Here is a 269,385-nt window from a genome sequence, read left to right on the forward strand (position 1 = left end):
CTGAGAAATCTTGAAATTTACTCCTACTTTCAAACTTAAGAATAAAAGCAAGTTATCATATTTCTTAAAGCTAAGAATCACTTTTAATCTCCCAGTTATTTAAGACAGCTCGAGAGGCCTCTCAGGTGGATAGGAGTTGCCAGTAGGGGCTTGTGATGGCACTGAGGAGACAGAGACGTGTGGAAATCTTTCAGGAGAGGAAGAATTTTTTTGAAATGCTTGACAACGAGCAGGCATCATCTTTTTAAGTGCTAGTTAATGCTGGGCTTGCTTGAAGTTACTTGATTTTTTTTTTTTTTTGCTGTTCGACTAATTCAGCAAGAAGTAGCGCTTCTTCCTCCCACCAATTCAGTTTTCTTCTGTATTGTATCATGAAATCTAGCCTATGTATAGGCAGATCAGTAAACAGCACATTGAAGACAATGGTGATGGTCATTTGTAAGACATGGTGGAAAACCTGTTTATCTTTCATTTCCAATGGGTATTATTATTATTGTGTGTTGAATGTAAACTCCTCTTAGGAATTTCACCATTTAATATGAATTTATCTGAGAATATTCTTAAATAAGGAAATCTATATGTCGTGATCCAAAATCCTGTTTGTGGCAGCAAATTGTAAATCACCTCTAAGACTGACACTTAAGATGTAGTCCTACACATCACTTATGACTGGAAGTATGGCTGAGAAGCTTGATAACTAACTTTTATGTGCAGCTTTGAGCCAAGATTTTTTTTACTCTTAAGTCAATTCTTAGCAAAGTTCTTGTAAGTCATTCTCAGAGGCTTGATAAATACGGGCCAAGCTCTCATTTAATGAAATATATGATATAAAAATCATCTGTCTGAAAAATGGGCAAGAGTAAGGATTTTAGTTTGTCAAGGGCCAAATTGTGATAGCTAGACAACTGGTCAGAGCATCTCCAAAACTTCAGCTCCTTTGGGGTGTTCCCGTTGTCTGCAGTGGTCAGTATCTATTAAAAGTGGTACAAGGAAAGAACAGTGGTGAACCGACGACAGGGTTGTGGGCGGCCAAGGCTCATTGATACATGTAGGGAACGAGGGCTTGCCCGTGTGGTCCGATCAAACAGACATTTACATTTACATTTATGCATTTGGCAGACGCTTTTATCCAAAGTGACTTACATTGCATTTGAAGGTGCACATTTTACATTTTTGTCAGTTCTTGCTTTCCCTGGGAATCAAACCCATGACCTTGGCATTGCTAGCGTCATGCTCGACTGTTTGAGCTACAGGAAAGCTAAGACGAGCTACTATAGCTCAAATAACTTAAGAAGTGAATGCTGGTTCTGATAGAAAGCTCTCAGAATACACAGTCCATCGCAGTTGGTTGCGTATGGGGCCACATAGCCACAGACAAGTCAGGGTGCCCATGCTGACCCCTGTGCACCACCGAAAGAGCCAACAGTGGGCATGTGAGCATCAGAACTGGACCACGGACCAATGGAAGAAGGTGGCCTGGTCTGATGAATTACGTTTTCTTTTACATCACGTGGATGGCCGGATGCATGTTTGTCGCTTACCTGGGGAACACATGGCACCAGGATGCACTATGGGTAGAAGCCAAGCCGGCAGAGGCATTGTGATGCTTTGGGTAAGGTTCTGCTGGGAAACCTTGGATAATACATCCTGACACAAAGCAAAAACGGTTCAGGAATGGTTTGAGAAGCACAGCAACAAGTTTGAGGCGTTGACTTGGCCTCCATATTCCCCAGATCTTAATCTGGGTCAGGGCTGTTTTGACAGCAAAAGGGGGATCAACACAATAGCAATGTTAGTTCATAATGTTATACCTGATCTGTGTATATCAGAGAGAGAAAACTTGCATCATAATCAAGATGCTAAAATGGAAATGACACAAAGTGTCTCTATACCTAAAATACAAATTGCATTAGATGCAAATTCCTCAGTTAGCCTAAAAACACTGAAAGAGAGAGTGGAAGCTGTTGTATCGCTGCCTTTAGCAAATTCTCCAGTGTTCAAGATGCAATGGCCCCGTGAAAATGGGTGTGTGATCCTGATAACAGTCTCCCATCTATCTGAATATCTGCTGCCTGGATAATGGAGTTACACTAGAGTGAACTGAATAGAACAAATCCAGAGTAGAAACCAGCTCAGGCTCAACTCTCAGAAGGGCTTCAGACATCTTCCTTTCACACCCTCTCATTTCCTCCCTCTCTCTCAGTACCGTGTGGAGATTGGATTTTTACAGATCACAACGGCAAGGCAGCACACTCATTCAAGTGTGCTCCCCACGAGAAATGTATCATGATCTCTCATAATATTCTGTATACGGCTTCACCGAAGCGCTGCTCCTTAAATGCATTTGTGGTATTAATATTAATATTTATGGACTGTGAGTGAGGGCTGTCTATGCAGAATGGAAGAGCAAACTTTCATTAATTCCTATGGAGGGGAAAGTCCAAATTAATTCCAATTCTCATTTTAATGCCTTTATGCTAATGCGGGCACAGAGAGCGAACGAAGAGGAGCCCAATGGAGAAGAGGGTTCAAGTTTAAAGCTCAGAGAGATCACCAGCATTCCCAATGATGGGGACCAGACCGCGCTGCTCACACATACTCATCACACACACATGCGAGGATGGTAAATGATACACACGATTTAAATCCCAAAAATGATAGCTTACTCCAGTAAACCTAGCATCAGTGCTAAGTAAATTACACCACAGACACACTGCGAAGTAAATTGAAACATAAACAAAACACAGCAGTCCATTCGACTCCATTATCCAATCCCTCCAGCCCCACGCTAATAAAGAGATCTAGTGACTTTTTTGGCCACTCACTTCAAGCTGGATGAATGAGATTCTAGTCCATCCATTTCAGTTTGTCGAGCTTGCTTAACTGAATCGAGCTCAGCCAAACACAAATAGATTGCTCCTGTGGTCTCCCCACGTCCCCATCCCCTTCTCTTACACCTGTGATCATTACATATTTACTGCACAGACAAGCTCTCCCGGCTGCTGATAGTGGCCTATCCGTTAATGTCTATGTTCTGGCACCTGCTGGGTTATTGTCATTAATTGAGCTCATTTGAGAAGCAGGTCCAGGCAATAGAAACGCAGGTGTGTGGGACAACTGTTATTATCCAAGTCCGCGGACTGGTCGAAAGAAGACGGATCCCTTCATCACTGGAGGTGCTGTTCCTGACGGCTGTCCATTTTTTCTACTTTTAACCCACATTAGCAGCTAATTGAGCTTTCTGATTTATTATATCGTCTATTTTACATTGTTTGTTCAAAAAATGATGATAGCAGTAAGTCAGGTGTAAATAGATGTAATCTATAGATGTAACATTGGTTCAACAAAGCTTGACATCTCTTTGTTAAGGTTCAGCACTAAAGCTGGATTTTGTATTTTCAGGATGCCGATCTGACATTGAGAAGCAATAAAACAAGACCCCATTCGACAAATCATTAATACTCCCACACTGCCGTTTTCACCTGTGATCATTACATATTTACTGTTATTTTAACATGATCATAATATGGATGCATTTAGCTCATGGACATTTAATGTTTTTGAAAGAAGTCTCTGATGCTCGCTCATTTATTTGATAAAAATACAGTAAAAAATAAAGTATATATTTTAAAACATATATATTTTCTGTTTTATATTCCTGTGATGTCAAAGCTGAATTTCCAGCAATTACTCCAGTCTTCATGTGTCACATGATCCTTCAGACATCATAATAATATGCTGATTTGCCACTAAGTAATTTTTTATATATATTATTATCATTTGAAAATGGTTGGTGCTGCCTTTTTCTTCAAATATCTTTTGATACATAGACATTGCAAAAGAACAGCATTTATTGAAAAAAAAAATTGTAAGGTCTTTACTGTCATGTTTGATCAATTTAGCATATCCTTGCTCAATAATAGTATAATATATTCAACAACAAAAAAAAAACTTTCCCTAGAACGTCCTGATTTTGCAGTGTTAGACGCATTCCTGGATCGACATATTTTGTTGATCCTGGAACAACATTCCAGTCCTAAAATGTAGTCCGAATCATTTCCCTTACCCATAGGTCATCCCTGATGTACCTAACCCCGGTTGTAATCCTAAACTTAACATAAACTGTAAACTTGTCCCTTAAATCTCATTAGACAATTGTAATGTTGTTGTAGGATCAACAAAGATGTTGACCAAGGAAGATGTTGCACTTGGTGAAATCATGTTCTGCGAACTGCCTAACATTGGTAGCATGCTGGCTAAAGCTAATGTTTAATACATAAATGTTTGCAAAAAGAAGCCAAATTCCAGTTGTAAACAAACTGACTGAACAAAGTCATTGCGAGCTCAACACCGCAATATATAGACCTATACAATTAAAAATGGCAGCAACTCTTCACTGAGGTGACACTACCATGATTAAACTGACAAACTGCATGACAATCCCCACCAATGAAATGTAGTTTGACTGTATTAACACTTATCCATCCATACATTGTGTAGACATACGAACACACACACTATCTCTTTCTGACACCCACGCGCTCTCTCGGTCTCACTCTCGCCTTCCTCACTGAGCACATAGTAAGATTTATTCTAGTCCTGAAGAGCTGTGGCCGGAGCTGCTGGATATTTATGGTTTAATAAGACTTACATAAGTCTTGCAGGTGTGCTTTCCGTCCCGCCACCAAACCTATTCACTTGATTTATGCAGGGCCTTTGGATTGCGTACTGATTTAGAACCTCTCTCCCTCAACATCTCCCTCTTTCTCTCGATGGTCGTGAGCCTGCTTAAGGCTCACCATGGTTGCTCGTTCTCTGTCTGGGTTTTGGGGACAGGGCCTGCCAAAATGGACTCCAGTGCTCAGACAGCAAGACTCAATCAGCTTCATTACTGAGAGTGTCTGAGACACAAATCAGATTGATATACAGATAGAGTGACGGCGAGGGAATGTTGATTGTCAAATCAGAACCTAAACTTGAACATGTGCAGGTGCAGTGCACATTAACAGGTCAAAAAACATGATATCAAAATGATAATTCCACATGCAGGTACATGTAGGATCATGCAATGCAAACATGCCAGTAAAATTTAAGGGATTCTCAAGACCTTCTGTGAAAACTTTATAGCACAGAAAGAAAGAAAAAAGTAGGGACAACTAGCTGGACCACCATTCTTTAAATAACAAAATGGAGTTTTAGACATGTGAATGTTTAAGTCAGTAAGAGAGATCAGCGGAGACAGCATCAATAATACAGGATGTCATTTAAGCTCTGGGTTAAGGCTCCTGAGTGTAGTCTGCCTGTCTGGATGATGTATTGTTGAGCTCTCTGGAATGACAGGTGTGTATGAAGCTAGACCATATGATTTAACAATGCCACGAGAAGATCAAGTTCATCGCAACGAGTGCAAGTCGGCGAGCGAGAGAGCGAATGATGCCGTTTCACAGAATAGCCTCAGATGTACCGACACACACCTCGCTGCCACACTTGACACACACTCTCGCCACACCTCGTCGACCTGTCCGCGTTCTCTTCCTCCGCCTCCGGGGAGCTCCCCCATTCTCATGCAACAATGCAAAACTCCCTCATTACCATCTCCTAAATATTCATGAATATTCGGCTGGATAAGCGTGTCACCTGAATAGTGGCCTTTTACTGTCCAATAAGCACACCTATCCATCTCCCTCTCTGATAGGCCAAATAAAGGGAAACGTCCAGAGCGTGTCTCCGTGGAACGAAGAAAAATAAAGAAAGGGAATTTTGAAATGCTAAATAAAAGGGGAGGGGTGCGAGCGAGGAGGATGAATCAGTCATATTGAGTGACATTCCTCAGATCTGAGCATCTTATCCAGGGTGAAATATTCTTATCTGACTGTCATAGGACGTGACACAAACAGGAGGGGAAAGCAGAGCGGGCAGGTGATTGCAGAGCGCCGAACAGACCTTGCACTACAGAGGAAGAGAAAAAGAGCAAAATAAGGAGAAACCCTTATATTTTATTTCATTTATATGTAATTTTTTTTTTTTTTTTTTTTTTTTTGCTCTTGCTTTTCATATACATCAGATTACACGGATATAGGACATTATGTTTGTGAATATATATATATATATATATATATATATATATATATATATATATATATATATATATATATATATATATACACTGTGAAAAATTATTTTAAAATGTTACCTGGTTGCCTTAAAATTTTGAGTTCATTGAAATTTTGAGTTAATACAATGAACATTTTTTGAGATTCGACAACCTTTATTAAAATATTATTAAAAGATTTTCTAAGCATATTGGCTAATTGTGTGTGTTTTATTTCTGATGACGCAGTGAAACTTGCCAAATAATGCTATTTTCATGATTTATCAAATTTTTTTTATGTGGTTAAGATACAATAATTTTTTGAGTTTCTATTTATTAAACAAATTTCCTTCATTGTATCAACTCAAATTTTTAATTTCAATAAACTCAAATTTTTAATGCAACCCGGTTACTTACTTTTTTGAGTTAAACCAACAAAAACAAACAAATTTGTTTTTACAGTGTATAAATATATTAATTACGATGAGGAAAATGAATGAATGAATGAATGAATGAATGAATGAATGAATGAATGAATGAATGAATGAATGAATGAATGAATGAATGAATGAATGAATGTTAAAAATCTAGTGAATATTCTAATGGAACAAAATAAAAGTTTATGGGATAGTAAATATAGTACATATACATACATAAAGCTATTTTTAAACACTGATGTTTTTATGTGCTGTGATCTATGCAGGAACGAGCATATGGATGAACAAAGGCATATGAAAAAGATTTCTCTTTTGATCATTAGACATGGTGCCTGACATAAGACTTTTTACAGTGTTTTTTTAATCATTATTGGCAATATGGAAATTAAATCAGAAGCATAAGGGGGGGAAAAATAACTTTTGTGCATAATGAAGGTTTTGTTCCTCAAAGAGTTTCTGTGGTATTATACAGTAATCAGTAATTCACTTAAGCAGAACTGACCAGATAACGAGAAAAGGAATTTGGGCATATCAAAAACATCACAGTGCCCTATCACTTTAGACTCTTGTCAGAGGCTTTGATGTGCCCTGCTCTCAAAATGGTAGTGTGCTTAAAAAAATTGCAGCTCAATTTAAGTCTCATCCAAGGAGCTTACAACTGTAATTAAATCATTAAATTCTTGTCTACGCTTCACAGAGCGTAGAGAAATTAACTTCCCACCAACCTCATTTTCTATTTGAACATGAAATAATGATTTTCTGCCAGTCTAATTACAAAGCCAACATCTGATCAAGCCAGCATCCAGAGGGGATTATCACATGCTGCAGTATTAGAGCTCATTACCAGCTTGAGTGCAAAATTATTACATCTTGTAATTGGATGGTGAGATTTATATACAGATCGGGCCGGTTTCTGTAAGATTGTAATTACAAGGTTCGTTGGTTAGCTACTTATCAGAACTTTGCAGGAAAACAAAACAAATGGCTGGGCGAAATGAGCATGTCATTAACCTGTAACCTCAGAGACAGGGGCGAGAAGGGGGAGGGAGCGCGTCTGCGCGAGCGCGTGTGCGCGAGAGGCTCGTGTCTGCATTAGGGGAAATGGGCTCATCCATTTCGGCACCCACCGGAGCAGCCCGCGCAAAACAGTCTGTTTCATTTATTTGACCTGCGTAATCTGTGCCTGTTAAAAAGAAAGAAGGTGGAAAAGCGAGAGAGAAGGAACGAAGGGAGGGGGCTACGAGAGGAGAAAAAGAGAGGAGTAAATGAGCTGTCTCTGCCAGTAGGATGGGCTCAATGCTTCTATTACTTAAAGCTAACAGGCTGTGAAGCCATTCATTCACAGGGCTGAGAGGAGCTATTTGGGCCTGCTGCTGGGGGGGAGAGAGAGAGAGAGAGAGAGAGAGAGAGAGAGAGAGAGAGAGAGAGAGAGAGAGAGAGAGAGAGAGAGAGAGAGAGAGAGAGAGAGAGAGAGAGAGAGAGAGAGAGAGAGAGAGAGAGAGAGAGAGAGAGATGGCTACCATAACCTGGCTACAATTCGAACGGCGTACACGCATTTACACACACTCACACACACTCACACACACACCAGGTAGAAAAGGAGAAGCTTGTGTTTGATAATGCCTGATATAAACAGGCAACTAATCAATGAAAGAAAGGGCAGGGTTTACGCTGCGGGTGAAAGAAAAAAACAAGAAAGGGAAAGGGGGAAAAAGGTGAAAATAAAAATTGTTCAATTACCAATTACCTCACCAACACGTTCTTTCTTTATTTTTCTCACTCTCTCGCCTGCTCTCTCTCTCTCTCTTTTTCTAGAACAAGTGATTTTGCAGCACAAATCAATGTTGGCAGGTCAGGCAGCCAGCTACTAATCTTGGCATTACAACGCTCCAATCAGCGCGAGCCAGGTAATGGAGTTGTTATTGAACTTCATAGTTAGGATTAGATTCTCAGCGAAGATCAATGCTGCTCTGAGATGAGACTGATAAAGGCCTGATAGCAATCTGAATCCCTATAGCCATGCACTGAGCCTCTCTCTCTCCCTCTTTCTCTGTGTGTGTGCGCTTTCAAATTCCTCCTGTCCTCTCTTTCGCCTTTTCTCCTACTCCTTTTTCTTTCGTTTGATTGGGCTACGAAGGCACTCACCTGCGTCCAGCTCACATTATGTTTATATATTGTTGCTTGACCAGACATCGTCAGTTAAGTACAGCAGTAATTTGTCAGTGAGGAGGATGTTTATTTAAATGTCTACACTGTTTAAGGAATATAATGATTTTTGAATTATAGACTGACATAAATGAAGATAAAATGCACAATAATAGGAGAAAATTGAGCATTGAGAGATATTATGATGTATCCCAAAGAGCCAGGCTGTGATGAGAAAAGGGAATTGAGTATCAAGCGAGGTACGGAGTAATGACTACATTTTTTATCACAACTAATGGCCTTTTAATTCTCTCTCTTTTCCTCCTGCTTTGTAATGGGATTATTAATATCACTCTCTTTTCGAGTGTTTTGAGGAAATAAGGGGAGCTAATGCACTGTGGGGGTCAAAAGGAGCCGTGTGGGCCACGTTCAACAGGAAGACAAAGACAATTTATTGGGCAGTATAATTTCATATTTCAGCATTTATCGATGCTCATACAAAATGCAGTTTGAGGACTTATTTTCCTCAGAAGGAGGGGGTCCTGTCACAAACCCCTGAGAGCGTTGGGAGCTGGACCTGTAGGAGCGGCTCGCAAAGTTGATTTTGTTAAAGCTTGTGAAAGTATTTCATTTATTTCAGGGCTCCTTGTGGCCATTTAGCAAGTAGTGCTGTGGAGGCCCCTTGACAGTGCCAAATCAATAGTGAATCAATGGCCGAGGCAAATCAATCAGCCAGGTTTTCTTCTCAAAATATTTAATTAAACATGGTGGAAAATAACTCCAGGATTTATTGTTTGATGCTAAGAGCATTAGTGATTTGCCTTTTCCTGAGCTACGCCTGAGGCCCAAGTCACCAGAGCACTGCAGGAGCTCAGTGGGACCAGGGGAATAGCAAAGACACTTTTCCGATATATAATAATGCTTGTATTTATACATGCGTATACGGCTTCTTGACTCTCTCTCTCTCTCTCTCTCTCTCTCTCTCTCTCACGCACGCTAATCCACTGCACCAGCAGATTGTTTGAGAGAGTGAGGAGAGACGGAGAGAGCAGCCCAGCAGAGCACTATGCTTTTAGATAGTCTCCGTTTAACATATTAATCCTTCACATCCATTCTACGAAGAGATGCGCTGATGGCTGCCCACCGCTAGAGTGCATCTCCATCGAGATGTGTGGGCGACCAGTGGGGGTCATGATGTTTGAAGCGCAGCCCAACATGCGTACTTCCACTCTAAAAACTGCTGGGATAAAAACAACCCAAGTTGGGTTGAAAATGGACAAACCCATGCAGCACTAGTCTTTGCCACTTAGTATAAATAGTCTGAGTAGCGTGTTCACACTGACAATGTTCCCTGAAGATCCCCAGGGGGGTGCTATCTATGTCCAATCCTGCTCTTGGAGGGCCGCTGTCCTGCCTGCAGTTTAGTTGTACCTTTTAAAAGGGTGCCACCCCAATGACAGGACATTTTTGTTTCTTTTTTCTTCTTCTTCCAGACAGCGTATAGTGCATCATTTGGGACACAACTTGGATATCCAATCACCACGCTCAACATCAATCTGTGTAGCACTATAAAACCTCTCACGCTCACCCTCTTTCAAATTTTTCAGTTTGGTGCTCCGTGTAATCATTAATCGCTTTTCATAATCTGCAGGATACAGAAGGAAGTGATTTGATTGCACACATGCTAAGCTTCTGACAGGGCCAGCCACAACAGACACTGCCAGACATTGATATGTGAGGATAATATAGAGGCGTGTTGGGATCTGGGACGTTTCTGAGGAGGAGAGAGGCGTTAACGGTGATGATGAGGGTGGCATTGTTCTGAAAATCTGGCAGCTCTTCCCAAGCCTGTGTGTATGAAAAGGGAATTAGGGGAGTGTGTGTCTGTGTGTGTATGTAATCATCGCTGGGTCACAGTGGAGTGACCTACCAGCTGAGTCCATTGCTGCTCCACTGCTCACAAGGTAACAAATGGCCCCAAATACACAAACACATGCGTACACACAGAGAGAGAAATAAAGTGGGTTAACATTTGCTCGATTTCACAAGTCAACTCTGAAAGCTAAATCTACAAACAATTACACTCGGCTGCACAAAAGAAACGGAGTGATCTTGTTATCCCAAGGTCTGAGGACTCGGTCAAATGTGTTTCTGTCTATACATATGGACGAATTGATTTAATCCAGGCATGTATTAGACATACAAATAAAGGAAGAGAGAGACAGATAGGCCTACAACTGATCTACTTTTATTGTACCACACACACGTAGTCTGGAGTGTATACATGAGGACACTTCTTATGTGGTCTATGTCATATCACTAACTGCATGCTGAGTATAAGTGCTGGTAGTATAAACTGTACTGACCTCAGTGTGTTGGCATGCTGTGCCACTCAATATTGCTGATTACACACACACACACACACAGAAGCCCATAATGCTATTCAGTCTAGACGTGATAACAAACTCGCACTACTGTTTGCCATATGCCTGTTATAATAATAATGATGGGGGGAAACTAGCTTGCCTTTTTTTTTCATAGGAGGCAAGAGGTTAGTTTTGGTATAAGCTATGCAAACTTTAAAACCCTACTTGGCTTTATATTTGAGGATGCATCGATATGTAGCCTAGACTCTGTGAGCTATTCTTCCCGCAGGGTTATCAGTGCCTCTGGGTGGATAGGGGCTCTGTGTTAGTACAGCTGCTTCTGCAGCCTACATACAAACCTGCTACAGCAGCTGGAGGAAAAAAGAGAGAGAGAAAGAGCTGGCAATCATGAATGGACGGCATAAAAATCACACATTTAGATTATCACTGGAATAACTCAACAGCTTCTTTGTATTAGTTGTAAAAACCACTCTGTATATATGTGATCATGAATTCTCATCATGATCGATGACTCTCTCTTTCTATCACTCTTTTTCTGTTCAGCACGACTTATGGAAGATGTGTTTATTATGTGTGTATGCTACATCCAGCTGCTCAACATGATACTTGGGCCCTCTGTAATCTTTCTATAGACATTAGACACAACTTGCTCCAGGCAAACACCTTCTAAGAAAAAGATTCCTTCTCAGTGGCTGCCTTCAACTTGCGATCGATACCATATTTTTCTTATGTACTTCATGTAAACACATTCTTTGCCAAAAAAATATTGAGTTCAAAAATTTTTGATTTTTTATTTGTTTTGCTGCACCACTTAACTAAGTATACAAAATCAATGTTAGTTAGTAGTCCAGTGAGGGTTTAAGTATAATCCAAGTGCTTTATTACTGACCCCCAATGTAATGTCTCAAGGCAAGTCACTAGAACTACAGATCAGTATTTACTTTATGTGGTGTATGCTACCACATGAAACATTAAGCATAACTGACCAGACTGTTTACAGTTATTAACATACAGCTGGAATGGCATACTGTCTTCACTGGCACAGTAATTTTCATTTGCTCGGATGACAGTTTTATAGCTAAGACAACTGAATTTCCATCTGTCACTGTCAACATAACACAAAAAGAATCTGAGAGTTCCTAGATGGTGATTGTGCCCTTGAACACACACACACACACACACACACACACTTTATTTAAGTCTTGCTCATGTGTGTCTTTCTGTCACTTCTCCGTAAACTGACAGCAGAAAAGCAAGCCCCAACTTGTATTTTAATTCAGGCCTGAAGTTACTTATTTCAGTATTGATCAGCTGTAATGCTGAATCAATGCTCATCTTGTTACCTGGGCTATACCCGTGTAACACACTGATATCCCCGGCCACAGGAACTCATTCCCTTTGCAAAGTGACTTTACCATAAAATCAATGGCTGCTTTGTTACTGATACAGGAGACAACCACCAGAGAAAGGCCGACAGCAGTGCAGAAAACATGCATGTGGCTAATATTCAAATCAACATTGTGAAGATGTCCAGAGACACTGTTGTTTTCCAGAAAGATGTTTTTTTTTTGTACTATTATTTAATGTATGCATAATAATAATAATAATAATAATAATAATAATAATAATAATAATAATAATAATAATAATGAAATTATTATACATATATTATACAATATGATATTGTGGGGTAAAAAAACTACTGAGTGACCTACAAAAGTAGGGAGAAAAAAAAAACATTCTCTACAAATTTACTCTAAAAAGCAACTGAGAAAAGAAAAAAAACAGTCGTGTAGGTGTGTGCACTCTTTGCTGAGAGGGCAGATGTTGGCAAATAGCGATAAATGAAAGTGACCCTGCCTTGCTAATGGAACAACTCAAAGCCCGCGCTAGTCCGCCATCAAAATATTTACCAAAGCAGCGCGTGAAGACTGGGCAGCGCGTGCTCTGACCTTCTCAATCAATTACTGCGCGTGGCCGCCGCTGGCTGCGCAATTTACCAAATCCAAATTCCCACTTTATGACCGCGCTGCTCGGACTATACGCCTGCCCCGCATCACAGCCGATGAAACAATCGAGAATAAGTCCCTCCAGATTTCCGCCACCTCAGCACACAGACTCCAGCAGTCACTTAATAGACTGGAGTTTGTCGTCGAAGCGTTGATGCTGAGGAAAATGGTTTTTCTTCCCTTTTCGTCTGTGCTTGAATTGCCATAGGCTGCACACAGTATAATATACGATTAACATTTATAGGCTAGGTAGGATAGATAGAGTTTTTTTTCTTCTTCTTTCTATTTAGGCCTCTTGTTATTTTGAAAACAAGAGGTCTAAATCCGCCTGTGTTAGTGTAGAGGAGGTATAAAGGTTAAGAAAATCCCTACAGTGTACAGACGCCAGAACGTGTAATCTAAACCACCTGTAGATGCTCAGTATAGGGCAAGGTCGGCTTTTGGTCCCCTGGTTAATGAAGGGTTAAAACAGACGTCGCCGTTTGAATTTGGTGTTTGATACAATTTGTTAAAGCATTTTAATAAGTTGCAGTCCATTGACTATACTCTTAATTTGCTCCAAATTGCTGTGTGTGCCAAGGGGACAGTTCAAAACTCGTCACTTTCTCCTCCAGTGCAAGTTATCTCTTTAATAGACACGACTGATTGGAGAAACCTAATTAAAATAACATTAGTCAAATTATGCTAACAGTTAAAATTAAACTTTAAACATATTCAGGAAGTACATTTCATTTTTTGAAAACATTTAATGGATTAAATTGCCTCTTCATACATGATATAAATTTGTTTATTTTGATTTTTTTTTTTTAGACATGGCCTAACACACAAGTAAATTAAAACTTCTCCCTATAGTCCCTACATATTATTTTGTGCTACGGCATTTGAAGATATTGTGCAAACTAAAACTTAGGGAGAAAACACTTTTCTTATTGCATAAATTCCCTATAAAACAATTGTCTGGAACCACTCCGTATAAAACATATTATATATCGATTGATATTTTTAGACCCACCAATCTAGATTCTGCGATTTCGTACAATGAAGATAAAGCAACTATATCATTCTTATTGCCGTTTTTAACCAAAACTTGCAAAATTCCAATTCTTTACTGAACCTGCAATCTGATTTCCCCTCTCGACTCCACTGAAAACTAACCAAATAAAATGCTGTTTGCCAGAGCTGTTCAAGAAAATGTAATTAAGGCCAGTCACTCTCTCACACATATTTCTCATTCCTCCCCCGTCGAATACACCATCCACATCAAAGGTCATTAAGTGTGTTTTCTTTTTAAATCCTTTGTCACCTCAATTAACAGATCGGATCAGAAAAGCCCCTTTTAAAAGACCATGTGCGATGGGGTATGTGTTACTTGTTTTCTGTCGCCTTGGCATTATAGAGCTGATTCAGAGGTGTAATTTGAAGAGCCCCTGTTTGAAGTCTTTGATCAGCGCTGTCGCAGGCATCTTGTGTATTGCATAAGGAAACGCTTTTGAGCGCAACGTCTCTGCTTGTTTATTTGGATGCGTGTTGGAGAATGCGAAATGGTGTCATCTGCATAATTGCTAGTAAAGGAGTCACAGAAACCATCCCTCAAGTCACACATCCAAGATTGCCCTATTTATACACGTGATATTAGTGCGGTGCTTTGAAACGTTGGCCTGCATTTAATGGAGTCATGCTAGGCTATATGTAAACTATCAAAAATAAAATAACAAATTTCATTAAATCCGGACATAATAATGCGACTGTTTTGTGTTTTTATTATTATTAGTCGTATAAAAATATAAACTAAAATAACAATTAATAATAATAAAGCTCAAGCCTTTATATAAATTGTTACAGCTTAATTTACAAGGGCTTCCAAAGGGGTGGGAAAAGAAGGCAGGAAGAAAACACCATCCTAATGCTTTTATGGCTGCGCCAGTTTCCTGGGTCAGTGTGAAAGTGTTAAGTTAGTGCATGTGTATTTGATTGGGCCAATAAATCAGAGGCAAACCTTGAGGCCCTGACAGGTCCCGGGATGAGACACGTGTCCATCCGAAATCAGAGCGCTGCAGGGCGGACTCCAGCACGCACACTTATCCTTTCCCCACCGTGCTTATACTAATTCACTAAATACAGCAGTTTTAAAAAAATATACGTTTACATAAAAATAATTACAAATATTTGTGGATAAATTCGACTTGAAATCGGACTAAAAAGAAAACAAGACTGCTTGAAACCTAGAGGGTTAGAGCTGTGTCTTGCATTGCCCCAGATGGTGCAGTGCTGTGGGGTCAGCCGGGTGGGCTCAGAGCTCTTGTTAGCTCTGCAGGTCCGTGCGCGTTATTGACGGTTATGTAGTTATTACCATGCGCTCTTGAATGGCTTCAGACTGCTGTTCTAATTAATAACCCCCGTAATCCTGCATTGTTAGACGTCAAAACAGCAGGCACGTGGTAAAGAGATCATGGAAATCCGGGAGTCCTTAAATAAGCAAAGAGCCAGTACAAATGACATTCCAGATATTAGGATGTCATAACAATAACTATCTCTTTAAAAGCAGATGGAAGGTTTAGGAGGAACATTGCGTTCTTGGAAACCACATATAGTAAATCCAAGCCGAAGTTGACTCACCCTAATCTTTCATTACTGAATTGAGATTTAGTCATCCTATATTAAAATAAACGAAACTCGTTACAGCACTAATCGGTGCCGTTGTTTGGAAGACGATTAGAAGACATATGATGACACTAGACTAGAACCATAATACGATTATGGATGTTTCCTGCATATTTTCATATATTGATTCAGGGAATTTCAATCGTGATTATCGTCCTTTGTTTAAATCCGTATTATTTACAGAAGGGTGCGGATTATATCAGATATTTTCAGTGGATAGCTGTATATCTGTAGAGTAATCCTGTAGGTTAATCGGCCAAAATATGTTTTTTAAGAACAGAAGATTTTACACATGAATGCAATTGAAACATTTGCGATTATATTTTAATACGTCAAAAATGATTGAAGACTGACAGATATAGCCTACCTCATGTGGGCTAGTAGTAAAAATATTAGCAGTAGCAATTTTACATAGTTTAAATAAAAACGCACTGCAGCCAAATGTAATTCGCAGAAATACACAACATAGTCTCATTACTAAATTGCAACCCGTTATTGTTCAATCGTTTCGCATCTCGTCAACTTACTCTGAAGGTGAACGGTAAAACGCCTGTTTTGATGTTTCACACTCAGAGGAGGGCTCGAGTGGCTTGTTCCGTGTTAGATGAACTAAAAACATTCCTCACATAACATTTCCTTTAGTAGTCTATTTTGTAATAGCATGCACAAAGAAATATGTCTGTTTTGTCCGATTTAAACTTTCAAGTTCTTCGTTTCACGTGGAAGAGACGCGAGTAAAATAAAGACACAAAAGATCTGCAGGAAGTTAAGGACTCAACGAGAATAAAATATTTACCATTTTGTGGATAATCAAAATTTTTGAGAAGTAACACAAGAAATTGGAAGGGCTGAAGCGGCGAACAAATAACAAATGAAATGATTGGCGAGCCATAAAATGAGATTTGAAACTCATTCAAATAAGAGATGGCGACGTCAGAGGACTTATCCAGACGGAGAGCAGGAGCTGAGAGAGAGAGAGAGAGAGAGAGAGAGAGAGAGAGAGAGAGAGAGAGAGAGAGAGAGAGAGAGAGAGAGAGAGAGAGAGAGAGAGGCTCTGTAAGTGGGGGTGAGACTTGAGAAATAGGAGGAGCTTCTGAACGACTAAAAATGTCAATCACAAAAAGGAGTTCCAATAATCTAAAGCAATCTGTAAGGACCTGACCTTAGTCCATTCAGATCAATAGGGAAGTAAGGGAGGAAAGCGCAAACGGATCGTTTACACTGGCTCTTTCGGAGGAAATATAGACTTCCCTGACACTTTGTCCTCACTGTAAAGTGGATATCGTGGTGCGCACCAAGAGGGCGATTCGCCGCTTTTTGTGACTTCAGTAGACTTTCTCCACAACAATGTCTTTCCCACAGCTGGGATATCAGTACATCCGACCCATATACCCGCAGGACAGGCAGGGGATAGGCAGTGCCCGAGCCGGGACAGACCTGAGCCCGTCCGGAGCGCTCTCTAATGTTCTCTCCACTATGTACGGATCGCCTTTCGCTGCCGCACAAAGCTATGGAGCTTTTCTTCCTTATTCAAATGATCTTTCCATTTTCAACCAGCTGGTGAGTAGCCTAATCATTTTATGTTCTTGCGCTGTTTGTTCTTTTTCTCTCAAACTCAAATGTAAAACTTAAATAATGTTACGAATTTACTTCAGTTTATGTTTTAATACCAAACCATTACTAAATAGTATGTTTTGCACGACGGTGGTGAACTTTGTTGTTTATCCCCCAGTTGGTAAGCACAAAAATAACTGAAAATGTAATTAATGAATTTATAGCTGTATCAAAAATAAGTGTAGAGTGCGTGCGCTGCTGATTTTTATAAACCACAATAAATTAAATAACTAAGATCGACAATTGTACCACGTCTTCAGGATGAAAACAAAATGTGTACAAATATTTGTAACCTAAAGCTTACACACATACAGAATAAATATAAATATAGGGCTTCAGAATCTTGTCAATTTATTTGAAATAATTTATATAAAGTATATAAAGTGCAAAGTCGATTTAATACAGTCAATAAGGGGTAGTATATAAAAACAAAAACAAACAAAAAAACACTCAACCATTGCTTTTGTAGCTAATTGCTAATAGACTGAAAATCATTTACGCAGTTGATATATCCAGCAACAATACATCAGGGAACTGCAACTGAGTACAAGATAATGTAGTATGTGCCAGGCCAAGAATAATTATAGTCACTCGCATTAATGTTGGATCCGTGTTCTGTGTTTTTAAGGGGGCACAGTACGAACTGAAGGACAGTCCGGGCGTCCAGCATCCTGGATTTGCTCACCATCATCCTGCTTTTTACCCATATGGTCAGTACCAGTTCGGAGACCCTTCCAGACCCAAAAATGCCACCAGGGAGAGCACCAGCACCCTCAAGGCCTGGTTAAGCGAGCACCGGAAAAACCCGTACCCCACCAAAGGCGAGAAGATCATGCTGGCTATCATCACTAAAATGACCCTGACTCAAGTGTCCACCTGGTTCGCCAACGCCAGAAGGAGGCTAAAGAAGGAGAACAAGATGACCTGGACCCCACGGAGTCGCACTGACGAAGAAGGAAATGTTTACAGCAGCGATCATGAGGGAGAGGACGGCGACAAACGCGAGGACGAGGAGGAAATCGATTTGGAGAATATTGACACGGAGAATATTGAGAATAAGGACGATTTAGACGAGCAGGACGAATTGCATTCTGATTTGAAACTGGACGGCAGGAGCGACTCCGAAATTTCTGACGGCTATGAGGATTTACAAGGACCGGAGCAAAGGTTGTTCAAAGCAATGGTGAAAGACGGTAAAGAGATTCACGGCGACCGCGCAGAGCATTTTCACCATCACAATCATCATCATCATCACCACCACAACAGCTTAGAACAGGCCAACGGCGAGCCGGTCAAACTCAACCAGGCCATCATCAACTCTCCGCCCTCAGAAAACAACCCCCCTCCAGCTCCCAAACCTAAGATCTGGTCTTTGGCAGAGACTGCCACAACTCCAGACAATCCGCGAAAATCTCCTCTGACTTCCGCTGCGTCCGCCACTCAGACCATCATAACTCCCCACAGACTCCTTTCGTGTCCCGTAGGGAAAATCCAGAGCTGGGCAAATCGGGGTTTCACCGCACACCAGCTCGCCTTGCTGAACTCAAACCACTACTTAGGACTCAGTAATCAGGCTTCGGCGAATGGCCTTGCGTTGTACAGCAGACAAGCAGAGGACAGGAGTCAAAACTCCGAGTCCACAGTAACAGGTACATGTCAACCACACTGAGAAGTGCACATGTGCAATTCCTAATGCTTTTTTATTGACACCATTAAGACTGTACTGGCAGACTGGAAACGCACCATTCTTATTGTTCCCTAAATCCATTTTCATTTGATCACTACTGTGAAAAATTCAAGGAATTAATTACACTTGAAATGCAAATGTCTAGTGGAGAGTACTTATCTGATATATATATATATATATATATATATATATATATATATATATATATATATATATATATATATATATATATATATATATATATATATATATATAGGCTATTGTTTTCATCTTTTTCTTCTTTTTTTGCTCCAATAATTAAAGTATTTCTATTTGAATATGTGGAAAAATATTATCGGTTTAAAAGGTGTGTTAGTATAAGCGAGTTTTGATATTTCTAGGCCACAAACTTTTCTCAACAACTGGCTGTAAGATCTTTTTAAAAAAGACTCTGCTTTATAAAATGGGCATTTACATATATATTTTTTCCCTTTTCTTCTTGTTACTGGTCTTATTATTTCAGAAAGATCTAGTGCCTTGGAAGCAGAGAAAAAGTTGTTAAAAACAGCCTTCCATCCTGTTCAAAGACGGTAAGAGCGGAGATCTTACATTATCTGTCTATGACTTTAATTTTGCGAGTTTCTTTCTTTCTTTTTTCCCCCTTTTAATTGTTATTGTTCATTTTTACATTTGAATATCACAATGTTAATGCATGAATGTCTAGTCACGCGCTCGGGTACTGGTATAGGCTACCGTGGTTTAAACATGATTTATATATTGTGCTTGTGCAATAATAAACCCAGATGTCAAACCAATAAATCTCCAGTGCGTCGATGCGATATTTCAGAATGTTGATTTCAAAAACGCTGTGTTCTCTACTTGCTTGCAGATTTAGTTTTGTGTTGGCCCCGTGTTTTTTTCATGCTTCCCTTCTATATCCCCATAGGCCCCAGAACCAACTCGAAGCTGCCATGGTATTATCCGCCCTCTCGTCCTCGTAGGCTTTTCTCTCTCATTTTGTTTACTTCTCATTTTAACCTGTGTAAGGAATGTAAAATAAAAATAACTCACTTCTGTATACTTACATTGTAAGCATGTCCTGTGTACAATGGCTGATGTTAATGCTGTCAGGCCAAGTAGTCTGTGAGTCCCATTTTCTTTTGTAAGCTCTGTGAGGATTTGATGTTGAAATGTTTTGTATATAACGTAAAGAAAATGTATATACTTGTGATCCGAAATTGTACAAGAAAGTCTATATTTTGGCTAATAAATGAACCGCTGCAACTTTACCGTCACTTTTTCCTTTTTCTTTGAAAACAATGGAGTTTTAATATTGTAAATGATATTAGAAATGTCATCTTGTAAGCTTGTCTGTGCGGAAACGGGTACTGTGTGTGTTTTGAAAGGCATGGGAAACGTTAACTCGAGGTTATGAGGTTTGAAATGGAGGATTTGAAGTATTTTCCTATTTCAGGGACTTAACTGTAATTAGCTCCTTCTTGAATCGCGCATTTGGATATTAATGGATGGGGATTATCCCCACCGAGGCGGAACAGCCAATATGAAATGAATAATTATTTCATTTTTATTGGGTTGAAATAGCATACAACTCAATTTCACTGTAATGAGAATTGAATATTTTCTTCTTTGAAGAGGAAAGTCGCACAAAAAAGTTAAACGCTTTCCTCTGTACAGATGGTTAATGTAATCTCGACTATTTATAATTTTCGAGATTCTGCTTTTTAAAAATGTAATGAATTCCAATCAGACATTGATGTTGTGCTGCTTGCCATATGCCTTCGATAGTGTGCGAAATTATTTATTTATGTGCGTTTTCCCTCTTGAAGATGATTTGCATGGCAGCAGCTTTGTTTCAGGCTTTCCAAAGTTTGGAGAAATTTAGAGTTGGAGCTCCCTCTACAGTCCACTCTGAACGGCCTTGACATGGACCGAGCTATTTTGATCACAATCTTTCATTTAGGCTGTCATTTATTCGAGAAAGTTGACCGTGGGCATTGTGGGACCCTCCGTTCTTTTTGTGAAATTTGCTGGGAGCTTATGAGCAGGTCGAGAGTTAAGCAATGTAAGGCTAGCAATTTCCCGATGAGAAAAATGCCTGGTGGAATATTATGACACAGTTCAGACAAAATTACATCACCGATATTGAAGACCATATTTCGCACAGCTAAATAAATAATAAATAACAGCGAAATAATTATAAGCGTATAGGTTTAAATGTCAAATGTAATTTCCGGGATCAGACAGACAAAAAATCAGAAAAAGAACAGTAGCCTAGATTTTGAAGAATCCAAATTAAAATAGACTACAAACCCCCTTTGAAATGAAAAATACCTGCATTCAAATAGCCTAATTTTATTTACAGTTCGCGTTAATCAATCAGATAATGTTTAAGGATAATTAAAACAAATACAATTATTGTAAAGTTTACCGTCACATTTCGAATGCTTTATTGACACGATCACAAATGATCCCGAAATGGTCATCTGGTATCTCGGTCTATATGCATCATATTGTCATTAATTATGGCTATATGTCTCTCTTATAGAGCTATAATAACAATATAGAGGCGAGAAAACAGATATGTCCGGCTCTAAAAAATAATTGCTTGTATCCGCTGTCCATGTTATTTATTTCGTTTTTATATTCAATTATCTCTCCATGATTCCGTTCCTATAAAGTGTAGAGCTGGCTATGAATATTCATAAAACGATGTGTGACGTTTGTGGCACTCATTGATGTAATCATCGTTCTGGCACTCACTCGGAAGAGCGCCACCAGCTAGAGCGCAGAAAGTGACACCGCGCGCGAGTGACCAACATTCTCCAATCAGTGCTGACCCTCTCACGCGCACCGTGCAGGTCAAGAGGGAGAGCGCGAGGCCAGTGGCAAACAAGCTTGCAGAAACTTGCGTGCATTTTGAACTGTATCAGATCGATGACGCACATACTGATTGCTAAAAATTACACACAATATAAAAGAGCTTAATACTAAGCACTAAATTAAACAATTTAAATATTATGCTACCTTTAAAAAAATACAGTTTAGAATTTTTTACATAGGACTTTTACATACTCAGCCCTATATTGTGTAAAAATATAGCCTGTAAAATATGCCGAGAAAACCCACATGTAAAATAGCGGCATTTAATTTTGTGCACTAATTTGTAAAAATACGGTGATTGGGAGGCTGCGGTAGATTTAAGAGTAAAAACAAACAAACAAACAATAATAAAATAAATTAAATTAAATAATTAGACTAATAATAATAATAATAATAATAATAATAATATATATATATATATATATATATATATATATATATATATATATATATATATATATATATATATATATATATATATATATATATATATATATATATATATACAGTAAACTCTCAAGCTTTTCTAATCACTCTCAACAAGCCTGTTTTGTTTTTGCCATCTATTTTTTCATAATTGAAATTTAACGTTTTAATGTTTTTAGACAAAACATATTTTTGAATTCACTAGGATGGTGGTCATGTGTGATAAGTTCAGCCCTCTAGCTCTTTTCTAATTGGTTAAACCGACGGTTTTACAATTTGACTCGTTACAACACTCCCTGCACGCTCTCCCCTATTAAAAATACTTTTATGTTGTCTACACATACACCTTTATTCATTAACAAATTATAATAGAATCAGCGTTAGATAAACGATAGAGACTTAATCACCCATATTCTTCAGCAGAAATCACGTGCCTTTTACAGTGACGAGCCTGTTCAGGGCCGTCATGAATATTGATGCTTGTTTAGTGTGTATTCTGCGCATATTAGGCGCTGAGGGACCTGGGCCACTCTTGATCATTAAAATCCATTTGAAATGCTCCTGAAAAGATGACACTGGGCTTCACGGCGTCTCTGATCATCGCATGAAATTAAGGATTAAAATGCCTCGCAAGAAACAAAGCAATCACCGATACCGATGTCGCCGTACGCGTCCAAACGCTTTCTTTCTCAACTCAGCAAATGGAGAGCATTAATGAACATTTTGCTCTGAGCTACGCTGAGGACATTCCGACTGGGGCTGTTAGTGTCACTCATTTATTCAGAGTTAAGTGGATGTCCTTGTGGCTAATGAGCAATAATCAACAGTGACTCCTCTTTTTATTCCAACGCTTCCAGCAATGTTTAAAACGGGAGCCCATTTTTCCCACGTATACACAATAATATGTTAATTAGCAGAAATTGCTAGCTGGCTAGAAACACAATTTAGGCATATATAGGGAACTAAATTATCCTATTATCAATATTATAATTTGTTAACATTTTAATTTAACCTAATAAATAAAAAACATCGATTTATAAGAATTGAAATAAACAATTATTTAATTGGAATAAACAATAGTTTTAAACTGTCTGTGAACAATTGCCATCTAAGTTTAGATTTCAACTTCCTCTAAACATGGGGATGCTGCAAAACACAAAAACAAAAACAGATATATGCACAATGTGAATGTGCACACACACACTGCATATATATATATATATATATATATATATATATATATATATATATATATATATATATATATATATATATATATATATATATATATATATATATATATATATATATATATAATTAGGGAGATTGAGTTGGTTAGGTGGATAATATCATCAATGTGCATAAATACATACATAACCTGTCCTTTTGAGCACAGAAGAACCGCAGCATCTGTGGGAAATTCAGCACCATTGACACTCTCCAAATAAATGGCAATTCAGTCTATTAGCCACCACTAACCCATTATATCTCCAAGTACCATTCTCCCTCTACATCAATGACAGAGCTACATAGCTGTACCACTCACTGTGAGGAATGCTTTGTTAAATACCAATTTGGATGGGGGAAAGAAATGAAACACAGTGGAATCAAAGGCAAATCTAATCTATCTTTCTGACTCGCCATTGATGCCGAGAGGGAGGACAGACAGGGCTAACCCTTTTAGAGAAAACCAGCCAATGGAGTCATCAGCAGCCTTCTGCATGAATGGACAGGACCGGAGGAGGACATGAAGACCAGAGTGGGCTGCAGAAGGGGCCAGAGTCAGGCTGTGAAAGAGAGGACCAGCCCTGTGCCGTGCCCCTGTCCACCCCTCTCTGTCAGTGTGCTCTGTGGCGACGATGTCCCACCACACCCCATCCCTGCACTGAGCAGGACAAATGTCAGCGCTATTGTAACCCTGCAGAAGCTTTGAAGAGCCCTGTTCTCTTTGTGGAGGTCACTAATCCTTTTATGAGGCACTGCTGATTGTTAGCTTGGCAAACACATACATATAGACAGCTCAGAGCTCTCTCTCTCTCTCTCTCTCTCTCTCTCTCACACACACACACACACACACACACACACACACACACACACACACACACACACACACACACACACACACACACACACACACACACACACACACACACACACGTTTGTTTTTGTGAAATGTGGGGACATTCCATAGGCATAATGGTTTTTATAATGTACAAAAACATATTTTCTATCCCCTTACACTGCCACTGCCCCTGCCCCTTAATCTACCCATCATAGGAAACATTATTTCCTATGCATTTTTACTTTCTAAAAAAACTCATCCTGTATGATTTATAAGCATTTTGAAAAGTGGGGACATGGCCAATGTCCTCATATTTCACCCTCTCCTTGTAATACCTATGTCATACCAATGTCCATATACAGATTTGTGTCCTTATACTTCACAAAGACACACACACACACACACACACACACACACACACACACACACACACACACACACACACACACACACACACACACAGAGAGAGCAGAGCAGAGCAGAGCAGAGCAGAGCAGAGCAGAGTGTGTAGAAACGTTTTTTTTTTCCTTCTTCCCTAAGATATGGCTGACATGTTTAGATGACCTGTAAGGCTATTGAAGGAAACAGTGAAAGCACAGAGGACACATGTTCCACACTGTCACTGTGCATGAGGTTACAGGCCATCTGAACACTTCTGCTGCCTCAGAGAAGAGATAACCATATTTACACCCCCAAATCTTGTTTTACACACACAAATACAAAAAACACCAGCCTCCAGTGTCTGGTCTGCTAAAGCCAGGATTAGTTTTATAATAAAAAAATAAAATAAAAATCCACAGAAAATCCATCAAAACATCTTCAGAACCACCGGGTTTTTTGTACCTCACAGAGATGCAAATTTACGAAGGCGTTCACCATCTAAGCTGAACAGTGATGGCATGTCAAATGCAGGAAATGTGATCGGGACACTATGAAAACAGCACCCAAATGCACAGCGATGAAGGTGCAGTGGGGTATTTGCCAGTTTATTCTTTCTCTGGCAAGTCTGGGGACAAAAGAACGAGAGAGTGACACTCTGTAGGACAGGAGGCGGGGATGTGGAGAGCGCTAATTTCATGCCCTTTGTTGACAGAGGTTAGAGAGAGGAATTCTTTCACTCCATCTGAAAGACAACAAGTGGGGCAGAGGGTTATGGGTGTAAAAGGAAGAGGACGGAGAAAGAAAGGGAGAGAGAAAGACAGAAAGGTGGTGAGAGCCTTTGCCGTTCAGCCATCTGAAAGATTATGCTTTTCTCAGCCTCCTCAGCCATTATGGCCGAGTTACAGGGCAATTATGGAAATGTTTCTTTGAAGCAGAGTAGTGCACTTTTTTTTCCTCCTCCCCCCAAAGAAGTCTCAAGAGAAGTCTCCATCCCTCTCTCCTCGCATCTGCCCGGACATGGCTCTGTCTCCCCCTGCATTTGCTCCCTTTTCTCCATAGCATGAAAAAAGGGCTGCCTTGGTGAGTGTGATCTGAATGGAGCGACTGAACTGTAAAGGTTAAACTACAAAGGGATCACACCAGTGCCAGGCTTGAAAAAATCAACTTTTTTATGATCACTGAAAGAGTCCTTTTAAAAGATGATTTACTAGATACATGACTGAGATCAATTTTTTTTTTTTTTTTTTGTATTATTAACGGAATATTCTTATAGTAGTGTACAGGTGAAGGCTTGTGGAATAATGTGGAGTACCACAAAATAAATAAATAATCGACTAGACTCGAAATGTGAAGCTTAGCATTTTATAGCACGTGTATTATTTAAACTGTACCACTGTTTTTTAGTGTTTATTTTTTAGGATTTATGGTTGATTAAAATTGGATATAACTACACAGAAAATGTTAGTAAGCAAATCTTAAATCTAAAATCATGTCAACACACACATGCTGTAAATGCTCTAATGTAACCTAGTTTTTTTTGTTTTGTTTTTTTGCAGTAATCAAGATTATACCGCAAATGCTGTCGATTGAGCTTAAGTAGTACTGAACCCAGAATATTCCTTTAACAACCCTGCATTTTGATACAAATCTCCAACACAAGACTAAGAATAGATCTATTTTTCCATTGAAAGAAAAGGGAGCGGAATCAGCTGCTTTCCCCATGTACATCATTCAGCGGTGTAGTACAGAATTTCTCCTCTCAGTGTGAACTCATAAGACAGCTTCTGCGCCCCTGTGAAAACGATGACATCATGACTGAGACGGGGGTGTTTTACCAGCACCTCCATCTGACCTGTTCAACAGATTCTGGACTACTTCCCTTATCAATACTGTGAGGTCCCAGAGTCAGATTCGACTCTGCAAATCAAACGCCTTGAGTCACATTGTGTGAATTCCACTCAAGCCGTGTCTTGACAACAGATATATGGCTAATGTTTTCCCTATATAATTATAGATCATATATTTACCAGCTCAGGTATTGATCGTTAGAGTGGCTAAGGGCTTCTTTGGACTGGCTGCGGTGGAAGGAAAGACTTCATAAATTCTTATTTTCTCGGAGCTCTGTCAAACAAGTTGTGCTGTGCGTTTCGCATGAATACATTAGCAGAGCTCGGCTGATTGATTGGGAGAGCAGGGAAAGAAAGAGTGCACCAATGAACTAGCTCTCTCAACAAGATTAATAGGGTTTATTAAATACTCTCGTGTCCCTTTTCATAATGCCGATGCAACGGGAGGCCAAAAAGTTCAGCTGCGACTCGTATACTCGCACTTAATTTAAGTTAATTTACATTAAAACTTAAGCTCATGTTCAGTCCGACAAAAGCATTATTTTTAACATTGTACAAATCCAGACCAACAGATGTAGGTGATGTGACTGTGGCATTAAAGGTGGCATGAAAAGTCTGTCATCCTTTACTCACCCTCAAGTTGTTTCAAACCTGTATGAATTTCTTTCTTCAGCTGAACACAAGGGAAGATATTTTGAAGAACGTCAGTAACCAAACTGTTAACTGGAACCACTGGCTTCCATAGTATTTTTTTTCCTACTATGGAAGTCAATGACTCCATTTAACAGTTTGGTTACTGACGTTCTTCAAAATATCTTCCCTTGTGTTCAGCTGAAGAAAGAAATTCATACAGGTTTGAAACAACTTGAGGGTGAGTAAAGGATGACAGAATTTTCATTTGAAAGTCAACTATCCCTACAATCGGCCTTGCTCCAAAAGACAAAAAGGTGTGGTTTAGTCCTTCAAGCATTCAATTGCACACTACGTCATGTTAAACTTAGATAGATGAAGACTCCACCAAATACTGTTGGTTGTTTATAACGTCACCTATAAACATGCAATGTGAAACTATCAGTGGAAGGAGTTCAGGAGGACAAACAAATATATGATACAAGTGTGCGAGTATGGAAGAATAAAAAAGAGTGTTTATGTGTGTGTTTTAAAGGCTGTCGAATGAACAGCAAAAAGCACTCCATTCTTCCTCACTTCTCTTTGTGCTAACATATAAACTTCTTGTCACCATGACATCTCTCTCCCTAATAATGCTATTGCCATGCAAATGAGAGCGAATGTGTTTGTGTGAGCGTGTCTTCCAAATACGGGCAAGAGGGGTCCTCTATTGGACCAGAGACAAAAGGTTTTTTTTTTTTCTCTTTTGCTGGGCACAATAAGCTCTGGAATTTGTGTGTGTGTGTGTGTGTGTGTGTGTGTGTGTGTGTGTGTGTGTGTGTGTGTGTGTGTGTGTGTGTTGTCAGTGCTTGTGCATTCTACGCAAACTAATTCTTTTCTGGAATTCTTTTCGTCCCCCTCTTCCTGGATAGACAGGAAGTAGGAAGTAGGGGGCTCCAGGGAGGCAGAAAAAGAAGCCCATGCTCGATCAATCCAGTCAGGCCCAAACGCACACCCTTCCACCCCTTGCCAAGTGTGTGCACACACTTTTTAAAGTGTAGGCAAGCAGAGCCGCCTCCTCTGTTGTAATGCTAAATCAGCGTCACTCACTGGAACTGTAAGCGCTTTCACACAGACGCACACACACACGATTTCTTCCCTTCTCTGTGCTTCCTATCGCACAAAAGCTTGTGTATTTTTGAAAGACTGCAGAGATGGCCTCTCAGCGGGATGCGGGACTAAACAACAGCAGGGAGAGCGTGACATCCAGAAGCGTAACAACCGAAGGACAAGTCTCTCAAGGAAAAGTTGATTTATCTGTGTGTTTTGAGGCAGACAGGCAGTTTTATTCGCCTCTGATGTAAGTGTCTATAATCTGCTTTGCCACTAAATAATTCTTGCTATTATTTTGCTCCTCCAGAAGATGAGAAGGAAGACTGACAGTGTCCTTCCTGTGTGAGAGAGCTGCGCAAGCATGTCGAATGCCATTTTACCGGCAGCGGAGAGCCGAATAATTAGCACTAATAGTGTATATAGCATGGAAAAATCCCCAGAGCTTTATTTGGATCTATTTCTGTGTCTCCCTCTCCGAATCCACGCCGTTTGCTAATGAAATATACATTGGGTGAACTTTGACCTTTGCTGTGGGGCTGAAGGTCATCTGGCTCTTTTACATACACAGATGAGCTCGTCTTCCGGAAACGATAAGAATAACAGCGGGGACGTGCGCGGGGCAGAGAGTTAAAACAACAGCTGAGATGACAATTAATTGGCTGAAAGGCATGTAACTGTCATCCATTTCTCCTGGTCTGGTCTTCTCTTCTCTTTCTTTCTCATCTCTACACTACATACACACACAAACACACACACATACCGCTGACACCTATCAAATGTATCTCAGGGTTCATCGACGGGCCATCCCAGAAGTTTGTAATTGCTCAGAGTGGCATTCTGATATGAGTTACACAAAGCCAAACAAAGATTGTGAACGGAGAAATAAATATTTAAGAAATCAATTACAAACATATGCAACCCAACCACAGTTCTGGCAAATCCGAGCTCGCCGCATTCCTGACTCTGCTAACAACTGCTAACTACGCTCTGGAGCCTGCGGGATCCTGCGAGTACTACGGATAGGACAGAGACATCAGAGGTATTTCTCTCGGTTTCTCTTATTTTTAAAGAACACTTGCATGCGTTTGCTTTATATGTCCTGAGCGTGTCCACAATCAAATCTTAAACTATTAAAGGTTTGGGGCATTAGTGAGAATATTTGATAGTGAAAACAAAATTAGGGCCTAGAGTTCGGGGAATTGATCTTCATTCAGACATTCAAAACTATTACTGTAATTAGTGTACATCTTAAGCTATAAAAAATAAACAAGGAGAAACAAATGTATTCTATTAGCAAATGTATAGGAACTTGTATTTTCTCTTTCCAATTTTCAATAAAAAAAATAAATTAAATAAAAATGACAGAAACATCATCTGAAATTATTTCACTTCACGTGACAAAATAAAATAAAATAAAATATATAAAATAAAATAAAATAAAATAAAATAAAATAAAATAAAATAAAATAAAATAAAATAAAATAAAATAAAATAAAATAAAATAATTTAAATTAAGAATGTTCTTAAATAAAAAAAAAGCACATTCATATTTTTTGGGAAAGTGTTTTTTTCTCTCCAAAATGTCAAAAGAAAAGCATAAAAAAAAGGTTTTGTTTTTGTAACAATATAAAAGTCTTTACTTTAATCAATTTAATGAATCCTGGTTGAATGAAAGTATTACTTTTTAAACTAACTTTTGAAACGATAGTGGATAAGCTTTTAAATTAAAAACGACATTATTTTTAAAACTTTTATAACTACATTACTGTGAGCTGTCAATAGAATAACATGATTGTGATTTAGAACCATGATTTCCAACAAGTTACAGAGCAAAATTAATCAACAATACAGTTCTTTAAATGTAAAATACTTTTATATATATTTTAAAAATATGTTTAATAGTTTAATATATAGTTTAATATATATATATATATATATATATAGAGAGAGAGAGAGAGAGAGAGAGAGAGAGAGAGAGAGAGAGAGAGAGAGAGAGAGAGAGAGAGAGAGAGAGAGAGAGAGAGAGAGAGAGAGAGAGAGAGATGGCTACAATATGAACGCTGTACAGAAGGCGTAGAGATGATTTAATAGTCTATGTATTTATTTATTTATTTTTACTCTCAAATTTACCACAGGCTCCCAAGTACCCCATTTTGAAAACCTCTACCATAGATGATATGTGACTGGCACAGAGACAAATACGTACACACTGCAGACAGCAGGCTGTCATGGGGACTTTGGAGATGACTTCTTGAGAAAGCATCTATTTCTGTAACGCTGAATACATGTTCTTTTTTTCCTGTGACTTCACAAATCGGTTATGTAGCTGTGCTGATTGTGTGTCCATCTCTGCCCGCTCGTGAGTGTTAGTAAGCAGACACCAGACTAGTCTTCAGGTTTCTCTGCTGTCTGACTGCAGCATGCTGTGCTCAGGTTCCCTGTCTGCGTAACAGAGGTTTGTGGGACAGATGACCTCACTAGATTTCACGCTGGCTGATCTACAGGTAACATGAGTATTCCTGCATCTCCCGGGCCAGTGAGTGAGAAACTGTGGCCATTTACACAGGTACACATTAAATTAGTACTCGCATCAAGACTCTGCGTATAATGGGCTTTGGGTATTAATGATAGAATCAATCTTTTACAAATATGCTACATATTTCACTCACAAACGGTCAATAATTCACGCCATTAGACTATTATTTCACTCCCGGGTGAATTAATTAGTCATGTAGAGCTTGAATGTACAAATGCCTACAGTGTTAGACACACTTTTCTGATCCGTGTGACATTAGCAGGAGAAGCCTGATGAAGAAAAAAAAAGACAATTTAAACCAGTCTAAAGGGAATTGCTGGTCTCCTGACCTGGTCAGTCTGATGGTGTTAGAGAGTTTTAGCCACTATTCAGCTAGTCAGGATGCGAGACCAGCTGTCCACCCAACGGAGCGCCAGCTGGAAATCCATTTTTAACTAGAAGAGACCAGTTTAAAACAGCTGCTTTAATTTTTTATTTTTATTTTCTTAATTTTTTTATTTTATGATCGGATAAGTATCACCTTCCTGAAAAGTAGATCTAATGACATGTTATCATCCCTCCTTATATTAAATAACATATTTATTGTTTAAAATAATAGCTTGCTATAAAACATATTAAACTTGTTAGTATGTGCTATTAAACTATTAACCTTATTATATCCAAAGCCAACGAGCCCAAAATAACACAAGCACTTGTGCTGCCCTGGTTAAATGGCTCATGCAAAGAGGCTCATTGTAAGTGGCCTGATATAGATGGTGTGGATAGACTGTGCTGTCTAGTTTGGTTTGACTGCTTGTGGACAGCTTAGAATAGTCTGAGAAAAAGGGGAGAGACGGGGTGTGGTTAAGCAGCTCTTAATGAAAGCTTCTCATTACATGTGTGTGTGTGTTTCTCTGATGACTGAGCACCTGTCTATTACTGATAGATCTCCTCCTGTCTGGGTGCGTGTTATTTCCTCGCCTTAAGCCCACGTTTCTTGTAACGATTTTTTTCCCCCCTCATCTCAACTGGTTGGATCATATTCTTTTACAAAGCTTGTCGTGTGTGCCTGTGTGTTTGTTTGAGCAAATTACCAGCTGTGTGCCAGCTGTGTGCCTACTAAGTGTTGATTGGATTGGAGAAGGAACCTATATTACGTGCGCGCACACACACACACACACACACACACACACACACACACACACACACACACACACACACACACACACACACACACGTTTCACACCTACCACCAAATACTTCTCTGCCAAGCAGACATTAACAAATTTTAAACGCACAAGATCAAACACGGCTGAAAATTATGAATCAGCCTTTGGTGGACTATAAAACATGCCCATGCATACACAGACTGAACATTCGCTTTAAAAGGAACAGATGCAGCAAGATTTCTATATGTCTACATTTATATTTAAAAAGCATTATCTTTTAAAGTATTATTAGTAGCTACAGAATAATAATGCTTCACACTTAACCATCAGCATACCTGCATCATGTATCACTTTTAATCGGATAGCAAGTACACTTTAGCTCAGTACAAGTTAACAGCATCTGTGGCAAAATATTGATCTACCACTAACAAATAAAATAAAAAATAAAAAAGTTACAGTGATTAAATTTTGTAGAATGGAAGTTGAGTTGGGCAGAAATACGATACTGATAAAATTTTCACATCTGTAGTATTTAAGCTGTAAAGTTGCTAAATCATAGTTTTTCCAGCTTTTTTAATTTCTGATTTGCACCGTCATGGCAGCAAAGTTGGAAAAATGGATTTGCCATTTTTCGTATTAAAATAATTTTGTACACATATTGTTTACATCTTGTGGTTACACTTTTGAAACAGTGATTAGATTTCATCCATTCACTTTCAATGTAAGTGATTCAATACAATCCAGATTTTTGCTTTTTATAATAAGAATTATTCCAAAGTGCTGTCGATTTAACTGAACTCTCAAACTAATATTGCCAGTATCTCTGTAAAATGGAAAGTTGATTGAATGAATGTATAGCCAGATTATTAAGCTTTTTTTTTTTCAACAGAAATGTGTCTTAATAATATTTCACATAACTGCTTTAATTGTAAGCTTTTTTTTCTTGGTGAGCATAAAACAATTATTTCAAAAACATAAAATAATATGTTTACATAATAATAATAATAATAATAATAATAATAATAATAATAATAATAATAATAATAATAATAATAATAATAAAACAAAACAGATATATATATATATTTTTATTATTTTTTAAGTGAGGCAAATAAGTATTTGAACACCCTGCTATTTTACAAGTTCTCCCACTTGGAAATCATGGAAGGGTCTGAAATTGTCATCGTAGGTGCATGTCCACTGTGAGAGACATAATCTTAAAAAATAAATAAATTCAGAAATCAAAATATATTATTTTTTAAACTATTTATTTGTATGCTACAGTTGCAAATAAGTATTTGAACACCTGTCTATCAGATAGAATTATTACCCTCAAAGACCTGTTAGTCTGCCTTTAAATGTCCACCTCCACTCCATTTATTATCCTAAATTAGATGCACCTGTTTGAGGTCGTTAGCTGCATAAAGACACCTGACATGGCCTAACATGGCCAAGACCAAAGAGCTGTCCAAAGACACTAGAGCCAAAATTGTACACCTCCATACCATAAGCCTGGAAAGGGCTATGGGGAAATTGACAAGCAGCTTGGTGAAAAAAGGTCCACTGTTGGAGCAATCATTAGAAAATGAAAGAAGCTAAACATGACTGTCAATCTCCCTCGGACTGGGGCTCCATGCAAGATCTCACCTCATGGGGACTCAATGATCCTAAGAAAGGTGAGACATAAGCCCAGAACTACACAGGAGGCACTGGTCAATGACCTGAAAAGAGCTGGGGCCACCGTTTCCGAGGTTACTGTTGGTAATACACTAAGAGGTCATGGTTTGAAATCATGCATGGCACGGAAGGTTCCCCTGCTTAAACCAGCACATGTCCAGGCCCGTCTTAAGTTTGCCAATGACCATTTGGATGATCCAGGAGTCATGGGAGAAAGTCAAATGGTCAGATGAAACCAAAAGAGAACTTTTTGGTCATAATTCCACTAAATGTGTTTGGAGGAAGAAGAATGATGAGTACCATCCCAAGAACACCATCCCTACTGTGAAGCATGGGGGTGGTAGCATCTGCACTGTATTAAGGAGAGGATGACCGGGGCCATGTATTGCGAGATTTTGGGGAACAACCTTCTTCCCTCAGTTAGAGCATTGAAAATGGGTCGAGGCTGGGTCTTCCAACATAATGATCCGAAGCACACAGCCAGGATAACCAAGGAGTGGCTCTGTAAGAAGCATATCAAGGTTCTGACGTGGCCTAGCCAGTCTCCAGACCTAAACCCAATAGAGAATCTTTGGAGGGAGCTCAAACTCTGTGTTTCTCAGCAACAGGCCCAAAACCTTGACCTCTGTAATTGCAAACAAAGGCTACTGTAACAAATATTAACATTGATTTTCTCAGGTGTTCAAATACGTATTTGCAGATGTATCATAGAAAAAAATCGTTAAAGAATCATACATTGCGATTTCTGGATTTTTTATTTTTTTATGACAATTTCAGACCCTTCCATGATTTCTAAGTGGGAGAACTTGCAAAATAGCAGGGCGTTCAAAAACGTATTTTCCTCACTGTATATATATATATATATATATATAAATCATTTTGCAACATGTTGTCTTTATATTTTGATGCTTAATACTTGCACTTGCAAGAAATCATTAGATTTTGGGGTCCTCACAAGGTTTGAACACATGATCTATGTTCTGAGCAATACATGAACACAGACATCACAGATTAAACCGTTCAAATCACTGCACTTTTGTATACACAAATAAACTAATTTCACATTTTTATTAGTGAGCAACGTAGAGAAACCACATCATAACTAGTCTTGGTAGACTCACTTTGTTTGGGTCAGAAAAGAGAAACCAGATGATGGGGGCTTCAGTCTGTTTTCATAGACTGTATTCTAGAGGGGTGAAACCAAGTTTACATTGTGAGTGTGTTTTTAAACTAGAGGCCTGCATGTGGGGCTACAAATTAAAGGGTGAGCTGGAGACCAGTATAATCTCCTGATACCTTAGTTTTCAGCACATTTAAATGGCAAAATAAACAACGCCGTCGTCATATCAAACACAACCCCTAACCAGAGTGTGTTCTGCGGGATTGGTTAAACAAATGAAAAGCATGCACTGTAAACAGATTCTCTTTTGCTTTTCTTTTTTCTCTCTCCTCCCCACTCTTCAAATTTGTGAGCTGCAGCAAATGAGGGCCATAATGAGAGGCAGATTTAATGAGATGAGAGTTTTAATTAAATGAGCGAGTGATGATGAGACTCGTTCACTCCTTCATTTTCTAAACTTCACTCAAAGGGGGGAAAAACACACGCAGGTCATTCAGAGGACAGCCTTTAAAAGGGTGAGAGAAAATATGTTGCATTTGCTAATGGTTATTGACGGGTCCTAAAGAAGGCATTGCTACTGATGTACATTTATGGTATACAGTGAATAAAAGCCTGAAAATAGATTCACTTCCATATAAACAGAGTTATTATTCTCACAGAAGTTAGCTCCTGACATCAGCTCTGTCCAGGAATCTAAGAACAGACACATGCATCTGGAATAGACAGATTCAATTTGTAAGATGCTATCCTATCAATATGGGCCAACATTTCTAAAGACTAAAGAATGCTTTCAGCACCTTGCTGAATCAATGCCACATAGAATTAAGGCAGTTCTGAAAGGGGGTCAAACACAGTATTAGTATGGTGTTCCTAATAATCATTTAGGTGAGTGTTTGTGTATATATATATATATATATATATATATATATATATATATATATATATATATATATATATATATATATATATATATATGTATATATATATATATATATATATATATATATATATATACATATATATATATATATATACATATATATATATATATATATATATATATATATATATATACATATATATATATATATATATATATATATATACATATATATATATATATATATATATATATATATATATATATATGTATATATATATATATATATATATATATATATATATGTATATATATATATATATATACATATATATATACACACACAATATTAATAATAATAATAGAATTATTGATTTTTTTTTTTAAAAGAAAAAAATTAGACCCCAAATTACTGACCAGTAGAGTGTATATTTTTGTTATAAAAGATTTCTATTTTTAAAACATTTGATTTCCTTTTATTTTTTTATTTTTTTATTTTAACTTTCTATTCATTAAAGTATTATAAAAAGTATCACAGGTTATAGATAGATATAGATATAGAAATAGATATAGATATATAGATATAGATATTGTGGTTGTATATATGTTTTCTCAGTATACAGATAAGTTGGGAAAAACACCATCTGTACATAAGAGAAAGATGCAGCCATGTGAATAGGCAAAATTAACAAAAAAAAAAAAAAAAAAAAAAACAAGACAGAAAGTGATAGAAAGATAACTAATTGGTACAAAAGGCTAAATTAAAATAACTCAATGCAATATAAAATGAAAATGAGCTAATTATATAAAATATATAATAATCTAGAAAGCATTAAATATAAAAACAGTAGCGTATAATACTTAGCAATTGGTACAACCAGGAAGAGCAATGGATGAGAAAAGCAGTGCTTTAATGAGAAACAAAGTGTGTTTCTTTATGTGTTTGTTTTACATGCCTATTACTCTGATTTATTCAGCAGAACTCATGGCTGTCCCTAAAGGCACTGTACATGTGGCAACTTGAATGCATTTAGTGTGTCTCTCCCAGTATTCCTTGAATTTTGGATGGAGCTTCTGCCTGCCTTACACAATGCCCTCTATTTGTGACTGGGAACTTACACCCAAAACTAATTCCACAAAAACACAGAGCTGAACAAGAGAGGGAGGACAGCAGGTTCAATGACTGCGTAAATGGCACAACAAGTTGTCATCATTCCATTCACAAGAAGAACAGCAGGGTCTAAAGTGTATGTATGCATGCTTGTTTGCTTGTTTATTTTCTGCCAATTCCAAGTGAATTGGGAAATTTTTTTCACTTTCACAAAAAAGACGATGTATGATAGTAAATCAAGCATAGGTTGTGTGTGTGTGTGTGTGTGTGTGTGTGTGTGTGTGTGTGTGTGTGTGTGTGTGTGTGTGTGTGTGTGTACAATGATTGACCTGCTGCAACAAATGTGTATTCTGACACCTTTCTATCAGAACCAGCATTCATTTTTTTTTAGCAATTTGAGTAACAGTAGCTCATCTGTTTGATTGGACCACACAGGCCAGATTTCGCTTCCCACGTGCATCAATGAGCCTTAGCCGCCCATGTCGGCGGTTCACTACTTTTCCTTCCTTGGAACACTTTTGATAGATACTGAACACTGTAGACCAAGAAGAGCTGTAGTTTTGGAGATGCTCTCACCCAGACATCTAGCCATCACAATTTGGCCTTTGTCAAACTAGCTTAAATCCTTACACTTTGTCCTGCTTCTAACACATCCACTTTGAAGAAAAAAATATTAACTTGCTGCCTAATACATCCCACCCACTGACAGGCGCCATGATTAAGAGCTAATAAGTGTTATTTACATTTTCATAATGTCAATGTTATGCCTGATCAGTGTATATACTATATTGCCAAAAATGTTGGGACACCTGCCTTTACATGCACATGAACTTTAATGACATCCCATTCTTAATCCGTAGGGTTTAATATGGAGTTGCCCTACCCTTTGCAGCTATAACAGCTTCAACTCTTCTGGGAAGGCTTTATACAAGGTTTAGGTGTGTTTTTATGGGAATTTGTGACCATTTTTCTAGAGGCGCATTTGCGAGGTCAGGCACTAATGTTGGACGAGAATGCCTGGCTTCCAGTCTCCATTCAAATTCATCCCAAATGTCTTCTATAGGGTTCAGGTGCAGGCCAGTAAAGATTCTTTACACTAAACTCACTCATTCATGTCTTTATGGACCCTGCTTTGTGCACTGGTGCACAGTCACGTTGGAACATGAAGGGATCATCCCCAAACTGTTCCCACAAAGTTGGTAGTGTGAAATTGTCCAAAATGTATTGGTATGCTGAAGCATTAAGAGTTCTTTAGACTGGAACTAAAGGACCAAGCCCACCCCTGAAAAACAACCCCACATCATATCATAATCCTCCCTCCACCAAACTTTACACTTGGCACAATGCAGTCAGGCAAGTACTGTTCTCCTGGCAACCACCAAACCCAGACTCGTCCATCAGATTGCCAGTCAGAGAAGCGTGATTAGTCAATCCAGAGATGAAGTTTGGAAGTCTGTAGCTAATGGCTCTGCAGAAAGTTTCTGACTTCTGCACACTGTAAGTCTCAGCATGCGCTGACCACACTCTGTTATATATCTGATATACATACATATACATATAGTGTTCATATATCCTCACCTAAAGGATTATTAGGAACACCTCTTCAATTTCTCATTAATGCAATTATCTAATAAACCAATCCAATGTCAGTTGCTTCAATGCATTTAGGGGTGTGGTCCTGGTCAAAACAATCTCCTGAACTCAAAACTGAATGTCAGAATGGGAAAGAAAAGTTATTTAAGAAATGTGGCAAGGGGGGCGTGGTTCAGCGAGGTCTGCAACGGGAGAGAGGGCCGCGGGACGAGCGGTAAGTGAGTGGGTTGGACGCAGATTAATAACACCTGTCTCTTGTTCCAGTAATGAGCGCGGAGAGGACATAAAACGCCAGCGGAACCAGAGGACAGGGAGAGAGAAAGACGGACGGTTGATGCCCGAACAGAGACTGAGAAACCGGAAGCCGGAAGTGCCGACCTGGAAGTGATCGCTATTGTTTTGAGTTTGCAAGAATCTCCACACTACTGAGTGTGCCTTGAATATTGAGAGAATAAATAAAGAAGCATCAACCGTCCAGCCGACCCCCGTGTCCTCTTCCTTCCTCACATTATGAACTTTATTACAAGAAATTTTGAGCGTGGCATGGTTGTTGGTGCCAGATGGGCCGGTCTGAGTATTTCACAATCTAGGCATTTACTGGGATTTTCACACACAACCATTTCTAGGGTTAACAAAGAATGGTATGAAAAGTGAAAAACATCCAGTATGCGGCAGTCCTGCGGGCGAAAATGCCTTGTTGATGCTAGAGGTCAGAGGAGAATGGGCCGACTGATTCAAGCTGATAGAAGAGCAACTTTGACTGAAATAACCACTCATTACAACCGAGGTATGCAGCAAAGCATTTGCGAAGCCGCAACACGCACAACCTTGAGGCGGATGGGCTACAACAGCAGAAGACCCCACTGTGTACCACTCATGTTCACTGCAAATAGGAAAAAGAGGCTACAATTTGCACAAGCTCACCAAAATTGGACAGTTGAAGACTGGAAAAATGTTGCCTGGTCTGATGAGTCTCGATTTCTGTTGAGACATTCAGATGGTAGAGTCAGAATTTGGTGTAAACAGAATGAGAACATGGATCCATCATGCCTTGTTACCACTGTGAAGGCTGCTGGTGGTGGTGTAATGGTTTCTTTGCACACTTTAGGCCCCTTAGTGCCAATTGGGCATCGTTTAAATACCATTTCCAGCCATGTCCATCCCTTTATGAGCACCATGTACCCATCCTCTGATGGCTACTTCCAGCAGGATAATGCACCATGTCACAAAGCTCAAATCATTTCAAACTGGTTTCTTAAACATGACAATGAGTTCACTGTACTAAAATGGCCCCCACAGTCACCAGATCTCAACCCAATAGAGCATCTTTGGGATGTGGTGGAGCGAGAGCTTCGTGCCCTGGATGTGCATCCCACAAATGTCCATCAACTGCAAGATGCTCTCCTATCAATATGGGCCAACATTTCTAAAGAATGCTTTCAGCACCTTGTTAAATCAATGCCACGTACAATTTAGGCAGTTCTGAAGGCGAAAGGGGGTCAAACAGTATTAGTATGGTGTTCCTAATAATTCTTTAGGTGAGTGTATGTATGTGTATATATATATATATATAAAATAACACAGAGCGTGGTCAGCGCATGTTGGAGCTAAACTCTGCAGGGCAGTGGCCCTCCAGGTAAAAGTGTGAGGAGCCCTGGCCTATACTATATCCCATTTTCTAATAAGTTTACTAACTCTTTAATACAATTTAGCTGTTGTTATCACACTTGTTACCACACACAATTTGCACACCCAACTGAGTTTAGAGTGTGTTTGTGTAAAAACATTCTGCATCAAACTAAATCAGAAACTGTTCTATTCTAATACATAATTTAATTATCAGAAAAGTCTACTGAAATATCTTGAGATATCTCTGGAAATCTTTCAGGAAGCTCAGCTCTGTCCTACATATACCTCTGGCACAAAGACCGCTTAAAATGGCTTGTGGTCTATGTGAGACATTACATCCCTGTTAAAGCTGCTCACATGGACTTTACTGAGAATGTGGACCCGGGAGTGGAGCAGTGAGAGTAGGTAGAACTGCTTGCTGGTCAGACGTAGTTGGAGCAAAGCGAATGAAATCCAGCTGAGAGAGGCTGAATCTGGTGCCAACATATTAAAGATATGTCAGGGTTACTTACAAGCAGCTCTGAGCTCTGGATCGCCAATGAGTGGCTACTGTAAATGGGAATCACAGGGACTTCATGCACACATGTACACGCATCTCACACGCTCTAATGACATACACTCCTTGCCACTCCTGTGTTTGCGCAAACTCAATCAAATGATTTTTGAACAGCAATAAAGAGACTTTATTTTTCTTGGCCCAGCTTCAGACTTGCTCTACTTTCCACCTCCTTACCACAACTCAACACACACACACACACACACACACACACACACACACACACACACACACACACACACACACACACACACACACACACACACACACACACACACACACACACACACACACACACACACACACACACAAGAGCAGCCAGATTGGCTTTCTCCACTGAAGTTTTGCCACGGCGGCTGGAGCCAATCAGGCGCTGTACTGCCCTAATATCCCAGATATCCCTGCTCTCTTTCAAACACACAAACTCAATTTATGGACACATTTATTTGCATGTCAGTGGCCAAAAAGAGAGAGGCATAATCAACAGCATTTATCTGACCCAGGTGCAGCAGGTCCACGGCTTGGCTAACAACATTGGCTATTACAACCCGAGCCTTAGCAGATAGCAGGAAAACATATGCAAACTCATGACCAGAAGTATCTGGATTATTACATGCTGGTCCTCAAGGAAAACGTGTAAACATGAGAAAAGAAAAAGAGGAGAGATATTAGACATGCTTTGTAGATTTAACAGTCCAGTTCCTAACAGATTTAGAATCAACTCCGTTGTGAGAAAACATGGCCAAACGGATTGGTGTCTGTTTCGGACTAAAGCATAAGAGATACTGATGTAAATCATGCAACTCTATGTGAGAAACATGCTTTGAACCAAAGCAGAGACAGCAAGTGTACAATATGAATTTACATGCAGAATATGACCAGACTCAGATGGAATCTGTGGACTTTCCACCCCCACATTTTCTGTGCTGATTTTGGGGAAAAAACAATATGTCTAAATTATCTCTTCCATTTTGATTAATGTGCTGAATTAAACTCACAGTTTCCGTGTATTCTGCCATGTTGGTGCACACTTTACTAGAATACTAGGTGTGTCAATTACAAGATAATTTAGCCATAATCATGAAATTCCCATTTCACACAAACTCAAATACTCAACAAGTTGATACTTGATGGTACATCAACAAATAGAACAGAGATACACTTCAAACACATCAAAACACTTCACGCATATTAGATCACATAAGTCAAGTAACCAAAAAATTTAATCTACTTCCCCTCATAGTGTTAATTTCAAACCTGTACGATTTTCTTTCTTCTATGGAATAAGAACCATATATGGTTATAACCATATAATGATATTTTGAAAAATGCCCTTTTTTTGTCCATACAGTGAAAATCAATGTGGTTCAGTGCTGTTTGTAACCGAATTTTCAATCTGGGTGTAAACTATCTCTTTAATGACTTATGCAGTGCTGCTTCTCAAGTAAATGTATGTTTTGTAAAACTCATTAATAAGTAATTCGGACAAATCATACATGCGCACACATTGAGTTGGCTACAAGCAGGATATTTATTTTTTTTGGGACAGACTAAAAACATTAAAGGATGACAGGCCTCAGTCTTGTAGCATGCATTTGGCTTTACATGCCAAAAAGAAAACCTCAACACACTATTTCAAACACCGCACTATTACGCCTGGGCTATAACGAGCTGCTCGAGCCTGAATGTTGGACACTGATATGCGAAAGAAGAAAAAAAATGTTGACATGTCTACCACTTTAAGAGAGCAGCATAACTCACAGAGTGGTGCCTGTTAGTCCAGCTAGAATAACACTGTGGCTGGAGAGTTTTACTGTCCCACTACTGCTTGTGAAACATATATTCCAATGACAGCTAGACAGCGTATGACTGAGTGAGGGGAAGGAGAGGGGGGGGAGGTGAGTGTGGCAGGACAAGGTGAAAGTAATGTGTGTGAAGCTGCTGTTCATGCACACCAATGTCACACCTCACAGATTGGTATGGGTGTGGAGTGTGAGAGACGCGTGCATATGATACACACTTATTTAACTCAAAGTGACCATGCAAACAGTAATGGTAGTGTATGCAGGACGGAGCAGCCAGCAACACAATCTCTCTTTCTCTCAGCTGTGTTCCACAAACGTTGCTTTAAGACTTTACAGTGGCCAATAACAGTTAATGTGAGCAGGAAGAAAAAAACAGACCATCATTCAGTGCCGCTCCCCCTAGAGGCCGGAAAAGGAGGCGTGTGAGCTAGACAAACGAAGCGTGTCGTTCATTAGCGAAAAGATCACATTTTACCCGTGGAGCGACACTTTTAGTGGCGTGGGGGGCTCTGTGAAACCTCAGCCAGAAAAGCCCCTCTGTTTAACTTCCAGAGTCATTAGGCAGGCTATCACCTGACACACACTCAGGTAAGCACCACTCTCGGGGGCCAGATGTACATTTTCATCATGGCCTCACAGCACGACTGGAAAAATATGAGAAGAAACTGAAAACCGCATTTCCAAAAATTGCCTGCTTGTCCCCTATGTTAGTTTTGGACACGAGTCTTCTCTGAAACACAGGCCTTGGCATCCCCGCCTGTGCCAAACTCTTAAAAGCCAGTAACTGATATCAGGTCTCTGTGGCCCATCATGAATTTATGAAGTTATTAAAATAAAGCAAATCCCTTAGGAATCGGTTTTACACATTTACTAGTTGTAGTACCTCAAGGTGGAAGACAATACTGCTGAATTATGGGTTATATTGGAAACAAGTGAATAACTTCCACGAAGCGAGGAGGAGCAAACGAATTTCACATAGACTACTGCTTAAAAGTTTGGGGATTTGATTTTTGGGTTGGGGTAAGATTTTTGTTTTGAGGTTTTGAAATAAGTCTCTTCTGCTCACAATTTATTTGATAAAAATACTGTATCAAAGTAATATTACAAAATATAACTATAATTTAAAACATCTTTTCTATTTGAAAATATTTTAAATCCTTCTAAACTGCAGATTTGGTGTTCAAGAAACATTTCTTCTTATTATTATTATCAAGGTTAAAAATAGCTGTGCTGCTTAAAGGTATAATTTACCCAAAAATGTAAATTCTGTCATTATTTACTCACAAAACTTTCTTTCATCTTCAGAACACAAATGAAGATATGTTTAATAAAACTGAGCCAATTCTGAACTCTCCATTGACAGCTACGCGACTACCACTTTGACGCTTAAAAAGTACATAAAGAGTTAAATAGTTCATAAAGTTCACCCAAAATCCATAACAATCAAGTGGTTCAGTCCAAAATTTCTGAAGACAACAGATTGAATTTATATGTACTTTTATTCACATATAAACATTGATCAGTGAACATAAGCAGAAGCTCAACCAAACCTGATAGATGCGTAAGAACAAACCTCGCTGTGGAAGCTGTGTAACACACAAGAATGAACCTCATTGGTTCTTGCACATCAAGCCAACATGCTTAAACTTCAGTTTACCATGTGATGTGTGCATTTATGAATGTTTGTATGTGAATATAAGCTTAAATGAAATATATGTTCATCATAAAGTGATCGAGTGTCTGCAGAAAAAAATGGAAAAAATTGCTCAATTCATATGGATACGTTTTATGATCACTTTATGAACTTTTTGAAGCATCAAAGTGTTAATTGTGTAACATGTCGATGGGCATTTTAAATGCCATTCGCCTACAATTAAAAAACAGTGAATAGACCAAACTATATCAGGGGTTTTTAAACTTTCTAAGACAAAAGAACCTCAAAAATACAGATCCCATTGGAGGGATATATCCTCAAATATAAAAGCAGCTTTATAAGGAAATGAAATATTGAAAATATTATAAATTAGGAATAATAATAATAATAATAATTATAATTATTATCATCATCATCATCATAATTATCATCATCGAACCCTGTGAATGGGTTAATCATGCTGCATACATAAATTGAACTCTTTTGCAAGAGTTGGTAAGAAAAAAAAAATGCAACAATGATTTATTCAAAACTACAGCGTCATCTACAGCGGATGCACATGTTGTTGTTCAGATGAAATGCTGGTGCTTGTGTAGCAATGTGGCAGCTGGGCCTTATACATGCAACATAATTTATAAGCCTGAGACGAGTTTCATACGGGTTTTGTAACAAAAATCACGACAACCGAGGGTGTGCATTCATACCATCTGCAAAATCAGTGGCGTGCACGGCTAATCTCTCTGGTTGGGAAGTTTGGTTAGGCAGCGACGGAACATTGATGGCGACAGCTGCTCCTTTAAAAATGAGAAACGGGGGAAAACTTCAATCTGATCTATGTGCGGTAACACAGCAACTGTTAACCGTTGACAAGTGCTTTGTACTTCGGGTCTGTGTTTCTCTGGTAGGATCACAAGTCTGGATGTATTAATGGAGGAGAAGAGCTTCTATTAGGGCTGCAGACCGCACTGGCCTCAGTCATTTCAAAACCACTTTAAATGTGTATTAAATGATGAAATGAGACAACATCTTTTAAGCTCACAGTAGGGCTTTTCTTTCCTCAGTGGAGCGTAGGTTCTAATAACAGAGCGGAGCTTTGAATCCACACCCACACACACACACACACACACACACACACACACACGAATACAAACATTAAACTTTCTGCAACTCTCCATGGATAATAAGCACTGACTGGTACATCAGAGACATATGGATCTCTTTCTTTCCTTCTGTCTCCCTCGTTTTCCTTGCCCGTTTCCTCTTTCGCTCTTCATCCAGTCCAGCTCAGAGAACATGAGTCCTGTCACTCGCGTCCGTTTGAAGGGAGCAGGGTCCCTCCTGACGCTCTGAAGTTTGATGCGGACAGCTGCTGATAATTATTCCGGCTTTCCAGTGTCGGTCGGCTCTGACGGAAATATTCTCATTGTTGTCTCGCTGCCATCCGAGCAATTCCAGACTGGAGTTTAGCAGGTCACAGAGACGAAACTAGCAACCACAAGAGCTATCCTTCACAAAGTAAAATCGCAGAGCATTAATCACAGATAGGAACAGACGTGGCTCAATCCAGAAGTATGGCTCTCCCCGGACAACAGGCCAGCTATGGCAGTCAAATCGGGGACAACACATGTTTCTGCTTATTAAACATCAGCCAGAGCAGCGAGACAGTTCCAGATGACATGGCTCACCACCGCATATCACTTTACACGGTTCACCAGAGACATGTGTTTGCAAAATGAAATAACTAAACCCAATCAGAGTTTTATGTGTTTGCTGGAATTCAATTAGACTATGATTAATAGGGGCTTTTGGGCCAAACGGTGCAGAGGCTGAGGGGAGACGTCTACGGGCTGGTCGGGTTTCGACGGGATTGCTGTCGAGATTATGGACAAATACACTGGATAACACGCAGAGAGAGTGAAAGTAACACGGCAAATAACTTCACAACTTCTCCTATGCGAGCTTGCTCAATCTCCCAGCCCTGAACTCTCGAATAGCTGCCGCCCGCAGAGTTAGAAGACTCTGTCCAAGCACAGAAAGGCCTGGGTGGGACAATAAAACAGAAACATGACTGACAGCGCTGGATAAAATTCATCAATGGCCTAAGCGTGCTTGCAAGCCTGGGCCACGGCCACAGGTGAGAAGTTCAGGGAGATCAGGAGCGGGAGTTGGTGATACAGTGCTGACAGAGGACAGGAAAAGTTTATAGCTTTCTGAATTAACAAGGGAACGAATAACCTTTTCCATGCTATTAAGAGGTCACTTTGGGACAACGAAGCTTCCAAATATTTCACCATAGAGAGGGTGAAATTTATTACCAATCGACACTGCTAAGACACCTGGACCCTTTTAGATCCACAGGGTTTTAGCTTACCTGCCTAATGTACTCATTATCATGATGTAGACCTGGGATTCTTTGACCTAAAGCCTTTTGAGTTAATATTTCACTATCGTAACAACACTTTTTCTGATGTCACATCTAACACCCTTCCTAACATTTATGTGTCTACCAAAGCGACGTGAGCGGCCGTTCCCAGTTCATTCTCTATGGGAGCTGTACAACACACATGAGGATCGTGAGTTTGACAGGGGTGTGGAGCAAATGACGAGAGAGCACAAAAGTCAAGAAATTATAAACTTTATGCAAGTAAGAAGTGAAAAACACTGGGCAGCAGCCAATCACTGTGAGGTGCATGAAGTAACATCTGTAAACAGCATTTCATAATCTCTCGATTAGGTTTCTGATTTGCTGCTTAAAGTTTATATTACTATATTTAATCCAGATATTAAACTACCTCTAATAATTGTATCACTTCAAACTCATCTCTGATCACCAAAAATTACATTCATTTCCCCCCTGCATGTGAAAAAAAAAATCGACATGCCTTAAAATAGCTTGAATGTAACTCTACACCCTTGCTTTATTTATTATACAGTGGCCTATGAATCTGCATATTACTCCCCGTCCTGCCCAATCACTCAAACCAGCTAAGAGATTCACTCGTTCAAGAAAACGCTGCATTCTGGCAAGTGGAAATACTGGTTTAATTCAGCCATATATGTTTGAATCAGAAACTGGTTCAGAAGAACAAGTGAAAGAATTGATTATAGGGTCATCTACAAATCGATGTATCAGAATGGTAATGCATTGTATGTATGGTTTTCATCTGAAACATAATGGTAATTAATATGATTAGGGTTTTGCTTCACTAGGTTATCAAACAGCCAATTTTTCATATCCACATGAAAATGTAACAGGACAACCTGACTTCACTGCTTTGCAGCATAGTTAATGATATGCTAAATACGCCTACCGTTAACTTGATTGGTTACAAGTATTTGTGACGTGGAGAACAACTACGATTTCAAACCGCATTTTTGAGACTGTGAACATTCTGTCAATTACTCACCCTCATGTTGTTTCAAACCTGTAAGGCCATTCATTTTCGGAGCACAAATGAAGATATTTATGAAGAAATCCGAGAGCTCTCTGACCCCTCCATAGACAGCTATTTAATTAACACTTTCAAGGCATAGAAAGGTAGTAAAAACATTGTTAAAATAGTCTGTGTTACTCCAGTTAGAGCCCTGCACGGGCCTCAAATCTAGGCTCTAGCCCGGCCCTGGCCCGAGACGCTGAGGCCCTAGCCCGGCCCGTGTCCGACAGCTTATCAAAATTCTCGGCCCGAGTCCGACTGGAGCCCGTTTTTTTTTTTTTTTTTTCAGCCATTAAAATAGTTCTGTTTTGTTTTTAATGTCAAAGTAGTTATATTTCGTTTCGTTTCTTTATTGAGTTAATTTAGAAAATTGTTTAGAGCATTTTTTTGTTTGTTAAATTATAGTTTTAATTTTTTTTAAGTGACGACCAAGCGACCAGCGGCCGACAGTGAGTTAACCGCATATTAAATCTATTTAGTCTCTCAAATCAACTCTTGACTTGTCTTGCCTATAATAAAATCCATAAATATAAAACACTTCAAGCATCACAATGTTAGTTAATTTCGCCAACTATTACCACCAGTAGCCTAAAAGGCATTTTTGACGAGCTGAGGCAGGCTGATTCTGCTCGCGGCTCTCGCAAACGGAGCTAAACAATCTAAAAACAAATAATAAAAAAAAGAACATGCAGGTTGTCTTATAGCCTACCTTACACCTACGCAAAATGAATATAAATCCGATCTTCAATTCCCGTGGTATATGCTCATTTAACGGAGTTTACAGCAACCGAAGCAAAAGATTCAAGATGCATTTTATTCAGCAGCTTATTTCAAATTCAAAGACCACATAAGAAAGCGCGCACTGGTAAGATCATAAGTCTCATTCCTTTTTATTGAAGATGATTGTGTTTTTGAGCATCTAAGACTTATTTTAAGTTTCATTTACGGCCATTTGCGTTGACTTGCAGTAGTCATTTGCGGCGATGCGTGCAGCGCCATCATATCTATCTGACTACAACATATAGCCCATAACACGCTCTCACACGTTTATTTTTTAACCGTTTGCCAGGAGTAAAATGTATACATGTGGTTTAAACAACCAGATAGGCTACATTTACATTTGTCCAGTTTCGTCTGAAATGCTTTCATCCTTCTGAATTGGTTTGTTTAGTGATCGGACTACATTGATAGCCCTGTTCATTAATAGCAGCAGACGCCCCGCGGATGACACGCAACAGAAACGCCACGCTCACACCACGCTTGCAGTGTGTCTCCGGCCTTAACTCTAGCAGCTGCGCTGAAGAAACGCGCGCTGCTGCTGCTGGCGCAGACTCTGAACATGCTCTGAACACTGTGCGAGCCATCTTGACAGTCGCGTTAGCTATTATGGTCTCGTGTTCACCAGCGCAGAACATCTCATTGTTCCTTTTAATTAATTAAATAAATATAAAAAGAAGGAGAAGCCTAAAAAAGGCCCGAAGCCCGGCCCGCGTTTTAGGTATGACGTGAAAATTGGCCCGAAGCCCGGCCCGAGGGGCGTAAAAAAGTCGGGGCCCGTCGGGCTCGGGCATAAATGCAGGGCTCTAACTCCAGTAGTTCAACCTTAAATTTACGAAGCGGCGAGAATAACAAAATTAACGACTTTATTCAACAATTTCTTCACATCTGTGTCGGTCTCCTACACTCTGTTGATATAGTGAATTCAGGCCAGCGCTTCCAAGTTACAATGTGAATGTCAATGTCAGCTTTATTTATATAGCACCATTCAAACTACACACGTTGACCAATGTGCTTTACAACATCTAGGTATAAAAGAAATAAAAGCCATACTAAAGGGGGGGTGAAATGCCGTTTCATGCATACTGAGCTTTTTACACTGTTAAAGACTTGGATTCCCAACCTAAACATAGACAAAGTTTCAAAAACTAATGTTGGACGTTTGATGGAGTATTTCTGTGTTAAAAATACCCCTTCCGGTTTCTCACAAGTTTCAGAGAGTTTTTTTCGAGTATGGGTCGGCTTGACGTTAATAGAACGGAAGGTCCTTGTATGGGCCGTACAGGCTCTTCTCCCTGTAGGGTGCGCGCGCGCGTGACTAGAGCGAGAGAGGAAATGCACGCCCATAAACACTCTCTCAGCTGCAGATCCAGTCGTCCATGAACACTTATGTCGGTTATAGTCCGCGCCGCTCTCCACTTCATTCCTCCACTTTGAAATTAAGCGACTTCAACGCTTCAGCACAGCATTCCGGGAAGGCAGCGCTGCATTTGAACCGATTTGAACGCAGAAATGACGGGAAACTTCACAACATCGCTTCAGTCACATCGCAAAGTGGATCTCTACACTCCAAGAAGTCTGTTTTTGAAAACTGCTTCAAATGTCTCTACTGTTGCTTATCGTCGCGTGAGTAAACATCAGTAAACGACACGATCGCGTGCTTCGTCATTCAAATGAGCTAACGGTTAGTCCATTGTTGTTCTATGTATAACGTTACACTAGTCTGACGTGCAAAACCATTTTGCTTGCTACTGCTAAGGTTTAGTCGCATACAATAGTCCATAAACCGAATCATGTCCTCATAAACTGCGAGTAAAGACACACAAATATTGACGTCCTGCTGTTGCTGTTTCTATTTCAGCCTCCGAATTAGATTCTGGATCATATCTATTAGCTGAGATTGATAGCAAGGGTTTCTCCACGCTTGAGGACGTCACCGTTTTGCGCATTCGTCATTCTTTAGCTCCGCCCACGCGATACGCCTCCAGGCGCTCGTTTTTTTCCGGAAAGACTCGGTACAGCCCATATTTCTTTTATAAATATAATAAAACTAAAGACTTTTCGGAGATATGAAGGATGCAATACTACTCTATAGGTACTCAAGATTGACATGAGATTGACTGAAACTGAGTGCCCCCCCCCCTTTAATAATGACAGTAATCATATTAATAATCATAATAAAAAAATATTCTCTATATATGTATTTATATCTATTTCAACAATAGGGATACGCCATGGAAAAAAAGTGTGTCTTAAGTTGTATTCTAAAAACGTGTATGGAATCAGCATCCCTGGCATTCATTGGTAAGCTATTCCAAAGGTGCTACTGCCGCAAATGCACAATCTCCTTTCCGGCTTAATTTGGTCCTTGGAATTTTAAGAAAATTTTGAGTTGTTGATCTCAATCTTCTTCCTGTTTGATGTTTAATGAACAAGTCTGATAAATACGAGAGTTACGACAGAGCTTCAGAACGCCGGGTTACCATTGGCCAATGCTGGTCACGCGAGCACAATGATGCATGCGTGATGCTGACACAGGAGCTGACCAACGTAAACAGCGTAGGAGACTGACACAGACGAGAAGAAATTGGTTTGTTTTTGCGCAAAAAAAGTATTCTCATCGCTTCATTAAATTCAGGTTGAACCACTGGAGTCACATGGACTATTTTAACTACCTTTCTGGGCCTTGAAAGTGTTCATTAAATTGCTGTCTATGGAGGGTCTTTTTTTTATTAAAAATTTCGAAGATGAACGAATGTCTTATGGGTTTGGAACGACATGAGTGCGAGTAATTAATGGCAGAATTCTCGTTTTGGGGTGAACTAACATTTCAAGTCCACAGGATACAGCAGTAAGTATGTTGTCATTGAGCTGTGTATCTTCAGTATGTCTGAAGGACAAACAGGCAGCATACAGAGCCCTAGTAAGACAGTATTCCACAAACTTGTTGTATAAACATGGTTTTGACCCCGGTCCAACATTGCATTATCTCTTAAAAGAAGCTTGAGCACTGGTGAATCAATTAAACCCCGTCCTCAGCACAAGGGATTAAAAAAAACTAGTCCGAGAGCTGCTCTGATAAGACGATTTGAGATTCGCTCTCATCTGATAAAATGATTATCCAAAACAATATTTGATTTAAACTTCAAACAACCTGTTAAGCTATTTGGTTTATTTTAACGTTTAAATGCCAACATGTTTCGATTGCAGTGGAAGACAGAAAAATAACACATTTCTTATGCTAAGTAAAGACACATAGAATTGACATTATAAGACAGACACAAAATCCACCGTTGTTGTCAAACACACTAAAACTACTTTTTAAACCCGCAGTGTTAAACTGAAATTGAGCTGTAAGCACAATTCAGAAGAGAAATATTCCCCATAAACCTCTAAAAAAGTAACATGATTAAAAAAATAAAATAAACTTCTAATTGAAAAAGTGCTTGAGTTATGACATGCTGGAATAACTTTAAACCACTCTCACTCTTTTAAGCAAGCACATATTTTCCTATCTGTGACAGTGAGTCATTTTTAATGTGTTGCCAAGATACTTATTCGTAAGTTTAATCACCCATGAAGTGATCCTGAGTGCATTAATCACAGGCTGACTGAAAAGTTATATAGAGGAGCACGCTTTAAGAGAGACACAAATCTCTCAAGCCTGTTTAAAATGATGCCCCTTTAAGACAGCCACAAATCAATCAAAATATGCCACTTTGTGCGCCTTGCGAAAGAGAAACGGTGTCTGTCTAACTGTATGTCGACCAATTTGTCTGTCACTCCATCTTCCACCTCTTCCCTTCCCTCTCTCTCTAATCACTTCTTACCGTCTTTTATTCTCAATGTATGTCTCCTGAATCTCTCTCAGGACTGCTGTCTTTCAGCACAGCATATCACAAAAGCTAGCAAACGACAATTAAAACTGATACGCTTCCCTTTGGTACTGATGATGAGAGAGAGCTATAGAATGAAAGAATAAAAAAAAACAGTTCTCACTCCCTCTCAAGTCTCAGGACAAGTAGCGATATGATGTTCATTGATCTTTATTACAATAGTAGCGAGCTGTAAAATGTTTCATGGGTTTGTACCGATCTAACTCTTCCTCATTCATAATTACCACTACACATGTAGAACCAAGGGCAACTTCAGAGGAGGTTCAAGAAGAGAGAACGGGAGGGAGAGAGGGGGAAATCTCTAAGGGTTCTTTCTGTCTCTTTCGGCCCTGAGGCTATGAGCACTGCTGTATGCTGCATACCTGGAGCAACTTAGTTTTACAAAGATCAAATTAAGCAGCTAACTCGCAATATGAAATGACAGTTCCTCTCTTCCGTCTCTCTTTTTTCTCGCTCTTCCCTTGGCGGTAAAAAAAACAGCACCTTTTTGATTAATTTCATGCCAGACCTGCGTCTAAAGTAGGCATGAAAAAGTTTAACGCTATTTATTTGTTACTTTTGAGTAGTCTTTATAATGTTAATTTCGAATAACCATGAGAGTTATTTGCACATGCAGTCAATGCTTCGGTTTGAAGGTTTTGAAGGCATAGTGTACAGAAAGAGAGAGAAAGAGAGAGAGCTGTTCCCAAACCTAACAAACTACCAGCTACCTACACAGAGATGGACCATTTGGAACGCTCTACATAGACAACTCTACGGGCTACACAAATAGCGCTCCACATGGGAGACTCAACTCATATTTGTTCTTCCAGTGTTCCTGCAGCTTAGCTATAAAAAGTGAAATGTAAAACGCGGGGAAATGTGAAGACTGTGGGTTCAATTCCCAAGGAACACACAGATAAACATTTAGATAAAATGTATAGCCTGAATGCATTGCATGTTGTATACTGTATGATACAAGTGTCTGCCAAAAGCATGCATTTAAGACTTTGATGTTAGCATGTTGCTAAGCAAACCGTTAATGTGTTAGGGGCACTGTTTTGGAACTGACGCCTTATTAATCATAAAGATAATGTGTATTTATAGAAAATAAATAAAAATAAAAATAGATTAATCTGTTCACCAGCAGTTCACCAGGATAATTAAAAGGATAGTTAATCCAAAAATAAAATAAAAAAAATATAATAATTTAGGCCATATGTCCCGTTTTAGCCATCAGAAAACACTCCTCGCTATGGGTGCTTGAGAGCATTTTGGCAGCGCAGCATTTTTTTTTTTTTTAGCTTAGATACTTTAAACAGAATATCTGCGGATGTGTTACTAGCATCACATTTTCCAAATAGTTTGTTTCTGTATTGTTTTTATCAACAACAACAAAAAAAGTATTTGCTCTGGTTCTTGTTTTGAAATTATTTTGTTCTGTTACTATGCTTGTTGTTGTCATCTGTTGACGTTGTACAAGCAGAATGTGGCGAATGGTCGGTAAAAACTCTGCGCTTCAGTCTGAAATAGACGTTCAGTTCCTGCCGCCGTTTTAAAAACTTGGTGTTCCCTTTGAAAACAATTGAAAGACTATGCTAGAAAAAACTGGAAAAAACACTTTGTGGACACACGGCCTAACTCCACCTCATGCTGTTCCAAACCTCTATGACCTTCTTTTTTATCTGTGGAACATTTATTACCATACACAGTGAAAGTCAAATGGGTCCAATGCTGATTTAGGTTTGGAATGAGAGTAAATTACGATAAAATCTTTATTTTTGGCTGAACTATCTCATTAAGTAATCCTTCTATCCTTCTTCGTGTGGGAGAGCGCACATATGCCTTAAAATTATTCCTCCATGGGCAGCTCACTAAGTTCTGGAATAGAGATGGAGAGATCGAGAACTACTCAGCTTAGCAACAGGAGATAGAGTTGTGCGAGTAATATATCCGATTCATGTGAAATCTTATTGAATTTTACTCCCATTTCAAGATGCAATTTACGGAATTGCTGGGGGTGAAATTCAAAATAAAGAAATTAAATTTATACACCTTTAGTGCTCAGTCTGTCTACAAGATAAATGGGTTTAAATGGCAGTTCCACATACACAAACACACACAGGCTTTTTGTTCATTGTTCAATATTACAATAGCGCAGGTTCATAAAACAGTACTCTAACACACCTGCTGTTGTTCTGACTTCTCTCTTCCTGTCATTTTCTGGGAGATGGCTATGAAAAGCATCTCTCTCTCATTCCCAAACGTCCTCCACTAGCCTTCTGAAACATTAAAAAGAGTCACCTGCCTACACTGGGACAGCATAAGGTCAATCTACATGTGTTAGCAGTCTAATTTAGGGAGACAGACAGAGGAGAAAAATTAAATGAGATTTTCCAGCACTGTATAATCAAAGGGTATCAGTAAGATGACGCTCTCTAACCAGGTCAAGGTAAATCTGGCTCTCCTTGGCACACAGTGCATTATTAATGTCCACGATGGAAGCCTAAAATGTGTGTGTGTGTGTGTGTGTGTGTCCTATAGAAAGCCATCAGAGCCCATAGACCCTCTGGCATTGTTTAAACACTGAATAATGCATCCATTAAATGATAGAGTTAAGGGGCTAAAAGATGGAGAGCAAAGAGAAAAGAATAGAGGCTGATCACAGAGAAAATCCCCTTCGGCAGCGGAAACAGGCCTCTTCAATACGGGACTACGATCAGTGTTTCTATGACACTGGAGTGTATGAGGCCTGATTTGGGAGCAACCACTGAAAACTACTAATGCGTATGTGATTACACTCTATAATAATCTCGTAAAAAGAGTCCACAATCATAAAGTATCTTGCTTACAGACAGATATAGCTGCAGGGGCCTTAACCTGCAGTTAACCCACAAGCTGTAACACCCGAGTCTATCCATCTGATAGATTCACACTTGTTTATCTTTATCCTATATAGTTGTAGGTAGATAACATCATAAGACAGTCTAAGCCAGACACATAAAATAAGTCAGTTTGCATTGAGATTGGACAGTAAAATATCACAAAATGAAGAGTACCATTGTGTTTTTCTTGGAGAAAGACATTGTTTTCAAGTAGAATTTCATTCTTCTAACGTTCCATTATTCATTCCTAAATGTGAATATGAAATAAAGACTTTTTAAATGTGAAGCAAATGCATGATAAGGCAAACTGGACAGTTTAAAAACTGAGATCCGTAAGGAATTAAAAGGTGAATCAAATGAAACTTTAAATTTCTCTCTATTTGGCAGAAGCTCAGGGGTCACATTCCCTCTGAGTCACTGTGAAAGAAAACACACTACTGTTGCTGGCAGTATAATACTTCTGAACAGAAGGAGAAGCCAAAAAAAAAAAAGAATACTGCTACAGCCTTTCTCTGTTCTGGTTTCTGTACATGACAATTCACATATTCCTATGTGCATGCATAGCAATTTAAAATACAGATGTCCATGGGATAGAAATCAAATGATTTAATTTTAGTCAGTTCCGAGCAGAAACAGAATTTGTATGTTTTGGCTCAGGTCTATACTTTCCAAATGGTAACCATATACACATAAAAGCATGGTTAAATGTCAAGAATAAAGAATTATTGTTGAAAATTATCAAACCTTTATTAAATGATCCCCAGAATTAAAACAAAGAAATGTTCTATTATCAAATCGATCAAACGGGTTAGCAAAAAGGTCTAAAATTGTTTCGTAACTCAGTTTGATACATTTGGGCAGTTCACTCACTCACTGATTTGTTTATTATCAGGTATCAGCAATGACGCAGCATTTTAATGGCTCTGTACTAGACTGCTAGCCTGACAAGCCAGACCCACATCAAGATGTTTGGTCTGGAACCTCACCATAGACAGGGCTCAATCCGAGGGGCGGGATAAACGGTTGTCTTTCAAACTCCCTCTGCACGCGATAGGATAGCTCTACAACCAACCAGAGCAACGAAGGTGAAACGGAGCTCGCTGATAGATTAAACTTTCTCTGTATCCGGTCGGCAAAACTCAGAACACATCTTCCCTTCTTAAGAATGACTTCAGTGCCGTTTGTTCTTTTCTCAGAGAAAAGCTTAACTCCAAGTCTTCCAGAGTCGCGGTCAAAGCTGATTCGAAAGGTTGCTGTTCTCCAGTTTCTGTGTTTACTAGAAGCACGCAAGCGCTACTCGGCTGTCATTATGTTAAGCCCCACCCACAGAATTGAGAGTTGCTAGACGACACTCGCGGCAGATTAGATTTGCTGCCGCTAGGGTGCGTCTAGATATCTAAGCTACAAGAGTGGGTAAACCCAGCCTGATCTGCCGGCAATTTGATTTCACCCTGAAGCATTAATTTATCCTGCTTCTGTTACACATTTGCGGGAACCAATCACAGACTGGCGGGCTATTGGCTGGGTTAACACAATGACGGATAGAGAAGTGATGGGTCGTTGACCCCATCTCTTGTGGTCTGATCGGTTGAAGGACTATCCAATTGCGTACAGAGTCATTAGAATTATGCTCGTTGATCACACCTCTTGTGCAGTAGAAAATACAGAGAAGACTCCCCAGACCAATGTTCAATCTTAAAAGATTGAGCTTCATCTGGTGCTAGCCAGACAAGCTCTGTAAACAGCTAAATACAATTTTATCCATATATCCATAACAGCATCGGAGTATAAAAAAAATGGGACCTTATTGATGGGAGGCCTGTGCCTCAGTACAGATGAAAGGATATAGAAGTACCTCTAGTCCATGCTAAATCAATGTAACCACACTTTCGCGCACACACACACACGTACATGCACGCACACACACACACACACACACACACACACACACACACACACACACACACACACACACACACACACACACACACACACACACACACACACACACACACACACACACAAAACACAAATACACACTAGACATTAGATACAAGACTTAAAAGAGACAGTATCTCATCTCCGACTTTATCCTTTTGCATCCCTCTAAAACAAAAGAAAGTGAGCAATAGCATAGACACAGCAGAGAAGGATGGATTACAGGCCTTTTCAAGGTTAGAAAGGATGTTAGTACTCACGCGCACACACCCTCACATACACGTTCTTTCATGAGCTAACCAGCAGCCTCTGAACCTCTTCCTTTCATCTGTGCAAAGAGTAATGTTTGGGAAAAGCTCTCAGTCAAGCTGCAGAAAAGCTAAGAAGTGTTGGCCATAGAGATGACAACTTCCAGGAAGATCTCCTTTATTTCTTAAAACACAAACCTCAATGTCTGTGTTGTGTTGTGTGTGTGTGTGTGTGTGTGTGTGTGTGTGTGTGTGTGTGTGTGTGTGTATTAAACCGGCAGATGTAAATGCAAGATGGAACTGCAGGAGGGAGCTGTTTTGATCTGTGATCTATGCGTGTGTGTGTGTGTGTGTGTGTGTGTGTGTGTGTGTGTGTGTGTGTGTGTGTGTGTGTGTGTGAGAGAGAGAGAGAGAGAATGAGAGGGAGATAGAGAGTGAGTGAAAGGTTGTCAGGTGTTTGTGTGCAGAGGTATTGAAGGCTATGAAATATTTACCAAAGCAATAATGACTCCCCGGACAGAGCAAGAGGAAGAGGAACGAGGGAGAGAAGAAAGGAGAACTGCCACCCTTAACAGGAAAAGAGGGAAGAACAAAGACGACGCAAGTTCGGCCAAGTTGTCTTTCTCTTGGAGTCTCTGTCTCTCAACAACAACAATAAAAAGGAACACAAATAAAAAAATAAAACATAAAACAACAATAATGATGTGGGGGTAAACACACCGGGAGTCTCCAAATATGTGTGTGCGCTCTAAAGCAATATTTAGAGATATCATCTGATGCACAACAGAGAGAAAGACAACGGAAGAGCAGACTGAACTTAGGCTCTCTCTTCTTTTTGCACAGACTGTAATACAATAATCCTGTTGTTTCATGCTGACTAACTTCAAGGCCTGGACCCCGGTGTGTGTTCTTTTAAGTGCAGGCGTAGTATTTAGCTTTGAGGTCACGCCTGCAATGCATGCTGGGGGACAGACTGAGCCGGAAGCAGGCGAGAGGAAGGAAGAATTACCACTGAGCTGCTCTGAACACATACATACGCTGCACCCCGGGATCCACAGAGGGGCTCTCCGCCTTGTTATACGGGTAAACCACTTTCTGCGATTTACTCAAAAGTTCAGCTAACTCGGATTTACTAGTGTAATTCCCTGTTGTACAATGATGGAGCATGTGTGTGAGTTTTATTTCTATAACTATAGGGTGAAAAGGTTGGACAGTGGTGGAAGGTGGCGAAACACAGATAACACTTATCATGGCAAAATATAGTATTTATTAGATCAATTAAGATAAATTTAGTCTGTTTGTGCCTGCAATGCTTCTACTAAAAGCAACCACTAAAAGGTGAACTTAAGTGTAACACTTTTTTATTTACAATTTACAAGAAAAATATTAAAAGTGTTCTCTTCCCTATTGTAAGCTATATCAGAGTGTAATGGTTTCTTGAACGAGAATTATTTTTTTTAGGATGGGACTTGTTTTTGTCCATTGGGAATTGACTGGATCCTTGTCATTTGCTATTTGCTATTATTTTAGGACAGGGACAGGCTGTCCCGTTCTTGCACTGAAAAACAGGACAATAGAGAAGAGATGTTGTTGCAAGAGAAGGGCTGTTATTTTAATTAAAGGTTATGAGGGCACACAAACTTATAATAATAGTAAATAATAAAATAAAATAATGATGAGAATGGATACAAAAAATTACATATTTTTATTGGTTGCTTATCCCATTTAAGATCACTCACAGAGAAGCTGAGCTGCATTCAAGATAAAAAATATAGATTGAGAGCCCAATGTCCAATCAAATTCAACACAAATGCTTATGCTACCATAGTCTCAGTGACTCTCATATCATCCTGATGGAGCCCAAAATTACATGTTTAGAGCCTCTTATCTAATAAACATTGATCTTGAGTTCTATTTAAATCAATATTATAGGTACTTTCTAAAGAGTGAAGAGATTAAAATGGATCACAAACAGCATGCCACCATTGTGGTATTTAATTTTTATTTGCTGAGACAAAGAAAGCAAGAAAGAAAGCAAGAAAGCAAGAAAGCAAGAAAGAAAGAAAGAAAGAAAGAAAGAAAGAAAGAAAGAAAGAAAGAAAGAAAGGGATGTATGTATGTATGTATGTAAGTAAGGATGGATGGATGGATGTGTGTGTGTGTGTGTGTGTGTGTGTGTGTGTGTGTGTGTGTGTGTGTGTGTGTGTGTGTGTGTGTGTGTGTGTGTGTGTGTGTGTGTGTGTGTGTGCGTGTGTGCGTGTGTGTGTGTGTGTGTGGATGGATGGATGGATGGATGGATGGATGGATGGATGGTTCAAAGGCAGTTAACTGGAAATTTTGCTGGAACAACGCTCATTGATTTACTGCCGTTAGACTCTGTGACTCTGAGAACAAAAAACACCAAACTAATTCATCACCTCTATTTACAGTAATATTAGCACTTTCATTCTCTTGTATTGAAATGTAAACTGGGTTGAAACATTGAGCCACCGCTGAGAATAAATGCAGCGGTCAGACCAAAGCAACCAGGCTGCCGTGTATGATCTATAATTGATCGAGATGATAAACGTGTGCGTCTGTGTGCTTTCGGCTACTGCTGTCTGACAAATGACCAAACACAACCTTTAGAGCTGACCTACACAAACCAAGGAGAGGCGCGAGGTTGGCTGATGTCAAAAGAAAAACAATGAGTGGAACAAAATCGATGAAACTAGAGCAGCCATCGCTCCACCAACGAGGGATGTTAAACAACGGCCGAGCTGCTGGGCAATTACCATGATTGGAGTGAGAGCGAATGTGTATTTGTGTGTTAGTCCCTCAGGTATTCCTCAAGCCACTTTTGATTAGCACATATGCTTAAACCGATGCAGAATGACTGTGTGCGTGTGTGTGTGTCTTCATTAGCATGTGTGCTTTTACAGGCAGGGGCTGATCAGTCAATGCTGTGCACTTTATTTATGGGTAAAAGGAGACAGATGGAGCAGGGCGAGGTATTGATGAACCATTGCCTTTAAACAGGAATCAATAGGCAGGGAGGGGCCGAATGACACACACATTAACTCTGTAATATGAGGGATATGAAATCACTGATCTCTCTTGCTAGGGGCTTAGCCTGACCTGTCTCTCTCATGTCCCACCTTCCCTCGTCATTTCATGCATTAAATAATAAACTAAATGAATACAACTTAAACTGAAAATGAAAAATGAAAATATTAAAATTAAAGCTAAAGCTAATTCAAAAAGTTAATCAATATTATCATGATATATAAATAACACTGTTATTTAAAATGCTTTTGAATTTGTAAAAAAATATATTGTTGATTTAACTTAAAAAAGTAAGCAACCTGGTTACCTGAAAATTTTAAGTTTATTGAAATTAAAAAATGTAGTTGATACAATGAAGGGAATTGGTTTAATATATAAAAACTCAAAATATTATTTAATCTGAACAACATAAACAATTTGATAAATCATGAAAATAGCACAATTTGGCATGTTTCACTGGATCATCACAAATAAAACACACACAATTACCCAGTAGGCTGTCGATTCTCAAAAATGTTCATTGTATTAACTCAATTTTTAATTTCAATGAACTCAACATTTTAAGGCAACCAGGTAACTTATTTTTAATATTAATATTTACAGTGTACTTAGTAGAGAGACATGCAATTTTTTGTCTGAAATAAAAGTAATTTAATATTAATTACTTTTTTTTATTCCAGTTATGCATGTTTAACCTGTTGTAGTTCACCTACACATTTTGTCATCAATTGTTACCCCTCATGTCATAAACTGCATGAAAGTGAAAGTGGTCAAATTGAAAGCGACGTAAAGGCTAAGAATGGTAACCCCTACTCAGGATTTGTCCCCTGCATTTACCCACACACACATTGTAGTAAACAGAAGTAGTGAGCACTAAACACACTTTCAGGGCTTAGACACTTTGCTCAAGGGCACCGATATTGAGATTCGAACCAGCAACCTTCGGGTTACCAGTCTGACAATTAGGCCACTACTGGCCCTTAAATGTATGACATGATCAACACCAGCTCAATAGATTTATGGTCATGTAGGGAAGGGGTGTCATAACAAACATTACAGATTAATACAATGATAATACAAATACCAGTTTATCCTTTTATAGCTCTATAAAACTTGTGTGAGTGACGATTACAGTCCAGCCTTCACAGAGAGTGTCTCAGTGACAGGTCGTCTTCTTTCTCCAAGCACTTCCCTATATAAAATAAAAATCACCCTCCCCTTTCCCTCTCTCTCATTCTCCGTCCTCTCTTCCTCTCAGAGCAAACAACCTTCTCTCCTCTTGTTATTAACTAAATATGAGCACTTTGACCGGGGGACAAAAATTCAATATTTTCCCCACCAAATATTTAAACCAAGCAAATAAACAGACAAATAAATAGGTCTCCCAGGCGACCGGGCGAGCGAGGAGGGCGGGATGTAATTTGACGGGCGAGTTATTTGGGAGACTGAAGCCCACAGCTATTCAGGGGCTCATTTCAGCACCTGTCAATCATAGAGCAGAGAGGAGAGTGTGTAGGTGTGTGTATGACTGCGAAGTGGACGAACGCACATACAGCCTTCAAGGTCGGAGCCGATAAGGTGAATATCGTACCTGATGAATATATCACCCTCTCCTTCATCTCTTCACGCAGACCTATCGAAACATCTTAATTCCCATCTAATGGCAAGCTTTATTCGTCCAGTGTCCAGAAAATGCATTAAACAAGAAAGAAAGAAAGAAAGAACGAAAGCAAGATTTGTGAACATTTGAAATAGGAGATCATGAAGCATATGTGCAGACACACACAAGCCAGCGATATGAAGGCCTTTCATCCATATTAGATGAGTTGCAGATGACTCTATTATATCAGGCTAGATTGAGCTGAGAGAGAGAGAGAGACAGAGAGAGACAGAGAGAGAGAGAGAGAGAGAGAGAGAGAGAGAGAGAGAGAGAGAGAGAGAGAGAGAGAGAGAGAGAGAGAGAGAGAGAGAGAGAGAGAGAGAGAGAGAGAGAGAACAAACACTTAAACACCGGTGGCACACACATCGTACAGACGGTCTGCTTGAACTTTAACCCCCTCAAATACAATGAGTGTGTTTGAAATGGTTGCAGTGCTCAGACTGCAGTGGCTTTGGTGCGTTTGAGGTTTTTAGGGCCAGTGGTGGCCAGTGCTGTGGGACAGGACAGGAAGTGGGTCATACGACATGACAGTGACTTCTAAAGTGGGCCCTGAGCCATTGCAGAGTGGAAGGACTTCAGAGGACCACCGATACTCACACACACACAATCTCTCTCTGGAGCGTTGCAAATACATCTCTGAAGTCAGGTCACAGCAGAGTTTAGCAGAATGAAACTGTCAACAGGACAGACACACACACACTGGAATCCTTTAAGCCAGATCACAGCAGCGTCCCTTCACTCAAGTGCCAAAAATGTGCTCCAAGAGTTTCACATCACTATCAGCGCATCAGTCAAAAAGCCAGACCCGTTCCATCACACACACACACACACACACACACACACACACACACACACACACACACACACACACACACACACACACACACACACACACACACACACACACACACAAACACACACACAAACACACACACACACACACACACAAACACACACACACACACACACACACACACACACACACACACACACACACACACACACACACACACACACACACACACACACACAGCTGAGAGCCCTGGATCCCTGCATCCTGTAATGACCAAACTAAGAGCCTCTGTTCTCAAACCACGTGAACGACCTAAACTCTTCTGTAGTACAAATCTCTAAACAGCACTAAATTTGGGACTAAGTGTTTGGGATATTACACTTTCAGAAAATTGACATAGGTTTATCATTCACAGCTATTCTTGCTTTAAGCATAAATATGATTACATTTGGTTAGATTTTATGCTTTTAACAAGAAAACAACTAACTGCCAAGGTGGTAAGAAAAATACATCACAATATATTCTCTGAAAACAATTATATATTTGGTCATTTAGATTTTCTCATGAATATATTGTGTAATAAGGCTTAGATGCACTTCTGTTTAAAAGGTTGTTCAAAATAAGTTTTAAGTTTTTAATTGTTATAATTTCACATTATTACTGGATGTACTGTATGTTTGATCAAATTAAAAGCGGCCTTTGTGAGCAAAATATTATTTATTTATTTATATATATTTTTTTATTTATTTTTAATGACTGACTCCAAAGTCTGCATGCAAGCTTTGATGTAACATAATTATAATTGTCTCATATCGTTTTATGGTATTTCCTTTAAATCTGTTTATCAAAAAACTGAAACGACTAAAATACTGATAGTTAAAATGTATAAAATGTTCTAAAAACGCCCTACCTGCCAGCCAGTGTTTGTGTATTGTATGACAGAATTATGGATTATTATAAATAAATGTGATTTAACGTTGTTCAATTTACCATGCCATCTTTTGTCAGACAGCTTTGCTGCCATTTTATAAGAGTACTAACAACGCTCTTTACCCATATTGAAATCACTGAAATGCACAATCATGCAAGAGCTATCAGGGGGCCACATGGTTGTTAGTCCCCACTGCTTGGGGAGCCATGACAGGCGTGAGTGGCCGTTTAACACACACAGCACTGAGGAGTGTTGTCATGGCAGCATCATGCAGTAACCATGAGGCTCATGGGTCTGACAGGTCCACTCATTGCTGGTTAACGGGGAGAACTGCATTATGTGTTCATCATGTGGACACACACGGTGCTCTTGGGACTCGCTGTCTCACTGAATAACTCACTCTTCAGTCTGTGTAGAGATGTGGACTCATGAGAACATGTGCGCGAGCACACACACACACACACATAACCTCAAGTTTGCGGTGCTATTGTCTACACTTCTCAGATATTTGCTTCTTTGATCAAAAATAAATATAAAACTATGGTCTCAGATCACAAAATTTTAATTCAGCCATTCCTTCCTTAGCTTTAACATGTCTGGAAATCTATGACACAATATTCCTGCTCTTTTCCATTCAGTGAAAGCATGAAATGACCATAGGCTGTCAAGCTATACCAACACGACAGAAGGAACACCATAAAAGTGGCTCATATAATTCATGTGCTTCATAGGTTATGTCTTCTGAAGCTACACAACAGAGAAAGTAGAAAAGAAAAAAAAAGTATGTTAATGCTAACCACAGATTTGAATCATGTATTGAAACTGATATTCTAAAAGCACATAGAAAAAATCCCAAGGAAACGTGACTTCAAAATGCAAATTCTCTTACGGGTTTTATGATTACAAACACAACAGCTATATTGTGAAGATGAGAAGAAAAAAAAAGTAACAAAAAAACCTGTTCTGTGCATTAATCCATTATCAGTCTTAACTGGTGTACTATATTGTAAATATGCATTTGCCCTTCAAATTATGTATGTTGATGCATGTCACCTCTGAGATGCGATCCATCTTTAACTAGATGTCAATCAACAGCATCCCTGTAGGAAACACACACACACACACACACACACACACACACACACACACCTGGTTTTACTCGTAGTGGGGACTCTCCATAGGCCTAATGGTTTTGCCCCTGCTCCTAAACCTACCCATAACAGGAAACATTCTGCATTTTTACATTTTCAAAAAACATCATCCTGTATGATTTATAAGCCTTTTGAAAATGTAAGTGATCTCAGGATTTACTATCCTTTTGGGGACATTTGGTCTCCAGAATGTAATATAAACAAGGGCGCACACACACACACGCACGCACGCACGCACGCACGCACGCACACACACACACACACACACACGCACGCACGCACGCACGTACACACACACACACACACACTTAATTCCACATGCACCTGGTCATCTTCCTCTCACCTACAGTGATGTAAGATATAGAAACCACAGATGACCTTCTTTAGAACAATGCATACCTGTGCACACATGCCTGAAAACAGACCGCAGTGAAGTTTAGAGTGGCCATTCACCAATCACCTGCTCACCCCAGGCTCTGCCATCTATCACACCTTCACTAAAGACTAGAGGAAACGCCTCCAACCCCCAAAGGCAACACACATACATACAAACATTGTGTTTTCATGCTTTATAGGGATTGTCCATACACTGTAAAAAAAAAAAAAAATGGATTTAATTTCTGTGAATTAAATTGCATTAATTCACAGAATTTCAATTCAGCCAACTGAACAATTTAGATGTGATCAGTCAATAATTTTTTTTCAATTGGAGACATTTTTTTTCTTTCTTTTTTTACAGTGTAGGCACAATTTTTATACTGTACAAACTGTATATTCCATCCCTCAACATGAACTTTTTTGCATTTTTACATTTTTAAAACATTACTTAGTATAATTTATAAGCTGTTTTCTTCACAGGGACAAAAAATGTCCCCACAAGGACAAGGATTTCATATACTTCCATCTTTTTGGAGACATTTTGTTATCATAATGTGGAGTATACCACACACACCCGTAGAGAGCTGAGACAAGAGTTCAAATGAGTCTACTGGTCTACATAATAGCTCTAAGAGAAAAGATTACAAGACAAGTTTGATCCAAATATCTAAAACTCCCTCCGAGATTCAAAATTGATTTTAAACCTAAAAATATGAAACATTTATGATGCAAAATACATTAAAAAGTTTTTTTTTTTTGACATTGGCCATGTGAGCTCATTTGTACAAAAGACCAGATTTTCTGGCTTGGACTTTTTGCTAAACCATTCAAAAAACTTTACAGTTTTAAATTCAAATTTTCCTGATATTGCCCTTTATAAAAAAACAACAACAAAATGATATTAATAAATCTGAACAAAGTAAAGGCATTTTCACTGCTCTGTATAAGCACTGTTTTAGGTAAAATGTCTATTTCAGTATTTCATAGATTCCATTAATTAACCATTAATAAATTATTATATAATAATGGCTGAAATATCCAAATTATTTATAATGATAAAAGTAGAAAACTATGAGTAACTATTTGAACGCACAATTAAATGATCACCTGTTAAGCAGTATATCAATTTAATAACACTTCTTCAATACATTTTAATCAAAATTGTAATAAATTGCTACCAATATACAAATAAAATTTTAATTAAAAAAGAACGAATAACCATGCACTGATTGATAAACCAGCATTGTATTTTATTTCTATCATAACTAGTGCTTTGCGCACACAATGCTTCCAAAAAAGCAGCGGGGCTTGCGGCACTCCGGAAAATAATACAGAAAAAAAAAGAGAAAAAGAAACACAATAAAAGAAAGATTATATACACACATTTATATTTATATACCAACCTCACAGCATTTACTCAGCAAGAACACAATATTTGGCAACCAATGACGACTCAAAAACTTCAAAAGTATAAAACACATTTAAGCGTCTTCATCGAATACTATAATATGGATTCTCTACATTAACACTGATGACATAGAAAAGCATAAAAATAAAAGAAAGCTGCTGAACTTCAACAGTCATCCCTTTTTCATTCATCCTTCATTCGTTTAGAGGACATCAAAGTGCTTTTCCTCCTCTTTCACTCGTTAAAAGATGTTCGAGTGCATTCCTCCCAAAACTGGCAGCATTTCAGACAGAGGCAGGCGTTATTGAAAGGTTAAGAGCCAATGAGCTGCGAGAATTATGCGACGCAAGGGGTGTAAGTTCTCTTGGAGAGCTCAGTAAAAGCCACCTATCGACACTACTTGGCTTGGGGGAGAAACATCTTATGTATACATGCGTTCACACACACACACACACGATCAAATTCAGTCACACAAAAATAAAACCGTCTACACGTTTACATACACATGTGCGTGCCTCGTACCTACATGCACCTATAGACAAACATCGTTAACAGATTCACTCTAACAACATTAACTTTACCTTCTCCCTACAAACATTCAGACGGACGCGCACGCAAACATTCAAACACACTTAGGGCAAATTCAAACATTCTTAATCCCTAGACAATACGCCAGGTGAAAGGCAACAGCACGCATATGACACCCGTTAATGGTGTCATTACACCCCCACAATCCTTTTTTTACCGACTTTCTTCCTCAAAAGATGGCACGCAGACAAACACACACACATAGAGGAGAAGTGAACTGTGTACACTGTATACATCTATAATGCCTGTCCAAAAAAAGCTTCAGAGGATATATGGAGAACTGAAGTAAAACATACATACATTTATGGATATATATTTATATATATGTATATTTATGGATAGGTATTGTATGCTACTACTGATATGCGTCTATGAATGCTCATTGTAACACTAAGGACTCTGTTAAAGTGATAGAAAACGATACTGATGGCAATAGGAAACAAAATGTCCCGTCCAGATGTCACCCCGTATCCACCCCGGTCTCCATCCTTAAATCCGTCTGTCCATCCGAGTGGACCTCAATGTGGTGTGTGTGAAGGTGAATGCTGGTCTTCAGGCAAAGGTGGGCCAGAAAGGAGAAAGTGAACAGGTGTGTGTTGTACTGTTTTTTTGTCACCTGCGATCTCCATCATGGCCTCTATCTCTTAACATCCACCCATACAATTCTTACATCCTAGGAAGGAAGAAAAAGCGAAAGTAAGTCACATTTTGAGCAATTATTCTTTATTGAATCAATCTATGGAGCACTTTTTATGCATGACATTCACAGATTGAACATCATCAGATAGCTAAGAATCTTTAAGGCCACTTTCGATTATTTTAATAACAATCTCTACATAAAAGAAAACATAAGACCTCAACAAAAACATCTACTTTACCTCCAGAGAAGTGACTCAACGCGGTTGATGATGTCAGAAAGGTCAAAGGGGAGGGGCATGTCAGGATCGTCATTACTCCAATAGGGTCGGTCGACAGGTGCTTCCTCAGGGGGCAAGGTCTGTGCCAGGCTGGATTGGCATCTATTGGGAGAACAAATTTATTAAAAACTTGATAATTTCATAGTTATAATATTTAAAAAACTAACTAAATAAATAAATGTAATATTTATAATTTCACAATGAAGGTCATTAAGATGAAATGCAATACATGTATTAATCAAAGACATGTATTAAAAATTGATTTTGTGTTGTTTGTAATGATTACTATTTTGATGATTTATAGGTTCTTTGTATTGTATTATTCTTGTACTTCCGCATTTTATTTTGTATCATATGTTTGTTGCGCTTTGGGTTTTAGAAAAGCACATTATAAATAAAATGTATTATTATTAGTATCAAATGTGACAAGAAAGATATTTATAAGGCTAAAAATAATTCAGATTCAGATAAATGCTGTTCTTTTGAACTTTGTAATCATCAAAAATGTACCACAGGTTCAAACACAAATATTAAGCAGCACAACTTAGCATTGATATACAAAAAAAATATACATATATACAAGAAAGACACAAACTCTGAATCAACACGCACCAATGCAAAATTGTCGATTTATTGTAATCACTGTTCACTTATAGCAATTACTTAATGGTGGCTTCGACATCACAGAAATAAAGTGCATTTTAAAAATGCATTACATTTACATTTTTATAATAGAAATAATTTTATAAACATTAAAAAGTATTACTGACCCCAAACTTTTAAACTGTAATATATATATACACACTGAAAATTACCCCCAGTCTAATGTGTGTGCTTTCCAGGGAGTGTGTGAATAGTTAACGTCGCCCTAAACACACAAAGAAGTGTGTGTTTGACTAGGGGCAGTCCACACACTCATTTCCTGATTTCTTTACGACACACAATAACCTGCCCTAACGACATGTTTATAAAAAAGCAAAGGACTGTGTAGCTTGTATGTGTGTGTGTGTGTGTGTGTGTGTGTGTGTGTGGAATGGCATCATCCCCTTGCTCTTCCTTTGAACAAAGCCTTAGGAATGCACTTCTGCAACTCTACAAGTGTAAGCAGTGTAAATCACCTTCTAAACACACCTGGCCAGTGCTGATTAATATCTCAATCATTTACACCTGGGCAGGTGAAGGCTGTGGCTTTAATTCCAGAGTAACTTTGATGTTACAACACTTTATTTAGTCCCCTAATTAACATTGTGGTTTTCACAAGAATATGACAATAAAGCTTTTCATAAATATGACTAAACTGTGTGTGTGTGTGTGTGTGTGTGTGTGTGTGTGTGTGTGTGTGTGTGTGTGTGTGTGTGTGTGTGTGTGTGTGTGTGTGTGTGTGTGTGTGTGTGTGTGTGTGTGTGTGTGTGTGTGTGTGTGTGTGTGTGTGTGCGTGTGTTTGTGAAATATCAGGACACAAATGTATATAATGATATGGGTATGACATAGGTATTACAAAGAGAGGGTGAAATATGAGGACATTCCCCATGTCCCCACTTAATCATACAGGATGAGTTTTTTTGAGAAAGTAAAAATGCAGAATGTTTCCTGTGATGAGCAGCTTTAGGGGCATGGGGCAGTGTAAGGGGATAGAAAATACGGTTTGTACAGTATAAAAACCATTTCGCCTATGGAATGTCTCCACATTTCACAAAAACAAAAATGTGTGTGTGTGTGTGTGTGTGTGTGTGTGTACTTGTTTAACCTATATTGTAAAGACCAAATGTCCCCTTAAGGATAGTGTGTAGAGAGAGGGGGGACATTTTTGGTAACATTTTATATATGATTTAGCGCATCAGAAATATTCCTGGCCACCCAGGAATTTTTTTTAAATCAGCTAGAGACTTAAATATCATAGAGACTGACTTGGGGTAGGTAGATTCTTTGGACTGGAGCCAGTAAGCAACCACCTAGACACCAAAAATTGCATTTCAGTTTAGCTCCATTATAGTGGCGTGGACTGACACACTTCACCTTTAATAAAGGAATAATCACTATCCTCACAAATTCACAAAGTTCTGCACAAAACGCTTATCTCAAGCAGTCATAGCCTATAATAAACACTAATGGTCTTCCACTCAAAGACTGCAGCGGTGCCCAAAGGAGGCCAATGTTATGGATGAGTCTGTGCTGTCCAGCGGTCAGAGGACAGCCCCTCTCTGACACTATTTGTGGTTATATATTTTGTAAGGGCCACTTAATGGTGGAGTGGCTCTCCTGTTAAGTGCTGTCTCTCCAACTTCACCAGCCACATGAGAGGCTGCATTACACGCCGAGGGTGGAATTAGCATATAGCGCTTCGATATATCATCCTCATACTGCATCAGGGCTTGACAATAACATCCGTTAACATGCGCTAAGTACTCTAATGTAGCACATCAGTTCATAAATAATATGAGAGCTCGTTCTATACACGCATGCGCGTGTTTAAATTCTCTCATCATTTACTGGATTATTAGAAGAGACAGAGAAGAGGTAACTGAAGTAAATAGACTGTGGTGTAAGAGACCGCATGCACACAAATGAATGCTAGCCATAAAGATCCACACAAACATACCCTTAAAGGAATGGTTTGCAAATAACTCAACATTTTAGAATCATTTACTCACTCTTTGCATTGTTCCTAACTTATAAACAACTAACAATAAATGTGGTATAACATTAACATTTAAGGTGAAGTTAACTACTATGTACATACATCAAAAAATAAGTACAATGTATTGTGCCCATGTTGTATTGCAAAACACTTTTGCTAATATTGATTCAAGTAAAGTTAGGGACAGGTGTGGTTATATGGGTAAGTTTAAGAGTAAAGTTAGGGACAGGTGTGGTGGTATGGGTAAGTTTAAGAGTAAAGTTAGGGACAGGTGTGGTGGTATGGGTAAGTTTAAGAGTAAAGTTAGGGACAGGTGTGGAGGTATGGGTAAGTTTAAGAGTAAAGTTAGGGACAGGTGTGGTGGTATGGGTAAGTTTAAGAGTAAAGTTAGGGACAGGTGTGGTGGTATGGGTAAGTTTAAGAGTAAAGTTAGGGACAGGTGTGGTGATATGGGTAAGTTTAAGAGTAAAGTTAGGGACAGGTGTGGTGGTATGGGTAAGTTTAAGAGTAAAGTTAGGAACAGGTGTGATGGTATGGGTAAGTTTAAGGGTAAAGTTAGGACAGGTGTGCTGGTATGGGTAAGTTTAGGGGTAAAGTTAGTGACAGGTGTGGTGGTATGGGTAAGTTTAGGGGTAAAGTTAGGGACAGGTGTGCTGGTATGGGTAAGTTTAAGGGTAAAGTTAGAGAAAGGTGTGGTGGTATGGGTAAGTTTAGGAGTAAAGTTAGAGACAGGTGTGGTGGTATGGGTAAGTTTAAGGGTAAAGTTAGGGACAGGTGTGGTGGTATGGGTAAGTTTAGGGGTAAAGTTAGGGACAGGTGTGGTGGTATGGGTAAGTTTAAGAGTAAAGTTAGAGACAGGTGTGGTGGTATGGGTAAGTTTAAGGGCAAAGTTAGAGAAAGGTATGGTGGTATGGGTAAGTTTAAGAGTAAAGTTAGGGACAGGTGTGGTGGTATGGGTAAGATTAAGAGTAAAGTTAGAGACAGGTGTGGTGGTATGGGTAAGTTTAAGAGTAAAGTTAGGGACAGGTGTGGTGGTATGGGTAAGTTTAAGAGTAAAGTTAGGGACAGGTGTGGTGGTATGGGTAAGTTTAAGAGTAAAGTTAGGGACAGGTGTGGTGGTATGGGTAAGTTTAAGAGTAAAGTTAGGGACAGGTGTGGTGGTATGGGTAAGTTTAAGAGTAAAGTTAGAGACAGGTGTGGTGGTATGGGTAAGTTTAGGGGTAAAGTTAGGGACAGGTGTGGTGGTATGGGTAAGTTTAGGGGTAAAGTTAGGGACAGGTGTGGTGGTATGGGTAAGTTTAAGAGTAAAGTTAGAGACAGGTGTGGTGGTATGGGTAAGTTTAAGAGTAAAGTTAGGGACAGGTGTGGTGGTATGGGTAAGTTTAAGAGTAAAGTTAGGGACAGGTGTGGTGGTATGGGTAAGTTTAAGAGTAAAGTTAGAGACAGGTGTGGTGGTATGGGTAAGTTTAAGAGTAAAGTTAGAGACAGGTGTGGTGGTATGGGTAAGTTTAAGAGTAAAGTTAGAGACAGGTGTGGTGGTATGGGTAAGTTTAAGAGTAAAGTTAGGGACAGGTGTGGTGGTATGGGTAAGTTTAAGGGTAAAGTTAGGGACAGGTGTGGTGGTATGGGTAAGTTTAAGGGTAAAGTTAAGGACAGGTGTGGTGGTATGGGTAAGTTTAAGAGTAAAGTTAGGGACAGGTGTGGTGGTATGGGTACGTATAAGGGTAGGGTTAGGTGTAAGGGATGTGTCAACAGTGTAATTATAAATGTAACAACAGAAATGAATTACATATGTAACTATAAAAACATGTGTGTGTACACAATAAGTGCATTGTATCAAATTATTAATTTAAATGTTAGTCATAGCAGTTAAGGCCACCTGATATAAAGTTGGTCAATGTTACAAAAAAATTATATATATATATTTAAAAAAATGCTATTCTATTAAACTTGTTATTTATCAAAAGCAGAAAATGTGGAAGACGGGAAGAAGAGAAGTTTGAAGTTATAAGAGTTTCGTAAAACAAATGGTGAATAAATCATGATGGAATTTTTCCATTGAGATGTAGTGTGTGGTGAGAGTGATCAAATTCAGTCAGATGGCAACCTCCCAAAACATAGACATTTTTAATGTCATAACGTTGAGTCACCTCCTAATCATGACTGTACCCAGCTTAACCATTTAGGTTGAAGAAACTCCATGTGACTCCATGTCGCATTTCCTTCTGCAGTCTGCGGATAAATTGTGTGTGTGTGTGTGTGTGTGTGTGTGTGTGTGTGTGTGTGTGTGTGTGTGTGTGTGTGTGTGCGTGTGTGTGTGTGTGTGTGTGTGTGTGTGTGTGTGTGTGTACTATTGGAAGTATATTTTGGAAGTGTATGCCAACCATCCATACAGATTAACCTCTGCGAGATGCAGTCTACCTCTCCCATCTGACCCGCGCTCAGGAGAGATCGACGTTACAATCACTCATTTCAATTTGCTCTGAAACCCTATAACCCTACAGCCAGGCCTGCTGGAATAGCGAGCTAATGTGGAGGGAAGGAGATCTATCACCTCTGTTCTTCTGGGGGGTGGCTCACATACTCCCACCCGACACATTCGGCGCACTTGAACTTCGACTCGGCCTGCGAACAATGCAACGCATACACGCACACCTGGCCTCCCAGCTGAAACTAACCACTTTAGCTAAAGTGAGTGTTAATTATGGACAGGCAAGCAGTCAATAAAAGGTTAATGCAGGAGGCAGTGGATAAATTCCTTTAAGCATTGCATCACTAGGCCATATCTGGGCAGCACGCAAGGCTCTCTCTGTGTCTGATCAATACATTTTACTGTAATGTTCTCTGCATCGATTTCCCTCGCTCTCTGTATCCTCCTCCAACTGAGATAAACTAGAGGAGAGAGGGAGTGAAAAGCAAAAAGGAACTGATAAATGAAATGATTAAAACCTCTTTTCAGTTGGACTTTCCCTCTCTTTGACATATCGCTCTGGTTTATAGCATGGCGCTGGACTTCACCTCCAAGGTCGTACATTACCTGCCCCCCTCTCTTAAAGGGAGTAAAATGCCCTTATTAGACAACATCAGAGCTCCTGCCCGCCACCATTACGCTGATAGATGTAGGGCTAAAATGCTGGGTACACGGACAGGAGACAATGCTAATTGCATTAGCCCAACAGGAGATCATTTACAACCATACAGCTACAAATGGGCTGTTTGATTAGGACATTACGGTGAGGTTAGCCTGCACACTATCCTGTATCTGCATGTGATAAGGTTGTTGTTGTTTTTTACTAAGTGGTGTGTCTATGTGAAATCTGCGGTTTGTATGTGCCTGCTGTAAATTTTACAGATATTTGATGTTGCTACTCAAATGGGGTGGAGATTTTTTCCCTTTTCGAAACCTCTTTGTTCTCATTTCACGCGCACAGGTGTGAAGGGTGTATATGTGTCGACACACAGGTGTGTAGTTTTATGATTTTTGGCAGTGATTGGCCCCGTTCAGAAAATACCATCAAACGAGTCATGCAAAAACGAGTCGATCATAAATCACAGTTTGGCTCTAAGGCTCATGCAAGCAATCACATCTCCAATATAAGAGTACGAACAAGCACACTGATTACATCTTCAACAGAATCTCAAGATAGGCCAATTTAAAACTATAAAAAAGGGTCTGTCTGGTTAGTTTTTTGTTTTTTCTGAACTGAACTGGAGCTGATATAAACTGACTGTATTTATCAATGAGTTTTTAGGAACATGATTCAGTTTCATTGATTTTCTATATCAGAAAGCAAGTGTCAATCTTCATATCATTTGTGCATCTGTGCAGAACTATAAACTACTAAAAAATTCTAAACTATAAATTCTTTTAACTAGAATTAAAAAAAATGTTAACTAAAATAAAACTCCTCCAATATAAATGGCTGATGAGAGTCTACATAACTCCGGTCAAACTGAATCGTTAGTCACCTAATATCCCAGATAGCTGTAGTAAATGTTTAGATGGAAAGGGTACTCTTTTTCACTGTGTATGGGATTGTCCAAAATTACATCAGTATTGGAAGTCAGTCATGCAGACTCTGTCAAAGATTGCTGGAGTAAACATACCTGCTGAGGCAAAAATATGTGTATTGGGTATATATCCAGAGAACTGTGTTTTTAGCTCCAGACAAATAAAACTGATCGACTTTGGACTCCTGCAGGCCAGACGGTTAATATCTCTGTACTGGAAGAAAATGGATGTACCCTCAAATCATATGTGGGTGAAGGAGATGGCATCATGTATTGTATTGGAACGACTCACTTATATTGTTAGAGGAAAGGGAGAACATTTTGAAGAAATATGGTCACCATTAACTGAGTTTCTGAGACATTATGAAGGAAATTAAGAAAATAAGCTGACTGCCGAGTTTTTTTTTTTTTTTTGGGGGGGGGGGGGGGGGATTGGGTTGTGAAATATGAAGTTTATGTCAATGTATCATTTGTTTGTTTTGTTAAAAAATCAATAAATATAATGTTAAAAAAAAACTAAAATAAAAGTTATCGTAAACTATTTTTTCGTGACTATAAAATAAACAAAAGTGTGTGCGTGTATGTGTGGGGGCATGTTTTTGTGACATATGAGGACACAAATGTGTAAAATGACATGGGTATGACACAGGTATTACAAGGAGAGGGTGACTTATGAGGACATTGGATTTGTCCCCACTTTTCAAAATGCTTATAAATCATACAGGATGAGTTTTTTTGTTTTTTTTGGTTTTTAAATTAAAGTTAAAATGCCGAATGTTCCCGTGATGGGTATGTTTAGGGGCAGTGTAGGAAGATAGAAAATACGGTTTGTACAGTATAAAAACCATTAGGCCTATAGAATGTCAACACATTTTACACACACAGTTATATTATATATATAAAACATAAATAAATAAATAAATAAATAAATAAATAAATAAATAAATAAATAAATAAATAAATAAATAAATAAATAAATATTGTGCATGTGGGTGGATGACTGTCTGGGCAAACTACTGGCATGTGATCATTTTAAAAACCCCATGCAAATAAAACTAGCATCTGATCTACCATTTCTCTTAATAAATGGCAACACAAAAATAGACCAAATTTGGGTTCCCCACATTTTTCTTTACTTTATCATGAGTATAAGTGGTTTGGGAGACAATGAGCGGAGCTCTATTTGGGTGGAAGGCAATGAGTCCACCAGTGGCAGGAGGTCTTTTGTATCTGTACTCCAACAGCTCACAGTAGACCACATGAAACGAGCTCTCCCAAGTTCTGGTATAGGACCCACAGACACCGCAAGAGAGAACAGTGAGAGACCCCGCCAGCACACCTTTACTCAGACGGGCTTTGATGTGGTGAGAGTGGGTGTCTGGGTCCTAACCCAACCAGATTACATGAAAAACACACACATGCACACACACACACAGAGCGGTTGCCTCTAAACGGCTCTCATAATTGAGGTAATAAAAAGGGGCTGAAGACTTAAGCTGATTGCAGAGGAGGCCACTGCTGTCTCTGAACTCTCAAAACCAGGTGGACGTCTATTAGCCTGTTAACACCGTAACAAATTATCCCACACGCCCCTCCGATCCCCCCCCCCCCCTCCACCTCTCCTCAGGCCTCATGAAAGAACGCAGCCAGATGTCAACACTAGCACCGGTTTACAGCACACGACACGCCACTACAAACGAAGACAGGTTGTAATACGGAGAAGTGTGTAAAGTCAGTCAGTCAGTCAGGTCAGGTCTGAAGTCGTTTGTCTGTTAGTTGTGTGAAATGACATTTGAACAATGCTGCATGGGTCTCAGTGTCCCTTCGGACATTGTCCCACATGGACCGCCATCTCTTTGGATATCATCAAAGCAAAAACAAATAGTGTTGCTGTAACTTGTGCCCTGACAAGTCCAACCTACTGAGGTGACAGCCTGACACATACAACATTGTGATATTCTGGGCCAAAACTAATTATTAGGTTTAAAACGACACTAGGGGTTTTCACTCTGATGGTGTTTATTTACATGTCGGAATGAAATATGGAGAGGTGAGGAGACGGAAAGGGCTATATATGTGCATGTGTGTGTGTGTGAGAGAGAGAAAAGTGCCTGAGGGAGAGGAGGTTATGAGGTTCTGAATGTTTGCAGTTTTTCACAGGGGAGTGTTTGAGGGCCAATAAATCTTTGAGTGATCAGGAAGTGGATAACAGCAAGGCTGGGAACACTAACACTGCGTTTAACATGTTAAATGTCTGCCACATCACCGCCATGGAAACTGACAAATGCACCAGTAAAACGATCAGTCTGTGAGTCTCATGAACACAAAAGAACATACACCTGTATGCTACATACACATGCTTAGTATGAACCAGGAAGTAACCAGTAGGAACCAGCTTAGTAGGTGACTTTTATTTTGATGGCGCTAAGAACGGCAGAGCTTGCGCAAACAGCGCTTCCAATCTCCATCTTCATTAGTTCACGATCTATTTAAAAGTCTGATCTAATATGTTATTAGATAGAACTGGTATAACAGAAAAATAGTATATGAAAAAGGTATTAGTGTTTGGTTGATGTCCAGTGTCGCTATAGCTGAGCAGAAATACACAATCATGTTTCGCTTGGTCCCCTTAAAGTTGTGCTGGATTTTCTTCTTAGCATGAAGGTTGAGAAATTAATCTATCACTGTTTTCCTTATTCGTAGAGTTAGTTTGTTGAGTGAATATATAGGCTATAATCTTTTGTGTATACACAGCTTTTTTTAAACGGTGGTTGTTATAACACACTAAAAACTGACCTTTTACATTCATATAGTGTTTTGCGTGCATTCAGCCAATCGGCGTACACTTTAGTCACTGGAAGTTCCTATTGTGCTGGGTTAGACCCTACTCTAAAGTAGGGGCTAATTTAGTTCCCCCTAAAAGGCGTTCCCAGAACTAAAATCGTTCCCAGGTCCTGCAGTAAAAAGCGAGTATACGTACAGCATTAGTCGTAGCAACTATGAACCCATAAAATGGGCCTATTCTGACAGATATACTGCAACTTCAGTGACCCACACCTGACCGCAGTCACATGATCAGAGTCCACAAGACTTCTATAATAAGTCCTACGTTTTGTCTGGTAATTCTGGTAATTTCAGAAATAATGAGAACAGCTCAAAGCATACTTTTTGAATTGTTACATTTTAGAAAATATATTATACAAAATATACAATGACTACATATTGACAAAAAATATTAGCAAGTGTTAGCAACACTATAAAGACTTACATTTTTTATCATTGCGACTAAAAACGAACAATACTTGTATAGAATTAACTGATATTAAAGTTATTATTATTATAAACTAATATATTTTTGTAAATTGGTCTGGTAAACTGGTCAAGGTAATTTGAGGTCAGCAAGTTTTTTATGTATTTTTACATACACTGAAACTTTTTGGTAACATTTATAAATATCTCTTCTGTCACTTTTTATAAATTCTATGTGATATTGATAATATATATATATATATATATATATATATATATATATATATATATATATATATATATATATATATATATATATATATATATATATATATATATATATATATATATACACACATCACATAAAATAAAAATGTAATAAAAATAAATGAGTAGCAGCAAATTAGCATGGAATGCTTCATCAGAATGCATCCTTAAAATGAGTTTAGCGTAGGCAAGTGTAAATACACCAAATAAAACGGGTGAATACAATAACAACGTATGATGTAAAAAGATTGGATTTAATGTTTAGATAATAACAGTGGATGTAGAAGTGAAAAAAACAACATTTTGGAAGGTGACAGTAGCCATGTATCATCATTCTATTCAAACAACACAAATGAATTCATGTCATCTCATTAGAAACAATTAGAGCCGTGCTCGAACACAAATGCCACTGTTTGCCAACTTTTCATTTGACACGTACAAGTAATATTTCACTTCCGGAAACTCTGAGGACAGGACAGGCTGGTCTCAGTTTCAAAGAAATAGTTAGAGAGAGCCGCAGGTGCCAACTGTCATGTTCTCACGGATGACAGTAGTGGAACAGCACATTCTACCTGTAAAACTGACAGCATTACAAAGTGACAGCTAATTAAAAAGGAATTTGTTCAAATATGAGCAGCATTCATGCACTGAATAATCTACAGATAATCAGAGTGAAACTGAAAAAAAAAATCAGAAGATCAAATTAAAGAGAACATCCAGCAGGTGTTTGGAGTCCTGAACAACATGCTCCTCCTGCAGTGTGAATAGCATTTTTGCAGCCTATTAAGTAAATAGTGTAATTAAAACAGTGTGGCATTTAAAAGCCTGTGAACTGCCAACAATTTGTTAAAGGGAGCGGTCAGGTTGCCAGCCCCCTGGGGCACCACAACAAGCAGGTATAGCAGAATCACAGGCATGGGTAATGGGTGGAGAATTTGTGTTTACACATTGTATGCATGCATGTGTGTGTTCGCCTAAAAGGATGTGTGCTGGCTAAAAGGAGGGGGTGATGTGTGCGTGTGTGTTAACGGTAATGAAGCAATGTAGTTAAAGTGATAGGTAAACACATGCTTGACAGAATCAAACAGGTTATCTTTGTTGTAAATTGAATGGATATTTCCCATCTATTGATATTAAGTAATTTGCTGTGTAATGTACCCAGCCCTTTGTCTACACCGACCGAGCTTTACTAGCGTCAACAGGCGAACGAAAAGGCACAATGAGGGTTTACAGAAGCCTTTGTGTTTTTGCAGTGGCCTCATACCTTAAGGACTAACAGAGACATTGAGACTAAAGAGCACATGAACACTTGGACTGGAGAAAGAGGACAATGGGAATGTTCTAGTTCAAACAAAAGTTTCAATGGAGCACAATAGCAGGATAAACATGAGATTTGTCTCAGTTTGCAAAATTAACTCTTTGTAATTCAATACAATAGTAGCAAATCGACACAAATACAAAGAAAATACAGACAAAACTCATGTTCATACTTATTTAAAGAGGCCATAACACACTAATAAAATGATAATCATAACGGTTTTCAAATGACCATTTCACCCTCTCTTTGACCCTGAGACTTAAATGCACTTTATGCTGCTTTGTGTGTGTGTGTGTGTGTGTGTGTGTGTGTGTGTGTGTGTACAGGTTTATATTACATTGTGGGTGTCCCCACAATGTTATATAAACCCGAGGTCACCTACATTGTGGGGACCAGCCAGCCACAATGTAAATGGATTCATAAACATACTAAATTATGTTTTTTTGAAAATATAAAAATACAGAATGCATCCTGTGATGAGTAGGTTTAGGGGCAGAGTCAGTATAGGGGGATAAAATGTACAGATTGTACAGTATAAAAACAATTAGATATATGGAAAGTCCCCACAATTCACGAAAAACACAACGTGTGTGTGTGTGTGTGTGTGTGTGTGTGATAAGTTAAATAATAAAGTTATAATTATTAAATTAAAACACAACTCCATCAAACTTATTTAAAGTGTTAAAAACATCAAGAGCTCACACTTACAAAATTGAAAGCATGTTCATATCCAGTGATTCAAGTTGAATACATTAATTTGCCATTTTTTATAATAATGCAAGTGAAAACTGTATGCCAGTGAAATTGAGTTGATTGGTATATGAAGATAAGTGGGACACAAATCGGTTCCATTTTAATAAGCAATTTCACCAAAATCTGAAGCATGGTCAAGTGCCTTCTGCGTCACAATGAAGACGCTAAAGGTGCCCCTTGGCATCATTTTTCGATGCACTGTTCAGTTCATTTCAATAAGAAACCTTTGGCGTCATACACAGACGCACTGGGTATGAGAATATTATCGTCATGGTGAAATAGATTTTTTGATTTTTTATTGGTTTATAATTTTGCCATTATGACATGTTGGAGTGTGATTCTCAATTTAATAAGCAAACATAATTTAATTTACATTTATTTTATTTACACTATTTAGACACATTTTAACATGTAACCCAACCCCACCCCATCCCTAAACCTACCCATTTGTGTGAACATGATATAAAACAAAGGATATAGCATATGACTGCATCCACAAGTTATTCAAAAAAGTTAAATAATCCAAGTTTCCCGAGGCCAAACGATTGATTTGTATGACGAAAATAACCAAAAGCGATCAGCATCTCCATCCGCCAAAGATCTAGCCTGAATGCCAGCCGAACTTAGCCCTGCCCACAAATTTTTTAGGTCGGGCAGTTCGGTCTGGCCTTGCTCCATAGAGGAGTAATTATCCCCAAACAGAAACTGTTCGGACCAATGAAATCATCAGGGCGGGCTTTACGGACGATGACGGACAGATGATAAACCGTAAGGTAATCATGCACGTCATCAAAGGGGCTTGGATTATATTTACTCAAATCCTAAACGGAGAGCTTGTTTATATGCATTCACCATCACAATTTCTCTCAGAAATGATGATCATGTTGGGTAAGTACTCTGTGTATCAATAAATTATTTTACAACACTGGCAAAGATCGTGTATTCCAGCCTGATTTCAGCGCGCGTGCAGACAGTGTTGCCAAGTTTTTACAACGAAACGCAGCAACTACTAGGGGGGTTCTCCGGTGAAAAAATGGTGTTTGAGGGTGTGTAAAATGTGTGTTATTTTGGCAAGGTTGCCTGCTAAAATTTGCACTCATGGGTCTATATATCACATAATAGTCGCTTCTATCCGCGGACATAGAAAAGAACCCGCGGAAAAAACGCGGACTTGGCAACACAGTGCAGTTGAACTCTGTTGACATTTGACAATGCGTCCCTTCGTTGCTCTAAATGGTTGTAGGTCTATTCAATTGAGGTCTTTCCTGGTTCGGTTGAAACACGCCTCATAATCACAGCCCAATGGAGCAGTTTCAGACTCATATTCTGACTAGAATTGAGTATGACCACGTCAGGCTACCGAAGATCATGAACACATCAAATTTCAAATATTGCCACCCGTTACGTCAGATTTCATAGTGAATTTGCATTGGCTCTCGTATGTCTTGTGACTAATTGCGTCATTACGTCAGCATTGATTGTAAAATGTAATTGGCTCTCGTGTGTCTTGTGACCAATTGCGTCATTACGTCAGCATTGATTGTAAAATGTCATTGGCTCTCGTGTGTCTTGTGACCGATTGCGTCATGCTCAGGAGTCTTTTGAATCATTTGAATGAGATATGAATGAGTTTGTTCACGGGGCAGCGGGATCATCATTTCAGTGATTAAGACATCAATATCAACTCTGTTCTTCACATGAAGACATCTCCGAAGACTTGGAATGCAACATGAGTTAATACTTTTATACTGTTTTGGTCAGTTTTTGCAATAAATACGTGTTTTATATTGTTAAGGTGTGGGTAGGTTTAGGGTAGGAGTTGGGTTAGTTGCTCCAAAATATAAAAGTAGCCTTTAAATATTAATACAATCATGTCTGCTTTTACAAACGCAAAGAATTAAATGCATCTGTATTGGTCTATGGTCTGTGTATGACGCCAAATGTTTCTAACTGAAATGAATGAAGCACCCAGCGCGTCGAAAAATGACGCCAAGGGGCACCTTTAGCGTCTTCATTGAAAATTTCAAAGTCTTCATTGTGACGCAGAAGGCACTTGACCATGCTTCGGATTTTGACGCCTTGGGAGTGAGAATGGGTTGCATATACGCAAGAAGCTGAAAGGGCATGAGACCCAAGAGAAATGGTCCATAGTGCATGTTTACATGGAATTGTATACTGTCAGTGCAGTGATGTATGAAGCACAGCTCATAAGTTACTTTCAAACCAAGAGATGGTCTATGAAATTCCAGATTGCTTGGATTCCTATTGAAATGACCAGATTTTGAATGCAACAATTTGCAGAACTGCAGTAAATGTGAGTGCACCTTAACTCAATTCAATTCAATCATCCGACTTCTATAGTTAAAGACCCCCTGTGGAGAAAATCAAGTTGTTTATAATGTCTATATGGCTAATGATGCTACTCTGCATCAATGCTGAGTTTTTCTTCTTAAAACTGCAGTGAAAAAAAATAAATTGCTGGTGTTTTTGTTTTTTACGTCGCAAACTACCTTGTAACCAGTCACGTCAATGTGCAGGCAGGCTTTAGCATATCATCATTAACTGCAAAGCAGGGAAGTCTCTAGAGAAGCCAGGTTATCCCAGTATATTTTTGTGTTGATAAGAATTTAGCAATTTAACGGGCGAATTATGTATATGATGTATATTATGATGTTATGATGAACTACATGCCTTTCTCCTGATGTTCCAAGTTCTTCAAAGTGTTTCTAAGCATATTGACTTTTAGAAGGGAGGCCGAGATGGCGAACGGGAACATGGATTGTGTAACATTAGCAAACCCAATATTATGTGTTTGAACGTAGTCAAGCAAAAGGCTAATCATATTAATTACAGTTAAGTGTCAGACATTGTAAAGAGCGATAGCATTGTGCAGCGTTTGGTTCAATTAAGTTGTGGTCGAATAAATGTCTGAGCTGGTGTGAGTGAGGCAGAGTTCATTTGCATATTCATGGTTCGGCTATTTTAAGGCATGAATAGTTTTTTTTTTTTTTCATAGAAAAAAAAAACTTTTCATATTTCATTTTGGTAATCAAAGGTGAGTTTTAAGGGATACAATACAAGGTGACTTCAAAAACTACATCAAAATACATGCCATCATGTTATTAACATGCCTGTTCAGCACAATGGTAAACACATTATAATTATAGTAATTTAAGTAATTGGACAATCATAGATTCATTTAAATGGAATTTAACTTTCCTATTATCATATGCGGGTGGGAGGGGGAGGTGGTGTCAGGGTAATAATTTAAAATATACATATTTTTTCTATTTCAAAGACACTGCATGGGTTCCCCCAATTTAGTCTTTTGTTCCAATTGTGGTTTCTTAATTCTTTTTTGACTCAGGACAAAGTTGAAGTTATGAAAATTGTTTTCATAGTACACTAAACTCTTTAATCTCAAAAGATCAAGCAAAATTTGATTCCTCATGATGTGACCTTTACATTTTTGCAAGTATAATTCAGCATCGCTGTGTTTAGCAGCAGTAATTGTTTCCTCTGCTTCATGCGATCCCCATTAAAGCTGCATAAACCACACTGTAATCTCTCTGAACCTCGGTGGATGGCTGTGTTCACCCACAGAGCTCAGCTACGGGGGACCGTGAGATGACCGGCTTAAGGGGTTAACTGCTGATCTGGAAACAGCAGGGTGGATCGCTAAAGGGGCTCAGTTGTCAGACTCACAGACCCTCGGCTGGCCCGAGGCCAGTGTCTGAGAGCAAACAAGCATGAGCCAGACAGCCCAGTCAATCTGAGAGATTACATTCTTCACAACTGTTTAGCCTCTGCTCCCCTGGAACGAAACGACCAACACAAAGTACAGAAAGTTATCATTGGTGTCGCTCTGTCTAAAGGCTGTGTGTGAATGAGAAAACGGAGTGAAGGGGCAAAAACTGTGCAGAGAGGAGGACGAGGAGGACGAAGAGGAATAGAGAGATATAAAAGAGAGGGGGTCAGTCTCTCAAGGGACTCCAACATACGGAGTACAACATCAACATGTCACCATCCATTCCCCCTCCTTCCTGTAAATCTGAGGACCCAGACTCTTCAGGCCTAATGACTCCTGACTCACTCCGTCCACCTCCAGCCAGTCACCGCACATGGCTAGAACAGACAGAAAATCATTCAGCAGCTTGCCTTAATGAATATTTGATGGGGAGAGAGTATTTTTGCCCATGGTGAATAAGAACACAGTATGTGTGTGTGTGTGTGTATTGTGTGCGTCTGCATGGTTCTTGCCTTTTATATAGCTATTTCAAGGAACATTCTGAGAGAGTTTTTGCTTCCCATAGCTGACCATTAGCGTCTTCCAAAGTAACAGTTCCTCCACTGTTAGCATCAATCAGTGCTTCTATAAAGGTCAACGGACAAATTTACCATTTACCACATCAGTTAACTTACCTCAACCAACGAAAATCTTTATTTAACCTAGTGCCAAATCGTTTCCCCTTCCAAGAATCTATAACTGACATGTTCGGAGCATCTGTTGGTTGTGGCATCTCGCACAGAGAGTGAGTTATATCTGCAGCGTTAGCCATTTTACGTCATGAGTGATGTTCGTGTGCTTAGCGTCTTACCTTTAATTGAGCTCTTTAGCCAAGCTCTGGCTGCCTGCCATTATACACACTACAAAACACGGTTCTGCTGAAAAACAAACACATGGAATACAATATGCTGTCTGTCAAAAACAAGTTTCCGATTCATTCAATCCTCAACCGGTTTGCTATTTTAGAGCCAGGCATGTGAAGATTTCGTGTCCTCTCCCACGGTATTATTTGTTGCTCTGACACTTATTCAAAGCATCATTATTGAGCAAACCCAAAATACCAGGTGAGCCTTTGATGAGGATGGTTCACTTAATAAAAAAGGAACAGGTTACAACACCACACTCCCTCCCCCTTTTAGTTGTTTAATAAAAGTGCGAGCTGCGAGCCAAATTTCTCTACGCCGAAGTGTTTTGGAGATGCAGAAAAGAGCAGAGGATCATAGTGACAGAATTACTGCCGCCACCTGTGACCTCACTGACGATGTCACATTTACATACCGTACAGCTCCAGAGTTCATAGTGGATTCAGTCCAGCAATTTTTAGAGATTGCTTCATACATGTTAAAACAGACGTCTGAATTACAGTCTATTAGCAGATTAAACTCTACAAACCCACACCCAACCCAACATAATGATCTTAAATTAAACAGGCAATAGAATCATCTGAGAATCATAACGCAAATCATTTTCAACAAACATCAAGTTTACGACAAGAGCTAAACCCTTGTCTACACAGGTTTACAAAAGAATGAAATTACTCGAGCTAACATCGCGGCTCACCTGCTTTTGTTTGGTTCTAATCTAGCAGATCCTACATTAGCACTTGCGTCCTGTTCAGCAGGATGCTGAATTCGCTGAAAAGGCAGGGAGTGATTTATAACAATTAGTTTCTCATGTCGTCAGATATGAATTGCTGTTAAAGGATGTGTGGTATATGTACAAAGGTAAAAGTACATTCTTCCATAAGCGTAAGAGATACATTTCATCAGCTATCAGGATTAACGCAGAGTAAATAGTGTGCCCTCCTGGTGGATAACACAGCCCTGGCTCCACCTGACTATGTATGGACCATTTAGGCCATGTACCGACTGTAAAGTTTCAGGGGTGATAAGCACATTTAAATGCAGGAGTGAGTACCCTAAATTATCTGAAATTACCATGATTGACATTGTGGTAACATTCTGGCTTATTGCGTGTTTATTATACACTATTCTGACTAAAGAAATATGGTAGTGACAAAATACAGTATTCTGCAATTTTAAGTGAAACAGTCGAAAAAAATGTTTTTTAAAGGCAACTTTTTGTAAATTCATTTGTCACCACCAACATTTTTCATGGGTTCAGCAGGATTAATTTTTATATATATGCACATATACACACAGGTTTATGTATATACTATAAGTCTTGAGTAGTGGAGCCTTGAGCACATGTATCATGTAATTGCTATTTTGTTCTAGTTTCGTTTTTGTGTTATATGTAATAAAGTAACCTAACCTAATATATAAAAATGCGCTGATCTCTTAATCAAGGCACCTGTTAGTGGGTAGGGTACATTAGACAGTAATTTAACATTTTGTCCTCAAAGTTGCTGTGTTTAGAAGGAGAAAAAATGGGCAAAAATGGACAAGCGTAAGGATTTGAGCGAGTTTGACAAGGGCCAAATTGTGATGGCTAGACGGTTCAGAGCATCTTCAAAATGGGAAGGAACAGTAGTGAACTGGCGACCAGATTCATTGACGCACGAGGGGAGCGAAGGCTGACCCGTGTGATCTGATCAAACAGACGAGCTACTGTAACTCAAATTGCTCAATAAGTTAATTCTGGTTCTTATAGAAAGGTGTCAGAATACACAGTGCATCACAGTTTGTTGCGTATGGGGCTGCATATCTCCAGACGAGTCAGGGTGCACATGCTGACCCCTGTCTACCACCAAAAGCTCCAACATTGGGCACATGAGCATTGGAACTAGATTACAGAAAAATGAAAGAAGGTGGCCTGGTCTGAAGAATCACGGTTTCTTTTACAATCCCGAGGATGGCAGGGTGTGCGTTTACCTGGGGAACACATGGCACCAGGATACACTATGAAGACTAAAGAAGGCAAACCCAGTAGTGTGATGCTTTAAGTAATGTTCTCCTGGGAAACCTCTGGGTCCTTCAATCCATGTTGATGTTAATTTGACCTGTACCACCTACCTAAGCATTGTTGCAGACCATGTACACCCTTTCATGGAAACAGTATTCCCTGGTGGATTTTGCCTGTTTCAGCAGGATAATGCGCCCCGCCACAAAGCAAAAAAATAAAAAATAAAAATAAAAAATTGGTTCAGGAATGGTTTAAGGAGCAACAACAACGAGTTTGAGGTGTTGACTTCCCCTAATCCCCTAATCTCAACCCAATTAAGCATCTGTAGGATGTGCTGAACAAACAAGTCCGATGGGTCAGGGATGTTTTGGGAGCAAAAGGGTGGACCAACACAATATATGGACCATATAGGTCATGTTTTTTTCATTATGTTCTTTGAGAGAACTGGAGGGCAACTATGGGGAAGAAGACATGATGTGGGTGGTTCCCTGTGGCACCGTGCCCTATGGTCCTCTCCTGCGGGCACTGCCTGTCCACCCCAAACATCACTCACGCCTCAAATACAGCACACGCAGCTCACTGCACCCCATGAGACCTGGGAGTACATTGTCTGATCGCTGTTCACAACACTGAACAGATACAAATGGTTTATCCATGTAGCTCCGTGGACCCTGGTACCTCTCTCAGTCTCTCTGGCATTCACCTGACAGGGCTGAGCGACAGGCGTGCAAATCTGCAGAGGCTGGATTTAATGCTCTAAAAAGCACATGGGCCACCACTACCATCCTACCTTTAATCAAAGAGAACGAGAGAGAAAGAGAGGCCAGGGTTATGCTCAAATCTCAGACTAGGGGAGCGACATGAACAACAGATGCTCTGACAAACCAAAACAGGAACAAGGAGTCAACACAAGGGAATCACATACACTCTCTCCAATTGGACAACTGATAGTCACTCTCGGGCGGTAAAAGAAAGGGAAGTTCATCTCAGTTCTCAGATGCTCTTTGAAAATAAAATGCCGCCGGTGAGAGGCCCAAACTGGCAAATTATTGCAAGTGTAAAACAATTCAGAGAATGTAAACTGAGAAACTAGTTAGCAGGAATGTCCAACTTAGCAATTCAAGCATGTCAGTGTGTCGGTGATGTACAGGTACGTAATTAGTCATGTGTCGATATTACAGATTTTAAGATTTACTGTATTTGACAATATTAGATACAGTGTGTCCAATACTACACATTTTATAGTGTATGCTCTTTTCAAAATGTTGCATTTAGATTACCTCTGCCATCACTAAATGCTCAGAAGATGACATGATATGAAGACTGTACTCATAAAAGTGTTTTAATTATGTATGGTGTTTCACTAAAACGTTGAGTCCTCGCATTTATTAGATTTTCCGGCTAAACTGACTGCTAAGTTATTGCAAGTGTAATACAATTTATAGGCTGTAAACTGAGAAAGTATTCAGTGGGAACATCCCACAATAGCTACAACAGTCAGTCAGTGTATTTCAAATGTCTCTGGGTAATTAATGCACCATATTTTGATTGTTATGGAATTTAAAACTGCTTTTATGAGTGTAATTTTCAGCCTACACACACTCGAGAACAGACTCAACAAGCTGTCACTTTCCAATTTTACCATGAACGTCCAACCCACATATTTCTAACTAACTACCTACAGAAGATGGTGAAACCTTTTGAGTAACAACCTGGATTTGGAATATGATACTGTAGAGAAGAAAGTGTGTTGTACACAAACATGGAGGAGGAGTACATAGAAGAAAGGAAGAAGCACACATATGGAATAAAGGGCTGAAATGAAACATACGGAAGTGAAATAAGAAGGGAAGAGAAGACAGGCACTGAAGAGGCGTTTCCGCTCAAGTCCTCCGGCATTGGTATGTTAATGCTGCCAGCTTCCTCTGCTTATCCTACACAGGATCTTGCTAAGGCATATCGCCTTCAGCAGAGCCTGGCATAAACCTGGCACCAACACCACCTCTCTCTCACTCACACTCACACTCACACTCACACTCACACTCACACTCACACTCACACTCACACTCACACTCACACTCACACTCACACTCTGTCTGGTTCACTATCTTTGTGGGGACTCTCCATAGGCATAATGGTTTTTATACCGTACAAACCGTATTTTCTCTCCCACTACACTGCCCCTGCCCCTAAACCTACCCATCACAGGAAACATTCTGCATTTTTATTTTATCAAATAAAGTCTTTTGAAAATTGGGGACCACTGGCTGGTTCCCACAAGGTAATCTCAGGTTTTACTATCCTTACGGGGATATTTGTCCCCACAATGTAATATAAACAAGGGCACATACACACACACACACACAGTCAGTCTGCCCCTTTAGCTCTATAGTTATTTATTAGGTGGCATGTGTGCCATCCTGACACACAGTGCAAACCACGTCTAGTCATTAGCTTGTGTGTTGTATGATGGCACACCTTTGTCATGAAATATATCCATTGAGGCCCAAATTATAATTATTTTCAGTGGTAATGGACAGCATGTCCACACATGCTGTCGACTGAGCTTAAAGGGATCGTTTACCCCACCAACCCTATTATTACATACTCACTCTCATGTTGATGGACACCTGTATGACTTTTTTTCTTCTGTGGAACACAAAAGAAGATATTTTGAGACGTGCAGTGCTTTTAGTCAATATCACCAAAATGGCATTCCTCAAAATATCATCTTTTGTGTTCAGCAGAAGAAAATCAGTCATACAGGAATGACACAAGGATGAGTCAATTATGATGCAATTGTAATCTTTGGGGTGAACTATCCCTTTAAATGGCATTGCACATATAATGCTCATTTTGAGAAACAAATGTTTCTTTCTTCTCTCTGCATTGCTTTTAAATGTGGAATCTCTGACGTTGGCACTATAGGTTCAGTTTGGTGTGTTAAACACATGCTGGCACTAATAAACTATCTCCATATCAGTGAGAAATAGTGTCAAGTCACAATGCCAAACCTATCAAACATAAACAATCTCATATTGTGCTCCACTATGCGTCATAATTTTGTACTGAGAGAGAAGTAAATAGAATTTGCAAAATACCAAATGGTGAGAGAGAAAGAGACAAAGAGAGAGTGACATTTCTCCACGCTTCATTTCAAGAAAACGTGTCCACCAGGAGAGGATTGTATTGTCTAAGCTGTAGCTAAAGCTGGAGGCCTTATTCATTGTTTTTAATTGCTCTGTTGATCAGTGGCTTTCACCAAAACTCTGTAATAATCGTCCCACAATAGATCTGTTACAGTTTCTGACAAGCTGAATAAAATACTGAGCAGCACCTTGGGATATTCAACACAGGCTTATGAAAAAGAGAAGACATGAAAATTGATGCTAGTTATTTGGCCATATCATTAAGCATGATCACATAAAAAATAGTCTAGAAGTAAACTAGAAGTTAATATCGAGAAACACAAGTTTGATGTCAGTATACTTTTTTGTTGTTGTTGAAAATCTCTTGTGTTCAAAGGCTGCATTGATCAGAAATACAACAAAACAGTAATATTGTGAAATATCATTACAATTTAAATTAATTGTTTGACATTACTGCTCACTTTAAGCGTTTACGTGTTAGTTACTTCTAAGTCATTTACCCTCTGCAAAACAAAGCAAAGCGTAACAGCCCTTCTCAGCGACATTTGACAAGAAAACGAGACTGACACTTTTCTGGGCAAGTCTATAGTATATAATGAACTCAACATCAAAACACCTTCCTTTTTAACAGATTAAACATTTCTACAATGTGCATTACAAAAACTAAGACATTTCTGTACATTTTGTAAAGGCTTATGAAATTTTAAACAGCCAATCAGATGGCATTTATTCTCTTTAATCTCCTGGAGGGAGCCAATGGGGAAAGAGCCTTGGGTGAGCCGGGCCCAGCGGGGATCCAGCCTGCGGCTGCTAACACTGCCTGTGCTAAACTAAACACTAAAACTCTCAAATTTATGCTTATCTCCAACTAAAACTTTCAGCTTCAACTTTCTGTTTTGTTTTCACACGGCACATGAAGAGGGATCCAGAACGCCTTGTTTTATTAAGCAATGAGGCTGTTAAATATAATGAGAGTTTATCATCCAAATTCAACAATTCTCAAACCGCTACAGAAGTCAAAACTACAAGCCATCCTCCATCTGAAACCTATAACACAAAGAACATGTAGCACACAATTCTTAACAGCCATGAAGACCACAGAACCTTCACTCCAGCATTAAACATCTCTTCTCTCATCCGCATCCAGAGTCATGCTTCACACCACTGAACAGGACACTTTTAAAAGACTGAGGCCTGGTTTCACAGACATGGCTTAGATTAAGCCAGGATTAGGTCTTAGTTCAATTAGGACATTAAGGTAACTTTTATAAACATGCCACTAAAACAAATGTGCATCTGTGTGGATCTTGAGACAAAACAATAGCAGTGCAAGTTTCATTCAGTTAAAAAAAATTAAAAAAATAACAATAATACATTTAAATACAAATTTAATTCACAGAAAATCAATTTGGCCAACTGAAAAATTTAGAAGTGATCAGTCACTAGAAAATTTTCAATTGGGGCCTGATTTTTTTTTTTTTTTTATGTGTACAGTGTACAAAATGGATTTTGGTTGTACAAAAACAGTGCTAAAGTTCAACTAAAATTGTATTAAATATTCTTGTTTGTGCTAAAGTGGAACTATTCCAGGTATACTTAAGTACATTTTAAATATACTCTTGTATTTAAGTTTTGAAATGCAGAATTCACTCAGCATATAAACTTTAAAAGTATTTTGGTGACATTGCAATTGCAGTTCAATTAAAAATGTATTGTTTAGAAATCAGGTTTCAAAGTGAAAGTTTAGAAAATGAAAAATCATGAATCTGTGGAAATGGTTACATCACGCATATTAAAGGTCCCGTTCTTCGCGATTCCATCTTTCAAACTTTAGTTAGTGTGAAATGTTGCTGTTAGAGCATAAATAATACCTGTAAAATTATAAAGCTCAAAGTTCAATGCCAAGCGAGATATTTTATTTAACAGAAGTTCCCTTTCAAAGCCTACAGCGAATGGCCGGTTTGGACTACAGCAGGAAGTGCAGGGAAGTAATGACGTCACTAGAACCGTTTGTTGACTAACCCTCCGCCCACAAGAACACGCAAAATAGGGGGCGTGGTCTCGTTGCTCTCCCACGTGGAGAAGAGCGCGCATTCAGTGCTTGCATCTCCCCGTTATGGTAAGAGGCGGGACCTTTACGGGCAAAGTGCGTTAAGCTGCTGTCCAATCACAACACAGGAAGAGCTGGCCCAATCAGAACTCGTTACGTGTTTCTGAAGGAGGGACTTCATAGAACAAGGAAATCATCAGGCCGTTTTTAGGACAGAGAAAACAGCGCTATACAGATAAGTAAATTGTGTGAAAAATACTGTGTTTTTTTACACGCGAAACATGAACTCATGTTATATTGCACACTGTAAACATAATCAAAGCTTCGAAAACACACGAAGAACGGGACCTTTAATCTATATGTGAAAAAGTGCTTATTTTCAAAGCGGCATCTCCAACTACTGGCCTGATATGCATAATACAGTGTTTTTAATCATTTTCACAGATCTGAGAGAACAGTGATCTTTTTGACAACGTTGTCTTCTCTACGTGGAAAAAGTAAAACCTAAAATAAAGTGAAGTAAAACCTTTTTTTACTAAAAAAAAAAAGTAAATAAAACCTTTTCCGTTCTTAGTGCATTGATGTCATGTAAACATATCCTTAATATTTGTTGTTCATTTTTGTTTTGGACCCCACTGTCTTTCATTGCATACAACGTTTTCTTTTGGGCTCCACAGAAGAAATAAAGTCTTGCAGGGTCACCAGAGTGAATAAATTACTCATTTTGGGGTGAAATATTCCTGTAATTAATGAACAATATTAAACATAAATGTTACAATCTGATGCGTTGTAGCAGAGTTCACCTATTGCTTATTTTGCAAGTAAGAGTCGCATTTCTGAATCAACATTTTTTGTTGGTCCTAGAACAACATTCCTGGCAAACATAGTAATAACTGTAACCAATAACTACCACTCAAATCTGGTTTATATGAATACTGTTTCAAGACCAACAAGGATGTTGACTGAGGAAACTAGTTAGATAAAATAGCATGTGAAAATAGTATAAGAATGTAGGACTGAAGACTGGGACATAGTAGCTTATTTATACAAGTGACAGAACCAGACAAACCCTTAAAGGCAGTCATATGCTCAAATACACGCACATGCACGCACATGCACGCACGCACACACACACACACACACACACACACACACACACACACACACACACACACACACACACACACACACACACAGTTGTCTTGCTCAAACTAAACGGAGATCAATAGCGGCTCATAGGTAGTCAATAAGAATGATCTTGCCCTGGTCTTCATTAGTAAAACACTTTGAATGGTAAAGACATCCCTAATCAATCTGCTATCAGCACTCAGAGATACAGGTTAATCACAGATAAACTCTCACTCATTTACTCTCTCCTTTATTCCTCTTCAGTTTATCTATCATCATTTTACATTTCCACACCCCCTGTAGTTTGTCTTTATTTCTGGCTTGTTCAATATGAATTCCTCTCCTCTCCTCTCCTCTCCTCTCCTCTCCTCTCCTCTCCTCTCCTCTCCTCTCCTCTCCTCTCCTCTCCTCTCCTCTCCTCTCCTCTCCTCTCCTCTCCTCTCCTCTCCTCTCCTCTCCTCTCCTCTCCTCTCCTCGAACGTTCGTATGTGATGCTGACAGTTTGACAAGGCCCTTAGTCGCACAGTGGAGTGTGTAACAACAATCATTAGTGAACACCTAAAGCTTGGGAGCCCATTAAACCAGAGGAATAGGACAGACCCACACACGCACACCTACCCAGAAATTCACCTGCAAGCATAATTCATGCACTTTACATACACCACTCACATATCTAAACATCCAAATACACACACACACACATATACACACACACACACACACACACACACAGGGAAGTCAATATCTCTGATTTCCCCTGTCAGCGCTGTGGCAGGCTGCCTTAAAGAGACATCAATCTGTGATGTCAGCACTTATCTAATGAAGCCTTTCAGATCGATGGGCACACTGCCCGCTAAACGCACTCCCACACACCCAAACACACCAGATGGATGCATTCTCTAATGAATGAACAGACGTAACCATTCCATCTCAATGCTCAATGATATCATCTTAATGACAGGGGGGGGGGGGGGGGGGGGGACCCGAAAGAGCTGGTGTTTTATGTGTTAATTATTATAACTGTACTGATCAGCTAATGAGTGTGGGTATACGTGGGTGTGCGTGAAAAAGTGTGTTTGTAAATAAAGCTGTGTGCTGCAGTGGCATACGCTATCTTTCTGCATCATTAGGCTCGGTGGGCTACGCGCTTGTGCAAACACACACACAAGTATACACACACAAGAGGGCCATTTATGTGTCCATAGGCATCTGTGCATGATGATAGGCAGCCTAACATTAAATTAATGGAGAGTGGACTGTGCAGGCTTCACCTCACACACACACACACACACACACACAGACGACACACTCTTTGTGCTGGCGTGCAGTGATGTAACTGGCTGATTTACTAGCAGAGCCGCATGCTGGTAGAAATGCTTACAGACATAACTAACTTAGAAGAGCACACCTGCACACATTTACCTTTGATTACCTATACCTATAAATGATCTAAATGGGGACATAAACTTATAATTTTAGCTGATTAAAAATAAAAAAATAGATTACAATATAAAATATACTTATAAAACAAAACAAAACAAAAATTATTAAATATCCATGGGAGGAGCATTTCACCTATTTACACCAAGGTCATATTTTCAAGATGAGATTTTCAAGATTGTGGAAAGATTAGAAACACATACTTTCATAAGCAGTTGTCACAATAGGTTTTTTATTATTAAGGAAAAGACACAATTCTCCACATCAATCATTGTGCACACAGCTTTTCTCGAACCTCTCAGACTTTACACAGGACTATAATGGATGAGGCACTCATACACACACTTCTGTCAAAAGCTCATAAAAGTTAGAAGTCCTTGTGCAAAATAACATTTTAGAAGATGATGCTATTGGAAAAGAAGTGGCAGATCATTGAATAGCTATTATCAAGGTGGCAACAGTTGATATTGTTTATTCTTTTATCATAAGCCTATCAATTATCACGTCTATCACGCTTACAGCAATCCATTACGCGTGTCAGTCAAAAACAAAAACAAAAAAAATATTATATCATTAAACTATTGTATCATTGTAATATATATTGTATTATCATAGTAATATATACAGTATATAGTCTATTGTGGAATAAATAAAACATCTCTGAAAACATCTCTCACACATCTCTGTTCTTCTACACTCACGTGACCTGTTCAATTTACCATGACACAAATCCTTTGAGTTCAGATTGGTCACACCAGGCCAATTACAGTCATCAGGAAGACAGCTGCTTATCGACAGTCATCGTGTCCGAGCGGCGATTTCGCTCACTAGTCTGCATGTCTTTACATAGAGCATTGATTAGCCTGCTGTAGCGGTTTCTGTTAATATTGCTTACCCAAACAAAATCTATTTGAGACCTCTGTGTGTGTGTGTGTGTGTGTGTGTGTGTGTGTGTGTGTGTGTGTGTGTGTGTGTGTGTGTGTGTGTGTGTGTGTGTGTGTGTGTGTGTGTGTGTATATATGGTTTTGGCTACATATGAGGGCCAAATCTTTGCAGTTCGCACTAGGGTCCTCTTTAAAAGAACCCAAGCTGTGGGATAAAGTTATGATAAAATAAAGCTTATATATATAAATATATTTGTAAAACTATATTCTTGCACTAGCCATATCACACGCCCACCTTTGTAACTAACATTTATTTTTAATAGTTTTCCTTGATTCATGTTTATTTTATTACAGAAGGCAATGATCACATTAGCATACAAAAAATAAACAATACAATAAAATAATAAAATAAAAAGAAAGATGCAAAAATTAAATAAACTTCTTTAAATGTTCAGGTAAAGTATAGATATGCCTAAAAGCAGCATTCAAGTAAGAAATGGAATAATCACATGCAAAAAATAAAACTGCATATTCTTCACTGATTCTTTTATTAGGCTACTAATGCAGATGTTTACATTCACTTAAGACAAAACCACATGTTTAAATGAAACTTGTGTTTCTGACAAAGGGAATAAGGGGTCTAATAATGGGGTCTTGCGGACCCAAGGCGCACGACCCCTCGGCATTGACGTCATTTTTGCCGCGCGTACCCTCGCGCTCATGCGGACGCGTTGAGTATAAACAAGGCTTTAGGAGCTCATTACACCATTTTAAACTGGCAAGGCGCGCAGCTCGGAAGCGGTTGAAATGGCAATAAACAAGTGTATGTTGTGAACAAATAATTTGAAGAGATTTGTCTGAAGAATCAGCGGCGATGAACTGCCGATTTGTACAGAGGCACCTGATGACCAAACTACATTGGAATTCGCGAACAGAAAAAAATCAAGTAAGCCCAGAGCGGTTTGTGTTCAGACTGCGTGTTTTTAGCGAACCGTACCATAAGATGAGATCGAACCGTACCCAGACCACTCCCCGAGATGGTCTCGGTTCGGTTCGTTTTAAAAGGGTCTGAGATCGTTAGGAGTGTTCACATATGGGCCAAAAATCACACGAAATGAGCTCAGACCCCTAAAAAGGACCAAGTGTGAAAATACTTATAAATTGGCCAAAACATGTTTTTATTTATAGGTCCCGTTCTTCGCGTGTTTTCGAAGCTTTGATTATGTTTACACTGTGCAATATAACATGAGTTCATGTTTCGCGTGTAAAAAAACACAGTATTTTTCACACAATTTACTTATCTGTATAGCGCTGTTTTCTCTGTCCTAAAAACGGCCTGATGATTTCCTTGTTCTATGAAGTCCCTCCTTTAGAAACACGTAACGAGTTCTGATTGGGCCAGCGCTTCCCGCCTTTGTAACTAAAGGTCCCGCCTCTTACCATAACGGGGAGATGCAAGCGCTGAATGCGCGCTCTTCTCCACGTGGAAGAGCAACAAGACCACGCCCCCTATTTTGCGTGTTCTTGTGGGCGGAGGGTTAGTCAACAAACGGTTCTAGTGACGTCATTACTTCCCTGCACTTCCTGCTGTAGTCCAAACCGGCCGTTCGCTGTAGGCTTTGAAAGGGAACTTCTGTTAAATAAAATATCTCGCTTGGCATTGAACTTTGAGCTTTATAATTTTGCAGGTATTATTTATGCTCTAACAGCAACATTTCACACTAACTAAAGTTTGAAAGATGGAATCGCGAAGAACGGGACCTTTAAATGCAGTGTTTTGCATGTTTCTGTGATGGGTAGGTTTGGGGTAGGAGTGGGGTTAGGCGATTGAAAACAACATTAACATGAGATAAATTCAGTGGAAGTCTATGCAATGTCCTCACTAATATAGTGAAACAAATGTGTGTGTGTGTATGTGTGTGTGTGTGTGTTCATGTTTTTTTCTATCCTGTTGGAGACTTTGGGAAAGGTTTTGTGTGATGGGTATCTTTAGTGTAAGGGGATAGAAAATGCAGATTGCACAGTATAAAAATCATTACGTCTATGGAGAGTCGCCACAAATATAGCGAACCAGACAAGTGTTTGCATGAAGAAAAGAGACAACCTAAAAAAGGTCCAACACACTCAGAGTCTCCTTTTCTAATTAAAATCTCTCTAAAATACAATAAACAGATAGCATTTAAAGGTTTGTTGCCTATAAAATCACCTAAAAGACAAATAACGAAATTGTTATGGTTAAATCAGGGTTTGAGGATATGTGTATAGCTCATTTTGGATTTGATAAGAAAAACAAGGCACGTCAGGGGAAGGTCTATTGTTGTCCAGACCAAATCCCCTATTTTGTTGAGATATTGGCAAAGACCTAAAGTACCACTTGATATCTCAGACAGAGAGAGTGAAAGAGGAAGACAGACCCCCCCTGATGAGAGAGAGCGTGTCATCTGATGAAATTTCTCTCAGCAGGATATCAGAGGTCAGAGGAGTACGTACATAGAGATTTGCTCTAATACCACACATAACGCAACACACACACACACACACACACACACACACACACACACACACACACACACACACACACACAGATAACAGAAATCTGATCGGTTTTATGTGTGGAGAGGAAGGTCTAAAGGCAATCTATACAGTATTTTGACAACATGTGTTGTGAAAAACGACCATCTGACCTCTTTCTGAACTACAGGTTTCTATACACACTGAAACAAGAACTGACAACAGGAACAAGTGCTGCTTTTAGAGGATCAAAATAGAGTGCGACTAAAACAATAACTCAAGACTAGACCCACACAGAATCTGCACCTGCACAACTCAGAAACAAGATGCATTCTGGGCTAAATTTCAAGTGTCAAATCATAAGGGTGAACACTTACGCAATGTTATATTTATTTTCTTTTTTTTTCCCTTTTTCTAATAACTCAAGTTATGACTAATCTGTTTTTGGCTTTACCATTATGGGGTGCAGTGTAAGGATGTAGAAAAATATAAGGTATAAGGCAATATAAGGAAAATGAAGAATTCCGCAAGGCACTATACACATATAGTCACCTGTTTAAGACAATGTTGGGCATTTTAGGTCTTTGTAAAGGGGTTCGGTATCGGTTCAGTAATAGACCATAACCAGTTATGTTACTGACGTCATGTATAATGTTATTTGTAATGTATGTGCTTTGTGTGTAAATCAAAGCTATGATTTATCAAAACGATTTTAATTACACTTGGGCACATAAATGTTTCTCCACAAAAAGGATATAATTCCGATCTTCAATTCCGGCACTATATGCAGATTTAATGGAAATCACGTCACGTAAAAACAACAGATGAGCTGCATTTTATTAATCATCAGCTAATTTCACAATCAAAACACGGACACAGCACTGGTAAGATCATTCAGTTTCTTTACTTTTAATAAAGAAGATTGTATGTCGAGTACCTATGACTTTAATTTCGGTTTAATTTGTGGTAGTTTTTGTGTTGGCTTGATGAAGAGATAACTCTGATACAAACTGCCACACAAATGAGATGCCCATTCACTCAAAAACACCAGAAAAATATGGCTTTTTGACTAACAAAATGTAGGCAACTATATTTAAGTTAATTAAAATACTCAATGAGCCAAAAATACAGCTATGATTCATATATAAATAACCTTTTTTAAATATATAATTTATTCAAATCAAATATATTTAGTTTGCTTAAATGTAGGTAGTCGCACATATACAAGAGAGAAGACTAAGAGGTAGAAAGACAGGTATGACTCAGGCAGTTGTGGGGGCAGCTCCACGGGGGCCGCTGGTGTGGCGTTGAGCGGTCCTGTGAAATAAGTACAGGCAGGCTGGAGGCTGTCTATTGGCCCAGAGTGATGGCTCGCTTGTTGCTTATCGAAGCCCAATAAATCTACACATGGCGAGTGAGATATGAGAACGCTGATCTCATCTACCCCAAACGGCTCCCTTATTCCACACACATACCTCAGATTTACCCAGGGACGGAGAGGTTATTTAGCTGAATAAAACAAAAACAAAAATGAGAGAGAGAGAGAGAGAGAGAGAGAGAGAGAGAGAGAGAGAGAGAGAGAGAGAGAGAGAGAGAGAGAGAGAGAGAGAGAGAGAGAGAGAGAGAGAGAGAGAGAGAGAGAAATAATCGGTGAGTTGTGGAGCTAAAAAAATAGTATATATTAAAGAGAAGGGGAGTCTGATAATACATATATATGGGGAGTAAACAGAGACTCTCTGCAACAACGAAGCTTTAGAGAAAGATGACGCAATAAACTAACAAATAAAATCCTCTCTCTCTCCCTCTCTCTCTAAAAACACTTCAGAGGTGAAGGCAATCGCATTTACCTGCTAAATTGTAGGGGATTCAGCACTTTCGAAGATTGTTGGGGGGAGTCACCTCATCCAAAACGCACACCTGAAAATGAGGTGTGTTCAGACACATCAGGAGACGGTGCGGCTAACGGCCGGTCACGGGGGACACACATCGTTAAGAGGCTAGCAATATGACGAGGTACCCATCAACGGCGTTTTGATATCATCTTGAGCACAGGAGAGGGATATGGCTGTGTGTTCAATAAGTCCCAGGGCTTACTCGGTGCACTGGGGTTTTCAGGTGTTAGCCATATGCTAAGAGCTAATATGAGATCTAATCATGGGAGTTCAGACCCGAGCGTGAGCGTCAATCCCAGCCTAATGCCACCTTATTGCTGTGAGCCTGTTCTGTTTGCCCTGAGCTTGATCCTGAGCTTCGCTCACACCAGCTCGCTCTCACCGCCTGGCCTAGCCGCAGCGCACAGGGACCGGGGACGAGGGATGAGCGGCGTGACCCCTCCGGGTCCGCTCGTGGTGATGAATAGGCTTGCTGGCTAACACAGGCAGATTACCCCCTTAACAGGGTCTGTTAGAGACGAGTGATGGAGGGATGAAAGGAGGAGTGATAAATGACAGATTTATCTTTCTCTTCCAGCAGAGACACCGCCGCAGCAGGAGCAATAAAGCGACCGGAGAGAGAGATGACGGAGACAATTATGTCAAGCCCAGCTGTCAATCATGGCGATGAGAGAAATAGCATGTGTGTGTGCGTTGACGTGCGGCCCTGGCAGGGGGCTCGTAGCGGGGCGACAGGCGGGCATAATACTCTCATCACTCTTCCTCTGGTTGTCATGGCGTCAGAAGTGGCCCTGGGCGCCACGGCGACCGCCGCTTGAGCCTCCAATCTCGCAGAAATATTCCTAAACTGCAATTTTTCATATTTCCCTGTATGCATAAAGAGATGAAAGATTACCCCATCGTTTGTATTGTCTCTCTGAGGTGATGCTCCGATATTAGTTTATCCACTGCACCTAGGATTGCTTCCCTAAGCAAGACAGATCGGCACGGGGAAGGAGGGCAATATTCAGCCAAACATATTCAGCTCATCTTTTATATGCTGCATTTTTTGAACAGACACAGGTATGAACTGGGTGTCTAAACAAGACTGCTTTGAAAGCCAAATGGAAAGAGCGAGACTGAAAGAGAAAGAAAAGGTGAGAGAAAAAAAAAAAAGATTTTTTTTCTTTGTTGAGAATTCTAATTGCTAGGCAATTTACGGCACTGTGATTTTTTTGTTTTGTGGTTTTTCCAACATTCTCCCGCATATGGTAGGTAACCAATTTTCATATTAATCCCTTTTGTAGTTATCAAACTCTTATGAAAATGGAAATTAAAGCAAAACTGATTTCGAGAATCAATTTGAAGGGGGGAAACAAATACGTTTCCAAATAAAAGGCTCCAGTGATTTGTGCGATGTTTGCGCTGTGTGCCAATGCTGAATCTCTTTTGCATGAGGAGGATGAGGAGGACAGAGAATGTGGAAAGAAAGGAAAACGAGTGAGTTTTGGGTCTAAGAACGTGTTGCAATTCTTCTCCACCCAGCCAAGTGTAAAACTCATTAATCAATGCATAATGCCTTTAATCAAATCAATGGCGAAAGCAACTCCAAACTGATGGCTCCTATCAAAACTTACACAAAGCATAGAGAATTTCTCATTTATTTATAAAACATCGACTAAGATGGAGGAATTATCTTCAAAATGAGCTTAATTATGCATTTGCGTTCGGATCGATATCGCAGTGGAAAAAGAAAACAAAAGCACAAAGGTGAAAAAGACACAGAAAAGGTGATGGAGTTGAAGGGATATCAGAGTTCTCTCAAGGCTGAGAGGAGTTCATGCAGGATTTGCTGTAACTAATTATTAATGGGACTGAACAGATGATGTGGTAATAGGTATAGAGCAAAACGCATTTTGTGGTCACTCATCCTTATCTTCCAAATGAGAAAACCAGCCGCCACAAAAACTAAAAAACAACTGAACTGAAAAGATCACAATGAAGAAAATTTCCCAATTAAAATAATCACATCAATACAGTTTAACATTTTTGCATTCATATTATATATAATAATAATTGAGGTGTTGAATGAATGCAAAAATGTTAAACTGTATTAATGTGATTATTTTAATTTTAAAATTTTCTTCATTGTGATTTTTTCAGTATTATATATATATATATATATATATATATATATATATATATATATATATATATATATATATATATATATATATATATATATATATATATATATATATATATATCAGAGGTTATCAGACTTTAAGTCATGGACCTCAAATGTGACGATTCTCTTATGACCTCTTTCTTAAAAAAATAAAGTAAAAACATTGAGTATTTTTACGGAAAAAAGAGTATATTAGTTATATTAGACTAATATATTAGAGTACATACTATAGAATTATTAACTAACATTAATACAATTATATGTATTATTAATAATCTGGTTAATAATATAATATCATATAATTAATATAATTAATATAATATAATTAATATAATATAATATAATATAATATAATATAATATAATATAATATAATATAATATAATATAATATAATATAATATAATATAATATAATATAATATAATATAATATAATATAATATAATATAATATAATATGGCCCATGGCATATTTGATGGGATGTGGGGACACAATTTTTGCCATGCCGAGTCAAACGACACTTATAGGATCAGTAAAAATTTCACAACAGTGACAGAGGAATTTATTCCAGCCAATCAAATACAACCAATGTAATAAACTTTTTCACGGTAACTACCACACACACACATTACCTCTTCATCTCTCTTTGTGGGGTGGTATAGCATGAGTTGTTGACAGGCTGCTGTGCTGCTGGGGGTTGCTGTGGTAATTACTAGTGCCTAGCTGCAGATGCTAAGGAGCGCAGGACCCTCGCATCCATCCCAGCGTTACGGCAGCGATAACCCCGCATCTGTGTCTCACATCACCCCTCTCTTTGTTAACAGGCCAGGCCTTCATTTTTTACCGCTGACAGCGATGCTATTCCTGTCATTTAGCCACATCTGCTTAGGAAAAGAAAAGGAGGGAGGAGGAGGAAGAGGTGGAGAGTGCGTGTGCATATGTGTGTGTAAGAGAGCGGTAAGCACTTTAATTAATTGTGGAGAGATTACATGGTTCTCCAAGCGTGGAGTTTGTCATCAGAAGCCATTACACAGATCCATTAGCCGTTTCTCCACAGTGTCAAGACTCATTTGGAGGGGAGCGGTAACTTTGAAGACAGACAGAAGAGTGAAGCTTGTGATGAGGGACGCTGGGTTGGAAAAATAAGACACCTACAATTAGCCAGAGAGTGATCTGTAAACAAATATGTCCTCCCTACCCAGGCAACACTTTATCAACTGTCACTCAAAACAGACAGGCAATGACTCGTCCACCTAAAGCCTCAGGCTGGGATCTTAATGGGGCTCTTGTCAGTGGGCCTCGCCTGACAAATGATGCGCTGTTTTCTTTATCACACAGCGATGAGCCGAACCCAGAACACCATCATTCTGAGTGATGCGGATGGAAGAAGATAAGACAAGCTTCCTCCCGGGTCAGGACCTTAACTCTGTAGCTATACATATTCACCTCAGGACATGAACTTCTCAAATAACCATAGCTGCTATTAAGCCAAACCTGACGACCATTCACTGTAGGAGACCCATATGTGCAGTTGAAACTTGTTCTGCTTACAGAATCTCAAACTTTTCAGGCCACCTTTGATCAGATCAGAATAACCAAGCACAATTCAGGGCTCCACAGGATGAGTATTTTTTTCTGTTAGCCTGGTTGGGGCAGTTGTTTTTTACTGACTTTGCCAACATGTATATCCTTTTAAATGTGTCATTTTAAATGCATATTTGTTTGTATTTATTATTATTTTTATCAAATAAAAATTTAAACCTAAAAAAAAATCAAAAGTTTAGGATGAGTAAATTGTTATGCATGTCTATTTCGAAAGAAATTAATACTTGTATTCAACAAGGATGCATATAATTGATCAAAAGTGATCGTAATGACTATAATGTTATAAAAGCAAGTTCTAAAGCATCATGTGATACTGAAGACTGGAGTAATGATGCTGAAAATTCATCTTTGTCATCACAGGAATAAATTACATTTTAAAATACACACACATACACATATTGCCAAAAGTACTGGGACACCTCTCCAAATCACTGAATTCAGGTGTTCCAATCACTGCCATGGCCACAGGCGTATAAAATCAAGCACCTAGGCATCCAGACTGCTTCTACAAATATTTGTGAAAGAATGGGTCACTTTCACAAGCTCAGTGAATTCAAGTGTGGTACTCTGATAGGTCGCCACCTGTCCATTTGCAAAATTTCCTCACTACTAAAAATTCCATAGTCAACTGTTAGGGGTATTATAACACAGTGTAAACAATTGGGAACAACAGCAACTCAGCCACGAAGAGGTAGGCCACGAAAAACATAGAGCGGTGTCAGCGCATGCTGAGGCGCACAGTGCACAGAAGTCGGCAAACTTTCAGCAGAGTAAATAGCTACAGACTTCCGAACTTCATGTGGCCTTGAGAATAGCTCAAGAACAGTGCATAGAGAGCTTTATGGAGTGGGTTTCCATGGCCGAGCAGCTGCATCCAAGCCTTACATCATCAAGTGCAATGTAAATCGTTGGATGCACTGGTGTAAAGCATGCCGCCACTGGACTCTAGAGCAGTGGAGACATGTTTTCTGGAGTGATGAGTCATGCTTTTCTGTCTGGCATTCCGATGGGCGAGTCCAAGTTTGGCGGTTGCCAGGAGAACTGTATTTGCCTAACTGCATTATGCCAAGTGTAAAGTTTGGTGGAGGGGGGTTATGGTGTGGGATTGTTTTTCGGGGAGTGGCTTTGGTCCTTTAGTTCCACTGAAAGGAACTCTTAATGCTTCAGCATACCAAGACATTTGGACAATTGCATGCTCTCAACTTTGTGGGAACAGTTTGGGGATGGTCCCTTCCTGTTCCAACATAACTGTGCACCAGTGCACAAAGAATGGTGGAGGAACTCGACTAGCCTGTCCTGACATCAACCCGATAGAACCCTTTTGGGATGGAAACTGCGAGCCAGGCCTTCTCGTCCAACATCAGTATCTGACCTGACAAATGCACTCCATAAACACACTCCTAAACCTTGTGGATAGTCTTCCCAGAAGAGTTGAAGCTGTTATAGCTATAAAGGCATTTAATATTTCATAATATTACAGTTTTCTTTTTACATTATATATACATAAAGGTGTCTCTGTGTTATTTGTCTGTACAAAACAGGGTCCAATGTTGTTTGTACTCCAATATTCTCCAAAATATCTTTATTTGTGATTAACAGAAGAAAGAAACTCATGCATGTTTAGAAAGATGTGCGAATCAGTTAATGATGACAGAATTTTCATTTTTACCTACAAGCCCAGGTTCCCTGCCCTGACCGTGTTTTGACTCATTTCTAAAGGGATTTTGATAATATGCGGTCTTGCGCATGTCTAGTAAGAAGTGTCAGTGGGTCCTGAGGACAGAGGAAGTGCTTAGCACAAAGGAACACACCCACTCAATCCCTCCACACAGCATGGCCAGGAAACAGCAGAACACAGCTAATCTCCACACTCCCCCATAAGCCATGCTCTAATTGGCCACACAGAGCGCAAATGCTGGAGAGAGAAAAGGGAAACCAAAATTAACAACTGCAGAACTTTACAGTACAAGAGCAGAGAGAGACACACATGAGAGAGACTGCACTGCACCAGTAAGGAGGCCAGCTGCAAACCAGGCCTTCCCTTCCTGTTTCTGCCACTCCGTCTCCCTCCGCGTTCCTCATAATTGGCCCTTATCCTTGCTCTGAGCACATGAACGTGCAACCACAGATTCCTCCACCCGCCACAATTAAAACAAGCATAAAAAAAGGTGCCGCAAACAAACACCACACACACAAACCCATTTTTGGGACCCTGGGATATCCAAGGAACCCACAAAACTAGATGACACCTTAAGCAACAGATATGGACAGACATATTCGGGGGGTGGGGGTGGGGGGTGGGGGGTGGGAGCGATCATACAGTACATCTGTTGTTAGTTTATATCCCTTTCAAAGATAAAAATTAAAATATTTTTAATGAGCTCTCATGATCACATGATATTTCACCAGACATTTAACAAGAAGCTGTGTCGGATTTACAGACCACTGGAATATTCCTGCTTGGAAAAAGAATAAAGAAAATGTGAATTTTTTTTTCTTTCATTTGTTTGTTTTTATTGCTGCCCTACACTTTGTGCATGTTGTTTGTTTATCACTATTTATTGTCTCAAACTAATTTTGGCACATTTGGTTTTCCAGAGAAACATAAGTTTCCTCTGTCCTGGTTTCTACACACTCCGTCCTACTTTTCCTTTCATTTTTCATTCCAAGCTTCCAAATGTACATTTTATTTCAATGTTTTTAACATAACTTATTAAATGACTATTGCAATGAGAAGCACAAGCACCAATGATGTTTGACATCCAAACTGGAACAACCCATATTGACACATTACACAGTATTTGAATGTGTGTACATGTGAAAGAGATTTAAATTTCGATAGTCCCTTTTTCATGGAAAAGAGCAGCCAGGATATTCTTAAAAACATTGCACAATGGTGAGTAAATAATTTTAATAACAGGGTCATTTTCGGGTTCCTTTAACCAGATTTGTCAGGACAAAGGACAGTAGAGTTAAACAAACAACATGTCTCCTCTCTTTTAATTTCATTTCTTTTATCTGTAATTCTCAAAGAGGTGGAAAGTTAAGTTTGTTGACATCTCACTAAACTCTGGTTCAGAGTGAACCTGTAATTATACCCCATGTATTTCCACCTTAAACATTGTTTAACAGCAAAAATATGTCAATATGTCACAAATGCCAAAATGAAGTAGCTATTCACTGCAGTGCTGTAAATTACTCAGAGGAATGTAGGGCAGGGTTGCAAAGAAAGAGAAAACAAGATTGTATAATTGTCATGATGACCCTCTTTGCCTGAGGCCTGCGCTTGTGCTCGATCCCAGTAAATCACGTGGGAGATTTGTAATGACAGCATTCTTCACCTGAGAACATTCTCAACAAAAGGGCCTAACCCAAATTAGGCCTAACAACTTATCTGCACTCAATGACATCTGTTAAATATACAGTATCACACAACCCTTCATTCATTCATTAATTCATTTGCCCATTCTATTCAGATCTTCACACTGTACATTGGTCCATTCATTCTTTCTTCCTCTCTAAAGTCTAGAACACACGGGTTTTTGTGGCTGGAGATCGCGAGTAGGTGTTCCTGCTGCCATGACGTTATGTTGTTGGCTGCATAGTTGGCCAAAGTTGTAGAAAATCTGAACTCAAATAATATGCAAGTGTATTGAAGGTAAAAATAACAATGCTATTCTGTTATTCCTAATGCTAAATAAGAACACTCTGGAAGACTGAGTGTTTCAAAACACAAAATATAAATTGCAGAAGAATATAATATATCATATTATGATATTATTATTATCAATGAAGCTCACTCAGAATTCCTGAAATTACTATAGTATATATATCATTTTCTTTAAAACATTTTACAACAGATAATACAATTAGCATTCATACTATTTTGCATAAATAAATATGCTAATAAAATACAAAAAAATTAGGCATCACAATATTAAAATGTGCAGTGTGAAATTTACTTGGAAATTTGTTAAAGATCACATTTAATAGTGCTATTTAAGGGATACTTCACCGCTTTTTCATATTAAACTGTTATTCCCTTAACTAAAACGAGTTAATACATACCTCTCTCATCTCAGTGTGTGCACTTAAAGGGTTACTTCAGCGATTAGCATATGGCTTTGTATCAGTAGAAACCCTGGAGTATATTCAAATTATTGTGCTTTCCCCCCTCATATCTCCCTGAGACAGGAGATTTATGCATTTTATTTCTAGAAAAATTCCTCCTATGATGCAAATTGATGATTTTTGCATCATAGGAGGAATGTTTGCCCAAAGGCTAAAGACTACAGCCAGCAGAGGGAGCCATTTCCGCATGTTTTGAATCCGCGTATGGGGGATGGGAGGTAACACTCAGCTTGCAGGGAGAGCTCAGCTGGCAGGCACTCATTTAAACGGAGCTATGGTGTGCAATGTAAGTCTTTTAACTTCTCAAATTAATTTCTATGAAAGTTAAGCTTGTAAAGGCATGAACTGAAGCGCGCCAGACTGAACCCGCGTTGTGAATGTTTGCCGCGAGTGTAGTCGCGATTACCTCAGCTCTCATCACTCCTGCAGTTAATGCTCAGTGCTGTGAGACTCGCGCGGTGACTCACTCATTATATTGAACAGACACGTTCAGTTTTTAATTGTAGTGTCTTCTCTAACTCAGTCACTGTAATCAAGTTGGTGGCGTTGGGGAATGGCACAGGGCAGCGAAGCATTCTGGGAATTGTAGTCTTTCATCCCCATGAGACAAAAATACATTTTCTGTCTTTTCTCAGTCTAGAAAGCACCAAATTCAAAAATAATTTCACATTTCTACTACATTGATGACCCAGTTCAAATACAGATTCATCTTCCCAGCGCTGAAGTACCCCTTTAATCGCTCTGACACGCGGTGACATTCTGATAGCATTTAGCTTAGCCCACTATAAGCCCAGTTCACTCACTATGGTACCAAACAGATATCAATTTAGAAGCGACCAAACACCTCCACGCTTTCCCTATTTAAATACGGTTACACGAATAGTTGAACGACCTAGTATGGGTTTAACAAGAAGGTTCCTGAGTAAAAATCAGGGAATTGTGATTAAAATGGATGTTATGAACGTGTTTGAGAAAGAAATGAAGGAGAGGTGTTCTAATAAAGATGGTACATGTATGTAGGCTGTAAACTGAAGAATGTTTTATTTTCATATCAGACCATTATTGTGGATCTGACCATTTTATTTTATCTTATTTTTATTAATTTTTTATCATTATTATTTTTTATTATTATTATCTTTACAACTGTTTTAACTATGCTTGTTTTTAATTTTTTATTCGTCCATATGGTATTCTTTTTTCTCATGCATTTGTTACCACTGTTTTAATTAATTTCTATGTAAAGCACTTTGAATTGCCATTGGGTATGAAATGTGCTATACAAATAAACTTGCCTTGCCTTGCCTTGCCTTGCCTATGGTGACAAAAAATAAAATGTGGCGCTTTCCTAAGCAGATTAAAAAGGAGAACTATAATGTATGGTGGACTAGCAGTGGATAGGACTCAGTGCAGTAAAAAGTCCCGGCTGAAACATCCTCCCTCACATCTCCGCCTCCCCCCTATTGACGAAATGCGAGAGGGAGGGGAAGATGTGAGGGAGGATGTTTCAGGCGGGACTTTTTACTGTGCCGAGTGGAAGTACTCTCAGAAGTGTTATTCCACCATACATTATAGTTCTCCTTTTTAATCCGCTTATGAAAGCGCCACATTTTATTTTACGTCACCATACTAGGTCGTTCAACTATTCGTGTAGCTGTATTTAAATAGGGAAAACGTGGAGGGGTTTGGTCGACTTCTAACTTGATCTGTTTTGTACCATTCATAATTATGTAGTGAATGGTTAAGTGCTAAGCGCTTTTAAGTGATATACCGCCATACATTATAGTTCTCATTTATGAGAATTAAGTGCACGCACTCAGACGAGAGAGGTATGTATCAACTCGTTTTAGTTAAGGGAATAGCATAGTTTATATATGTTATGAAAATATGAAAAAGCGGTGAAGTATCCCTTTAAATTAGTCGTGTTTTCAAAGATACAGTTTTAGTTTATGGTAAATAGTAGTTTTGTAATCAGTCATTTCGGCCTGCAACATGGTTTCTAATATATATATATATATATATATATATATATATATATATATATATATATATATATATATATATATATATATATATATATATATATATATATATATATATATATAATAATGCATTCCTAATTATATATGGCAGAAAACACTCAATTTTGTCCAGCAAGAAAGATGTTTCATCACCAACAGACGTCGTCATCACTGGACATCCTCATCTCCCTATAGAAATAACTTCTTTGACTTATTTCTGCATTGCCGTTGCATGTCACTGTTGCTGTGAATGCCTTTTAAGGTAGAGAGTGAATATTGATTCATGATAAAGGCTTTTTCTTACAGTGTGAAAACAGATGAAGGAGTCATAGACATTGTAACTGTTGCGTGACATGCTGGCTTTTGCAGCAGCCAAATGCCAGCATGTTGTGAAAAGTAAATAAACGAGAGTGAAAGACAGTAGGAGAGGGGGGTGGGGGGCAGACAGTAGAGCAGGAGAAGAGGAAGTGAAATGAAGACAATGGCAGTTTGCTGTATGAGGGGATTAGGTGTGATGTGACAGGGGGATCAGTGTTTCACCACGAGACAGAGACAAAGACGCCGTGCTTCTGACACTTCCTTGCTTTAATCGCAGAAAGAAGAAATTACCGATAGAGAGAGAGTGTGTGTGTGTGAGCACATGTATAGAGGGAAAGATTTCAAAAACACAAGAATGAATCAGTCTCTCAGTGAGAGAGACAGAGAGAGCGAGAGAAAGAAAGAGACTATGTATCACACTATCATAAAAGGCAACTAGCTGCTTCTCACTTGCTCGAGCATCCCCAACACTTCCACCTGCAACTCCAGGAGATCAGTCTTCAAACGCAGCGCTCATCTCAGCAGCTGTCAAAGCGCATAAAACCCTGTAGCTTTCCATCCTTCCAGAGTCTGTGTGTAAACACGCACTGGGGTTGCTTGTGCGAAACGACGTTTGTGAATTTTGACCTGCTTTTGATGTGAACGCAGATGGCTCGGAGGCAAAGAGACTCCGACTCGCTCTCCATGGGCTACTAAATCAACTCTTTAACTTGTGAAATCTGAATACAACCTCCCACAGAACTCCAGTGAGAAGCACTGCAGTGCTTGAGTATATTAGCGTAGCATCGCGGGACAACTAGCGCTAATCGTTTCCAGTTAATCAAATGAGTGCGTTTTCCGCAGAGACGCTCTGGTCAGGTGCGCCTGCGCACTTGGGACAGGACTGTTTAAAGGAAAGTAGAAAAAAAGAAGATCAATGGAAAGCTGGGAATTCCTTTCCGTGCTGATATGATGAGAAAGTGCTAATTAGGTGAACAGGACCCCTCCTGTTTGAGCGCTAACAGGCTAATGTAGCATAATTGTGCACTAGGCCTGGCAGGGTTAACCTTGACCCAGCTCCTATTCTCTCAGCCAGAGCTAATCAATTCTACACTGCAGCTGGGGTCACGAATGTCACATCTCTCATCCTAAACAAACCTGCACACTTACTGCACCCTAATGGACCTGCATTTGCCCCTAATCAATAGAGGATGCAAGAGAAGTGAACCAGTGCTCATCTAGACCAAAAACGCGATACAGATACCGATGTAGTACAGATGCCAAATCTGATTAGAGTGAATATATATATATATATATATATATATATATATATATATATATATATATATATATATATATATATATATATATATATATATATATACACACACACACACACACACGGTAATTCTAGGTACATGCCAAGAAAAAAGAAAAAAAAAATTCCATAAGGGGGTTTTCGAAGTGATGCCACACTGTAAAATAAATATTTAATAAATAAGTTACCTGGTTGCCTTAAAATTTTGAGTTCATTGAAAATAAAAATTTGAGTTAATACAATGAACATTTTTGAGAATCGACAACCTTTATTCAAATATTATTAAAAGATTTTTTAAGCATATTGGGTAATTGTGTGTGTTTTATTTGTGAGTGAAACATGCCAAATTGTACTATTTCTTGATTTATCATTTTTTTATGTGATTCAGATTCAATAATATTTTGAGTTTCTATCTATTAAACCAATTTCCTTCATTGTATCAATTAAAAAAAATATTTCAACAAACTAAATTAAGGCAAACAGGTTACTTATTTTTTTTAAGTTAATCCAACAATATTTTTTACAATGCATAGAAGGGTTTCTAAACTTTCTGTCAGCTGAAATTAATATTTGATAATTATAGTTTAATTTGATATTATATTACAATAGTAGTTTATATCTTAAATAGTTATTTTTTTTAAGTTTTAAGTTAATTTTAAATATGGTACTCAAGATTTAACTTTTAAATTTAGCTTTTAATGCTGTAAACTTTTTTGGAAATTATGGAAATGTGTATACAAAGTAAGTCTAGTATTCCCAGATGTATTATTACAGCCGAAAAAGACACTAAAAACACCAGATCATGAGTGGTTTACATGGAGACAGTGCTACGTTTCAATCTGAAACACTTACTGCATCAGACTGCATCACAGCCATTGATTTGCTAAAGCTATACAGTGATAATCTTCACTTATTTTGGTTTTACATTAAATATAATTACTTATTAGATTGTAATAAACTCATGATCCCCCAGGGGTCCGCAAAGCCCCGTTTGGGAAACCATGCTGTAAAAGAACCATTTTGGGTCCCCCCAAAACCCTCCAGTGATCAGTTCTCAAAATAACTTTAGAACTTGAGAACCTTTTTGTTCCACTATAAAGAACCGTTTGTCCAATGGAAAGGTTCTATGGATGTTAAAGGTTCTTCATGGAACCATCAATGCCAATATAGAACCTTTATTTCTAAGAGAAAAGTTCTTCATGGAACCACAGATGAAGAGGCTTTATTTTTAGTGTACAAAGTGTCTACACAGAAACAAGTTTACTTGTTGTCCTCATTAGGATGTTTAAGAACACTCTATCATTCCAGCCCAAATGTGTCATTTAAAAAAAAAAAAAAAATCTTTACTTCAGACTGCCAGGAAGAGGAAGTAAGAGCAGGCCGTTAAAAAGATCCAGCCAATCAATCCGCTCGCTTAATTCCCCCTCACCTCCAGTGGACCCGCTCTGATGGCAATATTCCGTTTAGATTAATTCTGCTTAATACTAATTGGTCCTTGAGCCGTGAGGACTCCAGGGATTGGCTCCCTTTGGTCCACTCTCGGAGGGCTGAGCCACCATTGGAGGGCTGCTGATGAGTAGAACGCTTTATCAACGCAAACACGCTGCCAAACGTCCCCCAGGGCAGGAGCACACCCAGTAATTAACTCTCACACAATCCATAATTGCCATGTTTACATTTACTCCATCTGAAACAGAGAGCTGGCGAAGACGAAGGGAGGGCGAGAAGAAAAGAAAAATCAAAGAGGAAAAGGAAAATACTCGCACATTAAAAGGTGCAAAATTCATATTAAAATCTCTCTTTCTGCAAGTGTCTCTCTCCCTCTCGCCGTCTCTCTTTAATAAGCTCGGCGGGCTGGTTGGCGGCATTCTGCCCATCATTTATTTATTTTTTAGAGATAGCCCTATTAATTTCCCCCTTGCTTTCAAATGCTGCGGCACGCAGCGGTGTGGACAGATCCCGCGTCCCCAGGGTGCTCCTCGAGGAAAGACATAAATGACCCAAATAAAGAGGGCTTTTGAAGGCTGCCGAGAGGCGCCAGCACCATTAAAACTAAATGAAGTGTTTATTAGCCATGCCGACAGCACTCTCAGCTCGAACAGATCAAGAGACGTTACAGTTAATGTGCTCCCCCTGCAATACGCAGCCGTTTGTTTAGTTCTGCCAGTGGGCCTGAAAAACCAAAGCCGAGGTTTTTTTTTTTCTCTCTCTCGGCTTCTTCTTTTTAGTCTCTTCTTTATGCAGGCACACACTCCACAGCTTTCATAGGCGCACATCTGATTCATCTCATCTTTATTCCTGCGAATTCACACAAGTACACAGTCTAACACCGTGACACAGTCTGACAGCAACACAAAACCGAGAAGCCTGAACTCCGAGCGGTTCAAACGCCCGATCGTGCGCTTAACGTTAAGCACTTTCCCTCCCCTCCTTCTCGTTTTCATTCTCTCTCTCTAATTATAGTTTGCATTTCAGAGGCTTTGGACATGATGCCAGGAAACCTTTAGAAACAACTTGGAAACCGACTCCTGCCTATTTGATGCTTTTTTATTAGCTTTGGCACTTCAATAAAAAATAAAATAAAACTGGATAAATTATGACATAAATTGTCCATTTATCTTCAGTATTCTTTTCAAATAATCATGAAGTTATTGTGTTGGTGAAAGACAACACGCTTCTTGCTCGTTCCAGTGTGTCTGATACCTGTGACGTCTCCTCGGCGCTCAGAATAGAAGGCGAGAATCATTTGCAGTGCATTATTTTCTCATTAATGCGCACTTAAGATTTTTAATGCAATAGCTACTTTAATATCCCCCCCCCCCTTAATAACAGTATGCGAGAGTGAGAGTAATGGTCTTCATTTGAAGGGGAATTAAAAGAGAGTGCACACGCAATGAAAGTTGTGAAAACTGTAATATGCAACTTCAAAACAGTGAGGGTGTGTTTTTATTCCTCAAACACACACACACACACACACACACACACACACACACACACACACACACACACACACACACACACACACACACACACACACACAAGCATCTCTAATTATTTTTCATAACCTGCAGCATTGTGCTGTAATATTGTTCAGATCCTGTTCTAACCTGTCTATCTCTGATGGCACACAGACTATCTCCATTCCTAACCCTAATCACAATCTGTGAGACTTGTTGCCTTAAATGAAGTTTCACTATAAATCGCAGTCTTTATGTGTGAAGATTGATGTTTGACACAAAATACTTGTGAAGTCTGAGGCTGTAATTACAGCCCAGTACTATAGATAACATGTCTCAAAAAGGACAGAGCACAATGAATCGGTAGGTAGCACTGTGTGTTTTTGTGCAGTCAAGTCACTACAGTACTTACAGACACACAGTGGACGAAATGTCTCACTAACAAGACATGAATAAATAATGGAAGACTTTACCGTTTCTAAGCAATAAAGCAAACTGACACATTTAAACAGAATGTGTGGTAACATGTTTGCATTTTACTGCATTTGTAGCTTTACCAAAAAATTTCAGAGAGAAAAAAATAAAATAAAAATACAAACAAAATAAAAGTATGGTTCTTACAGAGGCATACCCACAAACTTCATATATATTAAAGACATACATCTCACAAATACACAACACAGTAATCATTCATCACACATATCTTTTAACATACATTTAAACAAACTTGAAAGATAAATAAAGTAATGCGCACACTGAACAATTTAACCTTAACCTATGATAACGCACCCAATTAAAAGCCTGAGCATTTAATACCTACCGACCGGCTGACCAATCGATCAATCAATTGTATGATCCATCTGTGAGCAAAATAGTGTCCATGTTTGTTACGCTCTGTTGGTTGTTTGGACTTTACGATCTGCCATTGAGATTTCAACCCATGAAAATCGTTCATTATTGCAACACCTTGCTGAATTCGACTTGGAAGAACAATAACATGAAGGGGAATGAATGCCTGAGTTGTATTTACTGCCTGTTCCTCACAGAAGCTATCCCCACCGGTAGGGCCCTCCATCAATGCCAGCTTGTACCTTTAGAGCTCAACACAGTCAGCATGATTTATTCAGCTTATTAGAGTTCATTATGACTTAGACAAACACTGCAGCGGCTCACACACAAGCAGCCAACAGAGAGGTGGGACCTGCACCTACTGCTACGGCGCATCAAGCTCCGGTCCAGGCTGCTCCCGCGAGTTTCGCATTGTCTCTAATCTAATTCTACATACGGATCCGTTTTCAGGCCCAGTCAAAAGCCCCAGTGATAAAACACCTCCTTTTTCTGCTGCAAACTAACTTACATTAGCATATAAAACACTGGCTGGAGGTGAAGGCATATATTAATGCCTTTCTTTTTGTGTGTGTGTGTGTTGGAAAATGAGTTTACATAATTGCAAGATCATTTCGCCTTAAGTGAAGATGCGAAGCCGCGCTGGGGTAAGCCGAGAAATTCCGGAGCCGTAGCTGGTAGCCATCCTAAGTTCTGCTCTCCGGAGATAATGCAACCCAGTCAAAATGAGAACACTGATCCAACAGTGCCAAAAACAGCTGTTACTATTCATGATCTTCCCAAATGTCTGTTCTACAACTTCAAACTACTCAGAGCCGTTTCTCTCCGAGCACACGAGGCTCCCTTCAGAGAGTTCGCTAGTGCAAAATCGGAACGCTACAGTACTTATTCGCACATGCCGCGCTCCCAATAAAGCTTGCCGCAGTTTTATGGCGAAATTGGCCCACTTTTACTCTTGCTTGTTCATTCATCAGAATGGCATGTTATTCTTTTGAGTGTAAATCATGCAGACTTATAGAATAAAGGGTAATTTAGAATCACCTGCAGGCCTTTCAGCCGTTCCACTCATTACAAAAGACCTCTCTCATAAGAACTCCTCAAACACTATCTCAACTTAGATCATCAAACCTGACAAATAGAGAGAGTGAGGGAAGGAGAGGGAGAGATCGACTTAAACACACCTCTCTCATCTCTTAATAACAGTCTGAGGCGGCCCGGAGGAAAGCGTGCTGTGAGTCCAAATACCGCATCGGTGGAGTAAATTAGTCTACGCTAATGTCGATGCTCAGCTACATCAAACGCTCGTCAGGTTAGTCATTAACCAAGACAGCAGCTCTGGGCCTCTGCATGTCGGAGCAGGAGGCGTGATTATCCAGTCCTGATCCGACACGGCCCGTAATGATGGGAACCGAGGTAGTACATCTGTATATGACAGTCACCCGAGGCTGGAAGATTTTTCACAGGTGAGATGCGCTCACTGACACCGACGCAGTAACTCACCTGCCCGTTGCACAAGCGCTCCACCCTTTATCTGTCCCCTCCAGCTCTATGTGTGCACCTGTGCGTGGGTATGTGAACATATGTGTGTGAAAAAGACAGAGAAAGAGCAGCTTTACTTTCCATTCGCCCGATGACACCTGCTGGTAAAGGAGGTGAATTCACACACAAATTCTAGATGCGATCCATTTAAATGAATGCTTCTCATTCATGGATATACGCGTATGTGAGCGCTTCAAAGGTACGCATATCCCCCGTCAACCCCCGACATTAGCATCGCGGTATGTGCGTTGTAGTAATAAACATTGAAGGCTCCCGTTCGTCAGAAATTCAGCCGCGGTGTTTTTACGACAGCCATGTCAAGCTATACAGTAATAAGCAATAATGTGTAGATAACGAATGCTATTAGACAGCTCCGTGGTGCGTATGTGCGCGCGTGTTTTCGGTAAGACAGGGCCAGAAGGGAGTGGGGGGGGGGGGGGGGGGGGGGGTTAGCTTTCAAGTTCAAACAGTTCATGGTGAATGTTTCAAACCCAATTCACCGCCCCAGTAATCAGGCAGGCAGAAAAAGAATATATAAACCATTAAACAAACACTCGCTTCAGGGTGAGAAGAAACACCTGCTTCTGACTACAAAAAGGAGAGATATCGAGGCAGTGAGGAGAGGATTCATCTGAGCCGCCTGACCAAATGACACTGAGCAGTTACTATGAGGACTGAAAGGAAGTGTGAGAGGGGATGCCAATGGACACTTTACCTACACTCAAAAAAAATACAAATAAAGGATCCAAAAGGGGGGTTTCACAGTGATACCATAGAATAACCATAGAAGAGCATTTAAATACTCTAAATAAACTTCACTAAAAAGAACCTTTTGTTAAATGGAAAGGTTCCATGAATGTTTAAGGAACTTTGTAGAACAATGAATGCCAAAAAAGTGCCTTTAGTTTTAAGAGTATAGCTACATGGAGCTTTTCATTAACCAAAACATTAGGCCCGGATGAAATGTATGGAGAGCTTGGTTATTTGTTTGGTCATGAACTAGACTAGCTTTGACTGTAGAAGTGAGTCGTACTTAAAGGAATTGTTCACCCCAAAATTAAAATGTATGTAATCTTGTGTCATTTAAATCTTTACGACTTGCTTAATCTTGTGGAAGTCTCAGTACTTTTCCGATAGTGTTTTTTATCCATACAGTAAAAGTAAGTGGGGTCCAGTGTTGTTGTTTTTTTGTTCAATCAGTTGAAACATTTGGTTGAAACAAACAACATATTGGTTTGAAACAACATGAGGGTGAGTAAATGATGACCATTTTTGAGGGGTGAAACTACCCATTTAGAGAGATATGAATCAATTTAGAGAGATATGAACGGCACGAGTCAGGTCTAAAAAAAACAACAACAATACTATTGAGTATCATAAGAATAAGTTATCATTGTATTAAAATATTACCTGAAAAAAATATTATTATTAATTCAAAATCATTTATTTTTTTATAAAGCAGTTTTCGCAATAAATACTGTAAATATTGTTGGCATTTTCTTTCTGAAATGTGCCATGAACCTTGTGGAAAACATGTTAAAAACCACATTGATTGTTCTAAAAGAGGGTTTGTAAAGCAAAACTAAGGATTAGTAATAGAGGTTTTAGACTATGGAAACATGGATAAAATGACTCAAGTCCACCTAAAAAGACATTACACTAGACAACTACATCAAACACTATTGGCCTGATTAATGCTATTTATGACCATACAAACATAATCACACTACAAATACGATAGACAACTTGCATCCATTGATAATCCAAAAACCTGCATCCAGTACCTATGAAATGTTCAAAGATCCAACAACCACAACTGGAGCTAGAATAAAAGGCCAAAAATGAGTCAGCAGCTCCACATGCTAAAAACCAACTAAGTGCAGCTCTTGTGACTGTGCCCATCCAAACTATTAAAAACTGCTCTTACAGCTGATAATTCATTGGTAAACCAAATAAACACATATCTCCCAGGGGATAAAGGAAAATAAAAGTGAAAGAAAACCAAAAAGAATGACAGAATGAAAGAATGGGTGTTTGAAGGGGTAAAACCACACTTGGGGTTTCATGCTATACAACTGATCTTCCATTCTCCCCCTTGCTGCTTGAGTCTCTCATTAAAGAGCAGCGCTGTAACCGGAGCTCGGCTTAATGTTTGCCGTGTTTGGAGAAGCACACAACCCATTTGGCTATAATAGCAACCTTTTCTGAAACAAACCTCAAATGAAAGGAGGCCAGCACAGCCAGCCGGCATTAGATTATTTTGAAAGGGGGAATGATATGACCGTGAAAAATTGTAAGCTGCAATTCAAAATAAACTAAAGTGCGCAATGCACCATCCATCCATCCTTCTTAACCTACATGCACAAACATGTTCTCTTAGACGTGGCCGTGTGTGCGCACCTTCATCACTCTTGATGCAGGAGAGATGTGTACGAGGGGCCTTTCACACTATCCAGACCCTCATTCCTGTCCGATGCAGTCACCTGATGCTTTTTCCTCTCCATGACTTTATCAGTAATGTATGACCTCTCAGATTTGAAAGCATATTCACTGTAAGTATATAGATATATGTTAGTGTCAAAGAGTTATCTGGTTCGAGAGCATCAAAAAAGCTTGCTAAAACCTGTTCTACTGTCTGTGACACAGGCTGTATTTCATCTGTAATCACATAATTACCGGAGCAGTGCCTGTGGCGGACATGTTACATGTCATGGCCTCCAGCAGAACTCACTGAGGTAGAGCAGGACGTGTCAGACTCTCACTGTCCAAAATACAGTTTGGCAGTCACCTAATTCACTCTCTCTTTCTTTCTTTTTTTCCAGCGATGACCCTCTACACCATCACTTCCACACTCATTTTCTCTTTCTCTGTCTCTTTGACCTCCCACATTCTTCCTTCTCCTCCTCCACATCTGTCTTTCCATGTCCTGGGCGAACTGACTCTTTCCTCCCTATCTAATGGGGACGGTTTGTACATGTTTGGCCCACTGGGTCAACTCGGTCGTTTTCTTTCTCTCTCTGTGCGGGGAGAAGCTATGATATGCCAAGCATTCCTCTCCGCACGAACACACCTTTACCTGCAGACTCAAACATATACTCCATGGCCCAGAGCTATAGACTAAAGAACACTCCACACACCTGCAGATAACTCAGATGCAATTTGTCTCGCTCATGTTCAAGACTATTTTATGAAAAACTGAGGACAAGGTGAAACAGAGAGCACAAGCCCAACGCACAAATGCACACGTGTGCACAACCAAGTAAAAAATCCTTTTGAACATACCAAAAGCCCTGTTTGTCACGTTACAAATGTACATGTTAAGTCAGTGTCGGTGGTTTAGACATGATTAAGAATGTACAGTCTGAATCACAAAACAAACAAACATAAAACAGGATGATCATGTCTCTAATGCAAACCAAAGACATCTTGAATCACCCTGAAAGACTAACGATCCTTTTATTTACATAATTCCAAATTATATGATTACTTATCAACCAAACAGATGAAAACAAATAATAAATCATTACTCATTTTATAAATATTAATAAAAATGTAGGTTTACACTTCGAGGTGTCATTGTTACAGTGTAACTATATATTCAAGTACTGATCAATTGACAACATATACTTACTATAGGGTTAGGGTAGGATTAGGATTTGGTTGATTACTATGGTAAGTACATGATTACTATGGTTGATTACTATGGTAAGTATAATTATTATTATTATTATTATTATTATTATTATTATTATTATTATTATTATTATTATTATTATTATTATTATTAAGATTATATTAAATTATGTTAAAATATAGTAAAATTTGTGTTCATTTTAACAACACAATGTTGTAAGAACATGAACGTGAACAAACATGAACAATGCCCGGGACAGTTGAAGGGCCACCGCTGCGTCACTACGAAAAAGTTTAAGCCATTCAAATTTAAATATTCAAGAGCAAGAATATGCGGAAGGGAACTCAATTAATTACTTGTTAAGTTTAATCATCCGAAGCACCCATGAAAGGCACGTATCAGATCGCATCAAAAGTACATCGGTGTTGTTCTTATAGGGAAACACCGATGCCATTTTTTCAGAATCAATCCGATCTTAAAAATTCTGAGTATCGGTCCATACTGATACTAAACCGAATTTAAAAAAATATATATATATAGATAATTCAGCAGGAAAAGTTACAAAATCTAAACGTTTAGTGTGGAAAAAATAAATAAACCCATAAAAATGAAAAAGTGTTACACAAAATACATTTATGAAAAACAAGTAAATATATTTATAGAAATAGGGCCTATATACTAAGAAATTACATGTATTTTGACTGTATAGCACATCTTTTTAATGAGGCAGCAACATACTTTAGATAGGGCAGAACAAGAAAGGTTATTAATAGTCTCTCATAGCGCAAAAGTATTATAATATAGAGCGGCAGAAAGCGCGTATGTGCATCCCGTGCGCAGGATGATGCGTTTTAAGCAACACGGAGTCACAGTGTATTTTACAATATTTTATTAAACCGTTTCTTTTAACAGTTTAACATTTCAGTTAGTGTGTGAAGAACAATACAATCTCTAGTCCAGTGTTGTCATCTAACAGACACCCTGTAAAAGTAACATGACTTACAGCAATTAACGCCAACAAGATAAAGTCATTTTATGCAAATCCATAGACTGTTATCTACAGATCTAGCATAATAACAGGAACAATGAATCATCTTGGAGAGAGTTTGATCGTGTTGACTGTCCTAACAGAACGCGACACAGTTTGAAAGCTGAATGGAGAGTGACTAAGCCGCAGCGGAGGGAAGCATGCATTGACGTGAATTTGAATTTAAGGACTTAAATATTCATCTGTACCTCTCATTAAACTATGGAATGGCTTCAGAACACTTAATAATATACAGCATGAATCATTGATGGTGCTTTATAATGTTTTTGAGCCTTTTGTGAGGCACCCAGGTTTAGCAATAAGACGCATTGTATCGGATTTGGATCGGCCCTGTCTGACCGATACCCGATCTGGCAAATAATTGCGGATCGGAGCCGATGCGGAGTATCGGATCACTGCATCCCTTCTTCGCGGCGCATGACGTCATCATCAGGAATTGGTCACGTGTGATGCAGGTGAAAAGTACTGGCACAGTGCCGGAAAAGTCAAGCATTTTAGGTGAAAAAGTATATAAATGTTTTCTTTTTTTTTGTGGAAATGACACATGGTTTCTCTAGGAATTGCCCTATTCCTCAGCTGGGATCGTGCAAAGCCTCTGAAGTCCTTTGAAACGGCATTGATTTGGACGTTCAACCCGTTGGTAGCAACTGAAAAGCATTTTGAGGAGAAATCCAGGAATGTTTTCTTCAAAAATCTTAATTTCTTTTTGACTGAGAAAGACAGACATGAACGTAAATTTTCATTTTGAAATGAATTAATCCTTGTTAAAAATGTTAAAAACACTCACTGCTCTGAACTGAATCATTTTTATAAATTTGATAAGGATAAATCTGTGTTTCATTTATACAGTGAAGACTACGTAGTGTTATTTTACATTTAGAGTAGCCTAAATTATTCCATTTTTGAATTCTCATGGCATCTAAAATTTTGGTGTTTTTGTAAAAAAAGTTCAATGGCCAGTAAAAAATATTTATGGCCAGTGGTACAAGTCACTGGCCATTATCAGTTGTGGCAAAAAGTTTGTTTTAGGTCCATAACATTTAAACCCCCCACCCCCCCAAAAAAAGAAATAATAAAATGTAAATATTATGAGTATGTATTTTTTGTTATCCTATATTTAAATTAAAAAAATACACACATATACATACTGTAAATACATAAATATACACACAAATATTTAAACAGCTGAAATTGAAAGCATATAATCACTGTAAGTAATACTCATGAGAAAATAAGAACACATTTCAAATATGAGGAAATCATACTTCAAATGCCTAAAATGTAAACTATATCTGTTTTTACATTCTGGTGGAAGACCAGTTTTCAATTTCTGTGAAAAAGTGTTAGCAGAGTTCTAAGAGAAGAAGTTTCCTGGGGTTACCAGTAACTTCAGAGCGGTAGCATGGCTCGGGGTCACTGTTGTTCCGTCTTCCACGTTTGTTAGCCTAGAATCATCCCCGACCCCTCCAGACAAGCACGCATACGCACAAACACTCAAGAATGCACGGCTACAGAGGCTTCCCTCCCATTAACAAGCCTTTCAAGACAGCTTTCCATCCCTGACTAAAAGCGATCGGCACAAGGCTTGGTTTGGCCTGCCTGCTCAAATCCAGTCATGGATATCAGCAGCTCTCTGTGCTCTCCGGCTGCTGGGGGCTAGGCTTTAGCACTATCCAATGCTAAGCTACGATAGGGCGGGACTTCATCATAAGGGATTGTAAAGAGCTGTGACACATGCTTATCCACACCCTGTGCTCTGGCATGACAAAAGTTGGACGAAATAAATAAATAACTCTACAAAATGTTCCTTTATGTTTAATAGATCATGGTGGAGCCACTTTGAGGAGCTTACCCTTCCTTCAGGACGTCAACTCCATGTTAGGGCATCAAAGTTTACTTACTGCTACTTCTTCAACACATAAGAAACTTCAGAAATGATGCTGCTCTGATCAGAAGGTTGACAGTGGTTGTAGATACAAGAGTTGTTAGCGTCACAATTCGGCTAGACTACAGATTTAGCTGTTCACACTGATGATACGTTTTGATCAGTCTGCTTAACAAGAAACATCTCCCGAGAATTCATGCATGTCACGGCAATGAGAAGCACAAGTACTCCACCAGAAGTACTGAAAACACACTGACGTCCCTTTTGTTGAGGAGGCTTTCGTTTCTTGAATTGGCTGCTGGAAAAGGGCAAATAAAACATGGTTACGAGCCAGCTGTGATCTCTTACAAACCATCTGATGTGGATGAAGGAAGAGTAACTGGAGATGGTGCATCTCAAACATGAGTGGTTTTGGTTAGAAGGCAAAAAAAACTACTAAGCAGGAAAAACTGGGTAGCCTTGGCCCTTCGGAAACAACCAAGGACACCTTATGTTAGACAGAGAAAATTGACGAGTTTATCAGCTCAGTGTAACAGAGACAGGAAACAGATCCTCTAGCAAGCTAACTTGAAACACAATTGCTAAATTTGTTTCAAGCCACAAATCCAGGAAGCAAATGGTGGAAAATAATATGCCATTGCTGTGCGGTTCTCCTAAAGTTTGAAATACATTCCCAAATAAGTATTCACAATTATTATAACCCATAAATGGTGCTACAATAAATCCACAAATTCTTTTTAGTGAAACAAAACAGTGAAGCCTGATTAGCAAAATAAATGACTTTTATGAGCATTTTTTTTACACAGATAACAAAGTTTCTGGTTTGAATTAGTCATTATAAATTAAATATCCACTTCTTTTTTTTTCAACGTGTAAGCTATTTTCTGTGAATGTTCAAGACTTCAGATTCATTAGCTGCTATAGGTAAATAACAAGAAGTATACATACAATAAGACTATTTGTGTTACAAACAAGTATTCATGATTACGAAAACACATTTAAAACAAGATACGTTTCAAAAATATGAAAAAAAGTTAGTATCAAGCATAACACACTGTTTTTGTATAGCTAATAAAGCTGGAAGCAGCTGATATTGCACATTCAAGGAAAATAAATGTCAATGCCGGCTCTTACGTAAAAAAAAAAAAAAAAAAAAAAAAAAAAAAAAACTATTTTGAATCGATACTCAGCCCTAAACTAAAAATACAATCAGTAAACAAATATCATCGTTTTGCAGTCAAATATGAAACTGTATAAATGCACTATTTAGATTAATAGAAACGCCTGAAAATTATGTTCTAATAGATTTAAATTGATGAAATATTTGACAAATATTTGACAAACTACTGTGAAGAAAATGTCTTTTGGAAACCTCTGGAGACCGGCATAAGTGTTTTTAGAGTGGCACACATAAGAAAGCAAAGTGAGAGACGCTTTAGGGATGTGGGTTTGACAACGAGCCGGAAGCTACTGATGAAATTGGAGGATTACTGGAACCGGGGTCTACTGGGACTAGGGTTTGAGACTGTTGGTGATGGACTAAATTCAATCGAGGAACAGGGTTGGGTAACATGAACTGGACAGAAATGAGCTCTAATACTGTAAGAGGGGTTTGGGGGTTTTATGGATTAATTCAGTGGAGGTTGCCTATTACTGTTTGAGTGTCAGCTGGACAGTTTGTCTTTCCTTTATCCTGTCATTTTGCAGAAGTTTGCATTTTTGAATACTGGAGTAGAGCGGGTCTTCTCAATGGACTCTGACAGGATTATGGAGGGCTGCGCCACATTCTGGTCAAATAGCTCAGTGGCAAAGCTGAGAGCTATTAGGAGGTGATTAGGTAACCGGTGGCTGTTTACAAAGGTTGAGCCCAGGGTCTGAGCTGGATAACCAGCACTGGGATGGAATCCGCAGAGCCTGATCCGGCCGACTTGAAGGCTTCAGCTTGTATCCGCTAGCAACTGTCACTATGACCCCATCAGCCAGTCAACGAGCAACTCCTTAAGATGCGGTAATCCAGAGAAACAGTAGTCTGGCAGAAGCACCAAGGTTCATGCCAGGCAGAGGTTAGTATGCAGGCATCACAGGGTGTACGGGAGGAGAAGCAGGCCACAGTGACCCTGAACAGGAGTGAGAGAAGCATGTGTTTCTTTGTGTGGGAGGGCGTCATTAAAACCCAAACTTCTGATCAGGGTCTTAATGAGGTTTATGCGCCTGTCCACCTATACGGAGAGAGTCTGGGCACGAACGATTTCAAAGGATAGATGAGGAGGAGTAGGTCAGGCCTTCAGATGAAGAGAAAAACAGAGAGATCGGGAGTGAGACGAGAGAAAGGGGAAGAGCGCGCTATCTGGCTTGGCACCTAATCAAAGGGATTAGGGTTTGAAGAAGCCAAGCCTACAGGTTATCCTTCAGGAAGCATACCAAGTAGTTATCAAAAACACCTCGGTTCAAAGCAGCTCAATTTTCCTATATTTCCCGTTTGGCCCAAGCCTCCAGGGTTTGTTTCTAGCTAATAAAGGGTGTCAGAGATGTTTGTACTTGCATGCTCAAGGAGACAAAGAAAGATAGAGATAGAGAAGTGTGTTTAAAAGTAGTCCAGGTCTTTCCTCATTCTCACAGTACAATCAATCACCCTGAAGACAGTCGGAGAGAAACGTGAGATGCCTGTGTCTCTGACTGGGAGATTTAGCACAAAACAAGCAGTGCAGGTAGTCAGTCAAATCCATAACCTGTGATTAACCTGCCACTGATAGTGTGCGCGTACATTTAGGATGGAAAGTACTTTGTGATAAAAGGTGATGATTGCATTTTCTTCTTAAGTGGACTGATACTGTATTGTTCCAAATATTATATTCACTGGGTCCCTGTTAAAGTGTAATTAGACATTTAATACAGGGTAATATTATTTCACTACATTTATAGTACATATAGTACATATATAGTACTTACTATAGGGTTAGGGTAGGATTAGGGTTTGGTTTAAGGATTAGTTGCATGTAATTAGTTATCACTATAGTCAAAACAAAGTATTACCCATATTTTGTATGCAATGTTAATCTCATCAATGAAATTACTGTCAAAAAATTTTATTCAAATCTTCAAAAGTTTTGGGATAGTATGTTTTTAAGAACATTAATTTAGTAAGGATAAATTAAATTAAGTGAGACATAAATATGTAAAGACATAAAATGTTATACAAAATATTTTATATTTCATATAAACGCTTCTCTTTTGAACTTTTCATTCATTAACAAAACAGAACAATAGAACACAGCTTTCACAAAAAAAAAAAAAAAAAAAAAAAAAAAAAAAAAAAGCAGGACAATTGTTTTCAACTGTGATAATAATAATACATGTTTTTGAGCACCAAGTCATCATATTACAATGATTTCTGAAGGATCATGTGACACTGAAGAATGGAGCAATGATGCTGAAAATGCAGCGTTGCTATCATAGGAATAATTTAAATGTGAACAGTTACAACCTGTAATAATATTTTAAAATATTATTTTTTTATGGTTTATTATATTTTATATTGATTATGCATTTATATTTAAATAAATGCATAATCAACAAATGTTTCAACAACAACAACAAAAATATTATCTTACCAACCCCAAACATCTGAACAGTAGTGCATACAAAACATAAATGCAATATTACAAATTGTATCTACACAAAATGATTTAAATGCAAAATTGAGCAAAGCCAGAATGTGCATGTTGGTTTATTTTGCACGGACTAAAATCAATAAATAGGATGTGACAAATCTTTGACCAAATTTAAAGCGCATATAAAAATGAACACTGCTTGCTGCCATGATGTCGAGCTGTAATAGCTCAGGGCATAATGTTTGGCACCAACACACGTACTGTCTTAAGCACTCAAAAACCCATCCTTTGGTTCTTCGATAGCTCCTTCAACAGTTTACACTACCCAAATCTGAAAGATCCCGATTTACAGACGTACATTACTGGGGCCTAGACCTGCCAAAGCCGAGGTATGGCTTCAATAGAGCCATCCATCTGTCTGCTGTTAGTGCCATTACATCCAGATGGGCCTTTAATTGTATTTCTGTCCAAATTGCAAAATAGCTACTTGGAAAAGAAGCTAAAATAACATACAAACAACAGCAACTATGATAACAAGAAGAGCTGGAGTGGAATGGAAAAGAGATCAAAACCACGGCTTACAAATTTCAATGCCGCCCTTTGAAAGCAGATCCCCTAACATTACAGCAACGTATTGATTTACTCGGCAATTTGGTGTCTCTCTCTCCTCACGCCAGAGCACCGACCTGAACCGCACAGGAGGTCCCGCAAATAGCAGTCGTCTGATTTTTTCCAAAACATAAAAGATTAATACCTTTATTCTTTACAGAAGGAGTAAGAGTGGAAAACAAGGCAGAAAGAACGAGGGAAGTAATAATAAAAGGGAGGTCAAATTGGTATTTGGAGAAAGTGAGTTAGCGAGCAAAATTAGATATCCAGACCCAGAGGTAACTTTAATAAGAGATAATAAGAAAATGTCTGACTTTTGTGTACAGGATTGAAAACTTGCTCTCGGAAAAGGAAGCCAGCGCTCCTCTCGACAAACACAATCTCACACAACAAAGAAGACATTGTACTTGAACAAAGTAATTTATTCAGTAGCTCATTCTAGCCATTAGAACATGGAGGGCAGATTAGTTCTGGCACAAGAACAAATGCATTAATGTGAGGCAATAAAATCAAGAACAACAAATCGATAGCATTTTTTTTTTTTAACTAAGAACTAAATAGATGCGGTCGAGATCATCTTCCACAGGAAAACCATACTTACCTTTAAAGTTCCACCAATAATTTTTATTGCCATTTTGTTCTGCAGTTAAAAAACAAATTCTTCCAATCTAACAGCATGGCTCCAATACACCTTTCTAGTAAAGAGCTTTAAGAGCCAAATGTTTCATGTCAGAGAATAAAAATTACACACTCGCAGGATGGGCCAACAACACTGGGCTAAATATAGTGTTCGCTAACTAGACGCTTGGGAAAGAAAAAACAAAAAAAAATCGTGATACCTGGTCCAATTCCCAGCTCCCATTAGGAAAGGTTACTCTTCTCACTCCTACCTCACTACACTCTATTAAATACTTATTAAAGGTGCAATAAATGGTGATACAACGCAGTTATGAGCGCCCCGGGCCAACATGTGTCTGAAAGTGCTGTTTATGAGATGAGTACAGACCGCAGCTTATCATCATGAGGAAGCTCACAACTGTGTCGCTAACAAAGCAGCTATTAATTTCAATTTAGCCTGATGCTTAATGTGTGAACAGCATTACGGCACGCTAAACATAAACAGCCGCTAATAGGAGAAAAACAGCCAAGCGACATCTAGAGTATGAATTAAAAGCAGTCTCTATATCACATTGTGACAATGCTTCACAGCGGGGCTTTGATGGCATGATTTAGTCTGTAATGAATATGAGCTTCAGAGCATATTCACTGATACATAAAACATATCCTTACTTACTCCATCCCCCCTGACCGAATGCTTCTCATCCGATTTACCCAAGCAAGATAATATGTACATAAACATCTCAAACTCATTCAGATATTTTTGCAGGAGTGTACACTGCATATTTAAACTGATCCGTGGCGTATATTTTGCATCTGTGAACGTTTTGAAAAGGGTTGTCCATAATAAATGTGAGTCTTTTAAGCCATGTTTACTATTACACAATCTCCATCCTCTGACAATCAAACGCTGCTTACGCCACATTCCACAGGACATGAGGATCTGAATTATTCACTCCGCCATCACTGGCAATGATTCGTACTCACAAAGATAAAAACGCAAACGAATACAAGCTCAAACGCACACATGTGATGCTGTGACGATATTAAAAAATGAAGACCAGTTTGACTGAAATTTGAATTCTTTTGAACCCTCAAACTTTTGCCTTTTCTCTCTACATGCTAATAAGAGTTGTGTCCCTACTAAGATCATAATATACATTACTTTATCCATAGGCATACCACTTCAGAGCTTTTCCACGTAAAAAAAAAAAAAAAACCCAAAACAATAGTAACAATAATAACACCACCATACGAAATGAAAATAACAGATTATTATTTTTTTTTTTTTCAAAAAGCAAATAAATAAATACATAAATAAATCAGACTAGGTTCCCAGGTGGCTCCGAGACAAGAACCTCTCTGTACAGTATGCATAATTCACGACTGAAGATATGCGTTTTAAATGCTGCTGAAAAATAAATGCAGCATATGCTAATTTGACTGCTAGCCTTTTCTCTTATTTGGGCAATTTGGGCATAAAGTGTCGAAAAGCAAGAGAAAGATTAGAAAATATGAGGCAGGTTTTGAGGGTTCTTGGTGATGTTTGGAGCATTATTAGAAAAAAAATAATAAAAAAAGTGGTTTATCTGTAATTTAAGGCTGATTTCACCTTTCGTTCAATTGTTTGATTCAAACCCAAAATTGATTTCACACTTTTCACATTGTACTTTAGGACTGCAGCAGTATTAGCGGCAAATGTTTACTGCTTGGTAACGAAAGATGGCAGATTAAGTGTTTTATTCAGATAATGATTATCATGATTTATTAATTTATCACTAAAACACACAAAGACAACAGCTCTTGAGTTTATACGAAACATATATACACTATATTGCCAAAAGTATTGAAACATCTCACTTCCATGGCCACAGGTATAGAAAAATCAAGCACCCATGTAGACTACTTCTACAAACATTTGTAAAAGAATGGGCTGCTCTCAGGAGTTGTACCGTGATAGGATTGCCACCTGTGCAAAGTCCATTTTGTGAAATTTCCTCACAAAGTATTCCAGTCAACTGTTAGTAATATTATAACAAAGCAGAAGCAATTGGGAACAACAGCAATTCAGCCTCAAAGTGGTTGGCCATGTAAAAATCACAGAGCGGGGTCAGCGCATGCTGAGACTCACAGTGCGCAGAAGTCGCCAACTTTCTGCAGAGTCAATAGCTACAGACCTCCGAACTTTGTGTGGCCTTCAGATTAGCTCAATAACAATTCGTAGAGAGCACCAATCCATGGCCGAGCAGCTGCATCCAAGCTTTACATCACCAAGAGCAATGCAAAGTGTTGGATGCAGTGGTGTAAAGCACGCCGCCATTGGACTCTAGAACAGTAGAGACGCGTTCTCTGGTGTGATGAATCACGCTTCTCTGCCTGGCAATCCGATGGATGAGTCTGGATGTGGCAATTGACAAGAGAATGGGACTTGCCTTACTGCATTGTAGCATGAGTAAAGTTTGGTGGAGAGGGTATTATGAGTTTATGATATTATGATATTGGTGTGAGTTTTTTAGGGGTTCGGCTTTGTCACCTTTTGCAAAACTGCAGATGTGGTCAAATTTCATTGAGAAATATTATATATATATATATGGGCTGTCAATTGATCAAAAATATAATATATAATAATAATATACATGTATGTATATATATATATATATATATATATATATATATATATATATATATATATATATATATATATATATATATATATATGTTGTGAAAGTATATTAAATATTTAAATTCAAATGATTAAATGAATTATTAGTATTAGTGACATTAAAGTTCAAAAATTCTTTTATTATTATTTTCACTTTTCAAATATTGGCCATACCAATCAACAATATGACTTAGCATGCTGAGGAAATAAATTCATAAGTGCTTCAGGAAGACTATACATGTATGTAGCTACAGTTGTATGTATGTATGCATGTATGTATGTATGTATGTATGTATGTATGTATGTAGGCAGGTATGTATGTAGGTATGTATGTATATGTAGGCAGGTATGTATGTAGGTATGTATGTATGTATGTATGTATGTAGGCAGGTATGTATGTATATGTAGGCAGGTATGTATGTAGGTATGTATGTATATGTAGGCAGGTATGTATGTAGGTATGTATGTATATGTAGGCAGGTATGTATGTAGGTATGTATGTATATGTAGGCAGGTATGTATGTAGGTATGTATGTATGTATTTACAGTTTTTTCACTGTGCATACAAGGAAACAGGACATGCAGGACATTGCGATCCATTTAGCCAGTGAATTGCTAAATGGATCACACAGATTTGCTAATTTTGCATTTCAGTAGGTGCGTTTACATGGAGCACTGTAATCTGTATACATGTCCAGTCCGAATGAAAATGCTTCATATAAACACCTCAATCGGAATAAAAATGCCCAAACCGAAATTGTAATCGGTTTTACAGGGGTGGGATAGGATTAACCTTTCCATGAATCGATCAAACGAAATATTCCACCATGTAAACGACCTGATCCTTTTACTGTGCACGTCCTTCTGCCTTCTGTGACATGTTCATAGACCGTAATATACGAATAGACATTAATATATCAAATATATACAGCGTAATAGTGATATTAGTAGTATACGGTAATTTATAGTAATATACGGCACGCGCAGCACTAACACCAGGCTTGTTGACAAGAGAGGAAAGTTCATATTTCTGAGGTGTTAAACTTTTTATTCCATAACATGACATGAAGATAATGTTGGCATAATGACACAGACATAGCCGGCTACATCTCATCTTGACAGCATTTACAGTGCGGTTTGAAGATGACGTTGACTGTTGACAGTGTTGTTATCACGGGACGTTAGATCGTACCTCCGGATTAAAGTTAACTCCTGGATGCTTTGCATTAGGTCTTTTTATCAACACTTCCAACAAGCCTTTTTTTTTCTATAAATAAATGTCTAATCAATTATCCAGACAGCACGTTCTCATCATCGTCCTTCATTTTACAGTTAAATGGTGGCGAGAACTACTCAGGGTTCAATATGGAATGGGTTAATCTGCGTTATTTTTTTTTAACACGTTATTTTTTCTTAGATTAATTAATCGAAATTAACATGTTATTTTGACATTCCTAATATATATATACACACACACACAAAGGTGTGCATGTCATTTAATCATTTAGCAGACGCTTTTATCCAAAGCAACTTAAAAAAAAGCGGAGAGTAATAGAAGCAACGAAACAGACAAGGCCAACAACCTGTAAGAGCTGTAAGAAATCTCAATTAATTAGCACAGTACACAATTATTATTTTTTTATTTTTTATTTTTTTATAGACATCTACAACAAAAACTAATGTACGCAAAATGCCGAACACTGGATTTTGATAGCTATGATAATGTAAGTAGCAGATCCTTTAAGTCCTGAAAATTGCGAAATGTCGGGCCTCAATGGATTGGACTAGTTTGTCCAGCACATCCCACAAATGCTCGACTGGATTGAGATCCCACAGCCACCAGGGTAACGTGACGTAAAAGAAAACATGATTCAGTCCATCAGACCAGGCAACCCTCTTTCACTGCTCCACTGTACAGTGTGGTGGTGGACAGGGGTCAGCATGGGCACCCTGTCTGGTCTGCGGCTATTCAGGCCCACAAGCAACAAACTGCGATGCACTGTGTATTCTGACACCTTTCTATCAGAACCAGCATTAGCTTCTTCAGCAATATGAGCTACAGTAGCTTGTCTGTTTGATCGGACCACACAAGCCAGCCTTCGGTCCCCACATGCATCACTGTAGCCGCCCATGACCCTGTCACCGGTTTACCATTGTTCCCCCCTTGGACCACTTTTGATAGATACTGGCCAGGAACACCCCACAAGAGTTGTAGTTTTGGAGATGCTCCAGTCATCTAGCCATTGCAATTTGGCCCTTGTCAAACTTGCTCAAATCCATACGCTTGCCCATTTTTCCTGCTTCTAACACATCAACTATATATGAGTGTGTAAAGTCACTTGCTGCCTAATAAATCACACCCACTAACAGGTGACGAGATAAAGAGATGATCACTGTTATTCACTGGTCATAATGCTATGCCTGATTGGTGTATATACATATATACATGGTGGTTCACATTCACACCAACAGTGAATAATACCACAGGTCACACAAAACAAACTCCAAACCACCTCCTTAAGTTAAGATGAACACTTCCAACACGAACCAAACAAACTAAACTATGGTGACAAACAGACTCTAGTTCGCTCCAAAAGCTCTAGTGTGAAAGCCCCCAAGAGACACCAACAGAGATTTGTTACCATTTACATCATTTTCATTGTTGGCCAGCTGATTTTTGACCAGCGTACTGATGGCAAAATGTTTAAATGAAATAGGACAGCCATATGGTCTTTATTCTAAAACGGGTGAGGTAAAGAGCGATGAAAGAGAGAGAGGAGAGTGGGAAGCCTCATTGTTTATAAAAGAATGAAGTGTGTGTCTTTAAGTAGACTTGACTTCAGTAGAGTGAAATCCCAGCAGTGACTCCTAACAGAGACAACCTGCAGTGCCGCCAACCTGCTCTTCCTCTCTCTCTCTCTCTCTCTCTCTCTCTCTCTCTCTCTCTCTCTCTCTCTCTCTCTCTCTCTCTCTCTCTCTCTCTCTCTCTCTCTCTCTCTCTCTCTCTCTCTCTCTCTCTCTCTCTCTCTCTCTCTCTCTCTCTCTCTCTCTCTCTCTCTCTCTCAGATGACTGGCCAATCACCAACATACGGCAGAAACCAAAACTTCCTCCTAATGATGCACTCAAACACCTACATGGACACAACAATCATAGTTCCCTGTCCATTCAGTGTGTGGTGCAAGTCAGTGAAGTTAGTGTAATAGTGTGTGACCTCTATAAGTCTGCATGGTGCATGAGAAATTGACAGAGTGCTAAGTGTGGCACTCACTAGCTGGCCTGCTCTAATTAAGGAGGAACAGCATGCCACAGTCTGATGCTCCAAATGGCACCATATGTTTTCCCAGACTAACCGGCTGAATAAATGCCATTTAGCACACGGGATCTACAGCACTGAGTCTGATACACAAACTCTAAGTGTCTTATAAAAGCACAGAGACCCCCCTCACATCAGCCTCAGCTGCCTGCAATTTAAATCAGCCCTGATTACAATGCAATAGAAACACTCCTTCATGTGCCGATTAACCATACACAAAACTACAGTAATTCAGGCCTGAAAAGAGAAAGGAACAAACATCTACAGAAGAGAAATAACCGAACTGATAGAGTACTGTATGTATATATATATATATACATACATTAAACAAATTCTTAAATATATGCATGCATGTGTAATAAACAGTACACACACACATTATGTAAACACAAACTTTTATTGTGGATGTAATTAATCGTGATTAATCGATTTGACAACACTAAATGTATTGTAATGTAATGTAATAAATCGGAAGCATGGGAAATATATAATGCACAAAGCCCAGCACATTAAGGCTGCACGATATTACAGAAAACAACTTACATTTGTGATATTTTGTTTTTCAGGTAAATCTAACAGTATTCAGGTACAGAAATTGAATAATCAAATGTAAACTGTAACAGTCTTCACTGTATAAAACCTTCGTTTGCACGTCTGTATGTAAACTGAGACAAACGGGTGTTTAGGCAGCCAACGTCACAGTATGCGCCAGATCTCGCACCTACGTTAAAAGTGTGTCCTATGTTTACATGTGATCATGGAAACGTTCAGAGTAGCGGTCGCATTTATGTTGGTGCAAACTCTTCTTGTGTGTTTGCATTTGCAAATACAGCTGCTCCGTTATGTCGAGGAGCAGAGACGAATGAGTGCTCGGAGGTCAGCAATTTTGCAACAACTCCCTCCAACACGAAGGATTCTGAATGGCTTACGAGCTTCTCGTTACACCGCCACCTACAGATTTGGCATCCTCTTGATGGCATATAAACATTGGTACGTGTAAATGAGCACTATTCTGAAAACTGACATGTGCACAACGTTATTTTTGAAACCGGAGAGGTTAAAATGTCCGTTTATGAAAATAGCCGCCCACATGTAAACGTAGCTTCATTTCTTCAATTGCTTCATTTTGCGTGCACGTGTCCGTTTAAGCTAAAAAGAAAATGTCCAAGTATCCAAGTCTGTATCCAAGGCTCCACTTGCTGCATTTATGGTGAATTTGGTATAAATTCTTTCATAATGTACTCACACTCATGTAATTTTGTTTTACTTCCAAACACAAATTAAGATATTTTTCATGAAACCTGAGAGATTTCTGTCCCTCCATTTAAGTTAAAGACCATTCCTCTAAAACCTGAAAGATCCCCCCCCCCCCCCCTCCCTCCCCAATAGATATATATGTCCAGGTCATGTAATGACCCATAAAAAAATATATATATATTAACATATCTCTGGAGGCTGGGCAACAACAAAGTAATTTAGAGTTTCAGATCCAGCTTAAGACACTGACTGGCTATTGAAGAAAGAATAAAACAAAACAAAAAAACAATTAATATGTCCACTGTAGGTAGGGGTCAGTCACCGCAACTGCTGATTCAACAGAAACAATGCCCACATCAAACTACAGAGCTGCTGGGAAGGGCAAACGGTAGCTTTGTTTCTGTTAAAATGATTCATTGAAACTACTACAGCTGGTGCCAGCAATTAAAAGCCAGGAAACGAGCTGAAGCACAGATATTTACTGACTACTACAAAGCACATACACACACAAAAATAAAGACCCTCTGGCCAAATCTGTCCTCACTAAACCTTGACATTTTAATCAAGCTCCAAGAGCGCATAATGAGGAACCGCTTAGACTTCATTATTAGATACTGCATGTTACTAATTAGAGCTACCACAGTCTTTTATTGCACAACCTGCACACTACACTCATCAGAGACAGGTAGTGAACAGCACATACGTGAGGAGTGTACACTAAAACAGTTACAATGCTGAAGAAGGGTGCATTCACTCATCTATTATGGAGAGTCAAAACAGCATATAAGTGCATTATATTCCACAGGAGTGTGTGCACTAGTATAGGTTTTCGTAATACTGTGCACTTGATGTTAAAATGCTTTCTCCTGACACAGCTTAATGTGTAGAGACAAAAAGAAGTATACTGCAAGTCCACCGCCCAGCAGTATGCATTTGGGTCAGGGCTACCTTTATTAAAATAATGTTCTGCAGGGGTGAGCCGAAAGCATTTCCCTCAATTTTTCCTTTGTCATTTGGATTATTGCAGAAAATAACCTCTGTGAACATACATGATTCTTGCACATTGTTCATTATCATGCGCACAAATGAACACAATTTCTGAATTTTAAAGCCTTAATAAATCACCAGAGGTAAAATGCTAAAAAGGGTAATTGTAAAATAAAACATGAAACTTTTAACTTGTGTTAACCACAGACTTTGTTTCAGGCATTTAACCAAAAGCCCATTGACTTTGGGGCGATGGAACAGGAAGTGCAAAAATGCTATATACGGGGTTCACGGCAGCATTGGACACGAGCTGAAATATGAAGAACATATTTCTGTACTAGTAGCATCATCAAATGGAACTACAAAACATAACTGTTTCCTTACAGAACGAATAATGTGCAGCCACTAAGTGTAATTTTTCTACTTTCATGAAATAGTCTAACACATTTAAAGCTATGGTATGTAACTAGAGGGCACCTATTTAAAACAAAGGTGTAGTTTGAAGACGCCAGGTTTGAGCGCAGAATCTTGGGACATGTGGTCTTCACCTCACAGCTGGTGGAAAATAATCTGGATAGGACTCGGGCAGAAATCATGTTCATGGATGTGATTATTAACGTTACTATAGTATGAAGCAGAGCTGGACAGAGTGTTTAGGAAGCTGAGCACGACTGCTGGAGCGATTGTTACTTAACACACGGCTCGCGAGCAGCGGGACTTTTATTATGATGAGACACAGTCGCCAGCCATTTCTGCTTTTCCAGTCATGAGTATGAGGTCGCAGCTCTGTTCATTATATCAGATACATTTAATTGTGTTAAAAAAAATTATGATGTTACTCTGTGCGTTCGCTCAGCGGCTGCTGTGACACTTGTTGCACAATGCTAAGAGTAAAGCATTTCTGCAGAATTAATAAAACCGAAACCGAGGGTAACGCAGATATGCCGGAATTGACAAGCGACTCCCTCAGACGTCCCGTTTCCTTAGTTAAAATAGCAATTTTCTCATAATTTACAAATAGTTTGAAACATTTGGGATATTTTAAGAACTCAACTGAACAAAATATATAACACTGGCCTAGTGGTTTTGGGATATTTTACTGCAAAAATACATAGTGCATTCTATGATACATACATACTACATAGTGCACTTTTAATTCAACCACACACTCACACACACACACACACACACTGAGAGAGAGAGAGAGACAGACAGACATGTGTCCTAACCAGGCATGATGTGACAAGAATCTAGCATAATCTAGTGCAAGTAATTTGTTTGTAACATAACCAAAAACTGTATTGCAATGTAGCACAATTACAGTCAATCAGAAGATATCTGATGTTCATTGTTAAGTTACGTGGATCGAGATTTTGTATCAATTCAATTTCTTGGTGCCTGCCCAAGAAACTGAATGGTTGATAAAATGTCCTGTTGCTTGTCGTGGTCATGGCTGGTTTTTAATGACCTGTCACTATCAAAGTGCACCTCGCTCTTAATGGGGCCAAATTTGAGTTTTTAATCATTATTCTTACATCTCAGTCAGACGGATACTCATACATATCTATTCTCCAACAACAATAGCTACTTCCTTATCAGACATGACAAGAGCCCAACCTAGTGAACATTTAAAAGGACAACCTTACATTCAGTACATAAAGTAATCAGAATCTCCAAAATAACAAAGAACTCGTGTTTTTTTATTCTTCAATAACATAGAACCTCTACAATCTGCTAGCCTCAATCCCTCAGCAAAAGCAAATGAAATCCATCATTTTGCTTTCAGAGTAAACGTCTGAGAAATAAATGAATGCACCCATAAGGATGGAAGGAGCGTTTCCAATGCACTGAGCCTGATGTGTTTATTTATCAGATATCTTTTAGTGGACCTGCAAGTGCAGTTTAGAGCCTCATAAATGTCAGATAAGCCACCGACTGTGGCCTGAGAGAGAGATATGTGTGTTTCAATGGCCTCTCGGAGCTCGTGGGGTCGTTTAAACAGCAGCGAGCAGCAGGAATTCGGTTCCTCTGTGTCAAACGGCATTCTGAATAGTTGCACCTCGGGCGAAATACATCGCATTGTGATTTCATGAGCGAGAAAAAAAGGCAGCCCTCCGACAGAAAGGAGAGTGGAGGAAACAAAAATGACTCGCAGCGGATATCTCAAAGCAACGAGAAAGAAAGAAGAAAGTTGAAAGTGAATCCTCCTCTTCCCACAGGCAGTTAAGTGGGTACCTTGAGGCTGAAGGCCCCCAGCAGTCAGTTGATAATGTGACCTCTGAGCTAGCAAACTCGCAGGCAGACCAGAGGCTGTGTAAACTAGCACTGGAGAGCCTCGGGATGGAGCAAAGCTGAAGAAAACAGGTAAAGGACAGAAGCAGATGCAGAAATGACAGAAAACAGTATGTACTTCTTACAGAGACATTGCTGTGCACATGATTAAGAATAGCTGCGACAAGCAACCAAATCAAACTAAAGGGTCGAACGGAAATTATTAGGAAATATTGATGGTTAATTTCTACAGACTACATATGTGGCTGTCTATAATCACAGTGACTCATTTAACTTCACTCAGTACCTGAACTATAACAGCAGAAAAGGATACAGACATGAAAGCCGTCATTCATAAAGCATTGTTTAAACACAGCAAACCCTATGGAAAGCTATTTAATTGGTGATCAGAATCCAGAAAAAAAAGAAATCTGCCTCAAAATGATGATTATAAAAAATTGTGAAACACAGACACAGAGGTCGTGTGGAGATTTAATTGCCGTCTGAATCCACAGTTTCAAGAAAAGATTGTTTAAAAATGAACTGTTTATATAATTTTGAGCACAGCGGCACACCGTACCATTGCGTTTTCCTGTAATTTGGATGCATTTTAAAGATCTAGCCTACACTTTTATTGCTGAAAAGCTGGAAAGTATTTACACGAATAAGCTTTCATCACCACTCAAGCGAGAAAGAAAGAAAAAACATGTAAACCTTTGAAATGAGGCATTATTACAGCAGTAATTATAGGTTAAATTTGCAGCATTGTATTCCGCTCATTTCCACATTTTTTAAATTACATCTTTTTTTAAACAGGAGATTTAAATGAATAATTCCCTATTTTTCAATTAAATTATATTTTATTCCAAGCATATGACATTTTTACAGCAGGCAAACAATCATCTAACTGGCCACGTGATCAGCGTTCCCAGGTGTGCATGATCACAAAACTCGCTCCTTTACCGGGAATAAATCCTCATCCGAATGCACGAGCTTTATCACTGAGGTGACCTGCAAATGTATTTTTACGACGTCCACATGAGAAACAATTGCCGTCCGAATAGGGCTTATGGCAGACTTTTATCATATAAATGAGTTTTTTAGCCTTGTAAATTCTGTAAATAGTTGCTTTTGTTTTTTCAGGGAGTGTAAATGCATTATAATTAGCAGTTTATTGCAGATTTATTTGAATTAAAAAAAACTACTCTTTACAATTACAAATATTCTAATATAATTGGCCTTTTTCAAAGGACAGCTACAGTCTTTTTTTGACATAAAAGCTTGCAGAAGCTACATTTTTGAGAGAATCATCCTCAAATTTGAATCAAAACATGATCAGGCATTCAGCTTTATATTCAGGTTATTTTGAGGACCTCAACATTAAAATCTCAGAATTGTATGTATTAAGGATATAACAATCACACTTTCACAATTGTTGCATAATCTGAAGCAGCAAAGCTATAAAATTAGACTATAGTCATTTTAGTCTAAAAGGGTTAAAATATATAATTGATGTCTCTGTCATTTCCATCACAGAATGCTATACTAGATAATTTAGAAATGAACACTACTGGTGGAAGTGTTCATTACTATCAAAAAAATAAAATAATAAAATAAAAGAACTCTCCAGTATGATTTCTAAAAGTCTAAGGCCTAAAAGTGTTAATAGTTGAAGAAACACCAACATTTCTTTTGTTTTTAAAAACTGACTGACAGGAGAAATGGTCTGTGGTATTCGAGATGAAAATAACTATTCATTCATTACCTTCTGTCAAACATATACCCAAAATCTTTAGACAAGCACACTCGAGCTACAGCACTATTATTAGCTTGCTCTGATTTAATCGTCTATTGTCAGCCTCATTCCCATATCCAGGCCATCCGATGTATCTCACTTAATTTGAAATCTCTTTGTAAAGTGCTTGGCTGTGGATTAGCTCTCTGTTTTTATTTCAAAGTCCTGCATAAGCTGCGCTCCCTCACGGGCCGGCTCCTTTCATCCTCAGAAAAGTTCACACACAATTTGCTTCGAGTAAAACACGGACAAACACCTCGGAGAAAGCAGCGAGAGCTGTGCTAGTACACTAATTACAAAAAATATCTGCACTAATCCCACCCTGATAAAACACTCATTACCAACCAAAGACACTTATCAACGGCGGATTGATGACCCATTTCCGAAAGTGGCTTTATAGGAGGCAGAGGAAAGGCAGCGTATCACTCTATCCTACATCTGTACCAGAGCTTTTCATTTGTCTAAGAGCGAAGGATGTTGAGAGGTAATTAACAGCTGCTGGACTGGGCTAATAGAATTCTCTTGAAACTGGAAGTTGGTGGTGAGGGAGGGAGCTGGCAGGCCATGTCTGTATTAATTACAATGCTTCAGGATAGACTGAAGCTGCGAAAAATCCTTTTAAGGACATCAGAAAGGTGAACTTATTTTTACCTGTCAAACACAAATTAATGTGTTCACTAGTGATGAGTTAATAGTGGGCCATGTACATTTTCCCACTTAAAAATGTTTGATACAAAAAAGTAATGCTAAACAGAATGCTTGACATATGATTAAACTGGTGTAAACTCTTATGAGATTAAGACTTCAGTTCTTCATAAGCCGCCCCGTTTAGGCCACCAGTTGACTACTATCCACTTTATTTCAGTGACTGCCTCGATATTGACACTTTCCGTTGTGAAATAACAGCATATTATGGGTGACAAATAAAGGGGTTGGACAATAAAATTGGAACACCTGGTTTTAAACCAATATAATTTATCAGTATGGTGAAGAGCTTCATTTGCGGCCCATACAGCATCATTTATTCTTGGAAATTACAGATGCAGTGCCTTCACAGTGTCCAGAGGGATTTCTAGTCATTCCTCTGCAGAACAGTGGCCAGGTCACTATGTGAAACTGGTGGAGAGAAACGTTTGCTCACTTGCTTCACCAAAATACCACCAAGCGGCTCAAAAATATTTAGATCTGGTGACTGTGCAGGCCATGGGAGAGGTTGAACTTCCCTTCCACGATCATCAAACCGAACTGTGTCTAATGATGCGTTATCATGCTGATCACGTCGACCCCTTCGGAGTGTGTTTGACCCATTAGGTGCACATGGTCCTCAAGAATGGTTTGGTAGTCCTTGGCAGTTACGCACCCATAAAGCACAGTAGGAAATGACATGATATTGCAACCCAAACCATGACTGATCCACCCATGTGCTTCGATCTGAGCAATCAACAGTCTGGCTGTTAAGCCTTTTTGGGGCTTCTCCACACTGTGGATGTGGGAAAGACAGTGATGGTAGACTCAAAGGTTTGGCTATAGCAGCCTGATCATAAAGATTGACTCTGTGAAGCTCTCAAAAAAAAGGAGTTTTGGTGAAAACAGAAGAGTGGTTTTCCCATGGAATTGGGATACTTTAAAGTTGTTGTTACATAGTAGTAAAAATTTTTTTTTTAAAAATCAGCGGGTTTGATTTCCCGTTATGGAACCATTTTCATTTTTTTTAATAATCATATTGTGCATTAAAAAAATCTGATCTACTAGGTTTGACCCTTAAGTATTCTTCTAGGATACAGATTTTTTTTATCAATTAATTTTAGGATTTTCTTTCTGTATTTTCCTGTTATTTGGGCTTATTATTATTATTATTATTATTATTATTATTATTATTATTATTATTATTATTATTATTATAAAGATTTCTCTCTTGTATATGAAAGTCACATTCTTGTAAACATTGTACCATACTTTAATCATTAATTTTTAATGTTTTCCATGAAAAGATGTTATACTTTTACCCTCGTCTAAGACCCAGCTTGTCCCAGCATGTTAAAATATGAAATCTATAGATTCTCATTGTAATTTATTTTACATTTTTAATCATTTAGGCTTCTAGAATTTATGGAAACACGTAACCAGGACACCACTTCATTCACCCATAAGGACAAAAAAGGTGTCAGTGGACCTTAAAACACATGCACAATCTCAATCAATTGCTTTGATAGGGTGATATAGTGCATACCAGCATTTGGTAATTCAGAGCGAGATGTAGCCACACAGAGACAGCAGCTGATGGCAGTAGGTAAGGTTGAAAGGTCTGCTCCACCTGCCTGCTGTATCCCTGTCTAAGTTCGGTAATGAACACAGACAGCTTGGGGACAGTCTTGTGTTGAGTGTGTGAGTGTGTGTTTAGGGGTCTGACAGGTCCGCTCTGATGTCCCTCTCTCTCTTTGACAGGGCTGACCTGCAGTAATTTCTCCACTGACAGCAGCAGCTGTAGCCGTAACGCATAGACAGATGAAATTTTCATAACTATCTCCTCACAGTCACATCTTCACCTTCAGGATCATTTATAACCCGCCACTCGCCTGCCAGACACAATATGCTTGCCATGGAGCGGACTGCACCAGCGGTGTTGGAAATAATTAACAGTGCAAGGGCAAAAGGAGTGAGTGTGTGTGTCTGTGGAGAGGGAGATTAAAGAGAGCTAACACTATCATTAACGTACATGTCACTTCAGTACAGTCAAAGATATGAAGTACTAATTACACACACACACACACACACACACACAGAGAGAGAGAGCGAATAAAGCCTATACCCCCTGCGACCATATACAGTAGAAAGAGTGAGAAAGCTTGTGTAGGAGAAAAAGAGAGATGGTTTTAAAGGAGCACATTATGCACATTACAGCACATCATAAGCTAATGTTTTTATGGGGTCTGAGTACATGTACTACCCACGGGGCCATGATTCAGATTACAATACCATGACTGAAACCAAGAGATTCATATCTAACCTTAGACCAGTGCAAGCACATCTGTAGAACAGTCACACAACATCTACACTAGGGAAAAGTCAGATTCAGTCACCTCCATCTTAAAGGGATACTTCACTCAGAAATGAAAATTCTAAAAAGCAACATAAAATAATATTAACAAATGTTTCCTTAATAATGTGTGCATTGCCAATAATAAAAAAAAGGTTTAAGAGCTACAGCAGGATAAAAATGTACTACATTAATAAAACATCAAAGGAGAAAAGTTACAATGTGAAATATTATTATATATCAGTATCCGTAAATTTAAGTTTGATATTGTAATACATTAAACAATGTAATTCATTCCTGTGATAGTAGCTGAAATTTCAGCATCATAACTCCAGTCTTCAGTGTCATATTAGCCTTCAAAAATCATTCTAATGTGATGATTTGGTATTCAAGAAGCATTTCTGCTTTATTCGGCTGCTTTATATTTTTTGGAAACTATAATATTTTCAGGATTCTTTCATGAATAGCCTAAAAAGTTCAAAAGAAGAGCGTTTATTTAATATACAAATCGTTTGTAAAATAACAAATGTCTTTACAGGTCACTTTTAATTTTGAATTTAAAGCATTCTCGCAGAATTTTTTATGACCATGAATACTTAAAAATTATAAATGTCGAAAATTTTAAATGTCAACAACAACAACAACAAAAACAGCAAGAACATACTACAAGAAAAACATCACTGTTTTTGATCTATGAAATAAAAAAGTTAGTATGGATTTAAAATGGCACGGGTGTAAATAATAAAATAATTTTCATTTTTTGGGGGGGTGAACTCTTACCTTTAAGCCTATCATTCATTAGGCATATTCGAAAATAGGAAATACACTTACTGTAAATGTAATGATGTACAAAATATAAATGTGTACATGTATAAATGCGTAAGTCGCTTAAAAAAAGCGTCCGCTAACTGCATAAATGTAAATGTCAATGTTTCAAATCTCGGTAGCCATTAAAAGTGCAATCCCACCCAGCAAAGCTCCCACATTCTTGCTCGCATATCCTCACTCCATTCGCTCGTTTCAGTTTGGCCTGTTTTTGGCTTTTTCTACAATGCAGTAATGTAGCGCCGCTCTGGTTAGCCTCACGCTTTTCTCCGTCTCTCTTTCCATATAAAATCAATGCTTAATAGCAGAGTGCACGACTGTTTGCTGGGGCCCCAAATTTCTGCGGTGCTCATAATTGCATCAAGCACGGCAAACCGTTTACCATCGCTGCAAAAAGCATAATTATGCGATGCTGTTTTTATTAAGCCAAGTGAGCAATTAAAACGAAAAGCAATTTCTCTTTTTTAATGGCGCTCACCCCTCTCATTTGGATGCATCCGAGAAATGTTACTTTTACACGGGGAGGCAACTTGCTGAATCATGTCCTCTGGTATACTGTTGTTTAGAGTTTGGTCACATAATGAAACCTTCCATGTGCTTAGAAACAGGCCTTATCCTCCCAGCTATTAGGATGCCACATATGTTCACCAGTGTGCATGTGTACATTTGGGTGTAATCCCTTGTACTTGTTTGCATTTGTTCACCACAAACATATGAGCAAAGAAACAAATAGGAATTACTTTTCCTTCCCACAAACAAATATAATAAGAACGACATTCCAGCGTGTACTGGCGCCCCCCCAAATTCGAGCGGTTCGCCGAGTGGGTCGCTGCATGTACTCTTCAATCCCGACAACCGCAGGCATACGAGAGCGGGCAGCCGTGGTGGGTATGTCACGCATAGCTTTATGATTGCTAAACAGCGGTTTAGGCGTATCTGAGTAATTTACGATCAAACTCTCAGTCACTCGTTCGACTGGTAATCACACATCGCATGCACGTCGCAAGGGAGGGACCACACATGTTTGTTTCGATAAAGACAGACAAATTAGATGACAGCTTTTAAGCCCAACCATCAGTTTCACACTAATTACAGCCCTGCCGATGATGAAAGAAACACACCCAGACGCACACAAATAAATTTGCAACCTCTCCAAGCGCTCCAAAATGCACCAGTAGGAAAGTGTGTGTGTGTGTGTGTGTGTGTGTGTGTGTGTGTGTGTGTGTGTGTGTGTGTGTGTGTGTGTGTGTGTTTACTGAAAATGCAAGTCCAGGTGTTTGCCCGTGAGCAACCTTCAGTTAAACACGTATGACACTCTAGATAGCAATGCTAAAACACCAATCACAGGCCCTAAGAAAAACCACACTGCACCTCCACTCGGCTCATTACGGTTGTGTGTGTGGGTAAGCATGTGTTATCCATGTATTGTTATGGCATTTCTATTAACCTGTCTTACTGGCAGACAAACAAAACACACACACACACACAGTTTTGTTAATTAAACAGATGAGTCTGCAAGAGCAAACAGCATCAAACCCTCAAGCGTAGCTGTGTGCGTGCATGATATCTCCATCCTTACAAACTGTAAAGGTCTCCCCAGCATCAGAACTGTCATGTGCAGGGTGAGCCTGTCCATTCTCATTGAAGATAGACGTTAACGGTCTTTTTCCCCTCCACTCGGGGACAGCAGCTCTATTGTTTGTCCCCTGTCAGACCCTGGTGGGAGGGACAAAGTCACTGCTGGGACAAAAGATACGCCGCACGATTGACAGCTACGGAGACACCCCACCCCGTTCCTCATGAGATGACAACCGGTGGAGTGAATTTGTGTGCCTATAAAAGTGAGACTGAGGAATAAAGACAGAGAGAGAACCAACAGTGAATGTGTTTATATACGTCTGGTACATTCAGTTTTTGGGAATGCTACCGTTATTGTGTTGACTTGGGCTTTCTGCTTGCACAACGTTTTTATGTAATATAATCTTAGTAAAGTTGTGTTGTGTCAAATACACTAACTAAAATGTAATATATAATTTCCAATTCCAATAAAGCTGCAATAATAAAACATATTTTAGATTTTCAGTACTAAAAGTTAACTGAAAAATATAATAAAAATGACAAAAAAGTACCTACATTTCTAAAATTGCATAAAGTTAAAATGAAAACCGAAAAAATAAACACCAAGTAAAAATTCAATAAAAAGAAACACCAAGTGTATAAAATGCTAAAACACCCATAATAACATTTTTTTTTTAAAATGGAAATTTAAATTAAGAATAAGTACATTGTCCAATGAAATGGATTTGTGTAGGAAGGAGAATCGAATTCGATACGACCTTGCACGACAGCAGCTCTTGTTTGCAGAAGTATTACATAAGATTACAAGAGTATGATATAGCAAATATAACAAAGTAATGTGGATATTATAGTTAATTAAAAAAGTAACATGTTAATAATTTTGTTTTCCCCTAAAACAATCTGATTAAGTAATACACGTAACTCGTAATGCAGTAACACAGTGGCCGCATTTGTATTGCCAAAGCAGAGGTTAGTTAGCAATCATGTTTGTCTGAGTGTGTAATGTTTGGTGTTTGATGTTCTAGTCTGTGGAGAAACTTCTGCTTGCCCTCTGAACCCCATGACCCTCCGGTGTGTGCGTGTGTGTGTGTGTGTGTGTGTGTGTGTGTGTGTGTGTGTGTGTGTGTGTGTGTGTGTGTGTGTGATGACAGCCTGTGGCATTTCTGTTCAGAAGGTTTCCACCCAGGTGAAGTACGAGAGGTCACAACGCATTCAAGATACTGAGACACTCATAGAAATACAGACATTTAGAGCCTGAGGTCAGAGGTCATGCACTGTGGGTGAGTGATGAGGGCAGCTGCGACCTCCAGGATGCAACACTCATGCGCACAAATGCAAACAAACATTTGCCACAAGGTACATATTCATTCAAAGCACCTATGAATGATTAGCTCAATTAGAATATTTTGTTAACACTTCTTAATAAAGATCTAAGTACCACCAGTTAAAGGGATAGTCCATACAAAAAATACTCACCCTCAAGCCATCCTAGGTGTATATGACATTCTTCTTTCAGACGAATAGAATCAGAGTTATATTTAACATTTTCCAGCTAATCCAAGCATTATAATTGCAGCCCAAAATGTGAAGCCCAAAAAGTGCATCTGATTTTATTCTGAATTTCTAAATGTTATATTTTTCTAGAATATTATTAAGCAGCACAAATGTTTTCAACACTGATATTGATAAGAAATGTTTCAGCAAATCATCATATTAAAATGATTTCTGAAAGATCATGACACTGAAGACACTTCGAAAATATATTAACATAGAAAATCGTTTTTTATTGTAATAATATTCCATACTATTTACGTTTGTACAGTTTTTTTAATCAAAAGCCTTGGTGAGCATAAGAGACTTTTTGGTAACTTATTGGTAACATCTTACCAATAGTTCATGTATAGTGAAAGATCACTACTTAAAGAGCAATAGACTATTTATGCAATAAAAAAAGTGTTATATATTACATACATTCCAAAGTAACACAAGGAAATCAAAGCAGATTAACTAGTCTTCAGAAGTTCATACATTTTTTCCGATTGAAATTAAATGATTAATAACTCAATCCTTTAATAGAGTCACTCATCCATCCAAGTACATGATCTCCTGCTCTTTTCGTCTATGAAAAACTGGTTTTGGATGACCTAAATGCTTAAGTAAATGATGCCCTAAATCTGCCCTGTCCACTTAAACCTGATAGACATCTTGTGTATCTGGAGGAGGGCGAATTTATTTTTCCACTATATGAAGTACAGTATGAACAGTGGCTTCCATCTCTCTCTCCTGTGGTTTAACTGAGAGTTCAAAACTGCATGTGCACACAAATGCACACTTCATCTCATCCCACTTACACCTCTCTCATTGTTCCATTTTTCACTCTACCACTCTCTGAAATTGTGTGATACTGCAAGAAAACAAAAGACAGAATAAGCAAAAACACAGAGATGGAGATTAAGAGGACAAGAAGGGAAATATTAGGGAGCACGAGGCCAAAAAGACGGGGGGGGGGGGGGGGGGGGGTGAAGACAGATGGGCATTTTCAGAGATCATTTATCAAACTCAGGCCCATTCACTTCCCTCCCCTCTCCCAAACCCCCATGTAATTCAGTAATCATTTTCATTATCATATAATGACCTTACAAAGCCTACAGCAGTTAGCACGGTCACTACAAACCACACAGCTGTTCCCGGCACTGCCCCCTTCATCACCTCCCAAACACGCAATCTGCCCACCGCAGGAATGGACTGTGACCCCTGCGGAGGTCAACAGAGGGATGTAGATGTGACAGGAGTTGCACGATCTACCTGAGCAAGGTCGGTTCTATCTGAGCGCGTGTTCACATGTGTACTTTTTACGTAAACTCGCATTGCAGCGTGTCTATGCAGGCATAAAATGTGTGAGATCAGTGGTTTTGACCCGCAACACTGCGGCTTGCATATGGATGAAACAAAACCACAAGGTCGACCCCTTTCGTCTGCCAATGCAAATTAATCTCTAAGAGGTCTTCCTTCTGTTAGTGTTTGATTTTGACCTACGGAAGAGCCAACATTTTTAAGAGCAAATCATTTCAGAATATTCCAAATGCACAGATGGATATGCATATATGGTCTCCACTTAGACCATTAGAACAGTGCTTGAGCAGGGAGCCTCAGAATGACTTCAATTAATAAATGATGGTCAAGTTTTCACAAGGTGTCTTTAGCTACTATGTACGTCCATCACAAAATAATTATGATGGTTATGTTGTACTGTAAAACACTTTTGCTGCTATTAGGGTGGGGTACTGGTAAGGTTAGGGACAGGATTAGTGCTATGGGTAGGTTTAAGAGGTAAGGGAATAGTAATTATAGGTGTAATTACATAAATTAATTACATCTGTAATTACATTTAGGTATTACTTAAATAACGTACAATGTAAAAGCATGTATGTACACAATAAGTGCAATGTATAAAATTATTAATTTAATTGTTAGTAGCTACATAGTAGTTCAAGACAACTAATATAAAATGTGAACAACATTTTTACTGATAAACTAAACTGAAACTATAGTATTTCTTATACCATATAAAATAATCTCCTCAATAATTGTTTATTTAAAGGGTACAGAACACACGCAGCTTCTGCCAGTCTCATGTTAACCTTGAGTACCAATAGAGTTGTATTGCATCCTTCACATCTCCGAAGAATTTTTGATTTCATCATACTTATAAAAGACGGATACACAGCACGGAATCTTTCCGAAAACAGCCGAAGCTTGTGCAGGGGTGCAGTGGGCGGAGCTAAAGAGTCACAAGCACACACACACGCACACAAAACATCATGGCATAATCCCTGGATACATTTCGATTCACTTTACGTTCGTGTTCTTAACACTATATGCACTTCACTCATCGCCTGCAGTTTTGACTCCACTGCATCCACTATTTCCTTAACCTGGATTGTTTGGGAAGCTGAACCAGGTTATCTTTCCCTCACAACCAGAAAAACACTTCTTTAGGGACATAGGGTTGATTTTGTGGTCTAAATCAAAACGACAGCGCTGCCGACGGCTCCCGTAACCTGAACGAAGTTTGTTGCTGGACATGCTGGACTCTCGCTCTGATTGATGTCCACACACGCTCATCCAGAAGAAGTTCCCAAACAAGCAATTCCGCCCTTTATGAAGTCATACAGGGCCATACTCAGAAAACAAACTTTCCCAAACTAATACTCCATCATTTGCCCAACTAATTTTTTGTTTTTCATTTTGTTTTGTTTTTGGCCATGTTTAGCATGAGAATCTAAGACTTTATGAGTGTAAATAAATCAAAATGCATGGAATCGTGGATCATATCAAATTGTGTTTGATTTTGAAGCAAATTATCAAATGTATAAATGTTCACCATCATGGTTAATATATTGACACTCCCAGTTTCTGTCGTTATAATTACAGCAGAAATACCAAAAATAGCATAGCCCATATTGGGGAGCTTTTGAATATTGTGTTAGTGAATGAAGAATGAGACAAAAAGGTTGAGAACCACAGCAGTAGAAATATAGATTCAATCAAATGCACCTTCAAAAAAAAAGAAGAGAGGTTGCATGAGGCACTTTGTTAATGGCCCCATTTAATTTATGGAATATTAATCAATAAATATAAATATCTCATACATCAGGGAAAAAAGGGTATCATCATAAGATATCAACTAATGTTACATATTTACTTCGCTGTTTATTTACAAAATTTTACTTTCAAAAATGGTGTCATTTCAATTAAAAAAAAAATGTAAGTGAAAGTTTTGTTGTTGTTGTTTTAAATATTCCCACAGTAAAGGAAACAAGAGATGCCAAGTGTCATTAAGTGGGGAAAAATAGGATATTAAAACCAGAGTGACCAAAGTGTGTCTGTCATTTTCATAAAGAAAAAGACAAAAACTTACAAAACAAGTCAAGAAATCCTTAAATGCCCTGTAAGTTGCTTTGGATAAAAGTGTATGCCAAAAAGAATACTCTTAATATGCACATGGTAATAAACATGCAGAGTACCCCCTGTATCTTTTCTACATAGCAAGAGCCAAATGTTTGGAGGTGACCTGCATGAGTGCATTAGGTAAGTTAATAAGCCTGAGTACCTATAAGTCACCAGGAGGAGCCTACAGTCACATTTAGCATCTCTGTCCCTCAGGGTAACTTCAGATAGCTGAAAGCAGGTCCAGAGGCCCCACCGTCTGCAACAATCAAACTACTGTTTAAGAAAGCAAATGTCTGTAAGACAATAAAAGCCTTAATCAATCAGCCCGCTGTGCTTATGTTTATGAGCCTGTAGCGCCAACCATCCATCATTTGGTTTTTACCACTCAAAACACAGACGCATAGACAAAAGAATGGCATAATGTGAGGAGCGGGCCTGCTGCATACTAAATTAATAAAACAATTGCAGCCTTTCACAACAAAATAAGCAACATGATTTAGCACGCTGCTCCGAGAAGTTTCCTTTCAAGAAGACTGGTCAGAAATGAATGTTTGTGTTTGGCGCTGAGAGTCATGATAGTTGTTATAACTGTCTGTCATGATAATAGTATAAATACATCACTGCATTCAGGTGAGCAGAGCACGGCGTACAACGTTCACTTTATCAGCTCGTGTCGGAGGAGATATCAGCTATGGGTTCATTTTAGTCTTAACAGCGTCTTAACCTTAGCCCGAGCTATCTGCCTTCCCTCCCTAAATGCGATTTGTTGACAGCTACTTTACAGACCTGTGCCTGATGTTTCGAAGAGTGACGTTATCTCGCTCCAGAAGGGGGGCAGGAAGTGATAGTGGAAAGGGATGAGTTCAAACACATTGCAGTGTGCACACAGAGGAGTGAAGGTAGCTTTATCTAATCACACTGCTCCGACCGATGAAATAAACTTCCGTGCGTGTGACACTGTGCAAATGTGCAAGTTGTACAGGTTAGTGTGCGTGTGTAACACTCGATTTCTCTCCTTTTTAATTTCTTTAAATACAAAAAGCTAGCTATAACAATAATTTTAAAAAACACTACCGTTCAAAAGTTTTAGGTTTGTAAGATTTTTGGAAGTCTCTATGCTCAGCAAGGCCGAATTTATTTGATCAAAGATACAGTAAAGCAGTAATATTGTGAAATATTATAACAATTTAAAACAACTTTTATATTCTAATACCTTAAAGGGGTGATGAATTGAGAAATCAACTTGAGATTTTGATATATATAAAAGGTCATGGTAATAGAAGAATATTCTGTAAGTTTCAGAGCTGAAAACTTCATTGTTAATCAAAGAAAAGCTTTTAGAGACACCAGGCCCAGAAGTCTGCACATATTGACGTCATCTGTTGCGAAACACGCCTCTACAGCGCATCTAATTCAGTAGCCCCGCCCACAGACTCATGGATCTATTCTGATCACGTTGCCAGCAGCAATAAACATGCCAAAGAAGATAGCAAAAGATTGCGCTTTTCCTGGTTCTGGAAGAACACGGACACTGCATAAACTTCCTTCTGATTATAATATTAGGAAGGTGTGATACTTAATTTATTTTTAATGAAGTCCCAGGTGAAGTGGGGAAGACATGTACCAGTGTTTGCTTCATTTCACTGCGGAATCGTTTGTAAACAAGCCTCACGTCGATGCTGGCTTGCAGACATATTGAGATTAAAACACAATGCTGTGCCTTCTATATTGGATCTGACTGGAATGGTGCAACACACTTAAGTGAGTAAAACGTCTTTTATATGTAATAGTAGTCCCGGGGCTATGTGTATTCCAGGTGGGCTACCAAAACGTAAGTCCGTCGGCAGGCTGGTGAATCTTAAATAGTGAAATAATATTCCTTTCTTGATCTGGGTGCGTGCGCACGTGTGTGTGTGTGTGTCTGTGGTTCGCGCTTATATCCACCGATCGGGTGGGCCAAGTAATACAAAAAGAATATTTCAATCAATCGTGAGTAGATGAGAAATTAATCATTGTGTTTGTTTGATTAAGACGTTTACGAGCCCTGTGATTGAGAGAATCATTCCGGTTCCTTTCAAATCAATCCCTCCCTCATGTGAACTGAAGTGACAGCGGAGCTGAAGCTCATTAAATATGCAAATCTTATCCAATCCTAGCCGTGGGCGTTTACTTCCAAGTCTCCAGTGCGGCACGCCCATCAAAACCCAGCGTTCAGAAAACTATTACTTATTAGTTATGATGTTTTTGAATGTAAAAACCACACAAACTTCGTTAGTTGACCTCAGACAATAGTATAAAAAAATTAAAAAGCCAGTTCATGACACCTTTAAAATGTAATTTATTCCTCTGATGCAAAGCTTTTTTTTGCAAAATTACTCCAGTCTTCAGAGTCGCATGATCCTTCAGAAATCATTCTAATATGACGATTTGCTTATAACATTTCTTATAATTATCAAAGTTGAAAGTCGAATCTGTGAAACATTTTTTAGGTTTCTTTGATGACTAGAACTTTCAAAAGGACTTGTCTGGCTATCACCAGACCAAGCTCAATTTAACATTGGGCTGGGGAGTCTGCTCTATATTTTCTACTGCACAAGAGGTGTGATCAACTGGCATTATTTGTATAACTCTGTACGCAATTTGATAGTCCTTCAACCAATCAGACCACAAGAGGCGGGGTCAATGGGGAACGACCCATCCCTTCTCTATCTATCATCGTGTTAAACCCATCAATAGCACACCAGGTGGATAAGCTAGTCTGTGATTGGTTTCCGCAAAAGTGTAATAGAAGCAGTAAAAAATTAATGTACAGGTTTCCAGTTGCCAGGCGAAATCAAATCGCCGGCAGATTAGGCTGGGTTTACTCAGTCTGCAAAAGGACAGCATTTATATGAAATATAATTATTTTGTAACATTGTAAATGTCTTAACTGTCACTATCACAGTATTGCGTCTTTGCTGAATAAAAGTATAGATTTCTTTGCAGAAAAAAAAGAAAATACAAATCGTACTGACCCCAAACTTTTGAATGTTGGTGTATATTAAAAAGGAAAAGTGGCTAAATGTGTGTGTGCGCTTGAGTCCTTGACGCCATCTTACAAATGAACCATGGCCTGGTCTGTAGTTTTCATCGTCTGATTTGAGAATGCAGTTTCAGCACAATATCAGCGCTGTTTACAGGTACCAGCAGGCCTGGGCATCACTCTGGGGTCAGAGAGAGGGGAAGACCCCCTTAAAGGGGCCACTTTACAGAAACAACAGGACAGGGAGGAGCCCTTAAATGTTGTAAAGGTGTAGACGCAACTTCCACATGGAAATTCATTTGATTCAGGCCTTACCAACTAATAGTCTGATCGGAATGAAGACAGATTACCACAAACACACACACACACACACACACACACACACACACACACACACACACACACACACACACACACACACACACAGTAGTCTATTGGGAAATAATAAAGAAAGGGAAAAATGGTGTGTGTGCTATGTGTTGGTATGCATATCCGTGTGTGTAAGGCTGGTTCTCTCTGTTATCGGAACAAATGGGTTATGTCTCTCAGTCGCCCTTATCTCAGAGGAAGGAAGTCAATGGGCTATCAGCACGTGTGTGCATGTGTTTGTGTGAACTCTCTAGGTCTGAAGGATTGTCCTCCTGCTGAACAAAAAAAAGTCCTTCCTTCTATACAATTCACCAAGATGTGGCATTAAATAAGAGTTTAGCACATGGGCACACACCTGTCCCTCCATGTCTGTCTGTGCTGCTGTCTGTCCGTCAGGGCGTTCAGCAAGATGTCTGCCATCTCTCTTCTGTTCTCCTGTGCCGTGTTCTCATCCTCCACCACAACCAACAGCAGCTGAGTCTGGAAACAAACAACACCGTCAGTTGTGACTTTAAACTTTATATCAGTTTCAGTCAGTCAATTATGACATATGCACAGTAATTTAACACTATATGCTAACATTCAAATGTTTGGGGAAAGATTAAAAAAAATTAATAATAATTGTAATTAGATTTCCCTAAAGTTCTGCACTAAACAACAGTATTATAAACAACAATTTTCTACACATCTCATAATAAATTGACATAATATTAAGAGTGAATATTCTTCTTTTAAAGGTAGGGTAAGTGATACTTGAAAAACGCTGTTTGAAAGTTGTTTAGACCGACATATGGTAACATAAAACTACATTAGGGTTACAAAGCGATTCTGGCTTTTAAAGGATCCCTGAGCATCCTCAATAGAAATACAACCACTCTTAACTTGAAATAAAGGAATCAAGCTTTACTACCAATCCCAAAGACAAGCTCTTAGCCAGTACTTAAACAAATCAATATACATTCATTTCCTTCATGTCAGAGGTCAAATCTATTCTTTATTTATGCTGCAGGACCATTTTACAAACACTGATGGTTAAGCCAGTATCAGAAACAGCAGGATACAATTATATTTGCTTTACAACAATGTTTTAGTGTATATTACTTTTTTTTTTTTTTTTTTTTTTTAATTATAATATATAAACATTTTACCATTTTACTACTATTGAAAAGTTTGGTATGATTTTTATGTTTTTGAAAGAAGTATATAATGTTCACCAAGGCTAAATTTACTTGATTAAAACCACAGTATATTGTGAAATAATATTATAAATTTAAATCACTGCTTTTAATACATTTCTGTGATGTCAAAGCTGATTTTTTTTTGCATCACTACTCCAGTCTTCAGTGTCGCATGATCCTGTAGAAATCATTGTAATATGATGATTTTCTGCACAAGAAACAATTATTATCAGTGTTGTGCTGCTTAATATTTGTGTGAAAACCGTGATCCTTTTTTCCAGTATTCTTTGATGAATAGAAAATTCAAAAAAGAATAGAGCATTTATTTTATCTTTTGTACCATTGTAAATGTACGTACTGCCAACATTGACCGATTTAATGTAACATAAGTCTCTTTATGGGGTCAGACTTTAAAAAAAGTATATGTTCAATGAAGAGCAGAAGTCAAATTTGTAGTACTGAAGACAAAATTCTCCACACCTCCAATGTCCATAGAAAATGAGTAAGAGTATCCAGCCAAAACTAACTTAGAACACGGAAAAAAACAACAACAAAAAAACAACAAAAAACAATGCCTTACCGACATATGAAAGATCAGCTCAGATCAGATAGGTTTATTTTAGATAGAACATTACAGACCTAGCAATGTCCGACTCCGAACATGATGTTCAGTTATTTATGCAAATGTGGTTATCTGAAGAATATATCTGACATACCAGTTCTCATTCATAAAGCAACTTTCATAAGGGTCAGAGAAGATTCATTAATCCCAAAAGGGCACATCTAATCTGGGTGACTGCACCTTTGGCATGGTCACATTCCTAAACAACCCCTGTGGACAAACCATTAAAACATAGACGATATCCTTTCCTTTTAAAGGTACAATACATCTACACAGAGCAAACTTAAGTGATATAAACAGAAGAAGGTGCTGCAAATGGCGCTTTAAACACACGAACACACAAAAAAGAAGATTTGGCACTGACAACCCCTCAGCAATTACTCAGATAACGAATGACGACATTGCCTTTATCATTAATACCAGGTTAAGAAACAATATTTCCTATTCATTCTAACAAAAAAGGATCGTGCTGTCAATCCACCCTATAGTATTATATATATATATATATATATATATATATATATATATATATATATATATATATATATATATGATATTTTATTTATTATTTTAAAGGAATCAGTTTTCTTTTCTTTTTTAAAAAGATGTAAAATGCCAAACTTTTCCTTTTTCGCCATCTTCTACAGTAGCAGGAGCTGAAATGATTGACAGGTGAGAAAGCACACAAAAAGTGCTCTCAGCGTTGGTTCACCTCACCTGTTTCACAACGATCTCTTTTTCTTTATGTCTTTTCATCCCTCGTTCATCCGTGAGACAGCACTTCTGTCTCTCACTGAAGCATTACCTGTCAGCGGTCTTTACCTGTTAGAGTCATCCTGTCTAAGAAAGAGTCGGGTGAAAGAGTCTGCCAAGACTAACTGACTGCGGGGTCATGAGGTCAGTTGAATCACATCAGACTAAACATAGATGACACAACAACAGTGACTCATGATCGTGTGTGTGTGTGTGTGTGTGTGTGAAAGCGAGAGAGCGACTATGTGTTATGTGTTTACAAGGCGGGTTGATGAGAGAAATTTACACAACCAACTTAAGTTTACCACCCTATATATGCCCACCTTATCTGTGTGTGTGCCCTTGTTTACCCCTGAATGACGGTAGCTGTCGTCAGCTGGGTGATGTTGTGCAGTGCTCCTGGGTTCAGGACCACAGTGAAGAGGGTGAGACAGAGGGCAAGTGACTAACAGAGGCGGCTGTGTGTATTTGTACAAGGAAACACACTTCGGGTTACCCCACACTAACAGAGGGGAAGTATAAACACACATGCACACTCGCCAGGGCTATGTGGCAGGTACACCAGACAACCAATAGCAGAAAGGCCATCTACAGAAACCTGAACAGCTAGCGTCAGACTGGAGACACCGAGATAACGTATGACATGAGCACTTGAAACACATAACAGCCAGTGGGCATTCTTTAGAAGACCTACGTTTGAAAAAACACACACGCTAAATGTGCACAGCTAGACTGTATTTTATAACTTTTGTAAAACATATAAAACATAGGCATGTGACAAAAATGAGGTACAAAAGGCATCCTTTTCATTTACGTCAGTATGATTTTCTGTTTGATGTACAGATGAGACGGACATTAGTTTGTAAAAAAAAAAAAGGGGGGGGGATTTCAGCATTTACGTATCAATCACTGATAATTTTAAATCTCAAGAGCATTAAACTTATTTCATAAAGGAACTGTATGTCAGAAATGTATTTCAATGAATCATAAAATGGCCCTGATATATCAGTAGACATTAAGAAATCATGTTAATTTCAAATACTTCTATCACTGACAACAGTAGTCTGGCCAGGATATTGTCATTTAAAAGTTGTTGTTGCAGCCCTCAACTGATGTTGATGTTGACATGTTCTGTTTTGCCTGAAGCTCCGCCCTCCACCTATCGACCAATCACAAAGTCAGTAGTGTTTTCAATGCTACAAACGTTCGCTGGATCCTGCAGCCTATCTGTAACCTCGAGTCAGGGGGAGGGGATACAATGATCTACTGTAATTTGAAAGTAATTGCAGTACCAGTTTTGGCCACAATCTTACATACACTTCCTTTAAATCTTAATTCTTGAATGAGTTAAATACATTTCCATTATTAATTACTCTCATGTCGTTCCAAACCTGCAAGTCCTTTGTTCATCTTCAGAACATAATTTAAGATATTTATGATAAAATCAGAGAGCTCTCCTACCCCTCCATAGGCAACTCTGTAATTAACACTATCAAGGTCCAGACAGGCAGTAAAGACAACATCCATGTGACTCCAGTGGACTCCTAATTTTATAAACCGACGACAAACAAAATAACGACTTTATTCAGCTATTTCTTCTAGCCTGTGTCAGCCTCTTAAGCTGTTAACATAACGCAAACAGTACAGAGCTTCCAGAACGCCGCCTTACCATTGGAGTGATGCTGTTCATGAGAACCACGTTCTGCTATTAAACTAGGAAACGCTACACTGTTTACACTGTGTCAAAAGTCATTTTATTATGATTTTCGTTCTTCTCTGGAACATATAATTTATTTTAAAATAAGAAACAAAATAATATACAGGTCCTTCTCAAAAAATTAGCATTTGTGAGAAAAGTTCATTATTTTCCATAATGTAATGATAAAAATTACACGTTCATATATTTTAGATTCATTGCACACCAACTGAAATATTTCAGGTCTTTTATTGTTTTAATACTGATGATTTTGGCATACAGCTCATGAAAACCCAAAAATCTAAAAAAAAAATATATATATTTCATCCGACCAATAAAAGAAAAGTGTTTTTAATACAAAAAAAAGTCAACCTGCAAATAATTATGTTCAGTTATGCACTCAATACTTGGTCGGGAATCCTTTTGCAGAAATGACTGCTTCAATGCGGCGTGGCATGGAGGCGATCAGCCTGTGGCACTGCTGAGGTGTTATGGAGGCCCAGGATGCTTCGATAGCGGCCTTAAGCTCATCCAGAGTGTTGGGTCTTGCGTCTCTCAACTTTCTCTTCACAATATCCCACAGATTCTCTACGGGGTTCAGGTCAGGAGAGTTGGCAGGCCAATTGAGCACAGTAATACCATGGTCAGTAAACCATTTACCAGTGGTTTTGACACTGTGAGCAGGTGCTAGCTCGTGTTGAAAAACTAAATCTTCATCTCCATAAAGCTTTTCAGCAGATGGAAGCATGAAGTGCTCCAAAATCTCCTGATAGCTAACTGCATTGACCCTGCCCTTGATAAAACACAGTGGACCAACACCAGCAGCTGACATGGCACCCCAGACCATCACTGACTGTGGGTACTTGACACTGGACTTCAGGCATTTTGGCATTTCCTTCTTCCCAGTCTTCCTCCAGACTCTGGCACCTTGATTTCCGAATGACATGCAAAATTTGCTTTCATCCGAAAAAAGTACTTTGGACCACTGAGCAACAGTCCAGTGCTGCTTCTCTGTAGCCCAAAGTGGCTTGACCTGGGGAATGCGGCACCTGTAGCCCATTTCCTGCACACGTCTGTGCACGGTGGCTCTGGATGTTTCTACTCCAGACTCAGTCCACTGCTTCCGCAGGTCCCCCAAGGTCTGGAATCGGTCCTTCTCCACAATCTTCCTCAGGGACCGGTCACCTCTTCTCGTTGTGCAGCGTTTTTTGCCACACTTTTTCCTTCCCACAGACTTCCCACTGAGGTGCCTTGATACAGCACTCTGGGAACAGCCTATTCGTTCAGAAATGTCTTTCTGTGTCTTACCCTCTCGCTTGAGGGTGTCAATGATGGCCTTCTGGACAGTAGTCAGGTCAGCAGTCTTACCCATGATTGCGGTTTTGAGTAATGAACCAGGCTGGGAGTTTTTAAAAGCCTCAGGAATCTTTTGCAGGTGTTTAGAGTTCATTAGTTGATTCAGATGTTTAGGTTAATAGAACGTTTAGAGAACCTTTTCATGTTATGCTAATTTTTTTAGAAATCATCAGTATTAAAACAATAAAAGACCTGAAATATTTCAGTTGGTGTGCAATGAATCTAAAATATATGAAAGTTTAATTTTTATCATTACATTATGGAAAATAATGAACTTTTATCATCTATGCTAATTTTTTGAGAAGGACCTGCATGTTTCTTGTTTTGTTTTTTGTCCAGAGTCAACGGTTATCAAAACAAACATCATACAGACAAGTGACTCGGTCGGACAAGTCGGTTTAATTAAAAATCTACTTCCTTAAAATATACTGCATACAAAGCAGAAATGTCAAATGAATCTGAAAAAGTAGCATTCATAAAACAGTAGGTGTATAATATTTCTTCTGCTAAGATTCTAAGCTGATGACCATTTACTATCCCATGAGACCACAGGAGACAAGTATTCGGTATTGAGGAACAGTGACACAACTGCCATCGTAGGTCACATGACATGTTGCACACAAAATGTCTGCATTATATTCAAATTTCACACATGAACTTATAAAACACTTCAACAGTAAAGGAGCAAATTCTTCTTCAAATACAGTACATACTCGGACCGTGAATATGGCAGCAGCTAATCTCAGCTATGTTTTAGTGGATGTGTCAAGCAGAGCAACCAAAGGTATACAGTAATCCACCACACCATGTATGAACTACAACACAATCTATATTCAACTAATGTTAAACAACCAAACATTTTTTAAATTTGACAACACTGTTTTCTGTGAAATGCTTAGCTTGAAAATAGCTCATTTGAAATATTTATTTCAAAAAAATGTTATTCATACAGCTATGGTAGTTGATGTGCTCAGATACCTTTTGGGGCCTTCTGTGCCCATGCACAGACACATATCTCACTATTTGTGGTTGGTGGGACATGTTTTAGGTTCTGTTATGTTTGGGACAGATGGTCCTCACCCAAGTCAATACTGAAGCATTGAAAGGGTACAACTACAACCGAGTACTATGAAGACTGAATCACACATGCCATGTTAAGAGTGTGTACGTGTTTGTACGTGTGTACGTGTGTGTGTGTGCGTGCGTGCGTGCGTGCATGCGTGATTGAGTATGGCCTTTCAGCCACATTGACCCTCTGATCTCTCTGAGGCTCATCAATTACCTCTCCCCTCAGAGCCAGCACGCTGAGAGAATGGATTATATGAAGTGTAAAACATTAGAAAAATGTGTTCACAACATCACAGCAATGTGTCCGAGGACAGAAGAGGGGACAGATAATAGAAACCCAGCTGCTGGAGAGCCCAACGCAACAAGTGAGAGCGTTTGAAGGCATTATGGGGAAGCTCTGTGGGCCGCAGGCTTTTGTGCTGGAGATTGTGATTCCTCTAGCCAGAGGCAACTGGACATATGCTTTTTGCTTGAGCTAATGAGGCAAAGGCTAAAAGCTTTGTAATTTTCTTTCTTTCTCTGCCTCAGTTTGTCGCTCTCTCTCTCTTGCTCTCTCTGTCAGTCTCTTTTAGGTGGGAAAGTTATAAAAAGGCGACTGCTAACCAAAAGCAGTTGATAACATCTCAAAACACCAAATATGCTGTCTAATGCGTCTAGAGGTTGAGTTTAATGATTTTACCACTCTTGCTGTATGCAATATGAGCTCCATAAACCTTACAGACCTGCAGAGGACTACCATTCAAAAAGACAAAAAAAAAAGTCTGCTAATGCAAAAACTATATGACACAAAAAGCAATTTAGCACTGATAATGTATGACTAAAAAACACTACAAATAAATCAATACATGTATTGTGTTGATACAGTACTAAATATCCATATCCATAAATATACACAAAAAAACATACATGATGGTAATATTATATATTTAGACTCCCTTACATTTTTTACTCTTTGTTATATTCCAGACATAAATCATTTAAGTTCATTTTTTCTCATTAATGTACACACACCACCCCATATTGACAGAAAAACACAGAATTGTTGACATTTCTGCAGATCTATTAAAAAATTAAAACTGTAATATCACATGGCCCTAAGTATTCAGACCCTTTCCTCAGTATTTAATAGAGGCACCCTTTTGATCTAATACAGCCATGAGTCTTTTTGGGAAAGATGCAACAAGTTTTTCACACCCCAGTGATTTTTGGGGTGATTTGGTGATCCTCTGCCATTCCTCCTTGCAGATCCTCTCCAATTGTGTCAGGTTAAATGGTAAATGTTGGTGGACAGTCATTTTTCAGGTCTATCCAGAGTTGCTAAATTGGGTTTAAGTCAGGGCTCTGGCTGGGCCATTCAATATCCAGTCTTGGAGTTGTTGTGAAGCCATTATTTTAGCTGTGTGCTTAGGGTAATTGTCTTGTAGAAAGGTGAACCTTTGGCCCCGTCCTAGGTCTTGAGCACTCTGGAGAAAGTTTTCGTCCAGGATATCCCTGTACTTGGGCGCATTCATCTTCCCCTCAATGCAACTAGTCTTCCTGTCCCTGCAGCTGAAAAACACCCCCACAGCATGATGCTGCCACCACCATGCTTCAATGTTGGGACTGTATTGAACAGGTGACATTGTTCTCCACACGTACTGCTTAGAATTAAGCCCAAATTTTTTTATCTTGGTCTCATCAGAGCAGAGAATCATATTTCTCACCATCTTGGAGTCCTTCAGGTTGTTTTCTGGCAAACTTTCGTGTGTCTTGCACTGAGGAGAGGCTTCCATCAGACCACTCTGCCATAAAACCCTGACTGGTGAAGGGCTGGAGTTATGGTTGACTTTCTACAACTTTCTCCCATCTGCCGACTGCATCTCTGGAGCTCAGCCACAGTGATCTTTGGGTTCTTCTTTACCTTTCTCACCAAGGCTCTTCTCCCCAATAGATCAGTTTTCCTGGACAGCCAGGTTGGTTCTGGACATCTCAAACGTCTTCCATTTAAAGATTATGGAGGCCATAATGCTCTTAGGAATCTTGAGCGCAGCAGCAATTGTTTTGTAGTCATGGCCAGATCTGCGCCTTGCCACAATTCTGTCTCCGAGCTCTTCAGGCAGTTCCTTTGACCTCATGATTCTCATTTGCTTTGACATGCACTGTGAGCTGTATGGTCTTATATAGACAGGTGTGTGGCTTACCTAATCAAGTCCAATCAGTATAATCAAACACAGCAGGACTCAAATGAAGGTGTTGAACCATTTCAAGATGACCAGAAGAAATGGACAGCACCTGTCAAAGCAAATGGTCTGAATACTTAGGACACACCGTATGATATTTCAGTTTTTTTCTTTTTTAATAAATCGGCAAAAATGTCAACAAATCTGTTTTTTTTTTCTGTCAATATGGGGTGCTTTGTGTACATTAATGAGAAAAAAAAATGGCTGCAATATAACAGAGTAAAACATTTAAGGGGGTCTGAGTTTCTTTTATAGTTTTGATGTTTATTATTTTATTTTACTTTTTACTCAAGGATGCAAAAGAGCCAGTCAAGTTATAAATGTTGTCATATTTTTCAAACTTTCATCAAAGTTTCATGAAAAAAAATTTTTTTCCACAATTAATTTTTAATACAAAATAACCCTGGATTTCTTCCAAACCTGAATGTATTTCTTTTTTCTGCTATACACAAAAATAATATATTTTGAATAATTGTCAATGAACAAACAATTGATGGGCTCCATTGACTTCCATAGTATGATTTTTTATTTTTTTTTTCATACTATGGAAGTCAGTGGAGCATATCAACTGTGTTGTTAGACATATTCTTCAAAATATCTTCCTTTGTGTTCAGCATAAGAAAGAAATTCACACAGGGTTGGAAAAACTTGAGGGTGAGTATCCCTTTAGGGGTTGGTTATACCAACTAATAGAATACCAGAATACCAGTCTATAAAATACTTGTGCTGCTCTCAAAGCTCTGTCTCTTGAATGTATCACTTTCGTTGTGACTTCATACCCCACTTTCAATCTCTGTCATATACACAAACACATATGTATACTTATGCCTCATCTCTCTCCACCTCCATCTCCTTCTGGATCTGCCTGCTGATTGGAGATTAGAGATTAGCATCTTGTACCCACGTTTCTCCTGCCAGTGAAAGCTTTTGGAAGTGGGAGCGGGGCCAAAACCTCACTCTCTCCTCACTCCACACAGATTCATTTTCACCACTTAAAGAATGTGAACTATAGGCAGAGATTACAATCACATAGACCTGAAGCCATTTTCATTACATGTCTTTTTTCTACGGTGGCTGAAATGCGACATTGGGAAAAACGATTAACATTGGCTAGCCGCTAAAAGAGCGAAACCCAACCCAAGTTGTACCGACTACAATTTATGATGTTATAGGATACACTGTGTTGTATAATTTATATGTCATCTAAATGCTGAAAATATCAGTAGTGAAGTGAATGAAGTAATATGCATCAGTGGTTTAGGGAAGCCTGAGGGCTCTTGTATAGCAGGACACATTTTTCCAGTGTATTATATATATAAGTGTAACAAATAAAATAATTTTCTTTCCAAAATCTGATAGTTTAATACCTCTAAGCTAGAATGCCTTAAGAAATATGTGCAGGAATCATTCGCTATGACATGCAAGTATAATATTAGTGGGTAAACAGATAGAAACAGACACTCACTTTTGAGTACGGCATAAGAAAGAGCAGAGAATAGTGTTTATAGCCCCTACAAGCAAAGCCTATTCATAAAAGCATAAAACCTTCCCATAAGGCATAAAGCCAGTCCATAATGCATAATAAACTGGCTCATAATATAATGTCCTGGTTTCACAAACAAGGATGAGATTAAGCCAGGAGCAGACCTTTGTTAAATTAGGCCATTTAAGTAGCTTTTATAAACATGCATTATTTATAAAATAATAATAATAATAATAATAATAATAATAATAATAATAATAATAATAATAATAATAATAATAATAATAATAATAATAATAATAATAATAATAATAATAATAATAATAAAAAGTGTGCATCTTGAGACAAAACAATGGCACTGACATTTTTTTTTTCCTTTTCATTTTAGTCTGGAACTAGGCTTTTGTCTATTAAACTGTAATGGAGCCTTTTAAAGTAGAGATTGACCAATATTATATATTTCCATTACTAATACAGATACAGATGATTTTTCCAACAACTGGTATAGTATTCAAAATTTTAATTATTTGTTTATTTTCAACTGCCACTTTCCGCCGCATCATACGAGAGAGAGAGAGAGAGAGAGAGAGAGAGAGAGAGAGAGAGAGAGAGAGAGAGAGAGAGAGAGAGAGAGAGAGAGAGAGAGAGAGAGAGAGAGAGAGAGAGTTGAAAGGGAGGGGATCATAACACATTTCTACAGGAACATTTCCCCTTGGAGAAGGAGAGAGTGTTTACTATCAAACACATCTGTGTCTATTCATCTCAGCCAGAGTGTCATCCCTCGCTCTCAACTTCTGTCCAAACACAAACAAACAAACACAAAAACAAACACAAAGACTGCAACTTCTGAGTATGCATCAGCCACCAGACTGTGCTCTGCGTAACACGTCTCCACACGCACACTCTCTCTCTCCCCATCTCCTTTTATATCATCATCTTTCTCTCCCTTCTCTCCTGAAACCTCTCGAATTATCTGCAATATCTTCTTTATAATTCCTTTCTTTCTTTGCGATTTTTCAAGCGAATCCAACAATTTTACAGTGGCTTGGCATCAGTATCTCCCATTCTTTCTCTCATTGTTCTGAACCGTGCCTTAACTCGGTTAAGAGCCCCGACATGATAGCCAACCTGGTGACTCTGAGGAATTAAAAGAAAGGATAGAGGAGAGAGAGACAGACAAATTAGACACACATCTAAAGACATAGATCTACTAAATAAGGTCGGCCTCTACCTGACTGGCAGTAAACTGTACGTTTTGTGCAGGTCTGTGTTCCTCTGTAGAATTTAATGAAGCATGTATGCGGTGTTTGTATGCGTATCCACAGTAGTGATTAATCAGTCATGGTCTGTAACTCCAGATTTTATTCCTCTTTCTTCAGCCGCTTATCACATTGATCAAGGAGCAAGTGGGGAAAAACTGCAGAGTAAATAAATAAATAAACAAAGCGCTTAATAAACCGAGAGTGTGAGGAGGGTTTTGGGAGATAAGACAGATCAGGCATTATAAAGCACTTATTGGTTTTCTAAGAAAGAAAAAAATTGACTTCAAAGAGTTCAGCAGCTGTCAGACAGCGTCTGCTCATGCACACACTGAGTTGCACTCAACACCAGAAGAACAAGTCTAAACCGTCTGCACATAACCACGCACATGACAATACTAAAAACTAGACCTATTCCGCAAATTTTTCTTTACCGCATTTTCTGTGCTAAAATGGTGGAATTTTGAGGAAATGTATTTACACGATATTAATGTCATTAATATGTACTGCACTCTTACTGTTAAATAAAACAAATCAAATTAGCAAAATTAGAAAATGCACATGGCCAAAGTTTGGGAGTTTGGGAATGACCACCATAATTTGCAAATACATTCTTTAAAAATCAGACATTGATTTTCAGAATTTTTTTTTCTTCTCATTTTGTCTCTCAAAGTTGAAGTGTACCTATGATAAAATAAAATAAAAATTGCAGGCCTCTCTCATCTTTTTAAATGGGAGAACTTGACAATTGCTGACTAAAGAAGCTGACTAAATACTTTTTCCCCCACTATATATATATATATATATATATATATATATATATATATATATATATATATATATATATATATATATATATATATATGCGTATATATTTTTAATATAATTAACATAATATAATATAATATAATATAATATAATATAATATAATATAATATAATATAATATAATATAATATAATATAATATAATATAATATAATATAATATAATATAATATAATATAATATATAATCAGAGGTGTAGGGGTAAAAAAAAAAGAGGTGGGTAAACTATAAATTCTGGGTGACCGCATCGTGGTCACGGTAAGGTGGGCCACTGCCTACCGGTGCATGCAGCCCGATCTCACAGCAATTCGTACTAATTTTACGAGGTGACTAATATGAGCACATACGAGAACACACTAGAACATATTCACATTAAACAAGCTGGAATCAAAGAATTTTACTGTTGTCGATTACAGCAGGTGCAGATTAACGACAGAAGGGTGAATTTGGCGCCTTTAACAAATTTTAATTTAAAGAAAACTCTGTTTCTGTAATTAACAAAAGAAAGACAATAAAAGTTGCACTTTAGTTTCCACAAGTGTAATGGCAGCCGACATTAATTTAACAGACGATTTTGCTAAACTAAAAAAAAAAACAATAAAACCCCCAAAAAATTTCATTTGAACACAAAATACACTGCATCATTGCAGCTTTTTATACAGGGTTTCGACATGCGCTCTACATTAAACCAGCTGCCTCTGATTAATTAATATCACAACAATGTCCAGAGTGCCTCTTTGTCCACTTGAAAAGTGATTGAAAAGTGTCACAAGCTGATTAAATGTACTACAAAAGGATAATTATGTCATTTTGAAAATTGCCGGATATCCATTTTTGAATCTTGGTTGCGTGTCGTTCATGAATGTTTCACTCATTTTAAATGAATCTTTAATATGACTCGGGACTAACGAGTTGTCTCAGAGAGTGATTTGTTCATTTTGTGTTGACCTTGCATGCGCATTACGCAACATATGAGTTCTGATTCTGAATCGACAGGTGAGATCCGAGTCTTTTGATCTTCCTATCAGTCCCATAGAGACGGAAAGAGAAAAGATTAGTACATTTTGCTGAACGAGACTCAAGATCCGAGTCAGTAAAATGTTCCGAACTTCCCACTACTCACACTGACAGTTGCAGCACAATATGAAAGACTTTGTCTATCTGTACAACAAACAACCAATGAAAATAAACAATATGAAACTAAAACGACATAAGCTTAATTTAAAATGGCGTAGGAACTGTAGGCTATTTAGAGGTGGATAAACTCAATTTAGAGGTGGATAAACGCACTTTGGAGGTGGGTAAATGCTATTTCCGAATTTTGGAAGGTGCAAACTGCGTTTACGTCCGTTTAGCCTCCACTACATCCCTAAATATAATATAATATAATATAATATAATATAATATAATATAATATAATATAATATAATATAATATAATATAATATAATATAATATAATATAATATAATATAATATAATATAATATAATATAATATCCACATGCATACACATACATACATGTATGATGAAGAGTTCCGATGCAAACAAAAGCCTCTAAAAGCCACTTCGGTCAAAAATTTGAAAATGATACGGAGTGAATGCTCGCCGCATATAGTATACATTAAATAAATACTTTAACTTTAAACCCACTAAATCCCAGGCTCAGCCCATCGGAAATCAAGTAATTTGGTCTTCATAAATATATTTAACACGCACACACAAACAGTTTGAACAGTTTTCAAGATGAATATGTAAATATATGATAAACAAACAAACATAACTATATCAAAGACCATGAATCTTGTATAAACGGGAATAAAACAAGACAAAATTGACAAATCTTGCCTTTTGGCTAATAACAACATGTAAACGATCAACCAAACAACCATGTCTAAAATATTTGACTCCACTAATCTGGCAACCTTTAATAAAGCCAGTGATTAGTTACACCTCTAAATACATTATCAACACAATAATAGATTTACTATACAATAGATTTCTTCAGCATTGTTGGTGGGATATAACGTGTGGCGTTTTTGTCTGTTAGCCAATTGTGTTTAACTGGTCTTTTGGGGAGTCGTTAGCCTCTGTGTGTGCACTTAAAAAAAAATTTTTTGCAGCAAATAAGTATTTGAATACCTGTCTATCAGCTAGACTTCTGACCCTTAAAGACCTGTTAGCCTGCTTTTAAAATGTCCAGTCCATTTATTATCCTAAATTAGATGCACCTGTTTGAGGTTGTTAGCTGCATAAAAGACACCTGTCCAACCCTTACAATCAGTAAGAATCCAACTACTAACATGGCCAAGACCAAAGAGCTGTCCAAAGACACTAGAGACAAAATTGTACACCTCCATAAGCCTGGAAAGGGCTACGGGGAAATTGCCAAGCAGCTTGGTGAAAAAAGGTCCACTGTTGGAGCAATCATTAGAAAATGGAAGAAGCTAAACATGACTGTCAATCTCCCTCGAACTGGGACTCCATGCAAGATCTCACCTCGTGGGGGCTCAGTGATCCTAAGAAAGGTGAGAAATCAGCCCAGACCTACACAGGAGGAGCTGGTCAATGACCTGAAAAGAGCTGGGGCCACCGTTTCCAAGGTTACTGTTGGTAATACACTAAGAGGTCATGGTTTGAAATCATGCATGGCACGGAAGGTTCCCCTGCTTAAACCAGCACATGTCCAGGCTGTCTTAAGTTTTCCAATGACCATTTGGATGATCCAGAGGAGTCATGGGAGAAAGTCATGCGGTCAGATGAGACCAAAAGAGAACTTTTTGGTCATAATTCCACTAAATGTGTTTGGAGGTAGAAGAATGATGAGTACCATCCCAAGAACACCATCCCTATTGTGAAGCATGGGGTGGTAGCATCATGCTTTGGGGTGTTCTTCTGCACATGGGACAGGGCGACTGCACTGTATTAAGGAGAGGATGACCGGGGCCATGTATTGCAAGATTTTGGGGAACAACCTGCTTCCCTCAGTTGGAGCATTGAAGATGGGTCGAGGCTGGGTCTTCCAACACGACAATGACCCGAAGCACACAGCCAGGATAACCAAGGAGTGGCTCTGTAAGAAGCATATCAAGGTTCTGGCGTGGCCTAGCCAGTCTCCAGACCTAAACCCAATAGAGTATCTTTGGAGGGAGCTCAAACTCTGTGTTTCTCAGCGACAGGCCAAAACACTGACTGATCTAGAGAAGATCTATGTGGAGGAGTGGGCCAAAATCCCTCCCGCAAACCTGGAGGAAAACTACAGGAAACGTCTGACCTCTGTAATTGCAAACAAAGGCTACTGTACCAAATATTAAAGGTGTCATGAACTGGCTTTTTTTATTTTTTTATACTGTTGTCTGAGGTCAACTAAAGATATTTGTGTGTTTTTTACGTTCAAAAACATCTTGAAATAGAGAGAATAGCAGAACAAGAGCAGAATATTATGATTCATCAGCCTGCCGGGCTTTGCGAGCGATGACCCATACCTGTCTGAGTCCAGCGTTCTAAAGGCATGTTTCAGTTAGACACGTATACATAAGCAAAACGATCTATAACAATGCAATAATATCACTTATATAAACACGTTTTTACTCACATAAGTGTGTTGCACCATTCCTGTCGGATCCAAATTCAGCATCGACCGGAGATTTGTTTACAAATGATTCCGCAGTGAAATGAAATCAACACCACTGTCTTCCCCATGTGAGCTGAAACTTCATTAAAAATAAAGTTCAACCACTGATTCCTAATATTAGACGTGCTGTAGATTCTGTAAACTACATGTGCATTATTCAGTAGAGGTGGTGTGTAATCACGCACTGACGTCAGTATGAGCCACAGGACCGTTTGCTGAGTCTGGTGTCTATAAAAGCTTTTCTATGACTAACAAGGAAGTTTTCAGCTCTGAAACCTAGAAGATATTCTTATATTACCATGACCTTTTATATATCAAAAAACCCAAGGAAAATTTGATTCCTCAATTCATAACATTGAATTTCTCATGTGTTCAAATACTTATTTGCAGCTGTATCATACAAATAAATAGTTAAAAAATCATACATTGTGATTTCTGGATTTTCTTTTTTAGATTATGTCTCTCACAGGGGACATGCACCTCCGATGACAATTTCAGACCCCTCCATGATTTCTACGTGGGAGGACTTGCAAAAAAATTGCAGGGTGTTCAAATACTTATTTTCCTTACTGTATATATACATTTCTTCCTAAAGATTCCATCCCTGCCACCAAAGAAAAAAAAACAACAAAAAACAACAGACCCAAAAAAAACACAAACAGACCCACCGGTCTCCCAGCCTGCCCAAAGAATCTGTAAAAGCGCCTGTATGCAGGTACAAAGCCAGCCACCACACTCTCTCTCTCCTTCTCACTCTCGCTCTCTCTCTCCCTGTAGGTAGAAAACACAAACACACAGCCTGCAAGTGGCATATCAGCGCATGAAATTCTCTAAAGGGGTTTAAGTATTTACCCTCCCCACTATGACGGCCTGCTAAAATTCAGCTTACCCTGTTCAATAAGGACTTCAAAGGGAATCATAAATACCTTTTGCCCGCAAATTCTACTGTACAGTGTTTTTCTCCTCGCCCCCCTTTTCCTGCTTCTTTTCTTCCCATTTTTCCTCCATTCTCCAATATAAACCGCCCCTTACTGTGAAATTTATTAGAAGCCTTTTATTTACAGTTTATAAGTGTAATAAGAGAAATTGGGAGGTAATTTCTTCTTTTATTTAAGCGGGCAAGCCGAAAGGAGAAACACAGGTAAATGGAGTGGTTCATTCTGATCTGACAAGAAACGGCGGCTCAGAGAAAAACACAGGCAAAAGAAATGGCCTATGAAAGGAGAAAGAAACTATGGGATCGTGCCTTCGCTTATGTCTCTGATTGCTGGTTTTGAAAACACTCAAAGATGTATGGATCAACTTATGGTATTGTTTATATATATATATATATATATATATATATATATATATATATATATATATATATATATATATATATATATATATATATATATATATATATATATATATATATATTATACACACACACACAGCTATTATTTATATTAGGATATATAATTTAATGCAGTACTTGTATATATTTGAATTACAACAGTCACAAACTGTATATATACACTCTCCAACATGCACACGTTAGACAAAAAAAAAAAAAAAAATGAAAAGAGCTACTTAGTTCAATACACAGTGGCCCAGCAAAAAGGCATTCTGGAATATTATTATGATGAAAATGCACAGCAAAGCCATTACATTTATAATGTTTTACAAACTCATCAAATAAGTGAATAGAGATTAATTGCCCCGGTCGACCTTAAAATAATTATCAGAACGAGGCAGCTCTAAACTAGATGAAATTGATACACTTGAATAATTAGATCCTTGGCACTGACCTAGTGAAGTCAATAAAGGTTATTAAGGCCAATTGCTGTCTAAACGCATTAGAGACAGAGAGAAGCGCTCCGCACCACATCCAGCGTTTCAGCGGCTATACTATAATCCCCTCGCTGCGTCCGCCTCTTTCTCTCCGCTGCCCTCACACACATATACACCCCCTACCCTCAGACACACTAAACCAGATTGGATTCGCTTAACCTTTCAGTGGCTTTGATCAAATGAGCTCACACTGCAATAACATTTACATTGACCCTCACTCTCACTCTCTCGCTGGGGAGAGAGGTCTTTACCTTCCTGTCTGCCACACACACGCGCACGCTAGGTCAATAACGTAATCAGATATCAATGGTGACCCCTGCAGTCATGATTGCTCGCTTTCTCTCGCTCGCTCAGTTTTCTTTCATTGGTGGGAGAAGATGAAATGAAACGGTCACTGTGCACGATCTACGCATGCAAATAAAGACCAACACAAACACCACCGAAAAGGAACAGAAGATGCATTTAAACGGCTCACTGTTTCCATAAACGCAAAATAGTTTCTATTCAGTCTGAAAATAAATGTTTCACAATATTTGATGACGGCGTACGTGAAGAAAGACAGAAAGACACGGTTAGAGGGGGAAAAGCTTTTTGATGTGACGCTCTGAGCGACAGAAACTGGAAAAAGTGACAAATTAGACCTAAAACATCAGAATAAACCATGATATTCTTAACAGACCTGTCTCACTCTCAGCCGTCTCACTCTCTGCCCTGCAACCACATACAAATGAAAGAAAATAATAATAATAAAAAAAAATGGCTTGGATGGTATTTAAAGTATTTTGCATATAGCCAACTATCTCTCCTGTGCCAGTATAGACTGACTGAGTGCGCGAGAGAAAGAAAGTGTCACTGGTAAAAGCTAAATAAATGTCAGTGGTGTATGAGGAATACGATAGCTTCTCTGTAGGACCCGACGTTCACCCAGTGTGTGTGTGTGTGTGTGTGTGTGTGTGTGTGTGTGTGTGTGTGTGTGTGTGTGTGTGTGTGTGTGTGTGTGTGTGTGTGTGTGTGTGTTGTGTGTGAGAAATTGAGGAGAGGACCTGAGACCTGATGTTTGATAACATTTACCTCATCTTATCAGAGCACATTTAAATGGCTATCTTATTCTTTTCTTTCTTCTTTTCCATTTTCTGCCATTTTTCCTATGTTGTTTCAGGTTGGAGAGAGAGAGAGAGAGAGAGAGAAGGAGAGAGAGAGAGAGAGAGAGAGAGAGGAGAGAGAGAGAGAGAGAGAGAGAGAGAGAGAGAGAGAGAGAGAGAGAGAGAGAGAGAGACTTGTTTTATCAGTATGTCATTCAAATGGAGGGGTGAAAATTTGCTCACAACAGCCTGAAGAGCAAAGAGAGGGAGACACAAGAAAAGAGAAAAGAGGAAAGGAGGAAAACGAAAGAGAGAAACCCCCATGGGAGTGGAGCGGTTTTAATAAACAGCAGGAAGAGGTGAACACACAGAGAAACACACGGACCAAGCCAACCCTGGACCCGCTCAGACTGCAGAAAAATCAAGAGAAGTGCAGGAAGGCCAACGAGACAATTCCCAAGAATCTCGGATAAACACTTGTCCCTGTTAAATGCCATGACTGTCTCTCGAAATCATTCTTAAATGAATTTAAATCAGCCATGAAAATATCAGATATTAGGAATTCAAATGATATGTATTTTTTAAAGTGCTTTCACATTCATGAGCCTATTTATTTAAGCTCTAACAATCCTACAAATTCAATATTTGTACAACTAACAAAACGCAGAAAAACGCAGAAAATATCTTGATCAGGTTAAACTCGGGTAAAATGCACCCATAATGTCAGCATAAATACTACAAAAATAAATGGGGAAAAAAGATAAGTATAATTAAAATCTAAAGTCTTTAAATGTTAAGATGAATGAATATTGCAGGTATTGTAATTTTTCTCCTTCTTCTCTCTTGTCCATTTTTTGGAGATTTATTTCTCTCTCTCATCCTTTTTGTTTAAAATAATATATCATCAGTGATATAGCATTAAAAAAAAAAAACTTTGAAATTGAAACTATTACATTATAATTTTTACATTTACATTTCATTTACTTCTATTTACTGAAATAAAATAATTGAGGGGAAAAAAGTTTAACTTGATATTCAGAGACACAAAAACATGTGCATCTTTGAAGGGTGGATGTCAGCGCTCTTAAATTGTGTTTCTGAACAGAAGGAGGACCGGTATCGCACAGTGAGCCTGATACAGTCTCACCCCTTCATACACACACACGCTAGCTCAAAAGCTGGTCCTTAGCCCCAGAAGCACATTAGATGTGATTACTGCTCAAAAAAGCGAGAGACAGATAGACTATGATGATACAACAGTGCCCCCTACTGAAAGTAACTACAGCACTGAAAGCAGAGCTGTGTGCTCGACACACACACATGGATCAAACATGTCAAACAGACAGCACTGATCAGCTGTCAAACTTAAAAAAAAAACACTGATCAGCTTAAAACTCAGCTGCATCCTCTCCAGAAGGAGAGAGCCCTGATGCCGTCCTGCATACTGGGGTCATCATCGGGCAGAAGGGTGACAAGACAGGGTCCTGATAAAGTGAAAATGTACACTGATGCTTCAGAAGGAAACTCAATGCAGTAAGGTGGGGTGTAAAAAAATGTTTTCATTTGAAGATAAGGTAAATTGTACTTAATTTGTCTTCAGGGAAACATGTAATATCTCCTGTGGCTTCTGAAGGGAAGTAATAAACGAAAACATTTCACATTTAAACAAGATACAAAACCCGTAACACATCAACTTGTTCAAAAGTTTTCACGCCCAGCTCTTAATGCATAGTGTTTCCTTCTGGAGCATCAGTGAACGTTTGAACCTTTTATTAATAGTTGTGTTTGAGTCCCTCAGATGGATCTCAAAATCATACAGTCCCTGCTGGAGAGGGTTTAAATATGCAAAAGATGCTGGAAACTGAAGAATTTCCATTTTTCTGCAGTTTAACTCCGCAGGACAAACAAGGGACTCATGAACCATCACAAAACAAAACAAAACAGCACATTTGGTGCATGGCGAGTATTGTGCCTGTATAAATAGCTTATTTTCTAAATTCACCACCCATTGACAGTTGTAAAATAAAATTAAAAAATGTCATACAAAAAAAAAACTATGTAAAAGAGGACTAGGTTGACTGTGATGGTGTTAACACAGATTTTCAAAATCTACTTTACACTTCCTATTCTCTCCATCTTTCTCTACGTCCCTGATTCTTGTCTTACGGCCAGCCACCCACAGAATCTGAACACTTGTTTCACATTTACCGCAAGGAATGTGGGTTTAAATATTGCAAAATGTGTTAAGGAGCGCGGGGATTACAACACTGTACTGGTAGCTGAAAGCAAAATCAAATTAGCCAAAATATTTCATAAACAAACATGCATATGTAGAGCTGAAATGTCAGATGCTGAATTGAGCAGAAATCTGGGCGCAGATTCTGTGCAGGCCTGCTTACAGTTCATTCCATCACTCTTACCATTCGCTCCATTTCCTTCCAGTCTTTCTCCATCTGTTCCATGGGTTTAGTCCACCAGCTGCAGAATCGAGCGTAACGCCGGCCCTGGAACCAGTATTGCCTCAGCCATTCAAACTCCACCTGAAAGGAGCAACACAGGGTCAAAACGTTAAAGATGCAGAATGTCATTTCTACACCACTAGAGACACCAAAAAGAACTGGAAAAACAATGAGTGTTTTCAAACAGGTTTCCCAAATTTGCCCCTATGTCTTCCAGGTAGTACTGGCCCAAACTCACACAATTGGTTGATCAAATGACTCTAGACTTAGCTCAACAATGTTCAAAAAAAGCCACAGTGCTTTTACTTTTCAGGGAAAACAAGCTTAAATAGCTGTCCCAGCACATTAAATGTGATTTAACTGGAATTCATTTTTATTTCTTATGCATTTTTATTTTATTTTATGTAAAGCACATTTTTAGCCTGACGTGGTCATACTCAATTCTAGTCAGAATATGAGTCTGAAACTGCTCCATTGGGCTGTGATTATGAGGTGTCTGTGATTATGAGGTGTGTTTCAACCGAACCAGGAAAGTGCGAATTTTATCAGGCAACCTTACCAAAATAACAAACATTTTACCCCCCAAATGCCATTTTTCTCCGGAGAACCCCAGAGAAGGTATTGTTTAGGGCTAGTAGTTGGCGGGTTTTGTTGTAAAAACATGGCAACCCTGTCTGCACACACGCTGGGAATACACGATCTTTAGCAATGTTGTAAAAAAATAAAATAATTTAATGATACACAGAGTACTTACCCAACATGATCATCATTTCTGAAAGAAATTGTGAAGGTAAATGCATATACAAACAAGCTCTCCATTTAAGATTTGAACAAATATAATCCAAGCCCCTTTGATGACGTGCATGATTACGTTACTGTTTATCATCTGTCCATCATCGTCTAAAGCCCACCCTTCATTGATTGATGATTTCATTGGTCCGAACAGTTTCTGTTCGGAGAGAATTACTCCTCTATGGAGCGAGGTCAGACCGAACTGCCCGACCTAAAAATTTTGTGCGGGGCTAAGTTCGGCTGGCATCCAGGCTAGCACATTTCATTACTATAGTGTACAATAAAATGTGCTATATAAATATACTTGTCTTACCTTTAAAAAAAGTGATACGTTAACCTGGTAATTATTATTATAATTATCACCATGTTATTGCTAATAATCATTAAAGGTGCACTATGTTGTATTTTTGCAGTAAAATATCCAAAAACCACTAGGCTGGTGTTATATATTTTGTTCAGTTGAGTACCTACAATATCCCAGATGTTTCCAACTATTTGTAAATTGTGAGAAAATTACTATTTTAACTAAGGACAGGGACGTTTCAGCATTGCGTTTGAGGGAGTCGCCTGTCAATTGCGTCATATCTGCGCTACCCTCGGTTTCGGCTTTTATTTGGCAGGAGCGCTTTACTCTTAGCAGTGTGAACAAGTGAATGCACGGAGTAACGTCATAACATAATTTTAAACACACTTAAATGTATCTAATGTGATAAACAGAGCTACATTACCTCAAAATCATAACCGGAAGAGCGGATCAGTGCAGGCGCCCGGCGACTGTGTCCCGTCCCGTCATAATAAAAGTCCCGGTATTCGCGAGGCGGGTATTTGTTTCACAAACGCTCCAGCAGCTGTGCTCAGGTCCACAACACTCGGTCCTGCTCTGCTTTACACTACAGTAACATTAATAACTGCGCTCACACTTTGCGTCATCAAACTACGCCTTTGTTTAGAAAAGGTGACCTCAAGTGGACGGAAAGTTGCATAGTGCACCTTTAAATGGTCTATTTTAATAAATATTAAATATTCTATAGAATATAATTGTCTTTCTATAGAACATATTGTATGGAATATCGTAAAAAAAAATCTTTATAAGTAATAAAATCACGACTAATTTAAATACATTGTTTTGTGAATTTAGAAATCATACATTTTGTATTGATATATATAACTCGCTCAACAACAAAGCAAAAAAAAACTCGTTATAAGCTTTTGTGTCTAGAACCACCATTCATTACAGACATCAGGCTGTTAGTAAAATAATACTATTGGTTTTTGAACACAAGGACCATTTTTAAAGGCCAAAAACAAACTCTAAAGCATGTTGCCTTTCTGCACCAGAGAGGCTTTAGAAAACTAGGCCGGTGAAGTCCAGTCCTTGAACAAGAGGTCGAACCATAGCAAGCTGCTGACATCTACTTAACAAATGTCTGAAAAAGCAGCAGTCAAGTGTGTTTGATAGTCTGTAAAATGTGGTTGTTGAACAAAAATGTTTTGTGCTCCAGTCATTCTTCACTATCCAGCTCTCTGGCCTATGTGTACTGTATTATATCAGCGCACTCTGAAACAACAGCAATCCAGACGTCCATCCATTTATCAAACTCCATCCATCCATCAGTGGGCAATTTAGCAGCAGAATAGCGCAGCTGAGGGGACTGTGTGCTAGTCACCTGAGTGAGTGAAGTGGGGAGACGGGGGAAGGGCATTTGTATGGGGTGGTGCGAGTGATTTTCAAAACTAAATACCCACGTTAAGGTCACACTAACAAGGGAGCGCAGGTAGCCGCACGTACTCTTAGAGGACGAAGGATGCAGAACAAAATCACACACACACACACACCTCATACATACGCAACCCGCTTGCTTTGTACTTGACATCTTTGCGTCTTTGTGTGGCGCTGATCATAACGGTGTCATCACAATAGGAAGGAGGGTGATGACATCTGCATTTCCTGTTTTCCTGTTTGTTGTTTCGTTTCCTTTGTTTATGTCTGCTGCTACGATAAACCCAGGAGAGACGTAAAGATTTATCACACACGCCAAAAACATCGCACCTACACACACTTCTCTTTCTTTCTTTTCGTTCTTTACTTCGTTGCTTTCATTCTTCATCCCATCAATCTCTCACTTTTTCTCTCTACAGGGAGCAACAGAATCCACCACAGGCTCTCAGCCTTTCTCCTCTGGGAATCTCCCCATCTTTGACTCTTTTGAAGTGATGAGTTAACCCTCCTAATGATGCTTAATGTAGCCACGTGCACGTGCGTATCTGTGTCTGCCCCACATGTAAATGTAAGCACCTCACATTTGCCCTCCCACAAGCTATGAACAAAGCACTGCTCCAAAATTCATTCTCCAAACAACAGACACCCTCTGCGCCTCAGCTAAGAGTTACAACTAAACAACAACACACCGACAACACAACACCAGAACAGCCACCACGTCTCTTCACTGAATTTAACTCTTAAGTTGACTGGTTTGATATGGAGCAACTGAACTTTGACATGAAAGAACACAACATTTGAACGCGGTTTTTGAGTTTGTGGTTTTAAATATTAGCACAGTTGCAATTGTTTTTATATTACTGTTCAATAAACAAGAAATTATTATGAATAGCTTATATTTTAGATACAATATTGCCAGTTGTTGTGTTTATGAAATTCTGTGCTTATGATTTTATAGAGTTACATTACACACACATTTGTTTTTTACATACATTTTTCAAATATGGGGACATTCCATAGGCGTAATGGTTTTTATACCTTACAAACCATATTTTCTATCGCCTTACACTGCCTCTACCCCTAAACCTACCCATCACAGGACACATTCTGCATTTTTACTTTCTAAAAAAACTCATCCTGTATGCTTTATAAGCCTTTTAAAAAGTTGGGACATGGGTAATGTCCTCATATTTCACCCTCTCCTTGTAATACCCATGTCATTATACTCATTTGTGTCCTGATATTTCACAAAAACAAGCACACGCGCACACACACGTTTGCTTTTGTGACATATTGGGACATTCCATAGGCGTAATGGTTTTTATACAGTACAAACCATATTCTCTATCCCCTTACACTGCCCCTGCCCCTAAACCTACCCATCACAGGACACATTCTGCATTTTTACTTTCTAAAATAGTCATCCTGTATGATTTATAAGCATTTTGAAAAGTGGGGACATGGCCAATGTCCCCATATTTCACCCTCTCCTTGTAACACCTATGTCATACCAATGTCATTATATACATTTGTGTCCTCATATGTCAGAAAAACATGCCTACACACACACACACACACACACGCACACACACACACACACACACACACACACACACACACACACACACACACACACACACACACACACACACACACTAACCTTTGGATCAGTAAGAATTATTTTACATAGAAATAAATGGTGTATAATTTATTGTTTAGAAGATATGAAAATAAAAATATCTGTATATATAACTTTTTTTGTGTCAATATTCTGATTTGGTGCTCATAGAACATTTAATATACACTATTATTTGTATTTTATTAACATTTACCAGGATTCTTTGATGATAGATTTTTGTAACATAAATGTTGTTACTGTTTGATCATTAGTATTTGACCAATTTAATGCATACTTGCTAAATAAAAGTAGTAATTTCTTTCAAAAATGTTTTAATTATATATAAAATAATAGACATAGCAAGATTTTCTTTTTTACATTATAGATGAAAAAATAAATGGTGAAAAATGCACTAACATTTTCATGAAAAAAAAATTAATATATTATATATATATATATATATATATATATATATATATATATATATATATATATATATATATATATAATTTTTTTTTCATGAAAATGTTACAGTGCATTTTTCACCATTTATTTTTTCATCTATAATGTAAAAAAGAAAATCTTGCTAGAAGTATTTATTTTTAAAATAATAATAATAATAATAAAAACTGACATTCTTTCAGCTAAAGTAACAGGGCAAGTAAAAACACTACTTTTCTTCGTAGTATGTTTAGTATTAATCGTACACGCATTGTACGTGCATGTATTTTTAAATATTGTTGTACCAAAAAACTGATGTGAACAGATCCTTTATTTGATGGACTGTAAAACCGCACAGCTGACTCTCTTTTCTTGCTTTATAAATACCTGTGTTGGCTATCAGTCTTTAAGCATTCAAACTGGCTTGAACAGGTTCATCTTTAGTTGGATTGAGATCAGACACCAAGGGTTCCCTTTCACATATGGCCACCTTCAAAGAAATGCTACACTTTGTGTTGGTTCAAACCTACAATTGCTTCAGACCAAAACCGACCGTTGACAGCCTCTCAACGGACGCCGGAGGCTACAAATGCTAGCAGCCACTTTTGTGTTTGTCTTTCCCCCCCGTGCTGATTGTCTGTCTGTCCTTCTGTGTAGAAAGCCCACACAGAGCAGAGAGCTTTGGGCCAACATGGAGGCCAGTTTCCCGCAGAGCAGGCCTGCAACAGGCACAGAGCTGGAAACTATGCGACTGGCATTTAGAGCCAAGCTGTCTGCTGCTGTGAGGTACTGAGACTAAATGCCACCTGCATATGCTGGAGGGGAGAAAGAGAGAAAGAGAGAGGAAAGAGAGAGAGGAAAGAGAGAGAGAGAGAGAGAGAGAGAGAGAGAGAGAGAGAGAGAGAGAGAGAGAGAGAGAGAGAGAGAGAGAGAGAGAGAGAGAGAGAGAGAGAGAGAGAGAGAGAGAGAGAGACAAAAAAAAAGAGTGACAGGTGGAGTCTTTTGGTCTATATATCCAGCTAAAAGTGGCGATACATCACTGTGATTTGCAGATATAGCAATGCAGCATTTTAAATATCATATAGGTTAAGGTTTCTCTCTTATGCAGCTCACTTGTTAGGAGTACAAACCAATTTCACCAGAGCACCCTCGAGTCCAGAACTGTTGTGACTCAATCGATAAAGGCCAGTCTGTGCTGTTTGCTCAGTAAACCCAGATATGCACACCTGGTCATACAAATAAAGAGCCATATTTGTGAACACACATCAGCTCAGACAATAAGAATTGAAGGGATGCAAACCATAAGAACACATAACTAAACCATTTAGTCATATAACTTCATGAAGCAAAGGTTATTTTGATGCACATCTAGGAATGTTTTGAATAAATCTGTTGTATTTTATACATATTTTTTTAGGTACCGAGCAATTGATTGAATGGGTTAGTTCACCCAAAAACGAATTCTCTAATTACTCACCCTCATGCCGTTCATCTTCGGAACACAAAGATATTTGTGTTGAAATTTGATGGCTCAGAAAGGCCTCCATTGGCCACAATGTCATTTCCTCTCTCAAGACCCATAAAAGGCACTAAAGACGTCGTTACAAAGCATGTTACAAAACATACGTCTCATCACAGCGGTTTAACAATAATTTTATAAAGTGACGAAAATTGTTTTTGTTTGAAAAAACAGCAACTAAATAACGACTTGTATAGGGATGGCCGGTTTTATCACACTTGTTCCAGAAGCCTCGGAGCTTAATGAATCAGTTATCAATTCATGATTCGGATCTCGTTTCAAACCGCCAAACTGCTGAAATCACATGACTTTGGTGATCCGAACCGCTGATTCGATACACTGATTCATAAAGCTCTGAAGCTTGGTTTTAAAATCAACCCATCACTATACAAGTTATTTAGTTGTTGTTTTAGTAGTTTTTTTAGTAGTTGTTTTAGTTGTTGTCAACAAAAAATATTATCATCGCTTCATAAAATTATTGCAGAACCACTGTAGTCAGAGCCATTGGATTTCAACTAAAATATCTTCATTTGTGTTCCAAAGATGGTCTTACGGGTGTCCAACGATATATGGGTAAGTAATTAATGACAAAAAGTTCATTTTTGAGTGAACTAATCCTTTAATTGCGACTAATTGCTTCCAAAATAAAACTTTGTGCTTACATTATATTTGAGTGTGTACTGTGTATAATTTATGCGCTTGTTTTTCTTTTTTTCCGGTTTTGCATTTAATTATTTTTATTATTATTTTAATTATTTACCTCCATCTTATCCCAACATACATTCACATCACACGTTAGTGGTAGAGTTATACTCACAAAACACTTTAGATACTCACAGTCACGAAAGTTCATTATTTGCATGCATTTTAAAGCCTTGCCGGTTAAACATTTCATTCGCATGCTTATGCACATTTTTAACATGAGCTTTTCCGAGAACGCGCACTAAACGCCTGTCAAACATATAAATATATATATTTTTATATTTATGTGTTTAAATATATAAATATATATATTGGGCATTTCCTTTTGTGTTCCATGTAAGAAATTAAGTTATTACGGTTTGGAATGACATGAGGTTGAGTAAATGATGAAAGAATTGTTAGGTGAAATAGCCCTCTAATTTCACAAAAATGCAAGCTCAACATCTGTTCAGAAATATTTGAGGACCAAAATATTGTGAGATACAGAGAGTAAAAAAGAGAGAGAATAGGATCTCTTTCTCAAAAACCTCTCCAACAAAAGCCTGAACTTCCATATACATTGGCCTTTATCAACATCAATGGGACTGACAGAGTAGATTATTCCTGCACACTACAGATCCTTTACAGATCCCCATCAGGGGCTGCTTACTGCAAACTCCATGCAGTCCACCACACTAAACAAGAGGTAGACGCTGAGCTCTGCTGGATAAATACACATATCAATAATTAATATTACAATAATACATCATTCAAGAATGCACACAGGCCCTCGTGGGCAGCTTCAACAAAATAGCCTCAATCAGGTCAGAGTGTTGAGGTCGGTAACCTCAGGGGAGGCTGCCGCCCCCGGGTAGCGGTGAACACTTTATATTTTCAAGGGTTTTTTAAGGTGCCGAGCGATAATCCAGTTGGAGTTGGGGTTCAACAGAGACCTACACAAGGCCACACTGATGGTTAGGCCCTCTGAAAGAGCCATTGTTTGGGGTTTGAAAAATGAATGGCAAGTACAACCTTTAAAAAACCTCAAAGCAACCTCATCCATTATGGCCGAAGACACGCGATTGGGATTTGGGGTTATTAGAACACATTTTACAATGCTTAAAAAACGGTTCACATACACACCTCGTTGTGAATGTCCTCAATGCACTGGAGGGTGGAGGGGAGGAGAGAACTCAGACTCTTGGTGTTTTTCTCAGTGTCTGTGTGTAAATTCTCCAAGGCCTCTGAGCAGCGTTTCTGTATGTATTCCAGCGTTCCTGTAGAACACTGAAGTAACGTGACAGATAATAGTGTGGCATTTACATATAAACCAGAAATGGTTGTCAGTTATTGGTTGAGGACATGAAAGTTAGGGATTTTACAGCTGCGATCAGGACAAGATGACGCTCACCTGTACGATTCTGTGAGTGGAGCTGAATCTAGCCGTGTCACCAGCCAGTACGCAGTGCTGATGTGTCCGATTCAGATCATCTATACAACCACATGCACAGACAAGAATCAGAAGAAACATACCTTCAGAGGCAGACAGAGTACACAGCTTCATTGCTTGATTAAAAGTACAGATAGCCCTTGCTAAATTTTACTCAAGTACAAGTAAAAGTACTACAGTCAGATGACTACTAAAGTAAAAATACTGAAGTACTTGTTTTTAAAAAATACTTGAGTATCAAGAGTACAAGAGAAAATCTTCTAAATATTGCATTACTACTGCCACCCAAAGTTCTTACATTTATGTACAGAAACGTCCTACATGGATATATGAAAAATGTTAATGTTAATACCTTGGAAATCCAAAAGGAATTGAAAGTAAAATCAAGAAATTTTCATCTTTTTACCATGCTGCTTTATTTAACATTTCTCACATACCCACAAGGCAATAGCAGAATGGCAACGCTCTGACAAACCTCTGCTAGTTTTAATAGATTTTTTGCACCCACATTTAAACCAGACTGTGTTAAAAACACAGCTTACTCAAGAACATCAAGGTTTCGTCTCTTATCTAAATCTGACCATGGAGTTGAAAGCTGAAGGTGATTGCTGATAGGCTGTCCCAATCAGTAGCGCCTGTACAATACAATACAATCTTGTTTCAGAGGGAAAACAACAAATTTCGGGTTTCCGATACTTTTTTTTCTTTCCTTTTTTTAAGAAGTAGTAGTAACGGGTACTTATGGTTATGGATAGAAATGTAGCGGAGTAAAAAGTACAATATTTGCCTCTCAAATGTACTTGAGTAAAGTCATGAATACTTCCCAAAAATAATACTTGAGTAAAGTACAGATCCCTCAAAATTGTACTAAAGTACTGTATTCAAGTAAACGTACTCTGTTATTATTCGGCTCTGCATACTATAACATTATTATAAACTCTGGAAGTAGCATTTATCATGGTCGATCAAACTCTTAAGGCCCTGATTCAAGCTAAATCAATGAACAAACTGGTGGGATTCATTTTTCAACCAAATGAAGCCAAAACAAAACTTGGAGGGTTTGAAATAGCTTGCCAAACTGAACTTCCTGGAAAGGATCACTCTGGCTGGTAAAAATCTTCAAACTACCATTGGTCTGTGGTTTACATATAGGTAGATAATCTGGAGCCCAGAATCTTTGCTGTGAGTATATTGGGGCCTTTATTGAGAGGTTAAGCATGTCCAAAGAATTCAAATATACTAGGGCAGCTCACACTTAGGACTGCACTCTGGCCAACCTAAAATGTATGCTATTTTTAACACTATTTGAGCATAAGAAACAACATTTAGAAGACCGTTCATGTCAGAGTTTTATTTGGCCAGCAGTTTTGGAGATATCCTTATTTCCTTATTTACCAGATAAGTGTTGGAAAGGGACTGAAAGTGATATGCCCCAATGAAATCAATGGATTCCCCACATTCTCTGACGTACAGCAGCATAAACTAGAATGAGCACAACAGTGACATTTCTTTCATTTTCTCTGTATACTATTATTCTTTCCTGTCACATTACATTGTCTTAAAGCACTTGCGATCTAATAACACTCTGCATCTCTCAACCTATATGAATCATGGACCGTACCAAATTCCTCTAATAAATATTTATCATTATTCTCTCGTCGTCAGGTGGCTGCTGCACTTGAGTTAAAAGCGGGCTTTTAAATCTATTGGGTCAAAACCTCTCCCTAGGTCTGTCCTGTCCCTGGAGCATTGAGCAAAAGAAATCTTATTAGCAGCTGGGCCGGTGTCGGTCCAACAAATTGCTCCCGCTACCCATCCCCAGATTCCATTTTTGAGGATCCACTGATTAGATTTGCACACAGAAGTCTCAGGCATCAGCGGATGGAATGGAAGAGCCGTGACAGTGTTAGAGACTGATGGGAATGTGGAGTTAAATATCTGCAAGTCATTTACTGCGTGTCTTCCTTCATCTCCCACTCTCCATTCCTTCTTTGCTTTTCTCTTTCTTTTCTTCGCCTTTCTTTTTTTTACCCATCTTCCTTCTCTTTACTTCCTTTTCCTTCCAGTTTACTTTCCTAATACTTAATTTACCTCCTTTCTCTTAAATTCATTTTGCTTCTTTTATACTTTCTACTGTACTTTACCTTCTTTTTTTTTACTTATTTTCTATTTACCTTTTTTCCCTTTTTTACTTTCCTTTGCCTTCTATCCTCTATGCTATTTTACTCGCTTGATGTGACGTGTGGGTGGTTTTTCCATTCTCCTTTTCTCTTCATTCACCTTTTTTACTACATTTTCCTTCACTCTTGCCTTCTCTATTTACTTCCTATTTTATTTTCCTTTGAAAAGGCAGCTGACGTGTCCTTCCTTCCTTCCTTACAAAAAATCGGATTAATTCAACTAGAAGACATAGTATCATTAACAGTTCATGAGGCAGTTTCCAAGTCACACTTTCACCCTTGTCCTGTACCCAGAAAACCCATTATGACCCATTATGTTTATATTGCTTTAGCTTTACACTTAAAGTCACTTCACAGGACTGAGAGCACCATTAGGTAACTATAAATAACTCTAAGTTTAAAGCAGCCAGCAACAAAGAGGCACAGCCACTAGAAAGACTTTCCAAATAGATGAAAATGTCCAAACAGGAGTGATAAAATGTGTTCAGTGGAGGGGAGGCATTAGTCATGCTTGTACACAGAAATCGGGAAATAAATAGTGTCCTTATCAAAGTCATCAAACACACTTTATGGGATATTTAGAGGAGAGGGTTTGTGCAAATGTGGGGTCGTAGATGGGGGCATCTGTTGTAGCCATCAGTAATAAAAGTCTTGATTTACTGATTCTCTCTCCGTCTCAGTACTGCTCTCAGACAGGGGTCACATCGATTCATAAAATAGCATTTGGTTTTCTTAACCTCTGATACACATGAAGGAGGAACATGTGGAAGCAAAATCCTAGGGAAACAGACACACACATGTATATAAAAGGATGTCGATGTGCACATCCTCTGGGAAAGATAATTCCTGGTCTAATGCATTTCAACATGACCGAGACGGTACAATCCCCTTTACACATGTACTTGAGTCTACCGTTTTTGGACACAGATGAATGTGATTGTGTACCTGTCATATAGTAGCAGTCTCCAGACTGTAGAGGCAAAGCGAGACCTGGTGTGTGAATGTCCCAGGCCACCTTCAGGCCAACACGCCAACACACCTTCTGTTTCTCCACTTCCTCCTTCCCCAAACCTTCTCCTTTTTTCTTCACTTCTTCTTTACTTGTTCCCTCACCCTCTGTCTCAGTTTCTTTTTCTTTACTCTGTTCCTCACCGTCTTTCTCAGTTTCCCCTGTAAACACAGATTTAGTTTTACATTTACAGTAGAGATATACCCATATTATTTATAAACCAATAATCTGACAATTATTTGTTTGTTTGTTTTAGCAATATTGACCATGTAATGGTAATTGGCTATGGAAACACTATTTTAAAGTGTTTTTTTTAGGTTTAATTTGTGACCAAATTCACAATTTTATTTTTTTATTGTTTTTAAATAAGTCTCTTATTTGCTCGAAAATGCAGAATATTGAAATATATAATTAATAAAAATATAAAACTGTATAAAATATAATTTATTCCTGTGATGTCAAAGCTGAATTTTTAGCATCATTACTCCAGTCTTTGGTCTCACATGATCCTTCAGAAATCATTCTAATACGATGATTTGGTGCGAGAAACAGTTATTATTAGTAATGTTAAAACAGTTTTTGTTCCTTAATATATAAGTAGAAACAGTGAAACACTACAAAAGTTTGGGGTAAATTAACAAAGATACTTTTTCTTCATTCATACATACAGTACATTCAAAAGTGACAGTAAAGACATTTATAATGTTACAAAAGATTATTATTTCAAATAAATGCTGTGATAAATTACATTTTCACAAATATATTACAATAGAAAAAAAGTTCTGTAATAGAATTATACAGTATTTTAATAATATATTTCACAATATAACAGTTTTACTGTATTTTTATCCCATAAATGCAGCCTTGATTAGCATAAGAGACTTATTTCAACAACATTAAAAACAAATCGTATTTATTCTAAACTTTTGACATGTAGCCATTGTCATTCAGCTTCCACCAAAGGTACGTCATGCAAAAAAAAAAGAAAAACACAAAAATAAAATAAAGAATATAAGTGTAACTGATGAGGGAAAAAAATAGAGAGGGCAGGCTGACACCTATCAGTGAAATCAATACTAAAGCACTCTTGGAAGCATGAGCCCTGAGCAAGGATTTCTCTTCGCTCAGCAGGGATAAATAGTAACTTAATTTCAGTCTGTGATTTCTGACACAGCTCTCAAAAGGCCAGCTGCAGCCAACACAGCAGCAACGGAAAAGATTCCTTCAAAAACACTTCAAAATCACAGTGGCATAAACCAATGCCTGTTAGAAAAGGAAATGAGCTGGATCTAGTCAGTGTTGGATGAAGAGCTGAACAGATTTGTCACCGAGCAACTCCCCTGCAGCACGCCCACATACTCTATAAACCCATCACAGATGTGTTAAAAGATGCGGGCATCATGAAAAGCTTCAGTAAAGCATTCTCTTCAAAGCGTGTTCAGGTGAAACACAAATCTATACAACACACAGATGTTATCCAAAGGGACAATAAAAAATAAAACCCATTCAGGCAACACACACACAGAGCAACAAATAAATGATGTACAAAGTGAAATTCCTCTGAGCAACAATCCGTTTCAGCTGGTCTGCAGAATTTCATAGCGATTTCTCTAAAGTGAAGGCAACATTTTGTGCGATGCTCTGCACGGGTGCGTACGCGCTGCAAAAGCGTTCCATCAGGGGAGTCTCTCTGAAGTCTGGAACTGAGGGGTCAATTTTACCTCCAAAAGAACAGCTGCGGAATAATTCCACACAAACTGACACATTCACACACAAAAACACACACACAAACCATTCATGCACTGTTTGAAGCGGGCCCTGGGGAGGTCAAAGGTCAAACCGGTCAGTAAGAGATTGGCGAAACAGAGCTCGCGAGGCAGGTGGTTCTGGTTAGCACACCACGCTCTGTTCTGTCCAACTGACACACACACGCACACAGCTGCATGCTAAGCTGTTAGGCTGACGTGAAGAGAGACTGATGTCCAGAAAAACTTCTCCAGTGAGATTCGTGTGAAATATGGAAGATCTGGCTCCTTCTTCATGGAGCAAGTTCATACAATGACTGCATGAGCACATTTGAGCCATCAGTGAAGGATGGTTTTGAGCTGGCTGGTGTCATAATAAATGTTTTATGTTCTCAGCAGTGGCAAGCTAGAAAAATAAAAGGACTGTTTTGTCTCTTTGTTTTGTTAAAAGAGAGAGTTTACTCCAAAATGGAAATTATTCAAATGTTTTTTGGGGTTTTTTTTTTTTTTGCTTCTGCAGAACATAAAAGATATTTTGAAAAAAAAAATGTTGGACCCCACTAACATTCACTGTTTGGACAAAAACTGTACTTCAAAATATCTATTTATGTGTTTTACAGAGGAAAGTGATAGATTTTTGGAACAACATTAGGGTAAGAAAATAATTTTCAGTTAATTATAACCTTTTCAGTTAATTATCTTTTTAAGACAATATGTGATTCAATTTTATCCACTCAAAATCCAAATTCTAAAATGAATCTTTACGTAAATCTATGTATTTTTATTAAAAGGTACCCCACCACAAGTATTTCATTACTTTTGTGGTAACATCTGAAGTTCTACACTGGAAAAAATGCCCTTTCAAGCCATTCTAGCACGGTATAGAGAAAAAAAAAAGAAAAAAAAAAAACAAATTCAGACACAGGTTGAGTCCTGTGTCACCGTAGGGAACCCCTGTAAACTTCCCAGAGGCAGTTATATTAACATAAATGTAAAAAAAGAAGTATAAAAGATGTACAATCCTAGACATATCCTAGACATACCGGCTTCGATGGGCCAAATATTGTATTGGACAAAGTGGGCCCTTGGAGTTAAAGGGATCCCATGGTGTTGAGACTTGTATGGCTTAATATAACATAAATGATGTCTCTTACTGAATTATGTAGTAGAAACCCCATGAAAGATTTACGTTATTTAAAAAAATCGATTTTATATTTGGACCATGGGCGGCGCCATTTTGTTTGTGTTCTAGGGTGATGATGTAGAAAGGTTGAACTCCTCAATCAGCTGGCGTTACCCGTAGCTATTTTTACCACAACGCAACTTGAAAATTGTTTCAGAGTTAAACAAAACCAATGAATTGCTTTGTAATTGTACTTAAAACACACTCAAACATACATGTGCACACAAACTCTCTCTCTCACAGACTCACCCCAACAGATCGGCGCGAACACACACACACACTGCGTGCGCACATACATAACCCTCAATCACTATTCTCTGTGTTGATATCATAGATAGACGGTTGATATGCAGTAGATTAGTAGATTAACTGTAATGCCTAATGTAACCAGCAGAGGGAAATATCTAGGTAGGACGATGGGATAGGGTAACGTGAGGAAGAGAGGCAGGTTGTTTGATGATGATTGATGCATGGGATTGGTTTGTGCATTAAAGTTTGAGCACAAGCTCAATGAATTAACCTCAATCTTTAAACTTTCATTTTAAAGACACAAATAACATTCCCTACTTTTGTTCACTAATACAACTTGAAGGAGTGAATGAAGACGAGTGCGTGAAGTCAGACAGCTGTTTGTAAATCGGCTGTACACTCGTTATTGCGGCGCATGAGACTGAATGACTGCACTCGAACATGTCCACTATGGTGTCGGACAACACTACAAATGGCCGTCCCTATGCCCTATTTCAGGGTGTAGGGGGTCGATTTCAGATGCAGCCCGTCGTGGAGACTGAGCAGCCCAACATCTCGATTGAGACAGAGCAGTCTGTCAGGTGTGTGTGCGCGCCCGCCGATCTGTTTGTGACTTGTGTAGGTGAGTTTGTGTGCACATGTATGTTTGAGTGTGTTTTAGGTACAATTACAAAGCAATTCATTGGTTTTGTTTAACTCTGAAACAATTGTCGAGTTGCGTTGGGGTAAAAATAGCTACGGGTAGCGCCAGCTGATTGAGTAGTGCAACCACTCAGCGTCATCAACCTAGAACGCAAACAAAATGGCGCCGCCCATGGTCCAAATATAAAATCGATTTTTTAAATAACGTAGATCTGTCATGGGTTTTCTAATTTCTACTACATATTTCAGTAAGAGACATTGTTTATGTTATATTAAGCCATACAAGTCTCAACACCATGGGATCCCTTTAAAGAGGTTGAGAACCGCACTGTTAGAGCCTCATTGTCTCACGGCTCTGAAATATGATTTAAATATGATTTAAATATCTTAAAATATAATTTTACATGCTCTACCCAAGACTTTTGACATCTCACCTTCATTCTTTGGCTCTGCTGGACAGCTATAGCTGTAGACGGCAACTGGTGACAGAGGAACCAGGTTCTCGTCATGATGCCAACCAACTGCCATCTTGCCCATGCCGTAATACGGTTCTTCCTTCAGTTGTGTCATGGCAGTGGGGTCCATGTAATTGATGAGGGTAACGTTAAACTGGCTAGACAGAGCAGGTGGCGGTGCAGATGAAGGAGGTGAGGAATGAGAGCAGCCCTGACCACTGTCTTCCTCATCCTCCTTTTTCTCTGGCGTCGCAAGTAACCTGTCCTTAACACTCTCTTCACATGTCCCCTCCTCTGGAGTGTCTTCGCTGTTTTCAGTTTCACTGCGGGAACGCTTGATGCCTCTCGCATTTGTCTGCTGCTTTACGTCTGAGCAAAAAAACTGATTGAGCTCCCACAATGCTTTGCAAGCGTCCCTCAGGTCAGTCTCACAGCACTGTTTCCCTTTTTCATCTATCTGACCTTCTTCTCCCTCACAGTGCCAGGGGATGGTGAACAGACGGGTGTCCAGATAACGGTACGTGTAGCCTGGCTGACCCACGAGAGCACGTGAAACGGCTGTGAAGACATCCCGGTCTCGGACTCGGACAAGATCTCGGAGGAGACATCCACGGCGCTGTAGAGTTATTAGAGCAGACTGCACCCTCAAATGGAGACCATCTGGCAGGGTACCGGACTGACGTAAAGCCAGGCCTGCATAACTGGAGTCCCACTGTAAGAAGCAAACAACGTAATTATTAAAAACAAAAATATTTTAAAAAAAAGACATCATATTAACAATCTGTCCTAATGTCATTGTCAAGATCTTTACGGGAGTCTCCACACACCAAGACTTTTCCATGACTTATTTCCATTTTTTCTGTGACAATTAGGATTTTTTTTAATTAATTAATTAATTATATTATATTATATTATATTATATTATATTATATTATATTATATTATATTATATTAACATAGATATATATACACACACACATATACATATATATATATATATATATATATATATATATATATATATATATATATATATATATATATATATATATATATATATATATATATATATATATATATATATATATATATACACACACACATATACATATATATATATATATATATATATATATATATATATATATACACACACACACACACACACACGACTAATGGATTATTAGGAACGCCATACTAATACTGTGTTTGACCACCTTTCGCATTCAGAACTACCTTAATTCTACGTGGCATTGATTCAACAATGTGCTGCAAGCATTCTTTAGAAATGTTGGCCCATATTGATAGGATAACATCTAGCAGTTGATGGAGATTTGTGGGATGCACATCCACAGCACAAAGCTCCCGTTCCACCACATCCAAAAGATGCTCTGTTGGGTTAAGATCTTGTGACTGTTGGGGCCATTTTAGTACAGTGAACTCATTGTTATGTTCAAGAAACCAATTTGAAATGATTCGAGCTTTGTGACATGGTGCATTATCCTGCTGGAAGTAGCCATCAGAGGATGAGTACATGGTGGTCATAAAGGGATGGACATTGTCAGAAACAACGCTCAGGTAGGCCGTGGCATTTAAACGATGACCAATTGCCACTAAGGGGCCTAAAGTGTGCCAAAAAAAAAAATCCATTACAGCACCACCACCAGCCTGCACAATGGTACGATGTATCCATGTTCTCATTCCGTTTACACCAAATTCAGACTTTGCTGTTGTAGCCCATCCGCCTCAAGGTTGTGCGTGTTATGGCTTCACAAATGCTTAAAAAAATATAAAAATTGGACCGTTGAAGACTGGAAAAATGTTACCTGGTCTGATGAGTCTCGATTTCGGTTGAGACATTCAGATGGTAGAGTCAGAATTTAGTGTAAACAGAATGAGAACATGGATCCATCATGCCTTGTTACCACTGTGCAGGCTGATGGTGGTGGTGTAATGGTGTGGAGGGTGTTTTCTTGGCACACTTTAGGCCCTTAGTGCCCATTGGGCGTCGTTTAAATGCCATGGCCTACCTGAGCATTGTTTCTGGCCATGTCTATCCCTTTATGACCACCTTGTACCATCCTCTGATGGCTACTTCCAGCAGGATAATGCACCATGTCACAAAGCTCGAATCATTTCAAATTGGTTTCTTGGACATGACAATGTGTTTACTGTACTAAAATGGCCCCCACAGTCACCAGATCTCAACCCAATAGAGCATCTTTGTGGTGTGGTGGAACGGGAGCTTCATGCCCTGGATGTGCATCCCACAAATCTCCAACAACTGCAAGATGCTATCCTATCAATATGGGCCAACATTTATAAAGAATGCTCTCAGCACCTTGTTGAATCAACGCCACATAAAACTAAGGCAGTTCTGAATATAGAATATTATGTATATCTCAACACACAGGGCTAGACTGGATATATATCAATTGGTTTGATATATAGAATATAGAATTAAGGCAGAATTAAGGCACACATAGAACATAGAATTAAGGCAGTTATATATATATAGAATTGTGGAGGTATTAATTAATTTTTTAACCAGTTCTTGAAATCCTGGGTCTGAAGGAGAAAGGTAGGGAATCCTCTGCTCCCCTAGTTCCTGTAGAAGCCTCCGCCTCTGTAGAGATGACAAAAACCACAAATACACATAAATGAAGACTTTTATTCACATATTCTTTAATGTTTTCATCAGGCAGCATATTGGAAAGTCCATAGTGGGCTTTATTAACCAATAGATCACCAGCTAATTAATGCAAAATTGGATGAACAGTTAAAACATTTATTAAGTCACACATCTACACAATTAAAGAGCTACAAAAGAGGAAAGGTTCACGCATTTTAACAAGTGTCTCTTCCTAGTCCGAGCACATTTCCCATGGGTCTTCTCAAAGCCACATAAATTACGGCCTTCTATGCATTGCTCGTCTGTTAAAACTCAACCTGCTCTGCCCATCAAAGAGCGTTTCATTGGGCTGCATTCCATTCCGACCTGTAAATCCAACAGCAACCGGTGTAAAACTCTGATACCCAAATAAATTTCACAAGTGCACCCACTCTCGTCCTTCTCCAACATACACACGTCCTCTATTTCTTCACTGCAGGTGCAAGAGAGACGGCTTTCTCTGACCCCATTCAGGTGGGACAGTGGGGGGGTGGGGTGTTACATCATTGACCCCGTTCTGGCCCTTCGTGCCCGAGACCCCCGTCAAGCAGCGTGGCAGAATGGTCACACTGTTCCCTTAAGAACGTAGACACACAGCCCAGACATTAACGCAGAAAGAGGGCCATATATATGCCCTATATTCCCTGACATTTACGGAGACTGAGTTTCACATTTCAGCCATGTTAATAATGGCAGTGTTTTCACATGGGAAGGCTTTTTTGTGTATGTGCAGAGCGGCTAGACCTCACTCAAATGGGTCTTGACTTTTAGAGCAAATTAAAATGTCCTGTTAATAACATTAAAGTAACAGCATTAAAAAGGTTGCGTCCTGATTTTAGAAAGGACATGGGTGGACGTGCGAGAGTGTGCGGATGTGTTCATAAGTGGAAATAGGGCTGTATAACTGTTAAAGTTACTGCAAGGTTTTGCAATAACGGCACAAGGAGACTTGGAAAAAAAAGACGCTTGGGAGGGTTCAGTGCAGCCCAGTCTGGACCTGATTCTTATGGTTATTTGTGCTAAACCAAAACAATAAAAAGACATAAGGACAGACAGACTGTCAAAGAGAAATCTACAAAACAAAATAACATGCACTATTCAGGACAGTCTTGACTTAAAGGCCGGTAAGAGATGGAGAGAAGGGAAGAATGAGGCGGAGGAAAAGGATGAGAAGAATGAGACAAAGTGGATGCATAGAAGGAAGAGAGAAATAAACTGACAACTTGACACACATTCATTGTTGGTGTCAAAATTTATCTCATGACAGAAGCGATTTGAAAAAAAGGGCCAGTGGATGTGTTTTTGTGTATTTTTTCCACCAGTGGCAATGCTTGGCTGCTCTGATGTGCAAACACAGTACCATACACACACACACACACACACACACACACACACACACACACACACACACACACACACACAGCTGGTCTGGACAGCGCAGTTTCTGGGCTAGTCTTGAGGAGCAGTGGCCTGTCATGCAGATGTCAAATACATCAAGCTGCTCACAAATTCCAAAGAAAAAAAAAAAAAGAAAAGAAAAAAAGACAGACATATTCTACTGCACAGATGGACCTAAAATGAGCAGTTTTTGTCTCACACACAACATACACACACGTAAACAAATAAAGGAGCAAAAATGTGCATTTACACACAAACAATCACTCAAACCAAACTAACAGCTATTTTGATAATATCATATGCTAGTAGCCAGTCAACAAAAAAAAACTAAATTAATTTAGTAGTAAAATAAAATAAAAATAAAACCAAAATGAAGTAATATGTGGCATTGCAAATGTCCGTACTGTGGCTGAATTTATATATAAACGTATGTATGTATGTATGTATGTATGCATGTATGTGTATTTTATATGTATGTGTGTAGTGTATGTATGTATGTATGTATATATACAGTGCCTTGTGAAAGTATTCGGCCCCCTTGAACTTTGCGACCTTTTGCCACATTTCAGGCTTTAAACATAAAGATATAAAACTGTAATTTTTTGTGAAGAATCAACAAGTGGGACACAATCATGAAGTGGAATGAAATTTATTACTTCGGCCCAAATCAGCCAGATTATCTTTTGGTGTGCACCCAGCATTAGGCATTTACTAAAAATATGTAAATAATATACAAATAAATTTAAATAACAGTACAGTTTCATGGGGTGTACAAACTTTTCACAGCACATTAAGATGATCATTTTTGATGTCAAAAAAGCTTTAACCCATTCTAACAGAGTCTTTCATAAAAAAAAAAAAAAAAAAAAAAAGATTGTAATTGTTAATGGAAAATTAAACAAAAAAAATAAATCTTAATTTACATCTTTTATATTCTGTAAAAAAAAAAAGTGTATTTATAAACATGAAAATATGCTATAAAAATCCTTCTATGGTGCAGCTATTGAAAATAGAGCAAATACAAATCTGAGTAAATGACAAGCAAAAAAAAAAAAAAAAAAATCCTTTCAGTTCAACCACATAAGAGTGTTTGCCAGCACATCTAAGAGATTCACTGTGTGTATATGTGTCTGGAGGTATTGCGATCCATGTGTATAATAGAGCCCGTGTTTGGCGAGTACCCGTTTGGAGCTTGTGTGTCACCAGTTACTGAGCTCCTCTTCGCCTGATGAATCAAACACTCCAACAGCTAACCTGTACAACATCTAACGCAAACATGGCGGAGGACACACACATCAAACACACTTCCTCCACGTCTCCTATTTGTCAGGGAGTTGCGGAATGTGTTCTGTGGGTGACGGCGGTACAGGCGGACAGAGTCAAGAGGAAAAGCAGGGGATGTCCTCCTTGAAGGGAAGGGAATGAGAAAACGGACACACCTGAGTAAACAGAGCAGTTTACCTCATGCTGAAGGCTTGTGTGTGACTGCATCGAACCTGCCTGCGAGAACACACCACATAGGTGCCATGACACACGCCCGTGGACCCGACTCAAACAGACTCACTACCCTACTAAAGTGGAAATGTAGTCAGAGTGTCAGCACCTCTAAGTAACAGGAAAGAGTTTCCATCATGTTAAAAAGATGTGAACACCGCAGAGGAGGTTTAGCTGACAGCCAGATGATCCATGAGGCAAACTCACGGTTAGCTCACCTCAAACAGGACGGTCCTATGGAAACAGGCACCACACTATTGACCCTTAAGGTTTGGCCGACTAGAGTGAGGCTGACTGAAAAGTGTGGAAACAGTTCCATTGTCCTTATGTCATGGGTTTGAATGGGTTTTTGGTTAAACACCCGAAACAATTTCTGTTGTTACCAGAAGCTCAAGATATTTTTACACTTTATTTCATTGCTCCCTCAGATTTGATTTGTGCCCCACTCAGTATCAACTTGTCCTACGTAAAAGGTAGGCAACTATAAGGTTCCCATCCTGCCTAATAGATCAGCTAACATGATCATTATAAAAAGTGTTTAGATGACAAAACACATTCACTCACACAAATGACAATCTAAATACATAAACAAAGAGTTTATGATATTGTTAACAAGATTGCGAATATTTAGAATAAAAGCAATAAATCTGTCATACAGCCCCACCAGTATGGCCTACTCAAGAATTATGAATGCCTTCTATGCGTCTTAAAAAGGCAATTGCTAACAAATGGCTAAATAGGACTACTGATGCTGTTAGAGACATTAAACATCATTACATAGAACCATAGAACAGTTAAATAAAAAAAAAAAAAAAAAAAAAAAAAAAAAGCAACTACTCTGTACGCTGTAAAAGCGGACTGTTTCCAACTTGTAGATTTTAAATGAAGAGTTGTCGGGAGCTTAGTGGTGAAGTTAAAGTCGTGCATGGCGTACTTCATTATAGCCTAAGTTTAGCTTTTAACTTCTGCCGATTATATTTAGGCTTCAAAAGTCTAACATGAACAAAAACTTGTAAGAAACAAACAAACAAACACACACAAAAAAATGTGTTGATCACAGAAACTATTTTCTGCAGTAATCCAAAACGCCATGGAGAAAAAAAGAAAAAAAAAACATAGCTTTTTTTTTGTCAAGGGAAATGTTGACTTCTAAATTTGACTACAAAATGACACCCTGCAGTACTCGATTTCTGTTGTTATCAAGCGAACCTAAGCTAGTTATAAACAGTACATTACAGTTTCTGATATATACAGAAACAGAAATACAGGCGCAAGGGCTTTGCCAATGCACCACAAACATGCAGTCCGTTTAAACATTTATCATGTGCTCTTCCATTGGTCTGGATGTAATAAACCTGAGAGGTAACCACTTTCTTAACACAAAGAGAAAACTGACAGTAAACAAATACATTTACCATAATTCCTGTTAGAGCGGCAGTTGCTGAGTACTTGCCGTGAATTGACACATTTTGTAACAAAAATTAGGTTGCAGACCGTCGCACAGATAGACACATTTGCATTGTATTGACATTTGCCCAAAACTCTAACCATTAGTAATAGCACCACAAATTACTTTAAGAACTTCTGGGTTAATATACAACTAAAAGTATAATTATATATTTAGAATTAATAATACATAAATAAGAATCACTTTTTTAGGGACAAAGTTGCTGAAAATGTCTTTAATAGAAGACATGGAAATACTTTAGTTTAGGGTCAAATTCTTACTATTAATTAACTAGCTGCTTATTAGCATGCATATTACTAGGATATTGGCTGTTTATTAGCACTTAGAAAGCACATATTAATGCCTTATTCTCCATGACTATTCTGCACCCCTTAATCCTACCCAACACTTAAACTTAAGCCCCTTGCACACTGCGATTCCGGCAAATACACGGATAATGCGACCCGGCATTTGTTCCCAGGCCGCTAGTTTTGGTCCATTCACACTGCCAGCGAAATACCGTAATATGTGCGCTCACACACAACCCGTAACGGTCCCGGATCGAGTTGACACGTGACATCCTGATGTGACGTATAATGGCGAGCGATCTCAACTTCAGCACGGATAGTAAGGAGCTCCGTGGTCTCGACTTGTGTCCAGTTTGCACACATTTCTGCTTGTTTAATTTTAGTTTCTTTTGTATACGAACACTCTCTGCGTTTAAAACACAGACGAGCTCTTCTGGCTCTGCAGGGTTGTATTATTGAAAAAACAAGCTCTAGGAGTCGCACGATAACTACGTACACGTTGCGGCATTAGTTTTGGCTTTTGTTCGCACAGCGTTCGTCCCGGATCGAACCCGGCAATGTTACTAGGTCCCCGACCCAGGTTCAATTCGGTAAGCAATTCCGGGACGTGGTTGCTTTCACACAGAAGGCGACCCGGCAATGTTCCGGGAATATTGCGGGTCCGACGTGCAGTGTGAAAGGGGCTTTAACAACAACTCAAGCAGTAATTAGGAGTTTGAGGCAAAAGTTGTAGTAAACATTAGTAAATAGTTAGAATTTGACCTTAATCTAAATGTCACTTAAGAAAACTTAAAATAAAAAAATTAAAAACGGACAAAAAGTCAGCACCCTACGGCTACAAAAATGTATTGACAGACTCTCACAAAGATTGGTTTGCTATTGGTTTCTAGGTCAGAAACCAACATACAGAGTTTAAAACTTCTAATGTGTCAACTAAGACATGGATCATCTATTAGCTTTAAACACAGGATATTACACCTGCTTACACACACCAAAGCAACTCACACACTCACACATCAGAAGCTTTAAACGTCACACGACACTTTGCATGTCTTTTCCAGTTACTCTCATTCACTCTCTCTGGTAAGGTCTTTAGCAGGTGTAAGCCTGCGACTGAAGCCCAGGTTCTCGAATCAATCACTTGAAAGTATTTAAAAATGCACACAGGAGAGTTCCTCCGCTGCCTGCCTGATGCACAACACACAGCCCTTGAGCTTAAGTGCTTTTCAGGGTGTGTGTGTGTCGACATCTATTTCACACCCGTCCTCATCCAAAAGCAGAAAAAGATGTTTCTGTGACCGATCACGTCACAAGCTGCCAGGACAGGAAAAAGAGGACGAAGAGAGGTGAAAGGTCACACACACTGATGGAGCTGCACTCACACAAGCAGAAAAACACACAGACCCTGGGTTAGACTATGGCACAATAGTCACTGTGCTAGTTAGCAAACATCAATATTAGGATTATTTTGATGGAAAGGACAGTTAAGCATTAACCTGTAGATTAGACTATTTCTGTTTCACTAAGTTTTACTGATCCAAATGAAACATTCATATATATCACTCTTAAAAATATTTGTATTTTATTTATCAAGTATACATTAAACTGATCAAACAAAAGGGGGAAAAGACATTTACAATGTTAACGTTTTCTGATTCAAATAAATGCTGTTCTTTTGAACTTTCTATTTAATAAAGAATCAGTTTCCACAAAAATATCAGGCAGCACAACTTTTTTCAACATTAATAATAAGAAGAAATATTTCTTCAAAACAAAATCAGCATATGATTTCTGAAGTTCAACACCAAATCAGCATATTAGAATGATTTCTAAAGCATCATTTGAAACTGAAGAATGGAGTAAGGACGCTGGAAACAGTTATTTTAAATTGTAATATTTTACAATATTTATGAGTATATTGTATTTGTATTATTTTTAGTCAACAGTACAAAGGGATGGAAATGAGTGGAATGGACGAGGAGTCATAAAACACACAAAAAGTAAATAAAAAGTCATAAAAAACATATTTATCAGTTAATGAATAACTATTTGAGCCATTTATTTCTCATTAATATTTAGCTATTTTTTTATCATTCATATTTTCCAAAACATTGCTTAAAAAAATAATTCAGCACTATGGCATCACTACTGCAGTATGGTTCGTTGTATCAACTAAAAAAGTATCATTAAGACATTTCAGATTGATCTCAATCTGTCCTTTGTCCTGGGGAGCAGTCAAGCACATCAGTCTCATCTCTTCCCTTACTTTTCTTCCATTCACCTGTTCAGGCTTCCAGTGTGTCTCTCTTACTTTCTTTTTCTCATCCTCCTCCTCTCTTTCCCTCTCCCCCTTCTTGCATTCCTTCTTCCAAAATCAATATCCTGCTGTAAAGTGCAGTGAGCCCCAGGGAGGAGGCTGCTGTTGTGGAGGGCAGTGGAAGTGGTGTGTCCTCCAGGGCTCTCCAACGGACATGGAGTCAAGGACAGTGTCCGGCCTAGACCCGCCTCTCTCTCTGTCTCTCTGTCTCTCTGTCTCTCTGTCTCTCTGTCTCTCTGTCTCTCTGTCTCTCTGAAGGATCAATAAGCGGGTGAGGCGTTAAATTTCAGCCAGCGGGAGCGTCACGCTCATTTGGCCCAGCTGACTGATGGAGCATTCTTGCCCTGCTCAGAGTGTTTCAAGCTGAAAAGAACAGGAGCTGGGATCTTTCTACAATAAACAACTCAATAACATTTAGGCACACTGGTGTATGATGTTTTAAAAGCGTTCCTGTCAACCTAAGCTAAAGAATGTGTTTCTGTGTGAGGGACTGTGCTGTAGACTCACATCAGAAAATCCCAGCGTGACACCGATTACTCCGTTCTTGGTAGTTCAAACAATAAATCTGATCATTTTACCACTGCTGTCAGCTGTTCCCTGGCACTGTGAATCAAGACATGGGTATGGCGTCGGTATTATACAGAACAAACAGAGCTGTGCATGTGTGTTCAGACGGTTTCATTGTTTAATTTTAAAGTGGAATTATATGATGGCAAAGTAGAATTTTCAGTATTATTACTCAATCACATGTGAAATTATTCTAATATGCTGATTTGGTGCTCAAGAAACAATTCTTATCATTTAAGCAATGTTGAAAACAGCTGTTCTGCTTAATATTTTTGTGGAAACCATGAATAGAAAGGATTCTTTATTGATAAAAAAAAAGTTCAAAGGAACATAAATATAGAAATAGAAATCTTTCAAACCTTACAAATGAGTCCAAATCAATAGCATGCATTATTACAGCAAATATCAAATTGAAAGTCTGTGAATCAGAACTGAATCGGATAATTGAACAGGAAATGTGTACCGATATCTAAAAAAATGCTCAAATTCCACAATCTATAGCCCAGGCCGCCCTCTCGCGTTTTGATGATTTCTAAACGGATTCTGGGAGGACGACTTGTCTGAACAGCATTAGCCAAATCCAAGAGACATGGCAGAAGGAATCTTCCTTTTTTAACTCGTCAGGAAGAAATCTTGTTGCTTTATTTACTTCCCCTTCAGTCAGGGTGAACAAAGAGAATATTCTACCAGGGACTGAATAACTTAATCCTCTTTCCTCCCTCCGGCAGGAACTCGGGCAGTGACAGACAGATTAACACAGATGATGTTTGCAAACCCACCCATTTGAAAATGTAATTGCTGGTGGCATATTGAACAGTCTGCTTAAGCACTTAAGTTCATATGAGACCAGTGAAACAGAAGTGACACTAACACGATCCTGTATGTGTGTGTGGGAGAGAACATGTGGGGTGTGTTTTGAGGCGGCTCACTCACCAGCGATCTGGAACACCGTTACTGTCATGTGCCCAATGTACTGTGCCACTAAGAATTAGAGCCAATCAGAAGGGTTAACAGGGCGGAGCGGGGCGGGTCATGCTCATGGGCTCTTTACAGCATCACAGAGGCATGAGAAGCCATCATAGAGTGCATCTCCCTATAAAACACTAAACTTTAACATCTGCTGAGAGAGGGGAAGGTTAAAAACAGATACATCCATGATGTCCAGCTGCCACCTAGTGACAAATCTCTGGCCCTATAGTGAGTGTATCACAGCAGGAACAGGTGCAGATGTCCATGTCTCCATTAATACTGCCTCTTATCGTACAAATATATGGTTATGCAATTTTATTTTTTAACTATTTTATGTCTCAGGTAAATCCAATCTCAAAATGGTCAGCCAAGAGAGATTGCAATAGTATTAAAATATTACATTTCAAATGTGTTCACACCACTTTAAGCATTGCAACAAGCAGGATGTGATGTCATACTCAAGGTCTTCTGTTTTAAATAAATCCTAAATTAGAAATAATAATGCATTAAAAAAATCAAACTTTTAAGTGGGCATTAATAATGTGATTTTCTAAATGCATGTTATTGATCTTATTGTGAACAAATGCATGCATGCATGTTTATTTACTTATCTATTTACCTTGTAATTTTTAAAATAGAAATGTCATAACTTAATCGTCCAGAGAAACGACAGACTTGTCTTTGGAGACTTCTCCAATCATTTAGTCCACTTAAACCTCAGCCCTTTCTGACAATCGACTTCAGTCTCACATTCAGATCTGCCTCCAGTCACTCAACAACAGATGGAAATAACCAAGACTGCACTATTTTTTTTTCTACAATCCGTTCACATTCAATACACAACCTGAGTCTACTTTCCTTAAATCTCAACTTTAATAAATCATAAATGAGAAATAACAATACAGGTACATTCAAAATGTGGAAATCTGCTTTTTCCCACAATACAGCCAATATAACTTTTTAAAGTTTGAGCTCTTTGAATTCAGGTTCTGTCAAATTTGTGTTTTGACAAACACAGCAGAATGCCAACTTCTTCAACTAATGCAGCGATGCTGAAATAAGTGACAAACCATAAATAAACCTCAACATGCATGCGTTTCCTCTAGACACTTGGTGGTTCACAAGACACTGCTATGTTCAGACTGCAAGCAAAAGTGGCACTGATGGGAGTTACATCGTTTGTCATCTCCTGCAAACCTAAGACTGAAGCATTATACTTGCACTGTGCATTGTTTGCGGTCTATATTCACCTGTTTTGGACAATGTTCAATAAAAATCTTTGAGTTGTTAACTCAAAGCATCTCTGTCTCGAGTCTAATATCTCCTGACAGAAGACCAGACCATTAAAATTGACCCAGTGGGAAAGGTGCTATGCTTCATTTTTCAGAATAGCTGCAGAATTGAGGCATATGTCGAGGAATTTATACACTATAGCCACCTTTCAACCCGGGAGGACCATTTGTTGATGGACCCATTTTGAAGTGGATTGGACAATTCTATCTGGATACCAGCTGGGAGCCCAAACACTTCACTGTATAGCAGTATTTGAGCATAGTGCTGTGGATTTGTGGCTCTCCCTATACATTGGGTGAGGTTAGTGATGAAGACACCATTGCTCCTCAGTCACAACCACCCCAGTCTACTCCAGTCCTCCAGGTAGCAGCGGTCATCGCTACCCGTCTCGAAATCCTCCCAAGTCATGCCTCACTCCTAATGTGAGCTCAGGAGTTCAGAGTCCCTTTTTGCCCAGGAGTCAGCTTCAGAGTTCCCATACCGAGGTCCAGGAGAACCATTTCTACAAGAATGGATCTGATTGAAGAATTTTGACAAACCCTGCAAAAAAAGTCTGTACGGGTGGCAATGAGAAGGGTCTGTTTCCCTATGCCTGCCAGCTCCTGTCACGACCAGTGAAATCATACCCGATCCCCTGTTATGGGCCAGTGAAGTCGATCCTGTAGGTTTACCCTGTCTTAAGTCTGCTCCAGCCCCAGAGCTCAGCTCTGCCAAAAATCCTCCACTTCCTTCAGTTTGCGCACCACATTGATCCCCAGCATTAAGGAGGAGGAAAAGGAGGAAGAAGAGGTTCTCTCCTGCATCCCTTGATGGGATCTCATTTTCTGTGGCTCTGGAGTCTAGTCCAGCGGTGTTCTCTAGCCTGTCTCCCAAAGACATTTGACTCCCACCAACTTCCAAAGACATTTGACATCACAGCCACTGAGGATGACCACACTGTAAACCCTAATGTTGTCTTTACTTAAACAAATCAAGTAATCTTGACTAAATATTACTAGTTTAGTCCAAAAACTCAAAAAATATAAGTTAGTATAACTTATTATCCTACAAAATACATAAACTTAAGATTTCAAGTTGAATGAACTCAAAATCATAATTAATTAAAATAGCTCGCTCTGGTCTTGCTTTGATGTGATTGGCCATGCAAGGAGTTCTGTCTGGAAACAAGAACTAATTCACTGATTGGAGGACATTTACAAAAGGCGGTCCTTTTCTTGTTGCTGATTTAAATTAAGATGGAGACTTGTTCATTGTGTGCAATCTTAAAATCGGTAAGTAAAAATTCGTAAGTTACTAAACATAATAATAATATGTGAACTAACTTATAACTAACCAGACTGACTTTATTTCTGTTTTAATGAAAATAATAGTTTCGTTGGAAGTCACCATGATGGAGATAAGTGTTTGCTTTAGTTGGGCTCTTGACCCTTGACTGTATAATAATAATTTAATGTTTCTCTGGCTGCTTTGTGTTTGAGAGACACATTTGGGAAGGAACACAAAGTCAAGAGAAAATATCAAGTGATGTTGTTTAATCATTGACGATGATAACATCATAATGTATTGGCAGAATCCCTGATCTCATGCAGAGTTTAATGCTGTGGTTGTCAAAGCAGTTATTAATAGTTTTGAAATATTAATACAAATTTCCATGAGATGGATGATTGTTTAAACTAAGTATCTTCAGTTACTGTAACTCAGTTATAAGTACATTCAACTTAAATCTTCTATTCCATTCCATTATGGGCTTAAGTACATTGAAGGCAGTCCACTTCACTTATTCAACTAATGCTTCATTACTTAAAAAATTTAAGGCAACGAGTTACCTTGGTTTTTTTAAGTAGATTCGACTTATCCGGGTTTACAGTGCATAGCTCCCTTGTCATGGCCGGCCATGGAGACAAAGCTCACTTATCTCCACCATGGTAAGTGAAACATAAACAGTTCTCAGTTTGTGTTTCACCAGGTCTGCTGTGGTTGACACTCCAGACAACAATTTGGAAATCCAGATGCCAACAAGCATTTTTATTTCTATTTTACAAAGAAAACTGAGATAAACTTTGCTCTATTTCTCATCCTCATCTGCATCATCAGAACTGTCACCAGTTCACACTCAAATCCAATATAAGTCACACTTATAAAAAAGTGTGAACAGACACACAAAGAAATCGGATTGGAGCAATAAATCAGAATTAAGCACAAAACTTGCAGTATGAATGTAACCTTTTTACACCTGCATAGTATTGCCCACTTATGATTGGATTACTTAAATCAAATAGTAAAACTAGGGCTTTAGATGAACTCATCATGTTTTATCTGAAAACAAGGTGCACTGTCTGAGGGCTACAAGTGTCTCAGCATCTGCCTTGCTTTGGATGTCAGAGATCAGAAATAAGTGCCTTATATGAGGCAGCAGAGAGATGAAGAAATGATGATGAGTGCAACGGCATCCCCTTTAGCCTCTCTCTCCAATTGTCTCCTGTGCTCCATGATGAAGATGGAAGTGAAGCTAAGAGTGCTGTCAGCCTCCTCTGGTTAATACACACACACACCGAGGGGATAAATCACAGCTGTAGAGTCGGGATGAACCATGTGTCAGCATGGGTCAGCCACACATTACACCCTCTTCAAAAACTATTCATCTTCAGTGTGTATTCAGCGGCTAGAAATAATTACTCCTACTGACCCGCGTAACACCACATGACCAGTGGTCAAACCAGCTCAAGCGGAGGAGTCATCTGGGTGGGAGTGAATTATGGTCCTGTGGAGAGTAAAGGATGTGCCACTCAAACACATACTCTGTGTGTGTGTGTGTGTGTGTGTGTGTGTGTGTGTGTGTGTGTGTGTGTGATATGAGGACACAAATGTGTATAATGGCATGGGTATGACACATATATTACAAGGAGAGGGTGAAATATGAGGACATTGGCCATGTCCCCACTTTTCAAAATGTTTATAAATCATACAGGATGAGGTTTTTTAGAAAGTAAAAATGCAGAATGTGTCCTGTGATGGGTAGGTTTAGGGGTAGGGGCAATGTAGGGGGATAGAAAATACGGTTTGTACAATATAAAAACCTTTATGCCTATGGAATATCCCCATATGTCACAAAACAAACGTGTGTGTGTTATGAGGACACAAATGTGTATAATGACATGGGTATTACAAGGAGAGAGTCATTTCATGCGGGCATTTCCCCATGTCCCCATCTTTCAAAAGGTGTATAGATCATAGAGAATTATTATTTATTTATTTATTTTTTATAAAAAAAAAATTGGTATTTTTGAGAAAGTAAACTGTGCAGTTTCCTGTGATGGTTAGGTTAAGGATTAGGGGGTAGACGTGTATGGGAATAGAAAATACAGTTTGTATGGTATAAAAACTATTAAGGAATGTCCCCACTATTCACAAAAACAAACGCATGAGTGTGCACGTGCGTGCTATGAAGACTTTTCACAATGATTTTTACTGTACTGAAATTAAAATTCTTAACCTCACTTTAACAGAAAACATTCTTCTTTTTTACATTTTCAGAACGAAATTCATATGCTCTATTATTACAAGTCATTTTGCCCAAGGGGACTTAAAATTGTCCCCGTCAAATCAAAAAATCCAGATCTTGCTGTCCATATATATGAGGATATTTTCTCGACAATGTAGGGAATACCTGGACCACACCAATGGCTAGTTTCCACAGAGCTGTACGGAACGGTTCAGTACAGTACATAAACCTGATCCGGCTAGCGTTTCCACTGCCAACAGTACGCTTATGAAGGTTTAGTGGTTAGTGGTTACGCTTATGATGGTTTAGTGTAGCGATCAGACAGCTGAGATTGATAGCTTCTCTGGGTGAAGTGGTCACTGAGGCACCAACAGAAACTTCAAGAGGAGATTGAAGCTTTAACTTTAATTTCTAAATTTCCATAACTGTTTATTTCACACTGACATAATGAATTGCTGTGGTGTTATTTGCAAAATGTAAAGCTATGGTATAGTTGATACAATGTAAAAAATAAATAAAATAAAAAAAACTCAAATGCTTTTGCTCAAATATTCTCATGGAAAATTCAGGTTTCAATTAAAAATGTTCAAGTGACAGACCACATCTAAATTTTTCAGTTGGCCGAATTGAATTTCATCAATTGACAGAATTTAAATTGAACTGAAAAATTTAGATCAGTCTCTTGAGAATTTTCAATTGGAGACCTGGATTTTTGTACAGTGTACGTTTCCCTGAGAATATTTGAGCAAACTTGTGTTTAATTTCCGGTTTAAAGCTGTGCTAACTAGTGTTTTCCTCTCGCAGCAGCGCTGGCAGAGGCTTGTTGTGATAACGAAAAGCCTACGATTATGTTAAATTGGTAGGTCCACTTTAAAACGCATGTAATAGCCTATTTGGTTTAATACCAATGTTATTATACATATGTTTTACCTAATAAATGTCTGTAAGAACATCAGAGAGGATGTTCATTTTCCGCAGCGGAGCTGGCAAACAGGGAGACGCGACGATTCATTGCGATAAAGACCTTTTTCTTTGTTTCGTTAATATGTTTCAAGATAATATGTATTCACTGGTTATTGTTGTATACTGCTAAAAATTAAGTACTTTAACTCTTTAAAAAATTTTTTTACATATATTTCAACATTTATTTCCACTGGCATAATACTGTGATTTTACTGGTATTGCTCTAATTGCATTTTGTTCATTGATTAATTATGGTTAATATGCTACCAAATCTGTATATTTTAATGAAGTTCTGCTATGAAATGTAAGAGATGAAACATGCATGTTGATGTGAAGCAATAATTTGTGTTATTGAATATATTACAGCAAAATTAAATAGTGTAGTTAGATTTACAGTATTTTACTATAGTATAAAATACAAGAACACCAGGGTACAGTGTTTCATAGAAAAGGGGACAACCAGAGAGATTGATTACTGCAAATTTAGTGTTAAATGTACAGTCACATCTTTAGCCCTTGCATAACAAACAACCTCAGAGTAATAGTATTTATTTATTTTTTTCAAATTAGTGCCTGAACACAGAGTATATTTTTTTACATTTAAAAATGTTAATAACTGTTGAAACATCACAGTCTGTAAAAAGAGTCCATTGAAGAGATGTCAGGACAGTGTCACAAAAAGCAATAGCATGACATGAGTAGTTTCTGCTTCCTCTCTGAGCTGACAGGCCAGGTGCACGTTTAATTAGCACAGGGGAAACTTACTCCAACACACACACACACACACACACACACACACACACACACACACACACACACACACACACACAAACACACACGGCTAATCAGGTGTCACTGCACTGTTTGATCAACACAAGAAAAGTTGTCACAAATCCTGACAGAGAGGGAAAAAACTAAGTTAATGATAGCGCACGAGAAACAATGCCAGTTAGACCATTAACTTGCTTTCTCATTTCAACACACTCACTATAGGTGTGTGTATAGGACTAATGGTGCACTGACACATAATGTAACAGTCTTCTTCCTGCTCACAAACCACAATTACATATAATTGCAATTAAATTTAGGACGTTTTACCAACACCGAACAAACAAAAATCAGCAAAATGCTAATTTACCAATCACTCAAGAATAAACCTCATTGCAGCAGAATGCAAAACATTTGTGCTTATAAAAGCCCAAATGGGAAAAAAATGTAAAGAATAATCTTATGCTCATTGATGCTTCATTCTGCTTCATTCATTGGACTTAAATATTAATAACTCTAATATGAACTATTACTATATAATTTAAAATATTGGTGTTTCTTTTAAAATATTTTTAAAAGAGTAACTTAAAGGGGGGGGGGGGGGGGGGTGAAATGCTGTTTCATGCATACTGAGCTTTTTACACCCATCCTAAACATACACAAAGTTTCAAAAACTAATGTTGGACGTTTGATGGAGTATTTCCATTTTTTTTTTTTTTGTAAAATTACAAAGTGTATTTACACCAAGTGCAAATAGTGTGCCTTGTTGGCAACTCGTACTAGCTCTGCCTAACAATGCCTGGTTAGCCCAAACAATATAAAAAAGACATGTTTTTAAACGTCTCCAGTAGTGTTGTCAGTAATGTAGAGTGTAAGGCTCATGGAACATGCTTTTGACATGATCGGCCGGGTCGAAACAATCTTTTGCAGAGCTTACTCTTTCCCATTACATATCTGAAAGACATTTCCTTTCAATAAAAAATAAGAAAATGTTCTAAAAGTGCCTAATGAAATGTTTAATATTAATAAAAGTATTTATTGGGTATGGGTTAGTGGTAGGGAGGGTGTTTATGGTCCCATTAAGGCTGCATCCATTTAAAGGGGTCAAGAACTGGCTTTTGTTATTTTTTTATACTGTTGTCTGAGGTCAACTAATGACGTTTAATAATAATAATAATAATAATTCATTACATTTATATAGCGCTTTTCTAGGCACTCAAAGCGCTTTACATAGAAGGGGGAATCTCCTCAACCACCACCAATGTGCAGCATCCACTTGGATGATGCGACGGCAGCCATATTGCGCCAGAACGCTCACCACACACCAGCTGATTGGTGGAGAGGAGACCGAGTGATTAAGCCAATCAGGATAGGGGGAAGATTAGGAGGCCATGATGGACAGAGGCCAGTGGGCAAATTTGGCCAGGATGCCGGGGTTACACCCCTACTCTTTATCGAAGAACATCCTGGGATTTTTAACGACCACAGAGAGTCAGGACCTCGGTTTAACGTCTCATCCGAAGGACGGTGCTCTTTGACAGTACAGTGTCCCCATCACTATACTGGGGTGTTAGGACCCACACAGACCACAGGGTGAGCGCCCCCTGCTGGCCTCACTAACACCTCTACCAGCAGCTACCTGGTTTTCCCAGTTGGTCTCCCATCCAGGTACTGACCAGGCTCGGCCCTGCTTAGCTTCAGTGGGAAACCAGTCTTGGGCTACAGGGTGATATGGCTGCTGTTTGTGTGGTTTTTACATTCAAAAACATCATAATGATTAAGTAATAGGCTATTTTCAATCCTGGTTTTGAGCCTTTCTCAAGAAACGCTCGGTTTTGATGGGCACACTAAAGACTTGGAAGTAAACACCAATGACTAGGAATGATTCTCTCACAGGGAATCTCTCACTTTATCAAACAAACACAACGACTTATCTCTCATCCACCCACGATTGATTGGAATGTTAGTTTTTTTAACTTTGTTACTTGGCCTGCCTGATTGGTGGATATAATTGCGACCCAAACACACACTCACGCCAAGAAAGTAATGTTATTTAGCCATTTAAGTAATGTAAGTAATGTTATTTCACCATTTATCATTCTCACCATCGCAGTTATATTCACTGGCCTGCCAACATACTTATGTTTTGGTAGCCCATCTGGAAAACACACAGCCCCAGGACGTTGGGCTTTGGGAGTCCTGGTCCATACATGTCTGATCCCAAATTGCAATGAACCAACAAATAAAGGATTCTCCAGCATGCGACAGCGTGCTAAGAAGTTCTGGGTATTGCTCGAAATCTTTCGATCCGGTGCCAATTTCGACACATTAGTTTCGATACCGGTTCCTAACAATACTTTTTTCGATAATATATGCAACCGACTAGCAGCACAAGCTAACGTTCTTAAAGTGGTATGCAAAGTTATGGGGATGCATTCGGTTTAAATAGAGAAATAACACTTATCTGTCAAGTATTTCCCCAAGCACGATTGTCCCCCATCCCTTCTCCCTCGCTGGCCTGCACTCACACTTGACATACCGGGCCACATGCTTGCTTCATTCATGATGCAACTTTTTGTTTTGAAGAAGAACAGAAGAAAAGAGCTTTTACTAATAGACTGCCTAATAGATTTATCATTTATGCCGTGCAGCGATTTTCACTTGACTACACTGCACATATCAGATGATTATTACGGAGGCAGCTACTTTGATGAAGGAATATACAGCTTTACTCGCAAACTGAGGTGGTAAAAAAAGGTGATAACAGGACAGTTATAAACCTAAATACTTGATTTAATCTAAAAGTATATCCAAGTAGTAATAATTTGGTGTTTGCTGTCGTAATGATGACAGTACCATTCAGCTGTTTCGTGCTCTGGGGCGGTTAGCGCTCACACAGCATGCGAACCGCGCTCGGGCCCAACCGAACCGCGCTCTGGCCCAACCAAACCGCACTCTGGGCTCAAACGCGCTTGGGCACAGTTCAGAGCGCCTAGTGAGAGTACACTGCCGCCATTGGTCACCTCTTATCGCATATGTTGCACTTTGCTGACTCGCATCCACTTTTATAAAGTGTAGCCACACTTTAGACCCCTTTGGTATTGTAAAATGAAGGGGTAGAACACATGAGAAAAAACAACTACACTTGTGTTGTGTCTATGACTGCGAGTATCTTCAGAAATCCTCCTCGTCATGTGGTGGAGGGCAGAATTTGTAAAATACTATCATTACACTATATTATTATTGCATCCAGTTAATGTAAAACAACACTGAGGTGCAAATTTTGTATGCAAAATAGTATGCATCTGCAGTTTGTAAATTGTAATTAGATGCTATTTATACTTCATTTTGACAAAGAACTGCTACTTTTACATGGCGTAAATAGAATATATCACTATTTTAACTTAGTAAATAGCATTTACAGTTATTTGCACGTGTAAATATCATTGATCGCTGAAAAAATATATTATTTTCACTTAGTGTAAATAGAAGCTGGTTGCTGTTTGCACTTAATGCAAATAGCCACAGCCTTAAGTAAATAATGTGTAAATAAGTAATGTTACCAAACTAAATGAGTCGCAGTAGCAAAAAATAAACAAAGAAAAACTAAAATAAGTAAAACAATTTTAACAAAGAGGGACAAATTAAATACTATTACTATATCTGCTACTAATAAGTTCAGTTAAGGAAACGCATCAGACAGCAGCCCACTCACTGTCCCAACAGAGACCCACATCGAAACATTCACACAGACTCAATTTTCTAGCATTTACCGCTCATTTAGTCTTCCTGAATACATTAGCTAACTGAACCACTGAAACACACACTGGAGTGACAGCAGCGACACTTCCTCCCCATCGCCATGGCAACTCAGATTATTACGAATGAGCGGGAGGGAAGAAAGGATGATACATAAATTAATTAAAGTTTTAAAAAAACACACACAAGTAGAGAATTAAAGTTGGTACATCTGTCAGCGACTCCGCTCTGCTCGCTAATACTTGTGTTGGAACATTTATACCCTTGAAGTAAATGATCCGCTGTGTAATTGGCAGCGGAGGAGAGGAGAGAGGGATGATGGTGGATCCTGGAAGAGCTGATAAGGAAGCTCTCTTTTTTCAGAACCAGGAAAAGAGAAGAAATACATTTAAAAAAACCTTGCTGTTTAATCCCCATTGTCATCATGGAACAGGGGACGCCATTACAAACAGAGATATCCCAACCGAAGCTGTCTGAGTGTGAGGAACAGAAGACAGTGTTTGGCACGAGTGTGTGTGTGTGTGTGTGTGTATGTAAGAGAGAGAGCGAGAGAGAGAGGAACCAGGTTCCTGGATTAGTCCAATCCATATGTGCCATCAGTCAATGGCGAAGAGGCCTGTCAGAATGTCAGCTGCACAAAAACACACACACCAAGAATGGAGAAAAATGTCAGACAAACTATGTGTGACAATGCGATTAAGCAAAAATGTGTTTAGGCACGTATATACCGCTCAAACACACACATACACAGTAAGAAAGTATCAGAGAAGGATTATGTTCATAATCACTGTGTGTGTCATACTGATCTCGCTGTTTATAAGCAAAGATTACTGTATACGTCAGCTTTAAGTTTGTGACAATGGCCTGCAGAGTGTGTGTAAGTGCATGTACTTGTTTTGCTATTCTTTAGGGCCAAATGTTGTGAAACCTCTTCAGACAACTTGCAAGGCTGTAATAAAATGGTACGTTTTACATTTACACCAAAACATAACACCTGGGTTACATTTTAGAATAAGTATTTTGCGTTTCTTTCACATTTTTATATCTAGTTACACCGACTCTGCAAATTCCTTTACTTATGCAAACTGTGACTGAGAAAATCAAGAGCAAAAAAAACACTTTTTTTTTTTTTTTTAAATACACATTATCTGTACATCTGTACAAATAACTAAAGCATTATTTTTCCATAACCATAATATTAGGAGTGATGTTACAAATTACTGTTAAGAACATTCATCAACATTGTTTTCAAATATATTGGGTTTTTTGTGTGTGTGTGTGTGTGTGTGTGTGTGTGTGTGTGTGTGTGTGTGTGTGTGTGTGTGTGTGTGTGTGTGTGTGTGTGTGTGTGTGTGTGTGTGTGTGTGTGTAAGAAATATTAAATATCTAAACTAGTAGTTCTGATGTGTTGTGACCCATTTATTGTATGGCATGAATCAAATACATTTACTTAAGTCGAGCATGCTCAAATTTTATTTTGGATCCAAAAGTAATTTAATCAATAATAATAAATCTTAAAAAACAAACATTAATTAATAAAAGTTAATTCTAAAATAGTCTGACAGTGGGAAAGAGTTGGGACTCCTTTGTAGACTGATTTTTTTTATTTTTTATCAGGCTCTAAAGTGTTAAAGTATACGCATAAAATTTCCAAAGAAAAAAATGACTTGGATTATACGCCATGGATTATACATTTTAAATACGTTTAAAACTTATCTAACTTTTAGAAAGTTTGGCTTTTGCAGTTACCAAATGCTCTGAATGTTCCATTCATCCAGTCTCGCTAGAAGAACAGGACACTGACGTCTGCTCATCACCATAACAACTGAACTTGAACCACCAACCTTGGCTGATCTCATCTAAATAAACAACAGGAGAGACGAGAGGTCTGGCCCTATCACAAACACACAGAAAGAGAAAGAGAGTGGAGGAAGAAGAGCATATGATAGACAGCAAAACAGAGCAGCTTTCTTTATGCAGCCCTGATCATGTGCTTGACAGTAGTTCAGGGTGAACTTACAGCTGGATGACCAGGGGCACAGAGACTGAGAGAGCGAGAAAGACAGCCAGAACAGAGAGAGAGGGAGTTTTGACAGTAAAATTACCACAAGCATACCAATGAGCGTTCAATAGGCCACCGCTCACAACCAAAACTGTATGTGTGTGCTGGTAGAGGCAGAGGAGACAGTAATGAGAGGCCAGTGTCATGCATCAGTGGCCATTCAAGCGCTTTCACTTTCACTCCTCCTGCACCTCACCTTGAAACAAGAGCATCACAAACTAGACATTTGACAAGGTGTCATTTAACCTGTTGGTATGGTGATGCCACTCTAGAAAAATGCCAACAAAGTTGTGATGGAGCGAAGAAAGCAAATGGCCATGTACATACTACAGCTAAATATGGATGTCACTTCTTTTTTCTAAAAACTTAAAGGGTTAGTTCACTCAAAAATGAAATTTATGTCATTAATAACTCCCCCTAATGTCGTTCCACAACCGTAAGACCTCTGCTCATCTTCAGGCACAGTTTAAGATATTTTATATTAAGTCCGAGAGCGCATGCAAATGTATGCACACTTTACTGTCCATGTTCAGAAAGGGAATAAAAACATCATCAGAGTAGTCCATATGTGACATCAGTTGGCTAATTAGAATCTCTTGAAGCATCGAAAATACATTTTGGGGCAAAAATCACAAAAACTCCCGACTTTATTCAGCACTGTCTTCTCTTCCTGGTATGTTTTCAATCCTCAAAGATTTAAACAGTTATGAATCAGCAGCGGATTGATTCATGATTCAGATCGCGTGTCAAACTGCTAAAATCACATTATACTGGCAATCCGAATCATGAATCAATCCGCTGCTGATTCATAACCATTAATCATTACGGGTGTGGAACGACATTAGGTTAGCCATTTAGGAGTCATAGGAGTCCTTTATGACATAAATTTCATTTTTGGGTGAACTAACCCTTTAATTGCTGTTCAGTTCACAAAGAGTTTGATCAATTACAGAAATGGCAACCACATATTTTAATGACTCTTTTCCAATGTGCAGTGCGGAACGGTTCAGTACAATTATTGGGGACTGTAAACCCTGATCCACCGCCAATGGTACGCTTAAGATAGGTCTGGTTTAGCGATTGACGTCATTCTCACACAGAGAAGAATGCGACAAGCAACAACAGTGGACGACATACAGCAGATATTGTTCTTGCTTCTCAGCATGTGGCTGTTGTCACAAGACACTTTGTTTGAGCAAAGGCTGCAGGCTGCAAGAAAAAAAAAAAAAAAAAAAATGCAAGTGATGGTTCCCTGTCAACCAACCATTGTTCTGCAGTTCTAGCTCCACCCTTTAGTACCAGACCACTGTGCTAGGTACCCTAACAGAAGGGTGACAGAAGGGTGACAAAAAAGTGGTAATTAGGTAAAATCTTGAAACTAGGCTACCATTCACAATATTTGACAATGGAAACAGCAAAAATTGCATACAGAACTGTACCGCTCTGTGAACCCATAACTTACTACTCAAATATTCATAAAGTGACATGTAGTAAGTGATAAAATCTTTACTCCCACTATAGGACAAGCGAACGATTCGAAAAATTGAATGTATTTAATTGAAAAACAGCTCCAAACCGGTTAAACAATTGAGTGTTTGCAAAGACCTGTCCCCTAGTTACTGTTGCTATGTCTGACAAGCCATGGGGCTCTCATACCACACACGTTCTCACATAGAGAAAATACATCGGCGAGCAAAGAGGACACTGACAACGCACCGACAGACAGGATAGAGCAAGTTACTTTCAATATGAAAAAAGTCTCAAATTTTAAATTGTAATTTTTTTACAGAAATTTAAACAATAAATAACGTTTTGTGGCTCGTCAATGTGTTGCAATGGCTGTAGCGACTCGGTTAACGCTGCCCGTGAACTGATCATCTCTTCCTTCTAATTAATTAAGCATCAAATAACATGAATGAACACTAAAAGAAAACCAACCGCAAGTCAACTGCGGAAAGACATCAGTATTTTTCAAGTTCAAGTCCACCGATGTTAAGCTACAAACTCTTCTGACTGCTTTGTCGGACAAAACTGCAGATTCGATATGCGATTGGTCAGATCCCCTGTCAATCAAACTTACATTTACATTTATGCATTTGGCAGACGCTTTTATCCAAAGCGACTTACATTGCATTCAAGGTACACATTTTTACATTTTTGTCAATTCTTGCTTTCCCTGGGAATCGAACCCATGACCTTGACGTTACTAGCGCCACGCTCTACTGGTTGAGCTACAGGAAAGCTTACTGCGAAAGCTTGCAGAAAACTTGCAGCGAAGGGTCATCCAGGTTTGACTTTAAATGTGAGAAGTCACAATGTTGCAATGGTTATCACTGTCAATCATCTCAGTTTTGGGAACTCCTGTATTCCATATGCACACACACACAAATATTTTAACAGCATTTCTGCAGTAACATATTTTGATCATCTGATGCATTAATTTCAATCACCTAAGTCTCATTTTCAATCTTAAGCCTAAAAATGTCACAGATTTATTTTCCAAATTGGTAAAAGACAAACCCGTCCTGTAGGGCTGGGCGATATGACGAAATATATCGTCTGGACGATAGAAAATGTCTATCGTTTTATATAAGGCTGTATCGCTTACGCCACGATAAGGCGTTTATGGCAGAATTTTACGTCAAGATGCACCTCACGCCACGGCTTGCCCATACACGCTGCAATACATAAACAAACGTGGAGGAAGACGGTAGTAGACGCGGTTCAGACCAGGGTAATTCTCAGAGTAATTATGCCAGAATAGTGGCATAAGCGCTCAAAACAAACTTCAGACTCAGACGCTGCAACGGGCTTTTACGCGTGGCACACCATATATCCATATATTGAAATATTTTAATGGCAGGTGTAGGGATGGCGAAAACTAAAAATTTTCTTGACCGACCACCGAGCCTCATTAGCCGGTTAAAACCGGTTAACCGATTAGTTTAAAATATGCTGCGCTATTTGAAATAACAGCCGCGAGCCGCGCTCCCTCTGTCTCTCTCTCGCTCTCACACACACACACACGCGCTGCCGCCTCCCTTCCACTCACGTCACTTTTTTAAAATCCCCCACAGCGCGAAACACGAGTCCCGCAAACGCGCCGCAGAGGAGCTTGTTTGTAATCTGAGGACAAATGGCTCCTTAGTTTCGAAATGGTTTGGGTACAAGGTGAGCGCATTGTAAATAAAGGCGTTTGTCTAGCGTTAGAAGCTCATTTGAATCATTGCCGCGGCTCATTTAAGAAAATGACAGCTCCGAAGAGACGCCGCTTTAGTTCGAGGTAGTGCTACTAACAATAATAAAGAAAGACGATCAACACCTTATGTGTTACCACTGAAATGAAGATGTAATATATTTCCAAATGTAAGCCCATCTTAAGCGAAATGCAAGCTTCATACTGTCGTCTGCCCTGACTCTAACCTCGAGTGTTTACTTTTTGCAAACCTTGTGAGCGCGCAAACCCAAACGCTGTAACCTCGCGCCAAATGTTTTTATTGGTTTATTAAGTACAAACAGGCGAGTTATGAAAAATTGAGTGCGAGGGATATGTTCAATCACACAAAAAGATTTTGGAATGAGACGGCCAACTGTAGCGTTTAGTCCACTGTCTATAATAGCCTAATTTAGAGATCACTTTTTAATTTATTTTAACCAACAACTTTGATCGGTTAACGTTGATACGGTCAGCCATCGGTCAAACGGTCATCGGTTAACATCTCTAGGCCGGTGATAACTTTACCAACAGTCTTGCTTTAAAAAAAGGTTCTAAATAAAATAAAAATGTAGTCCATACTACCTTTATTTGTTTTGTATATCATTTCAAACTGCATTTCCACATTGCAATTTTTTATAGACTATTCATAAACTGAATTAACAGAAAAATTGCTATATCGTTATGTATATCGTTATCGGGATATCAAATGAGCTATATCGGGATATGACATTTTGGCCATATCGCCCAGCCCTACCGTCCTGCAGCCAATTCCATTGGTCAACTCAATTATACACAGTAATGGTCAAGACAAATTTCAGAAATTAATCTAAATGATCAGGATTTGCTACCAATGGAAACCACACCATTTTGGTGACACAGCAAAATCTCCAGTGTCAAAATCTTGGTGTTAAGGACTCTTAGAGTAAAGAGTTAATTTTCTGGTGTTGAATTAACACTGCTAGTGTAAACCGCACTCTCTGGCTGGTGAACATATTCAGAGTTAAATATCAATAACACTGACAGAGCGTATAGCCACATCCGGGACATTTCGGCAGCGGAACAAGCTCAAGCCTCGAACTTTTTCTCACAGACACCATTTTCTTTGCCTCGCGATGCGTAACATCAAGGAGGGGAAACGCTGATATTGCGTGTTTCATCCTATGGTTCCATCTCATTTACGTATCCATTTTATAGCATTATATTGTTTTATAACTAGTTATGTGCTGTGCACGGTTAAACAGCTCTCATAGAGGCATTTTCGTTGACGTGATTCGGACGGAGCAGACCAGGCGGGTGCTTTTTCACAGGGAAACGCCATAAGTAAGTGTTTTAGCTCATTTACAATATGTATTTTATAAAATGTTTATTTAACGCGATATTTAAATGCTCTGCACGCTTAAACGAAACAACCTCTCACATGCGGCATTTTCTTTGACTCGTGAGTGGTGACATGGAACTGACGACGAGGAGGCGGGTGCACGCCGCTTGCACGTTATGAGGGAAACGACGAAAGTAAGTGTTTAGCCTAATTTGCAACGTGTTTTTTTTAATGACGTCGTTTAACGATATCTAACGCTTTTAAAACGCGCCTAAACCTTTCTTACAGGCTAGGCTTGTGACGCAGTTGAGAGTGAGACACGGAGTGTGCTTTTAACAGAGAAAACACCTAAAGTAAGTGTTCTACACATATAATAATCTGTATAATTGCTGTATAATTATGTATTTATGTCTTGGAAAAATCACTGGCCTCACTGGTGAAGCAGCATCAAACGGGGGTTTCTAACATGCTTTCTCTTCCCCGTTATAGTTCATTCACCGAACTGTAATCTTATTGCACTACTTAATCTTTGTGTATGATTTTTATTGGGTAGAATTCCAGATTCAAAGACTCATATTACTAACAAAGGAAAGCTATTTTTTTGCGAAATCAAGTGACAAAGTTTTAGGCAGGATTGTTTTATGAATGTTGACCTAATTTGCTTTTGACCTGTCTCTGTCTTAAGAAGCATCATGTTCATCAGCTGCATCAACATTGATTTTTGACCACCCCCCTGGACTGAAACCAAGGCTGACAGATGACCATGCTTTCTGTTCTGCAGCAAAAAGGTATGTTTAAGGTATAGAAAACTGTAGTGCTTTTCTTGGCAGATTATTGGTAAATATCTTTAAGCACAGATATTGATCAATAATATTTATTTACAATAAAGGACAACTAAGGCAAAAAGTGCATGCATCCCTCCATGGATGCTGGATCTTATACACTAGAGATCAACAGTGTGAGAAAGAAAAAGATCAATGTCTATGGTGATGCACTTTTATGATGATGGATGCACTTTTATGATGATAGATAGATGCACTTTTATGATGATAGATAGATGCACTTTTATGATGATAGATAGATGCACTTTTATGATGATAGATGCACTTTTATGATGATAGATAGATGCACTTTTATGATGATAGATAGATGCACTTTTATGATGATAGATAGATGCACTTTTATGATGATAGATAGATGCACTTTTATGATGATAGATAGATGCACTTTTATGATGATAGATAGATGCACTTTTATGATGATAGATAGATGCACTTTTATGATGATAGATGCACTTTTATGATGGATAGGATGCACTTTTATGATGGATAGATGCACTTTTATGATGATAGATGCACTTTTATGATGGATAGATGCACTTTTATGATGGATTGATGCACTTTTATAATGGATAGATGCACTTTTATAATGGATACCTGCACTTATGATGATAGATGCACTTTTATGATGGATAGATGCACTTTTATGATGATAGATGCACTTTTATGATGATAGATGCACTTTTATGATGATAAATGCACTTTTATGATGGATAGGATGCACTTTTATGATGATAGATGCACTTTTATGATGGATAGGATGCACTTTTATGATGATAAATGCACTTTTATGATGGATAGGATGCACTTTTATGATGATAGATGCACTTTTATGATGGATAGGATGCACTTTTATGATGATAAATGCACTTTTATGATGGATAGGATGCACTTTTATGATGATAGATGCACTTTTATGATGATAGATGCACTTTTATGATGATAAATGCACTTTTATGATGGATGGATGCACTTTTATGATGATAGATGCACTTTTATGATGGATAGATGCACTTTTATGATGGATTGATGCACTTTTATAATGGATAGATGCACTTTTATAATGGATACCTGCACTTATGATGATAGATGCACTTTTATGATGGATAGATGCACTTTTATGATGATAGATGCACTTTTATGATGATAAATGCACTTTTATGATGGATAGGATGCACTTTTATGATGATAGATGCACTTTTATGATGATAGATGCACTTTTATGATGGATAGATGCACTTTTAAGATGATAGATGCACTTTTATGATGGATAGGATGCACTTTTATGACGATAGATGCACTTTTATAATGGATAGATGCACTTTTATGATGATAGATGCACTTTTATAATGGATAGGATGCACTTTTATGATGATAGATGCACTTTTATGATGGATAGATGCACTTTTATGATGATAGATGCACTTTTATGATGGATAGGATGCACTTTTATGATGGATAGGATGCACTTTTATGACGATAGATGCACTTTTATGATGATAGATGCACTTTTATGATGGATAGATGCACTTTTATGATGATAGATGCACTTTTATAATGGATAGGATGCACTTTTATGATGATAGATGCACTTTTATGATGATAGATGCACTTTTATGATGATAAATGCACTTTTATGATGGATAGGATGCACTTTTATGATGATAGATGCACTTTTATGATGGATAGATGCACTTTTATGATGATAGATGCACTTTTATGATGGATAGGATGCACTTTTATGATGGATAGGATGCACTTTTATGACGATAGATGCACTTTTATGATGATAGATGCACTTTTATGATGGATAGATGCACTTTTATGATGGATAGGATGCACTTTTATGATGGATAGATGCACTTTTATGATGATAGATGCACTTTTATGATGGATAGATGCACTTTTATGATGGATAGATGCACTTTTATGATGGATAGATGCACTTTTATGATGGATAGATGCACTTTTATGATGGATAGGATGCACTTTTATGATGATAGATGCACTTTTATGATGATAGATGCACTTTTATGATGATAGATGCACTTTTATAATGGATAGGATGCACTTTTATGATGATAGATGCACTTTTATGATGGATAGATGCACTTTTATGATGGATAGATGCACTTTTATAATGGATAGATGCACTAGAGTCTGTGTTTAAAACTAATGAAACGTGTATACTTTAAGACTGTTTAAAGTATTTCTTCATCCTCAAACTATATTTTGCTCGTTGCCAGCACACCTACCATATGACTGAAAAACAGAAGAACAACTCCACAAACTGCAGACCAATACCCTTGAAAGTGTCACTATTATTGGAGGACCAATACTTTTAGAATGGGTAAGTCATTCTTTCAGACTAAATATTTATGCAAAATGTAGGCTAATTATCACTAACTTTTGGTTAACGTTTGGATATGCCTTCATGTTTAAATGTATTGTTTTTGCTGTTTGTGTTTTTAGGAGAATTTCTATGATGCAGCAAGTAAAGGGTACCTGGCTTGGTGTTTGAAGGCTGTACAGACTAGAACCTGTCTGGAGATGGTACGATTTAACATATAACTTGAGTCAAACTAATTGTTTTCATGATTTGACAGGTATATATTTTCTGTTTGATTTTAGACTCAACAGATTGGGAAATCACCTGCCCCCAACATCACAAAGTCAGGAAGAAGGGAACAAAAATCATTCCAGCAGATGACTAGTAAGTGAGATTTCTTAAGGGTTAGTTCACCCAAAAATGAAAATTATGTCATCATTTACTCACCCTTATGTCGTTGGACACCCTTAAGACCTCCATTCATCTTCAGACACAGATGAAGATATTAGTGTTGAAATCCGATGGCTCAGAAAGGCCTTCATTGACACCTATATCATTTCCTCTCTCAAGACCCATAAAGGCACTAAAGATGTCGTTACAAAGCCCATCTCACTACAGTGGCTCTACAATAATTTTCTGAGGTGACGAGAATAGTTTTTGTGCGTAAAAAAAACTAAATAACGGCATGGCAGATTTCAAAACATCGCTTCATTAAGCCTCGGCGCATTTTGAATCATAGACAGTCCATGCAACTACCACTTTCAAGCCACAGAAATATATAAAGGTACATCATTAAAGTACTCCATGCAACTCCAGTGGTTTAACATACATTTTCATTAAACTATGCAAATGCCGTGTTTGCAAAATATATATATATATATATATATATATATATATATATATATATATATATATATATATATATATATATATATATATATATATATATTATAAATGGAGTTGAGATTTTTTGAGCAAATAAAGCTCTTGTTTCATAAAAATGAGGTTAAACCCATGGAGTCACATAGATCACTTATGATTTCCTTTGTACCTTTCTAGGCTTTGGAAGTGGAGGCTGAATAGGCTGTAAATGAAAGGACAGAAATTTCTTAGATATTATTAAAAATATGGAAAAAAAGAAGAAAAAAAGTCTTACGGGTTAAGAACAACATGAGGGTGAGTAATTTAATAACAGAAGTAACTTGGATGAAGTAAGCCTTTAATGTACTTGGAAATCAGTCAATTCTAACCAAAATAGTTTATTGGTTGAGTCACCAAAGTCCAAGATGATTGAACTTTTTGCACCATAAACTTACTGTATTTATAAAATACAACTAGTATTAATTGTAATTAGTCTGGTATTGTGTTGTTTAGGGAACCAGGATTCCAGAGAGTTGGATCTACACAGCTTTTCCTGCTCTGCATATGAAACCACAACTGAACTGCACTGTTAGCAACTGGACACAACTGATCCACAGATATCCTGTGACTGTTTTTTCATCTGCTGAATGTTGTGTTGACTCAAGTACTGCTGTTCTGTTGCAAAGTTGAAGGTACTGAACCAACTTCACTGACACAGGACATATATTCACTGACATGCAGGACTTGAAGTATTACACACTTATAAGCAGCTTTAATAGCTTATGAAAGAAATGCATATATTATGCCTTCATCATTTATTTTAAAAGTTAACCTTCTGTGATGTAAATGGACTTGCTTTTAAATAAAGAACTAGTTTAAAACAACTTTTTGCATTCTTTATTTTTTACTTTACAATGAACAGCGTGTGTGTGTGTGTGTGTGTGTGTGTGTATGCATGTATGTGTATATATATATATATATATATATATAGACTGATTTCCATTTTTCTGAAGTGTTAGGTCAACACCAGAACAGTGTAGAATTTGAACTCTGCCAGTGTTTTCTACAAAGCTGCACTTAACTCTGTAACAGTGTTGTTGTTATCTGCATTGGTGTTAATATTTTACTCTATTAGAGTTTATTGTAACACCGAGTTGGGTGTTGTGAGAGGCAACACTTTTAAAAGTGTTGAATTAACACTTTGCGGGTGGTTCCCATATATACACTTTTAAAGTGTTGAAATTAACTCTATTGGTGTTGATTTTAGTCATACAGGTTTGGAATAACATGAGGCTAAGTAAATAACGGCATTTTCATTTTTGCATTAATGCATTAATTTCATGCTGATAAAACAAGATTACTGGGTTAAAAAAAAGCACTTTGGAAAAATATTTTTAATGAGAGGAATTCCATTGATGCAAAATGAGCATCCAAAACATTGATCAATCCGCCCATCTCAATAAAAAAAAAAAAGTTTTGTATACAGTAAGGAAAATAAGTATTTGAACACCCTGCTATTTTGCAATTTCTCCCACTTGGAAATCATGGAAGGGTCTGAAATTGTCATCGTAGGTGCAGCTCCACTGTGCAAGACACAATCTTTTTTTTTTTAAATCCAGAAATCACAATGTATAATTTTTTAACTTATTATTTGTATGATATAATACATGTATATATAATACATGGCCCCGGTCATCCTCTCCTTAATATAGTGCAGTTGCCCTGTCCCATGTGCAGAAAAACACCCCAAAAGCATGATGCTACCACCCCCATGCTTCACAGTAGGGATGGTGTTCTTGGGATGGTACTCATAATTCTTCCTCCTCTAAACACGTTCAGTGGAATTAGGACCAAAAAGTTCTATTTTGGTGTCATCTGACCACATGACTTTCTCCCATGACTCCTCTGGATCATCCAAATGGTCATTGGAAAACTTAAGACAGCCTGGACATGTGCTGGTTTAAGCAGGGGAACCTTCCGTGCCATGCATGATTTCAAACCATGACCTCTTAGTGTATTACCAACAATAACCTTGGAAACGGTGGTCCCAGCTCTTTTCAGGTCATTGACCAGCTCCTCCCATGTAGTTCTGGGCTGATTTCTACCCTTTCTTAGGATCACTGAGCCCCCACGAGGTGAGATCTTGCATGGAGCCCCAGTCCGAGGGAGATTGACAGTCATGTTTAGCTTCTTCCATTTTCTAATGATTGCTCCAACAGTGGACCTTTTTTCACCAAGCTGCTTGGCAATTTCCCCGTAACCCTTTCCAGCCTTGTGGAGGTGTACAATTTTGTCTCTAGTGTCTTTGGACAGCTCTTTGGTCTCGGCCATGTTAGTAATTGGATTCTTACTGATTGAATGGGGTGGACAGGTGTCTTTATGCAGCTAAAAGGCTAACGGCAGACTAACAAGTCTTTGAGAGTCAGCGTTCTAGCTTATAGACAAGTGTTCAAATACTTATTTGCAGCTGTATCATACAAATAAATAGTAAAAAAAAAAAAAATATTGCGATTTCTGGATTTTTTTTTTTTAGATTGTGTCTCTTACAGTGGACATGCACCTAAGATGACAATTTCAGACGCCTCCATGATTTCCAAGTGGGAGAACAAAATAGCAGGGTGTTCAAATACTTACTTCCCTCACTGTGTGTATATATATATTATATATTATTATGCAACAGCAGACAAATCCATTAAATTCATTCGAGAAGCCTTTAAATCCGCCTGTTTCTCTCTCTAAATCCATTGCCTATGCACACCCAGCAGTAGGTTGGCAGGGCAGGATACATTTTCCTGTCTGGCGCATGCAGACATAAGCACAGCCTTCCAACTGGCACAACTATGGGCAATGCCTCGTCACCCATTGGGCATCCACACACAAATACACACACACACCAGGTGCTCAGGCCCACTTTCACTCCCCTCATTTTTAGAACATAACTTATGATGTACAAATTAAGAGTTAGTGTTTACAGGCTCTAGTGAAAGTGGCCTCCTGTAGTTCCAGTGAAAGAGGGACTTTGGACTGGCAATAGGAAGCAGATGTTGGGCAAAGGGCTGCCATTAGCTAGTTTCCCTTTACAAGAAAAGGTGAGCTATTACACAAGAAAATAAATTCACAAATAAACAGCAAAGAAGGGGCCTGCTGTTCAGTGGAGCAGCCAGATGGAAATTATAGAGTGATTTTTCTTATTTTTTGACATTATACGTTACTGCATTATGTAATCCAAAACATTCTAAGAAAATGTACTTATAATAATATACAAATATTATAAATATTTATAAAATATGATAAAAGACTATGAATATAATGAGAAGACTGATCACAAGGCTAAATTATTAATATATAATAATACATAAATAATTAGAAAGGAAGCCCCAATACTAAACTGATGAAGTCTGGGTTGTAAGGTCAATCTTATGTTTATTCAAAGCTTTTCTGATCCTATTGTAATTGATCACATTGATTATTGACTATACATCACCACTACTAAGCCAATAGCTGCCAAACCAACCCCTTTGAATGTGCCAGACCTCCCCCTTGAGCCATAGAGCTGACTGAGGCACGTTTGGGCCTTACGTCAAGAATCTTATGCCCTGTTTACACCTGGTATTAAGATGCATTTTGGTCGTTTGGATGACACGTAGACAAGGCTGTAGGGGTGTGCCATATATATCGTCAACAATATCATAACGGTTTTAACGATGTGCAACCTGACATTGAGTGTCCCTAATACATTTCCCTAATTTTGCGATCTCACGGTGTGATGTACTCGTGTTAAAATGTAGTAAAAATGGTGGTATAGTATTTGTCTTTTCTGATATTGATTTATTTATTTTTTTAAACAATTAAGTGAATTACATTTAGTATATGCCCCATTTTACAGATGAAAATAGTTCCAAACAAATCCTCAGCAAAACCATTTTGCGTCTATTCAATTAATCAGTCAATATGAACAAATTGGTTAAATAAATGACTAAATGATTTGCACATTACTCACACTAGGCACGGCCATCTTGTACCGAGCCCGAGTGCGAGCGCGATTGAACCATGCTTTGGCCCACCTCTTTCAAGTGGGCCAAGGGCGGTTAAAAAAACTGTGACAGAGAGATCACACTAGTCAAGCGATCTAGACTAGTGTGAGTAGTACACCCTAACACACATCATATCATAACCGAAAAAAGAAAAAAAAAGACAATATTTTTATTCTATCGCACACCACTATGAGGATGACACATTCCATTTTACACCTACTATTTAATCCATCTCTTTTGTCTACTTTCAACCACTTCTGTCCTAAATCCTTCGAGGGGAGGGTCTATGGGCTTTTTCAGATCTTTTGAGCCAATGGACAAAATAAGCTCGCACAATTTATGACCATGACCAGAGACGAAGAAAAACATAGGGAGAGCAGCAACTTTCGCTTCTGCTCTGACAGCCACAAAACTATGCCAAATGTGTGAGTGCATGTTAGAAATCAAGAATGTTGAGAAGATATTGCGTTTTCAGCTGACAAAGTTTAAATCCTGTCTGGCTAGCATGTGTCCCATAATGTTTACGCATTAGTAGTACAGTGGAAAGCAGGTGGACTTTTGTGGTTGTTCAAACACATTCGATTACATGAGAGTTTACACCATGAAAGTAATACTGTATACTGCATTTTCAACAACTTCTAGAAGTGAAAACGCATCTTACTACCAGCTGTAAACAGGACCTTGGGGTTAACCAATTGGTTATAGCTGGCCACACAAATGTGAAAAAAATATATATAAATCCAAGCTAATCTACTGCACTACATTAGCCTGACATGGTCATACTCAATTCTAGTCAGAATATGATTTTGAAACTGCGCCATTGGGCTGTGATTATGGGGCGTGTTTCAACCGAACCAGGAAATACCTCAATTGAATAGACATACCTATCAACGAAGCGACGCATTGTCAAATGTCAACAGAGTTCAACTGCACTGTGTTGCCAAGTCCGTGTTTTTTCCGTGGGTTGTAGCGACTATTATGTGATATATTGACCCATGAGTGCGAATTTTAGCAGGCAACCTTGCCAAAATAACACACATTTTACCCCCCAAACACCATTTTTCCCCCGGAGAACCCCCCGAGAAGCTATTGTTCAGGGCTAGTAGTTGGCGGGTTTTGTTGTAAAAACTTGGCAACCCTGCCTGCACGCGTGCTGAAATCAGGCTGGAATACACGATCTTTGCCGGTGTTGTAAAAAAATAAAATAATTTAATGAAACACAGAGTACTTACTCAACTCATTTCTGAGAGAAATTGTGATGGTGATTGCATATAAACAAGCTCTCCGTTTAGGATTCGAACAAATATAATCCAAGCCCCTTTGATGACGTGCATGATTACGTTACTGTTTATCATCTGTCCGTCATCGGCTAAAGCCCGCCCTGATGATTTCATTGGTCCGAACAGTTTCTGTTCGGAGATAATTACTCCTCTATGGATCAAGGCCAGACCGAACCGCCCGACCTAAAAATTGTGTGGGCAGGGCTAAGTTCGGCTGGCATCCAGGCTAGCACTACAAAAAAATAACAGCATAAAATATAGCTGCATTTGACATGGCTCACAAAAGGAAAAAAGATGGCTTCTCACTCAGATTGCTTCGGGTCTCAAATGCATATTGACAATTCACCTTGACAATTCACCTTTTTGTGATTCGATCTTGAGCATGCATGACCAAGAATAAATAACCTCTTTCAAGTGACATTTTAACACAATAAGTGGATGAACACGAAAACTAAAAATTAGAATGAAGGAAAAATCTTTAGTGTCAGTGACAAATCCCACCCTATGACTCATAAAACCTATTACAATCTTAGACTATAAAAATAATATAAAAGCTCATAAAGCAGCCAGTTAAGAAGAAACAATATTGAAGCCCAAATTTAGGAATTAATGTCATTATTAACATTATTAAATAGAACCATAAAGTGGCATCTAAGAAGTCAGAAATCTAATGGGGTGATCATAATGTGCGTAATATGGCCCTATAATACAAACCCACATGAATAGCTGGTAAACAAAAGCATGAACAAAAGCCTTTAATGGTTATTTCATGATCAATATTCTTAATACATGCAAATAAGCAGTAATGGAAATGAAGGAAATAGACATAAAAGGCATTATGGGGATATGAGTGTGTGCGTGTGGCATGTGTGCGTATGTGTGTGTACATTGGACCTCTTGATGATATAAAGGTGAAAAGCTTCACAACAAACAAATCAACCTTAATCCACACATTGGATCAATGCTGCTGCTATAGGCCTCAGGGTCGCCTTATATTACTCCTCAAACTTCATATTCACTCATTGATTTGCTTTTCAGAATAGTATATCACTGAGCTCCAATGGGAGAACGGATAGAGACAGGGGCCAGGGTCAAGCACAGCTCGCATACATGTTAGCGTAATATTGATGTCCCAGCAGAAAGAAATGACTAAATATCCAGATCAATATCTAGTTTCCCTGCAACAGCAGAGCAACGAGGTGGGGAAATATAAATATACATCTTTATGACCACAGAAGCCATCATAATGAGAGAGCTGAATGAATGTTTCCCTTAAGGTGAAGTGTTTGATTAGCGGAGGGCAGAGGTTACTGCCGATATGCTGATACGGGAAAACGAGACTGATGGCTGGGCCCGGGCAGGGGCTGTAGAGATGACAGTAGAACAGGGCTGAGCTGAAGTAAGGCCTGTTTACATGTTAATCGAGCTTTAAGTGATGAAGCGGATTTTATCATCAGGTGCTAAGGGCTTATGGAAGTAACTGAAGCATTCATGAACAAAGTTCTGAGAGAACATTGGATAATCTAAGAAAATGTAACCTTTAAATGAGTGAAGTTACAAGCAAGCATTTTCAACTTAGACACAAACTTTTAAAGTTAATTTAATGAAATTTGACCTAAAGATGAACCTGGTTAATTTCAGGCATTTAAACCATCATTCAAAAGTTTGGGGTCAGTATGATTTTTTATTATATACTTTAATTTAGCAAGGATGCATTAAATTGATCAAAAGTGACAGAGCATGCATTAAATATCAGCACAACTGTTTTCAGCAATAATAAGAAGAAGAAATGTCAAATTGGCCAAATCAGCATTTTAGAATGACCTCTGAGATATATGGCAATGTAAGGCACACCTGTGCAATAATCATGCGGTCTAATTAGAATCTTAATATCCCACAGAGGTGGATGGATTATCTCGGCAAAGGAGAAGTGCTCACTAACACAGATTTACAATATTTGAGAGAAATAGGCCTGTGGTGTGGCAAGCAGCGGGGCGAGGGACCGCGAGAGCGGGCCGGTGATTAACGTTCACGAGTGCCAGCTGCGTGGCACACCGGTCTCGTCTCGCGGCCATGTGACGGGAGCATATAAGGAGGAGCAAGGACAGCGGAAGACGAGAGAGGACCAGGCCTGGAGTTTATGTTTAGTTTTGTTTATGTGTTTGTGGGCAGTCGTCCGTGAGGGGCTGCCCACGTTTTATTTTGGTGTGTGTTTGCGGGCAGTCGTCCGTGAGGGGCTGTCCGCGGTTTTACTTTCATTTTGTTTATTTATTTTGAATAAATGTGTTTGAAACGTTCGCCGGTTCCCGCCTCCTTCCTTCCCATCTACGAACTTCATTACATTGGTGCCGAAGCCCGGGAGGAAGGAGGGACGCGCGTTCGGAGAGCCCTCGCTGCTGAGGGGGATCGCGGTGCTGAGGAGTTCGGGCAGCGCGGATGATGAAAGACCGCGAATGGCTGCCCGAGGCGATGGTGCTGGAGCGAGTGAAGACCGGTGGGACGGAGAGCTTGCTGCCGTGCCCCTGGGTCGAGGTGGGGTGGCGGCCGTCCTGGAGGGAGCGGAGGAGTTGCCGGCGTTCGCCGTGGGCCGGAGCCTGCTGCCATCCGCCGGAACGGGGAGGAGCAGGGAACGCGGAGCTCGCTGCCGACTGCCCTCAATAGGAGGAGCCACCGCCGGCCGCCAGGGGGCGGAGGAGGATCGGGCCGTCCACCGGGCGTCCAGCACCATCGCATAGCACCGCGAGGAAGAGCCTCTCGGCTGGTGAGGACCGAGCGGCAGTGTGTCGGGGAACCGGACCAGAATTTTTCTCTTTCTTTCTTTTTATCCCTCTCTCCCCTCTCTCGTCCGCGGGCTCCGTGGGCTCCTCGTGCTCCCGTCTACATTTCTCTCGCCTCTCTGTCCTTACCCCCAGGTGCCGCGGCCGCCGTGATCGGCCCCCCCGGGAGAGGGGGGGGGGAGGGGGAGTAGAGCGCCGTCTCGGGAGTGCCCCCCGGCCTGCGAGGGGCGATGGGGGTATGTGGTGTGGCAAGCAGCGGGGCGAGGGACCGCGAGAGCGGGCCGGTGATTAACGTTCACGAGTGCCAGCTGCGTGGCACACCGGTCTCGTCTCGCGGCCATGTGACGGGAGCATATAAGGAGGAGCAAGGACAGCGGAAGACGAGAGAGGACCAGGCCTGGAGTTTATGTTATGTTTTATTTTGTGTGTTAGCGGGCAGTCGTCCGTGAGGGGCTGCCCGCGGTTTTACTTTCATTTTGTTTATTTATTTTGAATAAATGTTTTTGATCGTTCGCGTTCCCGCCTCCTTCCTTCCCATCTACAAACCGTATTACAAGGCCCTTTGTACAAAGTCTTAGATCTTTGAGTTCACCTCATGCAAAACGAGGGCAAAAACAAAAGTGTTGCGTAATTTTGTTCAGTGTACGTGTGCAAATTGTTATATTGCTTCACAATTTTACTTTTTTTACTGTATTTTATCAAATAAATGCAGCTTTGTTGAGCATAAGAGACTTTTAAAACAATTAAACACGTGTTACATGTTTTTGTCTATATAAAAATCTATATAAAAATTACAAAAATATCTGAGATGAGTTAAGTGTAAAAACACCAAAATCCTTTTTTTAGCCTAGTGTTATCAGATCAGTCATTCTTTAATTGAAAACGTGCAATAAAACATTTGATCAAGGATCTGGCAAGGGAGGTGCTTTTACTTGCTATTTAGCAGATAGCTTCACCAATGGATATGGATCAGCCTAGACTTATTTACAGCTCCAAACCATTAGAAAAGACAGTGGCACACTCACGGTTCGATTCAAACACAGACTAACTACCATAAAAAAGGCAGAAGAGCAGATAATGCGTTACCTCTTAATTAAACAAACACCTCTCCCTGTACTTAATCACTCAGTCACCTCGCTCTCCCTCTGTGTATCGTAAAACAAAAGAGGCCTGACTAAGGGGACACTCAATGACCACCATCCAACCATGGACCCTTAAATCACAGGCTTTGTGGGGTCTTGTTCAGGGCCTGAGCGGGGTGGGCTGTGGGTGGCAGCAGTGGAAAGACTGACACAGTGTTGTTGTAATAAGTAATGCGCGTGTGGATTAGCAGTATGATGGCCTGATCAATACCAGCGGTTCTAGCCATTAGGATTGCAGCAGAAAACGACCCCCTATGGCAATAAAGCACAGTGTCCGCCTGCTACTTCATTTGCTGCCTCCATTAGTGTAATGGTATCATTATCAACTGTGGCAGTATTTTTTCTAACACTCCCACCCTCCCTCGTCTGTTTTTTTTTTTTTTCTTCGTCTTTTCAGATTTCAGGAATCAGAAGTCATGAGCTACACTACACTGCCTCCATATTTTCTTTCATTTTTTCTTTCTTTTTACATCACCGGATATAAATCTGCCCCTAGCACAGCTTGAACACAGGTCTAATTATGTATTCCTGAGTGTGTTTTATGTGGCTGTCCGACACTGTTTCTCTATTATGGACTCATTAATAGGACGTAGGCGTACGGTGACGAACAGAGAGAGGGAAAACGACAAGGGGGGCAGAAAAGCTGCTGATTACGCCGAAAGTGACACCACCTCCCGTTAAAACAGCGGCTCCGACATGACAGCGGCTCGGCATTAGGACCTATAAATCGTTACTTTAACACTAATTTACAGAGGAACATTTTGTGGGAGAAATTGATTAATCAAGACTGGCTGTGTGGCCTCATAATCAGGCTGAACTGAAGCTAGCTGTGTAATTTAACAGAATCGCCAAGGGGAACACAAAACATTTTAATGAGTGTTCAGGAACGAAATAGCCTAAACAGCTTTCTCCAGCAAAACGCACGACCCGAGAAAGCCAATGAGCCGAGAACTCTCTGAAAGATGGGCCGGGAGGAGTGAAAGCCTCCGAACATCTGGCAACCCTCTGTGCTCCTCACGTACACTGCTGCTCTAAAATAACGCAAATCATTATGTTTAAAAATGTGTTTATTTAGCTTCTATTTTTTATATATTTATTTAATTTTATTTAAATGCACTATTCATCACAGTGCAAGCTAAACAAAGTCATCGACAAAGGTGTCAAAAGTCAACAGAGTTGTGAGTGTGAAAAATAAAACATGCTCAACAGATGGAAGGAGAAGAGAAAAAAACATGAAATCACTTTTCTATTTCATAACTGTAGTGAAAGAAAAACAACCGGGCCCACATCCCTCTGCAAATACAATAAAAAAGGCCAAAATGACATATATAATTGAATAATACTTCAGTGGGATATTTGTGGTCACCCTGGCAACGTAAAAACCAGCAACTCTGATTGTCCAATGCCTCTTGTCTTGATCAAATATTAAAACGGGTTGAAGGCCATGTAAGGCTACTTCTAAAAGCATGAAGTCAGTTTTTAATAGGCTATTAGCCAATAGTCTCCCTTTTTTAGTGCATGATAATGGAAGTGGTCTTTTTTATCATACACATGTGCCACATATGGGTAGGAAATGCCTGGCAAAGCTGAAGTAAGGATAAATATAATTCCTTTTTGAGACGGATAGTTCACAGGCCCTGTGCTGACATCCATCCACATCCTATAGTTATTGGGCATAAATGCACACATGTTTATGGCCAAGGCAACAATGTACTCGCTTTTATTTATTATCATGATTAATGGACTTGCATTTTATATTAAGGAACCGCAAGAATACACACACCAGTCCCTCGGTCTAGCTGATCTGTGGTTTTCTGCCCTGATCCATTTATTTTTTGGAAGGAGAGAGATAAGATGTGGCAGGGTAGAAACTCTGTCAGTCTGTCCTTTTGCTGTACAGACCCAAAACTAGCTGGATCAAGTTCTCAGAGGGCAAGAGATTCATCTGGTCCCTGTGGCAGCTGGAATAAAGTGGAGGAACCACATACTACATAGATTCCCTGCTGTCAGACATGATCCAAAAGCATGCATCAGAGAGAGCAGACCAAAAATGAACAAAAGAAAGAAAAAGGAGTGGGAAATGATTTGCATGGTTCAAGAAAAAGGGAACTGAAGAGAAATAGGCTGCTGACAGAACTTCTAATAACTCAACTTCACTGAAGTCAACTACGAAAAAATCAAACACTTTGAAATCCAAACAAAATACCTAATTATTATTTGCATTTTAGCGACTTGTTAGCTTGTCAAGTACAGTTATAAAAAACATTTTAAAATATGCCAGCCTGTTAAACATTAAAACGATGATTAGTGACAACTGCCAGAAATTGTTGACTTGTGTCTCTCTCTCTGATTTTTGAGGTATTCTGTAACTTTAGGGGGACATTTCTTTTCTATCCATATAAAAAATATAAAATATATGCATCAAAGTATTATTAGATAAGAAACACACTTTAGATGTATTTGTTGCCTTGACAAATGTGTGACCCTGAAAGAGAACACTGTTAATACAGCTCTCTGGAATACTTGATTCTGATTGGTCAAGCTACTTTTCATAGAATGTTTCGAGAACTTGAACCGATAAAAGGTATACCTTGAATGCAAAATGCTTAGCTAATGTTGTCTTTAAAAAAAAAATATTACTTGTATCTGTAAAGAGCCATGTAATAAGTGGGACAACTCCCTTCAGAATCAGTGTTAAAGGTGCCATAGAATGAAAAATTCAATTAACCTTGCCATAGTGAAATAACAAGAGTTCAAGGACAACTCCGGTAAATTTTTAAGTGTATCTTGATCGTTATATCTTTGTGAGTACAGTCTATAGAAAAAAAACAACGAACCGGATAGGTGCTTGCAGCACGGAGTTATTACAGTTAATGCCCAGAGCCCCCCCCCCCCCCCCCCCCCCCCTCAGCTAAAACGGCAGCTTTGGGGGCATGCACTTTGTGCCGTTATAAATATATATTTATTTATTTTCTATTATACAATACACTAGGAATACGTACAAGGGTTTTCTAAGTAAAGTTTTAAATTTAAGTAAGGATTTTTAAGTCTTTAAGTAAAATCAAGAAAGAGTATTGCAATAAAAACATTTTCTCCCTAACCTTTTTCTGTTCCTGTCGCCTAAGAATAGAATACCATAAAACGAACCGAAAAAACGCGGTAAAAACCGAGGTATGTTGAACCGTGGACTAACTGTATTGTTGCATCCCTAGAAACTAACTATGTTTACTGTTTAGTTGCTAGATCGCTCACTCGAGCCTTGTATCTAAGGTCACCTTCTCCACCATCTAAGTTGAAACGATAGTCATTTGACAAGATTTCTAGTCAATTTGTTAAATAAATATACATTTTTGAGAACTGAAATATGTTTTTTTTTTTTTTGCAGCTGGTGAGTAGTAAACATGACACTGACCATTTTGAGTGGTTTCTACATTACTTTGTTTGGCTAAATAAATCGACTTTTAAATCAGTACTCTACTGTCAAACTGTAACGTTACTGTAACAACATATCTACGCGCTACCCAGTTCAGTTTGTGATTCAAAGTTGAGAAGCTATAATTTTAAAACCATTGCCATAACAGATGGTATATATGTGTTAGCTGTCATTGAGCAACAGTGCAGTGAAACAGCCAATCAGAGCAGAACTCTACATTAATATTCACGACCCTTCCAAATAAGGCAAAAACAGAGCATTACTATGGGGGTATTATTAGGGCTGTAACGATATGCGATATGAAATCGAAATCGCAATACGCAGGTCCACGAACCTGTATCGCGATGTGAGAAGGCAGAATCGCGACACACCCCTTCCAACTCCCAGAATTATCCTTCCTGTCCAGGTCCAACTTTTAAGTCAGCAGTATGGCAACATTTCAGCTACCCGGTGGAGAACAAGGATGGCAATCGTGTAGTTGACCCACACAATTTGCCGTAAGTGTTTCAAGAAGCTTCCCCAACCGGCTGGCAACGTGGTGTGAGCGTGGCGCTTCTGTTGCGTGTCATCCGCGGGGCGGCTGCGTGGCATTTTCTCTTTCTTTGCACACCAGAAGCGCGTCTGACGCGGCGCTTCTGTTGGTATTGATGTACAGGAGGCCCTATACTTCATGTTAAATATATATTACCTATAGGTACCGCAAAGAAAATGTCGGCAGTAGCCTATTGACCATACAGATATATGGTATTGACGGCAAAATAGGCTACAGAATACTGTACAGAATAAATAGTGTTTAATGGCTGTGTAAGAATAAGTGTAAGAATAAACAATGTTTTGTCCCCCCCATATCGAGGTTTGTATCGTACCGTGGGTCAAAAATCGTGATGCGAACCGAATCGTGGGTTTGGTGTATCGTTACAGCCCTAGGTATTATTGTTGCAAGGTTGAGGCGGTTGAAGATAGATTAGGACGATTCATGTAAAAACTTGCACTAAAATTAATTCAGCGTTTTGAGACTGTATGAAACTTGTTTTGATCGATAATGAGAGGATTATCATTCACAGTAAATTAAACATATGATTGGTTATTATTTTTAATAGAAATGTCTATGATTGGCTACAACACTCAATGCTGTAAAATCATATGTTGTACTCTCGTGACCCAAATGAAGATTAACATTGTCTCTTCTTTATCTCTCCCCAGAATAAAATGCTACTGTAAAGCCTTGGCGAAGTCAATGCACATATTGTATTAATATTTGCCAGAAATTGCTGCAAATCTATTAAAAATGCTGTCTAGCCTGCTTAAAGGGGGAGGGGGGTGAAATGCTTTCATGCATACGGAGCATTTCTGTGTCAAAAATACTCCTTCCGGTTTGTCACAAGTTTCAGAGGTTTTTTTTGAGTACGAGTCCGATTCACGTCAACGGGTCGGAATGTCCTTGTATGGGCCGTACGGGCTCTTCTCCCGGAAGGGTGCGCACGCGCGTGACTAGACGAGAGAGAAAATGCACGCCCATAAACACTCTCTCAGCTGCAGATCCAGTCGTCCGTGCAACACTTCTGTCACGCCGCGCTCCACTTTATTCCTATGGGTGACATCAAACGACTTCAACGCTTCAGCACAGCATTCCGGGAAGGCAGCGCTGCATTTGAATCGATTTGAGCGCAGAAATGACGAGAAGCGTCACATCACGCTTCAATCGTGTCACAATAGTGGATCTTCATGGTCACTGCTGTCACAGGACTTCACGAAATCAACAATTTTACCAAAGAAGTGTTATCGATGGAGCGGTCCCAGCGATAAAGGTTCACGGTCGTGCTTTGGAAGCAGGCGGAGAGTAAAACGGCTTCAAATGTCTATGTTGTTGGCTATCGTCGCGCAAGTAAACAACACAATCGTGTATTGTTAATTTATCAATGGAGCATGCAATGTATTGTCTATTGTGTGTGTTTTAATACATTTGTTTAGCTGACCAATATAGGTGTCAGTTTGTTTATTGTAAAACCACCCAAACATAAACCTAGGGGACGTTAACACAGTGTGTTTCTTCATTCAAATGCGCTACTCCATTGTTTGTTTTTTTATACACTATCTGACATGCAAAACCGTTTTGCTTGCTACTACTAAGGTTTAGTCGCATAAAATAGTCCATAAACCAAACATGTACTCATAAACTGCGAGTAAACAAACGCAAATGTTGACAAGCCACTAAATACTAGGGCTGTCAACGAATATTCTAAATTCAAATATATATTCGAATAGTTTTTAAAAAACGAATTTCGAAGGTGAAAATAATATTCAAATAAAAAAAATTAAAAAAGCGGAAAAAAGGAGGAAAATTCCCCCGCCGTAGTAGTAGAGGCGAGGCTGTCTGCTTTGCGAGTGAGCACGCGCATGGGGGTTCAGGGACAGGTCACAGGACAGGAGTCACACTGTCACTGCTGAAAGAGGACGCGTCTTGCAGTGAAGATGGCAGAAAGTGCAGAGCCCAATTCGACTGCGGCAGAGAAAGAGATTTTAACTCCGTAATCTAAAAAGCCATTTCTGGAAGTACGTTGGATTTTGGTCGGTAGGAGATAAAGCTGTTGAGCCGCTAGATAAAGTTATATGCAAGCTATGTAAGATACAGTTAGCATACCATGCCTCATTTTATTTAACGTTAAATAGAAACATTACTCAAATGTAGGCTACTGTACTGACTGAATAGATATTGCATGAATAAAGGATAAATGCACTGCTTCCACTGGTGTGATTATTTACCATGTCAAGGAAAAAGCTCCATGTTTGGAGCGCATGCTGTAAAACTTCAATTAATATTAATAATATTTGTTTCAATCACTGAATGAAACCTGATATATTTGGGACAAGAGTCGCGAGTCTCGCGACCTTAAATTGCTTGCACAAAACTCTTGATCAGCACTCAAAGTTTGTTCATTTAAACCGTTTTCCGCAGTAAGGGCGAGAGAGAGAGAGGTCTGCGCTCTGCGGTCTTGGCCATTAGTTAATTTATATATAATAATTATATAATTTATAATAACAATCTACTTGATTTTGTGTAAGTAACACGTTGTCAAATATGTATTTAAATAGACAAACAAGTAGTTAATGTCTCTTTGTATTAATTTGTCCTGTTATTGACGTAATGCGCGTCATTGACAAAATGTGCACCCAGATGTTCGAATAGTTCGAATATTCGTGTTTGTTTTAGAGGGAATATTCGAACGTCATTTTTGAGCAATTTTGACAGCCCTACTAAATACAGTCCATACCACAGAGACGGACGTCCTTCTGTTGCTGTTTCTCCTGTTCAATTTATTTCATCCTCCGGATCTGATTCTGGATCATATCTGTATTAGTTAAATCTGATTGATAGCCATGGTTTATTAGGGTAACGTTTTCTTTTCCACGCATGACGATGTCAGCTTTCAGAAGCTCTCATGTAATAGCTGTATGCTCGTAATTCTTTAGCTTCGCTCACACGATATCCCTCTATCCACTCGTTTTTTTTCCGGAAAGACTCGGTACAGCCTATCTTTCTTATAATAAAAATAAAGACTTTTTGGAGATATGAAGGATGCAATACTACTCTATATGTACTTAAGATTGACTGAAACTGAGTGTTTCACCCCCACTTTAATCCCATTTAAACAGATTGACAGCGTGGAGTTGTTTCGAACTATTGAGAGCTATGGCTATGGTCAGCACAATATGGCCGTTATCTGATTATATAGATCAATGGTTGTAGCTGTTTTTCAGTGGCACTGGCCAAAACGTGATTGGTTGGAGCGAGAACGTGCTACGATTGGTCAGCACGATATGGCCGTTATTTGATTGGCTTAAGTAGACGGTGGGTGGAGTCTACCTATTTGTGGATTTGTGAGTCCAGATGCTAGAAATGTTTCAAAATCCATGCGATTTACAAATGTGCAAAAAGAGATCGACAAATGCACAGGAAGCGATTCACAAATGAATGCAGCTTATGCAAGTAAGAGTTGTGGGTTTGTGACATAAAAATATATAGTGGGTTTTTTTGTTATTCACAAATGTATTTATTTGTGAATCTAATTCATTTTTTGTGAACTCCTGCACAAGTATTTGTGGATCTCATTCTATTGATTTGTGAAATTATTCATTTTTTGTAAATCGCTTTACATTTATTTGTAGATAACAATATAATTGTTTGGAATCATGGAATAATACCCCCATACATTACATCTTAGGTGCAATTTCTAGGGTTGTAAATTGACCTGTAAAACTCTATCTGGACAATTTTTTACCTTAAATAAGCCACATCTATTTAGATATCAAAGAACAATTTAACATATTGTTTCAATCATTCTAGGTTACCTTTAATGTTGTGATAAAGACCGATAATCACTGTATATTTCAAATTCAGGACCAACAAGCTCACGCCATTATGCGTCACAAAATGACACATTGAAAAATTAAGATGTTCAGAAAAATACAGCTGCACCACGACAGTAAATTATTTTACAATCTCTGCTAAATTGAAAACACGACCTAACGTTATATCAGACCAGCTCATGGGTGAATCAATAGTAAACGGGTGAAAATACCACACATGCGCTTCAATAAATTAGTCAAATGAATTAGAAACTGTTGGTTCAGCATATACACCTGCAGAGTGACAAACACATGGACACGCGTCTTTTGACTTCATTCATTGGCTCCATGATTGAGCGCACTGTAATGCCGCCACACAAGTCATTCCAGCAAAGTCAGTGTATGGCAGTCATGAGAAAACACTCCCCCCGCACTGTGCCTCAACACACACTCGTGTGCCGGATGACTGTGTGTACACACAGACAGAACTCTTGCGATAAAAGAATGGAAACATTGCAGGAGCAATCAGCATCATCACATGCGCACTTCAAATGAACACACAGCACCAACCAGTGCATGCAATACAGCAACGGACACACTGAACGGTGTATTACAAACTCCACAACTTCATGTGGTGCTTGGCGAACTGAGAGAAAACTACAAGCGATACCTTTCTCCTCTTTTCCCTCTCACTGTCATCCGATCTTTTCATGTTCCTGAAGTACTGTTTACGCTGCCTCGGTTTCAAAGCGCGCCGTGCTGGGCTATGTAGTCTTCAGATTGTGCCGTTAGCGTGTGCAATTTTCTTGAGTTAATTTAAATATATACTTAGCAGTGTTTATGAATCTATAGAAAACGGGTACGGAAATGAACATTTAGTGTGTTTATTTTATACTAGAGTTTTATTTTTAAATCGCTCGGAGAATTCCGGCGAGGACACCATTTCCCAGAATCCTCGAGCCAGGAAAACCATGCTTGTAATTTGAGTAGAACCGGAAGTGGATATGGGCGACAAGCTTCGCAGTTGTGGTGTTGAGAAAGGTTTGTAATAGATTTAATGCGCATGCAGTGCTAGATATGTTAAAAAAATGATTATTTTACTAGATGTGTAGAGTATTAATAATGTAGAACTACCTTTTAAAGTGACTTTCTCTGTCTGCAGTGAGTAATGGAAACTCAGTTTAGGATTGAGTTTAGGTATAACGTTAATAACCAAGTGATTCGTTTGTCTTATGGACTTTTTTATATGCATATTCAGATATATTGAATACATTGACATTGTACAATATATTATAAATGACACAGTATTGGGACCAGATTTTCGTGAATTTTTTAAGAGTATTTCAATAAATACAATATAATCAAAACTAGTTTTCAGTGTTTAATTATAGCGTTATAGTAGCTATATCAGTATAATACGTGTGTGTGCATCACAAATATTGTAATACTTATATTCTTAAGTGGGCTAACTTGGACTACACACACACACGTAGGGAGAGGGAGACATTTAAAAAATATTAGTCTATATGTATATATAAAAATATACAAAAATCTATTGGGGCTAGGCTTTGTGACATTTGGGATATCAAGAAAATAACACTGAAAGCATTTGAAATGTCATATTCATTTTTAATCAAATTTGCCCAAAATATGGAGGCTATATCACATTAAGATCGAATAAAAAATAAAAATCTAGGTTACCTTAGACCCCACTGTACTGTAATCTGATCATAATATCATTATGCTTTTCAAATTTGACTCAAGAATCACAGGTTGGGTGCACTTTCTTTGGACAATAGGCTAATTAATATCTGAGTGTAAATTAATAATAAATGATTATACCATCATTAGAGTTAATAACACATAAGTTAAAACAGGGCAGCTTAGCCACTGTTTGTTCTCTCCTGAGGTTTGTCCTTGTCTTCAATGAATGGAAATCAGAAACAGAGCTTTGCAGCTCCTGCAAAAAAAAAAGTCATCGTGCTTTGAGCATATACCAAAAAGCCAGTCTTTGCCAGGTCTCTTACAACCTCTTCTCCGGCTTTTGCCCAGGTGCTGTACAGCTGAAGACAGAAGGGCCCCAAAGCAGGATATTCCATTTTCCAAAAACACCACTTTGAGCTGTAATAGAATATGTAGCAGCATTTGTGTATGACATGGACATAACCCCCTCTGAGCATCTGAGGTCAACAGATATCTCGTAATGTATGTGAAGCGGTGTTGAAAAGCGCTCCGCTGGTTCCCAGTTTCAGCCGAGGACAAAAGGACCCGCTCTGTGAAAGATATACAGGCACGAGCCCCGCGGAGGGCCAGGGAGGCATTAAAAGGTTTCAAAACACCTGCTATGTATTAGCATTACAGACTTTGATCAGTGTCTTCATTAGACTTCTTTGTAATCTCTCTTCTTTTACGATAGGGCCGACCCAGGCGAGCCTGGTACGCAGATTGAATACATGTGTTCTCTTCACCTGTCTTGTAAAAAGCTCAAAGCACTCATACTTTCAAAGTTTTCAGTGTCTCTGTCATCTTGTTGCAATAAACAGGAGGGCTCTTTTGATTCCTATTTATAACCTACATTTCCGCCCTTCTCTTTTAGCTTTGGAGGGAAATATGTGTTTGAAAAATACCTTGAGCAAAGTGGCTCCATATGGATATAAGAGTATAAGCACATGTGTCTATGGGGGATTCTTTTGTAAGCTAATGGAAAGGAAATTATTATTCTGTCATAGCTTTATTAGGAAACAAAAGTTCATGTCTGTTTATGCTTCACATCCAATCATTCAATTAACGTTTCTTTCGTGTGTGTGTGTTAAACCACTCTTTATATATTACATCTGTCAATCAAGGCTAGTTTAAAAGCAGGACTTCGCAGACCCATCAGCGGCGGATTGTGTCTTCGAGCCGATGCCTGTCAGCCTGCTCTGCATCCAATCATCCCTCTCATCATGTTCATGAATACTTTTAATACGTGATCAGCAACTTAAACGCAGGTTGAGGGGCAGCGCGCTTTCAGATGTGGTACAAGCCTGGGTTGAAGGAAAAAAAATCGAGCGAGACGGAAAACTTTGAACTCCTGCAGCTCATCAAACCCTCCTTGTCTTTTGTCTGGCCAATTCTCTGTTCTCACTTTTCAACATGGGGGATGTTATGTGTTATTGTGCAGCACATCGACGGCGGATGACCCTCCGATGGGCCTGTGTTTTACCCCCACAAATATAATAGGCATGTGAGAGAGAGAGAGAGAGAGAGAGAGAGAGAGACTGAACTGGGCTGAATTCAAAGGTGAAAAAGAACCTTGTGCCAGAAAAACAATAAGGAACATTAAAGACAAATTCAGTGACCGTTGTGCTCGGCTCATATATTAGAACCAGAACATGCTACACGGTTTGGAAAACAGCTTGTAAGTAAAAGCAGTCTCTCCTTTGAATAATAACAGGTTTCCCTTTGAGCGCATACAGTATATTGGGCCACCTATACTTCAATGTAGCATTATCAAGTTGTGATGTGGTTTATTCTAAAGAGGTGGTAAAGTCTGGTAAAAACACAGTAATGGGGGTCAGACACTGAGGCTGTTGTTCAAGATTGCTAAAGACCCATTTTGTCCTCCCCACATCCTGTCCGTGACTATTTTCTCAGTGTCCTGCATGGTGTGCCTGGGAGAAAAGGGAGGCCTTTTGAGTTTTATTTGTATTGAGTGGGCATATGGAACAGGCATGTGCCTCCCCGTGCCCTAACCTTCAATGATAAGCTGTAGGAAACTGTTATTTGTCAGTGCTATAAAGAAGATTGCTGCCCAGTGGTTTCAATTAACTTCAAAAGGCTCTTCCCGGGCAGTAATAGTTATATCAAAACCTGAACTGTATTATTTAGGTTCCACGCTGGAGCTCTCCGAATGATTATGCACCCTTTTCAAAAGAGATTTTCTTTTCTTGCTGACTTTATGCATTCTTGCCTCTAAATGGGATCCCCCTGCCCCCCCTGTTCTCAGTTTTATTTTCATATTCTTGTTTGTATGACCCACCTTTAAAGTTCTTGGATGTCAGAAGGTCTGTGGCACTAGAAAGTCTGGGTACAAAACGTTCTATAGGCAGTGTAGGCATACTAATATGTTTACTTCAGGTGCTAAAATGTACTTTTAAGGTACATTTTACCGCCTTACCGCCCCAATGACAGCTTTTGTACTTTTTTTTCTGAGAGTCTACAAAGCTCTACAAACATTATTAGTCTCTGATTTACTGCGCCTTGTAATAGTTTGTGAAATAAGGGTTAGCAGCCCCTTCTTTGAATGTCACGGTGGCCCTTTTTGTTGGATCTGTGTTCAGATCTGGCACAACCTTTGGCTTATGTACACAGAATCGGGCAACCAGGGCCTATAAAAATGATTCACAAAATACATGCACTAAATACATGTTGATTAAGCCCCCTATAAATGATCACACACGCACCACAGGAAAAAGCCTGATGGTTGCTTAAGGAAGAGCGTGCAGCCTGCCGTTAGATGTGGCGTACCTCCTTGGCTAGGATCGCTTCCAGACGCCATCAGAGGGGGCAGTTTTGCTAGAGCTGTGATTTGAATACCATGATCGGTGAACAGTTTTATAGGAAATCCATTAAAACGTAAGGTTTGACATACAAAAGAGCCCTGTTTTAAAACTCATTCCCAATGTCAGGCTGAAAGACATTATAAAGTTCTATATACAGAAGCACACATCTTTTCTGTGTGTCTGTGCCTCGTATGCTAGTCCTAATGGTGAAGGTTAAGCCACTGGAGCGGTCGTTCTGGAATGACTGCCTTTATTCATGCATTACCGCAGTAGGTTGAAGTCATCTGCCTTCCCCACAAAACATTGTTCTAAGTTTTCAAAGGGAAAGTAAAGGCACATCGCTGCAGATCAACAAATGCCATCCTTCTTCTTGATCTCTTTGTCCTGGCAGCTTCTACAAAATATTTGAAATCTCATTTCTGTACAACCTCCTCAGATCAAAGCCTCTTCAAAATAAAAGCTGAAGAACAATAATGGAATAATTATAAGAGGTAAATGAATATTAAAAGCAAACTCTTTGAACCCAAATGTTTTGGGTTATGTTTATGAGGGCTTCTCTGGACTCCATTGTGCATTTTTCCCATGATGCACTGTGAACAAGCCATTATCACAACTGCTGTAGAGGGCAATTGTGAAGAGGTACTAACAAAATTAATTTATTATTGTTGTCACTAAATAGTACAAGCTGGTGACATGTTTTTTTTCCTCTTTTTTCTTATTCAAGAATCAATCCTTTTGTTTTAAGAAAGATACATGAAAAAAGGTGATAGAGCTCTAAGCAATTATAAACTCAAATATTATTCAACAGCAGACCTTATTAAAAATGTAAAATAATAAATCTGTCATAAAGTCAATGACAAGTGAATTGCACAGAAAAATAAGTTATTCTGCATTCTGTTTTACTTCTACTATTTTTTAACTTTGCACTAAGAAGCAGATTTGGTAAATGAATGTATACAGACAATAAATCTATGGATAACTGAATAGACTTATTTGGTAACACTACAAAAATGTTGCATTAGTTAACATGAACTAAAAATGAACAATTTTTCTACAGCATTTATTAATCTTAGCTCATATTAATTTCAACATTTACTAATACATTATTAAAATCAAATGGTGTAGGTTATTGATTACTGTTAGTTAATGCACTGTGAACTAGCATGAACAAATAATATACAGATGGATTTTTATTAACTAACATTAACAAAGATGAACAAATACTGTAACAAATAGCCCATTGCTCATTGTTAGTTTAATATACATTAACTAATGTTAACAAATGAGACTTAATGAGTGTTACAAATATACATCTTCATAAGACATTTAATATTTTCATATTTGAGTAACTAATGATCCTTCTGTCATTTAAATCACTAAACAAACCTCAATCATACAGAACAGAGAGCAAAAGTGATGACGCGCATGCTTAGGAGAGTTCTCTGCCTTTGTAAGTGTGATAGTTTAAATCTGTGAGATAATTTTAACAAAGAGGCTTTTTATGTCCAGTATTTCCTTCTGCTGTATAGAGTATGATGAAATGATTTCGTAAAATATAACATTAATGACAGAGGTCCTTAGGCCAGAAAGGTATTTTACCGTGTACTCTAGTGTTGATCTGTAAGTTGGTGATAGTCTGCGTCGTTCAGGTAAGTTGCTAAACTACCTTTACATAGCAAACTTATGTTTTGCTCACCTCCCTGACAATAAATGATAATACATGCGCACTTATGTTAGTTTACTTTTTGAATTGCGGGCTGACAAATTTCACAACACGCACGTCCTTTCACGTATTTGCGTTGAAATTATATTTCTGCATTATTCTGTCGATATTGCCGCTGAATTAGGCTATAAAGAAGCTTTTCAAAGCTGAATAAATTAAACTAATTGGTTGGCAAAACAGAACCTGCTGGTCATGGAACGGTGATGAAAATCTCAGCCCAATTATTAGGCTACTACGGTACCCATTCTCAATTATAACAATGGCATCTTTTACAAACCAACTGCAAATGTTTTCATGAAAGTGTAATCTATGTTATCTACGTGTATGTAAGATTGTGGCCAAAACTGTTACTGCAATCACTTTCAAATGACTGTAGAGGGGTGTATCCCTCCTCTCCCCTCCCCCTGATTCGAGGTTGCCAGATAGGCTGCAGGATCCAGCAGGAACGCTTGTAGCAGCAGCTGTGGGAACTAGAGTAGAGCTGGCAAACCATAGGTGGAGGACGGAGCTTCAGGCCAAAACACAACAAGTCAACATCAACATCCGTTGAGGGCAGCCACAACAACTTTTAAAGGGATACTTCACTGCTTTTCATATGTCATTCCCTTAACTAAGACGAGTTGATACCTCTTTTGTCTCAGTGCGTGAGCTTAATCTCTAACGTGCGGTGACATTCTCATAGCATTTAGCTTAGCCCACTAAGGCCAGTTCATTCACTATGGTACCAAACAGAGAAGTTAGAAACGACCAAACACCTCCACGTTTTCCCCATTTAAATACAGCTACACGAATAGTCGAACAATCAAGTATGGTGACATAAAATAAAACGTGGAATTTTTCTAAGTGGATTAAAAAGGACAACTATAATGTATGGCGGAATAGCACTTCTGAGAGTACTTGGCGCGCAGTAAAAAGTCCCGCCTGAAACATCCTCCCTTACATCTCCCCCTCCCTCTCTCATTTTTGTCAATAGGGGGGAGGCGGAGATGTGAGGGAGGATGTTTCCGGCATGGCTTTTTACTGCGCCGCTTCTAACTTGATATCTATTTGGTACCATAGTGTATGAACTGGGCTTGGTGGGCTAAGCTAAATGATATCAGAATGTCACCGCGTGATTAAGAGCACACACTGAGACAAGAGAGGTATGTGGATACACGTTTTAATTAAGGGAATAACATGACATGAAACGCGGTGAAGTATCCCTTTAAATGACAATATTCTGGCCGGACTACTGTTGTCTGTGATATAAGTATTTGAAATTAACATAATTTCATAATGTCTAGTGACATATCAGGGCCATTTTATGATAAATTGAAATACATTTCTTACAGTTCCTTTAAATAGACTTATTACCTAAATACCTAATAAAAGAGTGAACCACAGACCTCTTCTATAACTGTAAGCCTACTCGATCAGCAGATGATTTATTTATTAACTTCCCCAATGAACAAAACTGTCCCCATGAGGGTGTAAAATAGCATGCTTGTGTGTGGATAAAAGAATATTGTCTTCAGTTTGAGGAGGATCTAAGCAGTATGAAAAGTCTCCCTGTGCTCAAACAGCATGTGTTTAATTGTGTGTTTGGTTTGGCGTGTATATGTGTGTGTTTGGTTTGGCCTGGGCTAAAGAGTGGCTTCTGATTATCCATCGTTTATTAATTACTTTGATGTTGAAACCCAAAAACTGCTTGTTTCCATTTAGATGCAGTTGTTCTATGACTCAGTGGCGATGTGTCGTCTGCGTGTGTTAAACAGGGAGCTTTATTAGCGAGAGATGACAGTTTAGGGGATATGGGAGTGTGTGTGCGTGTCTAATGCGGTTGACGGTCATCAGCGGCGGTTTCCATCATTACTGGCAGCATTGTTTTCAACTTCTGCATCATCAGCACACCAGCTACATCATCATGAGGCCTTTTGCCCTTGTCCTGAAGCCTGATTATTTCAGCCTTCACAGGACCCTTCAAACTCAAACACATCAACTACAAAAGCGGCGAGAGGCCAAGGGGAAGAAAAACAAGCATTTTGTGATGTTTGCTTAATTGAACACCACTGTAATTCATGATTTTCATGATGATATCACCATGTCAAACAAACAATCTGACCCCTTTCGACATGTAAACACACCCTTCGGGGGGAAAAAGAGCACATGCAAGAGGCCGAAAAAGACAGAGGCCTACCACACACCTAGTGCTGACACTTTCCATAACCTCCATCCTCCCCCCTTCTGTCTCTCCCACTGTCAGAGAGACCAAAGCTGTCTGGGTAAAACCTTTTGAAGCCATCAAGTGGTTTTGCAAATTATGTTGTTTTGCGGCGCAGCGCTGGGCCAGATTAATGAAAGAATGTGTGACTGTATTAGAATGTGGAAGACAAGCGCTGCCGTCCTGAAACCGCCACATCTTTTAAATGCATGTTGATCGCATGTCTGCCGGCCAAGTGCTCGTTTCAACATGGTGTCATAGACAGCTTTTGGATGGCGGCCCGAGGTTTGGGCTTATTTGTCTTTTATAAAAAGGACAACTATCTGAGCAGTGCCAAGGCACCCTTAGGCTCTTTGATATGCTGAAGCGGGAGGAGTTGGACCGGGTAAGAACGCTTCGCTCAGCTGGTCCGCAGATGTGTTGGTGGTGGGCGTCCTCTGACTGAACCAGGATCAGATTAGTGGCTTCTCTTTTTTTTGCTTGCCCCAATAAAAAGCACACAATGCATTTGTATGTGTTAAAGGGAAAAAAATCCCTCCACGGTCCAATAATTTGCAGGTGGCATTCGAATATGTGACCACATATAATGCTCCTCTTATCATTAAAGAAAAAGGGCCTAGCTAGCTGACTTTTAACTTTTATGGTGGTTGCAGGCTGAATTGCTGGATTTTTGGGGTTTTTCTAACAGCGGAATATGTGTCCAAGGCTTTAATAATCTGTTTTTCCTTTGTTTCGACTGACATGGCAATTGCAACCGAAATGCTGGCAAAACAATATTTACTGACTTATCAATTTATTTTTTTTGCAAAAACTGCTTCCAGACGTTCTCATTAGTCACTTCTCTCAGCCAGTGAATAAAGAGTGTTTGTTTATCCTTAACCGAAGAGGTGACAGAAGTGCTGGCGTTATTCTGAGCTGCTGCGAAAGGATGACCCCAACAGGCGGGGTGAAACATCCTAGCACAGTCCGTATCAGACAGGAAGAGAAAAACACTGCCACGTTTCACACCAGAAGACCATGAGTTGTTCGATCAACATTAACTGCACATGTGCAAATCGCACAATGCCGGTTCTTTTGACCCTTCGAACTCATAAATCTGTTGACTTACAGCCCGGACGAAGACTATCTCCCTGAGCCATAACCCACAGGAATGTTTAGTCTGAATGTTTTTTGACATCGTTTATCACGTACAAGTGCTACGAAATGTTGACTAATTACATGCTTTTCACTGCTAACGGTCTGACTTGCGCAAAGGATAAGGTTGTGCCAACGAATGTAGCAATTAGAGATGTCTTAACATGTGGTTACGCCGACCTGATGAGCGGGTGAAGGGATGCGTATAATCATGCGTTTAAGCAGTAAACAGCATTTGGCCCTAAGCAAGCTTGGATACAATAGCGCTCCCTTTGTCTCCCCCTAAATTTACATAGTAAACTGTTGACACTCTTTGGCTGCGTCAGATTTTCGGAGCAGTGAAGCTGTAAACCTAGCGCGACCCCTTTTTTTATACGCCTCTGACCTCAGCTCCCTGCCTCGTAAATCAGTCGTAATTAAAAACGCTAAGAAAGGACGTTATTGCGCAGTTGTACCGCAGAAAACATAAGACAGCCATTTTGAGGCTTTACCCGGCATGCTTTGCTGCTGGTAATTAGTCAGCGATGGCAGATTAAACATGTTTTTGAGAGACAACAACATGCGGATGGCAGACTGTGGTTTTCTGAATCCCAGATTCCTCCGGAGAGAGACAGGAGTCTTTCAGAAGGGAAACGCTTGATTTAGAGCATTATTTCAGTAAATTACAGTCAGCTTCAGGGACGGCCCAGGATGTTTTAATTGCGAACATGAAATTATAAAGTGAAATAGCTGAGCGAATGTGTTTAAAGAGAGGCAGATGCGCAGAAGTGTATTTTTGGGTTTGATGATCTGCATATTTCTCTCTCTCTCTCTCTCTCTCTCTCTCTCTCTCTCTCTCTCTCTCTCTCTCTCTCTCTCTTTTCATGGTTCTTTTTTAAACTCATCTCTTTATGTCTAATGGCCAATTTACTGCTTGAGTGCATACTCTGTGTCTCTTGCTCATTCTCTATGAGACATTATCATGCTTTGATTAAACCGTAGTGTATGCCAGAACGGACAAATTTCTGTATTAACAGTTGAAGAGGTGACTGAGGTTTTTTTTTTTTTTTTTCTCGGGATAACATCTTGTCAGATTTCATTATACACAGTCTTGAATAAGCCTTGTTTTACAGACCATATACTTTGGCCTTACATAAACCTCTGTGCCTCTGAATCCTATAAATTATACCTGTGAAGGGTTATAAATTGTCCTAAACCGGCCTCCCTCTGTGTGTTTGATACTGTGACATCCTCAAAATCATTTGCAGATGTAAACTCAAGTCGGTGGCCATTCGCAATATCTTTTGCGGTCGTGCGGATGAATCGAGTGTCACCAGAAGTCATTTTCTCTCTCGACTGCTGGTTTGGCAGCGTCAGACTGGCGTTTTCTGCTGATTCTGTGGGAAAGATGTGTCTGTAGCAACTGTATAACTGTGTGTTTGTATGTAAGCCCGTGTTGTGAAGGATAACAACAAAATGACGGCCACTAACAACAGCGGCAGCCAAATTCAATCCGACACTTTAGCACAGAAGAGGAAATGACAGATGCGTATAGAGATGAAAAGAAAAAGAAAGTGAGAACGTGAGAGATGGAACGTGAGAGATGGAAGCCTGGTTTGATTTCGGTCACATTTCTTTTTCTCACTGTCGGCCACATGTCACAGTGCTCCGGCCATGGTCCTGCGAACTGCTTTACAGATGTGTGCGTGTGCATGAGACACATCTTGGTATGATTGATATATCGGGCCTGAGGGATGGACAGTTGATTATGTGCGTGTGTGTGTGTGAGAGAGAGAGAGAGAGAGAGAGAGAGAGAGAGAGAGAGAGAGAGAGAGAGAGAGAGAGAGAGAGAGAGAGAGAGAGCAGAAGACCTGGGAGAATTTGACGGTACGTGGCGTATCTGTCGGTCTGTGCTGCCTCCTACTGTCTGAGCTTATATTTTAGTCATCTCATTTAGGCAGACGAGACGGGAATGAGATTTTGTGGAACCTATAATTGTAAAATCATTATAGTAAAGAAAAGCTTCTTATGCAGTTGACATTGATTTACATTAAATTGTAATTAAATGTTTAGCATGTAACAATCTTTTGTTACATTTAAAAGTTTTGGGTTTTCAAAGCAAAGGAGAGAGTGGACAGCAGGATATATATATATATATATATATATTTCATATTTTGGCCTTTTTAATAGATTTGCCTACGTTTTTTCTCTCAGAAAAACAGGACAAATAAATAGGCCCTAACTCATTATTTTTTTTCAAACTGATTGTATCTTTCATTTTTATCCTCATGCATTTGCACACATAAGTAATTACGCATCCTAAAATAAATGTAATACGGAGTGTTTATTTTATTGTTATTTTTCATACAGTAACACATCACAGATTTGGAAGGTTTCTCTGGAAAATGGAGAAATTGTTATAGCCATCTATTATCAGAAGAGATTTTGCTGAGACATGCAGCCTTTTCTCTGTGTTTCCATTAGTAGAGGAGTGACAGAGGGTTTCCTTTGACCTTTTTACTGCATTGGTCTCTGTTCTCGCCCCCCTTCACCACGCCGGCTGACCTCTCAATGATAGATATCAAATTTAACCATTTAATTGGCCGCAATAAAACAAAACACAAAGACAACTTTGTTAAGGAATATTATGGCCAAATGAGTGGTGAGGCATGCCAGGGTCTGTGTGTGTGTGTGTGTGTGTGTGTGTGTGTGAGAGAGAGAGAGAGAGAGAGAGAGAGAGAGAGAGAGAGAGAGAGAGAGAGAGAGAGAGAGAGAGAGAGAGAGAGAGATTTTCCCCTTTGGAGAGAAGAAAAAAATAAAAGAGGAAGAGAAATGGAGAGACAGTGATTCCATTGTGAAGACTTTTAGATTTTATTTAGTCGCCTTTCTCAGGTGAAACCGTCTGAGATGTGAATTTGTGCTCCAAGGGTGCGTCTGCTAATTTGTATGTGTGTATACTTATGTTCGTTAATGATTTAGTGTGTGTATGGACGTGTGTGGACAGAGTTGTTTTGTCAGAAGCCCTGTTCTCGGGGGATTGTTTGGAGTTGTGGTTCCCTTCTGGAATATAGGAGTGGATTCCTTCCGCGGGCTGCAGAGAGAACACGCTGCCAAATTTCTCTGGCTAGGAGCAGCGCGGCGCTCCAGGGGCCAGGCCAGCCCTCCTGCTCATCCCACAAACCCTTTCATGTTCCCCAACCGCAGGCCAAGAGCGGCGCCTCACTCCTACTGCAGCACCAACGCATGTGTCTGCCTAATTCCTGAGACATGATGACAGTGGCCTCCCTGCCACGAGTGAAAAAAAGAAAATTCTCACTCTCTCTTTCACTCTGTGTTATGTCTTTTATTGATTTTCATCTTAAACTTTCTTTGTCTACCATGTTTGTCTTTCTCTCTCTGTCCTCCTGTCCCTATTCTGGTTTGTGTATCTTTAATTATTACTTTCTGATACTGACATTTTCCAGAAGTAACAGACCGCAGGTTTTCAAGCCACATGTGTCTCTTTTTTTCTGCTCTGTTCTCCTTTGTTTATCACGCTTAAATTTTTTGCCCTATATGTGACTTAGGGTGTGGACATATTGGCAGCATCAGGGAGCTATGTTGATATCACAGAGTTCCAAGAGTAATGCAACAAATAATGTGGTTAACATTTTCACTGACTCTTGTTGTTTAAAAGATGTGATGGCACAAAATGCTAAAGCCGCACTGAACACTGTCTGCTAAATTAACATACGTTAATTTAGCAGACACTTTTATACAAAACGACCTTAATCTAAATTATAATTTCTCCAGCTGGGTTCTTATATTCAACAAAGCACACTTTCTCCATCTACAGATAAAGATTTGAGATCAAAATTTTGCAAACGATTATGACCTTTTCTAATTTTTCGAGCTCTTGTGAGACGTTCTGATTTTATTTTTATTTTAAGATGTACCTTAAAATTAGAAAATAAGGAAAGTTAAAACAAAAATTACATATTATCTCCCTTATGGTACAGTTGGCCTGCTTATTCAACTTTAGATGCCATAGGGTAGACATCTTATTTGTTCACATTAAACTAAATATGGCAACTGGTTCTCAACCTTTATTAATTCCATGGTTCACAACAATATTTGAAGGCCTGACACACCAGAAATGTTAAGCGATGAACAATATTCAGTGTTCCCATTCTTTTTAAACCAATACAATTAGGTTATTTGTGCATGCTTTATTTCATGATTTTAAGGCATTTTTGGCATAGCTAGAACATTTTTACTTATAAAATCCATAAAAATATTTATAATGAAAATTGCGTAATGCGTATTGAGTTTTATACAAACATACATTTTGTTTGTGTCAGAATATAGGCCTATTTTATTAATTTAGGCTACTTGAGTTTTTCCAAGTAAAGAAATCACATGGTTTTTCAAAGAAAGGAGAAAAAAACAGTTGTTGAGATGAATAAACTTAATGAATACAAGGAATACACTGATGTGTCGGCCAGTAATCGGTATTGGCCAATAAAAGGACATCGCTTGATTGGTTAAAATAAAGTAATGATTAGGGTTGATTATATCCTGTCTATCAAAAGAAGGCAGAAAAACGTATCAGATATGTGTGAATAAAATGTCTTGTTTTGAATTCAGTGCTGTTCAGGTTATATCAGGACAATAACGGTTAAAAATAGTGATGTTAAAGCACTGGACGAAGCACACAAATCAAGTACTTGAGTAAAAGTACAGATATGTGTAATAAAATATTACTCCAGTAAAAGTATTGAGTACTTCTATTTTACATGAGTGAAAGTACAAAAGTATGTACTCAAGTAAAAGTACTGACTGATGAACGTTTATTTTGTTATTAAAGGCTACTCAAAATAAATATGAATGATTATGAATTGTCAAATAGCCAGCAGTCAGTATGAAAGAGTGGATGCAGATACATAATATGTAGTTGTTTACTGTTGACAAGCAATATAAAAAAAAAAAAAAAAACGTCACATACTGTAGGGCTAAAATAATTTAATTTGTGTTAGAGCTGCATGTTTCTGGATAAAATGAGAATCACGATTTTTGTGATTGATTATGATTATTCTGCTGTTAAATTCTTTTTATTATTAATTCTTAAAAAAATGGTTTTGATTGAATGATTCAATGACTCACTCATAACTACTTAACTTGTTTGATTACTGGATAATTCAGTTTCAACAAATCTTTTGAATGAATCATTCAATGTCAGATACACTTTAACAGTTAACAGTCACGTGTCACCAATTAGTTTAAGTGATTTGTTCTGTTTCGATCGCTAGTCTTCTGTGTTTATATCCAGTGTATAACTATAAACTTTTAAAAAGGGCATCAGACATAAAGGCACCAGGTGAATGCGAACACGTCCACATCAATGTGCCAGTTTAGGTAAAAACAAAAACAAAAAAAAACTAACAAACATTAATATAGCAAATTAGATCTCCACTATTTATCGTAAAAGAGCACAATCTCGATTTAAACACCTGCACAATCTTAGTTATTTCTAAATTTACATTGATTTTCCTGTTTCTGAGCCAGAAAAAAGCCAACAACTTACAAACATCCAAATTATCACAGAAGTACTGCAATAAGAGTTTATAGTTTGGATATATTTGAATAATCATTTCGTCAGCTATAGTCCGAGTCCGTTTTGTCTGATGCCCTTTAGTCTGAGTCTGTTTGGTCCAAAGTCTTTTAGTCTTGAGGCTGTTTCGTCTGAGTCCGTTTCGTTCCAATGCCTTTATGTCTGAGTCCGTTTCGTCTGATGTCTTTATGTCTGAGTCTGTTTTGTCCGATGCCTTTATGTCTGAGTCTGTTTCATCTGATGCCCTTTAGTTTGAGTCCATTTCATCTGAGTCTGTTTCATCTGAGTCTGTTTCGTCTGATGCCTTTTAGTTTGAGTCCATTTCACCTGAGTCTGTTTCATCTGAGTCCGTTTCGTCTGATGCCTTTATGTCTGAGTCGGTTTCGTCTGATGCCCTTTAGTTTGAGTCCATTTCATCTGAGTCTGTTTCATCTGAGTCTGTTTCGTCTGATGCCTTTTAATTTGAGTCCATTTCACCTGAGTCTGTTTCATCTGAGTCCGTTTCGTCTGATGCCTTTATGTCTGAGTCTGTTTTGTCTGATGCCCTTTAGTTTGAGTCCATTTAGTCTGAGTCCATTTTGTCTGATGCCCTTTAATCTGATGCCTTTTAGTCTTGAGGCCATTTCATCCGATGCCTTTATGTCTGAGTCTGTTTCGTCTGATGCCCTTTAGTCTGAGTCCATTTCGTCTGATGCCTTTTAGTCTTGAGGCCATTTCATCCGATGCCTTTATGTCTGAGTCTGTTTCGTCTGATGCCCTTTAGTTTGAGTCCATTTCATCTGAGTCTGTTTCATCTGAGTCTGTTTCGTCTGATGCCTTTTAATTTGAGTCCATTTCACCTGAGTCTGTTTCATCTGAGTCCGTTTCGTCTGATGCCTTTATGTCTGAGTCTGTTTTGTCTGATGCCCTTTAGTTTGAGTCCATTTAGTCTGAGTCCATTTTGTCTGATGCCCTTTAATCTGATGCCTTTTAGTCTTGAGGCCATTTCATCCGATGCCTTTATGTCTGAGTCTGTTTCGTCTGATGCCCTTTAGTCTGAGTCCATTTCGTCTGATGCCTTTTAGTCTTGAGGCCGTTTCGTCTGATGCCTTTTAGTCTTGAAGCTGTTTCATCTGAGTCCATTTCATCTGATGTCCTTAAGTCTGAGTCCATTTTGTCTGATGCCTTTTAGTCTTGAGGTTGTTTCGTCTGAGTCAGTTTTGTCCAATGCCTTTATGTCTGAGTCTGTTTAGTCTGATGCCCTTTAGTTTCAGTCCATTTCGTCTGAGTCTGTTTCATCTGAGTCAGTTTCGTCTGATGCCTTTATGTCTGAGTCGGTTTTGTCTGATGCCCTTTACTCTGAGTCCATTTCATCTGATGCCTTTTAGTCTTGAGTCTATTTCATCTGATACCTTTTATTCTTGAGGCAGTTTCGTCTGAGTTCGTTTCATCTGATTCCCTTTAGTTTGAGTCTGTTTCGTCTGATGCCTTTTAGTTTTGAGGCCGTTTTGTCGAAGTCTGTTTCGTCTGATGCCATTTAGTCTGAGTCCATTTCGTCTGATGCCCTTTACTCTGAGTCCATTTCATCTGATGCCTTTTAGTCTTGAATCCATTTCATCTGATACCTTTTATTCTTGAGGCAGTTTCGTCTGAGTTCGTTTCATCTGATCCCCTTTAGTTTGAGTCTGTTTCGTCTGATGCCTTTTAGTCTTGAGGCCGTTTCATCTGAGTCTGTTTCATCTGATGCCTTTTAGTCTGAGTCCGTTTTGTCTGATGCCCTTTAGTCTGAGTCCATTTCATCTGAGTCTGTTTCGTCTGATGCCTTTTAGTCTTGAGGCCGTTTCGTCTGAGTCTGTTTTGTCTGATGCCCTTTAGTCTGAGTCCATTTTGTCTGATTCCCTTTAGCCTGAGTCCATTTCGTCTGAGTCTGTTTTGTCTGATGCCCTTTAGTCTGAGTCCATTTCAACTGATGCCTTTGTCTGAGGCTGTTTCGTCTAATGACTAAAGCCTTTTAGGCAGCTTTACACTACAGGTCTTGATGCACAATTCCGATTTGGTGACTATATCCAATTTTTTTGATGACTCGCTTACATCATCTTTTAAATGCGACCGATATTTGCATTTACACTATACACAGGTGAAACAGCCCAAGATGCTCTGACCCGGAAAAGGAATTAAAACGGTGTGATATGCAAAGGAGGCAGGCAAAATGGTTATTCAATGCTTTGCTTTCTGCATTATCTTTAAAGGTCAGCAAAACATTGCTCTTGTAAGAGTAGAGTCCTTGATAACAGTTCCTGTCCACCAGAGTTGACGTCATTCGCCTCCGTTCCTTTTTCAGTGACGTAAGACTCACATTTAGTGGGGAATATTCTATTTGACCGGTTACATGGCAGACGCACATGCTCGTATCCGAATCATATTAGTATATTGATTCACATATATCACATATTAGTAGCCTGAATCCGATCTGAGGATATTGGATTGCATTTTTTTCTGCTTACACCAAGGGCTGGGCAGTATATTGAGTTTGTACAATATATCGATAAATATCTAAATTGTTTTAAGTCGTTCTAAGCCCCCCTTGTTATTCATGCAAACACCCCTTATTTGGCCCTGCCCTCCTGGTTGACAACCACTGATGTCGAGGGATAAAAGCCCAGTCCATTCAATGTCCTCATGTTTCAAAACATTAAACGTGTGTCCTTTTTAGACAAAAATCTGTTATAAATCATAAATGCCTATCTCCACTGACTAAGGTCTTTTGGGATCTAGTTGACTCGTATTTAAACCCTGCATTAAAATAACTGCACACCCAAACCTACCTAAGCAACTTTTGCCATCCGCCATATCCTCAGACAAGGTTTTACTCTTTTCTGATGAAAGTCTGTGTGGGGACTGTGTGTATGGCTAGTTTAAACTCAATAATGCAACATTGTTGTTAGTTCACGTGTAATTGTTGTAACCATTTTTATCCAATATTTTTTCCTTATACATATATTTTAGTTAACTCTGTGGATTTAGCAATGTGTCCATCCTCAAAAATACATGTATAACATCAGTAAGCAGGGCTTAGCAATGGGTCAGTTGACATCACTGTTTTTCCAAGAATCTCTATAGAGTTAAATTACTATATTTTTCCATAAATTTACAAGTAGGAAGACATTAGGAAAATTGAAATATAAATGTATATAAAAGGAATATCTTCAGAACATCTACGATACTATAACAGACTAAAATTCAAGAAATCACAGATGCCCTACAGACTTGTGGGATTTGTCTCTTCCAGCGGAGAGGCAGCATTGGCTGGCATTACTAGCCTGTGGCTGCCATTACATGTGTTGAGTTTCACCACCAGTTTCCTATGGCTTACTGTGATGCAGTTATTCGTGGAGCAGTGTCTCACGGCACACACTTCTCCTGTGAATATCCGCCGCTCCATTTGCCAACGCAAACAGCTCTTGAAAGCTGCTGACGTCCAATCCAATATCCTTAGGCTTTTTAAAATGTTTGAGTGTTTTTGCTCTGCCTTTCTGTAACATGTTCGAATATGACCAGAGCTTGAAATCCTCAGTCATTAAATCCTCAGCGAGGCAGTTTGAAACATGCAGAGTTTATTTTATTATGGGATGTTCAGACAGCCGCAAAGCAATTTTAGTAACCGTGGCAGCAGCCGTGTGTGTTTTAGCATTGGGGCCTTATGTGGCAGAGTGACCCCTAAGATAAACAAAGAAAGAGCTATGTGTGTGTGTTTGATGGTTGCCTCTGTACGTTTATTGTATCGTGTGTGTTTGTGTGAATATATATGCTGGAAATGAGTAGGTGTATTTAGGCATCTTTGTTTGAATAACAGCGGGCAAGACTTGAAAGTCGTCTATTGTCTGAAGTCCATCACAGTCATTTTCAGAGAAGGGCCATTAAAATGCCTCCTCCTCACTGACACCAGAGAATGGGACTAAATTTATCTTCAAACAGCCTCTCTGTCTATGATCCAACCAGAGCCATCCGTCTCCGGCTCTAGATGCCTGTATGCCTGTAACAGTGTCTGACCCTTGAATTTAACCCCAGATCCTGAGAGGAGAAGGGAATGAATTGAACTTATTTTACCTTTGTCCATCTCTCTTCAGGTGGAGCCCCACTCCTTTTGCTGAGCCCTAACAGGGCATTTGTGCAGAAATCTTTTAAAGTCAGTAAGATTTTACTCAGCAGGTATACATTAAATTGATCAAAAGTTACAGTAAAGACACTTAATGTTAGAAAAAAATATATATTTTAAATAAATGCTGTTCTTTTTAACTTTACATTAAAGGTGCACAATGTAGGATTTTTACAGTAAAATATCCAAAAACCTCCAGGCCAGTGTTATATATTACAATATCCCAAATGTTTCCAACTATTTGTAAATTGTGAGAAAATTGCTATTTTAACCAAAGGAACCGGGACGTCTAAGGGGGAGTCGCCTGTCAATTGTGTCATATTTGCGTTACCCTCGGTTTCCGATTCTTCAGTTTTATTCTGCAGAAACGCTTTACTCTTAGCATTGTGCAACAAGTCACAGCCACTGAGCGAAGGCACAGAATAACGTCAAATGGTGCCAGCGACTGTGTCCCGTCATAATAAAAGTCCCGCTGCTCGCGAGCCGTGTGTTGTGCAACAATCGTTCCAGCGACCTTGCTCAGCTCCCTCAACACTTGGTCCTGCTCTGCTTCATATACAGGAACGTTAATAATCACATTCAAGAACAGGATTTCTGCTCGAGTCCTATCCCGATTCTTTTCCACCGGCTGTGAGGTGAAAACCACATTCCCAACATTCTGCACTCAAATTTGGACACTTCAAACTACACCTTTGTTTTGAATAGGTGCCCTCTATCAGACGGAGAGGTTACATAGGACAGCTTTAATTAATAAATACTGTATCATAGAGTGGCACGATTAATCGTTCAAATATTGCGATCTCGGTTCAAACACCCATGCAATCTCAAATTATTACAGAAGTACTAAGATAATAGTTTATAGTTCAGATATAAACAATGATGCCTACAGAAGTTATAAAGATAGAGCAAATTACCTATTGAAAGTAACATGGCACTTCAAATGTCGATATTAATGTTTACATCAGTAGGTGGTGACAAGTTAAAATAGACTGTTTAAGGGATAGTTCACCCAAAAATGAAAATTTGATGTTTATCTGCTTACCTCCAGGAGATCCATGATATAGGTGTGTTTGTTTCTTCAGTAGAACTCAAATGAAGCGCCAAAACACAATTACTTCCGTCAAATTAGGTCAAAATCCTGCTGCAATCATATTAGATTCCTCATTAGTGCCTGGATGGATTGGTCGAATGAGGCATCTACGTAAACATTTCTATGATCGCACATTTATTTTGACCTTATTCGATGGAAGTAATGGCATTGGGAATACTATGAGATTTGTCTGCTATAAGTAAAAAAAAAAAAAAAAAACATAAATACTGCTATATATATATATATATATATATATATATATATATATATATATATATATATATATATATATATATATATATATATATATTCAATTTAATCTAATATTTTTTGTTAATATTTATAAATATTATTTTAAATAAGTTTTATTTAATGAAAACTATTTTTGCAGTTTTCATTTTAGTTAACATTATCAACAGTAGTGTGAATGTAGGTACAGTAGTTGCCCCTACAGTATGTCCCAGCTTCTGTCTCTGAAAGGTTTGTTTCTCTCTCTCCTCCCTCCTCAAAGCTACCAAATACGTAAGGTTGCCCTTTACAGCGGGACAAAACTACATTCCCCGAACTGACCAGTTTAGAAGCGGCCACCCACATCTCTCAGGAGCGGGATGGCTGAGGCTTTGGAGTGAGTGGTGGCTTGGAATATGAGAGATGTGGTGGGGGCTGGGGAGGAGAGTGCTGCTAAGACCATCTTTAAGGTAATTGTGTATTTGTGGGGTAGGGGAAAAGATTGGGGGGTACCCCAGTATGTAATGAATGTTTGATTGAGGATTGACGCCAGTCAGTTGGGTGGTCCTATCCTGAGTCATGTGCCCCTTTAGCCCTGACACTGATCCCCTTTCCCCCTCTGTCCTGCTCCATTCAGGTGGAACTCACCTGGTCGACTGTGACTGGGTCAGAACAAAGGGATGGCCAGAAACCCACCAGCATTGGCGCCCGACTCACTCTCTCTCGCTCTCTTTCTCCTGCCTCCAGAGACTCTGTAACCCTCTCATCACATTACCTCACATCAAAAGCTATAAGCTAATTACAAACGACTGAGGGCATGCACGCAATAAATACAAAATCAACATAATTGATTTAATCCTCTCAGCACTCAAATGAAAGAGACAGAGCGGGAGGAAAGAAAGCGGGAGAGAGAGAAACTTGACACAGTCAGCCAGAAGTTACAGCTCAGTTTCGTTGGCATGGAAGTTGAATGAATGAAAAGACAAATGTCAATTTTGTGAAGAAGAAACGAGTGTGACAATAAATTCAATGATGGAAGATACGAGAAAAGAAAGAGGAAAAGATGGCACTTTCAACTTGTAACTGATGACATAAAAGCTGTTTCTCTCTTTTTTTGTTTTTTTTTTGTTTCTTTTTGGGGGGGCTGTTACTTTGATTGTTGTCTAGGTGGAAAACATATATGCTGCAATATGCATCTTAAAAGCAGAGGGAATGCTACTGGTGTGAAATGGAAATGTATTAATTCATAACATGTTTCATGGGGTAAGGGTCGTTCAGTGTGCTGTATACCTTAACAACGGCTGACAGTGCAGAACTTTGATTCAAAATGTGATGGCGCCCCATGTTCACAGTTAGCTTTCTAGACGAAAGCAACCTCACATTAAATCAATAAAGCATTTGCATGTGATAGGACAATGTGAAGTTCTCCTCCATTGGCTGTGCACAGTTTCTTGCTTTAAGAAGTGATGTATAACACTTGAATTACTCTCAAAGGTATGATTGCCCATTAGATACATTCTTGAACTAAGTAGAAAATCACTATTAAGACTTTAGCATTACTTTACAAGTTCACGTTTCTGTAATCTTTGATTGTGGTAGAGATAAACAGGTTTGACTTGCTGTCTGTAAAAGAGGGACTGGAGAACCAGACTCAACTCAAACTCTTAATTTCCACTGACACCTCCATCACATCGAAAACTCTCAAATGAAGACGTAAATGTTGTTATTTATATGTAATTTGTTTTTGTTTTTCGTGGAAAACTAAAGGAGTGTTTTTGACAATGATGGTGAGGAGAGATTGCATGACAATACAAGTGTGAGGGCAAAATTACCAGTGCATATTGTAGATATTTGACATCTTTTCACTCAAAACTGACATATGGCTTCAGAGTATAATAATTGAACATGTCCTCTGAATTTTTGTCCTCTTTGGGGTTGACCATTTTTGAGGTTTGTGCTCACTGAAAAGATCTTTGTGATGTTCTTCACTTTGTTTTCTACAGAAAAATAAATCTACATAATGGTTTGGAATAATATGAAGATGAGAAAATAAGAGGATTTTTGTTTTGGGAGAGTTATCCATTTAGCATCATAGATGTCTCTTTCATATCTGGTATACACTTGTCATTTTGAGCCTGCCACTCCATCTATTTGCTTCAGATGTGGTGTGTGTGTGTGTGTGTGTGTGTGTGTGTGTGTGTGTGTGTGTGTGTGTGTGTGTGTGTGTGTGTGTGTGTGTGTGTGTGTGTGTGTGTGTGTGTGTGTGTGTGTGTGTGTGTGTGTGTGTGTGTGTGTGTGTTTTGTGTTGACAGACCTCACTTACTCCCCATTCAATTTCTGCTTTTGACAAACTTTTGGTAAGTTTAATGTAATTAGGCTGTACCCAAATTGTGGCTCTGTGTGGAGAGAGAGAGAGAGAGAGAGAGAGAGAGAGAGAGAGAGAGAGAGAGAGAGAGAGAGAGAGAGAGAGAGAGAGAGAGAGAGAGAGAGAGAGAGAGAGAGAGAGAGCATGTTGTACAAGTCAGCCACCTAATGGACAACAAAGGAACAAGAGCAGTTTGGTTTAAACAGAATGTGTCATAGCCAAGAGGATGACTTTACAAATCTGTTCTGATGGCACAGATGTAAAAAAAATTATCTCATTATATCCCAAACTAGTTGTAGTCATGAGAAAGGCATTACTTTTGCATTACTGTACAATTTCACGACACAGCAATCGAACTATATATGCTTGAGTTGCAAACAAATAATAGTGGAATGTCTTTCAGGATTGAGAATTGAATGTAGGCTGTTGAAATCCTTGAGAGTTGTTGAGTTAAACTGGTTTGACTTTCTGTCTGTAATTGGGGGACTCTAAATTTCATTCCAGTCCAGTTAAATGTCGTTAATGGAAGTTAGTGATTTTATGATTAAGATATTAAAAATGAAAAATAGATTTTTGATAGAGCTGAGTAAAAGGCCGTTTTGTGTTGAATGACAAGGTGAGATGTGCAAGCTCATTAAATGCATGTGTGAGTTGATGTCTCATGTCAAAGATTCTGTCTCTTTTCAGACTTGGTTAGTGACTTGTTATTATCTCATTTATTTTGTGTAAATAACCGCAAATTATCCATAAAACAAAGATGTTTGAAATCTCTCCCACTTCATCTGGTCCTAATTAATGTTTTACAGCAAACAATTACAGCCTACTGGAGCCTGGGAGCAGGGGACACAAAACACATAAACGCGCGTGCACACACACACACACACACACACACACACACACACACACACACACACACACACACACACACACACACACACACACACACACACACACACACACACACACACACACACACACACACACACACACACACACACACACACACACGTTTGTTGTTGTGACATGGGGACCTTCCATAGACGTAATGGTTTTTATACTGTACAAACCGTATTTTCTATCCCCCTACACTGCCCCTGCCCCTAAACCTTCCCATCACAGGAGACATTCTGTATTTTTACTTTCTAAAAAAAACTCATCCTGTATGATTTATAGGCATTTTGAAAAGTGGGGACACGGCCAATGTCCTCATATTTCACCCTCTCCTTGTAATACCTGTGTCATACCCATGTCATTATACGCATTTGTGTCCTTCACAAAAACATGCCCACACACACACACACACACACACACACACACACACACACACACACACACACACACACACACACACACACACGTACGTCTGGTGTGTTCGCTATCTATGTGGGGACTCTCCATAGGCGTAATGTTTTTTAAACTGTGCAAACTGTATATTCTGTCCCCTTATACTAAGCCTACCCCTGAACCTAACCATCACATAAAACCTTTTCTTTTACATACAATTTTTTTAAATAATAATTCTGTATAATTTTAAGCTTGTTTCCTCATGGGGACCTCAATTTAGTCCCCATGAGTTAGTGTGCATTCATGTCCCCACTGGGATAAAAAAAAAAAAAAACAGGAACATACACACACCACTAGTTTATAAATTGCTTGACAATCAAACTGGATATGTTTGAGGTGTGAACACATAATAGTGGAATGTCTTTCAGGGAATTAAATGTAGGCAATAAGATGTTCAAAACAGTTGTTATTAAGTATAAAGCAAGAGGGAGCGAGGAAAAATGGAACAGAAACCATAGAGCTTGGAAATGCTGACTATTAATGCACAGTTTCATAAGCATATAATAACTGCTGGTTTGAAAGACACAGTAACAGGTGCTTAATGCTGCCATCTCCGTTATACTTCGCCAGAGAGTCTTATAGTCATCCATCCAGGAGAGAAAGATGAAATCTTTCATTTAAAATGGCCCATGATATCCCTTTCCATTTTAAACGGCGTAACGATAGAATAAAACATCAGGGCTTTTGAAAAGCACATTACGCAGAAAGCAATTAACAGATACACGGTGTGGTTAATTTAGTAATAATACCTCAGCAGCTGGAACTCGCGTTAGTTCAAGCTGTTTTATCCTCTCTCCAGCTGCTTCTGCACTGACAAGTGTGCTAAAGCTGAAGAGGATTTGGTCATAATGAAGAAGACACATATAGATTTGTCTGCTGGAAGAGCACCATTGGGGAATGGAGATTATGATATGGAAGAAAAAGCCAAACCTCAGTGTATTTTGCACACTGAGTGAATGAATGTGGCCGGTGCATCTGTAGGAGGGAATCTGATTTTCTTAGGTTTGATTTCAGTCTGGTTTTAGTTTGGTTTTAAAGCTGTTTTTAGTCTGTTTTTTTATAGTGGTGAGCATTGGCATGCATTTAAAGCCATCTTATTGCTATCCACCGCAGATGTGCGGCGAGCAGGAAGCATTTTTATGCTATGTGGAGAAAAAGAAAATGCTTGAACCCATACAATATTTGACGGATGTATGAACATATAAGCCTAATTTACACATTTGTGTGTTTTAAGCACTAAATCAGAGCATTTCCAAGAAACAGAGAGACGGCGAGGTTATAATGGGCTTATATGAGCTGTTTTTCTTTCATTTCTTCAGACCGCAAAGTTTTAAGCAGTATGTGGATTCTATTTCTATTTTTATAAACCAAATGTGTTTTGTTATTGAATCTGCTCTCAACCAAATCTGAATAACAAGCAGCATCTCTGGCTGTTACTGGTGAATGTCAAAATAAACACACCATGAACAATTCAGAGAAGCTGCATCTGATTCCACATCTGGCCTGTTGTAAATCACAATTCACCACAAGATATGTACTTACAGGAGTGTGTGTTTTAACTTCTATAGGTTAAATATATAAAATGTTATATAATCTGATTTTATCATTTTGTATTATATATATATATATATATATATATATATATATATATATATATATATATATATATATATATATATATATATATATATATATATTGCAGTCCACTCTCTCCTTTACATTGAAAACCCATAAATTAGATTGTTACGTGCAAATTAAACATTTAATTACAATTGTTTTATTTAAAATTATAAATTATATTTTACTACACTTCACATAAAGGGGAAAATGTTTACTCAATCAATCTAATGATCTTCAGGGAAGGGACATTATTGAAAAGGTTTGCTGATTACTTATGTGTTATTGTGTACAAATAATACAATTAAAATAAAAAATGTCGTGTTTCCATGTTTTATGGGGACTTTCCATAGGCATAATGGATTTCATACTGTACAAACTGTACATCCTATCCCCCTACACTGCCCCTGCCCCTAAACCTACCCATCACAGGAAACATTCTGCATTTTTACTTTCTCAAAAAAACTTCTCCTGTGTGATTTATAAGATGTTTTCCTCATGGGGACCTAAAAATGTCCCCACAAGGACAAGGATTTCGGATATTGCCATCTTTGTGGGGACATTTTGTCCCCATAACGTAGGGATTACCACGCACACACACACAAACACACACAAACACACACACACACACACACACACACACACACACACACACACACACACACACACACACACACACTCACACACACACACACACACACACACGCACACACACACACACACACACACACACACACACACACACACACACACACACACACACACACACACACACACACACACACACACACACACACACACACACACACACACACCTGGTTCACTATCTTTGTGGGGACTCTACATAGGCGTAATGGTTTTTCTACTGTACAAACTGTATTTTCTATCCCCCTACACTGCCCCTACCCCTAAACCTACCCATCACAGGAAATATTCTGTATTTTTACTTTCTCAAAAACCTCATCCTGTATGATTTATAAGCCTTTTGAAAAGTGGGGACCACTGGCTGGTTCCCACAATGTAGGTAATCTCAGGTTTTACTATCCTTATGGGGACATTTGGTCCCCACAATGTAATATAAACAAGGGCACAAGGGCACACACACACACACACACACACACACACACACACACACACACACACACAAGCACTCTTAACTTTTTAATATCCTCATAAACTCTCAGTATCATTTAGTGCACTTATTCTCAATGTGTTTAGCAGTGAAACCCAAATGCACAGAGCAAAGCCATTCCACATATGGCACATTTGTTTTGTTGCTTGGAAACTTATTGTTAAATGAGAGAGAGTGAGACAGTGAGAGAAAGAGAGAGAGAGAGAAACATGATGGAGAGAAAATAAATAGCACTGCAGTTTGCAGCACAAAGTAAGTGGCAAACATTATGGGAGTGAAAATCATTAAAAAAATCTTAATTTATGGCTGTGGTCTGTTTGTCATTTGGCTTGGCTACTGCTCTGTTGCATAAGTTAAAAACGGATAATTATATTCATGAACAAAGAAGTTAAATGTGCTCTCTAATAAGGGGCTGAGCAATACACACACACACACACACACACACACACACACACACACACACACACACACACACACACACACACACACACACACACACACACACACACACACACACACACACACACACACACACACAATGTCATGGCATTCAGCTCCAGATGTGTCCAGTCCAGTATCACATGGATCCACTTTAAACTCAGTAGGAGAGAGGGAGAGACAAACCAGTGTTTCTTATCAAGATGATCTGATGTGCTATGGTTGTTTCAGACATCACCTGCTTACACATTGCCATTGTCCAGTCCTGATTATTTCTTTCTGTGACCAAAAAAACGCGCTGTATGTGCGTGCGTGTGTGTGTGTGTGTGTGTGTGTGTGTGTGTGTGTGTGTGTGTGTGTGTGTGTGTGTGTGTGTGTGGTGTGTGTGTGTGTGTGTGTGTGTGTGTGTGTGTGTGTGTGTGTGTGTGTGTGTGTGTGTGTGTGTGTGTGTGTGTGTGTGTGTGTGTGACGATAATATGGTGAGTGAAGGATTGAGAAAGTATATTTCTTCTGGTCCATGCAGGAATCTCATCCCACCTCATAAAGAAAAAAGACTTTTGGAAATGGAGTGACAGAGAGAAATGAAATCAAAGTAAGGCAGGTGTTACTTCCTTTTTTTCTTTATTCGTCTTTTGCTATTTCTGTTCGCAGGTGTGATTTGCATCCTGTGGGATCAAGAACTTTAAAGACAGAAACCTGACAGACCAAACCAGCTGTACTGCAGAGAGAGAGAGAGAGAGAGAGAGAGAGAGAGAGAGAGAGAGAGAGAGAGAGAGAGAGAGAGAGAGAGAGAGAGAGAGAGAGAGAGAGAGAGAGAGAACCTGAAGTTATATCAAACACAGAGCAACATATACGTCCGTTTCCCCCTTAGAAAGCAAGTGAGGCTCAGTTCATCCCAAAATAATAAAGCCCAATTTGTTTTTATGTTGACTTTTTTTGCACATAAAACATGTTGACTGATGATGGAGGGGTGTCTTTTATTTAAAGTACAGTACATTTATTACAGAGACAATCCTCTCACAGCAACCTGATGCTTAGTGTCTAGGGCACAATGGTGCAGCAAGATTCAAAACTACAAGCTCTGATATATAGTTGCTGATATAAAACTACTATACTGTAAAAGTTTTTCCTAAATTCAGGAAAAGTAAAAAAAAAAAAAAAAAATTTTTTGTTAAAGTGATAGCCTACTATCTTTTTTTGTGTGCCAATTTGAATTGTATTTTATTTTTCATTTAACTAATT

The 269,385-nt window shown here is 38.8% G+C and overlaps 2 protein-coding genes, 1 long non-coding RNA gene, 1 other non-coding gene and 1 pseudogene across 5 annotated transcripts; 3 read left to right on the top strand and 2 right to left on the bottom strand.

The window, feature by feature from the left end:
* LOC137045333 (octapeptide-repeat protein T2-like) overlaps positions 1-10,346 on the top strand; it is a 46,674-nt pseudogene extending 36,328 nt beyond the window's left edge.
* Positions 10,347-16,821: 6,475 nt separating this feature from the next.
* irx3a (iroquois homeobox 3a) lies at positions 16,822-20,299 on the top strand. The gene is made up of 4 exons (XM_067440257.1): positions 16,822-17,290; positions 17,973-18,993; positions 19,534-19,600; positions 19,957-20,299. Exons 1-4 carry the CDS (start codon positions 17,078-17,080, stop codon positions 20,009-20,011), a joined length of 1,356 nt encoding a protein of 451 aa, XP_067296358.1. The 5' UTR covers positions 16,822-17,077; the 3' UTR covers positions 20,012-20,299.
* Positions 20,300-66,408: 46,109 nt separating this feature from the next.
* On the bottom strand, positions 66,409-241,404 carry fto (FTO alpha-ketoglutarate dependent dioxygenase). Its single transcript, XM_067440215.1, has 10 exons — positions 241,295-241,404; positions 194,078-194,155; positions 191,509-192,241; positions 187,192-187,416; positions 184,028-184,107; positions 183,760-183,903; positions 175,807-175,926; positions 154,736-154,860; positions 68,048-68,188; positions 66,409-67,842 (listed from the first exon to the last, which is right to left on the bottom strand). The coding sequence occupies exons 1-10, from the start codon at positions 241,334-241,336 to the stop codon at positions 67,836-67,838; spliced, it is 1,695 nt and encodes a 564-aa protein (XP_067296316.1). The 5' UTR covers positions 241,337-241,404; the 3' UTR covers positions 66,409-67,835.
* Positions 217,216-217,290, bottom strand: trnat-agu (transfer RNA threonine (anticodon AGU)). The gene has a single exon. It is a non-coding gene; the product is annotated as a tRNA-Thr (tRNA).
* LOC137084370 (uncharacterized) lies at positions 219,342-224,463 on the top strand. Of its 2 annotated transcripts, XR_010906754.1 has the most exons (8): positions 219,342-219,584; positions 219,708-219,776; positions 219,871-219,935; positions 220,268-220,370; positions 222,668-222,771; positions 222,894-222,974; positions 223,053-223,134; positions 224,125-224,463. It is a non-coding gene; the product is annotated as an uncharacterized lncRNA (long non-coding RNA). The 2 variants fall into 2 exon arrangements; XR_010906753.1 differs by having other exon boundaries at positions 219,343-219,776.
* Positions 241,405-269,385: the final 27,981 nt, after the last annotated feature.

This window comes from Pseudorasbora parva, chromosome 1, assembly GCF_024679245.1.
Source record: "Pseudorasbora parva isolate DD20220531a chromosome 1, ASM2467924v1, whole genome shotgun sequence".
Taxonomy (NCBI): Eukaryota; Metazoa; Chordata; class Actinopteri; order Cypriniformes; family Gobionidae; genus Pseudorasbora; species Pseudorasbora parva.

Bases quoted from the DNA above. Each gene is read 5' to 3' on its own strand.
- irx3a (XM_067440257.1), top strand. From the start codon at position 17,078: ATGTCTTTCCCACAGCTGGGATATCAGTACATCCGACCCATATACCCG. The intron at 17,291-17,972 runs GTGAGTAGCCTA...TGTGTTTTTAAG, and splicing joins TTTCCATTTTCAACCAGCTG to GGGGCACAGTACGAACTGAA. The intron at 19,601-19,956 runs GTAAGAGCGGAG...ATATCCCCATAG, and splicing joins TTCCATCCTGTTCAAAGACG to GCCCCAGAACCAACTCGAAG.
- fto (XM_067440215.1), bottom strand. From the start codon at position 241,336: ATGAAAAGATCGGATGACAGTGAGAGGGAAAAGAGGAGAAAG. The intron at 194,156-241,294 runs GTATCGCTTGTA...TCATCTCTACAG, and splicing joins AGAGGGAAAAGAGGAGAAAG to AGGCGGAGGCTTCTACAGGA. The intron at 192,242-194,077 runs GTTAAAAAATTA...TGCTTCTTACAG, and splicing joins ACCCAGGATTTCAAGAACTG to TGGGACTCCAGTTATGCAGG.